Consider the following 288,358-nt stretch of genomic DNA (forward strand, 5'->3'; position numbering starts at 1 on the left):
ACATCACAATGGCACAGGAAGACTCAGAGTTAGGTCAAAACACCAAGGCAAGAACATACAGTGGCTGCCCCCATGTGATACACATTGAGCCTACTACCACCTTCTGCTTTGAAGTTGCCTGCATCAGTGGCACCAGTGACACCAATAAAAAACATCCAGGATACTATTACTGTCATGTTTAGTCAGGAAGGTCAGTACGAATGCAACCATCCAATGGCACACTTGTACAACAGGAAGCTTTCTAAAATGTTAGCGTTGAACCTTCTCCCTTTTTTGTTTCTGGAAGGAGTAGCTTTTCTAGAGTATGAGGCATCCATCTGCCCGAAATGGAAGGTTCCCATCAGGACCTATTTTGCCAGTGTTGCTGTTCTAGCGCTACATCACAATGTGCTAGAACTGGTTGGACAAACTTTTCAGAAGAGTGCTGTCCACACAATCCACCTGATGAGAGACATGTGGACCAGTTGCCAAGCCACTGAATACATGTGCATCCCTGCACAATAGATCTCTTTTGAGGGGGTTAAAGAAATAATATCTGCAAGTCTTGACACTGCTGAAATTTTTGATGGTGCTCGGAAGCATGCAACTGTAGCTATGCTTGCCATGGAGAAATCTCACACAGCTGCAAACATCTTGGATGACTTTAACAACAAGGTCTTTCAATGGCTGCGCCCCAGAGGGCTTAACATTAGATTTGTTGCCATGGACACTGGCAGTAATACAGTTAGGACCATGTCAGATGGTGGCTATTTCAGGGTCCTGTGTTTGGTGCACTGCATAAACATCATTGTATAGGACTTTCTAAAAAAGGAACCCTGAGTCAGCAACTTAGCGTCAACATGTAGAAGAATCTGCACTCATTTTAGCCATTCTTTTAAAGCCTGCAGGCTATTGAGTATTATCCAAGCCGATAATAGAATGCAAGTTAAAGACCTCATACAGGAGGTGCCAACATGTTGGAATTCAGCATTTACATGTTGTAACGTCTGGTTGAACAATACAGACTGATTAATGAATATGTTATGCAAAGAGAGGATGAAAATGTGAAAGGCATGGTCATGGAAATAGACCAATGGGGCCTGGTCAAATGCTTGACTGAGATGCTACTTTCTTTTGAAATTTTCACACAGGAAGTCAGCAAGGAGGACTGTACCATTCGGCCGAGCTATCCCATTGGTGCATATGCTGCAAAAACAGCTAAAGGAGGTGTCTGAAATGTACACAGTTGTGAATGAAAAAACAGATGCGTAGCGGTTGGCGGGGAGCTTAATCCTTTGCTTATCTGTAAATACAAGGCTGCAAAGAGACATTGTGTTATCAAAACATTACATCTGTGCACAATTCTTGACTCACAGTAGAAAAAATTACTGACCACTTTCATTCCTGTTTCAGATGGGGATGTTTCAACCTATAAGATTTTATTGCTGAGCAAGCCAGTGATTTAGAAAAAGAACGGCTGGAAATTAGAGGCCCACTAGCAGGCAGAAGTTCTAAGGTGCAGCCTACAACTTCCATAGAGGCTGCAGACAGTGCTGTTGGCTCACAGCAGCCTGCAAAAACAACAGGAACAGGAGCAGCAGCACCAAAAGCTGCATTTGATTGTTTTTGAAAGACAGGGCTTATGTCCACTGCAGAGGCGAAGGCAAAGCTTTCGAGCAAGGTAGAGTACCAATGACTATTGAGAGGATTGTCGAAGCCTACCTAGATGGCCCAACGGAGGTATATCTGGATCAAAACCCATTGGTGTATTGGTATGGGAAGAGGTGCAAAGAACCAGTGCTCAGCTAGCAATAAAGTTTCTGGCTTGCACTGCAGCCAGTGTGTCTGCTGAGCGTGTGATCAGTGCAGCTGATGTGGTTTTCACAATGAGAAGGACCAGTCTCTTGCTTCAAAACATCAAGAGATTGACCATGATCAAAATGAGTCGGCACTTTATACCCCGGAATTACAGCATACCGGAAGTACAGCAGGAGATCGATGAGGATGATTGGTCATGGTAATGTGTTAGCTGACCAATTTCTGGGTGAACAACCTGAGTTTGAGAACAAACTCTATTTCCCTGACTACACCTGCAACACCATAGAACTTCCTACTTCATTCTATTGATGAACTGCTTTGGAAAAAAAATATATAGCTTGCTGGTGGATCATTATTATTTATTTTGTCTGTTTCTGTCTAAATGACTAATGAACAGCACCCATTTTAAGCACATGTATGGCTGGATTGGAGTTGGACCAGAGTACACTGAAGAAGCCACCCCACCCCAAAATCACTTCAAGGAGATTTGAGAGACAATTCCTGCCTCTATTCTGTGTTTATCCTTCCTTTTTGTCCCCTTGCAGGACTGCTCCAGATATGTTATTTACCACTTACTGGCCAATGTGTGTTCCATTACGTGAATCAAAGAGGATCAGCAATGTGCCACTTTGCTTGAGTTGAACAGGTAAGTAATGATATATGCCCCAACCAGTGATATGAGAGATACATGTTTCAATATTGAGATGGTTCATGTGACTGATGTCTAGTGGTGGCAGATAATGCAATTGGTTGTTTATTGTTTAACAATATTATTATGCTTGCTTGTGTTTGTGTCGCGATTGATTTATAATGTTGGTGGCCTAATAATGGGTGCTAAGCTTTTTCTTGAAGGTGATTTTTTTCCCTTCTCTCTTGACACTTAGTGAAGTTTATTTGCTGACATTTTCACACTGCTTTGTTTTCTGGTGCTTTGTTTTCTGGTTCACATTTGTCAAAGAAGCCCCCCCCCACTACCAGTCTATTTAGCTAACAAACAAAAATCTAGTCTAGACAAAAAAAATACTCAAAGTTTCTCTTGTTGTTAAACATAGCTATGCGCTACAGATTGCTCTATCTCAAATGGGTCCAGAGACTGTGACTTTTGGCAGCAGTTGGTATGGAGTTGGTCATAATCTTTAATAAGATTCTGGAGGATGATGGAATGACTCTGAGCATTAATTGACAACATAAACAACTGCCAGAAGAAGGAAGTAATCAACCTCATGGAAATCAACATGGATGATCATGAGTCTAAGAGGCCTGCTCCAATCTGTGGACAGGTGGTGAGAGGCGTGTTGATTACTTGATTTGAAAAATGCAATGCTGCTGTGTGTGTGTGCTGGCTGGCTCAAATTTGAATCTATGTGGTTGTGTGGGGGGTTGTTGTTGAAGGTAACTGGAAGAGACAGGCATGTGATGGATGATATTACATTATGCATGTGCTCTAGGCTAAATGTGATGATGATCATGACAGTTATGAGTTTGATCATCCCAATACATGCAACCACTTGTCTGTGATTGTTGGTGTTGTAATTGCTCTTACTTAATTGATAGCACGTCATACAATTAATGATTACAAAGGATTTTGCTCATGATCTGCCACCTCTTAGTCTTCTTGGTACACTTCTTCTCATGAATCTTACCTTCCATTCAGTCATTCTTTATACTACAATATCATGATAATCATTTCTGTTTTACAATCTGCAGGCCTTCTCTTCATCTGCACCATAACACTCATGCTTACCTTATTGGACCGGTCAGGCAGGCACCCAAGAAGATTGACAGGGCAATCCAAGCAGAATACAGCTGCACCACCCATTTTAGCTATACAGACTAGGATAATTTTCTTTCAAGAATCTTTTTTTAGAACTGTGTGTGTTAGCTTCACCCCAACATTAATTAATTAATTAGTAATAACATTAATTATATGTACTCTATTTTGCAAACATAGGTGACCACACATTTTTAGATAACAACTTGAGTCTCACTGGAGCAGATAGAATGTAAAGTTATCTGTGTTATACATACTCATTCTTTCTATTCTTCCCACAACAGGCTGCTGATCATTTCCCAGATGAATATTGTCTTTCTGTAGTGATTCCTGTTTTGTCACACCTTTCCCTAAATCATTTTCCCATCCTTAACCCTCTTCCCCTGGGCTGTGTGATTTATTGAGGTGTTACTTAATGATTTACACCAATGATTAATCACACACTTGGTGGGGCTAATGTGGCGGAAGCAATGCCACCTCAGTGTGCAGGATCTTCATTTGATTTCACCTGGGTGGAGTGGGACATCCTTCCAATGCCTTCACTGTTAGTGTGCTAGCAAGCTACTACTAGACAACCATGGTAGCAGTGTCCAAAAAAACTTTCCAGTAGTCCATTACGAAACAAAGTTAAAAAGTCCCAAGCCCAAAATCCCATTTCCACCCTCTCCACTCACAAGTCCCACCCACCAAAATAAAAGGTTAAAAAAGGGGCAGAAAAGGGTACTGAAGGTGGCCAGGATTAGTTTGAGGAGCCCCTCCATGCATGTCTGCCAGGCCTCTCATAGCATCAGCCTTCAAAGGACGCATGTTTGAAAATGGTGTCAAGGGGCAGCAGTGATGGTATGGCATCAGGCGGCTGCCTTAGAACTTCGAAGCTGGTGTATTTGGGCTGAAGGCGCTAGGGGCTGGCTAGGGCCCTGAGTATTGGCAGGGACTGCTGCTGCCAACACTTCATTCACTTCTTCAAGGACCACCAGCTAATGATTCTCAACCCTGATGGCCTCAAGCTTCTGCCACCGCAGCCAGGCTGCTATTTCCTGCCGTGATGGTGGACCATCAGAAATAGCCATATCAAGAAAGAAAAAAGAGAAATTTTAAACAATGCTCTGAGAAAAATACTTGTTTAAAATCAAGTAGTATAGTGGCACTGTACCAATACTGTTGCTGGTCACCTCAGGCCATTTAATTTTATGGTGATTAGATTCATAGCCATTATGCACTGTGGAGTTCAAGTATTCTTCTCTCCCCTGTTGGACGAAATTAATGATGACCTTGCTAGTTCAGCTAGTGCCCTTGTGTACTCCTTGCTGTGTGCAGCTGGAGCAGCTATACTGGAAAATTATATTATTCCAATGGCCTTGTTCTTCTACTAAATAAAGGCCTCTCAATTGTACCTGGACTACAAGGCAGATGATTACTAAGAAAGAAACATGCCACAAGTAGATGGTGGGAAAGGAGATGTACTGCAGTACAGGAAAAGGATTAAGGAATGGAATATATATCTATCTATATATATATATATATATATATATATATAGAGAGAGAGAGAGAGATGTATTTTTTTTTTTTGCCTTGTTCGTCACAGACTATCTCATTCAGGAAAATCAAGACACTTACTTAGTACCACTTTGCTCACTGTCCTCATCACCCTCCTCCAAAACACTTTAGTTATCATTACGAATTTGGTGGTACTGGTACCACCAGACTTGCAATGGATGTCAGACCGCTGCACAAGCTTCTTAAGACATGGTGGGACCCGGAAGGGCGTTACGTCCTCACCAAGCTCACCACAGGTTCTTCTACAATCTGTGTCGGTTTCATATATGCTCCCACGGGCTCCAATCGTTCCTTTTTCCTCTCACTCAATCGACTATTGACACAGATTGGCACCTCCCAATATATACTAGGTGGGGATTGGAACATTGTGCAGGACGCAATCCTGGATCCCTCATGTGGTCTTGATGCGGGCAACAACGCAGACCGGGACCTCCTACGTGACGTCCTATTGGACCATGGTCTGTTGGACTATTGGCGCCTCTCCCACCCTTCCGACCGAGAATACACTTTTGTTTCCTCGGCCCACGGGACTCAATCTCGGCTAGACAATTTTTTGATTAATCATCAGTTATTACAGTCTGAAATTCTCCCGGCCACACTGTCTTATCATTCCCCGGTTTTATTAGTCCTAGAGCTGGGGATGGTCTCACCCAGCCGTAAGCTTTGATGTCTTCCAAATCCCAGATACCGAACACCAAAGGGAAAGGAGCAACTTAAATCACACGTGGCCACATACCTTCAGAATAATAAGGGCTCGGTCTCCTCGCCCCAGCTTCTCTGGGCGGCGGCGAAGGCAACGATTAGAGGACAGCTCATGAGATATGCGGCCATCTCAAATGCTCAAAGAAGGGACCAACAGAGCAAACTAAAAGATTGCATTGTCCAGGCCACTCGGGAGTACACCCAAACGCCCACCCCGTCCATCCGTTGCTGCCTAGAACAAGCCAAAATGGAGCTCAACTCCCTTTATACCTCGCTGGCAGAATATGCCTTACAGCGGATGAAAGGTCGCCACTATGAACACGGAGAGAAGGCAGGTTGTAGGAGGCTGGACTGGCTTGTAGTGAGTACCAAGGGGTACTTACACCTTGCACCAGGCCCAGGTATCCCTTATTAGTGTATAGGGTGTCTAGCAGCTTAGGCTGATAGATAATGGTAGCTTAGCAGAGCAGCTTAGGCTGAACTAGGAGACGAGTGAAGCTCCTACAGTACCACTAGTGTCATATGCACAATATCATAAGAAAACAAAATACACAGATATACTAAAAATAAAGGTACTTTATTTTTATGACAATATGCCAAAGTATCTCAGTGAGTACCCTCAGTATGAGGATAGCAAATATACACAAGATATATGTACACAATACCAAAAATATGCAGTATAGTATTAGAAAACAGTACAAACAATGTATAGTTACAATAGGATGCAATGGGGGCACATAGGGATAGGGGCAACACAAACCATATACTCCAAAAGTGGAATGCGAACCACGAATGGACCCCAAACCTATGTGACCTTGTAGAGGGTTGCTGGGACTGTAAGAAAACAGTGAGGGTTAAAAAAATAGCCCACCCCAAGACCCTGAAAAGTGAGTGCAAAGTGCACTAAAGTTCCCCAAAGAGCACAGAAGTCGTGATAGGGGAATTCTGCAGGAAAGACCAAAACCAGCAATGCAACAACGATGGATTTCCAGACGAGGGTACCTGTGGAACAAGGGGACCAAGTCCAAAAGTCACGATCAAGTCGGGAGTGGGCAGATGCCCAGGAAATGCCAGCTGTGGGTGCAAAGAAGCTGCTACTGGACAGTAGAAGCTGAGGATTCTGCAAGAACGACAAGGGCTAGAAACTTCCCCTTTGGAGGATAGATGTCCAACGCCGTGGAGAGTTGTGCAGAATTGTTTTCCTGCGGAAAGACCATAAACAAGCCATGCTAGCTGCAAAGCTCGCGGTTGGGGTTTTTGGGTGCTGCTGTGGCCCAGGAGGGACCAGAATGTCGCCAATTGCGTCAGGGGACAGAGGGGGCACCCAGCAAGACAAGGAGCCCTCTCAGAAGCAGGCACTACGAAGTGGAGTGAAACGGTGCTCACCCGAAGTTGCACAAGAGAGTCCCACGCCGCCGGAGGACAACTCAGGAGGTCGTGCAATGCAGGTTAGAGTGCCGTGGACCCAGGCTTGGCTGTGCACAGAGGAAATCTTTGTGGAGTGCACAGGAGCCGGAGTAGCTGCAAAACACGCGGTTCCCAGCAATGCTGTCTGGCGTGGGGAGGCAAGGACTTACCTCCACCAAACTTGGACTGAAGAGTCACTGGACTGTGCGAGTCACTAGGACAGAGTTGCTGAGTTCAAGGGACCTCGCTCGTCGTGCTGAGAGGAGACCCAGAGGACCGGTGATGCAGTTCTTTGGTGCCTGCGGTTGCAGGGGGAAGATTCCATCGACCCACAGGAGATTTCTTCGGAGCTTCTAGTGCAGAGAGGAGGCAGACTACCCCCACAGCATGCACCACCAGGAAAACAGTCGAGAAGGCGGCTGGATCAGCGTTACAGTGTCGCAGTAGTCATCGTTGCTACTTTGTTGCAGTTTTGCAGGCTTCCAGCGCGGTCAGCAGTCGATTCCTTGGCAGAAGGTGAAGAGAGAGATGCAGAGGAACTCGGATGAGCTCTTCCATTCGTTATCTAAGGAAATCCCCAAAGCAGAAACCCTAAATAGCCAGAAAAGAGGGTTCGGCTACTTAGGAGAGAAGATAGGCTAGCAACACCTGAAGGAGCCTATCAGAAGGAGTCTCTGACGTCACCTGCTGGCTCCGGCCACTCAGAGCAGTCCAGTGTGCCAGCAGCACCTCAGTTTCCAAGATGGCAGAGGTCTGGAGCACACTGGAAGAGCTCTGGGCACCTCCCAGGGGAGGTGCAGGTCAGGGGAGTGGTCACTCCCCTTTCCTTTGTCCAGTTTCATGCCAGAGCAGGGCTGAGGGGTCCCTGAACCGGTGTAGACTGGCTTATGCAGAAATGGGCACCATCTGTGCCCATGAAAGCATTTCCAGAGGCTGGGGGAGGCTACTCCTCCCCTGCCTTAACACCTTTTTCCAAAGGAAGAGGGTGTAACACCCTCTCTCTGAGGAAGTCCTTTGTTCTGCCATCCTGGGCCAAGCCTGGCTGGACCCCAGGAGGGCAGAAACCTGTCTGAGGGGTTGGCAGCAGCAGCAGCTGCAGTGAAACCCTGGGAAAGGCAGTTTGGCAGTATCCGGGTCTGTGCTAGAGACCCGTGGGATGATGGGATTGTGCCAACAATGCCAGGATGGCATAGAGGGGGCAATTCCATGATCATAGACATGTTACATGGCCATATTCGGAGTTACCATTGTGAAGCTACACATAGGTAGTGACCTATGTGTAGTGCACGCGTGTAATGGTGTCCCCACACTCACAAAGTCCGGGGAATTTGCCCTGAACAATGTGGGGGCACCTTGGCTAGTGCCAGGGTGCCCACACACTAAGTAACTTTGCACCTAACCTTTACCAGGTAAAGGTTAGACATATAGGTTCATTATAAGTTACTTAAGTGCAGTGGTAAATGGCTGTGAAATAACGTGGACGTTATTTCACTCAGGCTGCAGTGGCAGGCCTGTGTAAGAATTGTCAGAGCTCCCTATGGGTGGCAAAAGAAATGCTGCAGCCCATAGGAATCTCCTGGAACCCCAATACCCTGGGTACCTCAGTACCATATACTGGGGAATTATAAGGGTGTTCCAGTATGCCAATGTAAATTGGTGAAATTGGTCACTAGCCTGTTAGTGACAATTTGGAAAGAAATGAGAGAGCATAACCACTGAGGTTCTGATTAGCAGAGCCTCAGTGAGACAGTTAGACATAACACAGGTAACACATACAGGGCACACTTATGAGCAGTGGGGCCCTGGCTGGCAGGGTCCCAGTGACACATACAACTAAAACAACATATATACAGTGAAATATGGGGGTAACATGCCAGGCAAGATGGTACTTTCCTACACAGGTCACCTATTGGACACCCAACTCTGTCAAAGGGAGGTAGCACTGGCAACACCAGCAGTACGCAATCATGACGACACACTCATTACGCACCCTCAGGCAATCTCAGATGAGTTTGGCTGCTTTTACTAAGCCCTATACACCCCAGAAACAACAGAGGATGCTGATCGCTTGGACGCCTTCCTTGAGAGGGCAAACATACCATGCCTCTCGGCTGAAGGTAGAGTGCTCTTAGAGGGTGACATCAGCAAGGAGGAGATACAACAGGTGATAGCCAACCTATCATATCATAAGGCACCTGGGGAGGATAGTTTCATGTCCAAATTTTATAAATGGGCAGGAGCTGACACTGTAGATGCCTTACATGAGGCATTCCGGGGGGCTGACCAGACAGGTTCCTTACACCCTCTCTCCAACAGAGTCTCCATTACAGTCTTACCCAAGCCAGGTAAGGACCCTTCTTGATCCACAGGGGGACACGACAGGACTGCCCCCTATCCCCATTATTGTTTCTATTAGCTGTGGAACCCTTAGCAGCGGCTATTCGCAGCTCCAACACTTATATCTGGAATTTCGGTCCCGGGCAGCAGTTCCTTCATTTACTTATATGCGGATGATATTTTACTTACTCTCACTGACCTGCCCAACTCCCTCCTAGCCCTTAGAGAGATCCTAATGGAATTTGAACATATTCTGGGCTATCGAATTAACTGGGATAAGAGTGAAGCGCTACCATTGTCTCCTGTAACAGTAAGAGCTTCAGTCCAGGGACTCCCGGTCAAATGGAAACAGTCACGTCTTTGTTACCTGGGCATTGACATTAACAAAGGTTTAAATAAAATGGTGACAAACAATTTGGACCCATTGCTTAGCAATATGAAACGGGATTTTGAGAAATGGACCCATTTAGGCCTCTCTATGTGGGGCAGAGTGCAAGCAGTATGAATGGTGACCTTACAGAGATTTCTATACGTCTTGGGCACCGTGCCCCTGCAAATACCCTTATCTCTCCTCCGAGAGAAGGACATTCGCATACGAGCTTTCGTCTGGGGGTCCGTACGTCCATGGCTACCTAGATCCGCACTGCTAGCCGCGCGTGAGTTTGGGGGTCTGAGTCTTCCCTCAGTCGAACATTACACCTTTGCATTACACCTTTCACAAATGATCTTTTTACTCCCAGGAGTGAGAGGCCTGCCACTCTGGGTGGAAGTAGAATGGACACTTTTGGGTGCCTCATCAGGCCTCCAGATACTCTATGATGCAGGTCCAGTATATCAGAGAAGCACCAATCCTATCATTGGAGCCATGCCAAAAGCATGGTGGCAAGCACACCGATCTTTAAAAGTGGATCCCCACATACATGACAGAGGCCCAATATGGGGCAATAAAAGTTTCCAGATGGGGGAAGACTATTTTTTGGAGAGAGTGGTGCTTGAAAGGTCTCACACGGGTGGATCAGCTCATATTAGGGGACAGATGGAAGTCATTCCCACAGCTCCGGGAAGAATTTGATCTTCCTGAACATTATCCGTGGCATTTCCTTCAGCTCAGATATTGTCTGTTGAGACATCTAGGGAACCCCCCATGGCGATGTATGCAATCCCCGGTACTCCAATATCTGGAAACCTTGGGTCAATTGAAGGGGGCTGTATCTGCACTGCAGGCATTGTTAAACCAACATCTCTTTTCACTGCCCCTCCTTAATTCCCTCAAGAATAAGTGGTAGGCACGCTTACAGATCGACTACGACCTAGAGGGTTGGGTAGACTTAATCGAGGCCAGAGACCGTGGTGCTTGAGAGGCCCATTTGAAATTCTGTCTTTTTAAAACATTACATGATTGGTACTGGACTCCCCAGAAACTGCGTACTGCAGGATTACTGTCTCACTCCTCCTGCTGGAGATGCCAGCACGCTCGTTGTGATTTGCCCCATATCTTACACGATTGCCTGGCCATTCAGCCTTTTTGGCAGTCGTGGGGGACACCATTAGAGAAGTATTACCCTTGCCGTCACTCCTCACCCCTTTCCTTCTACTACTGCATGACACTGGAGGGCTTTATGAACTCTCCCGACCACAATGTTGTTTATTGCACACCGCACTGGCCACAGTAAAACTATGTATCCTCAGGCATTGGCGTGCAGCAGCCGCCGCTTCTCATGAGGAATGGATCACTGCAATGTACCAAGCAGCCTCCCACAAACGGCTTATATATGACTTACAGGATAGAGCAGACGTGTTTTTACAAACTTGGTCGCCTTTTCTCTCTGGGTCAGTGAGCTGAATACTTCCTATGAGAGGTCGCAATAAAACCGCCCGGAAGGGGCTCCGCTTCTCTGATCCATTCGCTGTTATTCGTCAATTCGCTCTTCCCCTTTCAGTCCTGTATTGGCCTCCATTGAATGCAAGCACGCACTCTATAAAGACTGTACAGATCATCTATTCCTATAATTTTCCCTCCCCGTCCCCTCTTTATTTCTCCATCCCCTATGTTATCCTTACTATTTTCATTATCTCTTCTTTTTCATGTCCTCGTCGTTCCTATTTTATGTCCTCTGTTCTGTCCCCTTTTCCCTTTTGTGTAGTTCTCCCCCCACCCTCCGGTCACAACCACTACCACTACCATTACTATCATCATTATTAATTTCTTTCTCGTACACACTCTCACTTTTGTCGCTGTCCCTTTTCTTCTTATTCTGACTCTCTCTCCCATCCTATCTTTCCACATTCCTCCTCATGGGACGTTTTTCTTTTCCACACCTTTGTTGTTTTCTTTTTATTGTATAACCATAGTTATACCCTTCTCTCTCTGCTAGTCTGGTTTGTGTATTCCTTCTCCTTCAGATAACCCCCCCTTGCATATGACCTTTCCATATTAGTTTCTTCTAGCATCCAGGGATGTTTATTCTCATTGCCCGCATTACTCTCACTGGGGAGTTTTTCCACTTCTTTTTCCCCTCTTTTCTCATGTAAGTTCCCTTTCAGGTTTCTCCCTCCCCATTCCAAGGGAAGGTTATTGTCCTTTTTTACAACATACCTGGGACGCCTTTCTTTGTCCTTAGCTTATTTCTTCTGGCTGGGGGTTTCCCAGAGTTATCTTTTCTCTATAATTCCTCAACCTCCTATAACATCCTCTCGATTACCTAGTGAAGGGATGACTAGAGAGGGCAGGTTTGTTAGATTTGCTGAGAACACTTATGTCCCTATCCTCTAGTGGGGCTAGGGGCAGAGCAGAGAGAGAATGTTAGAACGTTATTATGTTATTATGCAAGAATTACGATACTCTACTAGAGTTACACCATCGTATTAATGTGTTCTTGCTTTATTGTTTTATTATACTAGGATAATGTATCAGTGTATTCTTGTACTACTGTACTATGATTATTTTCTCTACGCTTTGTTAACTATAATTGTATGCCTTGAACGTAGATATTCTCCTAATGTGCTTATTATTTTTACTTTTGTGAGTACATCAGACTTTCAGATGTATAAGGTACACAAGTCTGGAAGGCCTGTGGTTTGCTTTTTGTATATTGTTTTGGACTATGAAAATAAAAAAGTACAACACAAAAAAAGAAAAAGTGTTTGACACATTAACTTAACTTAAGCAGACCGAAGCAAATTGCACAGCCAACATTGCAGTGCTGATTCTGCTGAATTGATCCATGTAGCTGTAAGGTCATCATAGCTGGCACTGGTGTAAGGCCATAGCAACGGAGGGGGTGATGGTTAATGGATGCCGAGATACATATTACTTGCCTCATGTGAAACATACTGTGAGTCGCAGGAATATTCAGAAATATCGTCAAACCCTTCAAATCAAACCTTTGATGAAAACCATTCCAAGCAAGTAAAGTAGTAAAGAAGAACCCCCTTATCCAGAAGAGCTCCCTTGTTTCTTCATTCCAAGCTTTTATTCATTATTGCAAATTTGTTCTTCTAGTACTCTTATTCTTCACCCTTGGATTTGATACACACCATTTAAGCTTTACATTCTCTCATCCAGTCCTTCACCATTTAAAACCATCCAAATTCAAAACAAGGCTCTGAACTAACCTTTCACCAATATTAATTTACCCAATGCCCACCCATGCATCCTTTCACCCATTCACCTATCCAAGAGATCCAACCCGTCCGAGGATTCCATTCACCCTTGCAGGCATTGAATCCTGCTACCCATACCCTTTCATTTACCTGTGTGGCATCCTTTCACCCATATACCCTTTCATACATCCTTCACCCACCCATGTATCCTATCATCATCATTGCCCACCTATATGATTATTATGCACCCTTTCATCCACACATCCTTTCACGCATATCATATTTCACGCATCTTTTCTCTTCCCATCCTTCTTTCAATTTTCCAAAACAGATAATAGTTCAAGTTCATTTTATGAACCTTAGGGGCATATTTATGAGCTCCTACTGCCGCTGGAGTGTCCCTTTACGTGACTCTCCAGTGGCGCTAACCTCTGCTCCATATTCACAAGGAGGTGTAACTCAGTTATCAGCGTCAGAGGGGCATGCAATGGGTGTTGCAGTGGGCATGCCACAGCAACACCCATTGCATTTTGATGCTGCCCAGATTTACAAGATTTCATAAACCTGAGGCAGTGCTGAAGTCTAACGCCACTCCCAGTGGTGGCGTTAGGAAGGTGCAACGAGGAGGAATAATTTTATTCCTCCTCGTTTTTTGCTTTTTTTATGCGTGCTGCATAGAAAGAGCAAAATGACAGAAATTATTGTTTATGTGTGGGAAGATGTCTCTTCCTGCACATAAACAATCATTTGAAAGTGACGCTTTGGCACTGCATTGGTGTTGGCAACTACATTTAGCGCTAACGTAGGGAACAACACAGTGGTGCACTATATTCAATTAAATACTGTGCATCCCTGAATTGTGAAAATGACGGAGCACACCACTGCCATTTTCCCATAAATATGGGCCTTAGTCTGCTGAGTTGCAAATGGAAGAGGCCATTAATACGTAACTCCTGCTGTATCTGCTAAAGCAGGGTGTTGACCGGTGAGTCAACAAAACTAGGACACCCTTGTAGTGACTATATTACTGATTGTCAATAAGCAAGCAATAGGACTTACCAATGCCTACCACTGTTGCCACCAAGACTGCTGTCGCTGCTGGCCCCATCACTTGTGGTCGGTGCAGCTAGAAAACAACTTTACACAATTTAGACATCAGATATGCCTCCCCTCTTGTTTTTTTTTAATAGCAAAATACAACAACAATATATCACTACATTTCGGTTACAGACTTCTCTTCTCTCAAAATATCAGGTGGGCTTTTAGTTGGATGGCAATCTTTTAGAGGCCAGATAGTCAAGCAAAAAATAAAACTTCAGGTAATGGAGAGGCAGAACTCGCTATTGATGAATCCGTGTTTTTCAAGAGAAATAAAAGGGTGTAAGAAAAAGGACATTAGGTCTTGGTTGGCTAATGCAATGGAGATATCATTCTCATACTTCCAACCATGGTGTATGGTCATCATCTGCTAGAATCCTAATAATACATACACAACATTGGAAGGTACAAACAAAAACACCTTTTTTCTCTTTTTTAATGATTGATCTGGAGAAAGAAAAAGAAAACCTTCTCAGGAAACATGCATAGAATACCTTACATGGGCATGCAGTCTTCATTACAGGGGTTCTCTGAGCCTTACCACCACTCCAAAGGATATATAAAGGGAGAGGAAAGCTCACTGGCAGAAGAAAGAAAGCTATAGACAGATGCAGGGATAGGAAGAATTTAGGAAACAGATAACTCAATGTAGAGTTGGAAACAATGAAACTGTAAAAAATAATTCTAAATGTGGAGCAGTAAAATTCAGGAAAATAAATATTAATATTAACAACAATAGAAGGACCTACTGGGGCCAGCAGAGCCATCTGTCCAGGCACTTGTGGAGGGGGCACCGTCACCTCCCTCACCCACCTCACCAGCCCTCTTCCTGCCCCTGGATGCTCGATGATGTAAGAAAGATTAGTGGTACTGTTAATAAATAATCTCTCCAATGATAGTCATTTTTTGGGGGGAAAAGGCAAACAGAGTAACTTTTCTAAATCAGAGGTTCAGAGTGCCTGTATAATAATACTAGTATCATGGACCATCCTATTCCAAATTTCCTAACCCTATTCCAAACTTTCTAAACTAAATTGCAATGAATGATTTCTACAGTTCTCATCTCATTCTCAATCTCTCAATGCATAGCTTGGATGCTTGCATGCAAAACTACTACACATCACTGGGATATTGCTTGGCAGTTGGCACTGTAAGATCTAAAGGCACAGTAAGTAAGAGAACACGCTAACTCACTAAAACTAATTATGGCTATCTTTGACTGGATAGGGCACAGGAGGAGTCTCTGCATTACTTCTTAATCAGCCCAAGACAGCCCCAATAACAAGTACTATTAGGTAGCAATGAGCACCTGCCTAGATGATGATCACATAATATTGTATTTGTAACTTTACTTACAAAAAAATTGTAAGTTAACTTACCTGCATGTGAGCAGCATGCTTGCTATTTGGGAAGGAACTATTAGCATAGAACACAACTAATAATTAATTATTACTCACCGAGCCCCACAACCTCTATGCCTAGCAGGTCGAGCAGGTCCATTTCATGGTCCAGGATATAGGCCCACCTGTGTGTTAGCTGTTTCTGGGTGCACTACCCAGAGCTGCAGTGCACAGCCCGGTGCACCTGCACCCTCTCTTAGTATCACTGGTGCTCCTGTAGGCTGTACCCAGACCCGGGTTGCCACCTGCTGTGCAGGTGGAGGGGAGGTGGCGCTGAACATAAAACACCAAAGAAGCCACCTCCGCCTTGGAAAAAATGGCACGGGCTGCACCCATTCATGGAGCCACTGACCACAAGGAAGTCGGCTGATGGTAGTGGTTGGGGGCCTGGCACTGCTACTCCCCTGCTTTGACATGGTGCTGGGGACTTGGGGGGAAGAGATAAGAAAGAAGGAAGGGAAAAAAGAAAGTAAAGCAAATAAAATTCAAATAGTAAAAAAGTCACAAAAACACAAAAAAGTTAAAATATAAAAACAAAGAGAGAAAAGGTAATATAATATACGGAAACTAGAGGAAAATATGTTTTAAAAGTGTGGGATGGGACAGCAATAGCGGGATGTAAAACTAGGCCCCAGCAGCACAACAAAGCAAAAAGCAAGATGGCCCTTCTCATGCAAACTGGGTGGTGCTGTTCGCACCAGAATTCAAATGTTGCCAGTGACATTAAACAACATGGGAACAGGTGCGGTGATAAATGCCACCCACAAGTGGAACTCCATGTAGCACGATGGAGTTATTTAGCAAATTTGTGGACTTCTGCGTAGCGCAGCTCTGTGAACTCCGCCAGGCCTAAAGATAACCTGTGCTCACCCCGTAGTAGTTTGTCACACAGCAGTCAGGCTTATCCCCAGAGGTCATGTGTAAAGCATTTGCGCAAGATACTCATAACAGTGACACAATAAATACACTACAAAAGGGACTCTGCACAAGATTATAAAAATATGTATCTGTATTGTGAATATCTACATCTTAGACCAAAAGCATCATAAGTCATAAATGGGGCACAAATACTCTCATTCTTGCACTCGGATTCCGTACAACATATCAGACAACCCTAAATCAGGGGCATGAATTTGTAACAGTAAGCAGATCTCATTAATCATCAATGCCCTTCTTAAGCACCTAAATGACCATGGGTAGCACAGTAGTAACATGAAAAATAGTCTGGTGCGTGACCAAAGTAAGCACTTGATACAGGAAGTAACCTAGTGCTCTGGAGCACCCATGCTCTTATTAGATATTATACGGTAATTCAGTTTCTATTTCTTAGAGACCCCATCTATGCCTTCCTGAAGGTGGTGAGGACTTTGTACTGCCAACAAGACCTGCATTGAGGTATCTCCCCAACACACAGGTAAGAACAATTCCCCCAAAGAGCGTTGAGTCCGGAGCTCTTCATGGCTTCCCGGGGTGCATCCATCAGACCAGGGAAATGGGCCTGACAATGGTTGCAGTGCAGGCCAACCACACCACTTCTCCACTCTCCCTTGGTACAGTGTTCATATCCCTGGTGATACCCACAGTACCTGTAAAAGCTTCTGGTGGCTCCTTGTGCCGGATTGTTAGAAATGGGGTTTCTAGTTGGCAGTCGGTTTATATTGTGTCCAAGTTGGGACCCTCACTCTAGTCAGGATACAGGAGATACCCAGCTCACATAATCCCTGCTCACTCCCTTGGTAGCTTGCCACAAGCAGTCAGAAATTTCAAAAGCAGTGTGTAAAACATTTGCACATAACATATAGTAATATAGTGAAGACACTACAAAAAAGGACACCACACCAGTTTTGCAACATAGCCAATATTTACCCTTGTAAAACAAGACCAAAACGTGAACAATCTCACATAAAATATTAAAGATATGAATTTTCCAATTGTTAACTCAAAAATGCAGTTTCTTGAAGTCAATAGCTGAATCTGAGACTATTTTGGAGCCATGAACAACAAATTCAACAGTTCAGGCCAGCCATGGCATTGCAGCCCAGGTATGGTGTCCGGAAGATTCACAAAATGAGATCTGGAGTGTAGCGTCGCTGGTGTCACAGGAGTTGGTGCCGGAGGTTGGGTGCGGGGGTCATAGAGCCCTTAAAAAAACCTCACATTTGTTGCAGATTGAACTCCTGGCTGATGAAGAAGTCAGGAGCACTGGCATTGATGGCATCAGGTCTGCGGTTCCAAAGTGGGATGGTGCAATGTGCGGTTCCTACAGGTTACAGTACAGGCAAGAGCTCGGTGATGGCATCCTCAAGTGTCAGTGAGACCAGGGCTGGGGTGTGAAGTGGGACGGTGTAACGTGCAGTGTGTCCAGGCCATGGTGCAGGCAGCGGCAGTGTCGTTGCTGAAGCTCTGTTGTTGGCAGGGTCAAGGTGGTGGTGCAGTGTGGTGCATGCATGCTCTTTGTGGCGCCCACAGCTTGTGGTGCACACAGGGGCATCGGTTGACAATGCTGAAGTCAAGGCTGTGGTGTGGGATGGGACGATATGTAGTGCACCTCACGAGCAGTATCGTCAGGCCACTGTGCAGGCAGTGGCACATGTGTCAACGTGGAGTACTGTCATCGGGGAACCCAAGGCTCCGGTGTGAGCAATGCAATGTGGAGTGTGGGGCTCACGGGCCATTGTGCAAGCAGTGGCTCGATGATGGTGTAAGGTGGTGGCGTTGGTGAGACCAGGGATGCGATGCGAAGAGGGGCACAGTTACGTGTGTTGTCATCAGGTCATGGTGCAGTCAGCGGGGACGTTTATGGTATGGTGCTGGTTTTTCTTCTGTTGCAGCACAAAACATACAGTTCCCAGTGCTGTAGGCAGAAGAACCTGAAGGCTTTGATATCCATGGGGCTTTCAACAAGAGGAAAGCTCTACTTCAAGCGCTTAGAGAAACTTCACAAGCAGGATACGCAGTAAAGTCCAGTCTTTGTCCTCTATAAGGCAGAAGCATCAACTGTAGGTCATCTCAGCAAAGCACACACAGCAAAGGGGCAGTACTCATCCTCCAGCTCTTCAGCTTTTTTCCATGGCAGAGGTTCCTCTTGTTCCAGAAGTGTTCTAAAAGTCTGGGGTTTTGGGTCCACTACTTATATCAATTCTGGCCTTTGAAGTAGTCAATCTTCAAAGGAGAGTCAGTTGTCCACCAGATCCTGCCTTGCCCAGACCTTGCTCCAGACACACTCCAGGGGGGCAGAGACTGCATAATGTGACAACAGACACAGGGGGTCATTCTGACCCTGGCGGCCGGTGACCACCAGGGTCACCGACCACGGGAGCACCGCCAACAGGCTGGCGGTGCTCCCAAGGGCATTCTGACCGTGGCGGTTCAGCCGCGGTCAGAAAGGGTAAACCGGCGGTCTCCCGCCGGTTTACCGCTGCCCCATTGAATCCTCCATGGCGGCGGAGCGCGCTCCGCCGCCATGGGGATTCAGACACCCCCTACCGCCATCCTGTTCATGGCGGGAAACCTGCCATGAACAGGATGGCGGTAGGGGGTGCCGCGGGGCCCCTGGGGGCCCCTGCAGTGCCCATGCCAATGGCATGGGCACTGCAGGGGCCCCCGTAAGAGGGCCCCACAAAGTATTTCTGTGTCTGCTTTGCAGACACTGAAATACGCGACGGGTGCAACTGCACCCGTCGCACCCCTGCAACTACGCCGGCTCAATTCTGAGCCAGCGTCCTCGTTGCAGGGGCATTTCCGCTGGGCCAGCGGGCGCTCTTTTGGAGAGCGCCCGCCGGCCCAGCGGAAATGTTTGAATGGCCGGTGCGGTCATTTGTCGGCGGTACCTTGGCGGACAGCCTCCGCCGTCCGCCAAGGTCTGAATGACCCCCACAGTCCTTTCAGGTGCAGGTGTCAGCTCCTCCCTCCCCACTCTAGCCCAGGTGAATTATCAGGATATGCACGCTACACCCCAGCTCCCTTTGTGTCACTGTCTAGAGGGAATTCACAAACAGCCCAACTGTCACTCTGACCCAGGCGTGGATTCCACAGGCAGGCAGAGGCACAGAATGTTTAAGCAAGAAAATGCCCACTCTCTAAAAGTGGAATCTTCAAACAGACAATCTAAATATCAACTCTACCAAAAGATGTATTTTTAAATTGTGAGTTCAGAGACCCCAAACTCCCTGTCTCCATGTGCTCCCAATGGGAAATGACACTCAAGAGGAATTTGAATGCAATCCTCATGTTAACCTACAGGAGAGATAGGCCATGAAATAGTGAAAACCCAATTTGGCAGCATTTCAATAACAGGGCATGGGGTATACCTGAGGGGTGTCTGACATGTATCAAAAGGGAAGGTTTGGGCCTGGCAAGTTGGTAGACTCACCAGGTCGAATTGGCAGTGCAAAACTGCACACACAGACACTTCAATTGCAGACCTGAGACAAGGTTATGGGGTTACTCATGTGGGTGGCACAGTCAGTGCTGCAGGCCCACTAGGAGCATTTGATTTACTGGCCCTGGGTACAAATAGTACATTTTACTAGGGACTTACCAGTAAATCAAATACACCAATCATGGATAAACCAATCACCAGTACAATTTACATTGAGAGCGCTTGCACTTTAGCACTGATCAGCACTGATAATGTGTGCAGAAACAACAAAGCAGCAAAAACAGAGTCCAGCATACCATAAAAACAGGAGTTCAGATGTCAAAAAGACAGAGGAAACACATCAAAAGATGCCAGGTCTGACATGGATGATGAAAGAGTAGGTCCTGGCAGGCCTACATCGGCCTGCAGCCTTCAGATCAAGGTACAGGGCATAGGATCACCTAGGCAATGCTTGGGCCACTTCTGCTTGCTTTTCCTTGCTCTCAAGCTGATGAGGCTGGTTCTTCGTGCTTCACGCAGCAAGGTGACTGTGTAAGGGGGATCCTGATTGCTGGCAATACTATTTCCTGGCAGCAGGAGGGTGCTTTAGAATGACACTTCTCTTATCTGGTAGCACTTTGCGGCCCCCTTGGCAATGGTGGGTGGACCATGGTGTAGACAACAGGGGCTTGGTAGATCTCTTCAGTGGATGGTATGCTTGGCGTGCCATAAGGGGTTTCCACTCTCTGGGGTGGTGGCCAGAGCATGGATCTTAAAAGGATACTTTTGCTGCTCGAGCCACGTGGCCACACTATCAAATAAATGTAGACACGGTCATCAGAAGTGACAAGGAATGTTCTCCCTGTGCTGGAGCGACAGTGAGGGAGTGCACACATTGTTCTGCTTTGAATAGAAATGAAGACGTTCCTCATACACTAAGAGGAGGATACAACGCTCCCCCTGTGCTGATTGGAGAAGATTCCAAGGAGCTGGAAGCAGCGCTTCTCCTCATGTTAGGCTCCCTTGGAGGCCCTTGAGGGGCACTTGGCTCAATATGAAGGTTCTATTTTTCTCTGCAAAGTCAGTGGGATACCAAGGCCAAATTGCGTTTCTTTTTATGATCGTATTGAGGAGATGATTTCTAAATTAGATACGTTGTAGGAGGCTGACCTGGTTTGTAGTGGGTACCTATGGTACTTACGCCTTATACCAGGTCCAGTTATCCCTTATCAGTGAAATGTAGGCAGTGTCTGGAGGTAGCTGTAGGCAGAGAAGCCAAGGCTGAACTAGGAGACATGCAAAGCTTTTGCAATCCCACTGCAGTCACACAGTACTCCCACACAAGAAAGACAATACACAGTGTTACCAAAAATAAACATACTTTATTTTAGGGACACAAGGCCAAAAATATCTTAGAGTCTATACTCCCTTAGGAGGTAAGCATTATACACAAAATAAACACTAGTCACCAACATCAGGAAAGTAAACAGTCAGAAAATAGTGCAAATAGTGAAAATCACAATAGGTTGCAATAGGCCAAAGGGGGGCACAAACCATATACTAAAATAATGGAATGTGAAAGTTTGTTTCCCACCTAGACAAGTGTAGTGTGTAGAGGGGCGCTGGGAGTGTAAGAAAACACCAAAGATAAGTAAGATACCCCCCTCCAGAGCCCAGGAAAGCAGGAGTAAAACATAGCAAGTTTCCTAAAACACACTAGAAGTTGTGGTAGAAGACAGTGCAACAACCAGAACAGACTGCAAGACACCAATGATGGATTCCTGGACTTGAAGACCTGTGGAAGAAAGGGACAAAGTCCAAGAAGCACTGAAGAGTCCAGGGAGAACAGGAGCCCCTGCTAACCCAGATGAAGGTGCAAAAGGAGAACCACCAGTGAGAAGACATAGCCAGTATTGCACCAGTGAAGACAGATGCGGGTTTCTGGTGGGGGCAGACGATGTCCCAGGCTGGATGGATGAATGCTGTCTGGTTTGCGTCAAGGGATTCCACCAACAAACCTTGGTAAATACAAAGCTTACGTTTAAAGAAAAAATGCCTCTGCCCGGGCCCAGGAAGGACCAGGTCATCTCTACCTAAGAGGAAGACACAGAGGGGACTCTCAGCAACACAGAGAGCCCTCAGAAGACTAGGCAGCATGCACAGGAGCCCCACAGAAAGGGGACAAAGGAGTTGCAAATGGTGGTCATTCCAGCACTGCACTGTGGGATCCCACGCTGTCGGGGAACAACTCACAGAGCTGAGCATCACAGGATAGAGTGCTGGGGACCTGGACTACATTGTGCATGAAGGATTTCTTGGAGAAGGGCACAGAAGCCCTAGGAGCTGCAAAATACTTTGTCCACAGGGGTACTATTTGGCACAGGGAGACAAGCTCTTACCTCCACCAAATTGTTACAGCTGGACCTTTGGAAAGTCAGGGTCACGTTAGTCTACCACCTGTGTTCCAGGATCCAAGCTCATCATCTGGAGAGGGGACCCAGAGTACCGGTTGTCACTGCAGAGCAGTGCCTGCTGAAGCAGGGAAGTGACTCCATCACTCCACAGGAGATTCCTTTGGTTTTTCTGGTACAGGATGAAGATAGGCAGTCCTTGGAGTGTGCACCACTTGGACACTGTTGCAGATGCTGGCAGGAGCTGAAGTTGCAGAGCTGCAGTAGCTTTCTTTGATACTTTGTTGGAGTTGTAGAGTTCCTATGGCAGTTCCGCTGTTGATCTGATGGTAGAAGAAGAAGTAAAGGATGCAGAGGATCCCTGCTGGAGTCTCGCAATCTGAATCTGAGGAAGCACCCACAGGAGAGACCCTAAATAGCCGTCAGAGGGGGATTGGTCCCCTAACAAGTTACAGACCTATCAGGAGGAGTCTCTGACATCACCTGCTCGCACTGGGCACTCAGACGCTCTCAGAGTTCCCTGACCACCCTGAAACCAAGATAGCAGAACCCAGGGTCACTCTGGAGGAGCTCTTGACACCACCCCTGGGGTGGTGATGGACAGGGGGGTGGTCACTCCCCTTTTCTTTGTCCAGTTTTGTTTCAGATTAGGGGCTAGGGGTCCCTGAAACGGTGTAGACTGGATTATGCAAGGAGGGCACCATCTGTGCCCTTCAAAGCACTTCCAGAAGCTCTGGGAGGAACCCCATCCCATGCCTGTAACACCTATTTCCAAAGGGAGTAATACCCCTGTCCCAAAGGAAATGGATTGTTCTGCCTTCCTAGGATTGGGCTTCCCAAGCCCCAGGGGGGTAGAAGCCTGGCTGTGAGGTGGCAGCAGCTGGAGCTGCAGTGAAAACCTCAGAAGACTGAATGGCAGTACTAAGGGTCCATGGTGGAGCCCCCAGGGCGGGTGAAATTGGCCCCACAATACTAGAATCAGATTGGGGGTACAATTTCCGGTTCCTAGACACCTCACATGGCCATATTCTGAGTTACCACTGTGAAGCTACATTTATGTATTGACCTATATGTAGTGAACACTTATAATGGCATCCCCACACTCACAAAGTCCAGAAAAATGGGCCTGAGCATCATGGGGGCCCATCTGCTAGTGCCCTCACATACAGGTACTATGTACTTAGCCTTCAGGGTTGGAAGGTGAGATATATAGGTGATTTATAAGTGACCCGGTGCATTGAAAATGGCTGTGAAATATTGCTTACACTATTTCACACATTCTCCAATGGCAGTCCTGAAGAAGTGTTTGTTTGAACTCCTTATGGGTGCCAAAAGAATGCTGCATCCCAAAAGGATCTCCTGGAACCCCAATGCCCTAGGGACCTAGGTACCATATACTAAGGACATGTAAGGGGGGTCCAGTATGCCAATCTTGAGTGGAATACTGGGTTACCAGTATGGAAGTACAAATTTGAAATCAGAGAGAGCATAAGCACTGGAGTTCTGGGTAGCAGGACTCCACTGATACAGTCAAGCATACTGTCAACACAGTAAAACATACTGACATATAGGCCAAAAACTATGAGCACTGGGGTCCTGACTAGCAGGACCCCAGCGCGACAGTAAAAACACACTGACAAACAGGCCAAACATGAGGGTAACCATGCTAGAAGAAAGCTACCTTCCTACAATAGTTAAGTAAAGTACGACACTAAGGCCCTCAGTACAACCCTGGCAGTCGATGTGAAAGCGGCAGTAAATATCGCAAACAGGCCGGCGGAAAAAAAATGGGATTACGACCGTGGTGGTAGAAACAAACAGCGCGGCGGTCACCGCCAACAGACAGGCGGGAGACAAAGTTTCGCCCATCCTATTACAAGAGGCCTATCTGCCACCTTTTCCGGGGCGGAACCAACGCTATCCAAAGCACGGCGGAAACAGTACACAGAAGGGAAAACACTCATCTCTCGACACCCAACGAGGAACCAGCACGCCATGGAGCCCGAACTACACGTACTGCCCATGTTGGTTTACCTCCTCTTCTACCAGGAGTACGAACGGCGGCGGAGACCACAGTGAGTACTGCACCTACAACACAGGGGAGGGGGGAGGAAAGAGAATGACACACACACGCAACACCCCCACCTTCACCCTCACTCACAACAGACACACAAATACAAGCAGCAACATTACATATACACCCCCCACCCCCTGGTAGAACGCAAGGACAAAAGGAAATGATTGTAACCGTTGTAATCAAGAAAACTCCATTATTCCAAAGTCAAAATTCAGTATGTACAAATATTTACACCAACTACACAAGTTTAGTGTACTAATCATTGTCCGTGGACCACTGGGCCCAAAATGCATGGGCGAGGCCCACACATGCTACCTGACTGGAAACTGAGAGAATACTGCTGGGGCATCAGATTGAAAATATACAGGCACCTCAGGGGGAGGGGGAGGGGGGCACCTCAGCCTGATGAACGCAAGACACCACTGCTGCACGAGGGGACTCATGCCCATTGGTGTATCCTGGGGAGTGCAAATCCACAGTCTCTCAAGTCTCTCCAGTGGGTGGTTTGCCCACTGTTTTATCCTGGGGAGTGCAAAGCCACAGTCTCTCAAGTCTCTCCAGTGGGTGGTTTGCCCACTGCTTTATCCTGGGGAGTGCAAAGCCACAGTCTCTCAAGTGGATGTCAGTCTCCACTGGTTCTGGAGGGGGCCTGGTGCCCAGAGTGCTTCATCCTGCCATGGACTGAGGTAGTGGATGTCATTCTGCACTGGTTCTGGAGGGGGCCTGGTGCCCAGAGTGCTTTATCCTGCCAAGGACTGAGGTAGTGGATGTCATTCTCCACTGGTTCTGGATGGGGCATTGTGCCCAGAGTGCTTCATCCTGCCAAGGACTGAGGTAGTGGATGTCATTCTCCACTGGTTCTGGAGGGGGCCTGGCGCCCACGGTGCTTCATCCTGCCAAGGACTGAGGTAGTGGATGTCATTCTCCACTGGTTCTGGAGGGGGCCTGGTGCCCAGAGTGCTCCAAGTGCAGTGTGGCTGGTACAATTTCCTCACCTGGGTATGCGTGCCACGAGATTTGCGAGGTTCAGGTAGCATGATACGCCATGGAGGCAGCGACATACCCCACACTGCTGCGGCTGCGCCTTCCACCTGCAGGGGTAAACAGTGATGGAAGGAATGCCTAATGGAAGCTGCCCACGGTCCAGGAACTGTCCTCCAGCCTCAGACGACTGACCACTGGGGATGGTGCCATGTCAGCGGTGGTGCCTGTGTCCGAGGACGCCACGGGGCCGGTTGCGGTGCTTGCAGTGGTGTCTGTCGCGGCAGTGCGTGCAGCGATGTCTGTTGCGGCTGTGCTTTCGGCGGGGCTGGCGGCGGTGCTGGCGGCAGTGCATGGGTCAGCACCTGCAGAGGCACCCAGCAGGACGTTTACTGCAGTCTCGGATGGATGCCCACTGGGGAAGAGGCTGGGTACTGTCACTGAGGCTGTAGACTTGCCGGGGCAGTGAAGGTGGCGGTGCAGGTGGTGGTTGTGGTGGCAGGGCAGCTAGCGGTGTTCACCGCCGTACAGGTTGGCGTGGTCGTGACACGAAAGTGTGACACTGGTCCCTCAGTCGGTGCCACCATGCCCTCTCCTGACCTGCTCTTCAGCTTGTGGACCTTCCCCAGCTTTGATGGTGCCACAGTTGTCTTTCCACCATCCCCTTTGGTTTTTGCTGAGCCCTTGGTGGCTGGTACTTTCGGCTTCTCTCTCCAGGATGTGTGCACCTTTTTCACCTTGGCAGGTGGCGGAATGTCCTTGCCCTCGTTACATGGCACACTGGCAGCCCTGATGTGTGGCGCACTCCATGACCCCACAGTTGCTGGCACCACTGTGCCTTTGGATTTGGTGGCTGAGCTGCTGGGCTGGGACCTGGAAAGCCTGGCTCTAGGGGAAGGACGGGGGGGAGGTGTAGGAAAGAGGTCAATGTTAGCCAGGAAGAGTTTTTTAGACACACTGGGACAGGAAGATGGAGGGGGTTCGGGAGTGGAGGTAGAGGTAGTGGTTGTAGGAGGTATACGTCTGGTGCATTTGGGTGAAGGTGCATGGGTCGGAGGCTGTTGTGAGGTGGATGGCTGTTGGGTGGGTGTGTGCCTGCGTTTGTGTACTTTGGGAGGAGGGCTCACAGACACACTGGGAGAGGACACTGGGGATGTGTGAAAGGTAGTGGGGGTGGTGAGTGCATGTGAGTGGTGTGTGGTGATGGGCGTGCTGTGATGGAGGCAGTGGCTGAGGATGTACTGCATGCAGGTGTGAGTGGAGACGAGACAGGGAGGGAGGAGGAAGACGTGGAGGAGGGGGACACAGTAGAGGCAGTGGATGTTGCTGTGTCAGCATGGGGATGGTGCTTGTGTGCCTCAGCCCCCCCCATGTGGGATGTGTGTGCTTATGTTTTCCTGAGCCACTCTTGTGTGTTGATGAGTGTGCATGCTAGTCTGATGGTGTGCTTGGGATAGGCTGAGGTACAGGGGATTGGGTCTGGGTAGAGGAAGTTGGAGGGGGGAGGCTGGACACAGGGACAATGGCTGCCATCAGTGCTGAGGCCAGAGCCTGAAATGCTCTCTGTTGGGCTGCCTGCCAAGAATGAATGCCCTCCAGGTATGCATTTGTTTGTTGCAAATGCCTCTCTACACCCTGGATGGCATTCACAATGGTAGATTGCCCAACAGTGAGGGATCTCAGGAGGTCAATAGCCTCCTCACTGAGGGCAGCAGGGCTGACTGGGGCAGGGCCTGAGGTGCCTGATGCGGAGGAGATGGCCACCCTCCTGGGCGAGCGGGCACGGGACACACGCTGAGGGGCTGCTGGGAGTATAGTGTGGTTAGTTTTACGTATACTTTGCGCATTAGCTTCAGGCTTTAGGCCTTTGTGCACTTTGCCCTGAATGTATTTTATTCATTTGCTGACAGCTTAGAGCCTCTGTGCACTTTGCTCTAAATGCTTTTCATTAGGCTTCGTACTGTTATTTTTCAAATGGCCAGTTCTACGGTGTTGTTTTTTATTCATATCACACTGTTTTGCCTACTTCAACACTGGAGTTCTTCATAACATATTCACTCTGTTCTTCAGTCAAGGATACAGTCTGGTACATTGCCGATAGACGTGGTAGGAGTTTAGATTTGGCATTCCTGCGTAGGGACATTTTGTGATCACGATGACATGTTAGTTATAAAATCACTTCCTTGTCCCAATACATGCAAGAGGAAGATTCCGACCAGAGACCCACAGCTAGACGCTGACTGCCTCGTTGCAGATGCTGAACCAGATCACAGGCCTTTGCTCAGGTATGAGAGCTTATGTCTCCCCGGTGATTCGGAAAGGCAAGCTAGAAGCTTAACATGCTGTGCTCTAAATAGAACAAGCAGAGGGAGAGTAGAAACTGTTAGGCACTATGATAGCTTTGTTCTTATGTTTTACTCTCCTGGCAACTATTTCAATCCTACTGTGTTGTATTGTTCTGGTTATTGCGGCTCACGCCTTATTATCTAAAATACAGTCGTTTTATTAAAACATTATATAAAACTTATACTGTCTTTGTCATTTGTATATGAGATCATATTGTAAATGAGAGAGTTGGTTTGGATCTGAGTGACCACGACTTCCCTGAGAAGTTCCAAAGATGTCATGCGCTCGGCTGCCTAATCATTTCTTCCCGGTGGGAGAAATGAGGCACTGCTAGTTAGCCGGAGCAAAAAACGGATTTAGGTTGACAGAGTTCCTTACTCGTGGGTCAGACTCAGTCCCCCACACCGTTATCGATCCTGCTGCCTAGAAATCCAGTAGTCTCATTTAGGATAATGAGAGCCCACGCGACATGGCGCCGCCAACGATTGGTCTGGCTCTAATGTTTAGGTCCGACTGACTCTCTCGGTCTCATATATATTTTGAGTCCTCGGTTCCGTACGCGGAGACGTCAGTGGGGCTGAGGGTTTCCACCACCAAGGGATAGGTACGTCCTATTGCTTAGTGGTTGGTTTTTCAAGCTTGAACTTTGAAAGGAACAACCCCGATATTGGTGTGCCTTCTATGACCTAGAGCTATTTTTGATAAATGGCGAATCCTAATGTAGTGAATATAGCAATCAATATGCGTCACCCGCTCACAGGACATCTGATAGCACATGGACTAACAGTCCAGGGGGGTCCAGTCACTTTTGTGGTGGACGCTCATGCAGCCTATAGGACAGAACTTTTTTATTCTTGGGTCGCATTTCCAGCAGTTGATGGGGGTACAAATACTTTTCACGAATACACTGTTGCGAATGCCCCTGTACAATACAGGTCTTACGCTTATTTAGAGATACCTCTATCTTATCAAGAACACCATAATTGGCTTGATGGCGCCCTCCCACATACAGTAGCACAAGTGAGGTTAGGTCAGTTGAGTAATGATGGTCCGACCTGGCCTTTATTGGCTACTTACACACCATATCCTGCGGTTGCAAATTTGGCAGTGGCTGATGTGCGTCGTTGATATATAGACTTAGCTACAACATACAGAAGACTGTTCAGTTTGTGATACAGACATTAAATACTAATGCAGCGCGTGCTGCTCCGGCGCACCCACAAGCAGTGGTTCCAGGAATCAATCCGGCCACTGTACACTCAGTTATGGGCAAGGTACCGGCTAAACGTGAGGAGACTCCATTTTGGCTGGCGCAAAAAATTAATACACTGGAAGCAGTATTTCCCCATACGGGACCTCAGGATAAACATAGAATTTTGACGATGTGTTTGCCGTATGGGATGGTTCCTCCGGTGGACCTTTGTAATACCTGGGGCACAGTGTTTGCCGCGCTCTACACTACAGCACACGGTACGCCGACTTTAGCTAATTTACCGGAAGTGCTTAAACAAATTCAAGATGAATATGGGGCTGCCCCTGCCTTAGATTTGGGCATGCAGTTAATGGGCAATTTTGCCGCAGTTTCTTCTATTATTTTGAGTAATCTCAAGGGAGAGGCAGTAGCACTAGCCGTGCAAATGCGTCTTCAGGATGTTCCGCAGATTGATCAAGAGCGAGAACTTCCGAGAATAATAGCTGAGACATATTCCAGTATTGGTCGCGATAGCCTAGGGGCTAGACCGCAGAAACCCGAATTGCAGGGTAAAAATAATAAAGATAATGCTAAGCAACAGCAACCTGAGGGTACAAAAAAGCGCTGGGAAAAGAAACAGCAAACACCTAAAAAAGATGGGGGACAGTCTCCGCAACCGGAGACCCCGCAGAATAGGTATAATCTCAGGAATAGGGATAATTTGAAGACACCTGATAGATATCAATATACTGATACACGCCAATCTCGTTCCTTTCAGGACTCCTCAGAGAAGAGAAGTGAGAGAGGTGGGCGGTCAGAGCGGAGGACGGAGTACGTGAAACCGAGACAGGATTCACAACGCTCAGCGGAGGTTTCTGTTAAACAAGAAGAGAAACTGCTGCAACAAAAACAGCAATTTAAAAAGAAAAAATTGGCAGCAGTCTCAGTTAGACATGCCGCTCAAGAAGAGAGTTCTCTTGACGAACAAGACATGGGCATTAGCACTGTTAGACAGCGCGGCAGAGGTCACAATAGTTCACCGGAGTCTTCTAGAGCATCTGGAGGTGAAAGCAACTGATGACTTCATACAAGTCGAAACGGCGGATATGCGAGTCTCTGATCCTGATAGAGTATATCAAGTGACTCTACGATTAGAAGGGGACATTGACCGCATTATACACGCCATCTTTTGGGACCATGTGGTAAAATCATATGGTGTTCTGTTGGCCGAACAGGATTGGCCACCTGACTTTGTTCGCGACTGTCCGGTTGGGGAGGATGTTATAGTACCTTCCTTCTCGCCACTTGTTCCGAGAGAGCTAGCGGAGTCCTATGGTAAAACATGGGCTCTAGCACAGGCTCCCGCCCTATATAGAAATAATGTGGGGTGGGATAGACAATCATCTTATCATGTAATTCCAATAAAGGGCACACCTCAGCCACAGCCGCAGTATCCTATTAAATTTGAGGCAAGGGCATCGGTTCGGAAAATTCTTACACAATTGGAGTACCAGGGTGTAATTGAGCCCTGTGTCTCGCCGATGAATAATCCCTTATTTCTGGTTGCTAAACCGGACCATTCATATAGGATAGTGGTGGATTACAGACATTTGAATAGTCACACACGCACATATGCAATACAGAATTCACATAGCGCAGCGCTTATGAACAATATAGTGCGTAAAAAATACAAAACAACGTTGGATATCTCGAATGGATTTTTCTGCCAAAATATAGCGCCCGAAAGTCAGGACTATACCAGTTTCAGTGCGTTTGGCTCTCAGAAAACTTTTTGTCGTTTGCCTCAGGGGTATAAGAATAGCCCAGGACTGTTTTCGCCTCGTGTGACTGAAATGCTGCACGAGTTGGACCCTGAAACGTTATCATATGTTGATGACATATATTTGACAGACAATGAGATTCTGCAACATCTAAGGCGCGTATCGCGCATTGTTGTGGGATTTGCTGATATTGGCTATAAGTTTAATTTTAAGAAATCAAAGATTGCATTCCTCAGCGTCATTTTCCTGGGATATGAGTTATCGAGTGAGGGCAAGAGCCTAGCACCACATTTTTGGGAGAAATGTGCTTTATTGCAGCCTCCTAATACGGTTCGGAAGCTCCAGTCATTGTTGGGGTTTCTGAATTTTGGCAGAACTTACATTCCTGACTATGCTACGCGTATAAAACCCTTATACGAACGGATTCGCCCGAATTTTTCGAGTAGATTTTGGACGATTGAGCATACACACATACTGCGAGAATTACAGACTGATCTCTTAGCGGTTAAACACTTACACACACGGGACAATAAGACACATTTAGTCATCAGGGTGATACCTGGGGCTGTTGGGTTTACGTATGTCACCTTTAATGAGGGTGAGACAGTCCCGATTGCATACAAGTCCCACTTGTATTCTGCTGCAGAACAGTGATTTGCACAGACTGAGAAAATACTCACTGCGGTACAGATGGCTGTGATCAAAGAAAGACCGCTTGCCCAGGGCCAACGCATCATTGTCGTTTCCCCGGTTCCGGCCTTAGAGGCTGTTACAAAAGTGAGTGTTCCTAATTCGAAAGCTTTACACCCGCGATGGATACAATGGGCTACGTCTTTGACAGCCACTGATGTAGATTACATATTTGACCCTAAACTGCAGACTCAAGAATTTCTTCAATATGAAATAGAGTACCCAGTTCCTGCTGGCACATTGCCTATTGACCAATATCAAGTGGTCATGTATACCGATGGCTCTGCGCAACCAGCGGTTGGGACTAAACAACAGTATTCTGCTGCATGTGCGGTGGTGAGTGGCACTATGGAGGGGGAAGTGTTCTGCCCCCGACATACTTATACTAAAACCTTGGGAGATTGCACGGCACAACTGGCTGAGCTCAAAGCTCTATTGTTAGCGTTGGAGCACGCGGATCTGGCGATTTTGACCTTGCTGGTCTGTGACTCCTACTACTGTGTTCAGTCTTTCAATGAATATCTGCACTATTGGAAGATGAATGGGTTCAGAGATTCTAAAGGCAACACCATTAAACATAAATTGTTGTGGGGTAAGGTTGCGGATCTGAAAGAAACGCTTCCTAAGGTCCATACACTTGGACACCAGCGCGTTGGAATACACGTTGCTGGGAATACTTTGGCTGATGAAGCCGCAAAGTCGGCAGTGGCTGTCGCCACTGTGGCCGCAGTGACTCATTTGAGTTCCAAACCAGACACAGAGATTTCAGCTGCCATAAAAGCTACGGCTGATGGCACGCCGTTTCCTAAAGGATTTCCTTCTAAATATAGTTACTGCTTGAGTAGTGCGCTAAATGCTGTTGTTAATATTCCAGGCATTGGTGTATGTGAACTACCCAATAGAATTGAGAGACCTCGATTAATTTCTGCAGCACATGAGGGGGTGGCATCTCCACATGCTGGTGTGGCTGCCACGATTTCACTTTTACAGGCTCGTTACTGGTGGCCTGGTCTCTATAAAGAGACGAAGCAGTATGTCCTTTGTTGTGACGTCTGTCAACAAATTAAAGCATCGTCGGCTAGACGCCCGCAGCAGACGCCCCTTCAGATTTCAAACAAACCGTTACAGTGTGTGTACTTGGATCATTGTGGTCCGCTGACACCAGATAGTGCATACAAATATATATTGGTTGCTGTAGATTCGTGCTCCAGATTTGTACGGGTATGGCCACAACGCTCGGCTGACGCTCGGACTGTTATTAAAGATTTGCGCATCTTTGTCGATACATTTGCAGTTGCGGCTTTTCATTCGGACCAGGGCCCTGCTTTTGCCTCTAAGGCATTCAGGGATACCATGGGTTCGTTGGGGGTCCAACTCCAATTCTCGTCTCCATTTCATCCCGAGGGAAATTCTGTCGTGGAGCGTTTAAATCGTGATTTAAAGCAATCCTTAACGGCCAGAGTTATAGGTACGGGTCGTAGTTGGTTAGCCCACCTATATGGAGTACAGAGAGCACTTAATAACTTGCCTAGACGATCACTGGGGGGTCGTACTTCATATGAGTGCCTGTTTGGAACACAAATGTATGTTCCTGATCTAGATGGTCCTGGTGTGGAGGCGGCAGTTACGCCCTTTGACATAAATGATTGTGTCACTGTTTTGCAGGATTTACAACAATTCTGTGAAGATAACTCTTCTGCAAGTGCTGCCTCCTCAGGAATTAAGGATGAGCCAGTAAACACCTACTGGTTGGATTCCCAGGATTGGGGATCTAGTGAGTGAAAAGGTTGCAGTAAAGAAAGAATTTGGTCCTTCTTATCGAGCACCTGTCCCAGTGTTAGGGGTGAGCGGCACGAGAACTGTGATTTTACCGCCGCTGCAAGGGGCCAAAGGAAATCGCTTTGTTTCTATTGATAATGTCAAGTTACAACATGTGGCCGATTCTGCACAGCAGACCAAGAGGGACACCCAGTAGTTCGGGCATCCCTCTCACTACTGGGGAAGAAGTCCCGCTGCAGGTGATTTACACCGACGCTGTTTCCTCTCCGAGCTTAGGGAGGGTGGAAGATGATCTTGCGATTGTTCCACAGACAACGATTAATATGGAATCTTTTGATCAAGTTGCTGTACGTTCTACTGATGTTTCTGAACATGTGGTTTATAGCGTGCCTAGGAGAGAGCCTCCATCTGCTTCTTTGTTCACAATTGCACCTTTTGCAAGAACTGCCTCTGGCTGCTTCAACGACGCTGATGAAGCAGTGTCCAGCTCTTTGACCTCGATGTCTTCTGTCCGAGGTCCACGTAATCTGCTGAGTTGGCTTAAACGTACATATTTTGTTTTTCCTTGGAACTATTTGTTGCTTTTTATGGCTTTAATGACTCTTTTTTTGTGGTTGGGATTTGTAGTTACTTTTTTTCTAGTAATACATGGTCATTTTCTTCCTGATCGAGCTGACATTGAGCACGTGGAGACTGTGTTGAGACCACATTTTCCATCTCATATGGTTCGAAGAGACTTGTCCAATGTGAACATTTCTGCAATACCGATTCCGGATGGTATTGTATGGGATAAAGTAATGTTTGATATATATGGTCCCACTGAATTGATTCAAATATCGTATGTCTTCAAGTTATCAATGAATGATATTGTAATACCAGGCATTGTTTCTGATGATTGGGATGTGAAGACAGTAGATTCTATGCTAATGGATTTGCAATATTATACTGTCTATGACGATGAAGATGCTTACCAATTTAGAGATAATCATGGTGACATGTTTTGCTACAACTATTATGGACACCACTTTATTCATAAAGCTAGTAGCCCTAAGTCCATATTTAATTATGTGCAATGGGAACATTGCTCGACTCCTCCACAAGGGAGTTCGAAAACGTATTATGATAAATTTGCATATTTTTCGTGGCATGATTCGCGGAATGCTAAGTCTTACTATTTTAAAGTTACACCGTATTCTAATAAGCAAATTTTATTGACCGATACTAAATTACTATATTCAAATTTCTTTGTATCTAAACTTTCGGTCGAGGGCTATGAATACTGGTTAAAGACTGTTGACTTGAAAAGTGTTTGGGGTACGAAAAATTGGCAGATGCAAGGCAGGGATACATTATTTAGAGCATGTCTTATCCCTGTGCAGATGATTTTCCTCAATGACACGGTACAACAGACTAGCTGTTTGGGCTTGGCGACAATTAGAGAGTTAAATTTGCCTAGTATACCTATCCCTTCCAAATTAAACAACTGGCAGCACTATGTGAATGCTTCTTTTAGTGAATTTACGCATTGGGTCCAGAATGGTACGCTTAACACTTCATCGTTACATCCGGGCGGGTGGTTATTATGGCCCATAGACACTAATGAGTGTCATCACCGTTTTGTTACCTCTTCAGGGGGGTTCAGGACTAGTAGGGCAGACCCTCGTTACATTTCACCAGAACATGCTGATATTATAACTACGTACAGCGTGGGGAAGCTTTGTCAACAATGGTTGAAGTCATCCACGCTGGATGCAGTTCAGTCACATCTCAAGTTACTGTCTAATGGTACTGATTTACAAGATTTTTTGTCAGGTCCCAAGGTACCACGGAAGAAAAGGTTTTTATATGAAGTTTATAATGAGATTTGGAAACTTTCACAACAGGAGGCTGCAGCCCGGTTGAGGCAGATTGATCAGGAAAATCTGCTGCAGACTTTGTCTGTTGTTGATAATGGCATGCATACCCTTTCTGACCGTGTTTACATGATTGACAGCATTGTTTCCTCTGCTATTGACATTATTAAATCGGACATGTCTTCTTTATATCATGGGCAGAGTCAGACACGGTCCATCATGCAGCTGGGTTGGACTCTTCAGACCTTGAAGGCGGGTCGCGTTCCATGGCAGCACATTCGTGCCAGAGAGATCTTTATCTCCTTTAATTTGACTCGTCAACAACAGTTGATGGCTAAAAAGGAAGCAACATATGTTATGTTGAATATTGAGAAATTGGAGAAACTGCCTTTCACGGTGGCTGAGATTCGGTCAGCTGAGTGGTTGATTCATGGGGTTATTAATTTGCCTATCTCCACTCTGCAATTTACTTCTTGTTTGAAGCACATTCCGGTGGGTAGATATGAACTATTGGGAGACAGTTACATACACGAGGTGTTGGAGCTTCCCTTTCAATACAGATGTGTTAATGGTTTGAGGGAGGTTTTTCTTAGCTGTAGCGAATGCGAAGCTTCTGTCAGCCATTCCATGGTTTGTAAACAGCTGTCCTTGCACGGAGCGTATAACGCTTCGATTGCTAACTTAGCTTGTTATTTAAAGGGTGTTCCAGTCCCGGTTATTAAAAACACTTTCTAGGTGCTTTCTAATGGCAGTTACGTTGTTCTTAACAGCGAACGCTGCTGTGGCATGCGTGCCGGAATAGTTTACGTTGTCGTTGTCAACAAGGCCGTTACGTGCTGCGGGAATGTGTTGTTTCCCCCCACTCAAATTAGGGAGGTAGCAGACATCTGGCCTCATATTGCTACTTCCAAGGTTGATTTCGACAAGTTGAGTCGGCTGAAAGCTTTATTGTTTCAAAAGCATGTGGCCCTTACGTCTGCTAGCGAGACCTACGCACTTCAGGTGGCAAGGTCATCGGCGGAGATACAGTCCCTTTTGAATACTAACTTTCCAAGTCACTTCGGTGAACTCGTGGGACGTATATTTAATGCATCCAGCACTGCTGGTATTGCTCATTTTTTCAAAGCCGTTGGTGTTGGTTTCGCTCACACCTTCTCTTCCATATTCGGTTTGAAACCTTCGGCTATACACTCTATTTTCGGAAGCATTTTTGGGGGTTTCCCCATTACTTTGGCTTTGTTGGCTGGAGTCTTGCTATTGTTGCTATTTTTTCGCAATGGCTGTCCCGCCACGACGAGATCCTATATTGCTGCTCAGCGCAGCTGTGTCGTGAACGCATGATGCAGCATTTTGGAGCTACACTCCTGGGCCATTTGGAGTGTGACTGGTCTCTGTCATTCAGACCAGTTTTGGATTGTGTGCAACCCGTGTTTCGGTGCCTTTGGTGCTCATTTGAACATGCACTGGCTTTCTGTCTCTCACTGCAGCGCCCTCCAGTGGTCGATCCTGATCTGTTGATGTTCCCGATTAGGGCTCATTCCCAGACTTGTGCACTACGGTTGCGTTTGCTTATGTGGCGGTTTATGAGATTTCCTTCCTGGAGGAAGATGGTATTGTCTCTTTCATTGGCCCTGCACGGGGTGCCGCCCTGAATGGTTTTGGGGCTTTGGAACACACCTGCTCCATGGTACTTTGTGGCGTGGATCTTCCGATATTAACATATATCGAAGTGGAGGAGCTCCTACGTTCTATTGCTTCTGTCTGACAATTGAATTTTATTCTTCGGCAAAATTGACACTATATTGAATTTGGCTTTATCGTCACATGTTTCCTAAATTTATGACTTTGTTGTCTTCTTACCTTGTCGAAATATATTGTTTATGTTTAGGGCATGTTTTTATGTTATTGGATCCACTTGCTACCGACAAGGGGAGGGTGTAGTGTGGTTAGTTTTACGTATACTTTGCGCATTAGCTTCAGGCTTTGGGCCTTTGTGCACTTTGCCCTGAATGTATTTTATTCATTTGCTGACAGCTTAGAGCCTCTGTGCACTTTGCTCTAAATGCTTTTTATTAGGCTTCGTACTGTTATTTTTCAAATGGCCAGTTCTACGGTGTTGTTTTTTATTCATATCACACTGTTTTGCCTACTTCATCACTGGAGTTCTTCATAACATATTCACTCTGTTCTTCAGTCAAGGATACAGTCTGGTACATTGCCGATAGACGTGGTAGGAGTTTAGATTTGGCATTCCTGCGTAGGGACATTTTGTGATCACGATGACATGTTAGTTATAAAATCACTTCCTTGTCCTAATACATGCAAGAGGGAGATTCCGACCAGAGACCCATAGCTAGACGCTGACTGCCTCGTTGAAGATGCTAAACCAGATCACAGGCCTTTGCTCAGGTATGAGGGCTTATGTCTCCCCGGTGATTCGGAGAGGCAAGCTAGAAGCTTAACATGCTGTGCTCTAAATAGAACAAGCAGAGGGAGAGTCGGAACTGTTAGGCACTATGATAGCTTTGTTCTTATGTTTTACTCTCCTGGTGACTATTTCAATCCTACTGTGTTGTATTGTTCTGATTATTGCGGCTCACGCCTTATTAACTAAAATACAGTCGTTTTATTAAAACATTATATAAAACTTATACTGTCTTTGTCATTTGTATATGAGATCATATTGTAAATGAGAGAGTTGGTTTGGATCTGAGTGACCACGACTTCCCTGAGAAGTTCCAAAGATGTCATGCGCTCGGCTGCCTAATCATTTCTTCCCCGTGGGAGAAATGAGGCACTGCTAGTTAGCCGGAGCAAAAACCGGATTTAGGGTGACAGAGTTCCTTACTCGTGGGTCAGACTCAGTCCACCACACCGTTATCGATCCTGCTGCCTAGAAATCCAGTAGTCTCATTTAGGATAATGAGAGCCGACGCGACAGGATGGCGTGCTGGTAGGGGGGGTGGCAGCTGTACCTGTTGATGGGGTGGGCACAGAGGTGCCTGCCACCGCAAGGAAGCGCTCATCAGAGGAGGAGTTGCTGTCACTGCTGTGTGCTCCTGTTCCCGCTGTGGAGCTCCCCTTACCCTCCGTCCCACTGGTGGCTTCAGACTCTGTTGTTTCGCCCTCCAGGGCCAAGTGGGTTGCAGCTCCCTCCTGCTCCGGGGCCAATGCTCCTCCGCCTGATGATGGTATTGCACACAAGAACAGGGTAGCCACAAAAAGGGGGGGGGAAGACAGAAGAAAGACATGTTCAGTGCATGCAAAACCACTACCGTTGGCGGACACAACACACAGGGAGTAGCCCTCTGCACAACGCCATGCACTAACTGTTCCTAGAAATTTCAGATGACAATGGGGTACGAGGCCTAAGACCAATTGCTGGACACCTGGAAGTCACAGGAGTCTGACTAGGTGTAGATGGCTCTTACCACTGGTGGGGTTGGAGTGCCACATAGCCTGCCTCACAAGGGACCTTGCCTACCAACTTCACCCTGGCCTAGGGGAATCCAGTGCCCATCTCCCCCACCCAGACACCTCGTTATGCACGCAGAGTCAGCTGAATGAGAGTGTACTCACCCCCTTGTGGCTGCTGTGATGCCCTCAAGCCCCCATCCAACTCCGGATAGGCCACTGTCAGGATCCGGAACATCGGGGGGGTCATGGTGCGATGGGCACCCCTCCCACGTTGGGAGGCCATCCCCTGCTGGGCCTCTACCGTCTTTTTGCTCCCCATCTTTTACGACAGTGGGTGCTCCGTCTGTGGTAGACCCCCAGGGTCCGGAGGTCCTTGGCGATAGCACGCCAAATACCCTTCTTCTGGTGGGCGTTGACCTAGAGGAATGGTACAGGGGGAAAGGAAATTACTTACCCGTCCGGACCGTCATACTCATTGCCCCCCAGTTCCCACCCATGCTCTCACGCACATACACTCCCCATCCGCACATGCAGGCCTCAGCCCCCCCCATGTATCTTCCATCGACACCACTCAAAACAGGCATTGCCCATGCAGCAAGCTCACAGTGTACTCACCTGTTTGTCTGGAGGACCCTACAGTTGCTTGTACTGGGGGAGGACCCCATCCACTAGTTTCTCCAACTCCTCTGAAGTGAAATCAGGGCCATTTTCCCAGACACATGAGCCATTGTCGCTTCCAGACTGAGGTCACAGCAGCACTTGCAGTGTAGGTCCTCTAATGTTGAAGGTCAGGTATCAAGTGAGTGAACAGACAGAAAATGGCGGTCACATCCACGGCGGTGCGTACCGTCACCGCCGGTGTACATCATCATTGGCTCCTGGGACCCAAATGGCCCAATGTTAACCAATGCAGAATTGCGCCACGGTCTTCGACCGCCCACCGCGACGATGTACAACGCCAGCGCAGTTACCTCATATCCCCTTGTCCCACCTTACAGGTCAGGCAGCTGCCATTTCAGGAGGCCACATGCGTTGGATGTTAACTGCGTCACACCTATCTAGGCCGGGAATATAGACAGATACCGGCACATTGCGGATTAATAATGTTTCTGCAAATAAGACATTGTGATACCTCAGTGTTGGATGACTCTCTGCTCGCTGTTCTCCTCCATAGGGCACGTCCGCTGGGGCAGGTGATGAGATGGCGGCATCCTCCGGTGTACAGACCCCTGGTGGACCTGTCGACAGTGGAAGAGAGACACATCCTGCTCTCATACAGACATGATCGTGCAACAATCCAGAAACTGTGTGCCCAGTTGTAGCCGGACCTGATGTCAGCTATCCGCCATCCAACACGAATCCCCCCTCTAGTGCAGGTCCTGTCTGTACTCCATTTCCTGGCCAGTGGGTCTTTTCAAACAACAGTGGCCATGGCATCAGGGATGTCCAGGCCAATGTTCTCTAACGTGTTGTCCAGAGTCTTGTCTGCCCTGCTGAAACACATGCGCAGATACATCGTTTTCCCTCAGGTGGAGTATTTGCCCACAGTGAAAGGTGACTTCAATGCCCTGGGATATATCCCCAACATCATTGGTGCCATTGATGGGACGCATGTGGCATTTGTACTCCGCCCGCAGAAATGAACAGGTGTACAGAAACCGGAAGAGCTACCATTCTATGAATGTGCTGATGGTGTGTTTGGCAGACCAGTACATCTCCCATGTCAGTGCCAAGTATCCTTGCTCTGTGCATGACTGTTACATTTTGAGGAATAGCAGCATCCCTTATGTGATGGGCCAACTCCAGAGGCACCGTGTGTGGCTAATAGGTGAGGCCAAGGTCCCAATACAGTTGACATAGGTTTCTGGGTATGGGGCTGTTCCTAAGGGTTAGTGTGTGTCTCACAGTTGTCCCTCGACATCTGCAGGCGACTCTGGTTACCCCAACCTGTCATGGCTACTGACCCCAGTGAAGAATCCCAGAACAAGGGCAGAGGAACGCTACAATGAAGCACATGGGCAGATTCCGGTGCCTCCATCTGACAGGTGGCTCACTATACTACTCACCGAAGAAGGTGTGCCAGATAACCATTACCAGGTGCCTTTTCTGCAGGAGGATGGGGCAGATGGTAGTTTTGTGGTAGCTGTGGATCCTATGGACAGTGAAGAAGAGGAGGCAGAAGAAGAGGATATCGACAACCGAAACAACATCATCATGCGATACTTCCAGTGAGACACAGGTAATAAGATGCCACTGCTTCCCACATCTCATTCTATTGTTGGAACTAGCATAAGTGTGTCATTTTCATTTAGTGTATGGACCCTGACCTGTCACTTTGACTTTCCATTTCACAGATTTGGATCCCACTTTGTGACCTCTGCTATGCTTACTGCTGGCCTACAGCTGTGTTAGATTGGTATGTGAACAAGTAAATTGAAATTGCTATATTCCATAGTTATTGCAATTATACATTTGTGAAAGCACAGACTGACTCCAGATTGTTTTGTGATTGAAGTGTGTTTATTCCTGTGCTAATAAGTGGAGGGAGTTGTAAAATTGGCTGGGGGGATGGTGGAGGAATGTCCATGGCAGAGTCCAGTCTATTTGTTTTTACAGGTGCATTGTCCAAAGGGGCATAGGAAGTGGAGCAATGGCAGTTTAAGGATGGACAGGGTGACATAGTGGGACAGAACGGTGACATTCAGGGGGGTCTCATTTCCTGGTGGGGGTCTTGGCAATGTTCTCTGTCTTGTTCCTGGATCTTAGGGACCATTTGCAGGGTGGTTCTCCATCTGCAGGGGGTGGGGTGCTGGTGTCCTGTTGTTCCTATGGCGTTGCCTCCTGTCCACTAGCGCCGGTGGAGGTGGAGGGCTGTTCATCGTCCAGGCTAGTGTCAGTCAGGGGCCCCTTGTTGTGCCACTGTGTCCCTCCTGGTGTTGACAAGGTCTCCAAGCACCCCTGCAATGGTGACCAGGGTGGTGTTAATGGACTTTAAGTCCACCCTGATCCCAAGTTAGTGTTCCTCTTGCAGCCGCTGGGTCTCCTGAAAAGTGTCCAGTAACGTTGCCATTGTCTCCTGGGAATGATGGTAAGCTCCCATGATGTTGGAGAGTGCCTCGTGGAGAGTTGGTTCCCTGGGCCTGCCCTCCCCCTGTCACACAGCAGTCCCCCCAGTTTCCCTGTTATCCTGTGCCTCTGTCCCCTGAACCGTGTGCCCACTGCCACTGTGCCCAGGTCCCTTATTTTCTTGGGTTGGTGAGTTTGCCTGGGTTCCCTGTAGTGGTGGACACACTGCTGATTGACGTGTCCTGGGGAAAGAGGGATGGGCCCGCTGGGTGGGTGCTGTGCTGGTGTTTCCTGAGGGGGGGAGGCTCTGCGGTGGCTTGTGACAGTGTCAGGGGAACCGACTGTCCCTAGGTCCCAGATGGGCCGGGCTGGTCATCTTGATCCAGTTGTGCAGAGCTGTTGTCATCACTGTGGGCCTCTTTTGCGGGGGGACTGGATATGTCTGGCACCTCCTGTCCGTTGACGTTGGGTAGGGGTCCTGTTGGGGTGTAAATGCATAATTATTGTATCTGTGTGTACCATTGTGTGCAATGGGTGGTTGACCCTCTACTCCAGTGCTTGCATTATTCGCTTGGTCCTTGTGTGATTGGTGATTTTGGGGCATGAGTGAGTCTCTGTAGTGGACATGCTTGGGTGATGGGTGTCCATGCATTGGTGTCACATGCAGGGCTTGATTTTGGCATGAGTGGGTTGTGTTTGTGGGTTATCTCTGGGTTGTTGGGGTGATGGGTGTGAGGGTGAGGGTAGGAGTATGTGATGGCATGCAGGTGGGGTGGAGGGATATAATGGTAAAGATTTGCCTTACCAGAGTCCAGTCCTCCTGCTACTCCTGCGAGGCCCTCAGGATGCAGTATTGCCAAGACTTACTCCTCCAACGTTGTTAGTTGTGAGGGATGAGGTGGGGGTCCACCGCCAGTCCTCTGTACAGCAATCTGGTGTCTGGAGACCACGGAACGCACCTTCCCCTGTAGGCCGTTCCACCTCTTTCTGATGTCATCCCGTGTTCTTGGATGCTGTTCCACTGCGTTGACCCTGTCGACAATTCTGCGCCATAGCTCCATCTTCCTTTCAATGGAGGTCTGCTGCACCTGTGATCCGAATAGCTGTGGCTTTACCCTGACAAATTCCTCCACCATGACCCTGAGCTCCTCCTCAGGAAACCTGGGGTGTCTTTGAGGTGTCATGATGTGGTGTGGGTAATGTGTGAGGTGGTATCTGTTGTGATGTGTGAGGGTGTGTGTTAGTGTGTGTTGTTTGGGGTGCGTGGATGTTGTGTAAGTGATGGTGTTGTGTGTCTGTGGATGCTGATGTTGTTTTAGGTAGTGTATGTCTCTGGCGTGCATTAAAAATTCTGGAAGTAAGGGTTTGTGGGTGATGTGAGTGTGTGCTTTATATTGGATTGGGGTTTTGAGCGTGGCGGTCTGTACCGCCAATGGATTACCGCGGTTGAAAGACCGCTGCATTGATTCGTGGGTCATGATACTGTGGGCATATTCCTGTTGGCGTGAGGGTGTCGGTTTTGGTATTGCCAGTTTATCACTGACCTTTGGTGTGGCGGACTTGTGTGGATGTCTGTATTGTGGCGGATTCCGGGCTGTGGGTCATAATATCTGTCGCGGAATTCCACGGCAGCAGTGGTATGTTGGTGATCTTCTGCACGGCGGTAAGCGGGATTTATCGCCAGGGTTGTAATAAGGGCCTAAATCATCTCATTGTTAGATTATATAAAGCAATTTTCCAAGTATTTACCTTTAGTACCTGAACTGTCTCTTTTGGATCAAAGCAAAACAAAGTGGCATATTCAAAGGTTCATACTCAACTAAGGAACTGTTTCTTTTGTAAGAATGCAAATAAAAAAAATATTCATCCAAGATGTGCATCAAGAGGGAACCTAGACGTCATGGTTTGTAAGTCACAGCCTGAAAAAAAATGATGCATGAAAATAAAGAAAGAAACGTAGGGTGCATATTTATGGGATTGTGGCACAAGGCAACACCGCAAGTTACCCTGCTTGCTGCCCTGCATCAACAAGAAATGGCAGGAATGAGCCTTACCTATGGAATATGCTGCTGGTGCCCTTTTGGCTGCCTAGCACCGAAACAGTCACTCTTGCACCATGGGGCAAGGCTGCCTGCATTGCATGCAGGATTATTTTTTGTACAGGAAGGAACAACTTCCTGCACAAAAACAATCCTGATAGGTGTTCTCCTCTCTCTATGTGTGCTGCTGAATGCAGCACACATATAAAGAGGAAAGAGTGAGGAGAAATAATGATATTTCTTCTTGTTACACCTTCCCTGGGGAGGCTTAAGGTTTAGGTGCATCCCCAGGTTTTAGATGGTCTTATAAAACTGTGAATGCATTAAGATCCATGAGTGTTGTGTCAGAACACCCAGTGCAACACCCACAACACACCTCCCTAGTACAGAGTAAGTCAAAACAGCAATTTCCGGTACCTTGGCTTACTCCATATTTATGAGGTCATTCAAAGCAACACAAAGTGGCTTTGTGTGGCCTCATAATTATGAGATAGTGGTTTGCACCACTGTTAGGTCACAAAAAATTATGCAACAGTGGCCTCACAAATATGGGCCTTACATTACACAGAGCAAAGGACATGTAATCTGCCTTCTATCTGGTTGTATTTTGCTTTGATAATTAATTATTTTCCTAAAATTTAATCTAGCTGTGGGCTGGCCATTCTAACATGACGGGACATGAGTAAGGGATGTAGCACCCTCTTTTATTGAGCAAAACAAAGCAATAATATAAATGTTATGAAAAGGAATAGCGAAACATCACAGTTGTCGCTGGCTGCTGCTTTGGTCTGCTGTGGGTAAGTTATGAAGACAGGTAATGTGTTGACTAAACAGCAATAACAGAACATGTCTTGCATTGGTCTTAATGCAAGCTATGAAAACAGAACACACCACTCACTATGCAAGCCTCCTCACTGGAGTCATTGCTAATATAAGTTAGTTTCATGGCCTCATCCTCCTGGCCTGCTCCTCTCTTAAGCTTCTCCCTGTGCCATCTGCTGCACTGCCCCACCTTCACCACTCATCGCTTATGTATTATTGTGGAAACTAGTGGTGGGTGATTTTTTCCCGCAAAATGCAACATTTTTGAAATCTAACAGATTTGCATGTTTTTTTTGGGGGGGCAAATTAGTTCTCGTTGGCAGGTTAGTGGAATTTTGCACTGGGTGCAGCACCACTTTTCTTAAATCTGGCCCAATGAATGCTTGTACTCCCTTTTTGCCAAGGGATCATCAAGTGTACCCATTTCCATATCTGGTTCAACAGAGTATGCTGTAAGAAGTAAATTATGAACTTATCTTCAACAGTACAAAGGTGGAAAAGTCAAGTCATCAGGGCACTACACAAATTCCCCTCCCTGCAAAATTACAAACATTTCTGGACATTAAGAGGAGGTGGGTCATAGAATACCACAAGCCTACCTTCAATTCTTATAAGTGACTGGTGTGTATGGAAATATTTTGTTGCTTTAAGGGTTTTGCAAACAATGTTACTAAAACAAATGGGTCTGAGCTAGAGGTTAGCAGATGGAGTAGTGCCCATTGGAATGGTGGAGGGCACTACCACCACCATCCCAGTGGAGGCTCCAAACACCAAATTCATTGGTGACCTCTGGCCCTGCGATCTTGATCATCTCTATGCATTGAAATGAGGCATCATGACAGCAGTTTCTTTCAATGTATTACATTTGTATTTTATAGCTGATGTGTGTTTAGATGCCCATATATCAGACTGATGACATTTATTTCACTTTTCAAAAGCAAACTCCTAAGTGGAAGTTTGATTTTGGCATTCAAAAAACTCGAATGACCCTTCTGACTCTGAAAGTGCTATTTGCCCTTAAGTTTCAGCTAACACTTCATAACAGGATGAAGGAAGCATAGAAATAACCTACTGTACTCTGGTCAAGACCTACAGCCAAATAGTGGTAGCAAGATCAAGACAATGTTCTTTTAACTAGTTAGACTCAGGTAAACCATAACTCAATAGAAACTAGTAGCACTTCCAGTAGGACTACAGAATAGGGTGGAATATTCTCAACTCACTCCTAGCAGCAGTAATCTGAATAAAAAGGGAAAGAAAGTTCCTATAGGAGCTTGAAATGGCAAACCACAGCAAAGCGAAAGGCTACTAGATTTCAACAGAAAATAGATTGAGTACTATTTCTAATGCAGTGGTGTAGTGATCTGTGTTCACATGTTGAAAAATGAGAAGAGATGTATTTGATGACAATTATAAAAGGGATAAAAATAGTTAAACAAGAGATTTCCCGATTCCACACACCTGGAGCTCAGAGAAAGTTTCATGGAAAGCACTACTGTCTAAAACAAAAGAGAGAATTCGAGAGAATTAAACACTTTACCTGTGTGCTGCAGAGGACTAGTACCTCCAATCCAAGGCAGTTATCTTGGGAGTCAGAGAATTGTTCTTTGCTTTTGGAACTGGTCTCTTGTCCTAGACAAGTCTCAGTCGTGCAGTTTCTGGGTGGTATCTAAAGGTGCATGGAATTTCTCCTTTGCTTTGTGCAGGTCCTAAAGTTAAAGACAGGTCTCTTCTTTGCCCTGCTTGGCAAGTTTAATTAGATCTGAGGTTCTAGTGCCAGGGATACCCTGTGAGTCTGAGATTTAGGGGTGTTAGTAGTGTGGGTGCAAGTAGTTAATGGGCTACTAGCCCCAGTGACTAACCCGCCCCTCAGGTGACCACATCAGGGGACTTGTGTGTCACCTTTACTACCCAGAACTGTTAGAAATGGGGTATTTGGTTGACAGTCAGGTTACCCCCTGTTCAAGCAAGGACCCTCACTCTAGTCAGGGTAAAAGAGAATCACCCTCAGCTAACCCCTGCTTACCCCCTTGGTAGCTTGGCAGAGCAGTAGGCTTAACTTCAGAGTGCTAGGTGTAAAGTATTTGTACCAACACACAAAGTAACTTACTGAAAACACTACAAAATGACACAACACCAGTTTAGAAAAATAGGAAATATTTATCTGAACAAAACAAGACCAAAACGACAAAAATCCAACATACACAAGTCAAGTCATGACTTTTTAAAGATTAAACTCAAAAATAGCGCTTAGAAACAAAAATGCTTCGATGAGGTGTTAACCCGGCGTCGTGAGGGAGTCGTTCCCAACAAGCCGACACCAGTGGCGCCCGACACGGAGTCGCGTAAACCCCCAAGTACAGTACCTTTGGTGAAGAGTGAAAACAAGCCGATGCGCGAAGTCGGGGATTGCGGCATCTGTGCGAAACGTTGAATCCGCGCACTTCGAGTGGCGTCGGTCACGACGTGGTGCGGCGACTTCCACGGAGTCGCGAACTTCAGCGAGGCTGCAGCGGCGTCGGGCCTGCGAAGAGCGTCGCATTCCAGAGAAGGTAACAGCGTCAGGTGCAGGCGGTGTCACCGGATTCAGCAGCGGCTTTGGATTTCCACCAGCTTTCCTTTCAAGGGCCCAGGGACTGGATAGGGCACCACTTGTCAGAGCAGGAGTCTCTCCAGTGACTCCATGTGCTGGCAGAAAGAAGTCTTTGCTGTCCCTGAGACTTCAAACAACAGGAGGCAAGCTCTAAATCAAGCCCTTGGAGATTTCTTTACAAGATGGAAGGCACACAAAGTCCAGTCTTTGCCCTCTTACTCTGGCAGAAGCAGCACTGCAGGAAAGCTCCACAAAGCACAGGCAGGGCAGCACTTCTTCCTCAGCTATTCAGCTCTTCTCCAGGCAGAGGTTTCTTTTGGTTCCAGAAGTGTTTATAAAGTCTGTGGTTTTGGGTGCCTTTTTATACCCAATTTCTCCTTTGAAGTAGGCCTACTTCAAAGTAAAGTCTCTTTTGAATGTGAAATCCTGCCTTGCCCAGGCCAGGCCCCAGACACTCACCAGGGGGTCGGAGACTGCATTGTGTGAGGACAGGCACAGCCCTTTCAGGTGCGAGTGACCACTCCTCACCTCCCTCCTAGCACAGATGGCTCATCAGGATATGCGGGCTACACCCCAGCTCCCTTTGTGTCACTATCTAGTGTGAGGTGCAACCAGCCCAACTGTCAAACTGACCCAGACAAGGAATCCACAAACAGGCAGAGTCACAGAAATGGTATAAGCAAGAAAATGCTCACTTTCTAAAAGTGGCATTTTCAAACGCACAATCTTAAAATCAACTTTACTAAAAGATGTATTTTTAAATTGTGAGCTCAGAGACCCCAAACTCCATGTCCATCCGCTCCCAAAGGGAATCTACACTTTAATCAGATTTAAAGGTAGCCCCCATGTTAACCTATGAGAAGGAAAGGCCTTACAACAGTGAAAAATTAATTTAGCAATATTTCACTGTCAGGACATATAAAACACATTACTATGGGGGTCATTCTGACCCCGGCCGGCGGCGGAAGCCGCCGGCCTGGCTGGAACCGCCAGAATACCGCACCCCGGTCAAAAGACCGCCGCGGGTATTCTGGGTTTCCCGCTGGGCTGGCAGGCGACCGCCAGAAGGCCGCCCGCCAGCCCAGCGGGAAACACCCTTCCATGAGGATGCCGGCTCCGAATGGAGTGGAAGGGGTGCGACGGGTGCAGTTGCACCCGTCGCGATTTTCAGTGTCTGCATGGCAGACACTGAAAATCTTTGTGGGGCCCTGTTACGGGGGCCCCTGCAGTGCCCATGCCATTGGCATGGGCACTGCAGGGGCCCCCAGGGGCCCCACGACACCCCATACCGCCATCCTGTTCCTGGCGGCCAAAACTGCCAGGAACAGGATGGCGGTATGGGGGTCGGAATCCCCATGGCGGCACAGCAAGCTGCGCCACCATGGAGGATTCCCCAGGGCACCGCCGGTTTTCTGTTTCTGACCGCGGCTGTACCGCCGTGGTCAGAATGCACATGGGAGCACCGCCAGCCTGTTGGCGGTGCTCCCGCGGTCGTTGGCCCTGGCGGATTTTACCGCCAGGGTCAGAATGACCCCCTATATGTCCTACCTTAACTTACACTGCACGCTGCCCTTGGGGCTACCTAGGGACTACCTTAGGGGTGCCTTACATGTAAGAAAAGGGAAGGTTTAGGTCTGGCAAGTGAGTACACTTGCCAAGTCGAATTTACAGTGCACATTTACACACACAGACACTGCAGTGGCAGGTCTGAGACATGATTACAGGGTTACTTGTGTGGGTGGCACAACCAGTGATGCAGGCCCACTAGTAACATTTGATTTACAGGACCTGGGCACCTCTAGTGCACTTTACTAGGGAGTCAACAGTAAAACAAATATGCCAATCATGGAGAACCAATTACATACACATTTTAAACAGGAGCACTTGCACTTTAGCACTTGTTAGCAGTGGTAAAGTGCCCAGTGTAATAAAAACAGCAAAATCAGAGTCCAGCACACATCAATAACCAGGGTAACAGAGGCAAAAAGTAAAGGGAGACCACACCAAGGTTGAAAAGTCTAACAAGAACCCTCTATTCTGATACTTTAAAAAATGACAGAGCCCCTATTTGGCTGTATAGACCAGGTAGCACACCCTAGGGGAGTGGCAAGAACTCTGGGAATGTACCCCGCCTGACTATCTAATATTCCCACCTGCCCGGATTCAGACTTGTCTGTGGGCAGGGGGATAGATTTGCCTTCCTATGGGTGTCATCCTACTTGCATATATAAGAGGTGGTTTGGTCTTTGAATTTCACCACTTGTTGTGCCACTTCACTAGCCATCCTGTTAGGGAGGGAGTTGACACCTATAGCTCAGACAACGCTTTGTTTCTTAATTCTGGGAGTTTTCACATCTCCTGGCAAAGGGTCATATTCCCCTAAGTAGGTGACAGCTGCTGGCTGCCAGCCAGGGCACAGCAGAGCCCAGGGCAAACAGGTGGGCAATCTCCAGGATACCCACCTTGGGGCATGCACCCTTAAATCTGACTTTGGAATGAAGTCACCTTTAATGGGACAATTTGTTTGATACCAAACATGACACTTTTCAGGTGGACCGTAATGGAGTTTGCAACCCCGGAGTGCCCAGGTGACAACCCATTTTACCCAAGGCCCCCGGCTACTTATGTAGCCCTTAGTGTAAAGAAGCTGCTTTGGGGGCATATACGTTTGCACTTATATGCCCTCACCTTTAGTATAATGCACTCTGCCTACTGGGCTCAGGAGGCCTTCCTTAGGAATGATGGGCATATATTTAAAATAATGCTTTGACCTTGCCACACACGGTGAGGGCAAAGTCGAGGTCGAGCAGTGGTCACTGATCTTGTAGCCTGCAAGGGCATGACTGCTCTCATCTGTTTACTTGGATTACTCAGGGTGGCACAATCAATTTTTCAGGCCCTGGTGGCCTCTTTAACTGCCATGCCCTGTGTACCACTGGTACAACTTGCTAGGGACTTTTAAGAAAGTTAAGGTCCTTGCTATTGGGGATACTAATTCACAAACATCATATTTAGAAAGCTCCAGTGCACTTTCAAAGTCATAACCATCAGCATTGAGGCAAAATGTTGGGGGTGACCACACAAAAAGGGAACTTTCCTATATCACACACCCAGACGAAAGGTGAGGAGCAACTATCCAGCAACCTGGTAGCTCTCATCATCTAAGTGGAAGAACCTGAAAAGGCCATCTGCATTGGCATGGTCACTGCTACGTGCATTCTCCACTGTAAAGTCCAAGGCTGTAGGTAAATGGATCACCTCAACAATTTGGTTTTCTCTCCTCTCATCTTCATCAGCCACCAGAAATGCCGGTAGATGGTTTGAACCTTGAAGTGAGTCCCAAACAGGTAGGGTCTCAGCTTCTTCAGGGACTAAACCACAGCAAAGGCTTCCCTCTCAATACCACTTTAACATGGCTCTTTAGGGAGGAGTCATCTGCTCATGTAGGCAACTGGTTGTTCCTGGCATTCATCATTTGTTTGGGACAACAGTGCCCTAATCCCGTGTTCAGAACCATCTGTTTGAACAATCAACTCTTTCTCATAGTCTTCTGCTTTCAGGACATGTGCTGAGCACATATCCTTTTTCAGGGTGTCAAATGCCTTTTGGAATCCTGATGTCCAGATGAACTTTTTAGGCTGCTCTTGGGAGGTGCGCTCATTGAGAGGGACCATAATTGTACCATACCCATTCACAAACCCCCAATAATACCCATTGAAACCACGGAAAGCCCTGACTTAGGTCTGGGTCATAGTAATAGTTTAGATTTTTGGTTGGGGGTGGCACTTGTCCTCCACCTACAAGGTGACCCAAGTAAACAACTGAACACTGCCCTATCTGGTACCTACTAGACTTGATAGCCAGGCTTGCCTTCTGCAGGGCCTGTAGTACTTCTCTCAGATGGACCACGTGATCCTCCATGTGGAACTAAATACAGAAATATGATTCAGATAGCTTCAACAAAGCTGTCCAGATGTGAAAAAACTAAATTCACCAAATTTTGAAAAGTGAAAAGTGAATTTTTCAAGCCAAAAGGCATTACTATAAATTGTAAGTGCCCTTACTGTCCTTCAGGTGTTCAAAAAGCTGATCTCTCCTTTGCTTCCTGGGTGAGTCTAATCTGCCAAAAATCTGGTGTTAAAACAAAAGGATTTAGCTGACCCAACTTGTCTATAGGCTCATCTGCTCTTGGTATGAAGTGTGCAACAGTTTTTGTCAATGCAATATTCCTCGGGGCTTGCACGCTGATAGAAAGTTCCACCTCCAGGCACCACGATATCTGAATGTCGAGGTAACACAGATTATTGGAGTGGCTAGGTGTGGGAATGGTGTTGGGAAGGGGGCTGCGAGGAGGGAGATCTGTGAAAGGAAAGCATTAAATGCAGATAAAAAGCATAAGCATCTCACTTGCCACCTGGCAAATGTAATTCGGTTGATAATATTTTGATTCTCCGTTTCTTAGATCACCCCCGAGAAACAATGACGTCTTATCTATAGAACTCATTTCTTGCACAAGTGTATTTTATTGTTCATAAAATGACTGTAACCTTGTTCCACTTATTTTAGATTGGGAGAATATTCTTTAAGGAATCACAACAATAAAATGTACAGGATCAGACATGGACTTGCGTACGAGTCAAACTGTTTAAATGCATACCGAACACTTCAACAATGTGCTTTCACCACAAACATCAAATGCGCGTTAAATTCCTTAGGAGTGCACTTCTACAATAAAACTAAAGTCACACTGAATTCCAATGTCATGCACTTTCACCATAACACCAAATACGCACTGAGGGCTGTATTTATAGTCCCCTAGCGCCACAGGAGAGTCACTTTTAGTAACGCTGCTGTGGCGCTAAGCACAACGTTGTATTTACAAGGTGGCATTAAGCCGCTTTTTGTGGCTTAACGCCACCTTGTAAAAACGGCCCCTTCCCACAAAGCACTGTGCGTGGAAGAGGCGTGCAATGAGTGTTGCTGTGAGCATGCCACAACAATACCCATTGCATTTTGACGCTGCCTCAGATTTATGAAATCTCGATAACCTGAGGCAGCTCCAAAATTTAACACAGCCCCCAAGGTTGGTGTTAGCAGGGCGCAACAAGGAGGAATACTTTTATTCCTCCTATTTTTTTGCTTTTTCTATGCGTGCTGCATGCTGCTGCATGCATAGAAAAAGCAAAATGCCAGAACTGATTGCTTATGTACGGGAAGGTGTCCTTTCCTGCACATAAACAATCATTTAAAAATTACGCTTTGGCACTTCTGTGTGTGCTGCATTGTGCAGCACACACAGAAGTGCCAAAGCACCATTAGTGATTGTTTATGTGCAGGAAGGGACAACTTCCCGTACATAAACGATCACACCCCTCAACACAGACATCCTTGTTCAATGGATGCCTGCGTTGGTAATAGCAGCTAAATTTAGCGCCAGCACAGAGGGGAATGCAGGGGTCACCATATTCCCTTAAATACGTTGCATCCCTGCATTTCTAAAAGGGTGCAGCATGGCAGTGCCAATTTGGGCGCAGCACCTTGCCGCACCACTTTTTCTTTAAATCTGGCCCTGAATTCCTCAACTGTGCGCTTAAATCTCAATACAAGGATATAAAAGTATCCAGAATCCTTATGACAACACTCTTACCGCATAGAGCATGGCCTGTTCTGAATGACGTGTTTGATCCGGAGCAAGCCCAAGGGAATCAAAGGGGAACTGTTATTCTGTAGTAGAAAAGCTGACGTGCCGGGATGACTGCACCAAAGACAGCTGCACTGGAGCAGCTGAGCCAGGGAGGAGGAGAAGTCTGTCTCCAGGTCCAGGCCCTCCACTGCAACACCTTGGAATTTTTTAGTCAGTTTCCAACGGCACAACACCTGTGCTCATAATTACCATATTAACAACTTTGCAATATCTGAATGTGAATAGTAAAACAGCATTAACAGTGCAAAGTGAAATTACAGTTATGACATTTGGAATATTGGAATATAAACATTATAAAAGCATCAGCAGGGGCATGGTCTGGCCACGGACGCTGATGGCCGCTTGAGAGTAGAGCTCTGCATGGCGGCGGGACTCAGGCCAGGGGTGGGGGCACCGTGGGGGCACGGAGGCTCTCATTTGTTGACAGGAAAAAGACTGGGGGGCGCCGCTGTGTGGAACGATCCCTGCAGGTGACACAAGCTTGCTGCCCCATGAATATCGGTGTCACAGGAATACGGCCTACAGTGGAGCACCAGGCCGCGGCCTCCCATATGTTCTGAACCAGGTGCCTCCCCTAGGTGAGGTTGAGATGGAGCCAGTGGTGGCCCACCTGCGCCCCCCTACTAACCTACCAACTTGCTAGTCTGCTGCTCGTGTGCAGCCTGTGACAGGGCCGCGACCTCCCGTGTTGTCTGTTCTCCTTGGCCTGGCGCCACCCTTGGAGTAGTTAGAGCAGAGCTGGTGCCGGGCAACTACATACCCCCACGACCAGCAAACGCTGCAGTGGGAGCTTGGAGGTGAGTCGCCCCTCCGCCAGGTGCATCACCTCCCCCTCCCCTCACTCACCTTCCACCTTCCCCGCTGGAGGGGCTCTTCCTGCTGCAACCGGGGCTCCTGGACTAACCTGCACCATGTCAGCCCAACTAGTGCCAATGAAAGGAGGTGGCGGCTGTGCACCCCGGGCATTTTTCAACTGGGGGAGACACGCCCGACGTGAGTCTGCACACTAAATGCAAGGGGCGCCCTCACTTGCTGCTTGTGGCGACCAAGAGGCCTTGATTGAGCAGTCCCCAACGGAGTTGGACATAGCAAAAAAGGGTGGAGGACAGGGCCGACATCATAGCCAGAGCAGAGCCCTACTCTGAGTCGCCCCCTTGATATTGACATTCCTTTGTGGCAAGCACATGCGGAGGCAGGTAAGATTACTATAGCAACACTGTGGCAACACCGGACTCCGGTTCCCTAACCCCCTGCCCTCCCATTTGCTGCGCAGATACTTCAGGGGCACACTGGCCTCATCAGAAGCCCTACACCACAAGGCTGGGACAGCGTACGCCGCCCATGCCCCCCTCCTCTCCTCCCTACCCCATCACTGAGTTTGACGGGTGGAGAGGGGAGCAAAAACTGCCAGGAATCAGCCCACGACGTATTCGGCAGTAAGTGCTCTCCGCCGTACAGGGCGTTCACGCCGCTGAGCACAGAGAAGGGGGTCCCCTGGCCAGCACACCCCCTCCCCAACAGACGGATGCCTACTTATCTCCGGGCTGAAACCTTCCTTCTCTCTTTGGGCACAGGCTGTGCTGCGGACTTTGCCTGGGCTGCGCTAGTCACTAGATGCTCTGCTGAGAGGGCTGAGACTCCCCCACATCCCCCCTTCATCTTGGCACGTAGACTCTGACCACCTCTAACTTTAAGAGAGAATTGCACAAACCCCTTTCTCCTCGCAACACCGCGACTACGCTGTGCGGCGGGGCCAGAGATGCCAGGCGGTAGGTGGGGGACCAGAACTCAGGAAAACCGGTGAGACAGAAGCTCTTTTCTGAAGCCTTACTTCATTCGAAGGTGCCACCCCTGCACCTGTGGCTCAGCAGCCCGCCTGGCACAACACCAGGACAGATTCAGCTCAGGAGACCATTTCCTCAAGGATATCTCGGCGGTGGGTCGCAGGCTGGAGGGGATGGACAATGCAATGGCCTCCATGACTGCGGAAACAAAATCCATCCGTCTGGATATTGCAGGTTTCCAGTCCTGTATGATGGGACTGGAACAACGGATGACAATGGTAGAAGCCCACGTCGGTTCCTCCCGGGAGCGGGACCAGGAACTCCAGTATTTTTGCAGCAACATGACAGATTTAGAAGACAGGAGCCAGAGAGACTACGTCCAATTCCTAGGGTTCCCTGAAAATATTTGGGGCGAGGATATCCAATCGTTATTGTGGGAGAAGTTGCCCAAACTCACTGGCATAACCTTCGACCCTCCCCTGCAGTTCCAAAGAGCACACAGGCTAGGCCCCAAGAGATCCGACGTGGCCACCCGTCCCCAACTGATCATAGCCTGCCTCCTCCGACATACATAAGCCCGCCAACTCATACAGAGAGACAAGACACACAGAACATGCCAGATAGACGTACAGGAGATCCGGATATCAGCGGACTTCTCCAAAGAAACCAGTGAGTGCAGGAGGGCATTCCTGGCCCTCCGAAGTAGGTTACGCCGGCAGCCCTGAACCCCCGGTCTTGGACCAACCGACCTCTCGCCGCTCCATTGGCTGGATGAGTATTGACCCATAGTACTGCATAGTGTTGGTTATTTTGTTATTATACCACAATGCTCTCCTACAGGCTTAATGGGGGTACCAAATAAGTTCATAGGGTTATCCAGTCCCCATCGGGACTGTTGGTACACTGGACCTTGCGTACCTTTTGACCTTGGTAACCCCACAGTTAGTTTGTCAGCTTACACTATGTTGATAATTGGTTAATTGTTTGATACCATCATGCATTTTAGTGATATTGTTACAATATTTACTTGGTCACACTTTGTTCTTCTTTCCCCTCCTCTCTTCGCCCGCGTTCCACTCCCCTCCTCTCCCCCACCCCGGTACGCATGCAGCAGCGTTGCCACTATAACGGCTTCTGATATCCCCTCCCTCCCCCACCAATCCCACCTCTGGGAGACATTTTGCTTTCGCCGCGGCGTTCCTCAACATGATGGCCCTCCCGCGGCGCAGCGCTGTGCTGCTCCGATCCCTCTCAGGTGCTACCATACTGAGTAACTCTGGTTCCACAGTCGTGGGACGTTTATGTCACTGGGCAGAAACGGCTCCGAGCTGCGTTCCTCCCCCGGCTGGGGGTCCGTTAGGCAGGCGCTGGTGCTCTTTGGGTATAGGCATAGACCCACAGATTATGGTTTATGACTTTTGGGGCTTTTGCTCTGCTCCAACCCTTTCCTCCTTATCCCCCCTCCCCTCTCTCCTCCTTATCTTTCCCTTCTCTCCCTGAGCTGGGACTGGCTTTGTTACTCCTTTTCTCTTAGATCCGTCTTCATCACCACTGTTCTCCATAACCTTCTCGTCTTCTTCTTTCCCTCCCTTCCCGCTCTTTTTCTTTGCTCTCGCTCCTTTCCTTTTTTTTATTTCCGGCCCTCACCTTCTTCCTCCTTTCACCTTCTTGTTTCCCTCCCGCCTGGTGTCTTTCTATATCCCGTTTCTTTTCACCCTCTACCTATGCCCCCTCTTCTCTCTTCTATCTACCCCTCTCTCTTCCCACCCTTCCCACTCCTCCACGCTAACCCCCTCTCTTTTCTTTTCTCGACAGCTGGAACCCCTTGGACACTTCACCCCTTTCCCCTCCACCGCCCCGCATATCCACACCACCCATAGCCTCTTCAGCCTTTTATCACACAGCACTCTATGCCCCCATCTACTTACCCCATTCCTCAACATCACCCACCCTTGCCGCTCCCTCTAGCCCTCCCTCATGGCTGGACACTCGTCCTCCTCACCCACCCGTTACGGGTTGTCTATCAGAACATTAATGGCCTCACCCATTTCATTAAACGGAAGAAAATACTCTCATACCACAACACTAAGCAGACAGATGTGGCTCTTCTCCAAGAGACACATCTGAATAGGATTGAATCCAACAAGTTGCGGCAGGACTGGGTGGGTACAGTGTTGTCTAGTTGAAGCCCTTCCCTGCAGGACACAGAGGGCAGTGTTCCGCGCAAGTGCAGTGTCGCGATCTTACTACGACAAAGCCTACCTCTCACTGTTACCAAATCATGGGTTGACCCGGAGGGATGGTACGTGTTGAAATTAGGAGGCTCTTCGCTCTGTGTGGGCTCTGTCTACGCCCTAATAGGCTCAAAAAGGCAGTTCTTTCTACGCATCAACCACCTTTTGATGGAGATAGGGAACACCCGATACATAATAGGGTGAGACTGGAACCTGACTAGAGACGCAATACTAGACAGGACCGGACCGCTGGACATCACTAATAACGGAGACAGGGCCTTGCAGTCCAACGTAATGCAGGACAACTTTCTGGTAGACTTCTGGAGGCTGACACACCCGGCTGATAGGGAATGTACCTTTTTGTCCCCGGTCCATGGTACCCGATCCCGATTGGATTATTTTCTTATCTCACATAGCATTGACGCACACACGCAGGATGCTTGCATATTAGATGGAGGTTTGTCGGACCACTCCCCGATCCTTCTGTCCGTCCACCTGGGCCTGGTGTCCCCGGGCCGTAAGCCATGACGATTTGCCGTCCAACGCTACCGAACCCCTCGAGGGAAGGCACAACTGCAAGCGCACGTATCCACCTGCGTCCGAGACAATCTTGGCTCAGTGACATCCAAGAGGGTTACCTGGGCAGCAGCCAAGGCGACTTTACAAGGCCACATGATGCACAATGCCGCACTGGCGAACAATGACAGGAAGGCGCAACAAATGACTCTGGAAACTGCCATCAGACACCTGACGCGACAATATACAGGCCACCCCTCCCTCTCCATCCGTAGACGACTGGAGAGAGCTCTTATGGCTTTGAATGAACTCTTTACTTCTCAGGCCGAATATGTGCTGTAACGCCTGCAGGGACGACATTACTAACAGGGGGAGAAGGCTGGCCGCTTGTTAGTAGCCCAGCTCCGCCAAAGAGCGGCGACCCTAGCTATATCGGCCGTCAAGGCCTGTACGGGGGAGACTCTTACACACCCGCAAGAGATAGTCAATGAATTTGCGACCTTTCATCGATGCCTCTATGCCCCAGAATCGCAGTCCTCTCCTGCCCAGAAAGCGGCCTTTCTCAACAATATTACTTTGCCCTCGCTCTCTGATGAGGGCCCCAGATTACTGGAGGGGGATATCACTCTGCAGGAATTCTTGTTGGTTGTCTCCGATCTCCCCTACCACAAGTCGCCCGGAGAAGATGGATTCCCTGCAGAATTTTATAAATGGGCGGGCGAAGAAACACTATCAATCAATCAATAAGTAACTTTATTTTGGCTGAAAACCATAAAAGTGTCCAAACAACGACAATCAATAACCATGCAATAAAATTATGAATTGATAAAAGATTCCACATGGAACATTAAAAGGAAAAACAGATAATTCAGCTGGATTAAAATGTTAAAACTCAATTGTTAAAAAGATGCAGGGCAACTATCTAATTTTGTGGTCCTGGGGGCAAGTCTAAACTTGATTCCATATAGTGGTCTATTTCTTCCTACGATAATTTACGCTAAAATGAGATGTTGGTACGCATAGTTGTAGCAACTATACAAAACTAACATCAAATTTCCTTTTTCTTTAGCAGATGAGCCTCCATGGTTTTGTGCCCAAAATGATCGACTGTGGCCTAGGATGGTTATGGCTAATCCAATCAGTCTGCAATGTTTTCTCTAGTTCTTATGGCCCAGACGTTTTGTAGGTACCTAGCAACGGCAAAGACCACCTTATCGCTTGTGTCACTTGCAAGAATTCGTACGGATATATTATGTTTCCTTATCCCCATTGATCTACATAAGGGGATTATCCACTTCTTCCTGGGCACCAAATATCTAGGACAGAAAAACATAAAATGGGCCAATGACTCTGGTTGCTCAGGACAGAAGTGGCAAAACCTCGATTTATGAACCTCCTTGCACCATCTTGCAGTAAATGTATTAAGAGGCAATATCCCTAGCCTGAATTTAATAAAGAGAGTTTTGGCATAGGGGGGAATGATGTTGTCCATAAAAGCCTCAAACTTGGGACTACATTTGTGGTCCAGGAACTGTAGTGTCCTGCTACCATGGTCCTTTTTGGACCAAAGTTGGGTCAAAATGAACTCCCAGTAACACTGCCTTGTTCGTGCCATTGCTTCCTTTGTTAAATTATGGGGGTCTCTCCACACCTCGCCCATTTCATATCTTTGATGTATTTGAACCAGGGAATTTTTAACACGCCACGGTCCGCTAAAAACTCGGCAACTGCTGCTTGGTATGGGGGCAAGTATTCGGATGTCCAAAGGCAGACCCAATACATAAGAGGTCTTAAGGCGGCCTCATTGTGAATCTCAGTTAGGGCTAAATACAATCTAAGAGGTGTGAGTGGAGTACTTGTCGGCAAACGCAGAAAATTACGCATAAAGTGATTTTCCACCTTCGTCAAGCAACTAGAGTTGCAATGCCCCCATAATTCAGCCCCATAGATTGAAGCAGCCACGGCCGCTGCCTTATATACTGTGATAGCAGGTGAAATTTCTCCTTCTGTAGTGTTGGCAATTTTTGTCGCTATCACAGCAGACCTCTGTCGAAGGATGGACACACTCTTCTCAACCTGTGCCGAACTAATCCCCAAATAGTCGAACTGCCGAACTCTCTCTATCGGTTGATCTACCAGAGTAATTTTTCCCCTAAAAGACTTATGAGGACTAAAAGCCATAAATTTTGTCTTAGAAGAATTTATCTCTAGGCCCCTCTTAGTGCAAAATTTAGAAAAGGCGTTGAGTTTGTTTTGAAGGCCCATTGGGGTTCGTGAGATCAGTAGGGTGTCATCTGCAAACATTAAAATAGGAACAGGAGTTCCTGCTAACTTTGGGGCGTCATGATTGCAATCCATCAGCTGGTCAACTGCATTGTTAATGTAGAGATTTAACAGCGTAGGGGCCAGAACACACCCCTGTCTGACCCCCCTGTCAATAGGTATGGCTTCTGTCAGATCTCCGCCTTGGGACCAGCTTACCTGGGCATGAGTGCCCTCGTGAAGGCACCTAATCAATTTCAGCATCTCACTGTCAAGTTTATAGGTCTCATGGACCTTCCACAGTAAATCCCTTGGGACCATGTCAAACGCAGCTTTTAAATCAATGAAGGCCACACACAAGTGCCCCTTGTTTAGTGTCAGATGTTTCCAACAAAGGAGGTTAAACCTAAATGCCTGATCGATTGTGCTCACACCCTTCCTAAAACCTGCCTGAAGGCCAGAGAGGACATATGAGTCCTCTATCCACACCTGTAATCTAGTCAAGATTTGCTTACAAAAAACTTTTTGGCTAATATCGATCAAACTTATTGGCCTGTAGTTAGAAGGAAGTTCCCTTGAGCCCTTTTTAAAGACGGGAATTATAATCGCTCCTTGCCATGTGGAAATAAACCCACCGCCTCTCAGAATCTCATTAATAATTGTGTTTAAATATAGGGACCAGGTTCTAGGTCAAGACAAATACAAATCACCTGGGATACCATCTAGCCCTGGGGCCTTCCCTTTGCATTGCGTTTGGATTGCCAGAGTTGTTTCTTTTAAGGAGAAGGGAGCCAGATCGAATTTAGGTGCAGTAACTAAACCGAAAATAGGTAAATGGAAGGGCCCCTCAAGGGATGCGAGACAGTAGAACTACTAATTTGAGCCACGCTATACACAGCTCCAAAATATGACACCCAGAGTGCTGGTTGAATTACTGGGTGCGTCTCCGTGTTGTCAGAATGTCCTTTATCAGCCACTAGTTTCCAAAACAATTTTGAGTCCTTTGCTTGTGAAGCATCTACCAAAGCCTTCCAGTGTTTAGATTCCCACTCTTTTTTTACATTTTTCAGTTCTGTTTTATATACAGACCTGGAGGCTCTTATCGCACAGCAACTCCCTGCCTTCAGTGCTTCCAAAAGCTGTGATTTAGCCAGTCGACAAGAGCTAGAGAACCACCTCAAGGATCTGACCCTGGTTTCTGCCTGCCTCCTTGTTACCTGGAAGAGGGACCTTAGCTGATTGACCATAATATTATGCAAATTAATTATGTCAACTGGTACCAAGTCGATATGCTTCAAAGGGAAAAGCATTGATATCATCACTTTGTATATTGATGCCTGAAAGTTTACGTCATCTGCCACCATTTTCAACCTTACATTTTTATAATTATTTGTCGCAACTAGAGTACTACCCTTCACCCACTTGGAAAGAAGACTACATTTGAATGGGGAGATTGAGAAGGATGTACAAAGAGCTAGGTGATCGCTGTCATCGCGTGGAGAAACTGCCATGTCAATAAGGGAATTCCAAAGAAAATCATCTACTAGAACATAGTCTAGGCGGCTCTTGTATAAGCCTTTCCTATACGTAGGCAACGCAGGGGTGTCTGATTTCGTGTTCCCATTGACTATTCTGAGCCCCATTGTTTTTGTCAAGTCCTCCACTAGATCTAATACTCTCCCGGATGGCTTTTTTGCAACTTGAACCGGACCTGATCTGTCCCGTGGGTGGACAAACTGGATTCTTTTTTGCTGAAAATCGTCCTCACAATTCAACTACATATTGAAGTCTCCTGCAACGAGTAAGCCCTGCCCCCCAGGTAAATAGTTCAAGAAATCTATTAGCATTTTTATCTGGAAGGTCTGAGACTTTTGTGGGCCAGGCCTAATATATATGTTTACGAGAACTATGCGAACCGGCCCCTTTGGGCCGCTAAGTGCGACCTCCACAGCTAATATATCGCTACAGGGAGAGGGCAACTCCTTTACCTTAGAAAACAAATCATGTTTAAGCCAGATTAATAAACCCCTGGATACTCTACCAGATGGAGATGGAAGTGCAGCCTTCTGGAAAGACCAATGTCCTGCTCTATGAATTGTAGAGGGGGCCCATGTCTCCTATAGTAAAATGATGTGTTGTTGATCCATAAAGCTACACCACTCTGGATTGGTTATCTTAGATGACACACCCACCACATTCCATGATAAAAAAGGAATTAAAGGTTAGTTGCTATCCCCAGTGTTGTGCAATCTCACTATTCGCTTGTTTTTAAAGGGTGTAGTTCCACTGTGCCTCCCCTCTACATAGACGTTGCAACATACTCCTGACTCTGCTCCCACAGTGCCCAACGGTAGAGTACCTAGATCACATAGTTCCAACGGCTTTGTGCCAGAAATATCACCCTTCCCTACCTCCACTGATGGGGCTTTACGTCAATCTACGATTATGGTTGAACTGCTCATACGTCCCCGTCTTGTGGTGCATGTGTTGGGAGAGGGTCTTGTATTGGGACTACCTCTGAAGAACAAATTGGCCATTGGAAGGGGGATCTACTGGACAAGAGTTACTTGAGACAAGGTGTCTGGTCTTGATCTTAACTCAAGAGCTAAAAGGCCCTTTACTATACTGACTGTTCAGCTGCAACCCTATGAGGTCCGTATCTGAGGTTTCGCTTGTAAATCTCTGGGCAGTTATTAAGTCATCCCATATGACAGACCTAAATTTTTTTACACCCCTTATCCAGTGAATTACTTTGTTCTTCAGTGAATCCTCTAGTTCCATTGTACCATGTCTCAACTTGGGGATGTTTGTCATATAGACGTCACACTGACCATGGGTCAGCTGACTAAACAGGGTGCTTGACTGGAAGGCTTTGTTATCGTTGGCTAAAGGCTTAACACTGGGCTTCTCTTGGTTAGCCCCTCTAATCAATTTAGCATCATATTTATTTGAATTAGCCACTATGGGAGCTACGCACACTTCCCGTTGACAGGGTAGTGATACCACTCCTGCATACTTTCCCCTATGCGTTTCCTTCATAGATATATCAATTTGCTGGATTTGTGAGGATGAAGAGTTAAGCTTGGGGTTAAGAGAAGATTTCCTTATGTCCCCGATCGCAGCTGTTAAGCCGTCGAGCTGCGTATGGACCATGTGATTGAGGGAAGTGAGATACTCTTTTAAGCTCGTTATTTCGGATCTTATTTGTACTAACTGAGCCTCTATAGGCCGATCCATCTGGATGGCTAGATGTGTTATTGGCTCCTCAACTTTCCTTAATGTACCTTTCTCAGGGCTGGGGGTTACCAAAAAAGCCAAAGGTAAGAAACGATTAGAACAATTTATATGAGGAGATACACTGTCCTCCTGATTAGCCACGCACAGATTCGAGCTCTCTATGTGGTTAGTCAGAGTATCTGGCGTGATGTGCTCTATTTGGGGCCCCCACAGTGGCACAAATGAGGTCTCATTGTTTGCAGGAGTCACAGGAATAAAGAAGGATTTTATATCTTTGGTCGCAGCATCAGGTCTTCCCTTAGGGTGCTTGGACGGCTTGGTTGCTAACATACTCTCAACTTCTTCTATTAAGTCATCAATTTCAGATAGAGTACAATTTTCAGCGGCATGGCGAGGTATCTTCCCCCCCCCCCCACCCGCTGGAATTGCTGCTAGCTTTCCTTTTCCCCATCCTGGCTGCAATAAGTAGATAAATAAATTTCAAAATTTTAGTAAGGCAAAAAGGAGCAGACTGTCAAGTTTGTAGGGGCTTAACCTGCGCCCAATAATCACAGACAAGTCCAACATTTCCCAAATAAGCAGATGCAGTATCAAGTTTATAGGGGCTTGGGCCACCCTCAACTGCCACAGACAGGGTCCAGTGCTTTCCTGCCAGGCGGAGCACAGAAACAGCTCTTTGGGGGCTTCGTCCCACCCCGACAACCGCAAATGAAAGAATGACTTTCGCAAACGTTTGCCAACTGAAGTTTAACATAGGGTGACTATAAAGATGGAACGACCTTGAAAAAGTTAAGAAAATAATTAAGAAGGGTACCTTCAGACAACAGATGGTTGAGTGTCACAGTAGCGCAAACGTGAAGGAGATGTCAGGGGGGTGGCCCAGCCCAGCCTCTTCCTGGCGATGACGGGTGCAGGACGGGCCCGCCCTTGGCCCGGGCTCTGCCAGGGCACGTCCCGCGAAGCGGGCGAGTATTGAAAGTTAAAGGGGCCTGGAGGAAGAAGCACTAGATTTCCTGCACGAAGCGCTAAGGCGATGTTCGATGGACTCCTTGGGTGCGATCTCCAATACCGCCATAATTGCTTTTATGACAAAATGAGGTTGAGATCCATTGCTTTGTGGCAGCTACCGACCCATATCCCTCTTCAACAGCGATATTAAGATATTGGCCAGTGTCCTGGCGAATTGTCTGAGTAAGGTCATACCATCTTTCATACACCAGACATAGGTAGGTTTTGTCCCGGGCCGAAGCTCAAGCAATCATCTTCGTACCCTTTGCCATGCCCTCTAGGGGGCTAGGGACACGCCGGAGGCTGCACTGGCATTGTCCCTAGATGCTGAAAAGGCGTTTGATCACATAGAATGGCCGTACTTATTTGCAACATTGACAACATTCAGATTAGGTGACCAAGGGCCAGATGTAGCAACCCTTTTGCTAGTCGCAAACGGCGAAAATCGCCGTTTGCGACTCGCAAACGTGGGTTTGCAATGCACAAATGCATATTGCGAGTCGTTACCGACTCGCAATATGCATGTGCGACTCGCAAATAGGAAGGGGTGTTCCCTTCCTATTTGCGACTCGCAATGGTATGCAATACCATTTGCGACCGCATATGCGGTCGCAAATGGCATCGCAGTTACCATCCACTTCAAGTGGATGGTAACACAATCGCAAATTGGAAGGGGTCCCCATGGGACCCCTTCCAGTTTGTGATTGCACCCAAAAATATTTTTTCAGGGCAGGGAGTGGTCCAAGGGACCACTCCCTGCCCTGAAAAAACCGAAACAAAAGGTTTCGGATTTTTTTTAAATGCAGCTCGTTTTCCCTTAGGGAAAACGGGCTACATTTAAAAAAAAAAAAAACTGCTTTATTTAAAAGCAGGTCGCTAACATGGAGGCCTGCTGACTACAGCAGGCCTCCATGTTAGCGAGTGCCTATACTCGCTATGGGGCCGCAATTTGCGACCCACCTCATTAATATTAATGAGGTGGGTCTTTGCGACCCCATAGCGAGTCGCAGACGGTGTCTGAGACACCGTTCTGCATCCGAATTTGCGATTCGGAAACCGACTCTCAATTTCCGAATCGCAAATTCGGACTTTGCTACATCTGGCCCCAATTTATTTCCGATTGCTGTATGAGCACCCTATGGCATGGGTCAACTGCGGGGGCTTCCTTTCAGATTCCTTTCCTGTCTGCAGAGGAATCTGATAGAGGTTCCTCTATCCCCCCTTTTGTTCCTGTTGGCGTTGGAGCCGCTGGCTGCTGACATTCGCGCCTTACCCCTGATAGAGGGTCACCCTCTGGAGAGCGGCACCTCCAAACTTTATCTATACACTGACAATGTCCTGCTAACACTAACCGACCTTGAGCGCTCATTGCCTGCCCTAATGGATATTATTGATGACTTTGCACCCCTGTCCAGTTATTGGGTGAATTGGGACAAGAGTGAGGCCCTTCCCCTTTCACGGGTGACGATTAAATCAGTGCTCCTGGGCTTCCCATTTCGATGGACCACGATGAACCTCAAATATCTAGGAGTATTAGTCAATCGTGGCCTAGAACGTATGGCGGTAGACAATCTGGATCCCCTTATTGCACGCATGAGACTTGATTTTGACAAATGGGCCCAATTAGGCCTTTCCATGTGGGGCAGGCTACAGGCGGTACGGATGGTCACGGTGCTGCGCTTCACCTACGTTTTGGGTCTTCTGCCCCTTCAGACACCTCTCTCCACGTTGAGATCGATTGACGTAGCAATCACGTCCTTTGTGTGGGCCCGTGAAGGGCACCAGCTAAGCTAATAGCATGCAGATCCCATGGAGGAATGGGGCTGCCCTCGGTGGAGCATTACGCCCTAGCCCTTCACCTGTCACCACTGGCCACTACCCTATCTGACCCCACAGAATCACTGCAGTGGGTAACAGTAGAGAAGGAACTGCTTTCCCACAATGGAGGCCTTGACAGGCTTTGCTGTATGAATCCCGCATCCCCTAGCAATTTGAATCCAATCCTGAAGGCGACACGTGTGGCATGGCAGAGGGCCCATCGTCTCCTGGGAGTTCACCCCTTCCTCCACGACCAGGCTCCTTTGTGACACAATGATAGTCTGCGCATAGGTGGAACGGCTCTTAACTGGCCACAGTGGAGGGAACCCGGAATTGACTGTCTAGCCCAGGTGCTGGAGGACGGCAAGCTTAAACCCTTCGTCAGGTTGCAGGAGGAATTCCACGTACATCCCAAACAAGAGTAGAGATACCTACAACTCCAGCATTGTATGCGCCAGCACACTGACATTACCTGATCGAGGCTACAACCCTCACCCATAATAGCTTACCTGCGGACATGGGGGAAAGACAAAGGTGTAATGGCTGGCTTGTACGAGGTTATTACAAGTGACCTATACTCACAACCCATCCTGGACAAATTGCACCTACAATGGCAAAACCGCCTCCAGCTGGTCTTTGATGTGGAAGATTTGGCAGATGTGGTGAACGCGCTAGAGAGAGGCATGCACGAAGCCCGCTTAAAATTTTGTCTCTTCAAGGTATTTCACAATTGGTACTGGACCCTGGTGAAATTGCACAAGACCGGCCTCCTTCCACATGCAGAATGCTGGCACTGCACAGAAACACACTGTGATTTGCTTCATGTCCTCAGTGGTTGCCCGTCGGTGTGGCCTCTATGGAGGGCTGTTGAACGCACCCTGACAGAATCCGTGTTGCTCCCGACCCCCTTACCCCCTCTCTTATCATGCTGCACGATACAAACTCCCTTCCGGCATTGTCACAGCTGCAAAAAAGGCTGCTACATGCAGCCCTGGCAACTGCGTAAATATCTGTCTTACGGCACTGGAGGTCTGTTACTCCCCCTACTCCTGAGGAATGGATAGTGGCGATGACTAGCATAGCTGTACACGAGAGAATCATTTATAACCTTCAAGATCAGACTGCCATCTTTGCTAAAGTATGGGCTCCCTTCCTTTTGGATGTCTCGTACGCACCGTTGCCATTACCGGCCTTCAGTTAACCACCCACACATTACAACCCCCCTGCTCCCCACCCATTCCAGCTTCCCACCTTTCTTCTTTCCATACCCCCTTCTCCTTTTTCTCTTTTGCTCTCCCTCCTTTTCTTATACTTTCTCCGTCCTAGAGTCCTTTCCTGCTTCTCCCGTCTTCCACCCCCACCTTCCATTCATGCAGTAGGTGGACTTACTTGGGGCCCACTTAGCACTGTTGCCCTGAGGACACCGTCATTGCTCATCTGGCCCCCTCCCCTCTTCCCCCTTCTCCCTCCTTTTCCTCCTCCCCCCCCATAATTTACCTCCTTCGATTTCTTCAACACCAGCCCCCGTCTTTCCTTTTCTTCCTGTTTCTCTCTTTCACCTCTAGTCCCCTACCCACCCATTCCCTTCTCTCTTTTCTTTTTTCCCGGCAAACACCGAATAAGATGTTGCAATCCCACTTTTTTCCCACAAAGACCTTCATAGCTATCCCTTTAGGGACGACCGAGAGCCAAGATTCTGTTTTCCCTCGTCTTCAAGCCTGCCCTGTCCGACAGGTTCTGTTGCAGGACAGATTACGTTTGCGAAAGTACTGCAGACCCTCAAACCATACTGATCCTCATGGGTGGGGGAAACAACGCACAGGGGTTCAATAACGCATCTCGGACCGTGACCCAACCATACTGGTTGATATCCACTCTGAAAGCATATTGTTCTAAGGCCTATGCCCCCTATTTGACCCCCCTCCCGCCTTCCCCCCAACTCCCTACGGTGCTAGTTTTTCCATTACTATCATTAATCGTCCTTACTCCTGCTATGCTTTCTTTGCATCTTTTTCGTCACTGTTCGAATATGCAGTTGAACATGAACATGATTTGTCTATTCAGTTCATCATTAAACGATGTTCATACGATTTCCGGACCACAACATGCGGGAACTGTTACCTATTACCCTCTGCCTATTAACGCTGTATTGCAATGTTTTTTCTATTGCTATTCTTAATAATACAAAATTACAAAACAAAAACAATAGCATCAGCAGTGCAAAGTTGAAGTACAGTTATGACCAAGATGTTCAAACTGAGTTTATTCTGATAGAGGGTGCCCATGAGTCCGTGGTGCATTTTGCCATTGAGTTCGCAAGAGCAAACATGCGCTTTGAATTCCCTACATGTCCTAGAGCCGCTATTTGCCATCATGACAGTTTTAGTGACTGCATTTAAAACCCTGTAATCACAGAAAACCTCACCCCTGGTCTGGCACACTTTGAGTAAGGCTTGGGACCAGTACCAAATGGCTATTCCATGGGACTGTCAAAGGGTTCAATCAACCCTCGCATCTTTATTACTTCAGCTATGATGCAGACTTTGACTTGATCAGACAGTCTATAAATCTTGTTTTTGACAGGAAGGCTGTCACCTCTGTCCAAATCATGGGCACACCACGTTGTCTGACCAGGGGCAAATAAAAAAGCTCAGAAACTGGATGAGTACTTGCTAGTAATCAGTCTGCTGTTGTGCAGTGAGAGTGCCTGACAAAATAACACCCTCTATTGAACTTTCTTTTGTTAATACTGTCGGAGGCTGGTCTGGTTTGTATTGGGTACCATAGATACTTACACCTTATATAGTCCAGTTATACCTTATTAGTGAAATGTAGTCAGTGTCTAGAAGCCAGGCAGTCTAGGGGTAGCTGCAGCTGAGCAGCCAAGGCTGAACTAGGAGGCATGCAAAGCTCTTGCAATTACACTGTAGTCACAGAGTACTCATGCACATAAAGGAAAATACTCAGGGGCATATTTATACTCCGTTTGCGCCGAATTTGCGTCGTTTTTTTCGACGCAAATTTGACGCAAAACTAACTCCATATTTATACTTTGGCGTTAGACGCGTCTAGCGCCAAAGTTCATGGAGTTAGCGTCATTTTTTGGCGTGAACACCTTCCTTGCGTTAATGAGATGCAAGGTAGGCGTTCCCGTCTTAAAAAATGACTCCCAGGCATGTGCGTGGTATTTATACAAAAAAACCCGCATTTGCGCCTCTTTTTAACGCCTGGGTCAGGGCAGGCGTTAAGGGACCTGTGGGCTCAGAATGAGCCCAGAGGTGCCCTCCCCTGCCCCCAGGGACACCCCCTGCCACCCTAGCCCTCCCCAGGAGGACACCCAAGGATGGAGGGACCCATCCCAGGGAAGAAAAGGTAAGTTGTGGTAAGTATTTAAAAAAAAAAAAATTGTGGCATAGGGGGGCCTGATTTGTGCCCCCCTACATGCCACTATGCCCAATGACCATGCCCAGGGGACATAAGTCACCTGGGCATGGCCATTGGGCAAGGGGGCATGACTCCTGTCTTTGCTAAGACAGGAGTCATGTTAATGGCGTCTGGACGCCCCAAAAAAATGGCACAAATCGGGTTAAGACGATTTTTTTGCCTCAGCCTGACTTCCCCCATTTTGGGACGCCCAAACGCCATTTTTCCCTATGCCGGCGCTGCCTGGTGTACGTTGTTTTTTTTCACGCACACCTGGCAGCGCCGGTCGGCTAACGCCGGCTAACGCCATTCAATAAATACGGCGCCCGCATGGCGCTTCAGAATTGCGTTAGCCGGCGCTAATTTTTTTGGCGCAAAACTGCGTTAGCGCAGTTTTGCGTCAAAAAGTATAAATATGGCCCTCAGTGTTACAAAAATAAAGGTACTTTATCTTGGTGACACAAATGCCAAAAATACCTTATAGACTATACTCCCTTAGGAGGTAAGTAATATACACAATATATGCACTAGTAACCAAAGACAGGTAAGTACAAAGGGTGCAAATAGTGAAAATCACAATAGGTTGTAATGGGCCTAGGGGGAACACAAACCATATACTAAAATAGTGGAATGTGAAAGTCAGTTTCCAACTTAAGGAAGTGTAGTGAGTAGAGGGGGGCTGGGAGTGTAAGGAAACACCATAAGGTAACTAATAGAACCCACCCAGAGCCCAGGAAAACAGGAGTAAATAACATGAAGTTTGCTGAAACACACAAGAAGTTGTGATAGAAGATTATGCAAAAAACAGAAGAGACTGCAAGACACCAACGATGGGTTCCTGGACCTGAAGATCTGTGGAAGAAGGGGACCAAGTCCAAGAAGCACTGAAGAGTCCAGGGTGAACAGGAGCCCCTGCTAACCCGGATGAAGGTGCAGAAGAAGATCCACTGGTGAGAAGACAAAGTCAGTTATGCACCCAAGAAGTCAGATGCAGGTTCCTGGTTGGTGCAGAAGATGTCCGACATCGGGCACCCAAGAAGACAGATGCAGGTTCCTGGTTGGTGCAGAAGATGTCCCACACCGGATGGATAATTGCAGTCTGGTTTGCATCTCTGGATTCCACCAACAAGCCTTGGCACTCGCAAAGTTTGCTGTTAGCGGAAAATGGCGCTGCTCAGGATCAGGAGGGACCTGGTGGCCTCTACGAAGGAGAGGGAGACAGAGGGGGCTCTCAGCAACTCAGAGAGCCCTCAGAAGACCAGACAGCGTGCACAGGAGTCCCAAAGCATGGGAACAAAGAAGGTGCAAATGGAGGTCCATGTAACAAAATACAAAGGGACCCCACGCCGCTGAAGAACCACTCAGGAAGCTGTACATCACAGGATGGAGTGCCGGGGACCCAAGCTGTGCTGTGCATGAAGAACTTCTTGGAAGGTCGCACACAAGCCTTGGTAGCTGCAATTCACACGGTGCACAGGGGTACCGTCTTGCATGGGGAGGCAAGCTCTCACTTCCACCAAAGTTGGACAGCTGGACCTTGGGACTGTTTGGATCACTTTAGTCTACCAACTGTGTTGCTTGATGTACACTCGTCATCTGGAGAGCAGACCCACACCACTGGTCGGCTCTGCAGAGAGTTGCCTGCTGAATCAAGGAAGTGACTTAATCTCTCCTTGGGAGATTCCTTTGGTTCTTCTGGTGCAGGCGGAAGGCAGGCAGTCCTCGGAGGATGCACTACCTGGGAACTGTTCTAGTTGCTGCCAGGAGCGGAAGATACAATGTTGCAGAAGTCACCTTTGCTTCTTTTTTGCAGTTTGTAGAGTTCCTGGAGGGTTCAGCTGCAGTTCCATCGGTGGAAGATGACGTAAAGAATGCAGAGGATTCTTGCTGGAGTCTTGCAATCTGAATCTGAAGAAACACCCAGAGAAGAGATCCTAAATATCCCTGAAAGGGGGATTGGTCACCTAACTAGGTAAGCACCTATCAGGGGAGGACTCTGATGTCACCTGCTGGCACTGACCACTCAGTTGCTCCCAGAGTGCCCCACCACCTTGGAATCCAAGATGGCAAAACCCTAGGGACACTCTGGAGGAGCTCTGGGCACCACCCCTGGGGTGGTGATGTATAGGGGAGTGGTCACTTCCCTTTCCTTTGTCCAGTTTCTCTCCAGAGCAGGGACTGGGGGTCCCTGAACCGGTGTAGACTATATTATGCAAGGGGGGCACCATCTGTGCCCTACACAGCATTCCTAGAGGCTCTGGGAGGCTACCCCTCCCATGCCTGTAACATCTATATCCAAAGGGAGAGGGTGTATCACCCCTCTCCCAAACTAAATCCTTTGTTCTGCCCTCCTGGGCTTGAGCTGCTTAAGCAACAGGAGGGCGGAAACCTGTCTGTGAGCTGGCAGCAGCTGGGGTTGCCTGAAAAACCTCAGAAAGCAGGTTTGGCAGTACTGGGGGTCCACTGTGGAGCCCCCAGAGTGCATGGGATTGTACAACCAATACTGGAATCAGAATTATGGTAAAATTCCCAGTTGTTAGACACCTTACATGGCCATATTCGGAGTTACCATTCAGAAGCTGGACATAGGTCTTGACCTATGTCCAGTGCATGCGTATAATGGTGTCTCCATGTCCGGGAAAATGGTCCTGGACAATGTGGGGGCACCTCTGCTGGTGCAGGGGGGCCCTCACACACAGGTACCTTACAACCAGCCTTTAGGATTGGAAGGCCTGACAAATAGGTGGCCTATAAGTGACTGGTGCAGTGAAAATGGCTGTGCATTCAACATTTCACACAGGCTACAATGGCAGTCCTGTAGAAGCCTTTGTGTGGGCTCCCTATGGGTGGCAAAAGTAATGCTGCAGCCCATAGGGATGCCCTAGAAACCCAATGCCCTGGGTACCTAGGTACCATATACTAGGGACTTATAAGGGGGCACCAGTATGCCAATTTGGGATGAAATACTGGGTTACCAGTATGCAGGGACAAATTTGGGAACAGAGAGAGCATAAAGTTAGCAGGATCCCAGTGACACAGTCAAACATACTGACAAGTGCCACAAACCATAAGCACTGGGGTCCTGGCTAACAGGATCCCAGTGACATAATCAAACACACTGACAAACAGGCCAAAAGGGGGGTAACCATGCTTGAAAGAGGCTACTTTCTGACAAATAGGTCAAGTAGGCGGTTGACTTTCATTGTCCTGGCCCCATGAGTGATAATGGGCATGGTCATTTTAGCCCTATCTTGGTTTGACTTTAGGTGATTTACATGGAATATTCTGTGAGGACTTCTGAGGTGTCTAAGTCTACCAGGTAGGTATCATTGCCTTTCTTTTCTAAGATGAAATAGAGCCCAGTCCACTCGTCTTAGAGTGCCCTGGGAGCCACAGGCTCCAACACCCACACCACAGCAGGTCCAGTACATAGTCCTCCATATGATATGTGGGCTCTTTCCTAACCTTCCCTCACCAAATGAAGGGGATCCCTTTTTCAAACAGGTGGGACCAAAAGAAAATGGCAACCAACCTGTCCCAGGTTTTGGTTTGTCCCAGATGTCAAGCAAGGAGATGGTGTTATGGGCTAAGGTCAGAATAAATTCTTTGTACACTTGGGGGACCACCACTCTACTGATTGTCCCTGGTTTTGGGACCCTCACCTCTGTATATGTGAGCCCTTCTTCAAAGTAGACCCTGTGGGTTCCACTGACATCTCTATCTTCTTGCCTTGCAGCTACCTGCCTAAGGCCTTCAAGAGTCGGACGTGGCTTTTGCACTTGGCATAGGTCCTCTCCGGAGGCTGCTCCCTACACTTAGGAGTGCTGCCTGTTAGGCCACCCTCCTTCAGATGCAGTTTCTGCCACAGGTACCAGGGAAACTCCCTCAGGAGAATTCTTCCCCTGGTCATGTGACCTCTTTGAAGCTGATGTAAAAGACTTCCGGTCCTTTAACTTATGCTGACAGTCTTGGGCCATTTTGTCAAGCCTCATGTTCCCATGACTTCCCTCTCATGCTGCCTCTGCTCTGGTTGTCACAGACACCCACGCAGGGAGACCCAGCATTTCAGTGTGAGCCTTCCATTCCATTTTTGCCCAAGCAGAAGTTTCCACATTATTTCGAACAGACACTCCACTGGAATAGCAGGAGTCAGAACCACCTTCTTTTGCCCTGTAATCACTTCCAATTCTAAGCTTACCAAGGTCATTGGATGGAGCTTAGTTTCATTATCTGCATTGGTTACCTTGTGGCTAACACCAGGTATCATTTGGCCTCCGCGAGAAACCAGTCTAGCTGCCACATAGTGACACTGGCACTTGTATCTCTCTGAGCTGCTACTTCAGTCTTCATCTTTGGCATTTTTTTTGTACTTCACCATTCTTTGAGGTAAGACTTTCAGGGATTCAATATCCACCCCTAGTGGGGAAACTAAAGTAGCCTTTGTGTAACCTTTGGTCTCTCTAGAGTACATTTCTACCCAAACTCCTATGTTAGCCAATCCCTTGGAATTTTCATCATTGTTGACTAGTTGGGGAATGCTGAATCCCCTATTTTATGCTCAGACTGCAGCCCGTCACAGCAAACCCCAGCTGCCTTTATAGGATCCCAGTTCTTACCCTGATAACCCTTACACGTGGACTGGGAACAGTCTACGGGCTCACCCTCCTTGGAAGAAGGAGAGGTAGAGAGGTATTTCTTTTATCTATGTTGTTACTCACCTCTATCCCTTATTGGGAAGTCTGAGCACCCTTCTTGTGGTCATTCCCACGATGGCCCTTTTTGGACACCCTATTTCTGATCGACTAAGGAGAGATCGGTCCCAGCTATCTGTGAGAAGACAACTTTGAATCCACCAGATGCTGACATAACTTCTCTGGGGTACAATTAGTTAGAATGTGTTCCTTCATAATTAAATTATATACTTATAGCCCATCATAAGTCCCTACTTCATTGCCTTTTATCCAGCCTTCCAGTGCCTTGAGTGAGTGAGGAGTCTACCAAGTCCACCAAGGTCTGGTTTTGACCTCTCTGGGTGTCCCTAAACTTTACTCTGTGCTCTTCTTTGGTGATTCTAAACCCTTCTATTAGAGTTTCTGTCATGTGCTTGTAGGACTCAATCAAATTCTCACTAAGGGTCTGAAGTCTATCTTGGCCCTTAACTGAGAACAACTCCAACAATCGAGCGCACCAGCACCAGTGACATATCCTCCTCATTTCGCAGGCCATCTCAAAAGCTGCAAACCATTTAGCAATGTCATCACCATGACTAAACTGTGGGACAATCTTTTATGGATCTTATGGTCAATCGTTTCCTCTCTTTCCCTATTAACATCACTGTCACCATTATATTTGGGCTTCAAGCCCATCTTGGCCTTTCTTTATTCAAGGGTTAATCTCCTTTCCTGGAGTTCCTTCTTTTTCACAACTAGTGAGAGGAGATCAAGCTCTTCCTCAAGGCTTACTACCACCTTACCAGTAGTGGGTCTGCTAGAGCGATTTCTGTAAACAATGGTGAAGGGGCATGGAAAAGGGTGGAGCATTCTGTTTTTCAACATCTTCAATTGGGGCTAGGGCATACTACTCCCCCTCTTCAGGCTCTTCTTCTGTTTCTTTCTCATAGGAGCTGAGGGCCATTTGAAGGTCCACCCTTTTGGCTGTTGCTCTATAGTCAATGCCCTTAGCATTGCACAAAACTCTTAGATCACTGATCTTCAGAGATTGGATCACAGACAGGTTGGGATTCTTGTCAGCGTTCATTGTGGCTGACGTTATTTGAAAGTTGGAACCTTTTCAACATTTTTCAAAAACGTTTGTAACTTTTGCCAAACTTTCTAAACTTTTGTATTACTTTTGGAATGGGGTCTACGCAGATCCTTAACAATTCCATTTAAAAACTGTTTTGAAAACATTTGAAAAATTAATTTGGGTTTAATGTTGATAGTGGATTTCTCATGCAAAAATCACGTATGACCAAATGGTACTTCTAAACACAACTTCCGGATCCCATCTCTATAACACCAATGTAGGAAAGCAGAGTTGTATGTAGTGAGGCTGGTTAGATTTAACTATGCAATTCTCTCAAATTACCTCAAATATGGTCCTTTGCATTCACAAAAATAAATCTCTAGCTCAGTTCTGGTAGTGTGACAGAGAGCAGTCTGGCTTTACTAGAAGAACAGTGTTAGGCATTTCAGAGCCCCAACATGAATGATAAGTAACAGACAGAGCTCGGAATAAATTTAAGACTAATTTATAAAAGTAGGGCCAAATTTTATAGATATTTAGATACAAAAATGAACACAATAGGATCAGTATAACTAGAGTTATGGATATTAGAAATAAAGAAAGAAATCAGTGCAATTCACTATGGAGTAACTTTAACATTGAGGTCAGTGGTGAAAACAACTACTATAAATCGTTCACTTGCAGGCCCAATCCATCAGAAACCACTGAGGGCTAATGTGGTGTGGGCTCCAGGACCAAGCAACAACAGTCAGTTTGATTTTACCTTGCTTGTCGGGACCAGTTGCAAAGTTGTCCTGGCTCTTCTTGGTGGTGAAGTGGGAACAGCGGGTGCTGATTTTTCCACTTAGACAGTGTTGGTGAGGAAATGGAAGTAAATACTCAACTACAGGGCTGCTGCAGTGGATGGTTGAAGAGGCTGTGGAAGTTTTTTGATGTGCAATGTTGAACAAAGGCAGTAGTATCCTGGCTGACCGTAGAAAAGATGGCCCCTGTAACAAATAATAGAGATGCAGAGGCAAGGGTATCACAAACTGCCCCCTCTGGAATATAGGTTCCAGTAAGCCAATTTAATTATTCACAATAGCATGGAGCCTACAACAATATGCAATGCGTCTTTAGACTATTTCACATTTGTGTCCTTATTAACGTGTGATCCATTTTACTCATAAGTTCTACACCATATATATACAAATATAACAAAAAATGGCAAAACACATACATACACATAATTTTACTAAAAACTCCCAGAACAACCACCCAAAAATACAATGGGGGTCATTCTGACCCTGGCGGTCGGTGATAAAGCGGCGGCCAACCCGCCAACAGGCTGGCGGTCCAAAAAATGGAATTCTGACCCTGGCGGGAACCGCCAACAGAGCCCACCACTTTAACATTCCGACCGCCACGGCGGGACACACAAACAGCGCGGCGGTCACCGCCAACAGGCAGGCGGCAGACAATGTACCGCCCACCCTATCAAAACTCACCAATCCGCCACCTTTTCCGGTAAAAACACGGCGGAAACAGACTACGAACGGGAAAACGCTCACCTCTATACACTCCACGAGGACGGAGGACAGCATGGAGCCCGAATTGAACATCCTACCTGCTCTCGTCTACCTGCTCATCTACCACGAGTACGAACTCCGGCGCAGATGACAACGGTGAGTACCGCACCTACGACACAGGGGAAGGGGGGGAGGAGGAAGGGTTACGGGCACACACATACGCAATACACACACCCCCCAACTATCTACACACCAATGCAGAGCACCAAGTCAAAGTGACCCCACCCAAACCCCCCGGAATAATGAAAAGATATAATTAAAGTGAGAAACAAAATTTATGTATAAAATAGGTTCATTGAAGTCATGGGAAAATAGGAAAAGGAATCAAAAAAATTCAAGTATAAACATTGCGTAACCGATAAATAGAGGCAATAAGTCCAGCACAGTCACTGAAATTTCAACTGTCCGTGGGCCAAAGTGTATCAACACATGGGCAAAGCCCACACAGGAGACCTGAGTCCGTTGGAGAGAACACTGCAGGGGCATCAGATGATAAAACTACAGGCACCTCAGGGGGAAGGGAAGGGGGGGCACCACAGCCACATGAGTCCACGACGCCAGATCCAAGAAGGGGCCACCATGCCCACTGTTCAATCCTGGGGAGTGCAAAGCCACAGTCTCTCAAGTCTCTACAGTGGGTGGCTTGCCCACTGGCATATCCTGGGGAGTGCAAAGCCACAGTCTCTCAAGTCTCTACAGTGGGTGGCTTGCCCACTGGCATATCCTGGGGAGTGTAAAGCCACAGTCTCTCAAGTCTCTACAGTGGGTGACTTGCCCACTGGCATATCCTGGGGAGTGCAAAGCCACAGTCTATCAAGTGGATAACAGTCTCCACAGGCAATGGAGGAGGCAGGGTGGCCCGAGTGCAGCGTGAACAGTAGCACGACACAGAACCGGCACTGTCATTGGGCCAGCGGTGCTTGAGACGGCGGGGCCCAGCGGAGCGGTGCTTGAGACGGCGGGGTCCAGCGGAGCGGTGCTTGAGATGAAGGGCCCAGCGGAGCGGTGCTTGACTGGAAGGGCCCAGCGGAGCGGTGCTTGAGACGGCGGGGCCCAGCGGGGCGGTGCTTGACAGGAAGGGCCCAGCGGAGCGGTGCTTGACAGGAAGGGCCCAGCGGAGCGGTGCTTGACAGGAAGGTCCCAGCGGAGAGGTGCTTGAGATGGCGGGGCCCAGCGGAGCGGTGCTTGAGATGAAGGGCCCAGCGGAGCGGTGCTTGAGACTGCGGGGTCCAGCGGAGCGGTGCTTGAGATGAAGGGCCCAGCGGAGCGGTGCTTGAGACGGCGGGGCCCAGCGGAGCGGTGCTTGACAGGAAGGGCACAGCGGAGCAGTGCTTGACAGGAAGGGCCCAGCAGAGCGGTGCTTGACAGGAAGGGCCCAGCGGAGCAGTGCTTGAGACGGCGGGGCCCAGCGGAGCGGTGCTTCAGATGAAGGGCCCAGCGGAGCGGTGCTTGAGACGGCGGGGCCCAGCGGAGCGGTGCTTGAGACGGCGGGGCCCAGCGGAGCGGTGCTTGACAGGAAGGGCCCAGCGGAGCGGAGCTTGACAGGAAGGGCCCAGCGGAGCGGTGCTTGACAGGAAGGGCCTAGCGGAGCGGTGCTTGACAGGAAGGGCCCAGCGGAGCGGTGCTTGAGACGGTGGGGCCCAGCGGAGCGGTGCTTGAGACGGCGGGGCCCAGCGGAGCGGTGCTTGAGACGGCGGGGCCCAACGGGGCCCAGCGGAGCGGTGCTTGACAGGAAGGGCCCCTGTTCAGCGGTGCTCCTCCCGGCGGGGCCCTGTTCAGCGGTGCCTTTCTGGACGGCGGGGCCCTGTTCAGCGGTGCCTTTCTGGACGGCGGGGCCCTGTTCAGCAGTGCCTTTCTGGATGGCGGGGCGCTGTTCAGCGGTGCCTTTCTGGACGGCGGGCCCTGTTCAGCGGTGCCTTTCTGAACGGCGGGGCCCTGTTCAGCGGTGCCTTTCTGGACGGCGGGGCCCTGTTCAGCGGTGCCTTTCTGCACGGCGGGGCCCTGTTCAGCGGTGCTTGTTCTGTAAGTCAAGGGAGTCAGACCTGGCCACGACTCCCTGCTCAGTCGCCCTCCGACCGTGCAGTTGCAGGACCCTTCGGTGACGGTGTCCTGGGCCCTTGGGTGTCCTCCCTCACACCTGGGATGGGGCTTGTGGGGCCCTCCTGGTCCGCGCTCCTGCTGGCTGACTTCTCAGCCCTGCTGCCCTTGCCCTCCTTCGCTGTGGCTCTCTGGGCCTTGCCTCCCCTGGATGTTGTGGCAGGTGAAGTGTCAGAACTTTGGTCCTTGGGGGCAGCCGTGTCAGTCTTCTCGCGGCAGCCCCTTACTTTACGGGTCCTCTTTCCATGGGGGGGGCTGGCTGTCCCCTTGCTGCTGACCGATGTATCACTGCTGGCAAAGGGGGGACTCCAAAATCCATGCACTACGGTGACCCTTGAAGCCGGGCTGGTGGTGGCTGAGGCGCTCTTGGGACTCTTAGCAGATGGAGGGGGGGTCAGGTGAGGGAAAGAGGTCAAGAGTGGAGAGGTAAACTTTTTTAGGACCAAGGTAAATGGTAGGTATAGTGGTTTATGGGAGTGGAGGAAGAGGAGGTGGTTGTAGGAGAGTCAGGTGTGCTGTCCTTGGGTGAAGGTGCACGGGCTGGAGGCTGTCGTGAGGTGGTTGGCTGTTGGGTGGGTGGCTGCCTGCGTTTGTGTGTCTTGGAAGAGGGGGTGACAGACACAGTGGGAGAGGACACAGGGGACGTGTAAATGGCAGTGGGGGTGGTGACTGCACGTGTGCGGACTGGACTGGAGGGTGTGCTGGTGATGGAAGTACTGGCTGTTGGTGGTGTGCATGTAGGTGTGAGTAGAGACGTCACAGGGAGGGAGGAGGGAGACGAGGAGGTGGGGGACACAGAGGTGGTAGTGGCTGTTGGCATGTCTGCATCTGGGTGTTGCTTGGGTGAATGTTTGTGTGATCTGTGGTGCTTATGTCTGGATGAGCTGCCCTTGGGTGTTGAGGTGTGTGCAGGCTGGTCTGATGGTGTGGGTGGGATAGGCAGAGGAACAGGAGACAGAGACAGGCTGGAGGCAGTTAGAAGAGGGAGGCTGGAAACAGGGACAATGGCTGCCGTCAGTGCTGAGGCCAGAGCATTGAACGATCGTTGATGGGCAGCCTGACCCGAATGAATGCCCTCCAGGTATGCATTGCTACGATGCACCTCCCTCTCTACCCCCTGGATGGCATTCAAAAGGGTAGACTGCCCAACAATGATGGTCTGTAGGAGGTCAATGACCTCCTCACTGAGGGCAGCAGGGGTAACAGGGGCAGGGCCTGCGGTGCCTGGGGCGAAGGAGACGCCCTCCTTCTTGGGCGAGCGGGCACGGAGAGAAGGCTGAGGGGCTGCTGGGAGGGCGGAGCTGCTGCGCTGGGTGGCGGCTGTACCTGTTGTTGCGGGGGGCACGGATGTTGCCGCCACCGCTAGGGAGCTCCCATCCGAGGACGTGTCGGTGTCGCTGGTGTCACCATGGCTCCCCGTTGTGAAGCTCCCCTCGCCCTCCGTATCACTGGTGGCCTCGGTGTCTGTACCATGGCCCACCGGGGCCTTGTGAGTTGCAGCTCCCTCGTGCTCCGGTGCCAATTCTCCTCCGCCTGATGATGCTAATGCACACATGCACAAGAAGATAAAGAAAAAGGGTGGGGGGAGAAATAAAAACAGGTTGAGTGCATGCATTGTCAACACCGTTGGCGGAGAGGACAGACACAGGAGCCTCATGCTCTAAGCCGCGCAATCGGGGTACACTACTCAGTACTTGTGACTAGGCCAACAGGTCTAGGGACAACAAACGCGCACATGGGTGATGCAGGACCATGGATAGCTGTACTTGACACCCTACAGAGGTGGGGGGCGGGGGCACAGGGACATGGCTGAAGGAGAGGACTACACTACAGAAAGCGCCCTGGCCTAATGTCACCCACAGCCCTCTTCCCCCACCCAGGCACCTCCACTGCGCGTAAAGATAGCTGAATGTGCTGGTACTCACCCCCTTGTGTCTGCTGTGATGTCCTCACGCGCCCATCCAAATCGGGGTAGGCCACCGCCAGGATCCGAGACATCAGGGGGGTCAGGGTACGACTGGCACCCCTCCTAGGTTGGAAGGCCATCCCCAGCAGTGACTCGGCGGTCTTCCTGGTCCCGCGGCGGATGTCCTCCCACCTCTTGCGGCAGTGGGTGCCCTGTCTGTTGTGGACCCCCAGGTTCCGGGCTTCCTTGGCGATGGCACGCCAAATGTCGACTTTCTGATGGGCGCTGACCTATTTGACATGTACAGGGTGGAATTTGAAATGTCATCAATTTTCCGCATGATAGATGCGATTGGCCCCCCCTCCCCAACCTTGCCATGTGACACATGCTCTCATCTGTCGTGCCTTGCACTCCTCATTCGCTCCCCACCCCACCATCTTACATCCACCATACACAACCCAGGCATAGCCCATTCAACGTGCACCCAGTGGACTTACCTGTTGGTCTGGAGGACCGCAGAGTCGCGCATACTGGGGCAGGACCCCATCCACAAGTTTCTCCAACTCTTCTGTAGTGAAGGCAGGGGCCCTTTCCCCAGTCGCAGCAGCCATTGTCTCTTCCAGACCGAGTTCACAGCAGCACTTGCAGTATAGGTCCTCTCCTGTGGATGATAAGGTCTTGAGTGATTAACCAGATAGAAAATGGCGGTCACGCCCGCGGCGGTGCGTACCGCCGCGGTGCGTTCCGCGACCGCCGGCGCACCTAGTCATTGGCTCGTGAAACCCATAGGGTTCGATGTTAACCAATGCGGCTTGGCGCCGCGGTCTTCGACCGCCTACCGCCACGGTGTGTCAAGCCAGCGCATTGACCTCACATCCCATTGTCACACTTCTCAGGTCAGGCAGCCGCCATTTCAAGGGCCCACATGGCTTAATTTCTACTGCGTCACACAGGCCTAGGCCTTGCATTGCCACTCACACAAGCCATTCAATGCATTGAGAATCGTGTCATGTGCAAGCTGTAGTTACGTACCTGTGGGTTGCTTGACTCTGTGGTCCATGTTGTCCTTCCTAGGCACCGTCCACTGGGACTTGCGAGGAGAAGGATGAATCCTCCCGTGTACCGACCGCTGGTGGACCTGTCGACAATGGAGGAACGTCATATAATACTTCGATACCGACTTGACCGAGCCACTAAACATGAACTGTGTGCCCAGCTGGAGCCAGCACTGATGTCCCCCATCCGCCAACCCACAGGAATTCCCCCTCTGGTGCAAGTTCTGTCAGTCCTCCATTTTTTGGCAAGTGGGTCTTTTCAGACAACAGTGGCCATGTCATCAGGGATGTCTCAGCCTATGTTTTCTAAGGTTTTGTCCAGAGTGTTGTCTGCCCTGACGAAATACATGCAGAGCTACATTATTTTCCCTGAGAAGGGTGATTTGGCCACTGTGAAGGGTGACTTCTATGCCTTTGGACATATCCCCAACATCATTGGTGCCATTGATGGGACCCATGTGGCCTTAGTACCCCCAAAAGACGATGAGCAGGTGTACAGAAACAGGAAAAGTTACCATTCCATGAATGTGCAGGTGGTCTGTTTGGCTGACCAGTGCATCTCCCATGTAAATGCCAAGTTCCCTGGGTCAGTGCATGACGCGTATGTTATGCGAAATAGCAGCATCCCCTATGTGATGGAACAGCTACAGAGACAACGTGTGTGGCTAATAGGTGACTCTGGTTACCCCAACCTGCTGTGGCTACTGACCCCAGTGAGGAATCCCCGGACCAGGGCAGAGGAACGGTACAATGAGGCCCATGGGCGATCTAGGAGGATCATAGAAAGGACCTTCGGCCTCCTGAAGGCCAGGTTTAGGTGCCTGCATATGACAGGGGGATCCCTAATGTACTCACCAAAGAAGGTGTGTAAGATCATCGTGGCCTGCTGTATGCTTCACAATTTTGCATTGCGACGCCAGGTGCCTTTCCTGCAGGAGGATGGTCCAGATGGTTGTGTTGTAGCAGCTGTGGAGCCTGTGGAGAGTGAAGAGGAGGAAGACGACGGGGACGACACGGACAACAGGGACACAGTCATACAACAGTATTTTCAGTAGCACCCAGGTAAGACTCCCCAACGCCATTTTACATATACTTCTGGCCTCCTGCACCTCTACTTTCTGTGCTTCCCCCCAGTTCCTTTCAACTAAATTGTGACTTTCCCTTCCCTTTTCAGAGCTGTATGACCCACTGCGTGACTTCTGGTTTGTTCGCCCATGGAGTAAAGCACATTGACATTGGTATGTTGTCATCACAATGTAACTGAACATTGTTGAACCGTTATGTGTAATACATTTGTTAAGAATACAAGCAGACTCATGAGTGTTTTAAGTGCAATTAGCGATTTATTTAAAGTGCTACATATAGGTCCATGATAGTAAAACCGCGATGGGGGGGGGGTGGAGTGATGTCCATGGCAGAGTCCAGTTCTCGGTCGCACAGGTGCATTGTTCATATGCCTGTGGAAGGATGGAGCAGGGGCAGTTCAAGGTTGGACAGGGTGACGATGTGGGACAGTGGAATGACATCCGGGGGGATCTTATGCTGGCGGGGGTCTTGGCATCCTACTCTGTCTTCCTTTGTGATCTCAGGTTCCTCTTGCGGGGTGGTTGATCTTCAGCAGGAGGTGGGGTTCTGGTGGCCCGTCGTTGTGTGGGGGCCTCCTGTCCACTAGCGCCGGCGGAGGTGGTAGGCTGTTCCTGGTCCGGGCTGGTGACAGGGGCCCTTTGGGGTGCCACATGGTCCCGCAATGTGGTGACTATTAGGTTCAGGGCCAGGACGATGTTCCTGAGCTCCTCTCTGTACCCCATGTACCGTTCCTCCTGCTGTGCCTGGATCTCCTGGAACCTGGCCAGTACCGTCGCCATCGTCTCCTGGGAGCGGTGGTATGCTCCCATGATGGTGGTGAGGGCCTCTTGGAGAGTCGGTTCCCTGGGCCTGTCCTCCCCCCCCTGTCGCACTACAGCCCTCCCAGTTGCCCTGTTTCCCCGGGCCTCTGTCCCCTGGACGGTGTGCCCACTACCACTGCCCCCAGGTCCCTGCTGTTGTTGGGGTGTTGGGTCAGCCTGGGTGCCCTGTAGTGGCGGACACACCGCTGATTGACCTGTCCTGGAGACAGAGGCATGGGCCCGCTGGGTGGGAGCTTTGCTGATATTCCCAGAGGGGGATAGGTCTGCTGTGGCCTGTGTCTGTGTGTGGGGAACCGACTGTCCAGAGGTCCCCGATGGTCCGGGCTGGTCATCAGGTTCTAGGTCGACAGAGCTGCTGTCCTCACTGGGGGCCTGTTCTGGGGGTGGGATGGACATATCTGGACCCTCCTGGCCGGTGTGTTGGCGTTCGGGACCTGCAGGGGTGAAAGAGTATGGTTATTGCTACTGTGTGTTCCATGGCGTGCGATTTGTGGGTGCCCTTGTCCCCCAGTGCTGGCATTCCCTTGTGGCAGGAGTTGTGAGGGTGCTTTGTGGGGGGGATGGGTATGTGCAGTGGTCATGCATAGGTGATGGGTGTCCATGGTTTGTGTTGGCATTCAGGGTTTGGTTTTAGGTTGGGTGGGTTGTGCTGGTGAGACATTGGCAGGGAGGATGTGTGCTGGGGGGTTGGGGGTGAGGGTGGGGGTGTGGGTTGGCATGCTGGTGGTTGGGGGGGGAGTAGTTGAGACTAGACTTACCAGAGTCCATTCCTCCGCCTACTCCAGCGAGGCCCGCAGGATGCAGGATGTTCAAGACCTCTTGCTCCCATGCTGTGAATTCGGGAGGAGTGGGTGGAGGTCCGCCGCCAGTCTTCTGCACAGCGATGTTGTGTCTTGAGACCATCGACCGTACCTTCCCCCGTAGGTCGTTCCAGCGCTTTCGGATGTCTTCCCGGTTTCTGGGATGCTATCCCACAGCGTTGACCCTGTCGACGATCCTTTGCCATAGCTCTGCCTTCCTGGCTATTGTGGTGTGTTGCACCTGTGTGCCGAAGAGCTGGGGCTCTACCCTTATTATTTCCTCCACCATGACCCTGAGTTCTTGGTCCGAAAACCGGGGGTGTCTTTGGGGTGCCATGGGGTGGTGTGGATGAGGTGTGGGGTGGTGTTTGTGGTGATGTGAGTGGTGGTGTGTGGTGATGTGTGCGTAGATGTGGTGTGGTTGATGATGTTGGGTTCCTGTGTGTGTTGGGGTTTTCGATTGCTGTGCTCTCTCTCTCTCTCTCGCCTTCTCTCCGATTTCCTACTAGTGGGGGTTTGTGGGTGATGTGGGTGTGTGTTTTATAGTTGCTTGGATGTGTGGGAGTGGTGTTTGTATGTGTGTCAGGTGTGTGTATTTCAAATTGTCCAATGTGGCTGTGTTTTGGAGCTGGGTGTGTATTTTGACCGCAGCGGTGTGTACCGCCAATGGAATACCGTGGTTAAATGACCGCCGCGTGGATTCGTGGGTCGTAATGGCATTGGCGTGTTTGTGTTGGCGTGGCGGTGGAGGTTTGGTCATCTCCAGTTTATCGCTGCCCGCTGATGAGGCAGCCTTCCGTGGATGTCGGGTTTTTGGCGGCTTGGCAGTTGTGGGTCAGAATGACCGTGGCGGTTTACCGCGGCCGCGGCGGTAGAATGGCGGTCTTCTGACCGGCGGTAAGAGCCTTTTACCGCCGAGGTCAGAATGACCCCCAATGTGTCATTCACTCTCATACATATGTCAACCGATCCACATTCATACACATTCACAAGTCCGACTTCACATTAAAAAACACTAAAATGAAACATGCAAAACCAGAATGGCAGTCAAAGGTAATACAAAAACATTCACAAATCAATTTAAAAGTACTATAAATAGTTCAAATAAAGCATAATAGAACAGTTGCAAATAAGTATTAATTGCCAAGGACAACTACATATATATATATATATATATATATATATATATATATATATATATATATAAATAATAGTATGATTTGACAATCTGATTTAGATCATTATCTTAACAACTCCTGGTACACTGGCTGGCCAGCAACAAGCCTCGGCAGAAGCAAACAGAGATTACAGTTACATTGATGTCCTGGAAAAGAGTAGGAACCTGAAACTTGCTGGCAGTCAGGATTATATTGCAAACGATGCACTAGACCATTTACTTTTGGGCCATCCCTCAGTGGGCCCGATGGCCAGTGATTCTTTGATTCTAGGAGCGTGTTCTATCTGCAGGATGCAGTGGACTGGTACCTCTAGTCCAAAGGAGTTCTGGAGTTACCTTTGGTGCTCAGAGAAGTTCCTCTTGCTTTTGGAACCAGTCTCTGGTTCGGGACGAGTCTCAGTCAGTTGCAGAGTGGTTGGTACATGTGAGTGTATTTCACCTCTGATTTGTCCAGGACCTGAATCGCCAACTTGGGCCTCTTCTTTGTCCTTCATTTCTAGTCAAATGAGATTTGAGTTTCTGGTGCCAGTGGTGCCCCTCAAATCACAGATTTAGGAGTGTTACAGGTGTGAGTGCAAGTAGCCAAAGGGCCACATCTGGGGGGGTGCTCCTCCTTTCCTTCCCAGAACCCTCTATTCTTCCACTATAAAAAATGGCAGAACCTTTTTTGGGCTGTACAGACCAGGTAGCCCACCCTAGGGGTGTGTCTGGTCTTCTAGGGGTGTATGCCTCCTGACTACCTAATTTTCCCACTTGCCTAAGGGCACCTAAGACAGGGGGCAGGGGGCAGGGGGATGGCTTTGTCCTCCACTAGGGGATATTTGTACTTGCATATCAGAAGTAGTGGGTGCTTTGAAGCTCACCGGCTTGATGCATCACTTCACTAGCTATCTTGTCAGGGTGGGAGGTGACACCTCCTACGCAGACAGGCCTTTGTTTTTTTCTGACTTGTGGGAGAGTTCACACCACCTGGCAGGGTGGTCAGATTCCTGTCTTGGTGGCAGCAGCTGCAGGTTGCCAGCCAGGGCATAAGATAAGGTGGGGTTTCCAGGTGGGCAAACCTTAAGGTAGCTATCTGGGTGCATGCCACATTAAATCTGACTTTGGAATAAAGTCAAATTTAATGAGACAACTGCACTTATATTTCCTCACCTTTAATATAATAAGCCTGCCTCCTGGGCTCAGGAGGCCTACCTTAGGGGTGATTGGCATATATTAAAATGTTGCTTTCACGTTGCCACACATGGTAAGAACAACGCCACGTCTAGGCAGTTTGTACTTCATCTGCAGTATGCAATGGCAGGACTGCTGCCATGTGTTTACTTCTGTCACTCAGGGTGGCACAGTCAGTGCTTCAGGCCCTAGTGCCATCTTTAACTCCAATGCCCTGGGTACCATGGGTACCATTTACTATGGACTGATATGGGGGATGCCAGTTCACATGAATCATATTTAGGAAGAGTGTACTGGCCCTGAGGCCTGGTTGGCAGACTCCAGGGCACTTTCAGAGTTATAACCATCAGCACTGTCGCAATATTTGTGGTGGTGACCATACAAAAACAACACTTTCATGCAGGTTGCAAATTTGAAACTTAAAGGAAATGATATAAGGGAATCACTAGGCGTGGATCCTTTGGCTTAATCTGAATTATCAAGGGACACCTCATCAGCCCGGGCACAGAAAGGATTAGCAGATTGATAGCTCTTTTCTGACTCAGTGGATAGTGATGCAGGGCCATTACTAGTTGGTGTAGTGATTAATTTAGTTAATCACGAACATGCAAGACTCCTTTATGCTAACTTGTAAAATGCCCTGCAGCCATTGGTGTTCACATTTCTAGAGGGATCATTGTCATTCAGCCTCATAAGATCGACAATACCAAGTCCGCAATGCTGTTAGATTTTTGGGTTAGCTTGTGCTCTACTGTTCACCAAAAGGTATGAGTAACTCTCTGAACTATGATTGTGATAGAAATTGCAATTGCAATTATTTCCCATGCCCAAAGAAGTCCCAGCAAGTCTGAGTCATATGCCTGGATTGATTAAGTCCTATGGTTTAGTGATGTGTTTTGATAAGCACTGCTGTGGTCTGCAGTGGTCCTGACAGAGTGGCAAGAAGACCAAATTTCACAATCTAGAGAAAGTAAATGTTGTAACAAGAGTTCTGTAGGTAAACCTCCAGAAGGATTAATAATGGGGCAGCATCCAGAGGGATGGTGCAAGCCAAAATTTAGCTGCATTCCAGATGGAACACAGTAACCCAGGCTTGACCCTCTCCTTGCATCATGGTTGGAGTGGCTATAAGGCTTTCTACTGGATGCTGCAAAGAGGAGAGAGGCAGTGTGGTCTGCTGACAAAAGCATGCAGCAGGGATCCTGGATGGTGGACTTGGGTCTCAGATTGGGAGCGGCCCAGTGCAACTGAGCCTACTGTCACCAATCACAATCCCTGGGAAGTTAATTGCAGAGCCTTCCAGTATGGGCCCTGTAAGGTCCTGCCACCTGGGTCTTCCATGCCTAGTGGAGGGGACCACCATGGGCACTAGGCAGCCTGGATGGGAAAAAATCCATGGCTATATGGGAACCCTAGTTCGTCTTAATGGAGGAGCTATGATCCTCAAAGCCCTTTAGTGCAAACTCCAGTGGTTGCAAGCAGTAGTCTCATTGAGAGTGGGAGGAGAGCTGCTTGGGCTTCCATGCACTAATCCAGTGGTTGATGCATGAGTCTTTTCAATGGTGGTGGGGGGGGCTGGGTCTTCTCAAATTGTGCCTCCTCCGGACTGGGAGACCCAACTCACCAGAACATCCCTGAGCTGCTATTTAGGCAAATGGCACAATTTGCTGCGGTCAAGCCTAGTCTCCTACCAGGCCTGGCAAGTGGCAGATGGGTGATGTTCAGGTTGATTGACAGGTACCTGGTTGCCTGTTCACATCTGGCTAGGCAGGATTTGAAGATGTATATTGTCCTGCCTGGTTGTATGTATGTCTACCTGTGTGGACCAGTGGAAGAGTTGATACCCTTTGTGATCTAGAAGCATTTTCACAGCCAAGTGCCATGTGGTAGGTCTTCTTGTCTAAGTGCCTGGAAGATTTTTTGAACAGTTGAGTATGAGTCAAAAAGAGGAACCCTAATGGAGTGCTGGGTTGTTTTACTGCAATGGTCAGAGACAGACAGTTTTCCTTTCCTCTCACCTCACCTGTACCTGCAGGCGGGCAAACATTAACATAGTTGCTTTTCTGACGCTCACTTGAACAACATTTACATTGGGGCAACCTTAAAAAAGATTGAAGCTGTCACAGATGGCTTTGCTCTCTTTGTTTCCCAAGGTCAGACATTGATTGTCTGTTGCAGTGCCCACAGTCTTGCATTGGGGACACAGCACTGACATGCCTGGCCTCCTACTCATGGGAAGGTAGATGCCAGGCCCTTTCAGCAGGGAAACCTCTGTCACCTGGCTGTGTGGATCATGTGATTGTCCCACAGCTGTTCATATGCACTTCATTGGGTGGCTGTTTTGTGACAGGTGCTGGGAGGCTACCTACCCTTCGTGGTGTTCTCCTGGTATGGAGGTAAACTAGCAGTGTGCCTGGTCTCCCTCACATTATGAGACCAGGTGCCTGTCCCTTCCAAAGGCTAAGACCCTCGGGTGTCTGGCATTCAAAGAGCGGTGATTGGAGCCCAACCAGTCTTTAGGGACACAGTACCTACAGCCAGGACTCCAAACACCAGTCAGGACCACTTTACTTGCTCAGTGAATGTGGGCATCTGGCCAGGAGTAATATGATGCTCTGCCAGGCTGACTAGCTCATGGAGCCTCATATTCAAATAGGTGAAGTCTGTGTGAGCACTTAGTACCTGGTGACCCATGCCTGGGCTTAAGCCACCAGTTAGAGCCACCATCTCTACCCAGGGCAGAGTAGGGCCTAATTGTGAATTATTAATATGATGGATGAAGCACATCTCAACACTTACCCCCCCAGGCCCCTATTCAAAGCACAAGTTAGCACCACCTTCCATACCAAATTGTATCTGACCAGTAAGATAACTGGTACTCTTCTGGGCTGACCAACTCCAAGTGTCCCAGTGAGAGTTAGGCAAAGGCTGCACTGATGTGTGTGGCCCTGGGCTTTCAGGCCAGGTATCCAGGAAGCTGCCACAGTCTCCTTCCCTATCCAGGGCACAGTCTCTCCAGCCTCTAGGGCTTGAACATTTTAAAAATATTAAAAATATCAACTTGTATATCACTTGTCAGCTTCAAAATCACATTTTGGTTAAACCTCACCACTGACATTGCATTCTCAAGGCAGATCCAGGCAATGGATAACTATGTGTGTGCCAACTTTAAGTCCCGCCCATGAATGTTGTAGGAAAGTAGCATCCTTCTAGATTGGGTACCTCCACTTTTGGCCTGTTTGTCAGTGTGTTTGACTGTGTTCACTGGCATCCTGCTAACCAGGACCCCAGTGATTATTCTGATTAACCTGGTTGCTGGAACCATATTTCATCCCACAATCGGCCCACTGGTGCTGCACTGGAAGTCCCTAGTATATGGTACCTGGGTACCCAGGGCCCTGGTGTTCCAGGGGATCCCTATGGGCTGCAGCATATATTTTGCCACCCATAGGGAGCCCAAATAAAGGATTTGGTAGGACTGCCATTGCAGCCTGCGTGGAAAGGTGCAAGCACCCTTTGACTGCCAATTTTAACTACACCAGGTCACTTATAAGTCACCCCTATGGCAGGCTTTCTAGCCCTTAAGGCAGGGTGCAAATTACCAATGCATCAGGGCACCCCTGCTGTAGTAGAGGTGCCCCCACATACTCCAGGCCCATTTTCCTAGACTTTGTGAGTGAAGGGGTGTCATTTTACATGTGTTCTGACGTGGGTCAATATCTATGTCCAGCTACATAATGGTAACTCCGAACACAGGCATGTTTGGTATCAAACATGATGGAACCATACCCCAATGCTTTTGCAAGCATTGGTTGTATGATTCCATGCACTCTGGGGGTTCCTTAGAGGACCCCCAGTATTGCCATTATAGCCTTCTGAGGTTTTCCAGGCAGCACAAGCTGCTGCCACTTCCCAGACAGGTTTCTGCCCTCCTGTTGCTTGAGCAGCTCAAGCCTAAGAGGGCAGAACAAAGGATTTCCTCTGTGAGAGGGGTGTTATACCCTCTCCCTTTGGAAATAGGTGTTACAGACTTGGGAGGGGGAGGGGTAGCATACCCAGGCCACTGGTAATGCTTTGAAGGGCACATTTGGTGCCCTCCTTGGGTGAACCAGTCTACACTGGTTCAGGGACCTCCACTCGTTGTTCTGGTGTGAAATTGGACAAAGGAAAGGGGAGTGACCACTCCTCTGTCCATCACCACCCAAACTGTGGTGCTCAGAGCTCCACTAGAGGGTCCCTGGTCCTTGCCATATTGGATTCAAGGTTGGCAGGGAACTCTGGGAGAATCTGAGTGGCCAGTGCCAGCAGGTGACGTCAGAGCCCCTCCTGATAGGTGCTCCCCAGCTATGTGACCAATCCCCCTTTCAGGGCTATTTAGGGTCTCTCTCTCTGGGGTGGTTCCTCCGATTTGGTTTGCAAGACTCCAGCAGTTTTCCTCTGCAACCTGTACTTCTACTTCTGACCACAGAAACTGCATCTGAACGCTCCTGACCCGACCAGCTGCAACTAAGAAGCAAGACTTCTCCTGCAACATTGTATCCATGGCTCCTTCTAGCAACTGCAACATTTCCCCGGCCGTGCATCCTCAGAGGTCAGCCCATCTTCAGCATTCACCAGAAAGAAGGAATTTCCATTGGGGTGAAGGAGTCACTCCCCTGCATCTGCAGACACCAACTACAACAATGACCGGCTGAGTAGATACCCTCTCGAATTGAGCTGCGTGGATCCTGCATCATGTGTGGTGGACTGAAGTGGTCTCTCTTCCAGCTGTCCAGCTTGGGTGAAGGTAAGCCTTTGCCTGCCCACGCAGGACAGCACCCCGTGCACTGTATCCTTTGCAGCTGCCAAGGTTTGTTGGCATCTTTTCAAAGGGATATTCAGGCATCTTGAAGCTCCAGCGACCAGCAATCCATCATGCAACGCACAGCTCCCTGACTGGTTCTCCGGGGGCGTGGGATCCCTGTGGGTGCTACCTGTGCTTCTGTGGGCTCTCTGTGTTGCTGAGGGCCCCCTCTGACTCCCCTTTCTGGGTAGAGTCCACCCGATCCTTTTTGGTCCCAGGCAGCCACACTTTCCACTAACCATGAGCTTTGTGTGTGCCAAGGCTTGTTGGTAGAATTTGAAGATGCAAAGCCTACTGCAATCCTCCTTTCAGCATGGGACATCACCTGTATCCTCCAGGAACTTGACTCATCTTCTTGGGTTCAGTGCTAACACTCCTTCATCACCGTCAACTCATCTTTTGCACCTTCAGTCTGGTGGATAGGGGCTCCTGCCCTTCCTGGACTTTGCTGTGTTTGTAGGACTGGATCCCCTTCATCCACAGCTCCTCTTGTCCAGGAATCCACTGTCAGTGTCTTGCAGTCTCTTCTGGGTGTTCCGGGTAATTTACAGTAATTTACTCCTGCTTTCCTGGTTGCTGGGGCTTGTTGTGGCAGTTATCTTTGGGCTTTCCTAGTACTCCCAGCTCTTCTCTACACATTCCACTTACCTAGGTGGGGGACCGACTCCTGCATTCCCATTTTTTAGTATATGGTTTGTGCCTCCCCTGGGCTATTTCTCTGACTTTCACTAATTGCACTGTTTTCTAACTATTATTATGCTTATTTCTGTTTACTAGTGTGTATTATTTGTGTATTGCTTACCTCCTAAGGGAGTGTAGCCTGTATGGTATTTTTGGTATTTGTGTATCCAAAATAAAGTACCTTTATTTTTGTAACACTGAGTGTTTTCTTTCATGTGTTAGTACTGTGTGACTACAGTGGTATTGCATGAGATTTGCATGTCTCCTCGATAAGCCTGGGCTGTTCATCCACAGCTATCTCTAGAGAGCCTGGCTTCTTGACACTGACTAAACTACACTAATAAGGGATACCTTGACTTGGTATAAGGTGTGAGTACCATAGGTACCCACCACACACCAGGCCAGCCTTTTACAAACTTGCTTTCTTTTTCTACACAAAATGTCACCAGCCAAGCATGCATGATTAATCTTGTACCCCTCAAGTGTTGAGTTTATGTACATCCTCCCTCCTTCCCGGCTTCTCTTGGTGGTCAGAGGCAAGTGTTTCTACAAAGGACCACAATTGGACCCTCATCTGCCATGAAGGATTTAGATCAATGAAGGACAATGTTAGCTGGAGTGAGATTAAAAACCTCTAGGCACAGGCTAGCAGGTTTGGTGTGCCCTAGGGTGACCACCCATTTGTCATTTTCATGGACTGCCCATAATTTAGCCCTTCATCCGTTATCCGTGATGAAAGGCTTAAAAGACAGCATTTGTCCATAATTTTTACCTTTTTATTCAAAGAACAAATGCAATTATGACTGTTCAGTTTTCTCAGCTCTATGGAAAGGCAGGTAGTCTCCTGTGCTCTGATCCCTAAGGAAGGGCAGACAGATAAACAGCCTTCCTTCCAGGGAATCTCCTTCCCCCCAAAAATGCAAATGTGCACAACTAGTAAATCTGCAATGCAAAGGGATTTGGAAACATGTATTGCCTTTAATCAAAGGACTCACTTGAAGCTTTCTGATGACAAAGTATTTTCTTTCAGAGAGGTATTGTAAGGGCGTTCTAAGGTGAGGGAGTGTGTGGTTCTAATGGACAGTTATAAAAAATATTTGCACTAGGTATAATCTGCATATTATTGGAATGCGTATTTTAGAAGGGCTTTTTTTAATATATCCTAAATGTATTTGCACATTTTGTGGCAGCCTATAGTATGCTGTGTGTAATACATGTTCAATATAAGGACATACACATTCACAGTGCTTTTAGGGACCTCAGCAATCAATCAATCAAAAAAATGAATAGAGCGCGCTACTCACCCGTAAGGGTCTCAAGGCGCTTGGGGGTAAAGGGGGGAGGGGAGGAGGCCGATTTACTGTTCGAAAAGCCATGTCTTGAGCTGTTTTCTGAAGAGCAGGAGGTTCTGAGTCTTGCGGAGGTTGGTGGGGAGGGAATTCCAGGTTTTGGAGGCGAGGTAGGAGAAGGATCTACCTCGGGTGGTGGCACGTTGGATGCGGGGGACTGTAGCGAGTGCGAGGTTGGCGGAGCGGAGGGTGCGAGTGGGAGTGTGGAAGTTCACTCTTTCGTTGAGGTAGGTTGGTCCAATGTTGTGGAGGGATTTGTGTGCATGGATGAGGATTTTGAAGGTGATCCTCCTGTCGATCGGAAGCCAGTGAAGGGATCTGAGTTGTGAGGAGATATGTTCATGGCATGGGAGGTCCAGGATGAGGTGGAGGCTGCGTTCTGGATCCTCTGGAGTTTTCACTTGAGCTTGACTCTGGTGCCAGCGTAGAGGGCGTTTCCATAGTCTAGCCTGCTGCTGATGAGTGCATGGGTGACGGTCTTTCTGGTCTTTCTGGTCTCTGTGGGAATCCATTTGAAGGTTTTTCGCAGCATGCGGGGGGTGTTGAAGCAGGAGGAGGTGATGGTGTTGAGTTGATGGGTCATGGAGAGGGAAGAGTCCAAGATGATGCCGAGGTTGGGTCCGTGGGTTGCGGGCGTTGGTGGAGATCCTAGGGCAGTGGGCCACCAGGAGTCGTCCCATATAGTTTTGTTGGGGCGGAAGATGATGATTTTGGTTTTGTTGGAGATTAGCTAGAGGTGGTTTGCTGTCATCCATTTGGCGGTGTCAAGGAGTCCGGAATGGAGGTTAGTTTTGGCAGTGGTAGGGTTTCGGGTGAGGGAGATGACCAGCTGGGTGTCGTCGGCGTAGGCTATTATGGTAATTCCATGTGGCCGGAGGATGTTGGCGAGTCGGGCCATGTAAACGTTGAAAAGGGTGGGGCTGAGGGAAGACCCTTGGGGGACTCAGCAGGTGACCTTGGTGGCTGTGGAGTGGAAGGGGGGGTGGACTTTCTGGGTTCTTTCGGCTAGGAAGGAGGCAAGCCAGTCTAGGGCCTTATGACGAATTCCTGCGTTGTGGAGTCGTGTGCGGAGTATTCGGTGGCAGACAGTATTGAAGGCAGCAGAGAGGTCCAGGAAGATGAGTGCGATGGTCTCGCCCTTGTCGACACTGGTTCTGATGTCGTCAGTACATGGATTGAGGGCGGTCTCAGTGCTGTGGTTCTTGCAGAATTGAGACTGGGAGGTGTCGAGTGCGTTGCTTTCCTCTAGGTAGTGAGACAGGCGGGTGTTCACTAGTTTTTCAGTGACCTTGGCGGGGAAGGGGAGAAGCGAAATTGGGCGGTAGTTGGTGAGGTCATCAGGGTCTGCTTTGGGCTTTTTCAGGAGAGCAGTGACTTCTGCGTGCTTCCAGGAGTCTGGAAAGGTGGTGGTGTTGAAAGAGCTGTTGATTACGGAACGAAGCTTGAGGGCGATAGTTGGGCTGGTTTTGTTGAAAATGTAGTGGGGGCAGGGGTCCGAGGAGGAGCCTGAGTGAATGAAATTCAGAGTTTTTTCAGTTTCTTCATCGTTGGTAGGGGCCCAGGTGAGTAGTAGGTTGGGGGGGTGAGTCATTGCTGATCGTGTCGGTGGTGGAGGTGGCGAGTGCCTGTGGTGTGAAGCTGTTGTGTATGTCTAAGATTTTGAGGCGGAAGTGGTTGGAGAGGGAGTCGCAGAGGTGTTGTGTGTGAGTGGGGTCGATGTTGCTGGCTTTGGGTTTGGAGAGCTCTTTGATGATGGTAAAGAGTTCCTTGCTGTTGCATGAGTTACTGTCTATGCGTTCCTTGTTGTATGCCTTTTTGGTAGTGCATATGAGTTGATGATGTTTGCGTATGGTGGTTTTGAGGGTGGAGAAGTTGGTGGTTGAGGGTTCCTGTCACCAAGCTTTCTCTGTTTTGCGGCATTCACGCTTGGAGGTTTGGAGTTCAGTGGTGAACCAGGGGGCGTTCTTGATGTTGCGGGTGGTGATGTTTCTTCTGAGAGGGGCTAGTGAGTCTGCGCAGTTTGTGATCCATTGTGTGAGGTTATGGGCAGCAATGTTGGGGTCGTTGGTGTTGGAGGTGGCGTTCTGAGCGAGTTGGGCATTCAGGAGTTCCGTGGGGATCTTGTCCCACATGCAGTAGGGTGTGGTGTGTTGGAGGTGGTGTGTGGGGGGTTTGGAGAAGGAGAAATGTACGCAGTGGTGTTCAGTCCAGTGGAGTTCGGTGGTGTGAGTGCAGGTTAAGTGGTTGCTTGAGGTGAAGATTGCATCTAGTGTGTGACCTGCTGAGTGGGTGGGTGATGTGACCAGTTGTTTGAGTCCTAGCTTTGTGAGGTTGTCTAGAAGGGATATGGAGTTGTGGTTGTGAGGGTTCTCTAGGTGAAAGTTTAAGTCACTGAGGAGGATGTAGTCTGTGGAAGTGAGGGCGTGAGGTCTGATGGTGTCAGGGTGGTGTTGTCGTTTATGTGAATTAGCAAGTGCATGTGTTCTCCGTTGTTTAGGGTGTCGTGTCTGTTGGTGATGACCTTAATGGTGTTTCTGTGAATGATGGCGATGCCCCCTCCTTGTTTGTTTAAACGGTCTCTACAATGGATTTTGTAGCTATCTCGGGTGGCTGTGGCTATGTCGGGCTCAGATGAGGTATTCATCCATGTTTCCGTGAGGAAAGCAATGTCTGGTGAGTGTGATGTGATAAGGTCCCAGAGTTCGACGGCATGCTTGTGTACGGAGTGGGTGTTTAGGAGTATGCAGTTTAAGTGGTTGCAGGGGCTGTTGTTGTTTTGGTGCATAATGGTGTTGGTGTGGCGTTGTGGGGTATGTTGGTGTTGCTGTGGGTTGTGGTGGTATTGTTGTGGAGTGTGTTGGGGTTGTGGGGCTTGTTGGTGTTGGAGTAGGGTCTGTTGGGGTGGGTGAGGACTGTGTGGGAGTTTTTGGTGTTGATGTTGTGGTGTCTGGTAGTGTTGTTGTGGGGAGTGTTGGGGTTGGTGTGGGGCGTGTGGGTATTTCTGGTGTTTGTGTGGGAGCCGGAGAACCAGCAAGCATAGCAGGTGAAAGGTCCCTGCGTGTGTTTGGTGTTGGCTTGGGCGCAGGTGGGGGGTAGTCCTGGGTTGAGAGAGTGGAGTGTGGTACTTGAGTAGTGTAGTCTGGGGGGTCTGGGTTGGGGGGACCAAGGGGACTGGTGCTGGGCAAAGTCCAGGTGTTGACGGGCGCAGACGGTGGCACGCCTCCGACATGCCAGCGGCGCACCCGCTGTGCACGGCCGCCATTAAGAGGGTGGGTTGGGAGGGTGGAGCAACTGGGAGGCGGGAGAGAGGGCCAATGGGTGTGCGAGGGGTCAGGGCCGCAAGGGAGGCAGCGGCAGGGAGACAGTGACTGGCCGGAGCCGGTGGAAAAAACGGGCAGTGAGAGCAGCAAAAGAAGTACAGGGAGGCACGGGGTAGAAACGCGCAGTGCAGAGAATCACAAGGGTCAGAGGAATAGATGGCTCAGCAAAAAACGGCAGTAGAAACGGCATATACAAAATACAAAAACACTAGGCACCAGGGATGAGGCGCAGGCGGGTGCCTGGGGGTGGAGGAGGGCCTTGAACTGTTGTCCAGGCGGAGTCAGCAGGATAAGGGGCATGGGAACAGGCTGGTGGAGCCAAGTGGACTCCTGTCCAGAACCCAGTCTGGTAGTCACACGGGCTCCACGCAGCGGGCGCCATTAAGAGGGTGGGGTGGGAGGGTGGAGCAGCTGGGAGGTGGAAGGGAGGGCCAATGGGTGTGCGAGGGGGCGGGCCGCAGGGGACGCAGCGGCAGGGAGAAAGTGACTGGCCGGAGCCGGTGGAAAAAACGGGCGGTGAGAGCAGACAGCAAAAGAAGTGCAGGGGGGCACAGGGCAGAAACGCGCAGTGCAGAGAATCACAAGGGTCAGAGGAATTGATGGCAATGGAAAAAACAGCAGTAGAAACGGCATATACAAAAGACAAAAACACAAAGGGATTACTTACTCGACAAACAGGATATGCCTTCCACTAGACACCGGGAATGAGGCGCAGACGGGTGCCTCCTGGTGAAGGAGGGCCTTGAACTGCTGTCCAGGCTGCAGGATAAGGGGCACGGGCAGGCTGGTGGAGCCAAGTGGACTCCTGGCCAGAATGCGGTCAGTTAGTCAGCACCTCATTGTACTAACAAACATTAGCAAAGCCAATAGGTCGCGTCTACGCAAGAGTTACTGGCTTTGTCAATGTGTTTTAGCCATGTTACACACCAGAGTGGCTGCTGTTCAGCATGGCTAAAAGGTAGTGACATAGGGGAGAGTGGCATGGAGTGTCACAGAGTGGAATAACGAAAAGTGGCGTAGAGTGTTGTGGAGTGGCAGAGAGTGTCATGTTTAGGAGTGGCATATTGTGGAGTTGTGTAGAGTGGCATATAGTGGGGTGGTATACAGTAGAGTTGACTGGTGTAGAGTGCATTGGCATAGAGTGTTTCAGAATATAGTGGTGTAGAGTGAAGTGGCATTGAATACAGCAACATAGAATTCAGTGGCATACAATTCAGTGTCATAGAATACACAGGCATAGATTAGACTGTGCATAGTAGAATGTAATGGTGTAGAGTGGAGTGGTGCAGAGTAGAGTGGCATAGAGTGGCGTACAATAGAGTGACAGAGTGTGCTGTAGACTGGTGTATATTGCAGTGGCGTAGAGTACAGAGTACACTTGAGTGGCATAGAGTGAAGTGGTATAGAGTGGAGCAGAGTACAGTGACGTAGAGTGGTGCAGTGCAGAGTAGAATATAGTGCTGTAGAGTACAGTGGTGTAGAGTGTAGAGTAGCAGAGAAGAGTGAGAGTGCGGTGGTGTAGAGTGGCATAGGGAGTAGATTGCAGTGGCATAGAGTGGAGTGATGCAGAGTAGAGTGGCGTAGAGTGCAGTGATGTCGAGTGTAATGGCGTAGAATGCAGTAGTACAGTGTAGAGAGGTGTAGAGTGCAGTGGTGGAGTGTGTAGAGTACAGTGTCAGTTTAGTGGTGTAAAGTAGAGCAGAGTGGCATAGAGAGCAGTGCCCTAGAGTAGAGTGGTGCAGAACAGAGTGCAATGACATACAGTGCAGTTGTTTAGAGTGCATTGGCGTAGAATGCAGTGTGCACAGAGTGGCGTGGGGGCAGAGCAGAGTGGCATAGTGTGCAGTGGAGAAGAGTGGCGTGCAATAGAGTGGCATAGAGTGCAGTGGAATAGAGTGGTGCATAGTGCTGTGACATAAAGTTCCGAGTAGACTTGACTGGCATAGAGTGCAGTGGAGCAGAGTGGTGCAGAGTAGGGTAGTGTAAAGTGGTGCAGTGCAAAGTAAAGTATAGTGATGTAGAGTGCAGTGGCATAGAGTGGAGTTATGCAGAGTAGAGTGGCATCGAGTGCAGTGGCGTAGAGTGTATTGGTGCAGAATGCAATAGTATGGAGTGGTGTAGAGTACAGAGGTGGAGAGTGCACTGTTGCAAAGTAAAGTGTCAGTGCAGTGGTGTATTGTGGAGTAGAGTGGCATGGAGAGCAGTGGCATAGAGTACAGTGGTGCAGACTAGACTGCAGGGACATATAGTGCAGTTGTGTAGAGTGCACTGATGTAGAGTGTATTGAAGTAGAGTGCAGTGAGGCATAGCGGTGTAGCGTGCAGTGGCATAGAGTGGAAAGGTGCAGGATACAGTGCAGTGGCATAGAGTGTAATGGAATATAGTAAAGTGATGCAGAGTGCTGTGGCATAGTAAAGTGGCGCAGAGTAGATTAGAGTGACATACAGAGTACTGGTGTAGAGTGAAGGGGCATGGAGTTGTGTGTTATATAGCAAAGTGCATTAGCATAGAGTGTACATTAGCATTGTGTGTACTGGCATAGAGTGCAGTGGTGCACAGTGCAGTGCTGCAGAGTGGCATAGAGTGAAGTTGTGCAGAGTAGATTTGTGTGGCCTAGACTGGAGTGGTGTAGTGTGCAGAAGTGCAGAGCGCAATGGTGTAGAGATGCGAAAAGTGGTAAAGATTAGAGTACCATAGTGTGAAGTAGCATAGAGTTGAGTGGTTCTGAGTGGAGTAGAGTGCAGTGTCTCAGAGTGCAGTGACATTGAGTGGTGTAAAGTAGAGTGGCACAGAGTTGGGTGCATTGCTGTGGACTTGTGCAGGGTAGAGTGGAGTGGAGAATGCATGGTGTGGTAAGTCATTGCCATTGTAGACAACACGTTTTTGATTGAAATGACCATTACATTTGGACGGACATACAGTTTCTCTAACACAACTCTACGGTGCACAGACGATGTATGGAAATCGTATCAACTAGTGTAATGATTTGTTTTAAATTATATTAAGTTGTTTGTTTCTAGCCAAGTTCAGAATTAACGGGTGGCTCCTCCAGGACAAAGGAGAGGGTGTCGCGTTGGCGGTCAGCAGGGGCACAGCACTCACCACAGTGAGGTGAGTATGCCGCACTTTAGGCCAGGTTTAAATGCCTCTACCTGTGCCCCTGCCGACCGTCAAGGCAATCCAGCTGCCCCCCTAAGCCAATAGGCGCTAAACGCACCAAATTTGAATATCATGCACCCCTCCCTGCAGGCAAAGCATTGTCCCCACCTGTAGCCAGGGCCGGCCATTACAGCTTTCCCCTGTATTTCATGTACTTAATTTGTGTTCCTAATTCAGATATATTCTGAAATACTTGCACAGTTCATTTAAATGTTGTTGTTTGCTAGAAAAAAAACACTCTTTACTACCCCAATAGCCAGCAAGATTGTCACATGAATTGTCACATAAATCCTCTCACTTTGAAGTCAGAGAAAGAAAAGTAAACACCAAGCTCCCACCAAAGACAGAGCCTGACATTTTCTCTTGTTCTTTGAATGCACAGCAAATGTGATTAGATAAGAACAAGATTTCCAGGCCTGTTTACAGAAAGGGATCACTCAGAAGGATACTGTAAATAAGGTTTGGGCACGGGAAGGGACAAACTCAAGCTGGACAGCCTAAACAAACCCAGCAAATTGAAAGCAACGAAATGTGAGTTACAAACCACCAAGTCAATGGCAAGCAAAGGGCAGAATGCATTCCCTGGGAAGCTCTATTAATGTACCTAAAGTGGCAGCATCAGGATACTTTGTGGTGAAAGTTCAGTATTTTAGCCCATTCCGTATCTTGCAGAGGTTTGGCTACATCAATCTCACAGGTAGTATGACGAGAAGCCCTGGAGTGGTCTCCCTGTTGCAGGAAAGGTCAGTACACCCATCTTATTAGTTTGCCACCAGTCCCTGTGGTGGAGAGCTTCTGGCACACATCATGTAGGGTTAGTGCTAGGTGGCAGACATGAAATAGGGCATTTAATGATTGCTTTAGGTTTTTGTTAGCACAGAGTTGACCCGGATGAAGATGGTAGTCTTCCACAAGGGTTTGGAAATCTAGTAGCTTGCAGTCCATAAACAAATTATTAAATTTTAAGATTCCTGCAGCATGCCACTGATGAAGTTGCTCTGAGTTCAGCCATTCTTTGCGAGTGGGAAGGCCTAGCAAAGGTAGTGCAAGTGCACAGGGTTTCTTCATGTCAGTGAGTCTACAGGTTCTAGCAAGGCACGAGAAAGCTGTGCAGAATAACCCCGGATGGTGATCCATAGAATTGTCAGTAGGAAACAATAAGCAGTGCAATAAGCCCTCCTTAAAGTCTTTACGGACAAACCCCATCTCATGCAGGAGGCGAGCAGGCATCCATTGAGCCACCTGTTGGACCTGTGCAGCTAAGTAATAGTGTTTTGAAGTCTGGAAGGCCTAATCCACCCGCAGTTACGGGTAGCTTTAGAGTGGAAAAAGTTACCCGACGGCACCCCAGCAACCAAATCTGATGTGTGGTGGGTCTAAAGAAGAAATGAGGGATGAGCAGGGGAAAGTTTACAAAATAATACAAAATTCAGGGTAGCACACCATATTCAATAGTGCTACACAGCCCACTACAGAAAGCAGAAGAGAAGACCAAAAAGCAAACTGGGCTCAGAGGGACCGTGTCGCTCTGCCGAGACTTCCATCCTGCAAATCAGTGGGGAAATGGTAGATAATAATACCTATGTATCAAAAGGTAACTGGTTCCCAGTTCAATCTGAGGTCTAATTGTATAAAAAGGGGAAAACAGAACTGTATGTTAAAGAAACACTAATTACATTTTGAATCTTTCTCATGTACCTACATTTGTGCAATTTATTTCCCAAATATTTTGAAGATTCCATGAGTACTTTGACACTTAGGGAGGAGCCAGATCACTGGTTTGGCTTTTGCCTAAATACAAAATTGAAGGCATGGACAGAGTGGACAATTGCCTTGCACAACCTTACAAGTGGTCTGGCCAGTGGTAACCCTTCAGAAGCAGGAACAGCGGACCACTCACCAGAACAGTTTTCCAGGGTGGGTAGGAGCTGCTTGTTCAACTACTTGACAGTGCCTCTTCTGTTTCTCTCCTTTCTGCAGAGACAACTCCTCAGGTACACAATACCTTCCAATACTCTTGGTGGACTTTGGGAATTGTCCCACCTTGGGAATTGGAAAAAGTCCCACCTTGTTCTTCTTCTCTTCCTTATTTATCCAGTTCTTATCAACAACCCTTTGAATCAGTTGCAGTGGATCTCCCATCTGCTCCAGAATACATCATCCTCCTTTATTACCTTTGATTAGTAGTCCGGGCTCCCAATTCTGAGATAAATGTATAGTCCTGGACATACACTCTAGTGCTGTGAGACTACAGACAAGTTGTGGGTACATCACATCCTGACATTAGGTGTCAGACTGTCGCCCACACCATATGCTCTGCCTCATTCATTTTTTTTAGTTTGAAAGTCCATTGGAGGTTGAGGTGAGCAAGATGTTTTTGTTCAACTTTTTAAAATGTAAACTAGCATTAGGTTACTTACCTTAATGTTTCCCAAAGTGTTTGCCATAGGTTTTAAAATGTTTAGAAACATAATCAAAATGTTGCTGTTGCTTTCTTTCCAAGAAAGATTGGGTATATATGGTTAGGGATGATGGCCTTGACACAGTGCTGAAGGGCATTAATTTACTACTGAACAAGGATGTAATGTGACACCTGAATGTGGCATACCAGGAGGCAATCACAAAAAGACCAAGGTGAATAAATAGTGCTAAGTAAAAAAAAAAGAGTAAATAAGTTCACCAGTAAAGTAATAGGGAATGGCCTCTCCTGGATGTGTCTGTAAAACGGACATTTGTTGTTGAATTTTTTGCCTGAATTTTGACCCTTCGTCCTGAATTTTTGTCCTGAATTTTGACCCTTTGGCCTGAATTTTTCACAGGACTGTCCAGAATTTGCCTCAATGCCAGGTGGTCACCCGAGTTGTGCCCTGCCCCATCCCCAGTAGAAACCGATCTGGCTGACAGCTCCCATTGTATTACAAATGAATTGTGAGGTTGAGCCCACTGTTTGCAGTGTGCGGTTCAGCTGCAATGATGACGTGCATAGGTGATTGGAGCAGCAAGTAGATAAGGCTCCCATGTTGGCCAGTGTGCTTATGGATGGCCAATGAGGGGGAGCCACAGAAGTCTGGGCCGTTAGTGTGGCATAACGTCTAGAGGAGACATTAGCATTGTTACTGCTTGCAGGTAAGGTCCAAATTCCAATAATGGATACCTTTACATTAAGCGCTGCCATGTCTACCTAAACATTAAGGGGCATATTTATACTCTGTTTGCGCTGGAATTGCGTGGTTTTTTTTACGCAATTCCGACGCAAAACTAACTCCATATTTATACTTTGGCGTTAGACGCGTCTAGCGCCAAAGTCCATGGAGTTTGCGTCATTTTTTAGCGGGGACACCTACTTTGCGTTAATGAGATGCAAGGTAGGCGTTCCCGTCTAAAAAATTGACTCCGAGGCATGTGCGCCGTATTTACACTCCCGGGCAAAATTCACGCCCGGGAGTGGGCGGGTCAAAAAAAATGACGTACAGCCGCTTTTGCGCCGTTTTTGAGTGCCTGGACAAGGCAGGCGTTAAGGGACCTGTGGGCTCGGAAGGAGCCCAGAGGTGCCCTCCCATGCCCCCAGGGACCCCCCCTGTCACCCTTGCCCACCCCAGGAGGACGCCTAAGGATGGAGGGACCCATCCCAGGGACATTAAGGTAAGTTCAGGTAAGTGTTTTTTTATTTATTTTTTTGTGGCATAGGGGGGCCTGTTTTGTGCCCCCCTACATGCCACTATGCCCAATGACCATGCCCAGGGGACAGAAGTCCCCTGGGCATGGCCATTGGGCAAGGGGGCATGACTCCTGTCTTTGCTAAGACAGGAGTCATTTCTATGGGGGTTGGGAGTCGAAAAAAATGGCGCAAATCGGGTTGAGGCGAAAAATTTGCCTCAGCCTGACTTGCCCCCTTTTTTGGCGCCCATGCTCCATATCCCCATACGCCGGCGCTGCCTGGTAAACGTCGTTTTTTTTCACGCACACCAGGCAGCGCCGGTGGCTAACGCCGGCTAATGACATTGAATAAATACGGCGCCTGCATGGCGCTTCAGAATGGCGTTAGCCGGCGCTAATTTTTTTGCCGCAAAACTGCGTTAGCTCAGTTTTGCGTCAAAAAGTATAAATATGGCCCTAAGTACTTCTGAAAGGTTGCCAGTTTTCCGTTCCTTGATACTATGAAGGTAGCGCACACTCTGTATGCACGCACTGTAAATTCCCAGAGACAGCCAGTTCTGTAGTTTTGTGAGGTGGAAAATAAATGATACATGTGTTTGCTCTCACCATCGTTCCAATTAACATGGATATTTATTGAAAAACTTTACCACTCTAAAAGACCCTTAAGCCCATATTTATACTTTTTTAGCGCCGCATTTGCGCCACTTTTTGACGCAAAAACGGCGCAAACTTGCAAAATACAATTGTATTTTGCAAGTTTGCGCCGCTTTTGCGTCAAAAAGTGACGTAAATGCGGCGCTACAAAAGTATAAATACAGCGTTAGGGGCATATTTATACTCCGTTTGCGCCGAATTTGCGTCGTTTTTTTCGACGCAAATTTGGCGCAAAACTAACGCCATATTTATACTTTGGCGTTAGACGCGTCTAGCGCCAAAGTATGAGGAAAGAGCGTCATTTTTTTGCGTGAACGCCTTCCTTGCGTTAATGAGATGCAAGGTAGGCGTTCCCGTCTAAAAAAATGACTGCGACGCAAATGCGTCGTATTTATACTCCCGGGCAAAAATCCCGCCCGGGAGTGGGCGGGGCAAAAAACCCCGCATTTGCGCCGGATTTTAGCGCCTGGGTCAGGGCAGGCGTTAAGGGACCTGTGGGCTCAAAATGAGCCCACAGCTGCCCTCCCATGCCCCCAGGGACCCCCCCTGCCACCCTTGCCCACCCCAGGAGGACACCCAAGGATGGAGGGACCCATCCCAGGGACATTCAGGTAAGTTCAGGTAAGTATAATTTTTTATTTTTTTAATATTTTTTTTTGGCATAGGGGGGCCTGATTTGTGCCCCCCTACATGCCTCAATGCCCAATGACCATGCCCAGGGGACATAAGTCCCCTGGGCATGGCCATTGGGCAAGGGGGCATGACTCCTGTCTTTACTAAGACAGGAGTCATGTAAATGGCGTCTGGGCGTCGTTAAAAATGGCGCAAATCGGGTGGAGGCGATTTTTTGGCGTCAACCTGACTTGCACCATTTTAAGACGCCCTAACGCCATTTTCCCCAACGCCGGCGCTGCCTGGTGTACGTGGTTTTTTCCACGCACACCAGGCAGCGCCGGTCTGCTAGCGCCGGCTAACGCCATTCAATAAATACGGCGCCCGCATGGCGCTTCAGAATGGCGTTAGCCGGCGCAAAACTTTTTGACGCTAAACTGCGTTAGCGCAGTTTAGCGTCAAAAAGTATAAATACGGGCCTTAATTTCTTGACCACTTCGCTGAAAGTAAAAACATGAGTCTCGTTTATTGCCATTTGCCAGGGTGTTTCTTACACCAGTGGAGACAAACGTGTCTTGAAAATAAAACTTTAGCTTTTCACGTCAAAGTGACTCTCCTCATTATTGTGATTCTCACACCTGCAGAGCACATTTGGACACTTTCTCATAGATATTATAGTCACACCTGTTGCCATTCAATTATAAAATAAAGCAGTTTATACGGTTTATTGTGCAAGCTTTCAACTTGACAAAGTGGCACTAAAACAGAAAAATGTTAGCGGAAGTCCTCTAAGTCTATTGTCCTTGAGCTTCTTGGCTGTGTCAATGCAACATGTATTAGTTCTTGTCAGTGTGGGTGAAGTAGCGCTGATGATGCCCTTGACGTGCCTTCCTCTCTCTTGAGCAAAATTGTAGCGTTTTTTCAGACATGATATGCAGTCCTAACTGAATAGTTTACAAACACCATTTTGATTAGATTCACATAAATCCTTGGAACAAAGAAGCTTATGTTTTTCTACATTTTGCAGCGTTTTTGTTCTGTCTTACACAGAAGATGGCGATACACAATTTAGGTAGATAGAAATGTGGTTTGTTGCTAAGGGGATATTAAATTCGTTTCAGCACTTTGTTGATCTATGCTTCCATCTCATTGGAAATAATTGCCCTGTTTCCTTATTCAGCGCTCGTCTGGAACGTAAGATTCTGGCCTCTGGCACTATTACTGATTTCTTGGGCCCCATGATTCTTTTTCTAAGTTCGGAGGGATGAAGAGAAACACATCAAACCATTCAACATAAAATTAAAGTGTAACCCATTTGGTCTCATATGGAATCCCAGAAGCTAATGAAAAGTTCAAGGATTTATTACAAGTTCAAATCCACACTAATATAAATCAGCCTGAAAAACCTGTTATGCAGCCCAGAATTGCCAAAGGTGAATTTAAGCTCAAACAAAATTGAAAAACCCTAACATCAAAGACACCCGGACTTCAGTAGCAACAATATAGAAAATAGGAATAGCACCTGCTGGTTCGAGTCCAAGCTTTGGCTCTCCTGCCTAACCATTTAACCTACACGTACCCAACTACTCTAACAAGCTAAAGGGAACACTACAATCAATTAAATTGTAATACTGTGAATAAAGCAAATGTCAGCACTGCAGAAACCTCAGTAGAAGGTTTGGCAGAAGGGAGATTTGTGTAGCATAAAGCAACATCAGCCAAGCAATAAGGAAATAGAGTTTTAGCACAGTGTGGCCCGTATTTATACTCCGTTTGCGCCGAATTAGCGTCGTTTTTTCGACGCAAATTCGGCGCAAAACTAACGCCATATTTATACTTTGGCGTTAGACGCGTCTAGCGCCAAAGTATGAAGAAAGAGCGTCATTTTTTAGCGTGAACGCCTTCCTTGCGTTAATGAGATGCAAGGAAGGCGTTCCCGTCTAAAAAAAATGACGGCGACGCAAATGCGTCGTATTTATACTCCCGGGCAAAAATCACGCCCGGGAGGTGGCGGGTCAAAAAAACCCGCATTTGCGCCTGAATTTAACGCCTGGGTCAGGGTAGGCGTTAAGGGACCTGTGGGCTCAGAATGAGCCCACAGGTGCCCTCCCCTGCCCCCAGGGACCCCCCCTGCCCACCCCAGGAGGACACCCAAGGATGGAGGGACCCATCCCAGTGAAGTACAGGTAAGTTCAGGTAAGTATAATTTTTTTTATATTTTTATTTTTTTGGTGGCATAGGGGGGCCTTATTTGTGCCCCCCTACATGCCACTATGCCCAATGACCATGCCCAGGGGACACAAGTCCCCTGGGCATGGCCATTGGGCAAGGGGGCATGACTCCTGTCTTTACTAAGACAGGAGTCATGAAATGGCGTCTGGGCGTCGAAAAAATGGCGCAAATCAGGTTAAGACGATTTTTTAGCGTCAACCTGACTTGCGCCATTTTAAGACGCCCTAACGTCATTTTTTCCCAACGCCGGAGCTGCCTGGTCTACGTGGTTTTTTTCCACGCACACCAGGCAGCGCCGGTCTGATTGCGCCGTCTAACGCCATTCCATAAATACGGCGCCCGCATGGCGCTTCAGAATGGCGTTAGACGGCGCAAAATTTTTTGACGCTAAACTGCGTTAGCGCAGTTTAGCGTCAAAAAGTATAAATATGGGCCTGTGTGTACAAAAGTGATGCAAAATGAGGATACATCTTTTTTCACCAATTTACTTTGCAGCCCTCAATTTGTTTAGCTCTAGAAATGTAATTGAAAGTAACACAAAGGCAGTGCTGCTGTGCATGGAGGCATAGCATGGGTGGTGCATGGGCATTCCCATGCAACCACAGAATATTTCTGACACTAAGCTCTCTTTATTTAAAAAGGGAGACAAGGTTCAGCGTCAGATAATAGCGCTTATTTCAGATAGGCACCATGAAGGAAAAATGCATTTTTTCTCCTTTTTTTCCAGTGTGCCTCACTGTACAGCACACATACAAAGTGGGAAAACGTTTTTAATTAGTATAAGCGTAGTATTTTGTACTAGAAGGGTATTCTTCTCTACAAACCCTATGCTAGACTCACGGCGTGACCCTAGCACTATGGTGCAAAGGTAAGTCAGTGGGTCACAACAGGACATTTGTGCACTGGCATTGGGGAGAGGAGGGGAGAGTGTAATTCTTCTGTAAATGTGGTGCTCTCCTGCTCTCTCTTTCTCACGCCGCGCAGCATTTGCGGATGCTGCACTGCTCTGTGTGACAAACTGATAAATCTGGCCCTTAGTTGCTAAAGGTCTGCTCTAGGCAAGAAGGGTCTCAATCTCTATATAGCTAAAACATTCTTATCACCCCAAACTTCAGATAGTTGACATCACCACCAGCAACGTTCAATAGTCCATGCACAGTCATGAATAGTATCCTTTAATTAGGCTGTCATCTCTTGGTTCAGGCATGGGGAGACCTAGGATTTGTTTTCGTCTTCAGGAATCTCAACAGGAGATCTCCCGCACAGCTCCTCATTAAAACTCCTGTCCTTATCAACCCGTCTCCTCATTACCCCCGATCACTAATTAACAATAATCTTTTCATTAAAAGAAGGCTTGTTGATTGACCTGCAAGCAAATAAATACTCAGAAAAAACCAACTTTCATCTTGGAGGTTAAACACAAAGAAAATTCTCAGGCTTCATCTCTAGCCAACGTTAGCATAACCCTTAAACACATTCAAATACATTGTTATATGTGCATTTCACCTAAACAGTATAAATGAGAAAAAACTTGAATGTTATTCAACTAGAAAATCATAATATTCAATCATGGAATAATATTACATACATGTGATTTGCATATGATCTTTCTATGTCTCTACTCATAAACGTCTTTCAATTCACAACTTTTAGTTTCCTCGTTTACTTGAATATAGTTAAGCATACATTATATATGTTGTTAAAATCATTTTATTTCTTCCTTTTGGACCACATAATGGCATGGCCAAGTTATGCTTTCTCAGCCCCTGATGACACATTAAATCATCACAAACCTACTTTCATTTCGAATTACACTCTCTAAAACCTTGTTGTTTTCATCAGCTTTCGACTAGACTCCTCCACACATTTCCTATCATCATACTATTTACATTGTCTCCCATTTCAACATCTGCTCTCTTCTTTTTTCCTACCTGCTGAATTTTCACATTTTAGGAAACCTTATATCCCACTAACAAAACTATTGCAATTATTGCAATGACCAAATATGGCTTCAAAACAAAACCTTCAACACCACTTCTGAGGTCCACAAACCACCTGCCTATGGCAAAAAATAAATTTTCAATCACTTCCCATACACCTGTTGCTTCCAACACTTTAAAATCTTTTGTCAACTCTGAAATATTCTGGATGAACTTCTGCAAATCCTTACTCTTTTCCGGAATGTAAGGACAACATTGCTGAACCTTCAGCATCCGGCAGACTCCACCCTCTTTTGTGAGCAACAAATCTAACGCAAGTCTATTTTACAAAACCATAGATCTTATCACTACCATATCTGTGTTCACAGTCAACCAACAAAGAATTCTCTGTGCCAGTAACTAATTTGCCGACAATTGTAGGCAACCTTCTAATCTTCAGGTCATTCAGAATCACCTCTACAGATAGAATCAACACACCAAAAATATCTCCCACTATTTCTGCAGCACTAGCTCCTCACCTAGTTCTAGGTTTTGTTTTCCCCACATGATCCTCAAGATGTTCTACATGATAGATTTTTAGGAACACTATTGCTAAATAACATGTACCATGCCATCCTTTCGGCAACTTAAAATAAGCATACTGTCCATAGATAAAATAACCTCCAGGAATCACAGGATCCTTTGTATCCAGGAAGAATTCACTCTTGGATCTTCCATCAAAAACATGTTCGCAATCACTCTACCCTATAAAATCCCAGTATATATAACGCTGATCAATGTGTATGCCTAGTTTCCCCTTGTGTTACCAATCCAAACTCAAGGCTGGTAAATGCCCTTGCCGTTGATGTTCAATTTCTTCCTTTTTCCTGTTGTGCTGTAAGATCTTTGTCAGTTTTGGATCTAGATTCTCATTCTCTTCTATCCTCACTAAATTCAAAAATGTATTTCCTATCTCACTCATGGATCAGGTCAGACTGTGTCTGGGAGCGTATGCAGTATGAAAAGGCTTTAGTGATCCTAAATATTTAACTGCTATGTCTGCACCTTTGAAGTAAGGTATTCTTGTCCAGATGTTTAAATCAAGGGACTTCTGGCAACACCAGGTCATAGTTGAAAAAATAATATTGAAAGCTTCTATCATTGTAAAATATGCTTAATAAAAGACTACAAGAAATCCCATAAATCAATGGAATATGATGGTATGTGGCACCCTCTGAAAAAGCAGGTAAATGCAGGCAAACATAACAGTCCCTAGCATTCATTGTGTTAACTTATTCAAATACCCTAAAATATGCATTTGCTGGATAGTCTCCTCTTAACGTAAGGTTCTGGCCTCTGGCACTATTACTGATTTCTTGGGCCCCATGATTCTTTTTCTAAGTTCGGAGGGAGGAAGAGAAACACATCAAACCATTCAACATAAAATTAAAGTGTAACCCATTTGGTCTCATATAGAATCCCAGAAGCTAATTAAAAGTTCAATTATTTATTACAAGTTCAAATCCACACTAATATAAATCAGCCTGAAAAACCTGTTATGCAGCACAGAATTACCAAAGGTGAATGTAAGCTCAAACAAAATTGAAAAACCCTAACATCAAAGACACCCGGACTTCAGTAGCAACAATATAGAACATAGGAATAGCACTTGCTGGTTCGAGTCCAAGCTTTGGCTCTCCTGCCTAACCACTGAACCTACACGTACCCAACTACTCTAACAAGCTAAAGGGAACACTACAATCAAATAAATTGTAATACTGTGAATAAAGCAAATGTCAGCACAGCAGAAACCTCTGTAGAAGGTTTGGCAGAAGGGAGATTTGTGTAGCATAAAGCAACATCAGCCAAGCAATAAGGAAATAGAGTTTTAGCACAGTGTGTGTGTCACAAAAGTGATGCAAAATGAGGCTAAATCTTTTTTCAATAATTTACTTTCCAGCCCTCAATTTGTTTAGCTCTAGAAATTTAATTCAAAGTAACACAAAGGCAGTGCTGCTTTGCATGGAGGCATAGCATGGGTGGTGCATGGGCATTCCCATGAAACCACCCAATATTTCTGACACTAGGGGCCAGATGTAGGAAGCCTTTTACGCATCGCAAACTGCGAAAAATGCAGTTTGCGACGCGCAAAAGGCTTAACGCGATGCACAACCTCAAATTGCGAGTCGGTACCGACTCGCAATTTGTAGCTGCGACTCGCAATTAGGAAGGGGTGTTCCCTTCCTATTTGCAACTGCATCGCCATGCTGAGTTGGTTTGTGACCGCGAATGCGGTCGCAAACCAACTCGCAGTTACCATCCACTTGAAGTGGATGGTAACACATTCGCAAAAGAGAAGGGGTCCCCATGGGACCCCTTCCCCTTTGTGAATGCCCCAAAAAATATTTTTTCAGAGCAGGCAGTGGTCCTATGGAAGCACTGCTCCACAAGACCCGAAGGCTCGAGTCTACAGCTGCAATGGTGTCACTGCTCATATGCAATACTGCACACAATACTTTCAGGACCTCATTATTGAAATAAGTCCGGCAGCCTCATTCTAAAGAAGTCACAATGCCAACTCAAGATATGAGCTCCCTTGACAGCAATTTGGCTACAGTGAGACTAAAGTTCCTTGTAGTAGGCTATGCCTCAACCCAATGGGAAAAGATGCACATTATGACCAAAATATACCTCAAAACATTGCACACAGGCACCTCGATAAAGTCCATCTGCATCCTGTTAAAAGGCCCTCCTGATTTTCCTATTAACCCCTGCACCCTGATATACTTCGATAAAAAACTTGCTGTCCAGACATTTTCATTCTTGATTTGTGTTTTTAGATACTTAGAGAAGTAATGTAACTTGGATAAACATTGATGATCCTGGCCTAATATTTCTGGATGACATTTTTTTAAATGGCAGATGTGTTGCAGTGATGATGTAGTATTTCAGGCACCATGAGTTCTATATACTTCGTTTTGGTGTCAAAACATAGGTTCTGGTTGTCAAGTAGCCTTATAGAGTCAGGAAATACCTCCTCAGAGCAAACCTTATGCTATCTTCTAAAATGGCAGCTATGATAGATTAAGAAGTGACATATATAGAAATGGTAAGAATAGTTTTTGATCCTTTTATGTATAAACCAAATATTGTTTATGATCTGAATATAAAAAAAATAATGTTTATCACTCGTGTTTTAGACACATTTTCATAGTTCAATTTATTTATTTGTTTTTGCAATCTCTCATGGTCAGCTTCCTCCAATTTGCTGTTTCTTGAACAATATGAACAATTTGACCCATACATTTTGAATATATCTCTGCAGGCACCAACTCCTCATTGCTCTTGGTACATTTGCAGAATGTTGCACATTTAGGAAGAGCATATGGACATGGACATCTTTTTATAGCACTTGTTTTGCAAGTACATGTACATGTAAGTTCTGCGGGTACAGGCTTTAGAAATTTCATAGGTTTTAGCACCCTATCATCATCTTCAAAATCAAATTCACATGGATATTTCTCTACATATGCATGATCCAAAACTTTTGCAGAGATTCTGATCAAGTAGAACACTCTTTCAATGTGTCCACGCTCAGAATATGATATTGGTAGAAGGTCACTTGGCAGGATTGTCATCTAGAACTCACTGTACCAAAGATCGTCAAATGTGTGACAGTCACAACTTGTTTTCCACACACTCACAAGGTATTTTTCTACATCTCTAAAGTCACATTCTTCTGTCTCAGCAAAACCTTTCAAAAACTTCACAGGTTCAGCAGGTAAAGCTCCAAGCATTGTTCCAATTTTGATCATAGTTCCATCACCCATAAGAATAAGTGCCTTGATAAGAACCTTGGGCATCTCTGGGTCAAGTTTCTTGAGCAGAATATGAAGTGGGATTAAGTTATTTTCTTGCTCGTTCCATAAGGTATCCATACCTCTGACAATCCTTGACTTTTGACCATTGCAACAAACCTAAGCAGCACAATAATATCATCAGGGTCATTTGAAAGTACAATGACTCGATTGGAACCATTTTGAACAGCCCACTCAGTATGTGGCACAACACAAAGGTCAGCTTCCTCCGATTTGCTCTTAAGTTCTTGGACAATATGAACAATATGGCTCACTCCTTTTGAATATCTCTCTGCAGGCACCAACTACTCATTGGCAATTATTTCACTTGAAATAATTGGAAATTCAGTGCTCACTGAAGCATCATCAAAGGTTTGGCGAATTAACATCTCTATGTTCATTTTGTTCAAAGTAGATGACCAGAATTTATCAAACTGCTCAGGTATAGGTGTTAAATTTTCAATGTAGGCAAGGTCAATTGTTCCACTTGTAGACATTTGTCTGATTGTCTCACATTCTCAGATAGTTCAAGCTATCATTCAAAGACTGTGCAGTTCTTGCAAGGTGCACACTGGCTTTGATATCTGTAGAACATTCTGAACAACCTCTCCAAAGTATTGCATGAATGAAATCTTGACTATTCTCAATTGTGACATATAGTCCACAGCAACAGCAGTTTTCAATGAGGATACCTTTTTCATAAATGAAATTCTTCAGGTAAATGTTTTTTCTAGCTCTTGTATGAGATTGTGCTTCATTGGTTTGGTTAGAGCATTTCCATTAAATGTGTTTGTTGGAAGAAGATCATCCAGCAGAATGTCCCTGATAAATTCATCACTTTCTTTTGTTATGTCCATCTCTCTATGTGGGTGAGAAAGTAGCCTCTTTCCAGCATGGTTACCCCCACTTCTGACCTGTTTGTGAGTGTGTGTCAATGTGTTTTTACTGTTTCACTGGGATCCTGCTAGACAGGACCCCAGTGCTAAAACCCTATTTGTCAGTGTATTTTGCCAGTCTTACTGGGATCCTGCTAGCCAGGACCCCAGTGCCCATAGTTTGTGGCCTAATGTGTGTGTTGTCAGTAGTGCATAACTGTGTCACTGAAGTTCTTCAGTGCTTATGCTCTCTCTGCTTCCAAACTAGTCACTATAGTTTAGTGACTTCATTTACCAATTCCAATCGGCACACTGGACCCCCTTATACGTGCCTAGTATATTGTACCTAGGTACCCAGGGCACTTGGGTTCCAGGAGATCCTTATGGGCTGCAGCATTTCTTTTGCCACCCATAAGGAGCTCAGACAAACCCTTTCACAGGACTGCCACTTCAGCCTGCGTGAAATAGTGCACACACTATTTCACAGACATTTTCACTGCACTTAAGTAACTTATATGTCACCTATATGTCTAACCTTCATTTATTGAAGGCTAAGTGCAAGGTTATTAGTTGCACTAGCAAAGGTGCCCCCATGCTGTCCAGGGCCAATTCCCTGGACTTCGTGAGTGGGGGGACACCATTACACATGTGTGCTACATGTAGGGCAATACCGATATGTGGCTTCACAATGGTAACTTCAAATATGGCCATGTAAGGTGTCTAAGATCATGGAACTGTCCCCCCATTCCAAATCTGATATTGGGGGGGCCAATGCCATGCATCCTGGGAGCTCCACCATGGACCAAACCAGTTCTCTGAGGCTTGAACTGCAGCTACAGCCGCTGCCACCTCACAGACAGGGTTCTACCCTCCTGGGGTCTGAGCAGCTTAGTCCAGGTAGGCAGAACAAAGCGTTTCTTTTGGGAGGAGGCTGTTACACCCTCTCCCTTTGAAAATAGGCATTACAGGCTTAGGAGGGATAGCCTCCCAAAGCCTCTGGAAATGCTCTGAAGGGCACAGCTGGTGCCCTCCTTGCATAAGCCAGTTTACACCTGTTCAGGAACCCGCAGTCCCTGCTGTGGAGTGCAACTGGGCAAAGGAAAGGGAAGTGACCACTCACCTGTCCATCACCAAACCAAGGGTGGTACCCAGAGCTCCTCCAGTGTGTCCCTGGCTTTAGCCATCTTGTTTTCCAAGGTGTGGGGACACTCTGGAGATCTCTGAGTGGTCAGTGCCAGCAGGTGATGTCAGAGACCCCTCCTGATGGGTGCATACCTGGTTAGGTAGCCAATCCCCCTCTCAGGGCTATTTAGGGTCTCTCCTGTGGGCTCCTCTTCAGATTTGGCTTGCAGGTTTCCTCCAAGAATCCTCTGCAACTCTTGCTTCATCCTCTGACCGTCGGATCAACCGCAGACTGCTCCAGGGACCACTGTAACTGCAACAAAGTATCCAAGAAGGCTACTGTGACTCTGCAACCTCAGCTCCTGCCAGCAACTGTAACAGTTTCCAAGGTGTGCATGCTCTGAGGACTCCCTGTCTTCACCCTTCACCAGAAGGACCAAAGAAATCTCCTGTGGAGTGACCGAGTCACTTCCCTGCTCCAGCAGGCACCTTCTAAGATGACAACCGGTTTTCTGGGACTCCTGTCCTGGTGATGAGTGTGCTCCCTGGAACACAGGTGGTGGACCCCTTCAACACAGACTGTCCTAAGATCCAGCTGTTCAAATTTGACAGAGGTAAGAGTTTGCCTTCCCCATTAGTGACAGGACCCCTGTGCTTCAACTCACCTGCATCTAATATCTCGGTGTGGGACATCCTTTGCATCATGCAGGAACCCACAGCCATCTTCTTTAGTGCTCTTCTGCAGACTTCTTCCAACCGGAGAATCCTCTTTTGAACCATCTTCTAGGTTGGCAGGGGCTCCTGTCTTTACTGGAGTCCTCTGCAGCTTCTGGACTTGATCTCCTCTCTTTGCAGGTCTTCAGGTCCAGGAATCATCCATTTGTTGCTTGCAGTCTTGCTTGGTTCTTGCAATAACTCTAATCATGACTTGTAGTGTGTCCTAAGGAAACTTGCAGTACTTTACTCCTACTTTCTTCAGCTCTGGGGTGGGGTATTTTAGTTACCTTTGATGTTTTCTTACATTCCCAGCAATCCTCTATATACTACACTTGCCTAGGGGGGAATTAGTTAATTACATTCCACCTTCTTAGTATATGGTTGTTGTTGCACCTAGGCCTATTTTTCCCTATTGCATTCTATGGTATTATCTATTGTTTGCACCATCCTATGACAATTTACTTACCTTATTTTGGTGTCTAGTGTATATATTGTGTATAATACTTACCTCCAGAAGGAGTATTGCCTCTAAGATAGTTTTGGCCTTGTGTCACTAAAATAAAGTACCTTCATTTTTAGTAATACTGAGTATTGTCTTTTATTGTGTATAAGTACTGTGTAACTATGGTGGTATTGCGGGAGATTTGCATGTCTCCTAGTTCAGCCTAATCTGCTCTGCTACAGCTACCTCTATGAGCCTAAGCTGCTAGCACACTACTACATTTCACTAATAAGGGATAACTGGACCAGGTATAAGGTGTAAGTACCTAAGATGCACATTACAAACCAGGCCAGCCACCTACAATGTGCTGGCAAAAGTTATTTTTTGTAACTCGTTTTGTAGTGGCTGCTTGGATGAAACTCTTACTATGGCAATTAAAGCGTGGAAGTTCTGCTTTAGTGATTATGTCAAACAGCTTTTTTTTTCCTTTCAATACAAATCTCTCTTCTTCAGTTCTGAGTATAGTTTTGATCCATCCATGTACCAGGACATCTAGTAGATGTGTCTTTATATCGTTATACACATGTTGTTTGGTCCGAAAGTTGTGTAGTCACACAGGCTCAGTCATTTCAAAGTGGTTTCCTTGCTGCTGCATGACATGAAGAAGGCTGTCAACATGTTTATTAAAATGTTCTCCATTCTTCACACAAGTTCATGGGGAGGAACAGTTTCATGATGGATCATTATTTTGAATTTGTCATCTCTCTGAAAACATTGCAAATAGAAAGGACTTCATGATAAACTAGCTGCCATTGAGCAACATATTCACTTTAAGGCCCATATTTATACTTTTTGACACAAAACTGCGCTAACGCAGTTTTGCGTAAAAAAAATTAGCGCCGGCTAACGCCATTCTGAAGCGCCATGCGGGCGCCGTATTTAATCAATGACGTTAGCCGGCGTTAGCTGCCGGCGCTGCCTGGTGTGCGTGGAAAAAAACCACGTACACCAGGCAGCGCCGGCGTAGGGGAAAATGGATTTTGGGCGTCAAAAAATGGGGCAAGTCAGGCTGAGGCAAATTTTTCGCCTCAAACCGATTTGCGTCATTTTTTTTCACTCCCAAACCCCATTGAAATGACTCCTGTCTTAGCAAAGACAGGAGTCATGCCCCCTTGCCCAATGGCCATGCCCAGGGGACTTATGTCCCCTGGGCATGGTCATTGGGCATAGTGGCATGTAGGGGGGCACAAATCAGGCCCCCCTATGCCACCCAAAAAAAAATAAAAAAATACCTACCTGAACTTACCTTAAGTTCCCTGGGATGGGTCCCTCCATCCTTGGGTGTCCTCCTGGGGTGGGCAAGGGTGGCAGGGGGTGTCCCTGGGGGCATGGGAGGGCACCTCTGGGCTCCTTCCGAGCCCACAGGTCCCTTAACGCCCTCCCTGAGCAGGCGTTAAAAAATGACGCTAACGAGGGTAGACGTAATTTTTTTTGACCCGCCCACTCCCGGGCGTGAATTTTGCCCGGGAGTATAAATACGACGCATATGCCTCGGAGTCAATTTTTTAGACATGAACGCCTACCTTGCATCTCATTAACGCAAAGTAGGTGTCCACGCAAAAAAATGACGCAAACTCCATGGACTTTGGCGCTAGACGCGTCTAACACCAAAGTATAAATATGGAGTTAGTTTTGCGTCAGAATTGCGTAAAAAAAAAACGACGCAATTCCGGCGCAAACGGAGTATAAATATGCCCCTAAGTGTCTAACAATTCCCTTGGAGCTTTTCTGTGATCTCTAAATCAGTGATACTTCCCTCTCTGTCTTTACCACAAAATGTCTTTGGATGAATTTTCTGGAGTGGTATGGTTTTTCCACCTCTAGTTTCTTCAATCTTTCCAAATACCAGGACCCATGTTTCAGGTAGTTTATGCAATCAAATTTGTGAAACACAGTAATCAGTGACTCTACTGTCTTCATGTGCAGTGCCCAATCACCTTCCTGATTAGCATGTACCAAGTTTTTCACTAGAGCAGTCATGTGTAAACATCTTCCCAGTACTTACAAAGTTTGAACTGAGTGTATTGAATAATGCCTGGCCTTGCATTATGTATTTTAAATAATGTGCATCCTGTGCCTTCTTCACTTATAAATATGTTACCCAAAACCTAATTTGTCATTCTTGTTCCAGAAAGCATTCCAGTGCAATGTTTCTAGAGTCTCAGATATGATGAGCGTACCTTGTCACAAATGAACATAATGAGTTCCTCTCAATACTGACTGGACAGTTTTGGGTCCAAAGATTTCATTCTCAATAGTTGCATTGTCTATGTCACACCCACTGAGATAACTTTCTACACACTGCAACACAATTTTTGTCCTGTGGAAAATGCCCCTCATAAGATAAGGATCATCAAATTCTAGTGGATTGCTCATACAAATGTCAGCTACAATACAGAAAAAAACCTTTTTCGCAGAAAATTGGCTGGTTTTCAAGTTGAGCATACACATTTTGGAAAAGTTTTAGAGCACTTGTTGTGTAGTTTGTGACCTGAGATGGTATTACTAGTAAAACCCCAACCTTCTTCAGCGGGACGGTATTCTGGGAGATCAGAGCATGTATTCCAGCTCACAGAGGAGCTGGCTTTTCTTCATGCTTCAGTCCACACCAAATAAGCGATATGATCGATTACGTTAAATCAGCTTTGCGGACTCCATCATCAGGTAGAAGAAAATCCACGTCCTCAGCCACTCTTACACTTTCTGGTAGATTGGGACATGTTGATGGCTTGCATTGATTTTGCACACATTGGCAATGCAGTTGGGTTATATGTTTGCAGCTTCCTTTGTTTATGCTACAGCTGACACAGCTTGTTTTCCAGCAGCTACTTCATTGGAGCAGTCTTGAAAAAGCACCACAGCAGTATCATGAGTGCTGGATGGTCCCGTCACAGAAGAGCTGTCTTTGAAATCAAAATTATCAAGAGCAGCAATTGTAAATCCTTTACTAGTAAAGTGACTTGGAAGTAGTGTGCTGTCAAATTCACAAGATGGAATTGTCTTCCACGTTTTTTCTTATATCTTCAAAGCCATTATCAGTGTTGTCAGTTTCTCTTCCCAACTCAAGAAGTTTAATTTGTAACAATTTTACTGTGCTAATATTAAACAATGATATAAAAAATGTTGAATACAACATCAGGCATTCTTGTTTACCCCAATGATTTGTGGGGCTCTGGGGCATCACAAAATTTGTCATTAAGTCAAAAATCAACATCTTTCAGGGTGTTTCTGAAAATGGTTCCTGCTGATTTTACTGCGGCCTGTGATCTTATTTTGGCAGCAAGAACGTTAGGAGTCAAATCAGCTGAGAACATCATAAGTGGCTCATTCATTTGATTAGACTGACAAAACATTTTTTGGGCATAGTACATCCTCACCAGAAAAATCTTAATTTCTTTATTGTGGATCAATACAGTTTCATCAATGTTGACCAATATTTCTCTGGTCTCACTGAGTGTGTCAGCCCTCAAGAGTGGCTTTTAAACTAAACTTATTTTGCTTTTTCAAAGAATGTAAACCTAACTGAAGGCTGGCTGTTATGTGGCTGCTGGGAGGTCATTGTATTCATATTTATGAATGTATACATGCGTGCAGAATGGGCATACATATCCGCTGCAAATACATTAATCTCGCTGTTTAGATCACCTACTGGGCTAAAAACTTAATCTAGGAAGAAACTAGCTGCAGATAAAAACATGTTTGCCCTTCGAGACTCACATACTCTGTACTTTGTTCTTTCATCAATCCCATTGGCCTTTGTTCTGGCTAAACTACAGATAACACGTTGGATATGCTCTGCTTTCTGATCAGTTGTTGCAGGTGAACGAGGGGTAGACATCAATCTTTTAAGTGGATGGGCCATGAGTTTGGTTGTCATTGCTTTCTCAGAAGACTCAGATTTTTGTTGTGATCCATTGGTTTCTGCTATTTTTTGACAATTTGTTTCCAGAATGTTTTCCATTGTATATGACTTGTAGCACTTGTTACAATGATAAAATATTTGGTCCTCTTCACCCATCATTTTCAATATTTTGTGACCTTCATCTTGCCATGTTTCTGCAGCTCCTCGCACTTTCTTCTGTCTAGCTGCAGCTGATGTTAGCTTTTCTTTCTTAGTTTGGCATATGACACATTTTTTCTTTATTTAGGGAGTCCTCAGATTTTGTAGTTAGCAACACTCTGTCAGTAGGTAAAGATCATCTGATACCTGCTACTTCGCTCATTCTTATGAATTTGAACCAACGGACAACCTGAAACAACAACAATATTAAAATAAATTGCTGATATGATGGCTAAAACCAATGATTATAGAGCCGCCATTTTGGAAAATGGTGGCAAGGTTGCTCTGAGGAATTACTTTCTGTCTCTGTAGGACTAAGTCTCCCCAAAACCTATGTTTTGACACCAAAATGAAGTATATGGATTTCATGGTTCCTGAAATATTACATCATCACTGCAACACATGTCATCCAGAAAAAATTTACCCGAATTACCAACTTCTCCCCAAGCTCAATTACTTTGCTAATGATAAAAAAAACACAAATCAAACTGAAAATCTCTGGACAACATTTTTTTAAGGAGGTATATCAAGAGGCCAGGATTATACATGACTCAATGTAACTGCAGTTATCTTCCCAACATTGTTCTGTTGATACACAATGCACCTATGACACAACACTTCAGCCAATAATCTGAAATAAGAATTGAACCAGGTCTGTCTGAACAACCTCACCATAGCATCCCTGCCAACATGAATTGACTGTGGAAGTGCCTAGCCATAAAAGGTAACAGACTATTTGGCAACACTGGTCTTCCATCTATTAAATCCCAAATATCATTCTTTCTCTTCATATAGCCTGTTCCGACCCAATTCTACTGTTCCCCCTCAGACATTTCCTCTTGAAACTCTATAATTCATCCCAGGTATTAGCTGTAGTCAACAAAAGGTTGTAGTTAGTCTCATCCATTCCTTCATTTGCATATTCCCTGTTAAAGGTGCAAACACTATGAGCACAGTACTTTGCAATTTCATCTGCACACCTGTCACCTAATGTCACATGATCGTCTCCAGAACGGCGTGCAGAGCACTTGACCATTGCAGCTTGCTCAGAAAACTGTACTGCATCAAGGACATTTCTCATGTGTTCACCGTTCCAGATCAGAAATCCAGAGGACTTCAGAGGATGTCATAAACGCCCTCTGGGACCGCAGTTGTCCAAAGTTTTGAACAACACCAAACCCATATTAACTATCTGTAAAAATTGTCACCCCCAATTATGCAGAACCACAACATGCTCTAGTTAGAACAATCAACTTAGTCACTTGTGTAGAGAATACTCCTTGTAAACAGGAAGTGCTGACAACTCCAGAAACCGCTCTCAGACTTCCTCCGTTGTTTTGAAAATATGAACCATCAGATTCAGGTAATGGTTCATTTGTATATCCAATTTCGGCTTGGTGCATAGTTCATTAATGTCGAGACAATCATGGTCAACTTCATACTCATCATTACTCTCCTGACCAGGTAGAGGTAATAAAGTTGAAGGATTCAAAACACCACAGCGTTTAACAATATCTTTCTCTGCAGCCAATATCACTTGTTCATATTTTGCTGCTTGTCAGGGGATAGGTTTTGTTCTAGTCAAAAACAGATCCACAGAGTGTGGAACATACATAGTTAATGGATTACCCATGACAATGCTTTCACATTGCTCTATAATTGTGCTGACTGCTGCCACTGCTTTAAGGCAATAAGGCAGCACAGAAGCTACAGAACCTAACGTGGCTGAGAAATAAGTCACAGGGAAGCGCGTCAACTGAGAGAGGAGCAGTTAGGGCAGGAGCCCTTTAAACTTTGAATAGGGCTCCCGCCGCCGCGGGAAGCGTGTCAACTGAGGGAGGAGCAGTTAGGGCAGGAGCCCTTTAAACTTTGAATAGCGCTCCTGCCACCGCAGGAAGCGCGTCAATTGAGGGAGGAGCAGTTACGGCAGGAGCCCTTTAAACTTTGAATAGTGCTCCCGCCGCGCGGGATGTGCGCCGGCGGTGCCCGGGCAAAGCCCGGGCCAAGGGCGGGCCCGTCTTGCGCCCGTCATCGCCAGGAGGAGACTGAGCTGCGCCACCCCCCGAAAGTTTTTTTTTTTTTTTTTATACTTGGTCCTGGTATAGAGGTCTCAGGAATGCCCTTTGCTCAGTTTGTCTAGTTTTACTTGACCACGAGCTTCACTTGGCACCAAAGGGGCCAGTGGAGCAAGTCTCTATTACCTCTCCCTTCTTGGGGCTTCTTTTCTTCCTGATACCACTCGTACCTGATAGTAGAAACCAGGGTTGGGCCATTGTTTTTTTCAGACGTCTTTGAAATTATTCAGCTGGGCCATTGGATAGACGATATGGGGAAGAGGAAGGCCGATGATGTATCAGCACCCCAGTCTCGGGTTAAAAAAAACAAGAAACGTTCTGTTGGGAAAGTGGAGGGATGTTCTACTACAAATCTACAGCAATTCAAAACAATTGATTCATTGTTTGAAGAGCTTGAGGCTATACTGAGGAGCCCTTCTGTTGCTGGCCCTTCTATACCGGATACCATTCCTCCCAAAAAGATTCCTGATCTCTTTAAGAAAAAAATACAGATGCATAGAGTAGAGCTCAAGGCTGATCTACACCCCCCTCCTCACTCCCAGGGTGTAATTCCTTCACTCTTGGAGATTTCACCATTCTTGGTGGAAACAAATGGTTGTTTACCTGTAGAAGGTGCACCTTACTTGAGGTGCACGGTCCGCCTCCTATTATCATTCCTTGTTCAAATAGGTTTTCGGTTTTGTCCTCTAATTCTGTAAGTCCTGGACTTTCACAAACCCTAATAGTAGAAGGAACTGATAAAGACTCTCTGGATGGAAAGATGGGCAACAACGAAGCTTCTCAGTTGGTTATCATTTCTCAGAAATTAGATGACGTTAAGTGTCTGTTGACATCTTTGATGAACAAAATCGATGGACTCTATGATCAAAAGTCTGGTTGTAATTGCATTGTGCCATATGAGTCTGTTCCTTCCTCTGATTTATTGATGGAAACTAAAAAACCTAGTCCTCTTAACGTAGGTGATAAATTGACATCTTCTTCTACACATAACCTCGCTAGGGGAAGTAATGGTAGTTCCCCAAGGCATGGTAGGTCTGCCTGTCAGACCATGTCTTCCACCCATGAGCGAGTTCCAAAATTAGGTGTAAACAAGTGTGGATCCATCTTTGGACGGGGGGACAAAGGTACTCCTCGCCCAAAAACTTCTCAGTTAAACCTAGGAGGAACACCCTCTGCAGCAAGTTGTTGTGTTAGTCCCCGTTCAGCCACTCACCCTGATTATTTGACACTCTCGCAGACCTGTGACCTCAAGGGAAGGTTAAGAAGGAGGAGGGAAGACGCCATTATATATTTGACTAGGGTGCCAAAGCTACCTCAGGGCAATAGAGAGTCGAGTGACTCTCTAACTAATAAAGTCATTCATTGGATACGCTCCCAGAGGAACTGTCTCTCCGTTATCCGGTCTGATATAAGTGAGGCCCATAGATATAATCAGTTAGGGTCGGAATTTGATTATATTTCAATTCTTTTTAATGATAGTAGTCTAGTTAATGATCTCCTGGCCTTTGATACACGAACAGGTATATTACGTACAGGTAGGGAATCGAATCTTAGAATTAGTAGTCAGCCGCCTGGGTCCCCGTTATGTAGAGGATGTTGTACATCTGGAACTATTGTAGCTGGGGTTATCTCTTCTTCAGATAATTCTGCAACATCTAAATCCGTGAACCCTTCCCCCTTACTTCCTGAATTAGACTGACTGATTGCCCCCTGCACAGTACTTCCTAAAATAGTAAATGATGAGTGTCAACTTACAGGGACTCCATCTCCCGCCTCCCTATTGAGAACTAAGTCAATATCTACGCCTCCCAAAATTAATATTATATCTTGGAATGTTGCAGGAATTAAGTCAAAGTTGGATGACCCGGAATGGGTAAGCCTTGTTAATAAACAAGATATCTTTCTTTTTCAGGAAACTTGGACTGCAGAACAGTTATCCATACAAGGCTTTACAACCTATTTTTCTGCTGCCCAACCTGCCTCTGGTGGCTTTGGAAGACAGATAGGAGGGTTAATGATTTTATTGAACAATAAACTAGAATGTGACCACTCCATGATAAAGTTTAATTCCTTTGATCTGCTGGGCGTCCAACTCACATTCCGACCTGGATTCAGGATGATTGTTCTGAATACTTATGCAAGATCCGTTCCCCGTGGGTCAGAATCAATTGTTCTCACCCAGCTGATGGATTATATAGAGCTTCTGGACCCTTCAGATCTTCTGATTATAGCAGGTGATTTTAATTGTTCTTTTGTGTTGGACAACACCATTAGCAATCTGACTACTGAGGAGGACGAATATTGGGGTATTCTCCAATCTAAGGAAACGGCGTTTTTGACCGTTTCCCGCGTTGCATCTCAGTTGTCTTCCCTTTGTCTGAAATATGGCCTGAGAGAATGTAACGGCCGCACTAAATCTGATTCAGAGCGAGCCATCACTTTCAAGCGAGGGCTTTCCTTTAGTACTATTGATTATATTCTGGTGGACATTAGGCTATGGTCAAGTTCACTGGACATGGAAATTTTACCTCGCTTGGATAGCGATCATAATCCTCTGTGCCTTGTACTGACCAACCATGCATTTTTAAGAGTCCAGCACATAACGATCACTAACGTCCCACTCCCTTACCCGAACCATAGACATTCTCGGGTCTCCTGGCCAAAGGTGGAATCCAACCCGTATTTGATTGGGGAAATATATTCATCATTTTTAAAACTCTTTGCAGACTATGAGGAACAAGAAGCCTCTGATATTCCCATTATGGCTATCCACAATAAATTGGTGGATTCCCTACAGGGTAACTTCTATAGGGAAATCCCTTCCAAACCGAGACCTGCTGACACCCCTCGTAGGGATTGGTATAATCAGGATTGTGTGCGAGCAAGATCTAATTTAAACGAGGCTGTAAAAAACTCTACCCAAGTGGCTATTAAAGAGGCCCGACGTAGGTATGTTAATGCCCTGAAACAAGCAAAAAAAGACTGGGATAATGAGATATGGCAGAAGCTGCTTGCAGCAGCCAAATACAAAGATGATAGTTCCTTTTGGCGGCTGTTGACCTCTAGTTCGAAAAGGAGCAATGATGACATTGGTATGTACATACAGCCCGAAAGATGGGTGTCCTATCTTTCTGGAATTTATGCTCTGCCTGCACCGCAAGCTCTGGAGGACCCTGGATATGATGAGAGTTGGGCCGTTGACAAGACTTCAACTGAGAGTATTGTTTTTACCTTAGCCGAAACAACAGCTGCAATTAATTCTCTGAGGCCAGCCAAAGCCCCTGGTCCAGATAAGATCCCAGGGGACCTGTTTAAATCAGAACCAAAGATATGGGCATGGTACATCAATTTATTGTCTAATGCCATAGCAGCTGGTAGCCCTATTCCAGATTCTTGGCGTGGCGCAGAAATAATACCAATTCACAAAAAGAGTGATGTAGGTTCACCTGTAAACTATCGACCAATCAGCCTTATCGATATCCTTCAGAAGACGTTTGCTAAGCAAGTCCTAGATAGGCTTACCGATTGGATCCAAGACAACCAAATTTTATCCCCCTTACAGGCCGGTTTTCGGCCTAAAACTAACACTATGGACCAAGTCTTCAGGCTGTCATTACTATTTTGGAAGTATGTCACCCTATCTAAGCAAAAACGTTATGTTGCTTTTGTTGATCTAAGATCTGCATTCGATTTTGTCCCAAGAGAGAAACTATGGGGAGTACTAAATAAAATCGGTATCCCAGGAAATTTAGTGCATTTAATTCAAAGATTACATGAAAAAACATTTGCACAAGTCAGATGGGGTAAGCAGGGGGAACTCACCGACAAAATAGATATTAGGAGAGGAGTGCGCCAGGGTTGTGTTCTTGCCCCAACACTATTTACATTGTTTATCAACAAGGTGGTGCAAGTTGTTACCAACTGCCAAAATGACGCTCCATCCTTGAACAACCATAAAATTCCAATTTTGCTATTTGCTGACGATTCCCTCCTGATCTCCAGAACTCCTATGGGTCTCCAGGTACTTGTGGATAAGTTTAGTTCGTTTTGTGGTGACTATGGACTTGAACTCAACCATAGCAAAACTAAACTCATGACCCTGGGCTGTGGCCCCACTAAGAGATACTCAATTTTCTATAATGGTACCCCCCCTAGGTATGGTAAGCTCCATAGATTATTTGGGGGTGAGAATTAGCAACAATCTGCATTGGGGGGCCCAAATCGATAAATGTTTAGCTCTTCTGGCACAGAGATCTGGGGCCATTTTACGCTTTCACAAGTCTACCTCTGAGAGAGTGATTATTCCAACTATTAAAATCTACCGAGCAAAGGCACAGAGCGCTGCGGTCTACGGGGCAGAAATTTGGGGGTCCTCGAACACTGGCAAGCTTGCAGTGGGGGAAAACAACTTTGTAAGGTCAACTTTGGCCTGTCCTCGCAGTACCCCACTGCTGCCTATGTTCTGGGACCTTGGCCTTTCACGCATCTCAGATGTAATTGCCCTAAGACCATTGCTTTTCTGGGTCCGTGTATGGACCATCCCTGAGCTATCCACATACAAGGAGTCTATTCAAGAGATTCTAGATAGACCAAATGTACTTACCATTCCCTGGTTTAACCACATCTCAAAATGGTTTCACAGATTGGGTCTTAGTGAGTTTTGGAGCCATCCAGAAAGTATAAGGAAGGATCGGAAGAATCATTTGAAAACTGTTTACTGGACATATGTCAGAGAAAACTACCTGCTGTGCTCAACACACGGCAGATTGGCCTCTCAATTCTTTGATTTTAAATGGTACCCGTATCTGGAACCATTTATGGATACAATTCTTGACCCATTAAGTAAGAGTCTATATATTCAGTTCAGATATGGTTGTCTGCCTCTTAAATCCTATGGCAGTACACGGAGTGCGACTCCAAGTCCTGATATTTGTCCGAGTTGTAATCACATTTCAGAATCTATTGTACATTTTATGTTTATATGCCCTGCTTATTTGATTGAGCGACGGAAGTGGTTACGACCTGTGTGCAGGAATCTGGGGGCAAGACATTGTATTGTTGCTTTAAGGATCATGATGAGGGAAGCTTCTCTCCCTCTATCCTGTGCGGTTAGCAAGTATATTGTAGCTGCCTGGCACATACGTACAAATTTTCTGGGGAAAAATGATGATGAGGACCAAATTTAAAAACAAAAAAAACAAAAAAAAAAGTGTTTTAGTTGCTAAATTTTAACTACACACCTAGACTGAAATAAAACCCCATGTTTATTTTAAATGATAGGTATTAGGGGGTTAGGTGCATTTTTAAGGAAAATAATTTTATGTGTTTTAAGGCTGAAACATATGTTTTTATTTTATTCTTATCCCTTTTTAATTTAATTCCTATTTCCTTTTTTATTCAATTGTTGGTTGTTTTGCTTTTATGGTTGAAAGTAACCGAATAAAACTGAGTTGATTGAAGTCACAGGTCTCTTGGCATTCGCATGTGTTTGAGTAAGCACTGAGAGAGTACAGCTCTCCCTCTTACTGCAGAAAAGTACAAATTACTTATTATAATCAGGCATTCCTAGTGCTGGGACATGACAGAGACTTTCTCCCAGCTCTGTTAAAGCAACAAGATAGTTGTTATCCCATAGTACCGGATCAGACACATCCTTGTGTCAATCTCTGCAAAAACTTGGCCACCAAGGAAAAGTTCAGTATCCACTGACAACAGTACCCCACCTTTCCCAAAACATTCTGACTTCTCCCTGTGTTTGGCTGGAATTCATTCTTGTGACACATTTCTCAGTCCTTTCTCAAAGTGGTGTCCAAGACATTGGACCTCTTTTTAACAATATTAAAACTTTCCTGGTGGATAATTTATGTCTATTTTCAGCCAAGTGGTTCAACACTGAGGTGGTGTCCTGTCTGAAAGCTTCCTGAGTATTCAACACCACAATTAGGTCATCAATATATTAAATCAGACCTGAGTTACAGGGCAAAACCAGAGATTCCAGATGTTTCTTTCAAATCTGGTTGAAGATAGAAGGGCTTTCAGTGTATCCTTGTGGGACATGGCATCATGCCAAAACACAATTTGCGAACCAAAAATGCGAAGAGGAATTTGCTTTCCTCTTGCAATGGTATCGAAAAGAAGGTCCGGCATACATCAATGACAGTGAACCACTGTGCCTCACATGGAATTTGGTACAATTTCATAGCTGGATTCAGTAGCATGGGGCAACAAGAAACAACAATGTTATTTATTTTTTGAGGATCCTACAAAATCCTGTATTTACTGCTTGGTTTTTAAAGGTCCATAATGGGAGAGATGCATGGACTACCCATTATTTCCTTCAATATTCCCTGCTGAATCATGAACTCAATCATGCAATTTATTCAGGAGTGAAAATGTATTGAGGGGTTCTCAGGCATTCAACATTTGGTTTGACAGAAATTTGGAGAGTCTTAATGGCTTTAATCAGTCTGATGTCCTTTTTCAAGAAATCCCACACTTCATGTTTAACGGTCTATTTCAAATCTGGGGCAATTCATCAATTGTCATCACAGTCAGTAAAGTACAATGTGATTAATTTCTCGTTATTTAGAAACAGTGTCCTCAATATATGTCTGTATCTCATTGCCTGCTGGAGTACAAAAGATGATACAATTCAGTTTGGAAAGCAAATTCCTTCCCAAAAGATTTACTGGGCTGGAATCACATATTATGAACTTTTGTTTGTATTTGCAGGACCCAATTTTCACTGAAACTGGGGCAGTTCCTTGAGTCATCATCTGTTTGTTCCCTACACCAGTAACTTGGACTGTTTTTCCCAGGAGGGGTAGGTTTAGGGCTTCTACTTTTCTCAAAGTAGGATGCTTAGCACCAGTGTCAACTAGGAATGACACAGGATGGCCATCCTCCTCATTATTTATGAATGGTCCACTTTGGTCTACCTCTAACACTGTTCCAAGTATGCAATCTTCCTCCCCTCTCAGGCACGATCAGGCTGAGTGATCGTAGCCTGTGCTCTCATGCAGTTCAAACAAGGGAAACTGATGGAAAGGATTGCTATTTTGAGTCACATTTTCATTCACTCTCACACCCTGATTTACATTTTGTCAAGGCCAAACAAAATTCATACGGGGCATCAGAGGTTGAAGGACTTGAATCAAGGGAGCTTGGGTACATTGGAATTTTGACTCCTGGGTCTGCACACCCTGCATCTGTGCAGTACTATTACTCTGAGAAGGCACAAATCTGGCCTTTTGAAATCGATTAGCTGGATTTAAATGACATTCTTGCTTCCAATGTCCCAGCTTATTGCAGATGTTTCTAAGGGGGGTGGACTTTTTCTAACTATTGATATCTATTCCCATTTGGGGTAAATCAAGACTCTTTGATCGTTACCCTGCATTGCATTAGGTGCTTGTTGATATACACCCCGCATTGTACCAACATTAGCTACAACTGGCTACATCTGACCTGCTCGCTGAGATGCTTTTGTCGCGTAGGCTCTCATTATTCTATTAGGAGTACTGAAATTTGAGCGTCAGAATTGCCTGCGGTGTGGAAGACTGAGTCTGACCAACTACATGTGACACCTGTCGCCCCAATCCAGGTTTTGCTCCGGCTAACTAGCAGTGCATCATCTCCACCCAAGGGCAGGGATGATTGGGCAGCCAAGCACATGACTTAATTGATTTCTCTGGGAAATCGTGGTCACTCAGGTCACATCAGTTCGTCTCAATTACATTTGTCTCACATGCACAGTGACAAACAGAGGCAATACATGTTTTAATGAAGCAACTGCATCTTAGATAGCAAAGCATGAGCTGCAATACCCAGGACAATACAGCATGACAAGAGTAAAAGAGTGACAAGGAGAGTAAAACATAGAAATAACGCTACCATATTGTCACTAGAGTCAATAGGCTAATTCCTACCTAGGCTACAATAGAGTACATCCTGTTACACTCTAATTCTGCCCATCAGGTTCCCCTGTGAAGACATCATCCCCCATACCTGAGCAAAGGCCTGATGTCTGCATAAGCTGCTGTAGCGAAGCGTTCAGCAATCAGCATACAGTCGTGGTTCTCTGGCTGGAATCTCCCTCTAACCTGTAAGGGACAGCAAAGTGTTTTTATAATAAAAACAGCTGATGTTCTGAGAAAATGTCGCTAGGTAAGGATGTGTGTTTTTCTATGAATGTCAGAGACAAAAATTGTACCACGTTCATTGGCAACCTATCTTACTGTAGCCTTGAAAGAAGCACAGAGTGAACAAGAATGTCTTGCTTAAGAACATAGTGCTGGCCTAGGCAAAAACAGTTACATAGAGAGAAACAAAACAAGATCGTAAAAATGGCTATTATAACTATAATAAAATAAACCTGAATAAAGTATATCTAGGTTGAAGTGCACAGCAGCAGGTCTAGCATGCTCAAATAACGTGCATGGAGCTATGACTAAAATGGCTACACAACACTTTCATCTTAGCAACCATTAGTTCTCCTTAAGCTTTTTCTGTTTCATATCAATCTTGTTGTTGCAGTACTTGTTGTACGGCAAAATGTAATCAACTAACTTATTTGCCCAACATATTTAATGTTGCTGAATCATTATGCTAAACTCAGGTCTCAATCCTGTCAGAAATCTCAAACCAAAATGACCCATGTCTTTAGCCTATAACCTCTCCATTCTACTATACTGCTTAAATTCCTGTACCAATCTCTCTTAGTAAGCATGAATTGACTCCTTTGGTTCCTAAGTTGTTATGTCAATATTAACCCAATCACTGCCTTAGGTTGAAACCTTCACTTTCAAATACGTCATAACCTGCTGATACTAGTTCATTACTAACTGTGAGGGACCTTTTGTTATTGGATTTGTGGTTGGTTCTGTCTCAAGCCACTGAACCTCAACCTTACATTCTATCCATAAATCACTCAGAAAAACAATGTCAAACAACATATTCAAATAAACTCACTACACCTATGATATGTTCACAAACAGTTTCACATGTCCATGCCATTCCACTGGTTTCTACCTCAATTTTGGGAAATCATTGGCAAATGATAAAAGATCACTTCTACTCAATTGCATGTGTATATGACCTCCACCAGGTACTTCTCTCAATGGAAAAGTCATTACACCACCCTCTCCTGCATCCAGAGGTATTTTTCCTGGAGGTTTCTGTCCCTCTTTCATATTTATACACTTAGCTTTCCATTTTCCGATTCATTCCATCTCCTGATATTATTATTTTATTCTCTAATTTGCGTTTTCATTCCTGAGATTCTCATGTCACTTCTGTCCCTTTCATTGAAGCACATTCGGAAAATCCTCTGTATAGCCTTTGTCTTATTCTAATCCACCTCATACTTTTAGGGCAATTCTGCTAGTTTATCATTAACTTGTCCTGCAGAATGTAGGTAATACAAGATCATCCTCATGATAAGTCCCTAACTGTTCCAATCCAAGATTCCCACTGATCATTTCATCCAACTCTATTTTAATCTTAATCACATTCAATCATTTTTCTCCTTTGTGCTGAAAGTTCGAGTCACCAAAGGAATCTTAGGCTTATCTCATTTCCCTGTGCACCATTTCCACAATTCAAAGGTAAATTCCATATAGGGGTTCCAGTGATGGGAATTGTCTGGTAAGTACCTATAGAAGTACATCCAGACAGATTCAAAGTTGTATCTGCACTCGCTACACAGGGGGAATGTGTATGTGTCAGAACCAGAGGAACAAATCCTTTAGTATCAGAACTAGTGGGAGCTCAACTCTGCCCACCAACAGTATTTGGTGCAGCCAGTGAGAGCATCAAGATTACTCATGGTATTATCAACTGGGTCAAACTCTTTCAAACCCTCACTTCTTGATTCATAAGGTACACTAGCTGGAGAAGCTCCCCCTGGACTAGGAGTCACTTTAATTGGATCAGAAGCAATTACAATCTGGCCATTACCATGAGCACCATCTGTTCCACCTTCGTCCCTTACTTCATTAAATTAAAGTGGATGTTCCGACAACAACACATCCAAAAGACTATGGGGGTCATTACAACCCTGGCGGACGGTGTTAAAGCAGCGGAAATACCGCAAACAGGCTGGCGGACAAAAAAAGGGAATTATGACCCTGGCGGAAACAGCCAACAAAGACAGCCACTTTAACACTTCGCCGGCCACGGCGGTACAGACAAGCAGCGCGGCGGTCACCGCGAACAGACAGGCGGAAGACAATGTACCGCCCACAGTATTACAACCCGCCAATCCGCCACCTTTTCCGGGGTGGATTCACTGTGGATAAAAATACGGCGGAAACAGCTTTTGCTATGGGAAAACACTCACCTGAACATATCCCATGAGGAACGAGGAATCCATGGAGCTGGAACTACAAATACTCCCTGCCCTTGTGTTTCTGCTCCTCTACAACCAACAGCTACGTAGGCGCCGCAGACAACAGTGAGTACTGCACCTACGACATGGGGGAGGGGGGAGGCAAAAGTTAGGGGGACACACACCAAACACCCCCAGCCCCACCCTCGCATATTACAACATACACACCAATGCATTCACAAAAAATCACAGAAACAACCCACAATCCCCCCGGAAGAATGAATACACAAAGCGAAAATCTGTCAAACAATGTAATGTGCCAATATAGATGTCATACAAAAATATACAGATATATATTTGAAAATCAGTCATAATTATATACAATACGAGAAGTAGTGCAGATATGTACATAACAATGTCGTGCACCATCAGTCCAAAAATGCATGGGCGAGGCCCACAAACGATACCTGACCACAATCGGAGAGAACACTGCCGGGGCATCAGATAGAAATACTACAGGCACCTCAGGGGGAAGGGAAGGGGGGGCACCTCAGCCAGATGAATGCAAAGCCAGATCCACGACGTGGCTCCATGCCCATTTATGCCATCCTGAAGAGTGCAAAGCCACAGTCTCTCAAGTCTATACAGTGGTCGGTTTGCCCACTGTAACATCCTGGGGAGTGCAAAGCCACAGTCTCTCAAGTCTCTACAGTGGGTGGTTTGCCCACTGTAACATCCTGGGAAGTGCAAAGCCACAGTCTCTCAAGTCTCTACAGTGGGTGGGTTGCCCACTGTGCCATCCTGGGGAGTGCAAAGCCACAGTCTCTCAAGTCTATACAGTGGGTGGTTTGCCCACTGTGCCATCCTGGGGAGTGCAAAGCCACAGTCTCTCAAGTTGATGCAGGTCTCTACTGGTACTGAGGGGGACTGGTGCCCAGACTGCATGAGTCTCCCCGTGAAAGGTCGTGTCCTGTCACTGTCCCAGCTGCACATGGGATAAGGATGCCTGATGTGGCGGTCCATTCATTCCTACCCGGTGCATTGCCCTGTTCAGCGGTGCTTTGCCACGGTGGTCTTTGCCCTGTTCAGCGGTGCTTTGCCATGGCGGTCTTTGCCCTGTTCAGCGGTGCTTTGCCATGGCGGTTCAGGACTGTTTAGTGGTGCTTTGCCATGGCGGTCTTTGCCCTGTTCAGCGGTGCTTTGACATGGCGGTTCAGGACTGTTCAGCGGTGCTTTGCCATGGTGGTCTTTGCCCTGTTCAGCGGTGCTTTGACATGGCGGTTCAGGACTGTTCAGCGGTGCTTTGCCATGGCGGTCTTTGCCCTGTTCAGCTGTGCTTTGACATGGCGGTTCAGGACTGTTCAGCGGTCCTTTGCCATGGCGGTTCTGGACTGTTCACCGGTGCTTTGCCATGGCGGTTCTGGACTGTTCAGCGGTGCTTTGACATGGCGGTTCAGGACTGTTCAGCAGTGCTTTCCCATCGTGGTCTTTGCCCTGTTCAGCGGTGCTTTGACATGGCGGTTCAGGACTGTTCAGCGGTGCTTTGCCATGGCGGTTCTGGACTGTTCAGTGGTGCTTTGCCATGGCGGTCTTTGCCCTGTTCAGCGGTGCTTTGACATGGCGGTCTTTGCCCTGTTCAGCGGTGCTTTGACATGGCGGTTCAGGACTGTTCAGCAGTGCTTTGCCATGGCAGTCTTTGCCCTGTTCAGCTGTGCTTTGCCATGGCGGTCTTTGCCCTGTTCAGCGGTGCTTTGACATGGCGGTTCTGGACTGTTCAGCGGTGCTTTGCCATGGCGGTTCTGGACTGTTCAGCAGTGCTTTGACATGGCAGTCTTTGCCCTGTTCAGAGGTGCTTTGACATGGCGGTTCAGGACTGTTCAGCGGTGCTTTGCCATGGCGGTTCTGGACTGTTCAGCGGTGCTTTGCCATGGTGGTCTTTGCCCTATTCAGCGGTGCTTTGACATGGCGGTTCAGGACTGTTCAGGTGTGCTTTGGCATGGCGGTCTTTGCCCTGTTCAGCGGTGCTTTGACATGGCGGTTCAGGACTGTTCAACGGTGCTTTGCCATAGCGGCCTTTGCCTTGTTCAGCGGTGCTTTGACATGGCGGTTCAGGACTGTTCAGCGGTGCTTTGCCATGGCGGTTCTGGACTGTTCAGCGGTGCTTTGCCATGGTGGTCTTTGCCCTGTTCAGCGGTGCTTTGACATGGCGGTTCAGGACTGTTCAGCGGTGCTTTGCCATGGCGGTCTTTGCCCTGTTCAGCGGTGCTTTGACATGGCGGTTCAGGACTGTTCAGCGGTGCTTTGCCATTGCGGTTCTGGACTGTTCAGCGGTGCTTTGCCATGGCGGTTCTGGACTGTTCAGCAGTGCTTTGACATGGCGGTTCAGGACTGTTCAGCGGTGCTTTGCCATGGCGGTCTTTGCCCTGTTCATTGGTGCTTTGACATGGCGGTTCAGGACTGTTCAGCGGTGCTTTGCCATGGCGGTTCTGGACTGTTCAGCGGTGCTTTGCCATGGCGGTTCAGGACTGTTCAGCGGTGCTTTGCCATGGCGGTCTTTCCCTGTTCAGCGGTGCTTTGACATGGCGGTTCAGGACTGTTCAGCGGTGCTTTGCCATGGCGGTCTTTGCCCTGTTCAGCGGTGCTTTGACATGGCGGTTCTGGACTGTTCAGCGGTGCTTTGCCATGGCGGTTCTGGACTGTTCAGCAGTGCTTTGACATGGCGGTTCAGGACTGTTCCGCGGTGCTTTGCCATGGCGGTCTTTGCCCTGTTCAGCGGTGCTTTGACATGGCGGTTCAGGACTGTTCAGCGGTGCTTTGCCATGGCAGTTCTGGACTGTTCAGCTGTGCTTTGCCATGGCGGTTCTGGACTGTTCAGCGGTGCTTTGACATGGCGGTTCAGGACTGTTCAGCGGTGCTTTGCAATGGCGGTCTTTGCCCTGTTCAGCGGTGCTTTGACATGGCGGTTCAGGACTGTTCAGCGGTGCTTTGCAATGGCGGTTCTGGACTGTTCAGCGGTGCTTTGCCATGGCAGTTCTGGACTGTTCAGCGGTGCTTTGACATGGCGGTTCAGGACTGTTCAGCGGTGCTTTGACATGGCTGTCTTTGCCCTGTTCAGCGGTGCTTTGACATGGCGGTTCAGGACTGTTCAGCGGTGCTTTGGCATGGCGGTCTTTGCCCTGTTCAGCGGTGCTTTGCAATGGCGGTTCTGGACTGTTCAGCGGTGCTTTGCCATGGCGGTTCTGGACTGTTCAGCGGTGCTTTGACATGGCGGTTCAGGACTGTTCAGCGGTGCTTTGCCATGGCGGTCTTTGCCCTGTTCAGCGGTGCTTTGACATGGCGGTTCAGGACTGTTCAGCAGTGCTTTGCAATGGCGGTTCTGGACTGTTCAGCGGTGCTTTGCCATGGCAGTTCTGGACTGTTCAGCGGTGCTTTGACATGGCGGTTCACGACTGTTCAGCGGTGCTTTGACATGGCTGTCTTTGCCCTGTTCAGCGGTGCATTGACATGGCGGTTCAGGAATGTTCAGCGGTGCTTTTCCATGGCGGTTCTGAACTGTTCAGCTGTGCTTTGCCATGGCGGTTCTGGACTGTTCAGCGGTGCTTTGACATGGCGGTCTTTGCCCTGTTCAGCGGTGCTTTGACATGGCGGTTCAGGACTGTTCAGCGATGCTTTGCCATGGCGGTCTTTACCCTGTTCAGCGGTGCTTTGACATGGCGGTTCAGGACTGTTCAGCGGTGCTTTGCCGTGGCGGTCTTTGCCCTGTTCAGCGGTGCTTTGACATGGCGGTTCTGGACTGTTCAGTGGTGCTTTGCCATGGTGGTTCTGGATTGTTCAGCAGTGCTTTGCCATGGCGGTTCTGTACTGTTCAGCGGTGCTTTGACATGGTGGTTCAGGAATGTTCAGTGGTAATTTGACATGGCGGTTCAGGACTGTTCAGCGGTGCTTTGCCATGGCGGTCTGTGCCCTATTCAGCGGTGCTTTGACATGGCGGGTCAGGACTGTTCAGCGGTGCTTTGCCATGATGGTCTTTGCCCTGTTCAGCGGTGCTTTGACATGGTGGTTCAGGACTGTTCAGTGGTAATTTGACATGGCGGTTCAGGACTGTTCAGCGGTGCTTTGCCATGGCGGTCTTTGCCCTGTTCAGCTGTGCTTTGACATGGAGGTTCAGGACTGTTCAGCGGTGCTTTGCCATGACGGTCTTTGCCCTGTTCAGCGGTGCTTTGCCATGGCGGTTCTGGACTGTTCAGCGGTGCTTTGACATGGTGGTTCAGGACTGTTCAGTGGTAATTTGACATGGCGGTTCAGGACTGTTCAGCGGTGCTTTGCCATGGCGGACTGTGCCCTGTTCAGCGGTGCTTTGACATGGCGGTTCAGGACTGTTCAGCGGTGCTTTGCCATGGCGGTTCTGTACTGTTCAGCGGTGCTTTGACATGGTGGTTCAGGACTGTTCAGTGGTAATTTGACATGGCGGTTCAGGACTGTTCAGCGGTGCTTTGCCATGGCGGACTGTGCCCTGTTCAGCGGTGCTTTGACATGGCGGTTCAGGACTGTTCAGCGGTGCTTTGCCATGGCGTTTCTGGACTGTTCAGCGGTGCTTTGCCATGGCGGTTCTGGACTGTTCAGCTGTGCTTTGACATGGCAGTTCAGGACTGTTCAGCGGTTCTTTGACATGGCGGTTCAGGACTGTTCAGAGGTGCTTTGCCATGGCGGTCTTTGCCCTGTTCAGCGGTGCTTTGACATGGCGGTTCAGGACTGTTCAGCGGTGCTTTGCCATGGCGGTTCTGGACTGTTCAGCTGTGCTTTGCCATGGCGGTTCTGGACTGTTCAGCAGTGCTTTGACATGGCGGTTCAGGACTGTTCAGCGGTGCTTTGCCATGGCAGTTCTGATAAGGACATCGGTGTGTGGCATGAGGTCTTCTACACTGGACATTGGTGTGTGGCATGACGTTTCAGCATTGCCCAGCGGGGCTGTGGCAGCCGGGGCCCTCCAGGTCACTGACTCCGGCGGTGGCGGTGGTCTCTGGACCAGTGACGATACTTGAGCCCTCCTGGGCACTGACTCTGGCAGTGGTCTCTGGACCAGTGACGATACTTGGGCCCTCCTGGGCACTGACTCCGGCGGTGGTCTCCTGACCAGTGACGATACTTGGGCCCTCCTGGGCTGTGACTCTGGCGGTGGTCTCTGGACCAGTGACGATACTTGGGCCCTCCTGGGCAATGACTCCGGCGGTGGTCTCTGGACTAGTGACGATACTTGGGCCCTCCTGGGCACTGACTCCGGCGGTGGTCTCCTGACCAGTGATGATACTTGGGCCCTCCTGGGCACTGACTCCGGCGGTGGTCTCCTGACCAATGACGATACTTGGGCCCTCCTGGGCAATGACTCCGGCGGTGGCGGTGGTCTCCTGACCAGTGACGATACTTGGGCCCTACTGGGCTGTGACTCTGGCGGTGGTCTCCTGACCAGTGACGATACTTGGGCCCTCCTGGGCACTGACTCCGGCGGTGGCGGTGGTCTCCTGACCAGTGACGATACTTGGGCCCTCCTGGGCTGTGACTCTGGCGGTGGTCTCAGGACCAGTGACGATACTTGGGCCCTCCTGGGCACTGACTCCGGCGGTGGCGGTGGTCTCCTGACCAGTGACGATACTTGGGCCCTCCTGGGCTGTGACTCTGGCGGTGGTCTCAGGACCAGTGACAATACTTGGGCCCTCCTGGGCTGTGACTCTGGCGGTGGTCTCCTGACCAGTGACGATACTTGGGCCCTCCTGGGCTGTGACTCTGGCGGTGGTCTCTGGACCAGTAACAACGGTGCTGGCGGTTGTGTCTCAACCGCCGGGAATGATGGCGCACTTCTCCGCCGTGACACTCACAACAGGCTGGGGAGACTTCCTCTGGCCCTTCCCCACCTTTGGTGGAGTCACAGCTGACTCTCCAATCCCCTTGGAACCCATGTCAGGTGTTTTCCCAACAGGAGTCTTAACACGGTCCCGTCGTCCACTCTCCAATTTTAGAACTTTTACATGGGGTGGGCTGCCATTGCCTTGGGTCCGGGTCCTACTGTCTGCCCTGGTGGCCGGTGCACTCCAAAAACCTTGAACAGGCACCACTGGTATTGGAGGCTTTTTGGCTGAGGCGCTACGACGGGACTGATGAATTGGAGGGGGGGTGGGGGCAAAAAGGTAAACTTTACAGAGGGACAGTTTCTGATGAACACTGGGATGGGTAGCTGGAGGGGGTCTGGGAGTTGAGGAAGAGGAGGTGGTTGTCGGAGGTGTCACTTTAGCTGTTTTGGGTGCAGGTACTGGAGGCTGTTGTGAGGTGGATGGATTTTGGGTGACTGATTGCCGGCGTTTGTGTACTTTGGGAGGGGGCGTCCCAGACACACTGGGAGAGGACACAGGGGACATGTAAATGACAGTGGAGGTGGTGAGTGCAGGTGAGCGGCTTGTGGTGCTGGGTGTCCTGGTGCGATTCATGGTGCCTGTAGATGTGGTGCATGCAGGTGTGTGTGTAGACGAGACTGGGAGGGAGGAGGTAGAAGAGGAGGAGGGGACACAGTGGAGGCAGTGGATGTTGCTGTGTCTGTATGTGTGTGATGCTTGCGTGAGTGCCTGTGGGTTGTGTGGTGCCTATGTTTGCTTGAGCTACTTGTGTGTGTTGACTTGTGGCATGCTGGTCTGTAGGTGTGCTTGGGATGGGCTGGGGTACAGGAGATTGGGTCTGGGTGGAGGAAGTTGGAGGGGGGAGGCTGGACACAGGGACAATTGCTGCCATCAGTGCTGAGGCCAAAGATTGCAGGGTTCGCTGAAGGACAGCCTGACCAGAATGAATGCCCTCCAGGAATGCATTACCATGTTGCAACTCTCTTTCTACACCCTGGATGGCATTCACAATGGTAGACTGCCCAACAGTGAGTGACCTGAGGAGGTCAATGGCCTCCTCACTTAGGGCAGCAGGGGTGACTGGGGCAGGGCCTGAGGTGCTGGGGCGAAGGTGATGCCCAACCTCCTGGGTGAGCGGGCACGGGGCGAACGCTGAGGGGCTGCTGGGAGGGCGGTGCTGGTAGGGGTGGTGGCGGCTGTACCTGTAGAGATGGGGGGCACAGATGGTACGCCACCACAAGGGAGCCCACATCGTCGAACGAGTCTGTGTCGCTGCTTGGTGATCCGGTGGCCGACGTGAAGCTCCCCTCGCCCTCCGTCCCACTGGTGCATTCAGAGTCCGTGGTCTGGCCCTCCATGGCCATGTGGGATGCAGCTCCCTCGTGCTCCGGTGCCACTGTACCTCTGCCTGTTGATGCTGATGTACAAAAGGACAGGGAGAGCAGAAAAAGCGGGGGAGACAGAAGAAAGAGGGTTTTAGTGCACGGCATACCGCTACCGTTGGCGGACAAGACAAACACAGCTGCCCCCTGCATTACGACGTGCTCCTGCCCTCTGCACACGCAATTTCTGGGATATGGCCTATATGGCAATGGTGGACATCTGCGCACATGGATGCCACAGGGGCAACTATACCTCGACTTGGCACTCTGCTGAGGTGGGGTACAGTGCCACATGGCCTACATTACGAAGGGGCCTTGCCTACCTAACTCGCCCTGGCCTAGGGACACCCACAGCCCACCTCCCCCACCCAGACACCTCCACTGCACGCAAAGTCAGCAGAATGTGAGTGTACTCACCCCCTTGTGTCTGCTGTGATGCCCTCAAGGGCCCATCCAACTCCAGGTAGGCCACCGCCAGGATCCGGAACATCAGGGGGGTCATGGTGCGACGGGCACCCCTCCAACGTTGGGAGGCCATCCCCAGCTGAGCCTCCGCCGTCTTCTTGATGCAGCGGCGAATGTCCTCCCATCTCTTACGGCAGTGGGTGCCCCGTCTCTGGTGGGCCCCCAGGGTCCGGACCTCCTTGGCGATGGCACGCCAAATGTCCCTGTACTGGTGGGCGCTGACCTACATGACATGCACAAGGAAAGAGGAACAGTCATTACCAACTGCACCGTCGTTGTGAGTGGCCCCCTCCCTACTCTGGCCATGTGGCCCATTCATTCCCATGCATTAATGTTCTATGAACTCTGCCCCCTTCCCTCTTCCAACCAGCCCTCTCCACCCAGGCCTAGCCCATACAACGTGCTCCCTGTGTACTAACCTGTTAGTCTGGAGCACCGTAGAGAAGCGTGTACTGGGGGAGGACCCCGTCTACCAGTTTCTCCAACTCCTGTGCAGTGAAGGCAGGGGCCCTTTCCCCAGACGCAGCAGCCATCGTCGCTTCCAGACCGAGGTCACAGCAGCACTTGCAGTGTAGGTCCTCACCTGTCGAAGGTCAGGTATCTAGTGATTGAACAGATAGAAAATGGCGGTCACGTCCGCGGCGGTGACGTCCGCGGCGGTCCGCATCATCACCGCCAGCGCACCTGTTCATTGGCTCCTGGGACCCATAGGGTCCAATGTTAACCAATGCAGCATTGCGCCGCGGTCTACGACCGCCCACCGCAAAGGTGTGCAACGCCAGCGCAGTTATCCCACAATCCCATTGTCCCACTTTAGAAGTCAGGCAGCCGCCATTTCAGGGGCCCACATGATTTCATTTACTACTGTGTCACACATGGCTAGGCCTACACTCAACACACATACAGGAAGGGTTTTGTGAGTGGTGTAGTCTTATGTGTGACTGTGGGTACATACCTGGAGGAATAATGACTGGTTCTTCGCTGTTGTCCTTCGTAGGCACCGTCTGCTGAGACATATGAGAAGATGGCGGAATCCTCCGGTGTACCGACCGCTGGTGGACCTGTTGACAATGGAAGTGCGACATGTCATCGTAACCTACCGGTTTGACCGTGCCACAATCCAGGAACTATGTACCCAGTTGGAGCCAGACCTGATGTCACCAATCTGCCATCCGATTGGAATCCCCCCCTGACGTGCAGGTGCTGTCAGTGCTCCATTTCCTTGCAAGTGGGTCTTTTCAGACAACTGTGGCCATGGCATCATGGATGTCCCAGCCTATGTTTTCCAACGTGTTGTCCAGAGTGTTGTCTGCCCTGCTGAAACACGTAAGGAGATACATCATTTTCCCTGAGGTGGAGGATTTGCCTACAGTGAAAGGTGACTTCTATGCCCTTGGACATATCCCCAACGTCATAGGTGCCATTGATGGGACCCATGTAGCTCTGGTCCCCCCCCACAGGAGTGAACAGGTGTACAGGAACCGGAAGAGTTATCATTCAATGAATGTCCAGATGGTCTGTTTGGCAGACCAGTAGATCTTGCAGGTAAATGCTATGTTCCCTGGCTCAGTGCATGACGCCTACATCCTGCGGAATAGCAGCATCACCTGAGTCACCTGAAAACATCGAGGGACAACTGTTAGACACATACTGACCCTTAGGAACAACCCCATACCCAGACACCAACTTATACTGGGTGGGGATCTTGGGCTCACCTATTAGCCACACCTGGTGCCTCTGGAGTTGGCCCATCACATATGGGATGCTAATATTCCTCAAGATAAATGCATCATGCACAGAGCCAGCATACTTGGCATTCACATGGGAGATGTACTGGTCTGTCAAACACACCATCTGCACATTCATAGAGTGATAGCTTTTTCTGTTCCTGAACACTTGTTCATTCCTCCGGGGGGGGGACAAATGCTACATGTATACCATCAATGGCACCATTGATGTTGGGGATATGTCCCAGGTCATAAAAGTCAGTTTCACTGTGGTCAAATCCTCCACCTGTGGGAATACAATGTAGCTACGCATGTGTTTCAGCAGGGCTGGCAACACTCTGGTCAACACGTTGGAGAACATTGGCTGAGACATCCCTGATGCCATGGCCACTGTTGTTTGCAAGGAACCACTTGCCAGGAAATGGAGCACTGACAGGACCTGCACTAGAGGGAGGGATACCTGTGGGATGGTGGATAGCTGACATCAGGTCTGGCTCCAACTGGGCACACAGTTCTTGGATTGTGGCCTGATCAAGTCTGTATGTTAGGACAATGTGTCTGTCCTCCATTGTCGCAAGGTCCACCAGGGGTCTGTACACTGGAGGATGTCACCATCTCATATTCATCCTCAGCGGTTGAAGCCTATGGAGGAAAGCGGTGAGCAGAGTGTCATATTCACACATCTATTGAAATAATGATGCGTCTTTTCCTTTACAGAACCTGTATGTGAATCCGAGAGTCAGTTGCTGTGCCAATGCCTGCTCTGACGCAGTTAGGTGCCATGCCCTGTGCCGCCCTGAAATTGCAGCTGACTGACCTGTGAGGAGGGACAAGTGGAAATGAGGTAATTCCTCTGGCTTTGTGCACCGTTGCGGTAGGCGGTCGATGACCGCTGCGCAACTTCACATTGGTTATCATTGGGCCCTATGGGTTCCAGGAGCCAATGACGATGTACATCAGCGGTGATGGTACGCACCACTGCGGATGTGACCACCATTTTCTATCTGTTCACTCACTTGCTACCTGACCTTCAACAGGAGAGGACCTACACTGCAAGTGCTGCTGTGACCTGTGTCTGGAAGTGACAATGGCTCATTTGACCGGGGAAAGGGCCCCTGCCTTCACTGTGGAGGAGTTGGAGAAACTAGTGGATGGGGTCCTACCCCAGTACACGTTACTCTACGGTCCTCCAGACAAACAGGCAAGTACAGTGTGAGCATGATGCATGGGCCATGAATGTATTGATTGCTGTGTGTGTAAGCCACATGTAGGGGGTGGCTGAGGTGTCCTGGAGTGCTGCATTTATGGTGGTCAATGTATGTGCATCAGGGGATGGGAAGGATCTGATGGGCCATGAGTGTGACGGTCCGGACGGTTACCTAATTCCCTTTTCTGTTGTCTTTTCCATGCAGGTTAGCGCCCACCAGAAAAATGGTATTTGGCGTGCCATTGTCAAGGATGTGCGGACCCTGGGGCTTTTTGACAGGCGGAGCACCCGCTGCCGCAATCGGTGGGAGGACCTGCGCTGCTGGGCAAGGAAGACGACAGAGGCCCAGCTGGGGCTGGCCTCCCAATGAGGAAGGGGTGCCCGTCGTACCCTGAACCCCCTGATGTTCCGCATCCTGCCAGTGGCCTATCCGGAGTTGGATGGGTGCTTGAGGGCATCACAGCAGCCACAAATGGGTGAGTACAAATTCAGATTAATTATTTTGCGCCCGTTAAGGGTTGACCAGGGTTGGGGATGTAGGCTGTGGGTGCCCCTAGGCCAGTGCAAACATGGCAGAGTATGTCCCTTGTTGGGCAGGCTCTGAAGCACTCCAACCCCAATAGTGTTAGTGGGCATCTACTACTGGTCAGGGTCCTGTTTGTTTCAGGTGTGCAGCTGATGGCGTTAGGCACTGTACCCAATGGGCTGGTGACTAGCATTGTAATTGATAGTGCATGGCCTAGTGCATAAGGCTGTTCCCTGTGAGTTGTGTGCGCCAAAGGTAGTGTTGGGCTGGCATTGACCAAGTGTATCGTCTGTCCCCCCATTTTTGTTTTGTCACCCTGTTCTTGTGTACATTAGCATCATCTGGCAGAAGAGCAGAAGCACCGGCGACGGAGGTAGCTGCATCCCACATGGGCCTAGAGGCCAAATCCACCGATGGTGAGGGCACCAGTGGGGCGGAGGGCGAGGGGAGCACCACGACGGGGACAGGAGGGGACACCACAGACAGCGACTCCTCCACCGATGGAAGCTCCCTGTCGGTGGCAGACACCTCTTTGCCCACCCCAACAACAGGTACAGCCGCCACCCCCCCACCAGCACCACCCTGCCAGCAGTCCCTCAGTGAGGAGGCTATTGACCCCCTGAGATCCCTCACTGTTGGGCAGTCAACCATTCTAAATGTGATCAAGGGTGTTGAGAGGCTTTTGCAACAAACAAATGCATACCTAGAGGGTATTCACTCTAGCGTGGCGACCCAACACAGAACATTTCAGGCTCTGGCCTCTGCACTGATGGCAGCCATTGTCCCTGTCTCTATCCTCCCCCTCCAACTTCCTCTACCCAGACACAGAAGTGGCTCAGGCAAACACAAGCACCACATTTCATCTCACAGGCATTCACACAAGCACCATCCCTATGCAGACACACCAATATCCAATGCCTCCACTGTGTCCCACTCCTCCTAGTCCTCCACCTCCCTCCCAGTAGCGTCTCCACTCACACCTGCATGCACTACATCCTCATCCACTAACTCCATCACCATGAGGCCCATTACAACACACCCCTCACTTGCAGTCACCACCCCCACATCCATGCACATGTCCCCTGTGTCCTCTCCCTGTGTGTCTGTGACCCATCATCCCAAAGTACACAAATGCAAGCACCCACCCACCCAACAGCCATCCACCTCACAACAGCATCCAGCCCATGCACCTGCACCCAAACTCAGCAGACAGACACCCCCTACAACCGCTCCCTCTTTCTCCACTCCCAAACCTTCTCCCTCTTCCCGTCCCAGTGTCCCTAAGAAGCTTTTCCTGGCAAACATTTACCTCTTCCCTGCCCCTCCCCCATCCTTCCCCTCGAGCCAAGGTGGCCAAAACCCAGCCCAGCACCTCAGCCACCAAGTCCATGTCCGCTGTGGTTCCTGCAGCTGTCAGAGGCTCAAAGGGGGCACCCGTCAGCCCAGCCAGTGTGCCACCAACCCCTGCCAGGGCCAAAACCATTCCGCCACCTGGCAAGGTGAAGAAGGGGACAGCATCCACCAAGAAGAAGGAGCCACAACCACCCAGCAAGCCCACCTCAAAGACTCCAGCTGCCAGACCCAAGGTGACACCACCATCTGCCAAGGGCAGGAAGGGGCACAGAACACCAGCCACGGCACTTCAGCCATCCCAGGCTGCAGGTGAAGGCCTGGTGGCTACAAGCACAAATGCCAGCACCGCCACCAGCACCGCCACCAACACCGCCACTAGCACCGCCAGCAGCCCCACCGCTAGCACCACCGCAAGCACTGCCACCTGCACTGCCACCTGCACCACCGCTAGCACCACTACTGTTAGCAGCAGCAGCCCCAGTAGGCAGCCGTCCGAGGCTGCAGGAGAAGGGCTGCAGCCTCCCCCCACCACTGGCAGCCCAAGCACCTGCACCGGGGGCCAGCTCCGCCACCTGCACCGCCGCTAGCATAGCCGCAGGCATGCCGCAAGCACCGCCACCTACATGCTGACAGTAGCACCACTGCCAGCAGCAGCAGCCCCAGTGGGAAGTTGTCCGAGGCTGCAGGAGAGGAGCTGGAGCCTCCCTCCACGACTGGCAGCACCCCCAGCAGCAACTGCACTACCACCAGTTAGCAGCCATAGCTGCCGCCAGATGAACTCTAGCCCTGCCTCCATGAACTATCATGCATCTTGGTCCATGCAAATCCTGTGCCTCAGACACACAGGTGAGGGACTGTAAACAGCCACACCCCAAGTGTTGCATCACTGGGCACAAAGACCCCTCCAGAACCAGTCGAAAAAGACATCCACTTACCCTATCCTTGGCAGGATGAAGCACACTGGGCACAAAGCCCCCTCCAGAACCAGTGGAGAAATGCATCCAATCTGCCCCTCCTTGGTAGGATGAAGCACACTGGGCACAAAGCCCCCTCCAGAACCAGTGGAAGAAGGCAGCCATTCACCCTATCCTTGGCAGGATGAAGCATACTGGGCACAAAGCCCCCTCCAGAACCAGTGGAGAAATGCATCCACTCACCCTATCCTTGGCAGGATGAAGCAGACTGGGAACAAAGCCCCCTCCAGAACCAGAGGAAAAAGGCATCCACTCACCCTATCCTTGGCAGGATGAAGCACACTGGGCACAAAGCCCCCTCCAGAACCAGTGGAGAAATGCATCCAATCTGCCCCTCCTTGGTAGGATGAAGCACACTGGGCACAAAGCCCCCTCCAGAACCAGTGGAAGAAGGCAGCCATTCACCCTATCCTTGGCAGGATGAAGCATACTGGGCACAAAGCCCCCTCCAGAACCAGTGGAGAAATGCATCCACTCACCCTATCCTTGGCAGGATGAAGCAGACTGGGAACAAAGCCCCCTCCAGAACAAGAGGAAAAAGGCATCCACTCACCCTATCCTTGGCAGGATGAAGCACACTGGGCACAAAGCCCCCTCCAGAACCAGTGGAGAAATGCATCCACTCACCCTATCCTTGGCAGGATGAAGCAGACTGGGCACAAAGCCCCCTCCAGAACCAGTGGAAAAAGGCATCCACTCACCCTATCCTTGGCAGGATGAAGCAGACTGGGCACAAAGCCCCCTCCAAAACCAGTGGAAGAAGGCATCCACTAGAGAGACTGTGGCTTTGTACTCCCCACGGACCAAGCAGTGGGAAACCACCCACTTGAGAGACTGTGGCTTGTACTCCCTAGGACCAAGCAGTGGGCAAACCACCCACTTGAGAGACTTGAGACACTGTGGCTTTGCAGTGACCAGGAACAAGCAGTGTGCAAACAAACCACTTGAGAGACTGTGACTTTGCACTCCCCAGGACCAAGCAGTGGGCAAACCACCCACTAGAGAGACTTGAGAGACTGTGGCTTTGCACTCCCCAGGACCAAGCAGTGGGCAAACCACCCACTTGAGAGACTTGAGAGACTGTGGCCTTCAACGCCCCAGGACAACTCTGTGGGCATGGAGCCCCCTCCAGGAGTAGTGGCGTTGTCCCATCTTCCGGCTGAGGAGCCCACCCATTCCCCTTCCCCCTGAGGTGCCTGTGTGTTTTCGACCTGATGCTCCTGCTGTGTTCTCTCCGTATTGAGGCAGGAGTCAAGTGTGGGCTTTGGCCTATGAGTTTTGGCATAGTGGCCCACGGACATTTTGAGTGGACAATGTACCGCCTTATGTGCATTTTGTATATTTTTGTAAATACTGTTTTTCAAGTTATTACATATGTCTGACTATTTCTAATATATATCATTAATTTGACTCAATTCCTTTTGTCCTTGCGTTCTTCCAGAGGGTACGAGGTGTAAATGTAATGTTGATGCATGTGTTTGTGTGTATGGTGTTGTGGGTGAGGGTGGGGGTGTTGCGTGTTGCCTGTGTGTGTCACTCTCTTTTTCCTCCCCTCCTCCCCTGTGTGCTAGGTGCAGTACTCACCGTGGTCGTCGCCGCCGCCGTTCGTACTCCTGGTAGATGAGAAGATAGAGAAGCATGGGAAGGACATGCAGCTCAGGCTCCATGGCATCCTGGTTCTTCGTTGAGGGTCGAGAGGTGAGTGGTTTCCATTCTGTTTCTGCCATGCTTTTGATGATGTTGGTACCGCCCCGGAAATGCTGGCGGATGGGCGGGTTGTAATGGGGTGGGCAATGCATTGACTTCCACCTGTCTGTTGGTGGTTACCGCTGCGGTGTTTGTTGCTACCGCCGTGGCGGTCGGAGTGTTAAAGTGGCTGTCTGTGTTGGCAATTTCCACCGTGGTCGTGATTCCATTTTTTTTACCACCGGCCTGTTGGCGGTATTACCGCTGCTTTAACACCGACCACCAGGGTTGTAATGAGGGCCTAAGTGCTTTATTTATTTATTTGTTTATCATGTTTTCTAAAGCGTGAACATGACCATCAGTCATCAGAGCCCTGTACAGTGAGAGAGCTGATGAGGATTTCTGTGTAGAAAGAATGCATGTAATTTAAGATATACTGTGGTATATTTATACTTTTTGATGCAAAACTGCACTAACGCAGTTTTGCATCAAAACGTTTTGTGCCACTCCTGAGCGACAGCTGAGCACCATATTTAGGTGGGTTAACGTAAAAAAAAATTATATTAGCTGGGTGGGAGTGGCGGTATGGGAGAAAGGGGTTTTGCATTAAAAAATGATGTTAGGCTGGTTAGAGGCAAAAAATGCCTCTAACCAGCCTAGCGTCATTTTCTGATGCAAAACCATCCATACCACATGACTCCTGTCTTAGAAAAGAGGCCTCACGCTGAACCAAACCATTGATGATGAACTCGCAACTTGGGCTGCCCAGGAGCCTCGAAGAAAAAAGAACCAAAAAAGTAACTTAATGTGGCGGTAAACGTTTGACTTAGGTCTACCACTTAGCTTGTCTGACTTGGGCTCTATCACAGTCAGGCTCAAACGTTTACTTTGACCTATTCAAGTCCAGCCAGATTGCTGCATTTGGCACTTTTCACTTTCAGGCATGAGATAGTACATTTTTCGATGAATTAAAAAAAAATCATATCTCCAGTTCCCTCATAGATTTTTGTCGTTGGTGTTTTTCTAAAGATACAAATATTTCCTATGTTTATAATTTGGTGCTGGATTTTTTTTTGTGAGTTGTGTCTTATTTATTTACTGATTTGTTGATATTAAATGCTTTACACACTTGCCTCCTAATTTAAGTCTAACTGCTCATGGGCCAAGCTACCAAGGCTTGAGCAAGGATTCATTTTTTGAGTGATTGCAGTCTTATTACTAATCATAGGTGCCTACCTGCCATTACTAATAAACCACTTTCCAACAAGAGGTTTGCTGAGAATTCCAAGAATTACTCTGTGACATAGTTACCTTCGGTCTCAAGGTACTCTAGGTGAATTTCTGAATACAATTTTGAGTGCTTTTGAGGGAAGCTCCACCAAAATAGTGGGATTAAGTTAACTATTGAACCATTTAGTCGACCAATGAGGCAGCAGGTGTGCCTAGAAATAACAGTAAGGTTTATGTTTCTTTGTGTGATTTTGCATGATTGCATGTGACATGAAAACCCATTTAAGGATCAAAGACAAGGGTGAGTAATTTGTCACAGCTGTTTTTCACCAAACCACATCCAACTGTGTTAGCATTGAGAGGTTGATAATTACCTTAAGAATTTTTTCAGAGTCCTGGTAACAAAATACAGCGCCTTGTTTAAAGACAGAGGTCATCAGAAGAGATTGTCTATTAGTAGTCTCCACCACTTAGGGCGGTACATAAAATTCACAGAAGGTGATGGGAGGAATACTTGCAATTTGTGTAATCACTGGCAATGGCTCAGGGTAGCATCCCAACCAATCAATCTTTTGCTCATCACGCCACCTCAGTTTCGATCAAGCCATATGGAAATCAGTCTTAACCCTGGTCCTCAAAGGAATAGTCTACCCAAACTGTGAGGTGAGGTCCTCCCTGAACCAAAACACAAGTAACACAGGACCGGTTTCGCCCTAGTCATGGGCTCATCAGCCGGGTACATCTCAGTTTCAGTGAGACAGTAAACATTGGCCACACATCTGAGCATAACTATGCCACTTAGAGAGGTATATAAAACACACAAAAGGTGATTGGAGGAACGCTTGCTTTTTGTGTAACCACTAGCAATCACTTGTGGTAGCATCCTTGCCCATTGTTAATTTGATCACCATGCCCCCTATGAATGGAGAGCAAATGAACAAGGCAAAGCCATATGCAAATCAGTCTTAACCCTACTGCTCATGGGAACAGTCCAGCCTGAACTGTCAGGCCAGATCCTCGCTGTACCAGAAAACAAGCAACCCAGCACTTGTGTCACTTTAAATATGTACTCATCAGCTGGGTACAGCTTGGTTCCAGTGACACAGTGAGCATGGGACCCACGTCTGGGCATATCCATGCCACTTAGGGAGGTACACTATTTAAAATCATATCCAAAAACACAGAAAATGCCTGTTTTGTTATATTGGACAAGCAACTTGCATACATTGAACATGAGCAGCCTTATTGAAAAGTTCATTTCTGATAGCAAACTTCAACAGAACATTGATGAGCTGACTGTATTGGATATTGTACCACCTGACCAATTATTGGTATAGTACAACACTGAACACAGGAAAAAGTGGCTGACTTGCTCAATTATTTGGAAGGAATATGAAAATATCATCTGAACAAGGCAAGTAACAGAAAAGCACGAAGATTACAAATACCCTGGTGGAACTGGTATTTTACTTTTTAGAGGCTGGGGTGGACATGAATAATGCCATGGAGGCATGGATGGAATAGCAAAGTTCTTTTGTATTTACAACAAGAAAAGACTACCAAACGTATACAATTTCTTGGAACCCTTAAAAAAACAAGGGGCCTGATTTAGATGTTGGCAGTATTACCATGCATCCACTGCAGCGGCAGACCAGAGAAAACATTCAAGTCAACCGTGTTCTGCCGTAATTAGACATTTTGTGACTGAGCCGCCGACCACCATGATGGAGTGCTCTTCTGAGCCGTCTGGTTAGTGGGTTCCTGATTGCCATATTTAGATGTTACAGTCCTGCAGGTGGCGTGCTGCTGGCAGATTACTGACAGATGGACGCTATCAATGGACCCAGTAAATTTCGAACAATGGCAGTGGTAAGGAATAGAGGTAAGTCTCACATACACACACTGTACTTTAGCCATATGTGTCCACCTACACAACCCACAGCACAACATGCCACCTACACGCTAGTATCCTTTACCATTCCAACACCACACAACACTCAACATACATCCATGACACAACATACACACACTTTTGATACTACACTCACACACAACACAACCACAACAGCCAACACACATACACATTCATATATACAAACACACTCTCACAAATGCACAACTACACACATCACAACAATGACTGCTACACAACAACACTCACTTGAATGTTGCACACAGCAACACAACACACGACATACACAACAACATCCGACCCATATGCAAGTGACACACATTCTGACATAACCACACCACCCACTCCAGCTCCATCCACCTCAACCCTCAACCAGCCAATCTTATCTCACACACATAATCATGTATTAAGTGACATATTCAACTGGCAACACAACATTACAGGTTCCCTTCCAATGTGCACACCTGGATATGGTTGAGAAGTGTGTATGTAAAATTTCTGTGTTGCCAGCACTTCTTTGGCAACAAATACTTACACCATAATGACAGTTGTGTATGGGTGCAATATGTATCTTGTACCATTGTTCCACCATCCATGTCGGACACCATAGTTTACCTGACATATGCATGTCACAGCAATTGTAAAAAATGATTGTGACATGTATATGGCTACAGGTGTCCCGAGCTCATGTGCATTGGCCAAACAACGGACACAGGCAATGCGGGTTCCCTACCGTCGTGTACAGCGCTGGGGGGTTGTGTTTTCTCCGTTGTCCAGTGGCAACAGTGACAGAAGGTGTTGTCCAGTTGTGTCCAGTCAAAACCAGAAAGGGATTTGGGGGAAAAGGTAAGTTTTTACCTCATCCCCCACACCAATCAGGCAACTCAGATGTGGAATTTAGACCACCACAATTGGCTTGGTGATAAGGCACATCCAAATGTGCACAGCAGTAAAGCTGGCTGGAGTCCCACCACCAACCACTATTTCAAATGGAGCTGTTGACCCGGATGTGAATCCTTGGCAGAGTTTGCAGGACTCTGGTGGTCTATGGCATATGGGATCACCAACATGTAAATCAGGGAGGTGAATCGCCAAGCTAGTGGACTTGTTTTAGTCAATAATAGTGGTGGCAGACCTGTTATCATTAAGATCTAAATCAGGCCCAATGTATCCAAGAAATGTGACAAAGGAAATATTTTTCAGCTAGTCTGAATGCTAAATTTTTTAAAAGAAACGAAAATCAGCCATAATTACTAAAAAAGTGGACACAATTTGGAACAATATCGGGTTTGACTATGTAGAAATTAAAACTTTTACATTACAGTGCTGAAGAATAATACAATTATCTAAAATGTACAGTACACAAAAGGGACCCCACAGCAATTTTAAAAAAGCATGTAAATTATTCATATTTCCTTTACCTGTCATCTTCCTCTAAATTCACAAATTCCTCAAATGCAAAGTATCACCATCATCAAAAATGTATGTTTATTGAGACTGAAGGTCCTTAAAACAATAAACACAATAGCCAGTAATAGAAGTACAGATTTACCAACAATTAGGTAAAATACCTTCATGAAAAATCTAAAACATCAGCTCCAGATTATGTTACCACAAGGCTATAAAAAGTTTAAAATTAATAAGTTTCTCTTTAAAATGTCCCTGAAACAATTAAAAGTCTTCTGATTGCACAAGCTCCATCTAAATATTTAATATCTGACACAAGCCTAATTGCTCGTTAAGCTCACAAATCCAATATTTAAGGAAAATTGGTTTCCGAAAAGTTTTAATTGCTGCGAAGAACCTTAAACAATCTCATGGAACATCTAAACAATTACACTTTGTATTCAGGCCACAAGTAGAGTCTCCCTTGTCATCTATGTCGATGGTCATGGATGACCACATTTTCAAAGCTCTGGTTTACGTCAGATCTAAACTTCAGTACATTGTGTCTTAAAAAAGGGTTTGGAAAATCTATCAACATATGAAAACCCATCATCTCTTTCTCAAGCCTTTGTCAAAAACGATACTGAAATCTTGCTCCTGAGGTACTTCACAACATGTTCCCTGGCATCGTTTTTAGACAAAGTATGTAGCTGCACTTTAAAGATACTGATTTCAAGAGCACCTCTAGGTTTATGCTTAATACTTAGATATTTCACCCATCCATTTTCTATCCTCTTTTGGCCATTTAAATTGCTGTATCTGATTCCATTTTTACAAAGGGTAGAGATTTTGACCAGATTATAACCACCTAGTATATTCTAAATAGCTCCAGGTATAGCCTGTACCATTATTGATAGGAGTAGAGATAACAAGCTTCTTACAGACTTCCCTTCCTCAATACTCCAATCTAATTTCCAGCTTATGCACAGCAATTCTGCTCCATACTGGAGTTGGGGGCAGATCATAGCAAGGTAGGCTTAAAGAATGGGGCATAAAGAGGTAATTTAATTGTCTCTGTTGAACTTTCGTAATCCACAAATGGAGGATAATGCCATTGCTTTTAGGCATTCAATATGGTCCTTCTAATTCAAGCTTTCATTACACCACATCTCTATTTCTATTTTGTTTTCTAAAGGTTTCCATTTATAATTAATTTTTGTTTCTCCAAACATTTTAGTTTTACCCATATTGACTAAAAGCTTCCTCCTTGTGCAATAATCCTGAATTTAGATCTTAGTGGATAGAATACTCCATCACAAATGTAACGATTATCCTGTTCATTGTATTACGATCTCAATAGGACATAATGGTTCGTAACACTGCAGACAGGATATCTTTCATGTTTGTGACTGAGTATTCTCCTCTGCCAAGATCTAAACCAGGCCCTAAATTTCCTTTACAGGCCTACTTCCTCCATGTATATTATTATTAAATCATCATCATATAAGTGCGACAAACTAAAACTATTGTCAAGGGTTGAATTGCTTTCCTTGAAGCCGTCTTGCTCTTGAAGAGTTATATTGTTGAGTTTTACCCAATATCAGGAAATAACATTTTGCCCAATAGCCTACATTGAATTTAATTATCCCAGCTGAGGTTATTGTGACCGGTAGCATTTGCTAGCTTTAGGGAAACTTAGAAATTGGGTTTCTGGTTGGCAGAGGCATACAAAAGTAAATCAAACAATTCAAGCCTACTTGTCCCTGTGAATAAGTACCTTGTATTGAAGGTTGTGATGATATCTAATATCGATACAAGGATGATGTGAAAGCGATGTGTTGGTTCCAACCCGTCTAGTCAAGGATGCATTGTAATCGAACCCCGCATTCGTAAATGCAATGTCCTTGAACAGTGGTGCAATGAAGGCGATGTGTTGTCATCCAGCCACTCAGCTGGCACTGCAGGGTCTTTGTTCTTGGCTGTGGTGACAATGCATCAGTTTTGATGGAGGATGCAACAGTTCCAATCAGCAAAACTAAGGTGATTTGTGGACTTTAGCAGAAAACAACTGAAGAATCCATTTCCCAAGGTCCAGGTCCGAATTGCCAACACTTGGCAGGATACTCCTCACAGGTGGCAGAGTCAAGAGGGTGTAGCAGGGCTGAGTGGAGTGTTTGATGTTCTTGAAACTTCAGAATAGGAGGCAAGCCAGCAAACCCTTAAAGTCACTTTGGTTCTGGGGATGTAGAGATGCAGGTCCAGGCAAGAAGTGCATCAGGCACCTGGGCTGGCACAGTAAAGCAGGAGTCCAGCAGAGATCCAGCAGAGCAAGAGTCTCCTTAACAGCACAGCCATACTTCTTTCTGGCAGAATGTCCTCAGGTCTAGAAGTGAATTCATTTGGTAGGGTGAGAAGTCCAATTTGTAGACACAGTGGTGGCTTTGAAGTGGAGGAGACTTCAAAGAGAGGCCTTTGAAGTGCCAAAAGTGCTTGACATTCCTGCTGTGGCTCTAGACAAAGCACAGTGGGTTATGAAGCCCTTTGTGAGGGCTCAGTACATAGCTCATTCAGGTGTAATTGTTAGCTCCTACCTCCCATCCTGCCCAGGATGGACCATCAACATGCAGATTGCCAGACCTAAGCTTCCTTTGTGTGTGTCTGTTTGGGAGAAATGCACAAGAGCCCAGCTGTCACCCACCCAGACGTGTGTTCAGAGATAGGCAGAAGGCACTAGATGAATTTAAAGAGGACAATGCCAACTTTCTACAAGTGGCATTTTCGGAACTACAATATAAATTCTAACTTCACCATAAGTTGTGATTGGAAATTGTGATTTCAGAGATAGCAAACTCAGGGGTTCCAGCTCTTCTGAAAAGTATATTACACTTATAAACCTGTTTTCGGTCGAGAGCTCGCACCCCCACGTCCGCAGTACCACCTTGCTGTCTCCGTGTCCCTGACCCCCGCCCACGCTGCTGCTAGCGTGTTCGAGGCCCTCCTCCACCCGCAGGCATCCTCCTGCGCCTCATCCCTGGTGTCTAGTGTGCTTCTGGTAAGCGTCGCTAGACCCGTGTGCACTGTGCCATTTTCGCCGTATTTGTGACTGTATTTTGTTTTTCTGCGCCTTGCCTCCTTGCGCTCTTGCCCCCATTTGTGCCTTTTTCAGATTGCTGTATTCCGCTTGTGCATTGTGCCGTTTACCGTATTTGTGACTGTATTTTGCTTTTCTGCGCCTTGCCTCCTTGCGCTCCTGCCCCTATTTGTGCCTTTTTCAGATTGCTGTATTCCGCTTGTGCATTGTGCCGTTTACCGTATTTGTGACTGTATTCCGTATTTTGTGATTTGCCTTTTGTGCCTTTGTGCTTTTTATTCCAATTTCTGCCTTTTGCTGTTTTCCACTTTTTTCGCCCCTTGGGCGCTCCCCCTTGCGCTTTTCCCTGCCGCTGCCTCCCTGCGGCCCAACCCCCTTGTGCCCCCATTCGCCGCTCCCTCCCGCCTCCCAGCTGCTCCTCCCTCCCCCCTCCCTTCTTAATGGCTGGCGCTGCGCGTCGAGGGTGAACGACCTCTGACCTGTTTTCGGTCAAGAGCTTGCACCCCCTTGTCCGCAGCACCACCTTGCTGTCTCCGTGTCCCTTACCCCCACCCACGCTGCTGCTAGCGTGTTTGAGGCCCTCCTCCACCCGCAGGCATCATTCTGCGCCTCATCCCTGGTGTCTAGTGGGCTTCTGGTAAGCGTCGCTAGACCCGTGTGCACTGTGCCATTTTCGCCGTGTTTGTGACTGTATTTTGTTTTTCTGCGCCTTGGGCTCTTGCCCCCATTTGTGCCTTTTTCAAATTGCTGTATTCCGCTTGTGCATTGTGCCGTTTACCGTATTTGTGACTGTATTCCGTATTTTGTGATTTGCCTTTTGTGTCTTTGTGCTTTTTATTCCAATTTGTGCCTTTTGCTGTTTTCTGCTTTTTTTGCCCCTTGGGCACTCCCCCTTGCTGCTTTTCCCTGCCGCTGCCTCCCTGCGGCCCGCCCCCTCGCACCCCCATTCGCCTCTCCCTCCTGCCTCCTGCCTCCCAGCTACTCCTCCCTCCCCCCTCCCTTCTTAATGGCTGGCGCTGCGCGTCGAGGGAGAGCGACCTCTGACCTGTTTCGGTCAAGAGCTCGCCCCCCCACGTCTGCAGCACCACCTTGTTGTCTCCGTGTCCCTGACCACCGCCCACGCTGCTGCTAGCGTGTTTGAGGCCCTCCTCCACCCGCAGGCATCCTCCTGCGCCTCATTCCTGGTGTCTAGTGGGCTTCTGGTAAGCGTTGCTAGACCTGTGTGCACTGTGCCGTTTTTGCCGTATTTGTGACTGTATTTTGTTTTTCTGCGCCTTGCCTCCTTGCGCTCTTGCCCCCATTTGTGCCTTTTTCAGATTGCTGTATTCCGCTTGTGCATTGTGCCGCTTACCGTATTTGTGACTGTATTTTGCTTTTCTGCGCCTTGCCTCCTTGCACTCCTGCCCCCATTTGTGCCTTTTTCAGATTGCTGTATTCCGCTTAAGCATTGTGCCGTTTACCGTATTTGTGACTGTATTCCGTATTTTGTGATTTGCCTTTTGTGCCTTTGTGCGTTTTATTCCAATTTGTGCCTTTTGCTGTTTTCCGCTTTTTTCGCCCCTTGGGCACTCCCCCTTGCCGCTTTTCCCTGCCGCTGCCTCCCTGCGGCCCCACCCCCCTCGCTTCCCCATTCGCCGCTCCCTCCCTCCCGCCTCTCAGCTGCTCCTCCCCCCCCTTCTTAATGGCTGGCGCTGCGCATCCACGCAGCAGACGCGCGCCAGAGGCAAGCCCGTCTGCGCCCGTCCGCGCCTGGACCGTGCCCAGCGCCACCCCCCCTGGTCCGCACCCCCCCCGCACCACCAGACGTCGCTACTCGGCCAGCGAACTTCTCGCCCTCAACCCCTGTCCCTCCACAGCTTGCTTCCAGGCCACACGAAGCACACCAAAGGTCCCTTCTCCTGCCGCGCCTGCAACTTCACCTGCAACAGAACAAGGAAGCCTGCAACAACCGACACCAACCACCTCCACTGCATACTCCTCAGCACACGCTCCGCAAGAAAGCACGCCATCGAGCTCTGGGACCTGCTCGACACCACCGCCCCAGACGTAGCCTTCCTGACCGAAACCTTGTGGAACGACTCCTCAGCCCCTGATATCGCCATAGCCATCCCTGACGTCTACAAGATCACCAGAAGAGATCGCACCAACGGAATCGGAGGAGGAATAGCCATCGCCCACAAATCTACCCTCAAAATCTACACCCACACGGACGACACCCTCAAGACAGCTGAACACCTGCACTAACCCCAACACCACCCTCAGGGGTACGCTCATCTGCCGACCCCCAGGACCACGTGCCCCCTTCAGCGACACCATTGCCGACCTCATGAGCACCCACGCCCTCCCCTCTACGGACTACATCCTCCTTGGAGACCTCAATTTCCACCTGGAGAACAACAACGACGCCAACACCACATTGCAGACCGACTACCTCTCCAACCTCGAACTCAGACAACTAATCAACACACCCACCCACATCACCGGCCACACGCTCGATCCGATCTTCTCCACAATCAACCGCGTCACCTTCAGCCACACCACCAAACTCCACTGGACCAACCACCACTGCGTCCACTTCACATTCAAGAAGCACACCGAACACCATCACACCCCACTACCTCCTCACCGCCGCAGGAGCAAAGTCACAGAAGATCAACTGACCAGCACCCTCGCCCAGAACCCGCCGACCGACCTCACCAACCCGGACACCGCAGCCATCAAACAACGACAGTGGATCTACGACTGCGCCAACACCCTCCCACCACTCAAGAGGCCCACCGCCAACCAAGAAAAGAAAAAAGCCGCCTGGTTCACAGACAAACTCATCACCTCCAAACGCACCTGCCAGAAACTAAAGAAGAAATGGCTCCTCAAACGCACACCTAACAGCCTGCCAACCCACAAGGAAGCCATCCGCAAGTACCACCAATTAATCCGACTCGCCAAACGTTCCCACTTCACAGAACGCCTAAACAACAACGCACACGACAGCAAAGAACTCTTCTGCATCATGAAAGAGCTCTCCAACCCCAGCGCCAACGTCAACGACATCCCACCATCCCAAGAACTCTGCAACTCCCTGTCCACCTTCTTCTATCCACGACAGCCTCAACACCACGCCTCCGCCAGACCCCACCCCCGACAACTCCTCCTGCGCCAACCGCCTTACCGCCTGGACCTACGTAGACGACGCCGAAACCTGCAAGATCATGAACTCCATCCACTCAGGATCCCCTTCAGACCCATGCCCACACCACGTCTACAACAAAGCCGACTCTACCATCGCCCCTCCCCTTCCCGGCGAAGGTCATCGAGAAGATCGTCAACGCTCAGCTCACCCACCACCTCGAGGGCAACTCCATCCTGGACCCCTCCCAGTCCGGTTTCAGACGCAACCACAGCACCAAGACCGCTCTCCTCGCCGCCACAGATGACATCAGACAACAAATGGACAACGGCGAAACAACTGCCGTCATCCTCCTGGACCTTTCCGCAGCCTTCGACACGGTTTGCCACCGCACCCTACTAACACGCCTCCACGAAACCAAAATACAAGAAAAAGCCCTCAGCCGGATCTCCTCTTTTCTCTCCGGCAAAACCCAGAGAGTCCGACTCTCACCCTTCCGCTCCGAAGCCACCAACATCATTTGCGGCGTACCCCAAGGCTCCTCTCTAAGCCCGACGCTGTTCAACGTCTACATGGCCCCCCTCGCACAACTGGCCCGTCACCACAACCTCAGCATTCTCTCCTACGCCGACGGCACCAAGCTCATCCTCTCCCTCACTAAAGACCCACACACCGCCAAAGCCAACCTCCACGAGGGAATGAAGTCCATTGCCGAGTGGATGAGAAATAGCCGCCTGAAGTTGAACTCCGACAAGAAGGAGGTCCTCATCCTCGGACGCACCCCCTCGGCCTGGGACGACTCCTGGTGGCCCACCACGCTGGGACCCCCTCCAACGCCAGCCAACCACGCACGCAACCTTGTTTTCGTCCTCGACTCCACCTTCATCATGTCCAAGCAGGTCAACGCAGTTTCCTCCTCCTGCTACAACACCCTCTGCATGCTCCGTAGAATCTAAAAATGGATCCCGACGGAGACCAGAAAAACGGTGACCCAGGCCCTCGTCAGCAGTAGACTAGACTACGGCAACGCACTCTACATAGGCATCCCAGCAAAAGACCTCCGACGACTCCAACGCATCCAAAACGCCTCCGCCCGACTGGTCCTCGACATACCCCGCCGATGCCACATCTCCCACCACCTGAAAGACCTCCACTGGCTCCCAGTGGACAAGAGGATCACCTTCAAGCTCCTCACCCACGCTCACAAGGCACTCTACAACGCCGGACCCGCCTACCTGAACAACAGACTCAACTTCTACGTCCCCTCCCGCCAACTCCGCTCTGCCAACCTCTCCCTCGCCATCGTTCCCCGTTTCCAACGCAAGACCTCCGGTGGCAGATCCTTCTCCTACCTCACTGCCCCCCCCTCAGCACCGTGAAACCCTAACGGGTACGTAGCGCGCTCTATAAATATTTTGATTGATTGATTGATTGATTAAGCTAATCTCAATGTTAACCTATGAGAGAGCTAGGCCTTACAGTAGTGATAACCAAATTTATGGGTTTTTCACTATCTAGACATGTAAAGCTTAAAAGTACCTGTCCAGCCTTTTAAATACAATGCACCCTGTCCCTGGGGGCTGTCTATGGCCTACGTTAGAGATAACAGATGTATTGAAAAGGAAGGTTAGGGCCTGGCAAGGAGATTAACTTGTCAGGTCGACATGGCAGTTTTTAAAACTGCACACACAGTGGGCTACTGTTGTAGGTGGCACAATCAGTGTTGCAGGCCCACCAGTAGCATTTTCTTGAAAGGTCAAGAGCACGTGTAGTGCACTATATTAGAGAATTATAAGAAAATGTAATATGCCAGTCATGGATAACCCAATTATATAATCAAGAGGATAATATTTTAGGGAAAGAGCACCTACACTTTAGCACCGGTCAGCAGTGGTAAAATGCCCAAAGTCCTAAAGCCAGCAAAAAGTAAATCAGCAAACAGGAGGTCAGAAGGCAAAAAAGTCTGGGGAGACCATGCCAAGGATACCAGGTCTCACAGAAAGAATTGTCTCTCTGATCTATTCACAAGAGAATAGCAGTGGAGTTTCTTGCTTTTTTGGAAAATGCTATTCTGGGTACTACCCCACTGTCTTTACTACATAGTTCATTCACATAACAGACCAAAGCCATCATTTGTTGTTTTTGCATTTGTCGCCCTAAGTGGGAAGGGTATGCCCAGACGCGGGTCCCGTGCTTCCCATGCCACTGGATTCAAGCTAGCCTGGCTGATGAGGGGTGAAACCCCGAAACCGGTCCCAGGATGCTTGTTTCCAGTCCAGGGAAGACCTGGCCTAGCAGTTCGGGCTGGACTGTTCTCATGGGGAACAGGGTCAAGACTGATTTGCATATGGCTGGGTACAAACTGGAATGGCATGGGCAGCAAAAAAACGATGGATTAAACCCAGATCTGTGACTGGGGGTGAATGTTTGACAATGTTCAGCATTCCGTCCATCACTTGTTGTTTTTGCATTTGTCGCCCTAAGTGGGAAGGGTATGCCCAGACGTGGGTCCCGTGCTTCCCATGCCACTGGATTCAAGCTAGCCTGGCTGATGAGGGGTGAAACCCCGAAACTGGTCCCAGGATGCTTGTTTCCAGTGCAGGGAAGACTTGGCCTAGCAGTTCGGGCTGGACTGTTCCCATGGGGAACAGGATCAAGACTGATTTGCATATGGCTGGGTCCAAACTGAAATGGCATGGGCAGCAAAAAAACGATGGATTAAACCCAGATCTGTGACTGGGGGTGAACGTTTGACAATGTTCAGCATTCCGTCCATCACTTGTTGTTTTTGCATTTGTCGCCCTAAGTGGGAAGGATATGCCCAGACGTGGGTCCCGTGCTTCCCATGCCACTGGATTCAAGCTAGCCTGGCTGATGAGGGGTGAAACCCCGAAACCGGTCCCAGGATGCTTGTTTCCAGTCCAGGGAAGACCTGGCCTAGCAGTTCGGGCTGGACTGTTCCCATGGGGAACAGGGTCAAGACTGATTTGCATATGGCTGGGTCCAAACTGGAATGGCATGGGTAGCAAAAAAACGATGGATTAAACCCAGATCTGTGACTGGGGGTGAATGTTTGACAATGTTCAGCATTCCGTCCATCACTTGTTGTTTTTGCATTTGTCGCCCTAAGTGGGAAGGGTATGCCCAGACGTGGGTCCCGTGCTTCCCATGCCACTGGATTCAAGCTAGACTGGCTGATGAGGGGTGAAACCTCGAAACAGGTCCCAGGATGCTTGTTTCCAGTCCAGGGAAGACCTGGTCTAGCAGTTTGGGCTGGACTGTTCCCATGGGGAACAGGGTCAAGACTGATTTGCATATGGCTGGGTCCAAACTGGAATGGCATGGGCAGCAAAAAAACGATGGATTAAACCCAGATCTGTGACTGGGGGTGAATGTTTGACAATGTTCAGCATTCCGTCCATCACTTGTTGTTTTTGCAAGCATCTTCATCAACCATGCTCCTTCCTTTCCTGATCCATCTCACACCAGCTGCCAGAATGTCTTACATCTTTTCTTTTAACCGCTTCTGTGCCTTGGACGAGGTCACCTCGTCCAAGGCTACAGTTCCCCTGTGCCTTGGACGAGGTCACCTCGTCCAAGGCACAGGGGGACTTGGGGGAGCACTAGCGCACCCCCTCCTGTGCACCCCCCTCCCCCCCAAGGCGGGGATGGATGGGGAAGACCTTCCTCTTCCACCCCCGACCCCCTCCCACCCCCCCTGTGATGTCAGCGCGCGAGCGCGCGCTGATTTGTCACAGGGGCCTCCCCAATCGCACTGGAAGCTCTGCTTCCAGCGCGATTGAAAGAGAAATGCAAAGCATTTCTCTTTCAATCACTTGGGGAGGCCCGGAGGGGCTTCAAAGGGAAGGAAATGTACTTCCGGCTTTTGAAACCCCACTAGACACAGATTGGTCGATTTTAGGTCAATCTGCCCCCAAGGGGGCAGAAACCACTAGGCACCGGGGATTTGTTTTTTGGCGCCAATGTCACGCAGGGTGAGCGACCCCGTAGGCAAGGGTCGCTCCCGGATTATTAGGTCGATCTGCCCCCAGGTGGGGGGGGCAGAAACCTCTAGGCGCCGGGAAAAATATATTTTTTTTTTGTTTGTTTTTTTAGAGATGGGGAGCGACCCATCAGGCAAGGGTCGCTCCCCTGGGGGGCAAGTTGTATTTAGACCATTTCTGCCCCCCTTGGGGGCAAATTGGTCGAGTTTAGGTCAATCTGCCCCCAAGGGGGCAAGAACCACTAGGCACCGGGCATTTATTTTTTGGCGCAAATGTCACGCAGGGGGAGCGTCACCCTTGGGAAAGTGTCGCTCCCGGAGGGGGGAATGTGTTGGGGGGGTCAAATTGTATTTAGACCATTTCTGCCCCCCTTGGGGGCATATTGCTCGATTTTAGGTCAATCTGCCCCCTTGGGGGCAAGAACCAATAGGCACCGAGGATTTGTTTTTTGGCGCCATTGTCGCGCAGGGGGAGCGACCCCGTAGGCAAGGGTCGCTCCCGGGGGGGGAGGGTTGGGGGAGCAAATTTATTTTAGGCCATTTCTGCCCTCCTGGGGGCAGATCGGCCTATTATTAGGCCGATCTGCCCCCAGGGGTTGCAGAAACCTCTAGGCGCCAGGGCAATTTTTTTTTGTGTGTTTATTTTTTTGTTTGTTTGTTTTTTTAGGGATGGGGAGCGACCCATCAGGCAAGGGTCGCTCCCCTGGGGGGCAAATTGTATTTAGACCATTTCTGCCCCCCTTGGGGGCAGATTGGTCGATTTTAGGTCAACCTGCCCCCAAGGGGGCAGAAACCACTAGGCACCGGGGATTTGTTTTTTGGCGCCAATGTCACGTAGGGGGAGCGACCCCGTAGGCAAGGGTCGCTCCCGGGCAGGGGGGGTTTGGGTGGGGTCAAATTTATTTTAGGGCATTTCTGCCCCCCCCCGGGCCGGCTGAGCTAGAGGCCAAACTCCACAGGTAGGCACTTTGCAAAAAACACCTCTGTTTTCTATGAAAAAATGTGATGTGTCCACGTTGTGTTTTGGGCCATTTCCTTTGGTGGGCGCTACTCCTACCCACACAAGTGAGGTATCATTTTTATCAGGAGACTTAGGGGAACGCTGGGTGGAAGGAAATTTGTGGCTCCTCTCAGATTCCAGAACTTTCTGCCACAGAAATGTGAGGAAAATGTGTTTTTGTAGCCAAATTTTTAGGTTTGCAAAGGACTCTGGGTAACAGAACCTGGTCCGAGCCCCACAAGTCACCCCATCTTGGATTCCCCTAGGTCTTTAGTTTTCAGAAATGCACAGGTTTGGTAGGTTTCCCTAGGTGCCGGCTCAGCAAGAGGCCAAAATCTACAGGTAGGCACTTCGCAAAAAACACCTCTGTTTTCTTTCAAAAATTTGGATGTGTCCACGTTGCGATTTGGGGTGTTTCCTGTCACGGGCGCTAGGCCTACCCACACAAGTGAGGTATCATTTTTATCGGGAGACTTGGGGGAACGCTGGGTGGAAGGAAATTGATGGCTCCTCTCAGATTTCAGAACTTTCTGCCACAGAAATATGAGGAACATGTGTTTTTTTAGCCAAATTTTGAGGTTTGCAAAGGACTCTGGGTAACAGAACCTGGTCCGAGCCCCACAAGTCACCCCATCTTGGATTCCCCTAGGTCTCTAGTTTTCAGAAATGCACAGGTTTGGTAGGTTTCCCTAGGTGCCGGCTGAGCTAGAGGCCAAAATCTACAGGTAGTCACTTCGCTAAAAATACCTAAGTTTTCTTTCAAAAAATGTGGCTGTATCCACGTTGCGCTTTGGGGCGTTTCCTGTTGAGGGCGCTAGGAAAATGGAGCTTGGGCGTCAAGAAATGGGGCAAGTCAGGTTGAGGCAATTTTTTCGCCTCAACCCGATTTGCGCCATTTTTTTTCACTCCCAACCCCCATAGAAATGACTCCTGTTTTAGCAAAGACAGGAGTCATGCCCCCTTGCCCAATGGACATGCCCAGGGGACTTCTGTCCCCTGGGCATGGTCATTGGGCATAGTGGCATGTAGGGGGGCACAAATCAGGCCCACCTATGCCACAAAAAAAAAAAAAAAACACTTACCTGAACTTACCTTAATGTCCCTGGGATGGGTCCCTCCAGCCTTGGGTGTCCTCCTGGGGTGGGCAAGGGTGACAGGGGGTGTCCCTGGGGGCATGGGAGGGCACCTCTGGGCTCCTTCAGAGCCCACAGGTCCCTTAACGCCTGCCTTTTGCAGGCGCTAAAAAACAGCGCAAAAGCGGCCGTACGTCATTTTTTTTGACCCGCCCACTCCCGGGCGTGAATTTTGCCCGGGAGTATAAATCCGACGCACATGCCTCGGAGTCGATTTTTTAGACGTGAATGCCTACCTTGCATCTCATTAACGCAAAGTAGGTGTCCACGTTAAAAAATGACGCAAACTCCATGGACTTTGGCCCTAGACGCGTCTAACGCCAAAGTATAAATATGGAGTTAGTATTGCGTCGAAATTGCGTCAAAAAAAACGACGCAATTCCGGCGCAGAGTATAAATATCCCCCATAATACTTTACCACCATTTTAAAAGTGGTTGTACCCCATTCGCAAATGGTAAGGGGTCCCCGTAAGACAACTTCCTCTTTGAGAATGTTGAAAAATATATTTATGAACAAGGCAGAAGTGCCACAGACCTTCAAGTTTATTTTTATCTCTTTAAACACAAACCAGGCTGCACCACCATGGTAGTGATGGCTGCGATTCCTAATGGATCACAAATTACAACCTACCTCATTAATATTCATAAGGTTGGTCCATTTGAGACCTACAAGAAAAAAAGGCCCAGATTTATACTGAGTGTGCGCTGAACTAGTATCATTTTATTTGACGCTAATTCAGCACAAACTTAACTCCATATTTATATTTTGTCTAAAGTCAAAATATTGGAGTTAAAGTAATTTTTAGATGCGTGAACCCACTTTGCGTCAATGACATGCAGGGTGGGTGTTCCCATCCAAAAAATGACTCTAAGGCCCTAGTGCCTTATTTATACTCCCGTTCCAAAATAGTGAAGGGAGGCAGGCTTAAATAATGGCACTAACCCTGCTTAGGTCCCTTATTTAACTCCTCTGTCAGGTCAGGCGCTAGGAGAACTGTGGACCCATTTCCATGGTCGAACACCATGGAAAGAGACCACAGGTGTCCACCCCAAGCCCCAGGAGCACCCCCACACACACCAGTGGGACATCACAGATGGGGGACCCCATCCCAGGTAAGAAGGGTAAGAAGAGGAAAGTATTTTAATTATTTTTTTTAAGTGCCATTGGGTGCCCTAAATTGCCCCCCCCCTACATTTCACCCAGTGCTTACCTATTCTTACCTGGGATGGGATGCCCCATCCTTCGCTGTCCCTCTGGTGTAGGTGGGGGTGTGTCTGGGGACGCCACCTGTGGGCTTCTTCCATGGTGTTCCACCATGGAAATAGGCCAGCAAGTCCCCTAATACCTGCCTTGAGCCAAGCAAGCTTTGCACCATTTTTTAACCCCTCCTCCCTCCCGTTCGTGATTTTAGCATGGTAGGATAAATTTTGCGCCAAGACCATAGAGTCATTTTTTGCACGGGAACGCCTACTTTGCATCTCATTGATGCAAAGTAGGTTTCCACATCCAAAAAATGACTTTAATTCCATAAATTTCAAAGTATAAATATGGAGTTAGTTTTGCATTTAAAAAAATGACGCAAATTCGGCGCAAAACAAGTATAAAAATGCCCCTTAGTTCCTATAGTTTTTTTTTTTGACCCTCCATAAGTTATATTCTTCCTCCGGGTCATATTTTTTTTTAATCTCCTTTTTCCTTTTCATATCATATTATATTGTTTTAGTCTTCTACATTCCTGGTCAAGCCAGCCATTTTATTTAATTACCTCCTTTACTCCAAATGTTTTAATTCAACCTGTAAACATTCTACACCTTGTTTAAATAACTCCCAATGCCATATTGAAAAGTCCACAGGTACTTCATTCCCCTGAATTAATTCTTATTGCTGCTAATGTTTTGGATGACTATCTGATGTCCTTGTGGTGAGACACATAGGTTATTCTACTTGCAATGGTTCAACTGTTGCTCTGAGTTTTTGTTCTCCCACATTTATCACTAGGTGTAGAGGCCAATGGTCACTTGCTTCTATATCTAAAACCCTAAAATACTCCACTTAAAAAAAAAAACAATGCATAAATAAAGATATAGGCCCTCATTACAACCCTGGCAGTCTGTATTAAAGCGGTGGTACAACCGCCAACAGGCCAGCGGTAAAAAAAATGGAATCATGACCGTGGCGGAAACCGTCAACATAGACAGCCACTTTAACGCTCAGACCGCCAACAGGCCAGCGGTAAAAAAAATGGAATCATGACCGTGGTAGAAACCGTCAACATAGACAGCCACTTTAACACTCAGACCGCCATGGTGGTACAAACAAACAGCATGGCGGTCACCGCCAACAGACAGGCGGAAGACAATGTACTGCCCACAGTATCATGAGAGGCCAATCCACCACCTTTTCCGGGGCGGATTCACCGCGAAGAAAAACCCAGCGGAAACAGGACTTCGAAGGGAAAACGCTCACCTCTACATACCCCACGAGGAACCAGGATGCCATGGATCCAGAACTCCATATTCTACCTGCCATTGTCTTCCTGCTCCTCTACCAGGAGCACGAACACCGGCGGCGAAGACCACGGTGAGTACTGCACCTACGACACAGGGGAGGGGGAAGGGGGGAGGGGGGAGGGAAAAGAGAGTGACACACACACGCAACACGCAAAACCCCCACCCTCACCCACTACAACACACACATAGGTACATGTTGATACATTACATTTACACCCCCTAAACCCCCCTGGAAGATTGCAAGGACAAAAGGAAATTAGTTGAATGATTGTAATCAATAAAAATCCATTACTCAAAAATATATATACACTATTAACAAATATATACACCAAGAATTGAGGTCCATGTATTGCACATACATAATCCGTGGACCACTGGGCCCAAAATGCATGGGTGAGGCCCACACTCAATACCCGATCAAAACGGAGAGAACACTGCAGGGGCATCAGATCGAAATAAAACAGGCACCTCAGGGGGAAGGGAAGGGGGGGCACCTCAGCTGGATGAGTGCACAATGCCAGATCCACGAGGGGGCTACATGCCCATTGATGTATCCTGGGGAGTGCAAATCCACAGTCTCTCAAGTCTCTCCAGTGGGTGGGTTGCCCACTGCTTTATCCTGGGGAGTGCAAACCCACAGTCTCACAGGTCTTTCCAGTGGGTGGTTTGCCCACTGCTGCATCCTGGTGAGTGAAATCCACAGTCTCACAAGTCTTTCCAGTGGGTGGTTTGCCCACTGCTGCATCCTGGGGAGTGCAAAGCCACAGTCTCACAAGTCTTTCCAGTGGATGGTTTGCCCCCCGCTGTATCCTGTGGAGTGCAAAGCCACAGTCTCACAAGTGGATAACAGTCTCCACTGGTTCTTTAGGGGGCTTTTTGCCCAGTGTGCTTCATCCTGCAAAGGACTGAGGTAGTGGATGCCTTTCTCCACTGGTTCTGGAAGGGGCTTTGTGCCCAGAGTGCTTCATCCTGCCAAGGACTGAGGTAGTGGATGCCTTTTTCCAATGGTTCTGGAGGGGGCTTTGTGCCAAAAGTGCTTCATCCCGCCAAGAACTGACGTAGTGGATGCTTTTCTCCACTGGTTCTGGAGGGGGCTTTGTGCCCAGAGTGCTTCATCCTGCCAAGGACTGAGGTAGTGGATGCCTTTCTCCACTGGTTCTGGAGGGGGCTTTTTGCCCAGAGTGCTTCATCCTGCCTAAGGACTGAGGTAGTGGATGTCTTTCTCCACTGGTTCTGGAGGGAGCTTTGTGCCCAGAGTGCTTCATCCTGCCAAGGACTGAGGTAGTGGATGCGTTTCTCCACTGGTTCTGGAGGGGGCTTTTGTGCCCAGAGTGCTTCATCCTGCCAAGGACTGAGGTAGTGGATGTGATACTCCACTGGTTCTGGAGGGGGCTTTGTGCCCAGTGTGCTTCATCCTGCCGATGACTGAGGTAGTGGATTCCTTTCTCCACTGGTTCTGGAGGGGGCTTTGTGTCCAGAGTGCTTCATCCTGCCGAGGACTGAGGTAGTGGATGCCTTTCTCCACTGGTTCTGGGGGGGCTTTGTGCCCGGTGTGCTTCATCCTGCGAGGGACGGAGGTAGTGGATGTGATACTCCATTGGTTCTGGATGGGGCTTTGTGCCCAGAGTGCTTCATCCTGCCAAGGACTGAGGTAGTGGATGTGATACTCCACTGGTTCTGGAGGGGGCTTTTTGCCCAGAGTGCTTCATCCTGCCAAGGACTGAGGTAGTGGATGCCTTTCTCCATTGACGATGGGGCTACATGAAAGCTGTCCAGGTCCCTGAAACTAACCACCAGCTTCGTACGACTGACCACTGGGGATGGCAGCCATGTGTGCGGTGGTGCCACATGATGTGACGTGGCCGCTGGCGGTGCTTGCGGCGGCCTCAGTAGCGGCGGTGCTTGCGGTGCTCATTGGCATGCGGTGCTGGTGGGTGACTCAGTGAGCGTGCTGGTGGCGGCGGTATCCTTGGCAGCGGTGCTGGTGGCGGCAGTGTCCGGGGAAGCGGTGCTGGTGGCGGCGGTGCCCTGGGAAGCGGTGCTGGTGGCGGCGGTGTCCTGGGAAGCGGTGCTGGTGGCGGCGGTGTCCTGGGAAGCAGTGCTGGTGGCGGCGGTGTCCTTGGCGTCCTGGGAAGCGGTGCTTGTGACGGCGATGTCCTTGGCAGCGGTGCTGGTGGCGGCGGTGTCCTTGGCAGCGGTGCTGGTGGCTGTCTTGTCCGCCGTGCAGGTTGGTGGCGACTTCTCTTTCTTTCTCTGCCCCTTCCCCACCTTGGATGGTGACGCAGCTGTCTTGCCACTCCCAACTGTAGTCCTGGGAGAACCCATGGTGGCAAATGTTTTGCCCTTCTCCCTCCGGGCTGTGGCCAACTTCTTATGTTTCTGAGGTGGGGGACTGTCCGTGGTCTGGCTCCTTGGCACACTGGCTGCCCTGCTGCTTGGCGCACTCCAGAAGCCAGTTACTGCTGGCACCACTGTTCCTGGTGATGTGGTGGCTGAAATGCTGGGTTGGGACCTGGAAAGGCGTGCCCTAGGGGACGGAAGGGTGTGGGAGGTGTAGGGAAGAGGTCAACATTTAAGAGGAAAAGTTTTTTAGACATACTGGGATGGGTAGATGGAGGGGGTTTGTGAGTGGAGGAAGAGGTAGTGGTTGTAGAAGGTTAGAAGGTGTACATTTGCTGACTTTGGGTGAAGGTGCATGGGCTGGAGGCTGTCGTGAGGTGGATGGCTGTTGGGTGGGTGTGTGACTGCGTTTGTGTACTTTGGGAGGTGGGCTCACAGACACACTGGAAGAGGACACAGGGGATGTGTGAATGGTAGTAGGGGTGGTGAGTGCACGTGAGCGGTGTGTGGTAATGGGCGTGCTGGTGATGGACGTAGTGGCTGAAGATGTAGTGCATGCGGGTGTGAGTGGAGACATGACAGGGAGGGAGGAGGGAGACGTGGAGGAGGGGGACACAGTGGAGGCAGTGGCTGTTGGTATGTCTGCATGGGTATGATGCTTGTGTGAGTGCCTGTGGGATGTGTGGTGCTTAGGTTTTCCAGAACTACCCTTGTGTGTTGATGTGTGTGCATGCTGCTCTGATGGTGTGCTTGGGGTAGGCTGAGGTACAGGGGATTGGGTCTGGGTGGAGGAAGTTGGAGGGGGGAGGCTGGACACAGGGACAATGGCTGCCATTAGTGCTGAGGCCAGAGTCTGAAAAGCTCGCTGTTCGGCTGCCTGACCAGAATGAATGCCCTCCAGGTATGTATTTGTCTGTTGCAACTGCCTCTTTACACCCTGGATGGCATTTAGAATGGTAGACTGCCCAACAGTGAGGGATCTGAGGAGGTCAATGGCCTCCTCACTGAGGGCAGCAGGGCTGACAGGGGCAGGGGCTGAGGTGCCTGAGGCGAAGGAGATGCCCACCCTCCTGGGTGAGCGGCCACGGGATACACGCTGAGGGGTTGCTGGGAGGGCGGTGCTGGTCGGGGGTGGCGGCTGTACCTGTAGATGCGGGGGGTACAGAGGGGCCCGCCACCGCAAGGGAGCTCCCATCAGAGGAGGAGTCGGTGTTGCTGGTCTCAGCTCCTGTCCCCGCCGTGGAGCTCCCCTCACCCTCCGTCCCACTGGTGAATTCGGAGTCCATAGTCTCGCCCTCCAGGGCCATGTGGGATGCCACTGCTCCTCTGTCTGATGATGCTATTGCACACAAGAACAGGGAGATCACATAAAGGGGGGGAGACAGAAGAAAGACATGTTCAGTGCATGCACAGGATGATGCACCATCAATGAATGGACATCACTCACAGCCCTGCATGGACACCCATCACCGCATCATGCACACTAGAGAGCGTCACCTAGCCCACAAAATAAATACTCACACAAGGCAAAGCTGACAGGGCACTCACAACCATACAGGGCAACCCCATGCACAAGATGTCACACGCAGAAACATTAACACTGCATTTACATCCCCACAGGTCCCACACCCAACATCACCGGAGAGGCGGTGCCAGCAACGACCAGTCCCCCCCAAGAAGAGGTCCACAGTGATGTCAGCAGCTCTGGTAGCCTGGATCTGGATGACCAACCTGGCCCATCAGGGACCTCCGGACAGTCGGTTACCCAGCCACAATCCCATACCACCACAGAGCCTTCCCCCTCAGGAAACACCAGCACAGCACCCACCCGGCGGGCCCATACCCCAGGACACGTCATACAGCAGTGTGTCAACCACTACAGACCACCCCACAAACACAGGACGATCAGGGAGCTAGTGCCAGTGACAGTGGGCACACGGTTCAGGGGACAGATGCACAGGACAACAGGGAAGCTGTGAGGACTGCTGTGCGACAGGGGGAGGACAGGCCCAGGGACCCAACTCTCCATGAGGCACTTACCATCATCCTGTGAGCATACCATCATTCCCAGGAGATGGGGATGGGGATCAGGGAGGACCTCAGGGACATCCATACCACCCTGGTTACCATTGCAGGGGTGCTGGCTGACATGGCCAACACCATGAGGGAGACAGTGGCACACCAACGGGCCCCTGACACTAGCCACACACCTCAGCTGACACTACTGGACAGGAGGCCCCGCCACAGGAACAACCGCCTAGCAGCAGCCCTCCCTCTGCAGAATGAGAACCACCACGCGAACGGTCCCTGCGATCCAGGCAGAAGCTAGAGAACATTGCCAAGACCCACGCCAGGAAATAAGACTCTCCTGATTGTCACCCTTGTGTCCCACTCTGTCTCTCCGTCCACCTTGAAATGCCATTGCTCCCCTTACTATGCCCCCTTGGACAATGCACCTGTGATAGAAAGAGAATGGACTCTCTCCTGAACTCTCCTCCACCATCAGTCAAGCCCATTGCATATCCCCATTTACTTCTCAGCAATTAAGTAAACACCCTTTGAAAAAATACAAGTATGTAGTATGTTACATGATTTAAGTATGTATTCCTTTGACAATCTGTAGACGTTGCAATTAGACTGTACAGTAATGTATACATAGGTATGACCTGTATGGTGCTGCAGTCAGTACACCAGGAGCCAGAGTAGGGCGCAGACCTCTGTGAATAGACATGTCAAAGGGTACAGTAAGTGGCCATAGGAGTGGGAACAGCAGTCTGCCAATGAAAATTTACAATACAAAACTGCAATGGAAGGTGAAGTTACAGTATCTTACCTGGGTGTCACTGGAAGTACTGTCGAATGATAGATGTTCTGTTGTCCACATCCTCATCCTCTGCCTCCTCCTCGTCACTGTCCACAGGCTCAACTGCTGCCACATGACCATCTCCAGCCTCATCCTCCTGCAGAAAAGGCACCTGATGTCTCAAGGCAAGGTTGTGCAACATGCAACATGCCACAATGATCTGGCACACCTTCTTGGGTGAGTAGTACAGGGAACCACCTGTCAGATGGAGGCACCAAAACCTGGACTTCAGGAGGCCAAAGGTACACTCTATAATTCTTCTTGTTCGCCCATGTGCCTCATTGTAACGTTCCTCTGCCCTTGTCCTGGTATTCCTCACTGAGGTCAGTAGCCATGAGAGGTTGGGGCAACCAGAGTCACCTGCAAATATCAAGGGATACCTTTTAGCCAAACAGTCACCCTTAGGGCCAACTCCACACCCATAGACCAACATACACAGGGTGGGGACCATGGGCTCACCTATTAGCCACACCCGGTTCCTCTGGAGTTGAGCCATCACATATGGGATGCTGCTATTCCTCAGGATAAAGTGCATCATGCACAGCCCCAGGATACTTTGCATTGACATGGGAGATGTACTAGTCCATCATGCACACTATCTGAGCATTCATCGAGTTAAAGCTCTTTCGATTTCTGAACACCCGTTCATTTCTCGGGGGAGGGGATGAAGGCAATATGTATACCATCAATTGCCCAAACAATGTTAGGGATATGTCCCATTGCACAGAAGTCAGCTTTCACTGTGACCAAATCCTCCACCGGTGGGAATACGATGTAGCTGTGCATGTGTTTCATCAGGGCAGACAACACATTGGTCCGCACGTTTGAGAACATTGGCAGTGACATTCCTGCTGTCAAGCCCACTGTCACTTGGAAGGAACCACTTGCCAAGAAATGGAGCACAGATAGGACTTGCACAAGAGGTGAGATCCCAGTGGGCTGACGGATAGCTGAGATCAGGTCTGGCTCCAAATGGGCACACAGCTCTTGGATTGTGGCCCTATCAAGTCTGTAGGTGAGGATAATGTGCCTGTCCTCCATTGTTGCCAAGTCCACCAGTGGCCTGTACACAGTGGGGATGTCTCCAGCTCCTATACATCCTCACCGGTTGTAATCTAGGGGGCAAAACGATGAGCAACAGGTCAGTTTTCGACATTTCCTCAATGTACAATTCATTGCATGTTGTGACAGAAACAGTATGTTGATGTTTAGTCCCAAAATGTGCTTATGTCTGCTGTGACGCAGATAGGTGCCATGGCCTGCCCCCCCCCCAAAATGGCGGACGCCTGTCCTGTGTGGAGGGACAGGTGGAAATGAGGTAATGCCGCTGACATTTTGCGCCGTTGCAGGAGGTGGTTGAGTACCGCTGTGCAACTCCTCATTGATTATCCTTGGGGGGAAACTTCCTGAACAACTAGGTCTAAACCACTACTTGCCTGAACCACTACTGCTAAACAACTAAAAGGTCTCTACAACTAAGTACTGAACAACTACTGTCTAAACAACAATTGTGCCTGAATAACAATTGCCTGAACAACTAATTTTAAGGTAAGGTTTTCTTTTAGTTTTTTATGGTTTATTAGTTGTTTAGAATATATATATATATATATATATATATATATATATATATATATATATATATATATATATATATATATATATCAAAACAAGGCCCTTTCAGGGTTAGAGTGACGCATAAATTATGCAAAAAACAAGAGAGAACTCTGGGAAATTTAGGTGGAGAGTAGCTCTAGTAAGGAGCACCCTGCAACACCAGCGACACTCTAGATTTGCTCACCTCAAATGTCTGCTTATCCTATGCTTAAAAACTTTGCTAGATAAGCAGACATTTGAGGTGAGCAAATCTAGAGTGTCGCTGGTGTTGCAGGGTGCTCCTTACTAGAGCTACTCTCCACCTAAATTTGGGAACTTCCCAGAGTTCTCTCTTGTTTTTTGCATAATTTATGCGTCACTCTAACCCTGAAAGGGCCTTGTTTTGACTTATACTGGGTGCTCCCTTGTGTCTGGACAAAGCTAAACTCCTCTGAAGAGCTCTAATGAGAGCGAAACACGTGTCAGGGGTTGCTTTACTCATTTCAGGTTGGCTTGGATGGTATTTGACCAGTCCAAAGCTGTAATACTGTGCCTGAAGTGGTAAATGGATTTTGTCATTTTACAGCTCGGCGAGGATGACACTGTGTCAATCCTATGCTTAAAGATTTTGCTGTACAAATGGGAAAAGACTTTGTCACTGTCTAGCTCGGCGTGGATAGCACTGTGCTGATCCTATGCTTAAAAACTTTGCTAGATAAGCAGACATTTGAGGTGAGCAAATCTAGAGTGTCGCTGGTGTTGCAGGGTGCTCCTTACTAGAGCTACTCTCCACCTAAATTTGGGAACTTCCCAGAGTTCTCTCTTGTTTTTTGCATAATTTATGCGTCACTCTAACCCTGAAAGGGCCTTGTTTTGACTTATACTGGGTGCTTCCTTGTGTCTGGACAAAGCTAAACTCCTCTGAAGAGCTCTAATGAGAGCGAAACACGTGTCAGGGGTTGCTTTACTCATTTCAGGTTGGCTTGGATGGTATTTGACCAGTCCAAAGCTGTAATACTGTGCCTGAAGTGGTAAATGGCTTTTGTCATTTTACAGCTCGGCGAGGATGACACTGTGTCAATCCTCTGCTTAAAGATTTTGCTGTACAAATGGCAAAAGACTTTGTCACTGTCTAGCTCGGCGTGGATAGCACTGTGCTGATCCTATGCTTAAAAACTTTGCTAGATAAGCAGACATTTGAGGTGAGCAAATCTAGAGTGTCGCTGGTGTTGCAGGGTGCTCCTTACTAGAGCTACTCTCCACCTAAATTTGGGAACTTCCCAGAGTTCTCTCTTGTTTTTTGCATATATATATATATATACATATATATATATATATATATAGATATATATATTAGTTGTTCAGGCAATTCTTATTCAGGCACAATTGCTGTTTAGCAGTAGTGGTTTAGACTATAAGGCCCGTATTTATACTCCGTTTGCGCCGAATTTGCGTCGTTTTTTTAGACGCAAATTCGGCGCAAAACTAACGCCATATTTATACTTTGGCGTTAGACGCGTCTAGCGCCAAAGTATGAAGAAAGAGCGTCATTTTTTTGCGTGAACGCCTTCCTTGCGTTAATGAGATGCAAGGAAGGCGTTCCCGTCTAAAAAAATGACGGCGACGCAAATGCGTCGTATTTATACTCCCGGGCAAAAATCACGCCCGGGAGGTGGCGGGTCAAAAAAACCCGCATTTGCGCCTGAATTTAACGCCTGGGTCAGGGTAGGCGTTAAGGGATCTGTGGGCTCAGAATGAGCCCACAGGTGCCCTCCCCTGCCCCCAGGGACATCCCATGCCACCCCTGCCCACCCCAGGAGGACACCCAAGGATGGAGGGACCCATCCCAGTGAAGTACAGGTAAGTTCAAGTAAGTATAATTTTTTTTATTTTTTTATTTTTTTTGTGGCATAGGGGGGCCTTATTTGTGCCCCCCTACATGCCACTATGCCCAATGACCATGCCCAGGGGACACAAGTCCCCTGGGCATGGCCATTGGGCAAGGGGGCATGACTCCTGTCTTTACTAAGACAGGAGTCATGAAATGGCGTCTGGGCTTCGAAAAAATGGCGCAAATCGGGTTAAGACGATTTTTTAGCGTCAACCTGACTTGCGCCATTTTAAGACGCCCTAACGTCATTTTTTCCCAACGCCGGCGCTGCCTGGTCTACGTGGTTTTTTTCCACGCACACCAGGCAGCGCCGGTCTGATTGCGCCGTCTAACGCCATTCCATAAATACGGCGCCCGCATGGCGCTTCAGAATGGCGTTAGACGGCGCAAAATTTTTTGACGCTAAACTGCGTTAGCGCAGTTTAGCGTCAAAAAGTATAAATATGGGCCTAATTGTTTAGGACCTAGTTGTTCTGTCACAAATTCAACATTGGGCCCTATGGGTTACAGTAGCCAATGGTGATGCACGCCAGCGGTGACGGTACTCACCGCCGAGGACATGACTGCCATTTTCTATCTGTTCACTCACTTGCTACCTGACCTTCAACAGGAGAGGACCTACACTGGAAGTGCTGCTGTGACCTGTGTCTGGAAGCCACCATGGCTTGAGTTACTGGGGAAAGGGTCCCTGCCTTCACTGCTGCTGAGTTGGAGAGACTGGTGGATGGGGTCCTACCCCAGTACTGATTGCTGTATGGGCCTCCAGACCAACAGCTGAGTACACTTTGTGCATGATGCATGGGGCATGAATGCATGAAGTGCTGTGTGTGAAGGCCTTGTGTAAGGGGTGGGGTGGTTGAGGGGTCCTGGGCAGTGTGCTACATATGGTGGGCAATGTATGTTCGTATGGGGAAGGGAGGGATATGGTGGGCCATGAGTGTAACAGGCCGGACGGTATGACTGATACCTTTTTCTATGTTTATTTTTCTGCAGGTCAGTGCCCATCAGAAAAATGGAATATGGCTTGCCATCATCAAGGATGTGCGGACCCTGGGGGTCCACGGCATGTGGAGCACCCACTGTCACAAACGGTGGGAGGACCTGAGATGCTGGGCAAGGAAGATGGCGGAGGTCCAGCTCGGGATGGCCTCCCAACAAGGAAGGGGTGCCCGTTGAACCCTGACCCCCATGATGTTCTGCATACTGGAGGTGTACAGTACAGTACAGTTCCCAATATATTACTTGCTCGTGGAGGGGTGGTCTCTGGGTGGGGGATGTGCGCCTGTTAGTTCCCCTAGGCCAGGCTGGACATTGCTGGGTAGGTTACATGTTGGCCGGGGGCTGATGCACTCCACCCCCAAAAAAGCTAGGGGAATGCACTACTAGACAGGGATCTGTGGGTCTAAGGTATGTTGCAACTGGCATTAGGTACTACTGTTCATGGCCTGGTGACTAGCATTGTGACTAGTAGTGCATAGCCTAGTGTGTAGGGCTGTCCCCTGCATGTTGTGTATGCCAACGGTGGTGTTGTTACTGGCATTGACCAAGTGTATCCTCTGTTTCTCCCCCCTTTTTGTTTTGTCATCCTCTCCTTGTGTGCATTAGCATCATCTGGGGGAGGAACAGAGGCACCGGCAATGGAGGGGGCTGCATCCCACAGGGCCCAGGAGGCCGAATCCACTGACGGTGAGGGTACCAGGGGGCTGGAGGGTGAGGGGAGCATCAAGGCGGAGACTGGAGGGGACAGTTCTGAAAGTGATACCTGCTTCGATGGAAGCTCTCTGGTAGTGGCGGACACCTCTGTGGCCACCCCAGCTATAGGCACAGCTGCAACCCCCATACCAGCACTGCCCTCCCAGAAGCCCCTCACCCAGGATGGTGGGCATCTCCTTCGCCCCAGGCACCTCAGGCCCTGCCGCAGTTAGCCCTGCTGCCCTGAGTGAGGCGGCTATTGACCTCCTGTGATCCATCTCTGTTGGACAGTCAACCATAGTGATGCCATCCAGGGCCTGGCAGTGCATTTGCAACATACAAATACATTTCTGGAGGGCATTCACTCTGTCGTGGCGGCCTGACATAGATCATTCCAGTCTCAGGCCTCCTCCCTGATGGGAGCCATTGTCCCTGTCTCTGGCCTCCCCCCTCCAACTTCCTCTATCCAGTCCCATTCCCCTGAACCCCAGCCTATCCCAAGCACACAGGCAGACCAGCACGCACCCAAGACAACACACAGGAGTGGCTCAGGCAAACACAAGCACCACACATCATCCTACAGACACTCACACAAACACGATCCAGAAGCGGACACACCAACATCCACTTCCTCCACTGTGTCTCCCTCCTCTACATCATCCACCTCCCTCCCAGTAGCATCTACACTCACACCTGTATGCATCCACTACCACCAACATGCCTCTCACTACACGGCCCTCACTGGCAGTCACCACCCCCACTTCCATGCACATGTCCTCTCCCACTTTGTCTGTGCCCCTCCTCCCAAAGTACACAAACGCGAACACTCAGACACCCAACAGCCATCCACCTCACAACAGCATCCAGCCCATGCACCTGTGCCCAAACACAACAGACAGACACCTCCTACAACCACTCCCTCTTCCTCCACTCCCAAACCTTCACCCTCTTCCTGCCCTAGTGTCCCTAAGAAGCTTTTTCTCTCTATCCTTGACCTACCCTACCCCTCCCCCCGTCCTTCAATTCAGGCCAGGGTGGGCAGAACCCAGGCCAACACCTCACCCACCCAATCCACGGCCACTGTGGCTTCGGCAGCTACTGCAGGTGTGAGAGGCTCCAAGGAGACACCCATCAGCACTAGCAGTGTAAGGAGGCACCACCACATGGCAGGGAGGCACCAACACATGGCAAGGGGAAGGGCAAGGAGGCACCACCACACGGCAAGGAGGCACCACCAGCAGCCAAGGGCAAGGAGGCACCACCAGCTGCCAAGGGCAAGGAGGCACCACCAGCTGCCAAGGGCAAGGGCAAAAGACCTTCCCCTCCAGGCAGGAGGGATAGGAGGCCTGGTGCTGTGACCAGATCTGAGCCCCCACCACCAACCATAGTGCTTCAGCCGTCTGAGGCTGCAGGAGAAGTGCTGGAGCTTCCCCCCACCACTGGCAGCACCGCCACCTGCACCTCCACCTGCACTGCCACCTGTACCGCCACTTGCACCGCCACCAGCACCACTGGCAGCAGCAGCAGCCCCAATGGGCAGCCGTCCAAGGCTGCAGGGGAAGGGCAGGAGCCTCCCCCCACCACGGGCAGCACCTCCACCAGTCACCACCACTAGCACCACCACCTGCACCACCACATGCACTTCCACCAGCACCACTGGCAGAAGCAGCAGCCCCAGTGGGCAGCTGTCCGAGGCTGCAGGGGAAGGGCAGGAGCCTCCCCCCACCACTGACAGCACCTCTACCAGCACCGCCACCAACACTGCCACCTGCACCACCAAGTGCACCGCAACCAGCGCCACTGGCAGCAGCAGCAGCAGCTCCAGTGGGCAGCTGTCCGCGCTGCAGGGGAAGGGCTGGAGCCTCCCCCCACCACTGGCAGCACCAACACCAGCAATGCCACCACTGTGCAGCGGTCACCGCTGGCGGATGGACTGTAGTCCTGCCTTCATGGAGTGTTATGCATCCTGCCCACTGTAATCCTTGTGGGTATGACACCCAGGTGAGAGACTGTGACCTTGCACTCCCCAAGATCTGCATCACAGGGCACAAGGCCTCCTCCAGAACCAGTGGAAGAAGCCATCCACTTCCCCCCTCCTTGCCAAGATGAACACACTGGGCACAAGGTCCCCTCCAGAACCAGCGGAAGAAGGCATCCACTCACCCCCTGCTTGCCAGGATGAAACACACTGGGAACAAGGCCCCCTCCAGAACCAGTGGAAGTAGGCATCTACTAGAGACTGTGGCCTTGAACTCCCTAGGAGCAAGCAGTGGGCAAACCACCCATTTGATTGACTGTGGCCTTGCACTCCCTAGTAGCAAGCAGTGGTCAAACCCCCCACTTGAGAGACTGTGGTCTTGCACCCCCCAGGAGGAAGCAGTGGGCATATCACCCACTTGCAAGACTGTGGCCTTGCACTCCCCAGGAGCAATTAGTGGGAAAACCACCCACTTGAGAGACTGTGGCCTTGCACTCCCCAGAACATCGCAGAGAGCATGTAGGCCCCTCCAGGACCAGTGGCGTTCTACCATCGTCAGGCTGAGGTGCCCACCCATTCCTCTTCCCCTGAGGTGCCTGTGTATTTTTGACCTGATGCTCCAGCAGTGTTCTCTCTGTGTTGAGGCAGGAGTCAAGTAGGGCATGGCCTATGTGATGTGGCCCTGTGGCCCATAGACATTATGGACTGGGCAGTGTCCCTCCATTTGTATATCTGTAAATACTGTTTTGATTTTTGAGGATGTAGTTCTCGTATTTTATCTTGTTACACTCACTTAAATAACTTCCTTTTGTCCTTGCATTATTCTTGAGGGGTACAGGGTGGATATGTAATGTTGATGCATCTGTTTGTGTGTATGGTGTTGGGGTGAGGGTGGTGGTGTTCGCTTGCTGCGTGTGTGTGTGTCACTCTCTTTTTCTTCCCCCCTCCCCTGTGTGCTAGGTGGCAGTACTCACTGTGGTCTTCATTGCCAGCATTGGTATTCCTGGTGTATTAGGAGGTAGACCAACATGGGGAAGATCTGCAGTTCAGGCACCATGGCGTCATGGTTCTTCCTGAGTCTCCAGAGGTGAGTCCTTTGCCTTCTGTGTACTGTTTCTGCTGTGCTTTTAATGTTGTTGGTACCGCCCCGGAAAAGGTGGCAGATAGGCTAGTTGTAATATTGTGGGCGGTACATTGTCTTCCACCTGGCTGTTGGCGGTTACCGCCACGGTGCTTGTTGATACCGCTGTGGCGGTCAGTGTTTTAAAGTGGCTGTCTGTGTTGGCGGTTTCCGCCCTGGTCATAAATCTTTTTTTTTTTTACCGCCAGCCTGTTGGCGGTATTACTGCTGCTTTACTACTGACCGCCAGGGTTGTAATGATGACCTATATCTCTTATACGCCACATAACACCCCAGTTTTTTAACCAACAGTGGACACTTTGAAATATAAACTGAAAGGAACCTTTCACAGTACTGGACAAGTATCTCCTCAATTTAGGATCATTGTTGGCAACCTTAGGCTCAACCACAGTCTAACTAATGATGTCATAGATTTATTTATCTATCTTAGCTCACCTGAAATACCCTGCAAATATTCTCTCTGACATTTTGCTGTTTGTTATTTGTCATAATTGCCTTCCATGTAGATTGTGTTGCATAAGAAGGATCATATCCTGAATTGAAGCTTTTGGTCAGGCATGCATTTGCAGGGCCGGCAAGGTCCGTTGGGTGGGGAAATCATCACTAATGTAGGTTAAAAGCTATGGTCTCCCAAACTTCTCCTTTTAATTGTCATGTTTATCCATCCCGTACCCTGAGGGTTCTTGTAGGAGGCTGACCTTATACCAGATCCAGTTATCCCTTATTAGTGAAATTTAGGCAGTGTCTAGAAGCCAGACTGTCTAGAGGTAGCTGTAGGCAGAACTAGGAGACATGCAAAGCTCTTGCAATACTACTGTAGGCACACAGTATTTACACACAAGGAAGACAATGCTCAGTGTTACCAAAAATAACGGTACTTTATTTTAGTGACACAAGGCCAAAAATATCTTAGAGGCTATACTTCTTTAGGAGGTAAGTATTAAAATATATACTTGTAACCAAAATCAGGTTAAGTAGCCAGTCATAAAACAGTGCAGATAGTGAAAATCCCCATAGGTTACAATGGACCCAGGGGAACACAAATCATATACTAAATCAGTGGAATGCGAATACCGGTATCTTCCCGAGGCAACAGTAATGTGTAGAGAGGCACTGAGAGTATAAGAAAACACCAAAGCAAAGTAAAGTACCCCATCCTAGAGCCCAGGAAAGCAGGAGTAAAGTACAGCAAGTTTCCTCAGACCACACTAGAAGTTGTGATAAAGAATTATGCAAAAACCAAGCAAGACTGCAAGACACCAGTGATGGATTCCTGGAACTGAAGACCTGCGGAGACAGGAGACCAAGTCCAAGAACAGCTGAAGAGTCGAGGAGTAACTGGAGCTTCTGCTAACCCAGATGAAGGTGCAAAAGTGGATTCTCATGTTAGAAGAAAAAGTCAGAAATGCACCAAAGAAGACAGCTGCGGGTTCCTGCTTGGTGCAAGAGATGTCCCACATCGAGGAGAAGAATGCAGGCTTGTTTTCTTCATTGGATTCTCCCACCTAGCCTTGGCTCATGTAAAAGACATGTTTGGTGGGAGAAGGTGCTTCCTGAACCCAGAAGGGACCAGGGGGTCTCAACTCAGACTGGGGAGACAGAGGGGGCTATCAGCACTTCAGAGAGCCCTCAGAAGACCAGACAGCACCCACAGGAGTCCCAGGACACAGGGACAAAGGAGTTGCAAATTGCAGTTGTCTCAGTACTACAAAAAGGGATCCCATACTGCCGGAGAACAACTCAGAGAGCTGAACGTCACAGGATAGAGTGCCGGGGACCTGGGCTACACAGTGCACGAAGGATTCCTTGGAGAAGCGCAGAGAAGCCCTAGGAGCTGCAAAACACGCAGTGATCAGAGGTACTGTCTGGCTCAGGGAAGCAAGCTCTTACCTCCACCAAATTTGGACAGTTGGACCTTTGGACAGTCTGGGTCACTTAGGTCCACCATGTGTGTTCCAGGATTCACGCTCGTCATCAGGAGAGGGGACCCAGTGTAATGGTGTTGATGCAGAGAGGTGCCTGCTGAAGCCAGGAAGTGACTCCGTCACTCCACGGGAGATTCCTTCAGTCCTTCTGGTGCAGAATGAAGACAAGCAGTCCTCAGAGCGTGCACGACCTGGAAACTGTTGCAGTTGCTGGCAGGAGCTGAAGTTACAGAGTTGCAGTAGCCTTCTTGGATACTTTGTTGCAGTTGTAGAGTTCCTGGAGCAGTTCTGCAGTTGGTTCAATGGTAGAAAGTGAAGCAGAGGTTGAGGAGGATTCCTGCTGGAGTCTTGCAAAACCGAATCTGAGGAAACACCCAGAGGAGAGACCCTAAATAGCCCTGAGAGGGGGATTGGTCACCTAACCAGGTGAGCACCTATCAGGAGGGGTCTCTAAAGTCACCTACTGGCACTGGCCACTCAGATGCTCCCAGAGTTCCCTGACCATCCTGAAAACAAGATGACAGAACCCAGGGACACTCTGGAGGAGCTCTGGGCATCATCCATGGGGTGGTGATGGACAGGGGAGTGGTCTCTTCCTTTTCAGTTGTCCAGTTTCACACCAGAGCAGGGTCTGGGGGTCCCTGGATGGGTGAAGACTGGATTATGCAAGTAGGGCACCGTTTTTGCCCTTCTAAGCTTTTGCAGAGGCTCTGGGAGGATACCTCTCCCATGCCTGTAACACCTATTTCCAAAGGGAGAGGGTGTAACACCCCTCTCCTAAAAGGACATGTATTGTTCTGCCTTCCTAGGATTGAGCTGCTTAAGTCCCAGGAGGGCAGAAGCCTATTGAGGTGGCAGCAGCTGGAGCTGCAGTGTAAACCTCAGAGAGATGGTTTGGCAGTACTGGGGGTCCATGGTGGAGCCCCCAGGGTGCATGGAATTGGCCCCCAATACCAGAATCAGATTAGGGGTACAATTTCTGAATCTTAGACACCTTACATGGCTATATTCGGTGTTACCATTGTGAAGCTACATATATGTGTTGAAATATATGTAGTGCACACTTATAATGGTGTCCCTGCACTCACGAAATCCGGGAAATTGGTCCTGGACAACATGGGGGCACCTCTGCTAGTGCAGGGGTGCACTCACACACGTAACTTTGTACCTAGCCTTCAGGACCGTAAGGTTAGACATATAGGTGAGTTATAAGTTACCTGGTGCAGTGAAAATGACTGTGAAATATTGCTTGCACTATTTGACTCAGGCTGCAGTGGCAGTCCTGAAGAAGTGTTTGCATGAGCTCCTTATGAGTGGCAAAAGAAATGCTGCAGCCCATAAGGATCTCCTGGAACCCAAATGCCCTTGTTACCTAGGTACCATATACTAGGGACTTATAAGGGGGGGGTCCAGTATGGCAATCTGGAGTGAAATAAGTAGTCACTAGACCTTAGTGACAAATTTGGAAACAGAGAGAGCATAAGGACTGGAGTTCTGATTAGCAGGACTCCAGTGACACAGTCAAGCATACTGGCAAAACAGTAAAAGATATTGACATATGGGCCACAAACTATGAGCACTGGGATCTTGACTAGCAGGATCCCAGTGAAGTAAAAACACACTGAAAACAGGCAGAAATTAGGGGTAACATGCCAAGAAAGATTGTAATTTCCTCCAGGTCTCACCTACCTTCTGGAGAGGTAAGGGAGTAAGGGCCACATGTACAAAGCATTTTTCTATTTGCAAATGAGCCGATTTGCAAAATTTGGATTTTGCAATTTGGTATTAGGAAGGGGCGTGTCCAGGGCGTCCCTTCCTAATACCGAAACTACATGGTATTTATGATTGCTTTGTGACTGTGAATGCGGTCGGAAAATAATCGCAGTTAGCACCAATTTCAAATTGGTGTTAACCCATTCGCAAAGGGGAAGGGGTCCGTAAGGGAACGCTTCTCCTTTCTGAATGCATGCAAAACTGCCTACTCTTAAAAAAATAAAACTGAAACGTTTCCTTTTTTTACTTTTTAAATGCAGCCTGTTTTTCTTTAAAGAAAATGGGCTGTGTTTAAAAAAAAGATTGCTTTCTTTAAAAGCAATCACAGACACGGTGATCTGCTGACACCAGCAGGCGACCATCCCTGTGATTTTTGCGATTCCCGGAGGGTTGCAAATTGTGACCTACCTCACTATTATTAATGAGGCAGGTCTATTTGCAACCCACTGTGAATCACAAAAGAAACTTAATGGAGTTTCTTACATTTGGAATTGCGATTCCCTAAGTGCGATTCACATGGAATCTCAATTAGGGAATCGCAATTCCAAATATAGATACATGTGGCCCTATTTGTCCTGATCCGTAATTAGAACTTCTCAAGCCCTTTACTTTTGGAGGGTTAAGTCACAGAGATAATGATAATATGGGCTCATGGGGAGACATTGATTATGTTTGAGTCCATCACCTTAAAGAGATACTGATCCTGTGTTAAATCTAACAACTGCTCATTATTTTATGAGTCATTTATACTTCTTCCCCCATCCACCGCCCCTGCCTTCACCTTGTTTGTAGATGGCACAATAGATTGCAGGCCGCATTTGAAATGCTTATTTACAAAGTCTTTTATTGATTGATTGATTAGATTCCATTGAGCTACTTGAGCAGCACTTGGCCTCTTTGCTCCCTGGCCACTGGTATAGTCTTTATCCCTTCCTAAATATATCGGCCATTCTGTCTGATCATGGGCAAGGCAAATCGGCCTCTAAGCACGCCCTCGTTTTGGTGGTATTTCACTTGTAAACTAGGAACTTTAGTAATTTGTGTGTCTCATCTTTTCAGGGCTACACTGATCTTTTGTGGAAGGCTAGCCTTCCTGCCAAACTAATGGGTCTATTACGCATATTTCCTATTTCAGTGCAAAAAGCTAATGTTTGTACTCCAACTTTTAATCCAGTGTGGACTGGTCGGGAAAATGCAATTGATTGCAAAATTCAAACTTCACTCAAAGAGCGAGTCAAGCCTTCAAATGTCCTTCTGCCATCTGACTCTGTCACCCCTAAAGCTATGTACAGATGGCCAGTGTGGTGGTCCACTGCTCTGCTGGGCTGTAATTCCAGGTTGTGACATCAAAATTCAGTTTCAGAGAATTCTGTTGGGGCCAAGGGATCCTATTAAGCTCTTTCACATGGAAGGCCCCCATCTCTTTCAGGGAATGCCCAGTCTTTTATCTAGCCACAGCAGCCAGCAGGGAACTATATAAATGTGCCTCCACTCACCTACTTGCTTTCCCCCACAAATGGCACACACCTATGTTCCTGCTCTGTTGCCACCTCCAAGTGTGAAATTTTCCTTGCGGAGCTCACCAAGCACATTTCTACAGAAAGACCAACTCCTGCCCCTTCACACGTCCGACTCATCCCACCTCCAGAGGTGAGTGAACACAGTGGCAGGATAGCCCAACTGACTGGAACGACTAACAAGCACCCTCCATTAGGACATGTTTCTGGGATGCTGGGGCTCCATGTGTTTGGCAGCCTCAGCCAAGGATAGCATCAAAGACAGCAGCATTTGTGCAATCAAGATGAGATGAGCTGTGAATTACACAGCTGAACCCTGGACACTGAGGCACATATTTTTACTTTATTACGCCACATTTGCGTAATTTTTGTGATGCAAAAGCGGTGCAAATTTACATTATTTTGTAAGTTTGCGCCAAAAAATGACACAAATGCGGAGCAAAAATAGTACAAATATGGGCCTGAATGTCAACTGCTCACCAACTGGCAGGAATGAGCAGGGCAGCGAAACACAGGTACAAGGCACCTGGGTACACAAGTGAGCAAACAATCTAAAGTAAAAATTCCACACTCCTGGACAGCATCATAAATACATAAAAAACTGAGGCCCATATTTATACTTTTTGACGCTAAACTGCGCTAACGCAGTTTAGCGTCAAAAAATTTAGCGCCGTCTAACGCCATTCTGAAGCGCCATGCGGGCGCCGTATTTATGGAATGGCGTTAGCCGGCGCTAGCAGACCGGCGCTGCCTGGTGTGCGTGGAAAAAAACCACGTATACCTGGCAGCGCCGGCGTAGGGGTAAAATGGCTTTGGGGCGTCTTAAAATGGGGCAAGTCAGGTTGAGGCAAAAAAATCGCCTCAACCCGATTTGCGCCATTATTTTCGACGCCCAGACGCCATTTAAATGACTCCTGTCTTAGTAAAGACAGGAGTCATGCCCCCTTGCCCAATGGCCATGCCCAGGGGACTTATGTCCCCTGGGCATGGTCATTGGGCATAGTGGCATGTAGGGGGGCACAAATAAGGCCCCCCTATGCCACCCAAAAAAAATTAAAAAATATAAAAAATTATACTTACCTGAATGTCCCTGGGGGGGGTCCCTCCATCCTTGGGTGTCCTCCTGGGGTGGGCAGGGGTGGCAGGGGGGGTCCCTGGGGGCAGGGGAGGGCACCTGTGGGCTCATTTTGAGCCCACAGGCCCCTTAACGCCTACTCTGACCCAGGCGTTAAATAGTGGCGCAAATGCGGGGTTTTTTGACCCGCCACCTACCGGGCGTGATTTTTGCCCGGGAGTATAAATACGACGCATTTGCGTCGCCGTCATTTTTTTAGACGGGAACGCCTTCCTTGCATCTCATTGACGCAAGGAAGGCGTTCACGCAAAAAAATGACGCTATTTGCCCATACTTTGGCGCTAGACGCGTCTAACGCCAAAGTATAAATATGGCGTTAGTTTTGCGCCGAATTTGCGTCGAAAAAAACGACGCTAATTCGGCGCAAACGGAGTATAAATACAGGCCTGAAGCTTTAAAAACGTGCTCCAGTAAAATCCTAATCTAATTTAAACAGAAACCCTTAAAAAAAAAGGAGAATTACAAAAAAGTTCATACAAAGTCCAAAAATAGTTTTAAAACCACAGTCTGACTCATAACCAAAATGATTCACCTGAACATGATTACTGTTAAAAATAAGTTCCACCTATTTAGTACTCCCAGATATTTCAGCTTTTTAATCATACCATTTTTTACCTTTATTGCTAGTGAGTCTGCACTACTGAATTTTTACTTCATTAATTTCATGGTAAATTGGACTGCAATGTTTACCCCCATGTCCTGCCTTTAAGATAAGGCTGCTACGATGCAAGTAGGGGAAGGGACAATGGGCTGGTTATAAATTAATACATGTGCATATTCATGTGAGCACAGATACAGGCTGCACATGAAAGACTATTGTCTGCCGCAATTCGAACTCCATATTTGACCTGTCAAAATATCCTTTTTGACAGGTCTAAAACTTCTTGTTAAATATTAATGAGTAACTTATATTTAGGCCTTATTGCCCATAAAGGCAAGGTGCACATATTTCTCAACGCAGGGCATGTAGAAATTAATGCTGAACATGCCCTTACATTGAAATATCCCTAAAATGATTTCACTTTAGAAAGCTAGCTGTTGACATAGGGAATCATTGAGCTACTTTGGTACATTTAATAAATGTTCAACTGTGATTGGTAGCAGCTAGAAAAATAATTATTCCATTCTTTTGAATTGTACTTAAAAGTCCTCTATAATGTTGAGGTCCAATTTTAAATAATTTTTTCAGAAATGACACTTTCAGAAAGTTCTCAATTTTCTACGTACATTTTCTGAGAGTTCTAGCTGCCTGGGCTGGTGATACTTGTCCACTGGGAAATGGGTATAGGAGCCAGACTGTGTGCGAAGGGACATAGATATGGACGGGATGGCCCAGCCTGACAGGATTATTGGGGTGGAGTTCGGCACTGCCCTTTTTAAATTTCAAAGCATCTTTTCCATGCACACACAAAGTGACTTGAGACCAGGCTTCGTGTTATCAGCCTGGCTTAAGCCAAACCCAGGAAATGGGAAAGGTTAGGCAAAGGGGGAATCTCCCACCCACAAACTTGACTGAGCAGAAACGTGGCAACCCAATATATGAAGGAGACCAAGCCCCTGGACACGGACTGTGATAGTGGCAACCTCATGTAAAGCTGGAAGGACAAACCTCCTGATACACTAATGGATTGAGAAGCCTGTCCACAGCTGACCTTTGGAGTGTGGGTCTCTCCAAGGGACAATTACACTGGTTCCCTTATACCCCTGAAGACCAGTCGGTAGAATACTTGGAATACACTGCCCCCAGATGCTCTGCAAGATGGCCTGGAGGTCATGGGTTGTGTGGAGGGCACAGCAGACAAGTAGGCTGGCTCAGAAAGTCAGTGAAGCCTGCTCCTTCCAGAATGCACCCATTTAGAGGCCAGGAGACCTGCTGGCTGAAACTCCTCCTGCTGGCTAGAGATCATCACCTGGAATAAAGTGAGCCAAGATTGCGGGAATTGGCCCATCAGGGGCTGCTCATGCTCCATAAGAGACTGTGACCTTTGACCCCTGGTTTGGAAAATGGAGCGCATAGGGCTACACCAGTGCTTCCTGAAAGTATCCCCAGGTACACAGTGCCCATGAGTCTGTGTAATGTTAGTTATTCATTTTTTGGGGAAGTGAGGTGTGCTTGGGGCCCCTCTCCCCAGATTCCTCTTAGGTCTTGGACTCCATCCCCTGGGTGGGCATACACATGAAATGAGTCTGGAACCCCATCTCTGGGATGTGAAGAAAAATGAAGGGTCCTGACAGCCTATCCCTGGGACTCAGGACCAACAAGAACCTCTCCGTTCCCCATGTCCATGATTAGTGGGAGCAGTGGAGGCCCAGCATGAGACAAGCCGCTCCTGCTGCCACAGGAGCTGCAGAAAAACAAATTCCTGTTCCTGCACACTGTACCCAGGTGTGTGTGGTTGCAGGGAACCCGCCAGAGTCACGGGGACCTTGGGGATCCCCCTGCAACTCTGCATTGCAACACCTGCCTTAGGGGTGTCCCAGGTGGGACCAGACACCCTGTAAAAAGAAAAAAAGGCAAATGAAAAGACAGCAGCTCTTTCAAATGCAGTGGGAGAGCGTCTAAAAACTATTTACAGTTTCATGGCTAGAGAGCCCTATAGTTTCCTGTGTGGGCTAATTTACCTACATTTTTCCTTCTTGTGGTTGCCCCAGGTGGAAAAGGGGCACCACCAATTGTACTAATAACATGTGTGAGGCTGAAGGAAGACAGTAGGCTCCCTGGGGTCACTGTTTAAAACTCAACCCCATGTCTCCCAGGTTTTAGGAAACATGACCTGAGGAGATTATCAACAATTTTCCAGGCTGGAATGTTTGTTCCATAATGTAGTGTACTGATCTCTTGTGATTGTTTTAATGGCTGCTCTTTATGTGGCCTAAAGTTATGTAAGAAAGGCTCAAATACTTTGTTTTGATTTTAAACACCTTACTAGGCATATACTGTTGACAGTCATTTTTCACCAACATTTCAAGTGCTTTATTGACAATATGTAATTGATTGTAATTTTTCACAAACATTGCAATACTTTACTGTTAATAATAATTGTATATAAATATGAGTATCGGTTTTAATGATGGTTTTTAACATGTCGAAATTTGGAGGCATATTTTTAAGAGCCACTAGCGCCAACTTAGCACGGCCATAGCTTCATTTTTTTCATGCAAAAATGGCTTATTCCAAGCGCCTTCTTTACAAAGTAGCGTAGTGCACGCCCTGCGCCACTTTGTAAACCCTTGCGCTACATTATGCCTGAACCAAGCATAATGTATACAAGTGGGGTGCTAGGAGGTTCCGCAAAAATGGCACAGTGTCATTGATCAGATTTTACTGCACCATTTCTGGCATTATTGTTAATGCCTGCTCAGAGCAGTTGTTAAAATAACACTGGCATAGAAACTGCTGGACCTCCTTGCACTTTGCTACTCTAGTGTCAACATTTTTTATGCTAGCGCAGCAAAGTGCAGCAAATCGCCACAATAGCATCAAAATGTTCATGCTGTTGTGCTAACAACCTCTGTGGTGCACCTTATTATAAATACGGCACAACCATGGTGTCATTAGGTGATGGTAGGGAGTGTAAAAAAAGTGGCACTTTGGTCTTTACCGTGGTGACCACTGGACAAAGTCAGTGGGCTTGCCTTATATTATTTTTGTGATGTTTAAATTATACCCTCCCTATATATTGTGATGTCCTACCTGGCATAGGTTGGGGGTTGGTGATTTTGGGGGTCATAGCCCAGTAGGGGTTTAATGGGATTTGAGAATTTCACCAAAGTTATTTCCGATCTGCCTGGCGTATATATTTATAAATTAATGCATAGTATTTAGCAGATTATGTGTAACAAATGTATGTTTACTTTTTTTCAAAGGAAATGGACAATCAATCATTGACTATTATTATTGTGTGCCAGTGAATGATGATTACTAGACCAAACCTCCCATGCCTGCTCTTCGCTAACTCTGAGGGAGTCATGAACCAGAGTGGGTGCTTGTTTCCCAAAATCGAGAAACTGAGGACCTCTTACTTGTGCAGGCCTCATTTCTTCCCCAGCTAATAAACCAATTAAAAACAACAGCCAGACCTAGGACTCTCTCTAAGGAGATGTGCTGTATAACCATAAAGAAAGATGAACTCAACTCTGAATGTGATGTTGAGATCTATAGAGGCTCTTGTCCTAAAGAGACTGAGAATTTCTAAAACCATTTTTTATTCATGGTCTGACAATGAAATTTAACAAGATCTATACAGTATATGCATTGCACCACTTTGTAACCCTTTGTGCTACATCATGCTGGTGCCAGGCATAATGTATGCAAAGGGGGCATTCCCCGGTTGGCATGCAGGAAAACTGGTGCAAGGAATCTGAGAGATTTCTGTCATCTGTTTTTTTCGCACTTTTAACCCCTGCTCAGAACAGGCTTTAAAAGGAGGCACACCATTGATTACAATGGGCCACAAAGCGCTTTGCAGGATTAGCATCAAAAATGTTTATGCTAATCCTGCAGAGCTCTGGACTAACATCAGAAATTTAGATGCTAGTCCCCTAACTGGCACCATGGTATGACATATTTTAAATACAGCGCACATGTATGGGCGTTAGGGAGGTGCTAAGTGGCCCAAGAAAAGGGGCGCTGCAGTTTTCTAAAATGTCCCCTGATGTTGTTTGTGGCAGGCCAAACTCAAGCTACCACTTTGCACTAATGTGATGTGCAGTTGTACCTGACCGGTACTACTCCCACTCTACTTGCCCTCTAGTAAGACATGGAAAACTATAGGTGAAAAGACGTCCCAAACAGTAACTGGAAAATATCTTTCTACTTCTGTCGGGAAAACTAAGGCTTCCTTTAAATAGGAATGCCAGAATATTTCAAATTTCTGTAAATAGAAGCACATCATGATGAAGTGAAATTACGGCACTATATGATTACAAGATAATGGGAATCCATAGATTGGCAACCTTCTAGATGACACTCTCTTGATCATTAATAATGCTTGTGTAATTAATAATATATGCAATTTCATGCTAGCTGTAGACTTTCAAGGGACAGTATGTCAGTTTAACAGAATGTACTACTGCCTTGAAAGATGAGAATTAGCCAATGTACACAGGGCCATAGCTTTGTCTGCAAGATTGGAGGGTGGGGGGCTATACATTTCCCAACAATCACGCTGGTATATAATGTAAAAACACATTGCATGGGGGCAAGATGCATAAGAGGGGCTCAAGTGGCAGTGGAACTAAAGAAAAATGCAGATTTGTAGGGGTGCTAAATTAGGGAAAACACAGTATTCTGTAAACTTACCAACATTTTTTAAGGCTTTCCAATGGATAAAGGGAGACAGTGTGTACGTTTTTGTCTGTGTGTATGTAAACATTTGTGGTGAAATCCGACAACCACCTCACCATACCTGACTGAAAGCACCTGTTCCCAATGGTTCATACGAAAAAAGATAACATAATTGCATTAAGGAGGTGCAACACCCCAAACGCCCCCTCCAAGCTACGCCCCTGAATGTACATCAGTGACAGTACTGTCATACTTGCTGCACTCCCCAGAATTGACGGAGCTTGTACAAGCAGTCATACATTTTCCTACCTGGCACCAAAACTGTGGAGTAGTCTGTTCTTGGAATTTAGAAGGATCAATAACTAGCAGTAGAAAACCACTGTCAACTTTTTTGACTTATTAATTTTATTTGTGTTAGTTGTTTGTTGTTGGCCCAATTTCACTCTTCCTTGGAATCATAATGCCTACTTGCTGTTGATGTGCTTTTTAAGTCATGAGATAAATTAAAAAGAGTAAGGCCCATATTTATACTTTTTGATGCAAAACTGCGCTAGCGCAGTGTTGCGTTAAAGAATTCAGCACAGTTTAACATCATTTGTCGACGCCACTTGTACGTCAAATTTATACTTTGACGCACGGTGGCGCTAAGAACCTGTTAGAATAATTTTTTCTAGCTCTAAACATTGAGCTGCGTCGTAGAGCAAAACGATGTTAAGGTAGGGAAAAATGACTCAAATCCGGTTTAAGGCAGTAAAAACATCGTAAACCGGATATGCGCCATTTTTTCATGCAATAGCGTCAAAAAGCAGCGCAATTTTGGCAAAAATGACCAAGGAGAACCAAAATGGATACCAGAAGACAGGAGACACCTCAGGGAGACCCCAACTTAGCAGGACCGAGCAAGGAGGGCCCAAACAACACCCAGGGGAGACAGAAGAAAAAAAAGAAGTGTTGCTTCAGTGCAGAAGAGCAGGAAATACTTGTCAGGGAGGTGACGGAGCATCAGCATCAACTCTTCGTCACCTCCAAATTGCCAATTGGGAGGAGAGAAGCAATTTGGTAACAAATTGCCGACAAGGTAAACAGTGTGGCAGAGGGCAGGAGAACAGGCACTGACCTGAAGAAATGCTGGCATGACTGCAAGCGCAGGACCAAAGAGAAAATGGCCAGGAACAGGGCCGCAACACTGAAGACTGGAGGTGAGAGTGCAGCCCCACAGGAGGACCTGGATGACATGGAGGAGATGGTTGGAGCCGTCATCCCAGAGGAGATTGTCACAGGGATTGCAGGAGTGGACAGCGCAGACTTCCAGGAAGCTACACAGATGCTGAGTATGTTGCATGGGGGACAAAAATGCCTAAATGTAATTGCAAGCAGGGGGAGGTACAATACCTACCTCTACTACACAATGCATGTCAGCCATGGAAATCAGCCACTGGAAAGGGCAAAGGGGCACAGCACAGGTGCATGGGCAGTGCAGGGACATTCAGGGGCACAGCACAACACCAACAACCTTTGCATGGGGGTAAACCGCCATGCCAAGGCTGCGGTAGATGCAGTGGCAGACCAGGAGGGTAGGGTACAACATACAACTGGGCTGCAAACACAGGACAGCTGGTATTGGCAGGATGTGAACACGGGCACAATGCCCAAGACCAGGCCATCGCCTCAAGCGCCATCCACCATTCACAACATTTGCCTGTGACTGCCGCTTGAGGCAATGGCCTGGTCCTGGGCACTGTCCCGGTGTTCACATCCTCACAATACATGCAGTCTTATGATGGCAGCCCATTTGTAGGTTCCACCCTACCCTCCTGGTTTGCTACCGTATCACCAGCAGCCTTGGCATGGCGGTGTACCCCCATGCTAAGGTTGTAGGTGTAGTGGTGTGCTGTGCCCCTGACTCTCCCTGCACAGCCCATGCCCCTTGTGCTGTGTGTGCAGGTCAATTTTGAAAAACCAGTTAGGTGTCAATGGAACAAACACACTCAAAATGAGGTATCAGGATGACTATCTGATCAATCCCCTTCAATTCCTAACCAAGTGTAGCTCCTGTCAAATGCACATGTCCATAGGTGCAGGAAACATCAGGTATTGCCACTGACATGATGAAGTACGCAGCAGTAATGTCACACCAATGCTGCCCATTCTAGGGTCTACCCCGTGCCTGTGTCACAATAGCTGCAATGTCACTTTTCAACATCTCAACTCTCACACTTCCAAGACAACAGCATTGAGTGGGAGGACATATGTGTGTAGCAAGGGAAACACACCCACACAGTCAGAAGAGCAAATGGAACACTGCTAGGACCATCGGTGCAATCCTATGTAGCACACATTGCCCAACATCAGCAGTACCCACTACCAATGCTGACACCTGTATTGTGACATGCCAATGCTGTACATAGTACATGCTAGGTCTCAGCAACATATAGGTGGATGTGAAATATCAGAGACTGGGTCACTTCCAGATTGTGAAGTGTGGAGGAAGTGCCTTCAGAACCCCCGCAGCCATTGCATGGCCACACCATGATGATGGAAGCAGGCAGAGGGTTGAGTAGGACAACAGGTGGCAACATACAACTTGGCCAGAACATACACCTAGAGGATGTGAGGCACACATTTCACCAAACTGCCCACACTACATGTTACATGCAGGTGGGGCATAGGACTGGGAGACTGCTAATCTTAATGACAGGAACAATGAACAGGAACCAAGATCACAATGTGCAACTAATAGGAGCTCAGGCATGTCACATTACAAATGCCACAACACAGACACACTAATTGTACCCTATCCCATTTCAGAGGACGCTGGCTCTCCAGGGGATATGCCTGTCCTAGACCTCCCTGATGACATGGATGACGGGCTGACAAACATCAGTCAGCAGACCATCCATGATGTCCTTGGAACCCTCCTGACCCCACCTTCAGTCACAATGAGGAGCACAGAAGTAGCAGCCATCACAGAGGACCCACCCATCGTGCCAATTGTACGACCTGCCAGCTCCAACCCAGATGTGGACTCTAGGGAGCTGGCCAGGGAGGTGCGGTGGGTATGCAAAACATGGCAGCCAGCCTAGAGGGGGTGCGTTCGTGCATGATGTCAACTGCAGAACAGACAGCAGCCATGCAAGGGCTAACTACAATCATGCATGAACTTGACAAAAGTGTGAAGGAAATCAGCACAGCTGTAAGAGAGTTGACACAACACCTCCAACAACATACTTCTCAACACATGCCCGAAAGTAATATTGAGCCCCCGAGGGGCGACCTGGCTGCCTACCACAGTGATGTGGCTGCTATTCTCAAGAACCAGCAGCTTCTCCTTGCTGCAGTAATGCCCTACATTGTTCCACAGTTGGCAGCTACTGGGATTCCTGACTCCACGTCTTCAAACACTGAAGTGTGTGTCGCCCCTTCAAACCCAACACCACCAAGGGCAGAGGAGACAAAACACACATCAGAAGAAGAAGATGTGGAACAGATCACATTCACCCTAAGAGTACCCAGTAGCCGAACTCCATGCCAAATGGCTAATTACAATCTAGGTCCTGTGCTTGTTAACATGCCAGTCTTGCAACAGCTGCTCACAAGCACTGTTCTCCAGCCCACTGTTTACCTTGACACTATGCTCTGTGATTGCCTCTCACTACCTCATTGGCAATTTTTGTTCCTCTGCACTGTATGATACTTCACCCCACCATGTCCAATGATATGTCCCATTGCACCATTGCACTATCACAATCAAATGCGTCACACTAATGGATTCACAACCCTGGACGTTGTAAATATTGCACTACAGCACTTTACAATAAATAGCACTTACACAACCACTTTGTCTCTGTGTAATGTGACACATCAACTGTGTAGGAGATGAGTGATGTATGTTACATGTCAAGGGCTATAGAATGTCAACACAACAGTGTTGAAACAATGTGGGCTGATAACTATGCACTGTGGTCTGGATGGTATCATCATCTGCGTTTCATGAGGGTCATTTCAGTAGTAAATAGGAATCTAACTGTATAATGTGTGTAGGTCAGAAACACTCAGTTTGAAGGGATGTTCAAGGTGAAAATCAATGTGTTCCAAAATCCCTTCAAAACAATCTTTATGTATGTGACATCTGACTATACACTTTCATCACACACACACCATACAGCAGGAATGGAAGTGTATGAGTGTATGGATAAAAATGTGTCCTGGAAATTCAATGTAAGACATGATAGGTGTGAGTAATGTATACAATACTACATAAGATTATACCATCACTCACCTTATCAGGGTTCACATGAACATCAGGCTACAGGCAGACGTACCACATTGCCCAAGATTCCAAATCAGGTCTCCAACAATGAAAGATTGAAAAGACACATCCAAACTAAACAGCACAGTGGTAACCCTAGTAACATTGAGTGGTGGCTGCAAAGGATGGCAGATGCGATGAGAAGTAGCTTTGCTGTAGCTGCCAATGTGACAGCTCAATTGGAATTGGGAATAACCATGTCAATCATGGCATTTAGATGCAGGACGGAACACAAATGCTAATACTAAATTAACACTGTTCACCCATGCCAAAGCCCTAATCCCCAAGCAGATGACACAGTCTGCAAAGGAGTACCTATATATTTATTTAAGAGTAAAAAAGGATAAAATAACTAGGGGAAACACCTTAACTAACTTAACCTATCCTAACTACACATTACCCACAACTGGCCCTAACTAAACTAAGCTAAACTTACTTAGCACATTTAACTAAATACTCTAAACATCCACCCCCTGCCACCCTTATATTACGGGACACATGGAGGACAACATATACTAACCTAAACACATACCATCTTATCCTAAACAAATCATTTTATTTTATATATTTTATTTTATTTTATATGTTTTAGTTTTTTTTATTTTTTAAACACAAAAACCCCAACATCATAACCAACCACCCACCCAGATAAAACTACACATCTAAAAATATTATACCCCCACCCAACCCACTTATACTAACTAAACTAACAGCCTATACTAACCTAACACTATGCCCCCTAAACCCAAAGAATTTGAAAATCAGGAAGGAGGAGGGAGGGGAGGGAATCATGGCTGAGGCGCCAAGAGTCACAGATTGGCCCTCCGCAGGATCTTCCTGATTGCAAGCAGTCTCCGGCTATTTTGGGCCACCTCCTGCGGCAGCCTGTCCATCCTGTGCAACATCCGTTGTATGTCACGGTGCATGTCCTGTCAATCCCCATTGTCAATGACTGCAGCAGGGGTGGTCTGTGTGCCACTAGTGGCTGGTTGTGCTGGTGCCATTCCTGGAGGTGGAGGTGCAGGAGCTGTTGTCGGTGGGCCAGGAGCAGACGATGCTGAGGGACCTGCAATGCTGGTTGCCATCCTTGGTGCCACTTGGGTGGTAGTGGTGGTGCTGGTGGTGGCAGCTATTGTGGGCATAGATCTCCCCCTTGGGAAAATGCCCTTCAGACCCCTGTGGCTCTCTCATGGCGATGACGCTGTGCCCTGTTGCGGAACCCAGACTCAACCTCTAGAATTAGGCTGTAATACATTGCCCTCCTCTGGAATTGGACAATCTGTGTGGCATCCATGTTGGCAGCTGTAAAGAAGAGAGGAAGCCAAACATTAGTTCCATCATTGTGTGATACATCTACGGAGGACATTCAAACGCTTCGTCCAACCCGCTTAAACTGTACAAATCACAGTACAGATCATAGATTGTCCATAAGGAATTACATGCCAATGCAGCCTACACATCTCGGCCCATATTTATACTTTTTGACGCTAAACTGCGCTAACGCAGTTTAGCGTCAAAAATGTTTGCGCCGTCTAACGCCATTCTGAAGCGCCATGCGGGCGCCGTATTTATGGAATGGCGTTAGCCGGCGAAAGCAGACCGGCGCTGCCTGGTTTGCGTGGAAAAAAACCACGTACACCAGACAGCGCCGGCGTAGGGGTAAAATGGCGTATGGGCGTCTTAAAATGGGGCAAGTCAGGTTACGTCGAAAAAATCGTCGTAACTCGACTTGCGCCATTTTTTTTCGACGCCCATCCCCCATCAACATGACTCCAATCATTGTAAAGATAGGAGTCATGCCCCCTTGCCCAATGGCCATGCCCAGGGGACTTATGTCCCCTGGGCATGGTCATTGGGCATAGTGGCATGTAGGGGGGCACAAATAAGGCCCCCCTATGCCACAAAAAAAAATTGAAAAATAACAAAAATTATACTTACCTGAACTTACCTGTACTTCACTGGGATGGGTCCCTCCATCCTTGGGTGTCCTCCTGGGGTGGGCAGGGGTGGCAGGGGGGGTCCCTGGGGGCAGGGGAGGGCACTGTGGGCTCATTTTGAGCCCACTTGTCCCTTAACGCCATCCCTGACCCAGGCGTTAAAAAGCGGCGCAAATGCGCCGTTTTTGGCCACGCCCACTCCCGGGCGTCATTTTTGCCCGGGAGTATAAATACCACGTAAAGGCCTGGGAGTCATTTTTTTAGACGGGAACGCCTCCCTTGCATCTCATTAACGCAAGGAAGGGGTTCACGCTAAAAAATGACGCTCACTCCGGGCACTTTGGCGCCCGAAGCGTCTAACGCCATAGTATAAATATGGCGTTAGTTGGCGTTAGTTTAGCGTCGAATTTGCGTCGAAAAAAACGACGCAAATTCGGCGCAACCAGAGTATAAATACGGCCCCTCATATCTAACATCACAGCAATGCTCTAAAAGGTGTGTATCCACTTAAATGATCTAGGCATCATAGTTCGGCCTATTAGTCACACAACAAATGTTGCAAGTAGTCCACATGTGACAGGCCAACTAATTACTGACTTATGGATGAGAATCAAAGACCAAATCATCTGTGACTGCTATATGGAATTGGCAGGACGGTATGCATTTGCTAAGCATGAGGGGGTATCCTAGGTTGGAAGAAATGGTTGTTGGGATTACATGTATGTCTCCTACACTGGGATCTTGACACCTAGGTACACATATTTCATAAGCCTAACGCTGTGCCTCATGGGGTGATGGACATGCAAAACATACTTTCAAACATCAAGGACAGCCATGGATCTGTGGACAGCTGTCCATGGGTTTAGTCAGTCCACCACAGGTAAGGAGGGCTACCAACTAGGATAGACACAAAAATTGGACAATCACATCCACAGTTATGTTCCCAGTTACAGACAATTGTCCACATCATTGGATATGACTAATGCCCTTCAAAAACACAAGCACATAGATGCAAGCACCCATCTGGGTTTGAGCTGCACGTACACCTATGCCATTCTACTCAAGTGCCACATAAACGTAGCACCACATGTGAAGCTAGGTGCTGATAGGAAGTCAAACATACAGTCCTACATGTTAATCAGTAAACAGGGAGGGCCAAGTCTGTGGGTAATACTTCGGCATCACTGGTCTGTGTCACTCAGGGTATGACGTGCTGACGGAATCCTTAAAATGACTAGCTCCAATATGTATTTTGGCAGATATGTAGCAACAAATATCACCCTGTTCACCTGCCCATGCCTACAACGCAGCACTAGATTCCCAATATATGACTCCACACCACAGATTGTCCAAATCACATATGGAAAAACAAGTCACACTCCATTCAAGTCACATATCAGATCATGTGCCAGCACATCATACCTTGCTATGTGTCCGACACACAGGAGTCAATCACACAACAGCTGCAAACACAACACAGAACTAACATATCAACACTTACTGAATGTGTCTGGGTCCGCAAATCGAGTCACTTCTTCGACTGTGTAGGGGGCTGGTCCACCTGTAAAACATAGAAGGATGAAATGTGATCAATGTCTGTGCACTGTACAACACTTGGAAAAAAAACTCACTGTGTGTGACATTGTACATGGTAGAGCTGCACCTCAGCCATGTATACACCCCAACAGACATACCACTGCAGACATGTATTAACTCTGTCACTCCAGTGAGTGATACACACACATAAGCACACATGTCGTAGGCCTAACAATCATGTGGTGGCAAATATGAATGCTCCTTTGGGTGCAGATTCATTGAAAGAGGGTACTCCATTTATCCATTTGTTGTCATTAGAGACATGCAAAGCCACATTCCTGGTGCACTGCTGTACCAGTCATTCAGGGTTTGTAGCTTGTGCATCAAGGGACAATCACTTACTGTGTCTTTCTCATGTGGGTTGCGTTTAGATAGTGATTTCTTATGCTTACTATGGTCCATAATATGTGTGCCTGTGTTGTCTGTAGTTTACATATGCCACATTGCCAGTGTACCCAGAGCTGTATATGCCCCCTATGACACCATGATGGCAGGGATCCTGTGTGTTACAGGATTACAATCTTAAGCTAGACATGGATTGGCCAATTATCTACATCTAGATGACATAGAATTATATGCTGACAGTGCCTATGTGTATCATCCTTTACAGAATGCAGGGGCACAGGTGTAATCATAGCACCAGAAAAGTTTTACGCATTGCCCTGTGTACCTAAATCAGGAATTGCAAATCACAGTTAGCCACATCCATCATCTCACATTTGCCAAGTTGGGTGGTCTGTGGGTATACAAGTAACTGACACTGTCCCATAATTGAAACATGGTTTAGCAAATGCCCTACAGCGGCACTCTTGATCAGGGAGGTTTCTATTTTGATGCCCCTTCGGAATGGCTGCAGTGTTAGGAATGCTGGCCTGCTGACCTTAGCATGCACCCATGTCTGTGACACCCTACATACTGTGAAGTTTACCATTGTACATATGCTGTACTAGTTCAGCAGGGGTGTACCAAACGTAACCTAGCAAACTATTTCCTCACTTAATATGTATGATGGAAGTGGCAGGGGTCACTTGCACAACATCATGCAAGTAAGAAATTGTGCCCATGCATTCACAAAGTTCAGGTATCCCATAATTAACCAATAGACTCATGACAATTGCATGGCTATTAAGTTACACACAAGGCAAATGTATCAGCTCTGTCCCAGCAATTGTGCCAAATGCAAATTTGAACACACACAAACAGTGAACAGAGGCCTAGTACTTATATTTTATCCTTCAATGTGTAGCATTTAATTCATGTTTTACACTACAGCTATGGAAAGTAACAGCAAGCATTTAGCTTTTTGCCTGTGTGCATTCCTTTGCCATCAAATTCTCATGTAAATGCTGCACAGACCAAGTAGAGGTATCTGCCTAGGATTTTGCCAGAGGAACTTTGTAAGTATATCCATGAATACAGTTCTGACATGTATTTGAAATATTATGGACTACATTCATTACTTGGTATGGCATGTGAAACACATCCCATTCCTGGTACACTCACAGACCATGAAGAAACCATTACTTTGAGACGCATTACCATCATCAATTGATGTCACAGCAGCAGTAATTGACAAAATCAAGTTGTGTTTTGTAAGTTTGTGCAACTTTTGCGTCAACCAATGACGGTAATGCGGTGCAAAAATAATTATGAATCAGGGGCTAAATGTTTTACATGCATTCCACATGTCCCCAAACATTGCATGCTGCATATCAACAAATCTGCTACTGTCAGTACAGAGCATTTAAATGTGCACCTTAGTCTGCATTGTACTCAGCATTAGGGCCACCAATCATCACACCCAGGTGGTCCAGCAGGTCTTGCTTGATCTGGTGGTCATTGCGCTGGGTGTTGTAGACACGCTTCAGGTGATGCAGCACCTTGGACCACCTGAGCTTCCTCGCCTCCGTATGATACCCCTGTATCACCCTGCCACCAGCCTCTAACATCAGGGGGAGGAAGTGGCACACTAGCTAAATGAAACCACCCAGCTCCTCCTCACCTATTCTCCCCAGACATGGCCTACGCAACATTTCTAACAATAAAAGTACAGGTGAAAGAGGGAGATACAGGGAAAGAAGGATTGTAAAAGGAAACTTATATAACACCCAGACAGCCCAATACTACCCCAACTAATGCTACCCACAAACAAACTCCCAACAGTACAAAGACAAATACAAATACAATAAATTACAGATATACACTTACACAGATTACCAGAGACACTTACAAAAAGACAAAACTACAATATAGAGGGCACACAGGAGACAAATCCACAATTTCCACACAGAGACAACTCAAAACACAGCCACACAGTTTAGAATAATCTGGGACTGCAAAGTGAACATGAGAGTACACCCACTGTACCATTTCAGGAAACAGGATATCCTATTACATCACTTCCTGTCTCATTCGCATCCGTGTTTTTGTATTGCATAAAACTTTAATAGCGCTAACGGGGTTCGCGTCAATAAATTCTGATGCATATGTGTGAAAATCCACACCCATTCAAGGTTCAATAGATTAGCAATGCCTGGTGTGCGTTGGTGGAAATCACTCTAGGGACTAATTGGTGGTTAATGTGTGCAGGCGTCATTTTTTAACATATGTGCATCAAAGTTGGACGCATATGTGTCTATTTTTGACGCATTTGCACCACATTTTCTGACTTACACTGTGTCTGAGTGATTTTACTATTTTCTTAACATGCATGTGGCCTATTTCTATACATGATTATGATGGTCTGACCTGAAGTGTGTGTTCTAGTGTTCGGGCACATGTGGCAGACCTTACTACTGCGGCCCATGATACTCATGTTGTTGGGCAGGATGGGCTTTCTTCAGTGACGCAACAGCAGCTAAAACTTTCAAAATGTAAAAGGATTTTTGAAGGTTGAGCAGGTGTTGCATCAATAGAGGACAGCAAGGCTGCACTGCTAATGAGATAGACTCATGGCCTGTGTGTTTATGTGTGTGTATTTTCTGTTCAAATTATTGTTGTGACACTGTGTGACCGGCATACTGGACATTTGGCGTAATGTGCAAGTATATATGTGTCAGAAATGGGAATAACCATCAGTTGGCATTCAATGAGGTCCACAGTCAGGATTTGTGTTTGTAAGATCTGTTGCCTCTTATGCTGTGTGTACTTGCTGGATATCATGGACATATTAGTTCCCATGACTGACTTTACACATTTTAGATAGGAGACGGTTGATTATAGCCATGTCAGATATGTTAGCTCATACATGTAATGAAATGTTCACTACCACTTCATGGTCACTTGTATGTCTACTGACCATGAATCAGGCATTTGACCATGATACGTAGGTACAGTGTTTGTGACACAGAGTCACAAAGCCAATCCTATATTTTTTATGTACACTGCACTTTGATTCATGTAACTGACCAATGTTTGTCCTCTGGGTGTGGAGCACCAGCAGACCATGCTGCATGTGTTCCCATATTTGCACTGGTTCATTGCACAAAGGTGTCCAGTTCAAGGGTGTGGCCATGTGTACTCTGTGTCAGTATTGGCCTCCACGGTGTCACAGTTACGTGCAGGTCTATTCATGAGCCCGTGGAGCCAAACCTTGAATCAACATAGTTTCCTTCAAAGCAGATATGACCAAAGGCCAAAGATCAGCGGAAAGCATACATGGGAATAGGCCACCTATGGCACAGCAGAAACTTCATGAGGCTGAGGAAAGGGAAACCTTGGTTTGATCAGATACGTTAGTGATCAGTAATGGCGCAACATGCAGATTCCATCCCTACATTTGTATAGAGGTTGGCCTCTGATATTCCCACTGCACCAGGGAACATCAATGCCTCTGTGCTGATTGATCTCACAGCTAGTCACCACGCACGCTCCATCAAAAGGTTGCGGCAGAAGTGAATCTGTGTCTGAATCACAGGGCACAAACATGTTTTGTCCTTACATTCACATTAGCATTTCTTGTTTGTTGGGCTGGAGGCACAGTACCAAATCCATGCATACAGCCATTGCACACTGTCACTGTTTGGCACTCATGAAGACATGCTAAACCAGACAAGGGATGGGGGCAGGATTAGCTCATTTGAATGCATGTCCCAGAACATGATACAATTAGCTAACTAATTTAACTGTACTATACATTTGAGGGATCATTGCAGACCTACCAGACCCAATGCCCCAAGAGGAAACAGCGGGCATGATATGCAACTATGAGGGAAATGTACGCACAGGAAATTTCTCTGGTTCACGCAAAGACTGGGAGCAGTCTGGCTAACATGATGCAGGCTCTGTCAGGTAGGAACATGGAGAAGGCAAATGCACAGTGAGCAGAGTCTGACTGGGACAAGCAGGAACAACACTGTGGGTACTGAGATCAGTTTGTACAGTACTCTGCACTGTTACGCAATCCCCCAAGGACTCTGGTACACAAATGATTTGTAAGCCAATGAACAACAAGGAGATTCAGGAAATGGCATCCTCTGAGCAGTTCCAGGCATAAACATGGGCAGGGCAGTGTCTAATGACTGGGCTACATGAGAGTGGTCACAGGTGTGTGTAGTTTCATTCTCTCTGAAGTCCTGGAGTTGATAATCCAGTTCAAAGGACAAACAGGACCTTTCACATGCGAGGTAATGGACAGCAGATTACAGGTTTTACCGACTACCAGGCAGTGCATTCTCAGACCTGAAGTCCATGCAGACTGATGTGCTCTAACTATACCATGCCACACTGAAGAGGTAAGCACACAGGAGTGAGAATGGGAGTCTGGATGAGTTAGATGATGATTCTCAGAGTCCTGATAGTCCATTAGCAGCGCACCCTAGAGAAGAGTGGTCAGGGACTCAATACATGGCAGTGGCCGGAGTTATTACCTGGGATGGTCTGCACAGGGCATGTGTTGTGAGCAATGCTTGTCATACCTGGGGCACTTGTGCTAACCATTTCCATGTTTAATGAACTTGTTGTCAGACATGCTCCTTGAAGAGATAGCTGATGTCACACTTACTGCTGTGAATGGTCTGGATATACATTCCTATTGCCAATGCTATTGCACATCCACTGCCTCATGTATGATGCATTTTTTTACCTTAGGATTGATGGTGTCTTAGTTGTGTGTCATATGCTGCAATGGACCATGTTGGCAACAAGGAAGTGTCTCATAGCTGTGTGCCTATGATGTTGCTGTTCAAATGTGATATGGACAAGCATTATGTCATTTAAGCTGTGTGTGATGTTTGCTGTACATCCATACCCCTCAAATGTGAAGTGGCATCTGGAGTATGCAAATTTGTATTCCTGCAATGCTCCATGAGGTAATACCCTGATTCTGATTCCTAGAGATATGTGATGCGTCAATAATTTCCCGGAGCATGATTTAGTGATGAAGTAAGGTGTTTAATTACATATGATGACAAAGTGGTGATGATGATCAGAGTTCAAAGAAGTTCTGTACAATTTGTTGTCTGCGCCGCATTCCTGCAGCTGTGTTGGGCTAGTCCCCCTCATGTTCCCAACCAGCATCCTCCTCCTCCCCCTCGTCAGGCATTTGTGGTTCTGGTTCGTAGAGGGGTATGTTCCTCCTCACACAAATGTTGTGCAGGATGGCACAGGTCAGAATGATTTTGAGGCTACCTCCGGTGATGTCCAGGCACCTGAATCTGGACTTCATGATGGCAAAGGCCCGCTCAACAATGGAGTGTGTCCTCTGTTGTGCCTCATTAAGGCCCTCTCTGCTGCTGTGCTTCGGTTGGCAAATGGGGTCATGATCCATGGCTGGATCCCGTAACCCTGATCAGCTGAAAGAGAAACAGTGTGTAAGTATTTTTGGGTTGTTTGCACAGTGATTGTCAGGTCACATGGCAGTTGTTATCTTGTGTAGTCTGAGACTCATTTGTGTTAGTGGTATTGTTTGGGATCCTAGGCTTCTGTGATGTGCTTTCTGCGTTGAGTTGTTTGACTGGCAAAACTGGAGTTTGGCAGATTGGGCTAGTATCCGTGTTATATTTGCAAACTTTCTATTCAGTGTGTTTCTCCCATGCGTTATGTAGTGAGGAAGATGTGTCCGTGTGCTTTCACTGGAGGTGACATGATACTTCCAAACACACAATTGGTTCAACTGTGGTGGTGACATGGTTGCACTATGTAGCTTGGACATCCCATCCAATTGGACATATGTAATTGCAGGTGGAATGCAACAGTGAGGCCCTGTGATTTGGCTAGGTGACAATGCAGGACACGTCTCCATACGTTGGCAGCACTGCAGTGTTCACTGTTCATCATGCAAAATCATCCCATGTGTGACAAGTTCTCTGCAAAGCTATTTTAGTACCCTCAGCCAGTTGGCTCAAGTGCAACCGTGCACCTACACTCCTGAACTTGCTCCAGGTGAACTGGCTCACTTGGTTGTGGGGGTGATGGTTACAGTGTTAGGAGGTCCATCTCCCTCTACATCTGTTATGTGTATGGGTAATTGTCGCAATCAGTATGCGTAGCAATGTGCACTTTGTAATAGTGTCACATCCACATATTTTAATGGCACAGTCCACTCCCTTATTGCTAGCTGGCAATGTCACCCCAGGAGTGATGTGAGATCTTGTTACTGCTTACATCATTCCACGTCGCCTTCATTTGATTCAATGTCATCATGCTATGTGTGTCATGGTGTTTGAGCTGCAGCAACACACATTACACAGCCCTTACACAGGACGTATTGTTTGTAAGTGTGTGGGATTGACTATAGCCTTATGTGATATTGAAAGGTTCATCCTCCAAGTTGTACTGCCAGTTAAGGCCATCTCATTGTCACAGTGTGGTTTGAGATTGGTCCCGTGAGGCTCTAGTGTGGCATCGATTGTTATTTGCATCCATCATTTGTCCATAGATGTGTGTGTCCGAATGGGCAGTATTACACCTCAGTGTTTTCCTGCCCACATGTCAATGTAGTGGTGAATGTATTGTGTGTCGTACAGGGTTGCTGTGCTGTGTGTAAGTTATTAGGTTTCTGTACTTACCAACAAGGAGGCCATTGCCATATCGTCCATCCTGGAAGTGGCGGTTGATGGTGCTGTGGCGGAAGATGAATGAGTCATGGACACTCCGGGGATACTTTGCCATGATGTTTGTGAACAATCCCTGGTGATCCACAATGGCCTGTACATTGATGGAGTGTGTGTGCTTCCTATTGTGGTATAGGTGCTCGGTTGCAGCAGGTGGCAGAATCCAGACATGTCTGCAGTCTATGGCACCAAGCATGTGCGGGAAGCCATTCATCTGATAGAAGCCCTGTTTGGTCTCCTGCTGCTTCTGCTGTGTGTTGGGGAAGTAGATGTGGCGGGGTGTGAGGGAGATGATGGCATCCAGTACCTTGGTAAGGAAGGTGGAGAATGAGGCTGTGAGATCCCAGCAACCAGGGCACCAGTGGTTTGAAATGAGCCACTTGCCAACATGTGCAGAACAGCTAGCAGCTTGGTCTCCGGTGGAATGATGTGGGGTGTCTGCAAGGTGGGTGCCAACTGTGGCTCAATGTTGTGCAGCAGCTGGTGTATGGCTTGCCAGTTTTGTCTGTACCTCTGGATGATCTTGCGTTCCCTGAGGCCCATGAGGGTTGTCCTGGTCCGGAGTATACTGTCCTGCCTTCTGCGTTGCCTATGGGTTGGTGTGGTGGTGGCTGCCGCTGTTGGTCCTGTACTCGGCGTCTTCTGGCATACTGCATGAATATCACCTCCATGTCCTCCTTCTTGGTCAATGATGTTGCTTGTGTGAGTTTTCCTTTAGTAGTGGTGTTTTTGCCCCATTATAACGCCTGCCCTGACCCAGGTGTTACAATTTGACGCAAATCAGGTTTTGAGTCATTTTTTAGCTGAATTTCCCTCCCGTGCACCATTTTCACCCAGATGGATAAATATGGCACAAGTGTGTCTGAGTAATTTTTTGGATGGGAACGCCTACCTTGCTTCTCATCAGCGCAAGGCGGTTTCACGCATCCAAGAAATGACGTAAACAACATATTTTTGGCGCTAGACAGGTCTAGCGCCAAAGTATAAATATGGTGTTCAGTTTGCGCCAAAAAATGACATACATCCAGCACAAACAGAGTATAAATATGCCCCTAAATATCTTTGAATCCTGACTCAATGTTCTCTCGGATCAAGAGAAACTGACACGCACTAATTTACCAATTATATTGTTAGAGTGACTAGAAACTGCAATTCAACACAGAATTGTGTTCCAGCTCTGGGCTCTAATTCTAAATTCAGGCGTCTGATTAATTTTTCTTCTCTGTTCCAAAAATAGAGAATGCATCAAATTATTCAAATGAATTTCAGTGTGACCCGATAATTGCATATTCAGTCTCAGACACCAACATATAGTTTAAAGGGCTTTATTTAGATTCAAAGTCAAACGTACATATGTAAGTCTCAAAATTATAGTACAAATGTACAGGATAACCAAAGGTGAATTAAAATGTCATACAGTATAAACATATAAAGCACCCCTAATTCAATAGTGATAATGCAGAAAATAAGAAAAAACAATTGATGCATACAATACTAATCTAAGTTCTTCTACCTAACCATTAATCTAAATCTCTATCTGTTTTATGGGTTAAGGAACACAGTCAGCATGACAGAACTTCTGGAGAAGTTTCCATCAAGAGAGGCATGGCGATATGAAGATACAAAATTGGAGTTCAAAAGAAGTGTCTAAGTGAAATCCACTCTCAGCTAAGGGCAGAGGGAATCTGAAGCTTGCTGCTAACAAAACCACACTTAAATCATGTTTCTTATAAAGATGAGCTCATTGGCAAATATCTTTCCAAGTTCAAAAACATGACCTCAAATTATCCTTCGCTTAATTGACATTTCGAGCTTCTGGGTTTTTGGCGTCTACCTTGGTACCGCCTTGCGCTATAGAATTTCTCAAGAGTTACAACTGCCAGCCCTGGATACTCCTCACAGCCTCGATAAGCATTCACCCGGGCTTTTCTTATCATCTCAAACAATGAGCTTCCTATTAACTCGGTTTCAGATCCTGACATGTACAGCTTTAGCAAAACATTCAAAGGCAGACTACACATTGAGGGTTAACAAACTGAAAAATGTATGGGCCTTCACTCCGGCCTACTAATTAAACAAAAACATATTCTCGGATTATAAAAATTCTAAAGGTCTTTTATATCAAATTCATACTGATTATAAAAAATAATATTTAAAAAAACACTAGAACATAAACATTCTTTCAAACAATTATAAAATATGGAATACATAAAACATTACGTTAGTCTGTACACTTAGCTTGTATATCATACCTTGCATCATGTTAAAAACTCAGGGGCATATTTATACTCTGTTTGCGCCGGAATTGCGTCGTTTTTTTTGACGCAATTCCAACGCAAAACTAACTCCATATTTATACTTTGGCGTTAGACGCGTCTAGCGCCAAAGTCCATGGAGTTTGCGTAATTTTTTAGCGTGGACACCTACTTTGCGTTAATGATATGCAAGGTAGGTGTTCCCATCTAAAAAAGTGACTCCGAGGCATGTGCGCCGTATTTACACTCCCGGGCAAAATTCACGCCGGGAGTGGGCGGGTCAAAAGAAATGACGTACGGCCGCTTTTGCGCCGTTTTTTAGCGCCTGGACAAGGCAGGCGTTAAGGGACCTGTGGGCTCGGAAGGAGCCCAGAGGTGCCCTCCCATGCCCCCAGGGACACCCCCTGTCACCCTTGCCCACCCCAGGAGGACACCCAAGGCTGGAGGGACCCATCCCCGGGACATTAAGGTAAGTTCCGGTAAGTTTTTTTTTAAAGTTTTTTTTGTGGCATAGGGGGGCCTGATTTGTGCCCCCCTACATGCCACTATGCCCAAGGACCATGCCCAGGAGACAGAAGTCCCCTGGGCATGGCAATTGGGCAAGGGGGCATGACTCCTGTCTTTGCTAAGACAGTAGTAATTTCTATGGGGGTTGGGAGTCGAAAAAAATGGCGCAAATCCGGTTGAGGCGAAAAATTTGCCTCAGCCTGACTTGCCCCATTTTTTGGCGCCCAAGCTCCATATCCCCCTACGCCGGCGCTGCCTGGTGTACGTCATTTTTTTCCATGCACACCAGGCAGCGCCAGCGGCTAACGCCGGCTAACGTTATTGATTAAATACGGCGCCCGCATGGTGCTTCAGAATGGCGTTAGCCAGCGCTAATTTTTTTGCCGCAAAACTGCGTTAGTGCAGTTTTGCGTCAAAAAGTATAAATATGGGCCTCAATTATTTTGTTAAGTAGGAAAACAACCACTTTTCATTTCACATTTTAAGGGGGTAATGGCACAATCAGGTCACGCTCTCTCAACCCTTCCTCTGATGATTTTTAAAGTCATCATAAATTCCTTTCAGTCTTGAATGAGGCTCTCCAAAACCTGGTTGTTTTGAACAGTTTCCACCATGACTGCTCCAGGCTTTCCATATCATCGTAATATTTACAAGAACTATTTTCTAATTTCACGTCTGCTCTTTTTCCCTTCGGACCTCTCTATATTTTTCTTCTTTGGAATCTTTTGTATCCAACCAACAAGACTATTCCCAGTATTGAAATAATCAATGATGGTCTCAACACAAAACCTACAATTCTACTTCCCAAATTTCTAATCCACCTGCCTATAGCAGTAAATCAATTTCCAATTGTCTCCCATGCACCAGTTGTTTCCAACTCCTTCAAATCTTTGCCAACCCTGAAATGTTCTAGATATAGTTGTACACATTTTTACTTTTTCTGGAACAAAAGTACAACATTGTTGAACTATTAGCATTTGGCAGAATCCATACTTTTGCGAGTAACAAGTCTAATGCCAGTCAGTTTTGTAAAACCATTGATCTCATTGCAACAATCTCAGTATTTACCAACAACAAGTTTTCTGTGTTAGTCATCAGCTTATTCACTTTTGTAGACAGCATCCTAATCTTTAGATTTTTCAAAATTACTCCCACAGGTGAAATCAATGCACTGAAATCCCCCACTATTTCTGCAACACTAGCTCCTTGTCTAGTTCCGGGTTTCACCTTCCACAGAGCAGCTTCAAAATGCAATAGATGATAGATCTTTGGCAATACTATTGCTAGATAACATATACCATGCCATCTTTTTGGCAACTCAAAATATGCATACTGTCCACAAATAAAATACACTCCAGCAATCACGGGATACTTATAATGAAAAAATAATTCACTCTTTCCTCCGACATCAAAAACATGCTCACCATCACTCTTCCCTATGAACAGAGGATAAATATAACTCTGATCACTGTGTATGCTCAATTTACCTTTATGTTGCCAAACTAAGATTAAGGGGGTGATTCTGACCCCGGCGGTCACGGACCGCCGGGGCCAGGGTCGGCAGGAGCACCGCCAACAGGCTGGCGGTGCTCCGCAGGACATTCTGACCGCGGTGGTATGGCCGCGGTCAGAACAGGAAAACCGGCGGTCTCCCGCCGGTTTTCCGCTGTCCTGCAGAATCCTCCATGGCGGCGCAGCTTGCTGCGCCGCCATAGGGATTCTGACACCCCATACCGCCATCCTGTTCCTGGCGGTTCGCCCGCCAGGAACAGGATGGTGGTATGGGGTGTCGTGGGGCCCCTGGGGGCCCCTGCAGTGCCCATGCCAATGGCATGGGCACTGCAGGGGCCCCCGTAAGAGGGCCCCACAAAGAATTTCAGTGTCTGCTGAGCAGACACTGAAATTCGCGACGGGTACAACTGCAACCGTCGCACATCCTCCACTCCGCCGGCTCCATTCGGAGCCGGCATCCTCATGGAGGGGTGTTTCCCACTGGGCTGGCGGGCGGCCTTTTGGCGGTCGCCCGCCAGCCCAGTGGGAAACCCAGAATCACCGCGGCGGTCTTCTGACCGCGGAGCGGTGTTCTGGAGGGGGGAACTCTGGCGGGCGGCCTCCGCCGCCCGTCAGAGTTAGAATGACCCCCTAAATCTAGTGAATTCCCTTGCACTTGGAGTTCTATACATTCCTTCTCCAATCTTTGTAATGTTGCTATGTTGTTTATCTGTTTTATTTTTAGTTTCTAATTCCCTCCTTTGATCCTCCATTAAATTTAAAAAAGCATTTTCTAGTTCAGTCATTGAACAGTTTAAATTGTGTATATGTGCATTGGCAGTGTCTGAAGGTGTTTTTTTTAGTGACACAAAGGCCCATATTTATACTTTTTGACACAAACCAGCGCCGGTTTGTGTAAAAATTTTTACTGCCGGCCAACTCCATTCCTATGCACCAGGCGGGTACCTTATTTAAGGATTGACGTTAGCCGGCGCTGCAGGCTGGTCAGAGTAAAAAAAAATGACTCAAACCAGGCAGCACCAGTGTAGGGAAGGATGGGGGTTGTGCGTAAAAAAATGCTGCAAGTCCGGTTTGAGTCAAAAATCATGGCTCAAACCGGACTTGTGCCATTTTTTGACGCACAACCCCATTTGAAATTACTCCTGTCTTAGCAAAGATATGAGTCATGCCCTCTTGCCCAATGGCCATGCCTAGGGGACTTCTGTCCCCTGGGCATGACCATTGGGCACAGTGACATGTAGGGGGGCCCAAATTAGCCCCCGTATGCCACTTTAAAAAAAATATATATTATACTTACCTCAACTTACCTGTACTTACCTGGGATGGTCCCCCCATCCATGGGTTTCCTCTTGGGGTGGGCGAGGGTGGCAGAGGGTGTCCCTGGGGGCAGGAAAGGGCACCTCTGGACTGCCTCCATGGTCAGAGACCATGGAAGTGAGCCCACAGGTCCCTTAACCCCTGCCCTCACCCCAGCGTTAAAAAACGTCACACATGAGCCCGTGCGCCATTTTTAAGGCCCGCCTCCTCCTGTGCATCCAAATGACGAGGGGTATAAATAAGGAGCACAGGCCTTAAATTCATTTTTTGGATGGGAACGCCTACCTTGTATGTCATTAGCGCAAGGCGGTTTCCCGCATCCAAAAAATGACGCACACAGAGTTTTTTTTACATCCGTGGGATCGGGCGTCATAGTTTAAGTATGGGGCAAGGTTTGCGCCGAATGTGCGTCAAAATGTTTCACTCACATTCGCCGCAAACAGAGTATAAATATGCCCCAAAATATTTTCCTACAATCTCTGCACCTTTAAAATATGAGTTCTAATTCAGGTGTTTGAACAAAGGAACGTCTGGTATTACCAAATCGTAATTTGAAAAACAATATTAAAAACTTCCCTCATTATAAAAATATACTTAGGAGCAAGCTATAACAAATACCATATGTCGGTGGGATATGATAATATGTGATGCTTTCTGACACCAAAGGATGTAACTGCATACAGAGATAGCAGTCTCTAGCATTCATTGTATTTACATACTCATACAACAGCTTAAAATATACACTATCTGGATAATCTCCTCTAGGCTCAGCTAAATGTAATGCTTTATCATCTAGTATATAGACACTATTGTCCTTAGGACTACTGGTTTATGGGGGAACACTTGGAAGTAGCTTCTCTTCAGAATGTGCAGACGAAGACGCTCCTATTGGTAATGCTACTAATACTACAACAAAAATAAGCAGCAAGGCACCTATCATGTATCTCCTCTATGTTTTCTTGTTTGGCTCCATTTCATCTTTATAATCAGATCTATTATTAGAAAAAATACTGCAGCAGCAACATATCTTCCTTGGTTTCACCAATGCGAAGAGCAACAGAGTTCAAAGTTCATTTAGCAACAAAATATAAATATTCATGAGACGTCCCTAGTCCTACTCTGTGTTCTTCTAAATGACAACAGTTTTTCTTCTTTTACTAGAGCCCAGGAAATCTTCCAAATTCTCTACCCCAATTAACAAAACTGTCTTAATCATATATGCAAACCAATTTCATTTAAGGCAGTGAAAATTCGAAATACAACTCAACCACGACATTCAGTTCATAGAAGGTCAGCTGAACCAGTATGTTTATTCCAACATTCCTAGAACTTTTAATCTGTGACTGTGTCAGGTGTCTGGCGATGAATACCTATGACTATCCACTCTTGTTCTCCTTGATCATTTTAGAACCACTCCTTTATCGACTCTTGCACTTACATCGGAACTTTCAGCTTTTTCAACAATCGTTGGTGGCACACATTCTTTAGGCTGATGTACTTTCCTTTTTTCTTTCTTTCTGGGCCTAAGGTCTTCAGCGTCCATTCACTTTCGTCTAGCACTAGTTCCTTCTTCAAGGTCTGAGTCTGAGTATGACTCATTCACCAGCAGGTAAAATTCATTTGCTTCTATCTCAATCTCAGCTGTGACTTGCTAAACATGCCCTTCAGCTTGGTCCAATGCTATGTCTGACTCAATCTGGTCTCTGATAGCCTCTGGGTCCTGATCTTGTCATCTCTCCTACATGACTGATTCTTCTAGAACAGGTGCAGTTGTGTTGAGGGGATACTGAACTCTGTGAGTATGGGAAGTGTGTACTCGGTTGGGGAGACCTCCACACTTTACGGCAGTCATTGTTGCTAGAATCAGCCAGTAGGGTCCACACCAATGAGGTGCTAAACATGTCTTTCTAACATGCTTCTTCACCAGGACCCTATCACCTGGATTAGGTCATGGCATTATTCTTGATGCAGAAGTGATGTGGCTGCTCCAACCTTATGAGACAACAAGCACACAACATCAGCTAGTCCTCTGCAATAGTCTAGGACCATATCATCATTAGTATTCACAAGTGCATTTGCAGGAATCACTGGCAGACTCATCACCCACCTCATTGTGATCTCATGCAGGTACAGTCCAGTCTTTTGATCATGTACACCATACAGTACAAGTGGCAGAGCATCAGACCATTTCAATGGCGTTGAAGCACACATTCTTGCCATTCTCGATTTCAGCCTGCTATTCACTTGCTCCTCAAGACCCGACGCCTCAGTTCTGTGACTGCAGTGCAATCACTGTTCCATTTTCAATGCTGTACACAACAATTTCCGGAGCTCGTTGCTGCAATGAGCTCCCCAATCTGATTTCAAAGAGGTAGTGATACCAAACAGCTTAGCTACAGTGAAACTAACATTTCACCTGGTTGAGAAAGCCTCAACCCAATCAGAAAAGATACACCCTACAACCAGAACATACCTCAATCCATTGCACACAGGCATCTAAAAAAAATCTATTTGAAATCTGTTGAAAGGCCCTCCTGACCTTCCTATATGAATCAGAGTAACCACAGTTATTTTCCCGACATTGTTCTATTTAACACATCTGTGACACAATGGCCCTCATTACAACCCTGGCGGTCAGTGTTAAAGCGGCGGTAATACTGCCATCAGGCCGGCGGTAAAAGAAATGGGATCACGACCACGGCGGAAACTGCTAACACAGACAGCCACTATCACACTCTGACTGCCACGGTAGTAGCAACAAACACCGCAGCAGTCACTGCCAACTGACAGGCGGAAGACAATGTACCGCCCACCACATCACAACCCGCCTATCCACCAGATTTTCTGGGGCAGTACGAATGCAATTAAAACCACTGCGGAAACAGGACTTGGAAGGGAAACCACTCACCTCTCAACACGCAACGAAGAACCAGGACGCCATGGAGCCCGAGCTACAGGTCCTGCCCATGCTGGTCTACCTCCTCATCTACCAGGAATACGAAAGGCTGCGGCGAGGACCACGGTGAGTGCTGCAGCTAGCACATAGGAGAGGGGGGAGGAAAAAGAGAGTGACACACACACACACACACGCGCAACACAAAACACCCCCACCCCCACCATCACCCCCAACACCATACACACAAACACATGCAGCAACATTACATTTACACCCCGTAACTCCCTGGAGGTGCGCAAGGACAAAAGGAAATTAGTTCAATCATTTATATTTTAGAAATAGGCAGATATACGTAACAATTTGAGAAACAGTATTCATAAAAATATACAATATGTACATAAGGCTGTACATTGTCCATGCAAAATGTCCGTGGGCCACTGGGACAAAAATCATGGGTCAAGCTCACACTTGACTCCTGCCTCAATATGGAGAGAACACTGCAGGGGCATCAGGTCGTAAACACACAGGCACCTCAGGGGGACGGGGGAGGAGGGACACCTCAGCCGGAAGATGGAATAACACCACTGCTCTTGGATGGGGCTCCATGCCCACAGCGATGTCTTGGGGAGTGCAAAGCCACAGTCTCTCAAGTGGGTGGTTTGCCCACTGCTTGGTCCTGGGGAGTTCAAGGCCACAGTCTCTCTAGTGGGTGCTCTGTCCACTGCTTGGCCCTGGGGACTGCAAAGCCACAGTCTCACAAGTCTCTCTAGTGGGTGCTCTGCCCACTGCTTGGTCCTGGGGAGTGCAAAGCCACAGTCTCTCTAGTGGATGCCTTCTCCACTGGTTCCGGACAGGCCTTGTGACCAGTGTGCTTCATCCTGCCAAGGATAGGGTGAGTGGATGTATAGCTCCACTGGTTCTGGAGGGGGGCCTTGTGCCCAGTGGGCTTCATCCTGTAAAGGATAGGGTGAGTGGATGCATATCTCCACTGGTTCTGGAGGGGGCCTTGTGCCCAGTGTGCTTCATCCTGTCAAGGACAGGGTGAGTGGATGCATATGTCCACTGGCTCTGGAGGGGGGCGTTGTGCCCAGTGTGCTTCATCCTTCCCAGGATAGGGTGAGTGGATGCATATCTCCACTGGTTCTGGAGGGGGGCTTGTGCCAATTGAAGCAACACTTGGGGTGTGGCAGTTCGCATTCCATCACCTGAGTGTCTGAGGCACGACATTTGCAGGAAACATGTTGCATGATATTCCATGGAGGCAGGGCTAGACTCCATCCTGTGGCGGCTAAGGCTGCAAACTGGTGGTAGTGCCAGTGTTGGTGGGGGTACTGCCAATGGTGGTGGGAGGCTCCAGCCCTTCTCCTGCAGCCTCGAATGGCTGCCCACTGGGGCTGCTGCTGCTGGTCGTGGTCCTACTGTCAGCAGTGCTGGCAGGGGTGCATATGGCGGTGCTGGCCGTGGTGCAGGTGCTGGTGCTGCCAGTGGAGAAGGGAGGCTCCAGCCCTTCTCCTGCAGCCTCACACGGCTGCCCACTGGGGCTGTTGCTGCTGACAGTTGTGATGCTAGCGGCGGTGCAGGGGGCTGTGCTTGCAGTGGTTTTGCGGTGGGCTGCTGGCGGTGCTGGCCGAGGTGCAGATGGCAGGGCTGTTGGTGGTGCTGGTAGCCACTAGGCCTTCACCTGCAGCCTCTTACGGCTGAAGTGCCTTGCCTGGTGTTTTCTGCCCCTTCCTCACCTTGGGAGAAGGTGGTGTGACCTTGGGTCTGTCAGATGGAGTTTTTGAGGGGCGTTGCTGGGTGGTTTGTGCTCGTTGCCCTTTCTGCATGCTGTCCCCTTCTTCAATTTGGCAGGTGGCGGAATGGTTTTGTCCTTTGCAGGGGTTGGTGGCACACTGGCTGGGCTGACGGGTGCCCTCTTTGAGCCTCTGTGAGTTGCAGGTACCACAGCGGATGGCGACTTGGTGGCTGAGGTGCTTGCCTGGGTTCTGGACACCCTGGCCCGAGGGGGAGGCCCGGGGGAGGGGTAGGGAAGAGGTCAATGTTTGCCAGGAAAAGCTTCATAGAGACACTGGGGTGGGAAGAGGGAGAGGGTTTGGGAGTGGAAGTGGAGGAAGAGGGAGTGGTTGTAGGAGGTGTCTGTCTGCTGAGTTTGGGTGCAGGTGCATGGGCTGGATGCTCTTGTGAGGTGGATGGCTGTTGGGTGGGTGGGTGCTTGCGTTTGTGGATTTTGGGAGGAGGGGTCACAGACACACTGGGAGAGGACACGGGACGTGTGCATGGATGAGGGGGTGGTGACTGCTCGTGAGGGGTGTGTTGTGATGGGGGTGCTGGTGATGGAGGTAGTGGATGAGGATGTAGTGTATGCAGGATTGAGTGGAGATGCTACTGGGAGGGAGGTGGATGATGAGGAGGGGGACACAGTGGAGGCAGTGGATGTTGGTGTGTCTGCATAGGGATGGTGCTTGTGTGAATGCCTGTGAGATAAAGTGTGGTGCTTGTGTTTGCCTGAGTCACTTCTGGGTGTTGAATTGGGTGAATGCTGGTCTGAAGGTGTGCTTGGGATAGGCTGGGGTTGAGGGGATTGGGTCTGGGTAGAGAGGGTTGGAGGGGGAGGCTAGAGACAGGTACAAGGGCTGCCATCAGTGTTGAGGCCAGAGCCTGAAATGCTCTCTTTGGCCGCCACACCAGAGTGAATGCCCTCCAGGTATGCATTTGTTTGTTGCAAATGTCTCTCGACACCCTGGATGGCATTCAGTATGGTTGACTGGCCAACAGTGAGGGATCTCAGGAGGTCGATAGCCTCCTCACTCAGGGCAGCAGGGCTGACTGGGGCAGGGTCTGAGGTGCCTGGGGTGAAGGAAATGCCCACCCTCCTGAGTGAACGGGCACGGGAAACATGCTGAGGGGCTGCTGGGAGGGCGGTGCTGGTAGGAGGGGTGGCGGCTGTACCCGTTGTTGAGGTGGGCACAGAGGTGCCAGGGAGCTTCCATCAGAGGAGGAGTCACTATCTGTGGTCTCCCCTCCTGTCCCTGTTGTGGTGCTCCCCTCGCCCTCCGTCCCACCGGTACCCTCACCCTCGGTGGTTTCGGGCTCCAGGCCCATGTGGGATGCAGCTCCCTCCATCGCCGGTGCCTCTGCTCGTCCACCAGATGATGCTAATGCACTCAAGTACAGGGTGACAAAACAAAAGGGGGGGAGAGACAGAGGATATACTTGGTCAATGCCAGCAACAACACCACCGTTGGCATACACAACACAGAGGGCGCAGACCTATGCACTAGGCCATGCATTACCGGTTACTAAGATAGTCACCAGCCCGTGGGGTACAGTGCCTTCCGCCATTAGCTGCACACCTGAAACCCACAGGACCCTGCCCAGTAGTAGATGTCCACTCTCACTATTGGGGTAGGAGTGCTTCAGAGCCTGCCCAACAAGGGACCTACCCTGCTATCTTTGCCCTGGCCTAGGGGCACCCATAGCACACATCCCCCACCCAGGTAACTCTTAACACGCACAAAGTCAGGATTCAGAATCTGTACTCACCCCATTGTGGCTGCTGTGATGCCTTTAAGCACCCATCCAACTCCGGATAGGCCTCCGCTAGGATGTGGAACATCAGGGGGGGTCATGGTGCGATGGGCACCCCTTCCTCGTTGGGAGGCCAGCCCCAGCTATGCCTCTGCCATCTTCTTTGTCCAGTGGTGCAAGTCCTTCCACCTTTTTTGGCAGTGGATGTTCCGCCTGTCAAAGACCCCCAGTGTCCGCACCTCCTTGGCGATGGCACGCCAAATACCCTTTTTTTGATGGGTGCTGAACTGCATGGAAAAGACAGCAGAAAAGTTAATTAGTCAGCCTTCTGGACCTTCACACTCATGGCCCACCAGATCCCCCCATCGGATGACGCACACACATTGACCACCTTAAATGTAGCACTCTGGCCAGGACGCCTCTGCCCCCCCCAACATGTGGCTTACACACACAGCACTCCATACATTCCTGGCCCACGCATAATGCTCACCTGTTTTTTCTGGAGGACCGTAGAGTAATGTTTACTGGGGTAGGACCCAATCCACCAGTTTCTCCAACTCCTCTGCAGTGAAGGCAGGGGCCGTTTCCCCAGACACATGAGCCATTGCTGCTTCAAGACACAGGTCACAGCAGCACTTGCAGTGTAGGTCCTCTCCTGTTGAAGGTCAGGTAGTAAGTGAGTGAACAGATAGAAAATGGCGGTGACGTCTGCGGCGGTGCGTACCGTCACCGCTGGCGTACATCGCCATTGGCTCCTGGAACCCATAGGGCCCAATGATAACCAATACAAAGTTGCGCTGCAGTCATCGACCGCCTACCTCAACGGCACACGATGCCAGCGGAATCATCTAATTTCCACTTGTCCCTCCTCACAGGTCAGGCAGCCGCCATTTCAGGGGGGCACAGGCCATGGAACCGAACTGAGTCACAGCAGACATTGGCACAGCAACTGATTGTCGGATTCACATATTGGTTCCGTAAAGGAAGAAATTAGTGCAATAGATGTGTGAATATGACCCTCTGCTCACGTTTTCTTCCATAGGCTTCCACCGCTGAGGCTGAATAAGAGATGGCAGCATCCTCCAGTGTACAGACCCCTGTTGGACCTTGCGACAATGGAGTACAGACACATTATCACAACCTACAGACTTGATCATGCAACAATCCTAGAACTGTGTGCCCAATTGGAGCCAGACCTGATGTCAGCTATCCGCCAGCCCACGGGTATCCCCCCTCTAGTGCAGGTCCTATCAGTGCTCCATTTTCTGGCAAGTGGTTCCTTCCAAACAACAGTGGCCATGGCATCAGAGATGTCTCAGCCAATGTTCTCCAACGTGTTGACCAGAGGTTGTCAGACTTGCTGAAACACATGCACAGCTACATCGTATTCCCCCAGGTGGAAGATTTGGCCACCGTGAAAGCTGACTTTTGTGCTCTGGGACATATCCCCAACATCATTGGTGCCATTGGTGGTGCACATGTGGCCCCAGTTCTCATAAGTGTGTCCTGAATGTGTTCCCTGTGTGATGACTAACTGTCTCACTGAGGCTCTGCTAACCAGAACCTCAGTGGTTATGCTCTCTCTGCTTTCTAAATTGTCACTAACAGGCTAGTGACCAAATTCACCAATTTACATTGGCATACTGGAACACCCTTATAATTCCCTAGTATATGGTACTGAGGTACCCAGGGTATTGTGGTTCCAGGAGATCCCTATGGGCTGCAGCATTTCTTTTGCCACCCATAGGGAGCTCTGACAATTCTTACACAGGCCTGCCACTGCAGCCTGAGTGAAATAACGTCCACGTTATTTCACAGCCATTTACCACTGCACTTAAGTAACTTATAAGTCACCTATATGTCTAACCTTCACCTGGTGAAGGTTGGGTGCAAAGTTACTTAGTGCGTGGGCACCCTGGCACTAGTCAAGGTGCCCCCACATTGTTCAGGGAAAATTCCCCTGACTTTGTGAGTGCGGGGACACCATTGCACACGTGCACTATACATAGGTACCTATGTATAGCGTCACAATGGTAACTCCGAACATGGTCATGTAACATGTCTAAGATCATGGAATTGTCACCCCAATGCCATTCTGGCATTGGGGAGACAATTCCATGATCCCCGAGTCTCTAGCACAGACCCGGGTACTGCCAAACTGCCTTTCCCGGGGTTTCACTGCAGCTGCTGCTGCTGCCAACCCCTCAGACAGGTTTCTGCCCTCCTGGGGTCCAGCCAGGCCTGGCCCAGGAAGGCAGAACAAAGGACTTCCTCAGAGAGAGGGTGTTACACCCTCTCCATTTGGAAAAAGGTATCAGGGCTGGGGAGGAGTAGCCTCCCCCAGCCTCTGGAAATGCTTTGATGGGCACAGATGGTGCCCATCTCTGCATAAGCCAGTCTACACCGGTTCAGGGATCCCCCAGCCCTGCTCTGGCGCGAAACTTGACAACTCCCCTGACCTGCACCTCCAATGGGAGGTGCCCAGAGCTCCTCCAGCGTGCCCCAGACCTCTGCCATCTTGGATTCAGAGGTGTGCTGGCACACTGGACTGCTCTGAGTGGCCAGGGCCAAAAGATGACATCAGAGACTCCTTCTGATAGGCTCTTACCTTTCTTACTAGCCTATCCTCCTTCCTAGGTAGCCAAACCTCCTTTTCTGGCTATTTAGGGTCTCTGCTTTGGGGAATTCTTCAGATACTAAATGCAAGCGCTCACCAGAGTTCCTCTGCATCTCTCCCTTCACCTTCTGCCAAAGGATCGACCGCTGACTGCTCAGGACGCGTGCAAAACCACAACAAAGTACTAAAGACGACAACTGCAACCTTGTATCGCTTTATCCTGCTGGCTTTCTCGACTGTTTCCAGGTGGTGCATGCTCTGGGGTTAGCCTGCCTCCTCCCTGCACCAGGAGCTCTGAAGAAATCTCCTGTGGGTCGACGGAATCTTTCCCCTGCAACCGCAGGCACCAAAAGACTGCATCACTGGTCCTCTGGTTCCCCTCTCAGCATGACGAGCGTGGTCCCTGGAACTCAGCAACTCTGTCCAAGTGACTTCCACAGTCCAGTGACTCTTCAGTCCAAGTTTGGTGGAGGTAAGTCCTTGCCTCCCCACGCTAGACTGCATTGCTTGGTACCACGTGATTTGCAGCTGCTCCGGCTCCTGTGCACTCTTCCAGGATTTCCTTTGTGCACAGCCAAGCCTGGGTCCCCGACACTCGTTCCTGCAGTGCACAACCTTCTGAGTTGTCCTCCGGCATCGTGGGACTCCCTTTTGTGACTTCAGGTGGACTCCAGTTCACTTTTCTTCCAAGTGCCTGTTCAGGTACTTCTGCGGATGCTGCCTGCTTCTGTGAGGGATCCCTGAGTTGCTGGGTGCCCCCTCTGTCTCCTCCTCCAAGTGGCGACATCCTGGTCCCTCCTGGGCAACAGCAGCACCCAAAAACCTCTACTGCAACCCTTGCAACTAGCAAGGCTTGTTTGTGATCTTTCTGCGTGGGAACACCTCTGCATGCTTCATCACAACATTGAACATCCATCCTCCAAAGGAGAAGTTCCTAGCTCTCTTTTTTCTTGCAGAGCTCCAAGCTTCTTCCAACCAGTGGCAGCTTCCTTGCACCCTCAGCTGGCGTTTCCTGGGCTCCTGCCCACTCTCGACCCTGTCGCGACTATTGGACTTGGTCCCCTTTTCTTACAGGTACTCAGTTCTGGAAATCCACTGTTGTTGCATTGCTGGTGGTTGTTCTTCCTGCAGAAACCCCCTATCACGACTGCTGTGCTCTCTGGGGATAGTAGGTGCACTTTACACCTACCTTTCAGGGTCTTGGGATGGGCTATTTTTCTAACCCTCACTGTTTTCCTACAGTCCCAGCGACCCTCTACAGGCTCACATAGGTTTGGGGTCCATTCGTGGTTCGCATTCCACTTTTGGAGTATATGGTTTGCGTTGCCCCAATACCTATGTGCTCCTATTGCAATCTACTGTAATTTTACACTGCTTGCATTACTTTTCTTGCTATTACTTACCTAATTTAGGTTTGTGTACATATATCTTGTGTATATAACTTATCCTCATACTGAGGGTACTCACTGAGATACTTTTGGCATATTGTCATAAAAATAAAGTTCCTTTATTTTTTGTACTCCTGTGTATTGTGTTTTCTTATGATATTGTGCATATGACACCAGTGGTATAGAAGGAGCTTTACATGTCTCCTAGTTCAGCCTTAGCTGCTTTGCCCTAGCTACCTTCTATCAGCCTAAGCTGCTAGAAACACCTCTTCTACACTAATAAGGGATAACTGGACCTGGCACAAGGTGTAAGTACCTCTGGTACCCACTACAAGCCAGGCCAGCCTCCTACAGTAGGCCTAGCGCCTGCAACAGGAAATGCCCCAATACACAACATGGACAAATCCCATTTTTTGACAGAAAACAGAGGTGTTTTTTGCAAAGTGCCTACCTGTAGATTTTGGCCTCTAGCTCAGCCAGCACCTAGGGAAACCTACCAAACCTGTGCATTTTTGAAAACTAGAGACCCAGGGGAATCCAAGATGGGGTGACATGTGGGTCTCTGACCAGGTTCTGTTACCCAGAATCCTTTGCAAACCTCAACATTTGGCTAAAACAACATGTTTTCCTCACATTTCGGTGACAGAAAGTTCTGGAATCTGAGAGGATCCACAAATTTCCTTCCACCCAGCGTTCCCCCAAGTCTCCCGATACAAATGATACCTTACTTGTGTGGGTGGGCCAGGTGCCTGCAACAGAAAAAGGCCACAAACTTGTAGAGATTATGGGGATAGCACAGCGAGTTGATAAGCACATATTCTTCTTTTATACATCTTTAGGCTGACTCTACTTTGGGGACCCACACAAGTGAGGTGTCATTTTACTTGGGAGACTGAGGGGAACGCTAGGGATTAGGAATTTTGTGCTGGAGTGGTGATCGTACAAACGAGAGTCAGGAAAATATGCTTTTTTAAGCAAATTTTGAGGTTTGCAGAGGAGTCTGGGTAAGAAAATGTAAGGGGATCCACGCAAGCCACAGCTCCCTGGACTCCTTCGGGTGTCTAGTTTTAAAAAAATGTCTGGGTTTGGTAGGTTTCCCTAGATGAAGGCCGCACCCAGGACCAAAAACATAGGTGCCCCCTCCCTCCCCAAACACAGGTAGTTTTGTAATATATCATTTTGATGTGTCCACATACGTCTGATGTGCCAAACACTAAAATTGTGAAAAGAAACGCATTTAGGTTATGTGAAAAAGACCCCTCACCCACCAACCAAGTTGGTGGCATGCTTCATCATCGGGGTCCCACCTGAGACACCTAGCGTGTCACAAGTGTGCTGCAAGGCCTGATTACAGCAGAGCAGGTTTTGTCATTTGTACCACACATACTGGTTGGATTTGACACGAGGGTGAGTGATGGTGCAGTAGATCAAATGTTATTTACAAGAGATTTCACGAAAGTGAAATGCACTGGTAATAACAGAAAGGCCAAAAAACTGAACCAATTTCTCACTGCTCGTGAGCTGTAAAGCCACAGCAAGGCACCAACTGCTTTACAGTCCATTCACACACCTTTCATTCATGACATGCACAAGACCATTCACGCCGCTAGCCACGGGCCCAGCACATTACAACACTCGCACCGACAGACAGCGCCAGTCAAGAGCCCATCATTTTCATACGCCCACATGCCTGATACAGCAATCACACCAGCTGATGAGTGTGTGGACTGGCGTTTGGCTGGCACCGCTAGCCAAGCGCCACCCCAACCATACCGCCAGCCAAGAGCTACCCCAAGCACATCGCCAGCCAAGCGCCACCCCACCCATACCGCCAGCCAAGCACCACCCGAAGCACACCGCCAGCCAAGCGCCACCCCACCCATACCGCCAGCCAAGTGCCAGCCAAGCGCCACCCCAAGCACACCGCCAGCCAAGCGCCACCTCACCCATACTGCCTGCCAAGCGCCACCCCAAGCACACTGCCAGCCAAGCACCACCCCACCCATACCGCCAGCCAAGCGCCACCCCATGCACACCGCCAGCCAAGCGCCACCCCACGCACACCGCCATCACTTTTTTTTGTTTATAAACAACAAAGAAACCACTAACTAATTATAAAATAGGTACAAAACTACAAACACAAAAGCTCTAACTAAATACATGACAGTAATGCCAACTGTGAAACTGAACATATGAAAATATAAAATAGGCAGTTTACGCTCACGGTATTTCCCTAAAATTTTTCCTTGTGTGGTAACTTCTAAAACAGCCGGGCACACAGCCCAGGCTTTGAAGGGCATTCGGGGCAGTACATCGGGCTCTCCCTCCGGATTGATCTCCGGGCACACACTCTACATTACTTTGTGGGCAAGTCTTTTTTGGGAATGGGAGAAATGTGATCTGGAAAGTGTCGATCTTTCAATCTAGCCACTTCCTCCACCACTTCTACTCTAGGAACTCTTGCCCGTTCCACCACAATAAGGCTCTCTATCACTGACTCCTGAAATTTAACAAATGTCATCCTTGACTCAGGTGAACAATCCTTGAACACAATAAAAGCATTAAAAGTTGCCAAATGAAATAAATGTACGGCCAACTTTTTATACCACACGTAAGACTTACGAAGAGCAGTGTAAAGTTCCAACCTCTGATCTACTCTATCAGCACCACCCTTGTGCCAATTGTAGTCCAAAATGCACGCAGGTTTGCGCACTTCTGCAACCTGACCCCAAACAGTCACAGGGGAAGTACTCTCATCATGGATGGTAGATAGCATTTACACATCCCTCCTGTCTGAAAATTTCAGAGCTAGCAGCTCATTATTCTGCAAGGCACTGCACTGTCCCCTCTCAAGTTTTTTACAGACAAGCTCCCTTGGATAGCCGTTCCGGTTAGAACGGATTGTGCCACAAGCAACAGTGTCCACTCTAAACAACTCCCTTAACAACTGCACTCCAGTGTAGAAATTATCTACCTACAAATGGTGACCTTTGTTAAACAGTCGTCTACCAAGTTCCCACACAATTTTTTCGCTAACTCCAAAAGTGGCAGGACAACCAGGAGGGTCAATACTGGAATCCCTACCAGTGTAGACCCGGAAATTATACACATATCCTGTACTGCTTTCTGACAGCATATACAATTTAATCCCATACCGTGCCCTTTTACTAGGAATCTACTGCTTAAAAACTAAACGCCCCTTGAAAAGGACCAAAAACTCGTCCACACTTATCTCTTTGCCTGGAACATAGACCTCTGAAAACCGATCTACAAAATGATCAAGGACAGGCCTAATCTTAAAAAGACGTCACAATCAGGGTGATCTCTTGGCAAGGCTAAAGCATTGTCTTCAAAATGCAGCATACGAAGAAGAAGCAAATAGCGATTACGTGTCATAGTTGCAGGAAATATTGCTGTTGCCATCAAGGGACTAGTAGACCAATAAAAAGCCAGTGACGGCTTCCTGATCAACCCCATCAAAAAAGTCAAACCTAAAAGCTTTTTAATCTCTTCCACATATGTGGGAACCCACTGAGTAGCTCTAGACTGAGGCCTAAGTCTGGCAGCGTTGTCCCTCAAATATTGCTCTGCATACAAATTAGTCTGCTCCACAATCTCTTCCAAAATTACATCATCCATAAACAAGTGAAAGAAATGGACTGGCAAAAAGTTTTCCGTATTGACTCTACACCCTGGGAGACCAGTAAATTCATGTAACTGTGGCTGCTCCATGTTTGGGGAAATCCAGGTGTCAGGTCTACTAATGGGAAACCCTTCAGCTCCAGGCTGCTGCACTCTTGGTACATCAATGTCCTCCTCTACAACAGGCCCTTCATCTGCACTGAGAGTAACTTCCTCATCAGAAGAATACTCTCAGACAGAAAACTCACTGCCAGAACCTCTCACTTCTTCCTCTGCCTCAGATGCAGAGTCATTCTCGTAATCATGGTCTGTAGACGACTCAAAGAGCATGCCAACAACCTGCTGAGCGGTCACTCTGCGGCTAGCCATGATCCTCACTAACAACAAATGGATTGCCAACAACAACTCGCACTAAAATAAGTAATAAACAAAGTGTAGCTTTATCACAAAGAGTTATGTACTAAAAAACTATACCACTCACTTGCCTGAAAAAGCTACTCACCAGCAACTACTCTGCACAGACACAGCAATCACCAATGATATCCCATTCAAAAGAAAAAAGAAAAAAAGAAAATTAGACATATGACAACACAAATATCATAGTGCTCAAATCTAAGGACAATTTAATACACAATACTGCATTTAGTACACCACCTACAAACATGTCATTCATGCATGTCAACATACTCCTATGGAGTAAATTGCTTTCACTTACCTAAAACATGCAACTATGCAAACCGCAGGACAACTACTGCCAAAACCGCAAGGATCCACAGCAAAGTAAGAAAAAGCTTTGACCTAGAACAAAAAGAAGAAATAAACTGTTATAATCACAAATACAAATACTTCGCCTGTTGACAAACTCCCCGTCACCAACAACTTAGAAATTCTCCCTGGTGCCTAAGTGGCTTCTGCCCCACTAGGAGGCAGATGGGCCTAAAAACAAATAGGCTGATCTGCCCCCAAGTGGGACAGAAATTGCCAACAGCTCTGTACCTTGTTTGAGGGGGCGGCTCTTGCCAAAGGGGGCGAATGGGGGGTGCCCCCAGCACAAAAAAAACAAAGGGAACCAAAAAAAAATATATCTCTGACATCTTGGTGCCTTCTGCCCCCTTGGGGGCAGATGGGCCTAACAAAAATAGGCTGATCTGCCTCCAAGGTGGGCAGAAATGGCCATCACTAATGTGCCCCCTTTGGGGGGGCAACCCTTGCCAAAGGTGCCCCCCCACACAAAACACACACGATCCCTGGTGCCTAAGTGGATTCTGCCCCCCTTGGGGACAGATGCTCGTAAATAAAATTGGCCGATCTGGCAGAAATGGGCAACAGCTCTGTGCCCCCTTTAGGGGGCGACCCTTGCCAAAGGGGGCACCCCCAGCACACAACAAAAAAAGGGGAACAAAAAAAAAATCCCTGGCGTATTGGTGGTTTCTGCCCTCCTTGGGGGCAGATGGGCCTACAAAAATAGGAGATAGCTAATACGAAATTTCCCCACTTTTGGGGGGGCAACCCTTGCCCAAGGGGTGCCCCCAAACACACAAAACACACACCACACAGTCCCTGGTGCCTAGTGTGTTTCGACCCCCCCAGGGGCAAGGTCATCCAAAAACATGGCCGATCTGCCCTCGGGGGGCCGAAATAGGAAAAAAAAATAGCCCCCCATGGGAGCGACCCTTACCCAAGGGGTCGCTCCCAAAATACATATGAAAAAACGAAATCCCTGGTGTCTAGTGGTTTTCGCCCCCACCCCCCAAGGGCAAATCGGACGAAAAATCAGCCAATCTGCCCCCAGGGGGTGGGGCGAAATAGGATAAAAAAATAGCCCCCCATGGGAGCGACCCTTGCCCAAGGGGTCGTTCCCAAAATATTAGTGAAAAACGAAATCCCTGGTGTCTACTGGTTTTCAACCCCCTGGGGCAGATCGGCCGAAAAATCGTCCGATCTCCCCCCCAGGTGGGGGAGGAATAGGATATAAAAATAGCCCCCGTGGGAGCTGCCCTTGCCCAAGGGGTCGCTCCCAAAATGATCGTAACAATCTAAATCCCTGGTGTCTAATGGATTTCGCCCCCCTGGGGGCCGATCGGCCGAAAAATAAGCCGATCTGCCCCCAGGGGGGGGCGAAATATGGAATAAAATAGCCCCCCAGGGGAGCGACCCTTGCCAAGGGGTCGCTCCCAAATTCTAATAAAATAAAAAATCCCTGGTGGCTAGTGGGGATTCCTGCTCCATGATCGCGAGCCCTGCCCGTGATCGTGGAGCAGGAATCCAGTGAAAACAGGCACAGGGGGAAAGGAAAAACGTTTTCCTTTCCCCCTGTTTCTGTTTTACCCCCCAAACTCCCAAAAAGGGAAGGATTTACCAGAAGGAAGTCCTCTTCCCTCGAAGCGCTGGAAGCAAATGGCTTCCAGCACGTCCCAGCAATACTTGATGACGTCGGCGCGCTGTGAGCGCGCTGATGTCATCAGATTGCCGGGGGGGTGGGTGGGGGGTCATGGGGGGCTCCCCACGGTTCCCGGGTGCAGGACGAGGTGATCTCGTCCAAGGCACCCGGGAACTGGTGTCTTGGACGAGATCACCTAGTCCAAGGCACCCTACAGGTTAAGTAACATATGAATGACTAGTAATTCATTAGCGATAATGCAGAAAATGAGGAAAAACAATTGATGCATAGAATACTAATCCAAGTTCTCCTGCTTAACAATGAATTTAAATCTCTAGCTATGCAAATATTCTATAGGTTCAGGAAAGCAGTCAGCACAACAGAACTTCTGGAGATGTTTCCATGAAGAATGATATGGCAGCATGATGACACAAAATTAGGGTTCAAGAGAAGTATCTAAGTGGGATCTGCTCTCAGCTAGGAGCAGGGGGAATCTGAAGCTTGTTGCTAACATAACCACACTTAAATCCTGTTTTTTCTATGGATGAGCTCATTGGCAAATATAATTCCTAGTTCAAAAACCAGACAACAAATTATCCTTTGCTTAATTTACAATTCAAACTTCTGGGTTTTTGGTGTCTACTTTGGTACACCCTTGTGCTCTAGAATTTCTTAAGAGTTACACCTGCAGCCCAGGTACTCCTCACAGCCTCGATAACCATTTACCCAGACTTTTCTTATCATCCCAAACAAAGAGGTCCCTATTTCAGATCCTGACACCTGCAACTTTAGAAAAACATTCAAAAGCAGCCTGCACATTGAAGTTGAAATTAGAGAAAGCTATATGGGTCTTCACTCCGGCCAACCAATTAAATATGAATACACTGTTCAGTTATATAAATTCTATAAGTCTTTTATATCAAATACATAACGATTATAAAGGATAATATTCCACTAGAACATAAACAGTCTTGTATCACACATCCTATAATGCACCACATTAAAAACACAATTCTTTTGTTACCTAGAAAAACAACCACCCTTTCATTTCATATTTCAAGAGGCATAATGACACAGCCATGTTACACTCACTGAAGTGCTCAACATCCCAGACTTTGTAGGCTACTTAAATACAAATCATTTTCCACACAGTGGCTTGTCTGGTGGTTTGAAGCTGCAATATTGCAACTCTTCACACAGGATAAGGCAGTTCAAGGTGTATAGCAGGGAGCTGAGGATAATGTGATGAAACTATCAAGTGTAGTTGATACCTTGCTCATTGGCTGACAAAGAGTTGACCAAAAGCTTGAGTAAGATCCCATTGTACCAGATTCTGGGGCTTTAATGGAATAGGAAAACATTTGTTTTCGGAAGATATACTTTTTGGCATGAGTTGTTCGTCCTAATATGAGCTCATTGGCAGTGATTACAATGAAAAGAAGATAGTGACATGATGATCTAAAAAGTATTTCATTTAGTTTTTCTCTTATTTAAAGGATTGACTACCACGTAGTGAGTGAGGAGGAAGCGTCAACGTGCCATGAATGGCAGAGAGATTTGATTGGACGGGCCACATCAATTAAAATGCTTGTAAGGATATAGATTGACACCGGAGGAGACTGACCATTCTTAATGTGTATTCTGGATGTTTGGACATGTTAGAGAATTCCACATTACTGAATATTTACTTTGTAGCTCAAGGCATTTAAGTTAGGAGTATGTAATGTGTATGTGGCAAGCAGGAAAACGGTCAATTTACAGGATTTATCTCTCTTTATCATAGGCACCTAACCTCCAGAGTGAGCTTAAATTGGCTGAACGCCCATCTTGACAATACCAGAATTTTAATTGTTAGTGGCATGTTCAAAAATTTACTGGCCAGGCTCTATAGGATTTCTGACCAACCTCATCCACAAAATGTCAACATTCTATGATTCAGAAGTGATTCAAATTTTTCTCTATATCCCTTGTTTGCTGGCAGATGAGTTTGGCAGTTAAGATTTAATAGGCGGTCCATCATTCTCCTCGCTACAGCTCTCTTTTCCTCTGTTGTTGCTATCGGCGTATCATCTAGATTGGAAAGCTGTAATCTCAGTGTTCATGCACTATCATTTCTGTTCCTTTATAAAAGGAAAGTAAAAGATGGTTGTGATTTCTTCATATTGGCCCCCTCTAACCTATCTTCATCATTTGGACACTATAGCATGTTTTTTTAAATCTGCCATTCTTTGATTAAACACTCTACAAATGCATGATGGGGATACAGATAAAATACCAAAACTCACCAATAGAGTTTACAAGGCCTAGAGTGTATCTTTCTAGGAAGTAAACCAGTATTGAATGTTCATGGACAGCTAAGACAATAAAAACCTGTTTGATTGTCAACCATGTCTTAATATTATATTAAGGTCTTGTTGCAGAACCTATGTCCTGTACTCAATCTCAGAATCTTCAAGAAATTGGCAGTACTAGATGTAGCAGAAAGGTGGGCGAGAGAGATCTTTGTCACAGTTCTGGGGTCCCCAGAAAATAACCAGGACAATTATAAATATTTGAATGTACAAGCATGAAAAGTAACTCATTCGCCATCTGTCTTCTCAGTTTCTGAGGCACAGCAGTTTGCTTGTAACGTTTCTTTAGTTTGTCTTTGGTGGGAGAGTGACTGCCTCTGACCACCTTTGGTAATTACATAGGCTAAATTCAACTTTTAGAACATCATTATTCTCATAACCATATCAAGATTTTTAACATATTGGCATTAGTTGTTTTGCTATTTACATTTTTCCTAATTTTTCTAAATTGGTCTGATAGTTTTATATTGTGATTTCTTCATTTTAATGTTGTTCGGTTCTGCTTGAAACTATCATGCTTTTTTCTAGAGAAAAACTTGCTGCTTATTCCAGGGATACCAGGGTGCAGTAGAATTTATAACTTCAGTTTCCAGTTTATAGTGTAAAGTACAGTACAGTGAGCAAGTAAAAAGTAACTCAAATCGATACAGAGTAATGGCATTGCAATACAAAACGTAGTAACACATGGATTGTAAGGTGCATAGTTCTCTTAGAGCCAGTGGTGTCCTTACAGACCAAACAGCTTCATATGCCTGTATAATAGCTGGTAAATATATAAACAGAAAGTAAGGTTAAGTAGCCGAATCTATAATAAGCTTCTCACAGTCTACAGCAATACATACAACTGCTAATGGGTCTCCCCAGCACCTTCTCCAGAGATGTGCCTTAACCCTTCCTGTTAAGGCTGTTGAGCAAGTATGACTTCAAAAAGTGAGATATATCTCTCAGCCTGGAGGTGGGAGGTAGGATGAAACAGATCAGCATACACATCCAATTGTTCATTAGAGTATATGAAATCAGTGAGCCACTGCACAAACTTGGGATCTCTCTCTCTACCCCACCTGCTAGCCACAAATTGCCTCACCAGCTAAAAAGATAGTGCTACAAACTTCCTATGCAGTAATGCCAGATCTTTAACATCTCCTGTTGTACCACTGTTTCTATCACTTGGGATATGGCTCTGCTAACTTCCTCTCAGAAGGTATAAACATTGGGACAGCCCCAGTCCAGATGGAGGAACCCAGTCCCAGGGGATCTGCATCTAGCGCAGTGGTCATCATTGTGCAGTCTAAATGTATGTTGTTGTGCAGTGGTATCGTAGCAATGGTACAGGAATTTGTATACTATAATCTTGAAGCAGCTGCTGGGTGAAGTCATTGACATCTGGGCACAAGAACATCACCACTTTTCCCCCCAGACCTCATGCCCAATTCATTTTTCCAACCTAGCCTTGTACTTTGAGGCCACTCTGGGACCTCATGCTTGGCTGCTCTATAAAGTGTTGTGATTAGGTGTTTGGTGGAGGTGAGATCTAGGAGACTGATTCACAAATCTAAGCTCACACTTTTGTATAAGTTTAGTTAGGTTATATAATTCACAATCTCTGATAGAATAAGAAGTTCATGACTATGGAGGCTCCGCAGGTCCAGGTGGAGAACTCCACACATAAAAAGATATATTTTTATGTGAAAAGTTTTCTGCTGCAACTGCAGAGTCCCCCTGTCATGAATGTACTATTAATTTGGAGTTTGTGGATTCCAAAACAAATGTAAACTTGCACAGAAGTTCATGTTTTCCTTTGTGAATCAGGCCCCTAGTAGTGTGCAGGGGTGGCTCCTCCATTAAGACAGAGGAGCGTCGCCCCACCCGCCACTAGCGACAGCTGCAAAACCTTTAATTATCCTTTTATTTTAAAGGGACAGGGCCACGGGGATGATGAGCAGTGAGGGGGGAGTGCACTGCACTCAGTCAATTGAGATCACCCCAGGCGATCTTCCTTACCTGAAGGCAGGATATCACAAGGTGCTCCTGTATGGCCGGTAGCAGGGGGATGGAAGGTTAAGGGAAGACAGGGAATATAATAGAGCTGCTTGCCCACCCAGGCCAAGCTAGGTTTTAGGTGAAGAAAAGAAGACTGTTGTGAGGGATACTTAAGAAAAGATGCAACAATTTCGGAAGAAGTACTATCTTAATCAGTCCTACATGCCCTGCAAGCAGTGGTAGCGAGATCCATCAAGTGATCCGATCACAAACAGTGTTTAGCATAGTTCTGTAATTGGCTATTAATACTACTTTGCTTTCTCAATTGATCCAGGTGCCTAGATACTTAAACTCACTCACACCCTATCATAGTGGAAAATCCTGTTTGAATTGCAATGTATTGTTGGCCTGTGGAAAGAGCTGGGTTTTCACCCAATTAATGTGAGTTCCAGAGATCTCCTCAAATTTATTGAATTCTCACAGTATGGTATTGATGCAAACGCTATACTTGAGGGTGAAATCTTTGGCGTACAGCGAGATAAGAATTTGATGGTTATTGTAGCACAATGCATTGTCAGAGTAGGGCTGCCCAAATCTGCTTTCATGGGGTTCCATAGCCAAATCAAAAAGGAAGGGAGAAAGTGAACATCCCTGTCTAGTACCTCTTGACATGCCAAAAAAACACATGCCACTCGCACACACTTTGGCCATGGACTGAATGTAGAACAGTTTTATCCGGGAAATGAAGGCCAAAGGAAGACCCATTCTGTGTAGGGTGGAAAACAGATATTTTCAGTCTCGGGAATCAAAAGCCATAGTGGAATGTAGGAAGACTGCAACTGCATTGATGTGAGGATTGAGATCTTGCAGGATGCTAAAAAAGTACACAAGTTGTATGAAGTAGAGCAGCTGAGCAATGAAGCCTGATTCATCGGGTCGCACCAGCTATGACAACAGTAAAGCTAGGCAATTGGCAATCAGTTTAGCTGGAATCTTGGCATTGCAGTTTATCTAAGAAAGAGGTCACTACAAGTCAAATAGATGGCGCGGAAAGCCTTCTCCAGCATTATCAACATAATTATAACTGCCTCTCTTATGGACTGTAGAAGGCTAGAAGTCTACCAAGCCAACTCATAGACTGTGAGTAGGTGAAGAGTTAGCAGTTGGGCATATCGCTTGTAGAGTTTAGATTGGAAGCGATGAGACTCCGGCACTTTACATATAGGTAGAAACTAATGGTGGACAAGACTGGATCAAGAATAAAGGGTTGATCTAGGATGCGTTTATGGGTGTCACTCAACTCCCAAATGCTACATCAGCGAGGTGTTCTACAACGTTATCAGGGAGGGTGGTGGAGGTATATAGTGACTTGAGGGAGATCCCAACTACAGAGAGGATCTGAATGGGGTCTATCCTTTTAAATTTACTACCTCAAGCACAGCATTACCAGATTTAGGGCCTCATTCTGACCCTGGCGGTCCTAAACCGCCAGGGCCGCGGGCAAGGGAAGCACCGCCAACAGGCTAGCGGTGCTTCAGTGCCCATTCTGACCGCGGTGGCAAAGCCGCGGTCAGAAAAGGGGATCCAGCGGTTTCCCGCCGGAATACCCCTGGCAGGGCTGAACCTCCATGGCAGCGCTGCAAGCAGCGCCGCCATGGGGATTCCGACCCCCTTCCCACCACCCTGTTTCTGGCGGTTTTTACCGCCAGGAACAGGATGGCGGGAACGGGTGTCGTGGGGCCCCTGGGGGCCCCTGCACTGCCCATGCCACTGGCCTAACAGGGCCCCAGCTTGATTTTCACTGTCTGCTTAGCAGACAGTGAAAATCGCGACGGGTGCAACTGCACCCGTCGCACCCCTGCAACACCGCCGGCTCCATTCGGAGCCGGCTTCTATGTTGCTGGGGCTTTCCTGCTGGGCCGGTGGGCGCTCCTTTGGCGGGCGCCCGCCGGCCCAGCGAGAAAGCCAGAATGGCCGCGGAGCGGCCAAATGGCGGTGACCGCAAGGCGGGCGGCTACCGCCGCCCTCCGCGGTCAAAATGACCGCCTTAGTGTGTCGAGTCATATCCACCAACAATTTCTCTGGCTTTTTCTCCCTCTCAATAAGCTATAGCTCTCTCATACTTGCTCTTGTAGTTACATTCTCTCAAGGCCACTTCCTCATTCTTCATTAGTTTAGTTCTACTCCGTTCAAGAATCGCACCATCATGAATCCGAGCCAGCATGAATTTGAAGTCTTGAGTTCTGTCTTCAACCTTTCTAGGTGGTTGCAGATTATGCACCATACAGCAATACAGAGGTCCTGCATGATAACCTGGAATGCCTCCTGGACAGTACCCACATAGTAGACTGTGGCCTCTTTATGTTTACAAACCACTTCTATTCCAGCCTAAAGCTCATCCTTATACACAGGGTCTAGCAGTGGTTTTTTTAGGGGAAAGACACAAGAGTTGTCCAACACAGCACTGGTGAGTAATCTAAGCGGGTGTGTTTCAAGGGCTTAACTTTTTGTACTCAATTACCGACATCCCAAGTCACCAGCTAATAGTCCAGTCTTGACTAGCCACTGTGTACATCCAAGTTGAATGTGCCATTCCTAGCTTCAGGATACTCTGCCCTCTATTTATCTCATATATCTACAATGCAAGGATCTCCGATAGTTGCCATAAGATGAGCAGAGGCCGGATCACGGTAGCTGGGAGGCACGTGGGACTTGTTAAGGTGCTCCTGAAGTGCACAATTTGTTTCCTCCCCACATAAGAAAGTGTAAAAGTATTGTTGCCCAAAGGAAGTCAAAGAAGGTTTCTCTAGATATGACAGGGCCTGACTCAACATGTGGGGATTGTTACAACCTCATACATACCACATTGAATAGGTCAATGATGTGATCATCCCCTGCTTAGATAGCTTTCCAATAGAGCAAGTTAGAGGATAGAAAATAGCACAGGTAGAAAGTTTGGCATGTGAGTAGTGCCACTCTCTAATACATAGCCAGCCTACAATGCCCCAAAAAAAACCAACATGGTTTGAAATTTTAACCATTTAAACCTTAGCTCCCCACTCCCAAACTGGTGGTCCAGTCCACCAGGACATTATTAATTCCACCCGTTAACAATCAAACAACACAAAATCTAAGAACCAAGCATTTTCTCCCATTATAACAACTTCTGCCACATTTGCTTGGGATTAACCCTTTGGGGATGTGCCAGAGTATTGGGCAAAAACCCCTGACTACTGCCAAGGGTGTCAGAGGATGCTCTGGTATAGATAGTAGTCCACAGGCCATCAATGTCCGGACATGAGGTCCAGAGTCCATTGACAGATTTTGTGTGGACACTTCATGGTGCAGCTCTGCCATTGCATGACTGTTTAAAGGCAGTAGTAGAAAACCAGCAGCACACAGTGGGCTGTGACATAGGAGGCCACCTGTGTCTACATTAGGGTGACAGGCTGATGATGTGCCCAGTAATGGTTCAATTCAGCAATGGCTTGGGCATCAGCCCTTGCTGCCTTTCGGGGGAGTGACCCCATGGTTTGGACATACTAGAGGGGATGAGGAGTTCAAGGCCACTGATGGTAGCTTCCTTCCCGAGGCACCATCCAGAAGTCTCCTCAGGAACTCATTGGCCTGCAATGGAGTTTGAAATATGCTCTTTGTCCCTTGGAAAAAAGATTTGTAGTCTGGCTGTCTATAACAGAATACAAGTGTGCTACAGCTTTTGCTTAACAGGTTAACATTTATGCTGTGCTTTCTGTAGTGTGATGGTAAAGTCTAGAAATGTGGAGAGGAAAATCCCTTCAAAGTACAAGGTGCTCTTCTCCCCCTAGGCAGAATCAAAGCATAATCTCTAAAATTTAAAAGGCAGGCAGTAATAGGTCTGGCAGGTGTTCCGGGAAGGGGCCCGCTTCCAAGCGATCTGTGCCTCTTCTCCACATTCAGCATGTGGGAATATGAATCCCTCTCTCAGAAAATTACCAGCAAGCATTCAAAATATGCCTCTAATGTACCTGTTTGAATTGATGCAGGCACCCCCACTATGTGAATATTGTTGCATAGTCTGAATGCAAATCTTTTTTTTTTTTTTTTGCAACAATGACTTCCAACACTTTTTGTACCTTTAGGGGCAACTCGACTTCGTACTCTAGTTCATCTTTCACATTGGAGATTCATTTTTCAGGCTCTTGTCTCCTGCTTTCATATTTCTCCAGCCTACATGAAATCAGGTCCATACTGGCACAGGAGTGTCTATTTCCATCTCTAAGGACACCTGGCTGCCCTATATGACCTGAAGAATGGTTTACATACCAGTATCTCCTTATGCTCCCCTTTGCAAAGCATCTATCTCCGTAGGTGTGGAAGGTTCAGGACTGGAGTGTGGCCTGCATGGATGGATTTCATCATCTCACCAGTACGCCCTTGACAACACCTCATGTTCAGTTCTAGGCTGCCAGTGCATCCAGTGCCAGGCCCCCGCAGCAAGTAAGTTAGAGGCTGAGTGTATTACCCCACAGGCTGCACCCTCACCATGTTTGATCTTCTAGAGTTTGGAAGTGGCAGTGTCAGGAAATGGGGTATGAGTCCATCAGGGCTTGGTTTCCAGGCAACACTGTAAACAGGTTCCTGCAGCAGCTCCAGTGCTCTAGGTCTTGCCTCACCTCCTCTGCAGGCCAAGCAGGGTGGTTAGTTTGAGGGGGCACAAGCAGACATTCCTACAGCAAAGTCATTGCAGCAATGGCATGCAGCAGGCACATGGGTCCACCAAGCACCACCCCACTCCACAGTGCACTCTTCCAGTAGCTCCAACTCCTCAGGTGAGATTTTCTTTGCAACGTGGTAGGAGACCAGGCCAGAATATTTTTTAAACTGTATTCCAAGGCTGCACTATACCCCAGCTGCCTCCCTACAGAGTCCTCCAGCAGCCCGCATCTCTGGCAACACACCTGGGCCCATATTTATACTCGGTTTGCGCAGAATTAGCTTAATTTTTTAAGTTTATTCAGCGGAGACTTAACTCCATATTTATACTTTGGGGCTAGAAACGTCTAGCACCAAAGTTATGGAGTTTATGTTGTTTTCTGGAGGGGACACCCTACCTTTCGTCAATGAGATGCAAGGTAGGTGTGCCTGTCCAGAAAAGGATGATATGGCCTTTGCACTATATTTGTCTCCCATGCTAAAATCCAGCACAGGGGGATATGGGCCTTAAATATTGGCGCTAAGCTTGCATTATTTAACGCCTGGGTCTGGGCAGACGTAAGGGGACCTGTAGGTAGATTTCCATGGTTTGATAAAGCACATCCAAATTTACACAATGGTAAGAGTGGCTGGAGTCCTGCCACTGGCCACTTTTTCAGATGGTGCTGAATCCTTGGTGGAGTTGGCAGGAGTCAGGTGCATTCTCGTCTATGGGACTGCCGACATCTAAATCAGGTGGGCGGATCACACGGCTAGTGGACAGGTTTTGCATCAAAAAAGTGGTGGCGTACTTGATACTACCAAGATGTAAATCAGGCCCTTTGTCTCTGCCCCATTTTAAGATATCCTAATCCCCTTTTTCCCATTCATTCTTAAAACTGATACTTCGGATATTGTGATACCGCGCTTAACGGTGGTGTCTCTGTGTACAACTGCAGTCGGACCACGAATCTGATTATCGGAGCGCCGTCCTCTGTGTTTTTGCCCAGTTCTTGCGACGCGTGCCAGGAAACATTTTTCATGCTCCCGGTCATGTCGTCCTTACCTGTCTTCATAATATTTTTTATTTTCTGTTGGTGGTGGAATCCTTTCCTTTTTCTTTTTCTTCTTTTCTTCTGTTTTACAGTGCTCTTGTTTTTTCTTCTTTCTGGTCTCCATGTTTTCTTCTTGCAGGTTTCCATGTTGTCTTCTTCTGTTCCTTTTTCCCAGCATGCCCTTTTTCTCTTATATTGATACTTTTTTCCCATTCTCTTCTATGGGCCTTTTCCCAGTCCAAGATGGTGTTGTTTCCTTTTCCTGTGTTGTCATTTCCAGCTTTCCATTATATCAGTCACTCAGTCCTGATCTGCCTTGCGTTGCAAACACTTCCTCTTGGTGGTGATCTTCGCTCCTGTTCGTCGTTATTTTCCAGTTCCTGTTCCTCTGATTGTGAATTTTTTCTCTTTTTTCCAGTTTTCATTACTTTTTCCTCTTTTTCAGGATTTCCTGTTTTTGAGGTTTTTCCAATTTTTTTGAGTTTTTATCCTCTGGGACTCCTTCTGGAGGGTATGATCTGCTTTAGCGTTTTCCTGTCAAGCAGCATTGTGGCTACTAGAAAGGGCTGCCCCTATCGTGGTCTATCCAGAACCAGCAGAAGACCGGGTGCTCTTTCAAACCCATCAGTCAAAGGTGAGAAGCATTGTGCAGACCGTGACAGATATGGTGATTGGTGCTGTGCTAGTTCAAAGACAGGAGGTTGAAGTTTGAGAACGTCAAACCTTTTAATCTCATTGCTTAGCTACTTGTAATTGTAACTATTTTGTGTTAGAAAGGAAATATTCACTATGATGGAGGACTTAACAGAATGTCACCACTTATTGTTAGATGATAAATATTGTGAAAAAATACATAGCAAACACAGAAACATACTGGTACTTCAAAATATGACTTGCCATATTTTGGAAATGTCCTCTTTCTACAGGGTCATCCTCATTTTGTTTTGGCTTTTCTCTGAAGCCAAGATTTGCTGGCTATAGAACTCTGTCCATTTTACCTCTGCTAACCAGTGATCAACTTATTGTGCTCCTCCTTTCAACATGGTAAAATTGGTATACTCCAGAATACCATGATTACCTTAACTATAAGTCTTCATTGTCTGGTCCCATCATGTAATGGGTATGTAAGTTAAATGCCACATGTGGACTGCAACACCCATTGTGCCATAAACTATAGTGACAATGTAAACATGACTCTTGGCCTGTCACCTGAAGCCTGACTAAGCAGGTTTTAACTGCAAATGTGACCTTTCAAAAAGGCACTCTTAAATAAGCATATGCCATCTTTTTCAATAGTTATGTCACCCCTAAAAAGGCTTTATTGCCCATAAAGGCAGTGTGCATGGAATTTAAAAGTAGGACATGCAAATATTGTTAACTATGTTATTACAGTGAAATGTCTTAAAACCTATTATCACTGTAGCAGGTTTCATAGGAAAACACAACTGTTATAAAAATACATTTGCCTTGTCTGATAGTCCTTGGAGCTAAAACTGCATGTGTCCTCTTTCTTTGACCAGTACTTAAAAAGCTGTGCACGTGCTCCCTGGAGCAAAACAATAGGCTGAACTGAATGAGCAAAGATGACCCCTCTGAATCTGACAAGATATGTAAGGAAATTTGGAGAATTATTTTTGACATTAAAGTATCATATCTTGCTTTAATGTCACATTCTGCTTGACAGTCTACTGGGATTTTTCATTTGACACTTGGCGCATACTTCAAAGTCACATGCAAATGTTAGCTGACACTTTGGCAGGGCCCATGTATTGCCTTCCCTCTCAGTCTGGCCTCAACCACAGTGGGTCTCTTTTGAGATTACAGTTTTACTGCCTATTTGGTAGGGCTGCTAGATATACATAGCAGACCTACATTAAACTGGATGTCGGTGTTATTTGTGGGAGAACATTTGGATTACCCTATTATAGGCCGACCTCCACACACACAGGAATCTTGAAAATGCCCAAAAGAGGTAGGGTTAGCCTCACAAATCTTCACCTCATTGGTTAGAGGGGTAACAATGGGTCCTTCCAACATGCAAGCTTATGCCAGGCATAAATCTGGCACTTCCAGCCACCCACTTCAGAACACTTCTGGACCTGTGCACCTCAGAAGAGGGTTGAACCCACTGTCTGAGTCCTGAGAAGAGCATTGAAGACTGGACATGCTACCAACTTCTACTCAGGACAAAGAAGTGTGCTTCAAGGTTCACAAGGTTGACTTCCCACTAGGACTACTTGGAGAAATCAAGCTACAAGAGGCCTTCTGCCAACTGGGTGTGGACAGGACCCTGATGTGGGCCTGTGGGGCTTTATAAGTGCACTCTTGTGGTGGATTGAGACTTAAAGGATTAATGTCAGAAGGGAAAATCTTTGACCAGGATGAACCTGGTCCGTATATCTGACCCACGCTGCATCGGGATCAGTATCAAATTGGACCTAGGTCTAGTTCTAAAACAACCATTGACCCTCAAGGAACTTTGGGCTTCCTAGTACTGTAGTTATCTAATTCATTTTGATATTTTTATTGTTTGAAAGTTTGACTTCATTACTGTTTTATGACTGCATAAATACTTTACTAGTTACCTATAAGTTAAGCCAGTCATCTCTGTTCCATAGCTACCAGGGGGTGAGCTTAGATTAATTTACAATTTTGATGGTTCACCCTGACAAGGTCTATGGTTTTTACTTACGATAATAACCACAACTAATAACTTAACTGTTTACACCATATTAGTAGATAGAGTCACTAGTCTTATTTTTTCTCACAGTTTCACCTATGCATCACTACATTTCTGGTCACATAAATCATTTGCTAGTGCCTCATCATCCATATTAATTATTCAGGAGGGAATGAATCTCTTATTTTACCAACTCACTGTTTTAAGAGAGGTATGGAATTATTTCTTGAGCAGGTAATAGAAGTGTTAGGAATCCCACATCCCGTGTTACCTCACCAAGTATCTCTTGAGTTCCCATATTCCTATGGTCATGTCCTTGTAATATTAAAGTACTCTTTTGTACGCTTATAGCATTGCAAAAGTGGATCTTGTTCAAATATGCATGTACCACGTGTTGTTTCATACCATACTAGTTCCACTTATGAACTCTTTAACAGCACGAGGGACAGGAAATGTACATTTTAGCATACATGAGGTATTGCTGGCACCACACCCAATTAGACAGTGGCACCTGCAGACCATTTTCTTCAACTCCATGTGCACTGCAGTTTCATGTGTTTAAACGACCTCCTATCAACATGTGCTAGGGGACACCTTTGCTCTCACAACTTCATAAAAACCCTCTTCACCGGCACGTGGGTGATTAGCCTTGTAGTATTTGGACACTCACCTGAGTCTTCAGTGAATTTGGCTCCAGTTCCTGATCATGTCTCTGAATGTCCTTGATTCTAGTGATTCCTGCAAGAAAAGAAAGAGAAAGTGAGAAATGTGTACAGTCACGTGTCAGCTCACAAAGAGACAACACTTGCGTTAGACTTTCTAAAAGGTATGGAACCTATTTGACTTAAAAGACGACATTTGAAATTTAAAGACAGTCACAAACTTGAACCTTCAATTGGAATATCTTGCGCTGTCTAGAAAAAAATATTCTCAGTGCGAAAAACTGTGTTTATTGTTTAACAAAGGGCTAGCCCCATTTTGCAAATGAGGTAATGGGGGCTTTGTGATTATTGTACAGAACTTATTGTCCTTAAACAATTTAAAGAACAGAAAGAGTTCATAAAAGTTATTTGGTTTTGGTAAGATTCTTAGGCCTTTAGAATTTGATACTTAGGTGGTCATTCTGACCCTGGCGGTCTTTGACCGCCAGGGCGGAGGACCGCGGGAGCACCGCCGACAGGCCGGCGGTGCTCCAATGGGGATTCCGACCGCGGCGGTAAAGCCGCGGTCGGACCGGCACCACTGGCGGGGTCCCGCCAGTGTACCGCGGCCCCATTGAATCCTCCGCGGCGGCGCAGCTTGCTGCACCGCCGCGGGGATTCCGACCCCCCCTACCGCCATCCAGATCCCGGCGGTCGGACCGCCGAGATCCGGATGGCGGTAGGGGGGGTCGCGGGGCCCCTGGGGGCCCCTGCAGTGCCCATGCCACTGGCATGGGCATTGCAGGGGCCCCCGTAAGAGGGCCCCTAAATGTATTTCACTGTCTGCTGCGCAGACAGTGAAATACGCGACGGGTGCAACTGCACCCGTCGCACAGCTTCCACTCCGCCGGCTCGATTCCGAGCCGGCTTCATCGTGGAAGCCTCTTTCCCGCTGGGCTGGCTGGCGGTCTGAAGGCGACCGCCCGCCAGCCCAGCGGGAAAGTCAGAATTACCGCCGCGGTCTTTCGACCGCGGAACGGTAACCTGACGGCGGGACTTTGGCGGTCGGCCTCCGCCGCCCGCCAAGGTCAGAATGAGGGCCTTAGTGAGCAACATGTGGATAACTTGAACAAGTATGTTAAAAAGAAATACAAAACTATGACACATCTTTAGCTATCTCCTACAGGCCAACTGGGAATCCAAAAATATTCACATCAATCTCACATTAGCGGGTGAGAAATCGAGGCACTGCTTATCTTTTTTGACACACACTCGCCTGTGCATGTTATTTTAACGCAATCTAGGTACTTTTCAATGCTAACAGTGTTTTAGCTGTTTAAAAAAGAATTTAAGACTCTTTTTACTTTGGAATTAATAACTTGACTTGTGTATGTATGAGTGGCTGTGTGGGTCTAAGTGGGTGTGTGAGTGGTTTTGTGGGTCTGTGAATGGGTATGTGAGTGGCTGTATGGCGTGTTTGAGTAGGTGTGCTCTAGGCCCTAGTCACCTGAACCTCAAGGTGGTTCCAATAGGGCGAGATCAGCCCCCAGCTCCTTCTGAAGTCAACCATGGGTAGCAGCAACAGTGGATGACTGCCCTAATGTAAGACCCCAAAGGGAAGCAGGGGCTCGGAGAGCGAGATAGAGAAAGAGAGAGAGAGAGAGAGAGAGAATAAAAAATAAGACACTTCTAGGTTAAGGGCCTCCATTGCCCGCCAAGCTCGGACTGAGGGCCTGAGTCTGGTAGTGGTTTTGTGAGTTTGTGAGGGGGTGTGTGAGTATGTGATTGGTTGTATGAGTGAGTATATGAGTGGCTGTGTAGGTCTGTGAGTAAGTGCACAAGAGGATTTGTGGGTCTGTAAGAGAGTATGTGTGGGGCTGTCTGAGTGGGTGTGTGAGTGGTTGTGTGGATGTGTAAGTGGGTGTGAGTGTGTGAGTAAGTAAATGAGTGGCTGTCTCGATCTCTGACTGGGTGTGGAAGTGGTTTAGTGGGTCTGTGAGTTGGTGTGTGAGTGTGTGAATTGGTGTGTGAGTGAGTATCTGAGTGGGTCTGTGAGTGGGTGTATTTTTTTAAGGTTTGGATCTGTGGAACCATAGCAGATTCACATGGAGGGGCCACACTGGGCACCACAGAGGGTCAATGGATCCTTGGGCAACTCCAAACAAATGGTTTGGGGCAATTTCTTGCCCACGAAGGGTCCCTCACAAACCGCTCTATTAGTCACAGAGGGTCAGGTCACCTCTACTCTGACCCCTTCCATCACTTTATAGTTTTATTTTACCCCTAGGAACCGAGTCTCAGTACACAAAACAGTGGTCACAACTTTCCTGTCAGGTTGCAGCCAGCCAATCATGACATTGCTGTTGGCACATGGATCCACCACAGTAAATCTACAGAGAATCCAGGGAGGATCCAGGTCTCAAGAATAAATATAAAACTATTTATTTAATACCTCCAAAACTACTGAACAGATTTACACCAAATTTTGTAGACCAAGTCTAGCTCACTGACAAATTTGATGTAGTTCAATCTAGTGATTTTGGCTGTAGTCATGTCTAAAATCCCTACAAGGATTGCAATGAAAAGTATTGGGGCACCTCCTTTTCCTCAGCCTCAGCTTGACAAATCATCGTGAAACTCCACCATGCACAGTATTCTCATTAACAATTTAATTGCAAATGTTGCAGAGATAATATCAATGATGCCATAGAAGATGTTATGAATGATGTAACATTTGGGGAAATTAGGAGTGCATGGCGAGGGCACCAGTTATAGTTAACTTACGGCCCAAGTTATAGTTAGTAGAAATAACTAATTATAACCTCTGAATTTCTATGGTTTTGTGTATGTAAAATCTGAACTTAACTATAGCGTCCCTCTATCTTTTGCTGTTTTTGGAAATTTCTAAGATTTTTTTTATTTCTATCTCCAAACTATATCATCCCTGTAACCATTGTTTATTCAGTTAATTTCTAAGGTTTTTGTAATATTGAGTGACAATAAATTACATTATGGTTATCCAGGACACAGCTACAATCAAGCCCTACTGCCTCATCCCCCCATGCGTGGCTTTAGGCAGCACGCAATGAGGTTGGCACCGGGGCCAGGTCTGCACCCAGTTTCTGTAGCCAACCCTTCCTTAGGCATCCAACCCAGCACTACTCACTGCATTTGGCCATGCATGGTGGGGGTTTGCCAGGCCCTGCGGCAAACCACTCTAGTCCACCCAACAGCAGGCCACACACAGCCTTTGGATGCACATGGTGAAGGTTGGCCACAGGGCCTTGCCTGTGGCCAGGTCCTGCAGCCAACAACTTGGTAGCGCACCCAATCTCATCCACGCACAGCATTTGGACATGCATGGCGGGGGTTGCTTTTCATTGATAAGTTCAATAAGTTGGAGGATTTGTCCTTTAAAGAGCAGAGCTTCAACTTGGGCACCTGTTATGTTTATACTTGTAGGTGCTTCCTGCAGAGGTTTAATTCATAAACAAATGAGCATCGGTGCCAGAATGGATCCTCACCTGAATATTTATTGAAGAAGAGTCCACAGTATTGGGCAAAATGTCTACCCAACTGGAGTACATACTACTGGCTAACTAGTAAATGTGTAGTGCACATTCTTTGTTATCACTGTATCAGGGCCCATGAGGTAATGCCTCCAATGACCATCTCTGGTGTAATTTTGCCAATGTGATTTCCCTCTAGTGTGTTTCTGCTAAGCAAAATGCACATATGCACTTTTGTAGACCATGGGGGCAGCCTCAATTCCTCTGCAGCCTTAATGCTCCCCCATGCATGGAACAGCAAGAAATGCTGCTCCTTTCATGTGGAGCTATTGTTTCATCTGTTTTTCTGCCTGCTTGACATCCAGCAGGACAACAGATGAAAAGTCTAATCCCAGTGAGCACTGCTCTTGCCCACTTGAGCAGGCTTATAGTTTGCTCTTGTTTGGTGGGAGCTGTCATAGCTCCTGCCAAGCAACAGTAAAGTACTATGACCCGAGGGTGGGCAGCTCTGGGGGTTGGGGGTCCCCAGGGCCATTATGACTTTTCTTGAGCCTTTTTAAAAAATATATATGTCCTTGAAAGCTTAAGAATTTGACAAAGTTTTAAGAAACAGAGGGGATTTACTAGGAGCTGGCTGACAGGCTTTTTTCCATTTTCCAAAGCGTAAAATAAACCCAAGAAGTGTATATGAATATGGAACATTACACTGCTGGTGGAAGATCATTGGAATATAGATAAGCAGGTATTTTTGATAGCAGCCACTGTACCCTTCATCATACTGATAAGCTGTTATGCCCAGTATGATACTAGTATCACATGATGCACACATAATAGAACTATTGAGGAACATAAGGGCCCATATTTATACTTTTTGACGCTAAACTGCGCTAACGCAGTTTAGCGTCAAAAAGTTTTGCGCCGGCTAACGCGATTCTGAAGCGCCATGCGGGCGCCGTATTTATTGAATGGCGTTAGCCGGCGCAAGCAGACCGGCGCTGCCTGGTGTGCGCGAGAAAAACCACGTACACCAGGCAGCGCCGGCGTAGGGGGAAAATGGCGCATGGGCGTCTTAAAATGGGGCAAGTCAGGTTACGTCGAAAAAATCATCGTAACCCGACTTGCGCCATTTATTTTCGACGCCCATCCCCCATCAACATGACTCCTATCATTGTAAAGATAGGAGTCATGCCCCCTTGCCCAATGGCCATGCCCAGGGGACTTCTGTCCCCTGGGCATGGTCATTGGGCATAGTGGCATGTAGGGGGGCACAAATCAGGCCCCCCTATGCCACAAAAAAAAAAAAAAAAAATACTTACCTGAACTTACCTTAATGTCCATGGGATGGGTCCCTCCATCCTTGGGTGTCCTCCTGGGGTGGGCAAGGGTGGCAGGGGGGGTCCCTGGGGGCAGGGGAGGGCACTCTGGGCTCATTTTGAGCCCACTTGTCCCTTAACGCCATCCCTGACCCAGGCGTTAAAAAGCGGCGCAAAAGCGCCGTTTTTGGCCACGCCCACTCCCGGGCGTCATTTTTGCCCGGGAGTATAAATACCACGTAAAGGCCTGGGAGTCATTTTTTAAGACGGGAACGCCTCCCTTGCATATCATTAACGCAAGGAAGGGGTTCACGCTAAAAAATGACGCACACTCCGGGCACTTTGGCGCCCGAAGCGTCTAACGCCAGAGTATAAATATGGCGTTAGTTGGCGTTAGTTTAGCGTCGAATTTGCGTCGAAAAAAACGACGCAAATTCGGCGCAACCAGAGTATAAATACGGCCCAAGGTTTCATGTTTTTAATTCCTAAGTGAGAGATTTTATTAGCAAGATGGTTCTGAGGAAGGTGGCAACATTATTATATTGCCACCAAAACGCATTGACGACAAATCATTTGGACTAAGTCTGATGGACAGTGGAGCACTTGAGATTATAGGATTTACATATTGTGCATCCTGCATGATCTAAACAGATTAGCAAGAACAAAAATACATATTTGTGGGTGTGTACATTTCTATGCTTTTTTAAGGTTTTAATATATTTTCCATACTTTATTTTAGTTGGGTTTTAAAGTGCTTTGTATTCTGATGCGCATTGCAATAAGTGAATAGACATTGAGAAAATGTGTTTTATTTGTTTTTAATGAAGTAGATGCATTATATTATTACACTTTTGTGACACTAGCAGATATTCATACCTTGACATTTTTGTGGTACTGTGTTGTGTTTACCCCTCACCAAGAGAAGGTGTTAAGGTTGTTGTGAGAAAGGTGAGTGATTGATTGTGGTTGTTATTTAAGTGTGAGATACTTTACTTCCAAGGGTAATTCCCTTTGTTATAGTACTTTCTTGAGCATGAGCTAGCCCCAGGGACATGGTGGTGGTCCCTGGTGCCATATATGTCCTGGAAAGGGGGGCCTCATGCACCCCCCCAAATTTAACTTGTATATTTGGCCTCTGGGAGGTGGTGGTCTCTGGGCCTGGAGGTTCCGCACGCCCCCCCTTTTATTTAATAATTTAGATGTGGGGAGGTGGTGGTCCCTGGGGCACAGTAAAGCCAGAGGAGGGTGGTCTAAACAGTCCCCCTCCTGTTTTTGAGCAATGCCCCAGGAAGTTGGTGGTCCCTGGGGCTCAATGAGCCACAGGAGGGTAAGTCTGTGCTCCCCCTCCAAAATAACAATCAAGTCTGAAGAAGGTGGTGGTCCCCGGACCTCATAATAGCCCTAGGAGGGGGCCCCATGTGCCTCCTCAATTATTTTTTATGATTGCATGCCCCCAGGACCTAGCCCACCTTGGGCTAAATTTTTAACAAGCCGGGAGAACATGCTTGTTTTGTTTTTGTGCCCTGGCATGGCCCCAGGGGGACCCCAGCACAAAGGCTAAGTGGTGCATGGTATTCTTACCTTGCCCAACTTTTCTCTTATTTATGTTTTTTGTTTGGAACTCAGCTGAGTCCTACCTCAAAGGCAGAAATGGGTAGGGGAGAAAACAGGGCTGGTTGCAGAGGCCCCCTAGCTTTTTGCCCCCATAATTAACTTTTTGATGGTGTTTTCCTGACTCTGATGGTGACCTGGGTACTGCTAGCCAGCACCAGAGCCTGTGCTCTGTGTAAAATGAGTATGCAAATTAGGCTAATTGTAATTGGCTATGTCAACCTACCTATAAGTCCCTAACATATGGTAGGACATGTAGGTTTAGGGACGCTAGTATAGGTGATGTACCCATTGGTGCACTGCTGATGTGCCCATGGCATTTAAGGGCAGGCCTGTCTTGCTGGCTGCTTTTAAATTAAAGCTATAAGCAAGTTCGACTTTGGAATTAAAAGTACTTCCAAAGCCTTAAACTACCTTATTCTTACATATGTCACCGCTAAGGTTTGCCCTAAGTACTCCTAGGGTTGGGTGCCATGTAACTATAAGCAGAAACTTTATAAAATGTGTTTTATAAGCTCTGATGAGGTCAAATATACACGTTTGTTTTCCCTCACTATAGTGAATGGCCTCCATAGGCTAAAATAAGGAAACTTTATTTTAATTAACAAAGTCCCCATAAGAGACAGATACCTTGAGTTTGGTGTCAAAGTAATTGTTATAATAAATCTCACATTGTTGAATTTAATATAACTAGTTCAGGTAAAGAGTTTTAAAACTCTACCTGAAAGTTGCCAACTTTAGCTCCGTAGTGCCCTTCTCTGATTGGCCAGCCTCTGGCAGCCCGGCTAGGCTGCCTTGATGAGGTGTGAAGTGGCCTGGGCTCAACCACAAAGGATGTGCCTGTGGGCGGAGATCTGCTTCAGCAAATGGTGACACGGATGGTGGGAGAGCAGCCAAACTGGTCTTCAAAGTCAGGGAAGGACATTTGGAGCTCTCCCCCCTGCTTTTCACCCTAGGAGCAACAATATGGGAGAGCTGCACTCACTCCTCAGATCCCTGCTGGAAGAAGATACTGGAGAAGAAGGACTGACCTGCTGGATCTCAGGCCTGCACCAGGACACTACACTCACAAGGACTACACCAGCTGCACATTTTGGGCTTCAACAAGAAAAGGACTTTGCCTTGCTTCTGCAGCCCCAGAAGTGGATTCCCTGTAAGCTACAGGTACAACGGAGATGTCCAGAGTCCTATGCTTCAAGTCCTGCAAGAAGAGCCCAGCTGACCAGCGTCCAGTGGCCATTTGAGAATGCTGACCAGGTGCATTCTGGTGAATTGTAGTCCCAACTTGCAAGGAGCAACTCAGAGCTTCTGGAACCTTGGATCAAGTTGTGGACACTTCAAGGACCCAAAAAGGACATCTGGAAGAAGATCAAGAAGTTTGGAGATGTTTGGAGCAACTCCATAATTTGAAGAGGTGCATTGTGGGAGTTTAGTCCAGACCCCAAGCGGCAAACTAGAACCTCTGAACCTTTGGCTGGTGCTGTTGACCACTTTCCTGAATCAAAAAACACTTCTGAAAGTAAGTGTAAGTTTTACCTCGTGGGTGGCCTGAACTCTGGACTTTGTCCCTGTCCAGTGTGACCTTTTTGAACCCGTTGATCGCTAGTTGCTTCTCTGCTCTAAAAAACATTAGCTCTTTAAACATTCATATCTCCATTTCCCCTTATCTGATTTTAATCACTTTGGTGCCATTCTAAAGATAAAAATATAATCTATATTTCTAAATTGGTGTTGGAATTTTATTGCGTTTTATGTTACTATTTTGTGTTTTTAAATGCTTTACACACTTGTCTCCTAAGTTAAGCCTTGTCGCTCGTTGCCAAGCTACCAAGGGTTGAGCTGGGTGTAATTTATTGAGACTTAACTGGACATAAGTGGGGGTTAGAGGCTCATTGCTAGGTGTAGATACTTAGCTGCTCTTACCAGTAATCCACTTTCTAACATTTTTGGTGCATGGTGGTGGGATCCAGTACTTGTGTTTAATATCACACTGCAGTTTAAAGTGAAAAATGTCTAAATTGACCTGGAGTAAAAGTATTTTTTATTTTTCAAATTTGGTCTTATTTTTTTAATTACTTCCTTTTTGATTATTCTAGTTTTTTTGATCAATTGGTTGTTTTTAAGTAACACAAACCTTAAGGGAGACCATGGAACTTGATCTGGCTAGCCTACCCATACTCACTGCAGCTAGGGTGTTGACTATGGTGATCAAGTCCCTTGAAGCCTGGGTAGTGCAGATGGAGACAGAGAAAGCTTCAGAGATAGGAAGGGAGAGGGAAGATGTCCTCCCCAACCTCCAGGAGGTGGAGGATGATCACCTGTCAGTGACATAATAGTTAGGGCCCCATCCAGAGCTGCTAATGGAAGGGAGGGTTTGTGGCATCAGCCCATGAAGAAGCAGACCTGGACCTCAGGGAAGGGGAATGTGAGGCCGAGGTAGCCCTCATAGCTTTGGAGGCAGAGGAGTTGGCTGTAGAGAAGAAGAAGTGGGCATGGATTGAACAGAAAGATGGTGGCAGGGAGAGACAAGTTGAGGTGTCCATGGGTGGTGGGTTTAGCCCCAGGTTACCCAAGTCAGATGTTCCTGCTCATGTAGAGGGAGATGACATAGACAAGTGGTTGGAGGCCTTTGAGAGGGCTTTCCAAATGAGAAGGGTTAAGCCTCACTATTGGGGCTCACTCCTATGGGAGTTGGTCTCAATATCTGGGAGGGATAGGCTCCTGATCCTGGGGGGGGGGGAAGCAGATTCCAATCCCAGCATTAAGAGGTGCTTAACCCAAACGTTTGGTCTGATCCCAGAACAGTACAGAATGAAGTTCAGGGACACCCAGAAGGCCAATACCTATTCTTGGGCTGACTTTGTAGACACCTCACTTAAGGCACTAGAAGGCTGGACACATGGTAACAAAGTAAATACTTATGAGGGGTTATACAATGTGATCATGAGAGAGCACATCTTGACCAATTGTATCCAAGAGAGGTTACGTCGGCATCTAGTGGACTTTAAGCTAACCAATCCCAGAGAGCTGGGGGAGGCAGCTTATGAGTGGTTGAGAACCAGGGGGGAGACTCCAAGAAGATGAGGTCAGGTCACCAAAAACCTAAGGAGGGAGGGGGTAAGCCCACCACAGAGATTCCCTTTGTACCCCAGAACCCCAAGAAGAAATTCCACACCCACTCTGACAAGCAGAGGCAGGGAGACCCAGAGTTAAAGAAGCTCTTGTACAATAAGGCCTGCTTTGACTGTCAGCAGGCAGGTTACTTCAGAGGGGATGTAGCCTGGTCCCAAGAGGGTGGTTATCACTGGGGTGGCCAGTGTAGCCATAGAGGAGGACTCCACAGATGATGAGGTCCTCATAGCATTCAGCTGGAAGGCAGGACTAGGTGGTAAGCTGGTGATCCGTGATGGTGGGAGTAGGCACTTTCACCCCATTCAGTTAAAGGTGATCCCTACCACTGGCCAGAGAGACGCCTCTGCCAGTCACACTATAGTGAGTGACAAGTTGGTGACCCCAGACATGTATGTCCTAAGGGAGACCAGGAAAGTCAAGATAACCACAGGTAGGTCACTACCAAACCTGGAGCAGTTCCTACGGTTGGGAGACAGAGGACCCCAGAAAAGGTAAAAGAGAGTTCCAGTGAGCCCAAGGCCATCCACCCCTTTAGGGAGGTAGCCCAGAATTGGCACTGGTGAGGCCTCACTTGACCCTAAGGAAGTCATGAGTAGTCAGGCAGCTGTCTAGCTGCAGGGCATTGCCCCTGCATATACAGAAGGGAGAATGGAAGGAGGTTATCTGCCAAAGGATGTGGTAGCCCCCACTCTAAACAGCAAGAGGAGTGCCAGGACCCCACAGCTGCCCCTAAAACAGCTCACTCACTTGTTAGTGGAGAGCATAGGGTGTGGTTCTGGGTTCTAACAGCCTTCAGTAGCTTCTGCTGGGTGCACTCCACTTAGCCTGGGAAGCAGATCCCACGGCCAAAAGCAAAGTAGGCTCCCTGAGCCTACTGGTCATAGTGGTATTGCTCGAGTGTTGGGTGACCTCTTTGGGTAAGCTAGGTGTCGCCATAGCAAAGTTAGGGATAAGGGAGGTGGGTACCTCACTACCCAAGTTGGCAGAGAGAAAGGAGGAAGACCTTCCTAGAGGGAAGTTTCAGTTTAAGATACGGAGCGGAATCAATGCATGGCCTCACATGCGAGTAGGAATCAACGCATCACTTTCTTTTTCAACCCACTCTCGCCCGTGCGGCTTTATTTTTGATGCATACCAGGTACTTTATGTTAAAACAACGCATCCATTGATTTCTATGGAGTAAGACTCATTTAATTTAAAAATGAATATCTTTGACTGTGTATTTGGGATTTTTGACATTTTGGTCTTGTTTGATTTAGATAAATATTGGCTACTTTTCTACACTGATATGGATTCCTTTTGTGCTGTTTTCACTGTGTAACTGTGTGTATAGTTACAAATACTTTATACATTGCCTCTGAGATAAGCCTGACAGTTTGCCAAGCTACCAAGGGGGTTAGCAGGAGTTATCCTAGGTGTGTATCTCCCTTACCCTCACTAGAGTGAGGGTCCCTGCTTTGACAGAGTGCAAACTGTGCCAATGAGAGACCTAATTTTCTAACAACTATACACCATTATACTTTATGCTACTCCACTGCACAACACTCCACTCTATGCTCCTCAGCTCTATGATATTACACTGTGCACAACTCCACTCTGTGTCAGTCCTCTCTATGGTATTACAATGTATGCATCTCCACTCTGCACCTTGCCAGTTGACTGTATGCCACTCCGCTATATGCTACTCCATTAATTGTTATTCCAGTCCACCATTCCAATGTATGCCACTCCACTCTCCTATTTCACTGTATGCCACTCCACTGTATGCTACTCCACTCTATGCCACTCCAGTATTTGCCACTCCACTCTACCCCACCCCATTCTATGCTATTCCATTGAACAGCACTCCACTGTATGCAACTCCACTGTATGCTATTACACTCCATTCCATTGTACACCACACCAGCCTACTCTACTTCATTGTACACCCTTGCACTGTTCAATTCTGTATGGGACACCATTCCACTTTATAATAGTTTCTTTGACTCTACACTAAATCACTTCACTGTATACCACCCCATTTATGCCAATCCACTGTATCCAGCTCCACTGTACAAAACTCTACTGTACACCACTTCACTCTATGTTATTCCACTCTATGCCACTCTTCTCTTCTAGACTCAACCATACAGTATTCCACTGTATGTTACTCCGCTTTACAGTAATCGACATTACTCTAGTACAGTGTAGGCCACTCCACTCAAAGTCACTCTATTCTATGACACTCTCCTTCACACTAAATAACTCCAATCTATAAAGGTTTATCACACTTCATGGCACACTATGACATTCAAATCCACTCTGTCCTTGTACATTCCACTGTCCAACTCTATACTCCATTCTATGCCAGTACACTCCAATGTGCAACACTCTATTCCACTATACAACACTTTTCTTTACGACACTTCACTTCACTTGAATGTGTGAGACCCCACTCTAATTTATAACAGTTTACTACCTATGCAATACCAGCACACTCCACTCCATGCCACTCCACTCAATGACAAACTGATACATTTTATTGTACTTTACTCCACACTACGTTATCCCACTCCACATGATTCTACTCTACTGTATGAAACTTTACCTCACTCTACACTACTATACAACAATCTATTCTATGCAGCTCCACTGTTTCACACACTACTGTACTCTATGTAACTCCACTATACAACACTACACTGTATGCCACTCTACTTTACTTTACTCCTGTATATACCCCTTCACTGTACTGTACAAAACTCAACTATACTGTATGTTACTGTATAGCACTCTACTCCACTCTGCTCTATGATACTTTAATCCACTATCCAACACTGTACGCAACTCTTTGCATTTCACAGCACCCAACTTTAGTCCACTTTACCCTGACATAGTACTCCACTACTCCACTGTACACCACTCCACTCAACACCCATCAATGTCTTTGTACTCTATAACAATGTATGCCAATCCACTGTATTATACTCTACAACAGTGTACTGTGCTGTACACCATTCCATCATACAAAAGCAAGATTGTATACTACTCTACTCTAGTCTTTATCACTTCCCAATATTGTACTACACCTCAGTACACTCTACAACACAGTCTAAACTTTACATTATGCAACTCCACTCTACTTCACTCCTAACCACTATAGTCTATGACACACCTCTCTACTTTATGACACTTTACTCCACTGTACACTACCACACTCCAGTGTATTTCACTCCATTATACTCCTCTCTGCTACACTTTATCCCACTCTAAGGGGGTTATTACAACTTTGGAGGAGGTGTTAATCCGTCCCAAAAGTGACGGTAAAGTGACGGATATACCACCAGCCATATTACGAGTTCCATAGGATATAATGGACTTGTAATACGGCTGGTGGTATATCTGTCACTTTACCGTCACTTTTGGGGCGGATTAACACCTCCTCCAAAGTTGTAATAACCCCCTAAGTCACTGTGGTATACTCTGTTCTATGCCACTCCCTCCACTGTCCAACACTCTAGTCAACTGCATGCAACTATCCTCTTTAACACTGTGCTACACTCCATGCCACTCCATGCCACTCTACTCCACGATATGCCCATCCATTTGATATCACTGTACTACACTGTACAACACTCAACAACACACCACTCAACTTCTCTCTGCGATAAACCACTTCACAATATAATATAGTACTCCACTCTGCTACACTCTCCTCCACTGTACTCAATACAGTCTACTTGATGATACTCCACTCTATGAATGAATGAAGAAATGGATTTCTGAAGCAAGCGGTTAGTCAACAGAGTGCCCTGGACCAGTGCGGAATATTAGAGTACAGAGTATGTAGAATGACTAGAGTGTGAAAAACCAAGTCTTGAATTTGTTTCTGAAAAACCTCTTTCAGTTTGATGCAGGTCGGTAGGAAGCTTTTTCCAGGCTTGTGGGCCCAGAACGGAGTAGGATGTGACTCTTGCTTTTGCCAGGTGTACCCTAGGAGCTTTGGTCAGATGGCTGTAGGAAGAGCACAAGATTCTTGAGGGAAAGTAATAATGTATCTTGGAAGAAAAGTGCTCAAGCTCATTGCTTTGTGCATAAAAACCAGAGTCTTGAGCATGATCCTTTTTAATAACAGGGAACCAGTGCAGGTTCGTCAGGTGTGGTGAAACCGAAGCTCATTTAGGTAAATTGAGTACAAGGTGGGTCGTTGCATTCTGGACCGTTTACAGTTTCCTCATCAAACAATGTGGAAGGCAAGCATAAAGGACATTATCATAATCCAACCTGGACATGGTCAAGGCCAAGATCACTGTTATCCTTACTAGTCAGGAGAGGAACCACATAAGTGTTTTTGCTGTGCGCATAAGCCAAAATATGTGGTGACTATCGTGTTCATTTGATAGTGTAGTGATAGCTGATTATCACACTTGACTCTCAGGTTTTTTACTGTGTCGGGTTGTATGTTGGATGGGGAGATACCACTAGGCTAGTATGCTTGAGGTAAAGAGTGAACTTATAGCCAAAGCTGTGGACCTGTCTTATCAGTGTTGCATTTGAGGTGGCTGATACTCATCCATTAAGAAATCTGTTGATAGACATGGTTTCATGGCGTCCTGGGCAATTGGTTCACCATACTTATAAGGAAACAGAAGCTGCTTGTTGATGGCATACAAGATTATCTTGGCTCCAAAGCACTTAACTAGTCCTGCTAATAGGGTCATATAAATGTTAAACATAGTAGGGCTAAGAGCCAAGCCCCGGGACACTACCCTCGGGACACAGCTCATACTGGCAGACAAAGTTCCCAACCAAACCTCTTAGCATCCGTTTTTGAGGAGCTGTGCTCCTGATGCCTATATCATAAAGGCGGGAAAGCAACCTGCAGTAAAAGACTGTGTTAAATGTAGCCAACAGGTCTAGCAGTACCATGATTGCCATTTTCCCTACGTCTAACGTGCTTTTAATAATTTCAGAGACTTTCAGAAATGTGGTTTCTGTATTGAAGTTTGGCCTGAACCCAGACTGGCCGGGGGGATATTCATGTTGGATTCAATGTCGTTGGATATTTATTGGTTGACAAACTTCTTTGCAAGTTTTGAAGGAGCTGGCAGCAAGGAAATGGTCATGTAAGTGCCTGGCATATTGGGGTCTGCAATGGCTTTTTTTCAGAAGGGGCAGAATTTTGGCCTGTTTCCAATTAGAAGAAACTATCCCAGATGACAGTGACTTGTTCACAAAGTAGTTCCAGGATGGATTAATACCATCCACTCCCCAAGCTAGAAGAAAAGGGGGATGGGGATAAGAAAGGGAACCACACTATAGATTTCAAATGGCATCTCGGGAATCATCCATCAAAATCAGGTCAAAAGAGAAGCATGAACAGGAAATCATATCTATGGGCAGAGAAGCTCTGTCTGAGTGTCCTATTTTGGTCATGCTCCTTTGACTTTCCTCAATTTTCTTCTAAAAATAATGTCCAGTTGTTCACACCCCTTGGCTTAGGGGACCTAGCTGCGGTCGCAAGCCACTGGATCTAAGAATTTGTTTTACTATATTAAAGATTAATTGTGGTTTATTTTCTAACTTTTCAATCCCCCCTCATAGAATTTCCTTTTACTGGTGTTTATCAAATAGAAGTAATTCTTAAGTACTGTTTTGTATTTCACTTTATCCTCCAAGCTAAAGTTTTAACGTCAAACTTCTCCCCTGCTCTATGACACCCTACTTCACCTTAAAACTCTCGACTCTACTTTATGGCAGTCTATGACACAGCTTTCTACTGTACAACTCGCTGCTCTAGTGCACAATGCTTAACTCCATTATAAGAGCCACCATACCACCACGCTATATAACTCTTCACCACACTATACAATACGCTACTACACTCAAATCTACTCCACTCAGTTCCAATCTATAATACTCCAGTCTATGAAAATAGACTTTATAACACACTTTTCCACTGTACAACACTCCACATAACAACTTGCTGCTCGTGACACTAGACTCTATGCTTTGAAACACATTTTTATTAAACTTTTCAAAAAAACATTGAAATTCAAATTAAAAAACAAAGGTTGAAGCTATGTTATAGTTATGAAACCTTATTTTCCCTATACATATCAAGTTTGAACTGCACAAACTTTAAAAATTCTATAATCATCTAAAGTTTCATTTACAACTTACCAACCACCTTCTAAATTTTATAAGTAGCGGACCTCCTTAAACACTCTTTTCAGTTTACTAACCAGACAGCACTAACTATATTTCGCCACTAACCATGCACTGTATCCTCACAAATAATGATACTCTATTGCACAACACTCAACAACACTGAACTATACAATACTCTACTCAACTGAACTACAGTCCATGGGCCAGATGTACAATTGTAATTCTATTTGTAATTGTATTTATATTGTGCTTACTACTGCTGATGAGGAATGAAAGTGGTTTTTGGTGAGTAGCACTCTACTCCGAAACACAAAAGGGTTAGTAGTAGATTAGTGTAGGGGAATATGAGTACAGCATTAGTATTAGTACATAGCAATATGATTTAATTTGAGCTGTGGATGTAAGTCTGTTAGTTGGCTTGAATAGAATAATGGAGGTATAGAGGAGAAACAAATGCAGAAGTGTTAATTGGGAGATCATAGTAGCAAGATGAGGTTTAAGATGAGTAAAGGAGAGATGTGGAGGGAAGAGTCTGTAAAAGGGACTGGGATCTCATAGTAGTAAAATGGGGGTTGGAATGTGTTAAAGGCAAGATAAATAAAGGAGAATTCATTAGGGTTGTTTGGGACATCATGACAGTAAACTGAGGTTTGTGGTGCGCCAGGAGGGGCAGATGAGGGAAGAATCTAGAAAAGGGTTATTTTGAAGAACATAGTAGTAAAATGGGTTTGGGATGAGTCAGAGAGTAGAGATAGAGGATAGATTGATAGAAGTACAAGGTGATGGTGCGAAAGAGTAAAGCTTTTGAGAGAGTAATGTTATATATATTTTTTTTTTCCTTTTGTCCAGTAGGACTAAATTAATACATATATAGATAAATGATTGCATAGTAAGGGAATCTATGTGTAAGAAACATAATATATTCAGATTACATTTTTATTGTATAAACACAGTCTTTTAAGAGTTGCAATATTTGAAGTTAGTTTATTTGTGTACTTTTGTAACATTATTTTATCTTTCCTCAATGTTTCAGCATTGAAATGCTTGTAGATAAATAGTTAAGATAATATTTACCTATTGTGATAAATATAATAAAAACAGAATCTTAAGCATCCAATGAAATAACTTATATAGAAACTGCAATGACCTAGGAACATGTTAAGCGTCAAATAATACACACATACACACACACACAGATGTATATATATATATATATACTATATATATATATACACATACATAAACATATACATATATACACATACATATATCTACACATATGCATACATACATATATACATTTAACAGTAGGTAAAACATACATTTGTTAAAACAGGCCTAAAAAGAATGTATATTTTAAAATCTAATAGTTATTATACCTAATTGTACAAAGAAATACACATATCTAAATACGTACATAAAATGAAATTATACATTTTTACATATACAGGGATAGGTAGTCCATTGTTGTGTAAGTATGGTGATTATGAAGGAAAGAGCCAACTCTTGAGTACCCTTCTGAGGATAAGATAGTTATCCCTGGATTGTATATTCTGGGTTAATGAATTCCATAGTTTGCCCACTTACACAGAGAATGATGTACCACCTATTGTCATTTCTTTGTATGATAGTATTTTGAGGTGGGGTATCATCTTGAGTTGAGGTTTCTTTTTTAATGTATTTGTGATTTTATTCCTGATAAAAAGTGGTCCTGTACCATGTATTGCTTTGTGATTGATAGTGGATGTTATGTAAACCAGTATCCAATGTAGGGCCTTCCAGGCGGGGGAAATGTGGGCTTGTGGCTTTACACGTAAGAGTAGTCTGGCATGGAAGGTTCTGAATGCATTGTAGTTTTTCATAGTATATAGAGACAATCCATTGTAGAGGTCATTGGCGTAATCCAGTTTAGATAGTACAGGAGAAATAGTAGACTGCACCTGGTGTGGAAATCCGAGATGAAGGAAGATGCTTTGCAAAGTTTTCATGGTGATGAAGCTTGATATTGCTAATTTGTCCACTTGAACATTCATTGTTAACTTGGAGTCCATGGTAATTCTATGATTTCTAACTTCATTATATACCCCAAGGGGTGGTCCCAGATCATCAGGCCAGGGGAAGAGTGGGTCTTAATTTTTCCAATCACCACATGTGAATATTTCTGTTTGAAAGCTTTCAGTTTGAGATTGCTACATGTTATCCACTGATCAATGGCTCTTAGACAACCATAGATTTCTGTGTTTCCAATGTCTTTGTGCATTCCAGTTTAAGGTAGTATTTGTGTGTCATCTGAATAGTTGTAGCATATAAGTTGAAATGAATTGATCATTGAAGGTAATAACATCATGTAGATACTGAAAAACATGCATGACATGATGGAGCCTTGAGGGACCCCTGCTTTTGTGAAGAAGGGTTTGGACGAAAAAGGGGGAGTGGATGACATTTGTTCTGTTTTGAAAACAGGATGTGATCCAATCAAGCAAAGTCCTCTCGGTGCTGGCTTTGTAGAGTCTTAGTATTAGGGTGTCATTGTCAACTGTGCCAAAGGCAGCTCAGAGGTCCAAGAGAAGTAGTGCAGCACCTCCATTGTAGTATATTTTGTTTTTAAGATCATCCCAGATTGCGATGGAACAGATTCAGTGCTTCTTCCTGGGTGGAATTCAGTTTGTTAGTCTGAAAGTATAGAGTTATCTTCAATGCATTGTGACATCTGGGTGAAAGCTGCTCTTTTATCAGTTTGCCCAGGAAAGTTCCCTTTGTAATTGGTCTGTAGTTGTTAGGTTGATGCGGGTCCAGGTTTGTTTTCTTTAATAATGGCCGTATGTATGCCTTTTTAAGGTCCTCAGGAAAGATTCCTGTAGTTAAGGTGTTATTGATGATTCTTCTTACTGGAGTGGCAGTGGCGGTGGATAAAAGAAAGTTCTTGAAGACGTATGGTGGGCAAGGGTCAGAATTGCAGTTGGAAGGTCTGCTTGCTTTAACCAGATCCATACATTCACTTTGTGATATTTGTGTGAAGGAGTGCAGAGGATGGGTTGGCTTAATGTTGGAGGGGATTTTTGGTAACAGGTTGCTGCTGGTGATTTTCCTTTATTTTAAATAGGAGTCAAACGTGTCTGACTTCATTGTCAAATGATTTGCCAGTTTGTCTGTGAATTCTTTAGTAATGGGATGAGTTCCTTCAATGCACTTAGGTTTTTGAAGATATAACATTTTGAATTCTCTCTGAGAAGTACATTTTTTTTAGATTTTTTTGATTCATGATTTATATATTTTGTTAAGTTTGCATAGGTGAAGTTTGTCTTGAATGTTGTTTGTTTTAAAGGTATGTTGCAGCCTTCTGATGTGTTGTTTTATCTTTTATAGTTCTGTGTTTCTCCAAGGTGCTTCTTTTCTTTTGTCCTGTTTTGTTTTTCCGAGTGGAATGGAGCTATAAAAACCTGCCTGTAGAAAATTGTAAAGTTTTTTAATGGAATGTATTGCGTCTAGATCTTTTTTGGTTGTTAGTTGTGCTTCTAAGTATTCAAAATTGAGTTTGTACCATGGTCTTGGGTGTGTTGATTTGTGGTGTTTTATGTTGCCAAGAATACAGTGGTTGGAGTACAGTATTATAAGGCTTGAAACTGTGTCTAGAAATGTGTCTGCGAATGTTGAATTGCTAGGTGGTGGTCTGTAAAGGAGTTAGAAGTTCCAGGAGGAAGGTGGTGCAGGGTTGCATCTGGTGATGAAGGCCTCACAACCTTTTATGGCGATGTCAGCTGTTTTGCTGAGATTTATTGCTTGTTTAAATATAACAGCTAGTTTACCTTCTCTTTTGCCTATACGGTTTGGTGTGATGGTTTGATAGCCTGAAGCAATGGATTAATTCAAGACTGGGGCCATGTCCTCTCCCAACCATGATTTAGTTATCAAGAGTAAGTCTGGTTGTGTGTCAGTGAGTAGGTCGTAGATGTGGTGCTTGTTTTTAGCGAGTGCTCGAGCATTTATGAGTAGACAGTTTAAAGGTTGCGTTTTGGTGGTGATATAATTTTGTTTTGTAAACCAGTTGTTACCACGACAAGTAAGATTCATTTTGGTGTGTACAAAAGGCAAAATGTGAGTCGGTAACTTGTTACTGACTCACATTTTGCTTTTGTGATTTGATATTAGGAAGAGGCGTATTTAGGGTGTCCCTCCTAATACCGAATCGTACTGGCCTGTATGAATATTTGCAACCGGGAATGCGGTCACAAAACATTCATACTTTACTGACTCCTTAATAGAGGCGCTAACCCATTTGCAAATGGGAAGAGGTCACCAAGGGGCCCCCTCCCCTTTGTGAATAAAGACGCCAACATTTTTTCAGAGCAGTTAGTGGTCCAAAAGACCACTGCCCACTCTAATAAAATGAAAAGAAAACTTTTCAGTTTTATTTTTGAAATGCTCTCCATTTTCTTTTAGGAAAAATGTGCTGCATTTAATTAAAAAAATGATTTATTTAAAAAGCAGTCACAAACATATTAGTCTGCTGACCTCAGCAGCCCACAATCCCTGTGAGTGCTGGCCATTCCCAATGAGTCGCAAATTGGGACCTGCCTCACAAATATTAAAGAGGCAGGTCTTCTGTGACCCATTTGGAAATTGCAAACAGTGTCTCAGGCATTTGTTGTACATCGGTGTGTGTGACTTGCAATTGCAAGTCTAAAAAAAAACATGCAAATTGAGAGCTGCAAACACTGAGGGTTAAACATCTGGTCCAATCCCACTACTCTCTACAATACTCTGCTACACTCTTTGTCACTCTATGACACTATTCTCGATGACATTCCACTTCACAACACCCCATTTCATGACACTCCAGGGAATTAAATTCCACTGTACATCACTCAGATCTACTGTTCGACATACCACTACACTGTACAACACGCCACTCCACTCTACAATACTCCACTCCATGATAAGGCACATCAGGCCAATACATTATATAACACTTTACCACACTGTACCATACGTCACTCCAATCTTTTCCACTCTACAATACTCCTCTTTACAACACTAGACTCGAATAGCAGTCTCCTACACTGTACAGTCACACAATCCACTTTAAGACACTTCAGTCAGTCATGTCCTCTCCCAACCAAGATTTAGTTATCAAGAGTAAGTCTGGTTGTGTGTCAGTGAGTAGGTCGTAGATGTGGTGCTTGTTTTTAGCGAGTGCTCAAGCATTTATGAGTAGAGAGTTTAAAGATTGCGTTTTGGTGGTGATATAATTTTGTTTTGTAAACCAGTTGTTACCACGACAAGTAAGATTCATTTTGGTGTGTACAAAAGGCAAAATGTGAGTCGGTAACTTGTTACTGACTCATATTTTGCTTTTGTGATTTGGTATTAGGAAGAGGCGTATTTAGGGTGTCCCTCCTAATACCGAATCGTACTGACCTGTATGAATCTTTTGCAACCGGGAATGCGGTCACAAAACATTCATACTTTACTGACTCCTTAATAGAGGCGCTAACCCATTTGCAAATGGGAAGAGGTCACCAAGGGGCCCCCTCCCCTTTGTGAATAAAGACGCCAAAAACTTTTCAGAGCAGTTAGTGGTCCAACAGACCACTGCCCACTCTAATAAAATGAAAAGAAAACTTTTCAGTTTTATTTTTGAAATGCTCTCCATTTTCTTTTAGGAAAAATGTGCTGCATTTAATTAAAAAAATTATTTATTTAAAAAGCAGTCACAAACATATTAGTCTGCTGACCTCAGCAGCCCACAATTCCTGTGAGTGCTGGCCATTCCCAATGAGTCGCAAATTGGGACCTGCCTCACAAATATTAAAGAGGCAGGTCTTCTGTGACCCATTTGGAAATTGCAAACAGTGTCTCAGGCATTTGTTGTACATCGGTGTGTGTGACTTGCAATTGCAAGTCTAAAAAAAAACATGCAAATTGAGAGCTGCAAACACTGAGGGTTAAACATCTGGTCCAATGCCACTACTCTCTACAATACTCTGCTACACTCTTTGTCACTCTATGACACTATTCTCGATGACATTCCACTTTAAAAACACCCCATTTCATGACACTCCAGGGAATTAAATTCCACTGTACATCACTCAGATCTACTGTTCGACATACCACTACACTGTACAACACGCCACTCCACTCTACAATACTCCACTCCATGATAAGGCACATCAGGCCAATGCATTATATAACACTTTACTACACTGCACCATACGTCACTCCACTCTTTTCCACTCTACAATACTCCACTTTACAACACTAGACTCGAATGGCAGTCTCCTACACTGTACAGTCACACAATCCACTTTAAGACACTTCAGTCAGTGACAGTCCACATTGCAAGTTGAAATACATTTTCATTAAAAAATAAAAACTATTAACATGCAATGAAAAAACAAAGTGACAGATAATTTGTGGTTAGAAATACATTATTTTCATTCTTTACAAATCAGAATACATATATTTTAAAAATGTAAAAAACTATTCCACAAACGTAAAATGCATTTTCATCTCACAATAAAATATTACAAACAAAAAATACAAAATGAATAAATTACTCCTCATCTTACTTCCCTAGAAACTCAACTTCCCACTATTAAAAATACTAACCATAACATATATTACAAAACATAAAACAGAATTTAAATACAATAAAAAAGTGTACTAAATGCACAAAAAATAGTCATATATCCTTCATATGAAAATGACAATATTTTTAAAAACACTTACAAAAGTGTTATTCTTAACTGTGATATTCTTTACAGTATATATATTTTTGTCATCCCAATATTTTTGACATGGTTCTTGATTCACATGATATTTTGGAGGAACTAAAAAAACATGTATTTTTATATTTGTATTGTGGCCAAACCATATTGCAGAGAGAAGTACAAAAAATTAAATATAGATTCCAAGATTAAATACAATCAATCTTGTTGCACATCTGATAGGAAAATCCTTATGTCTTTATAAGACTAAACTTTTTCCAGCAAAGACTCTTTGGGCCAGCTGTACAATGCATTTTACCAAACTCAAATGGCCTAATGGGCCGTTTGCGACCAGTATAATGCATTTTGGCATGTTCCAATCCTATTTTGCAAGTCGGTAAAATGTTACAGACTCGCAAAATAGGGTTTGCAAGTCTCTATTAGGAAGGGGCGTGTAAAGGGCGCCCCTTCCTAATAGTGAGTCTCAGGGGCATGTGTGAATGTTTGTGGCCAGAATGCGGTTGCAAAATGTTCATTCTTTACTGACTCAGTGAAGGAGGTGGTAACCCATTCACAAATGCAAGGCACCCCTTCCCCTTTGTAAATATGGGGCAGCAACATTTTTTAAGAGCAAGCAGAGGTTCCACGGACCACAGCCCACTCCTAAAAAATGGAAAGAAAGCTTTTCATTTTTATTTTTGAAATCCATCCCGTTTTCTTTAAGGAAAACAGGCTATATTTTAAAAAACTGCTTAATTTAAAAAGTAGTCACAGGCGTGTTGGCCTGCTGACCCAAACAGACCACCATCCCTGTGAGTGCAGGATATTCTCAGTGGATCTTTAATTACAACCCACCTCATTAAAATTGAGGAGGCAGGACCATTGGCAACCCATTTGGGAATTGCTAACAATGTGGAACACACTGTGGTAAATCACAGTTTGCAACTTCCTGGCAGCGAATCGCAAACATTCACTATTAGGAAATTGCAACCACTTTTTTAGTACATCTGGTCGCCTGTGAGCAAAGCAACATCTTGTTTCTAACCGAGTTCGAGTGTTCACAATTCCAATTCAGCGTTTCATGCTTCTGGGCCAATGTTTTGTGTGCCATTGAAGTTGGAAATATACCACCTCTTATTTACAATTCTTAGTAAGGGGGAAACTGTGGCATTCAACTATATATGAAAATCTGTAATGGCACAGATGATCAGAGTTTGTCGCTGCATAAGATGACTCAGCAAATCAATTGCTTCAATTTGTGCTACATGGTGAAACAAATAGGTCTTCATCATGTAGTTGTAAACCAGCAAGCAGTATACAATGTATGTTACCTTTCAACTATAACTATCTCGGAAAAGTGAAAATCTATTTTTTCAAGTAGCTGCTTTCAGGAGAGAGCACTGTCTTCTTGTGGGTAGAGGAAAGATTATAAAAGGTGAAGAGATGATTGTTTTCTGACTTCTGCGGTGTTTTCTATCTTTCTGTTTCGGCATAACAATTAAACAAAAAACGTTTGGACCAAATTTGCAAACAGTACAATTTATCCTTTTTATTCTACTGCTTTGATTTTAAAGGGTTTTCCAAACTTGAGCTGTAACCCTCACTTTATGACAAACATTTCTTACATATTCTAACTAAAATCCCTGTTCTCCGGAAATGCTGAGATACATAAAAACTTCAGTCTTCAATCACGATTCAAGTCATAATGCATTAGGGCCTTACTCTATTATTATATGTATTTATTTTGAGTAAACCAAGAGTGCTTTACTGAAAAAAATGAAAATCGAAGATTTGCAAATGGCTTCTTAAACGTTGAATCACAAAATTGGACATCTAAAGGAACAAAACTTTAAGCCAAGTTTGGGAACGGAAACGTGCCTTCATAGGTCAGGTCAACCACTCAATTCAACCCGAGGAAATTTAATCAGAATCTGTGTGGAACTGAATGCTGCCCTAACCTACAGAAATTGAGTTATAATACTTTAAATCGTATTCTGAGCTTTCAACTTTTATGAGTTCTAAAGCATTTTCTTTATTTTTCTTCTAGTTTTTACTTAAACCACACGCAACATTTTGGCATTTCATTCTTAAACGTGTTAAAGCCTCGTTTGGTACCCTACATAATTTAATCAGATAGATAGCACTAATGAGCATGACTTGGAAAAGACTGCTCCAACCAAACACATGCAGACATAGGCTAGAAATAGTATTCAGTGCAGTAACTGAATCCTATGAGACGTTATTTTACTGAAATTACAAGTGTTGTATAAAAAAGTTACAGACAACTAGCTTGTTACTGGGAAAATTATTAATGTTTGATCTTAAAATAGAGACACGGAAAATGAGGAAGTCGAGATGAATTTGCAACAGAGGAAGGAAAGGTGGAAACATGAATCATGAAAAGGAGAATGGGAATAAACAGTTGTCTGAATCTTGAACAGAATAGGAGTGAGGCAGATTGGTGTAAAGTAATTAATAAATCATTTAAAAAAAGTGTAGAACAGTGGTGGCTGCTATTGAATGTGGGTGGCTGGATGGTGGGGGATAAAAAAAGTAAAACAAAAAAGAACACCTGTTCCGTTGGGAGACGGGTTCTGTCTCTCCTCAGTCCACCTCCTGACTCTCGGAAGCACACAGGGACCCAGACTCCCCTAAGCCAGTCACAATGCTGCTGTCACCAGCATGACAGCAGCATTGTGATTGGTCTGAGTGGCCAAGTTCCGCGCTCAGACAGGGAGTGGGAGTCTGTGCACTTTATCCACCCGGCTGTGCAATACAGCTGGGTGAAGAAATTCTAAGGGGCATATTGATACTCTGTGTGTGCCGGATTTGCATCACTTTTTTACGCAAATCCGGTGCAACCTTAACTCCATATTTTTATTTTTACGCTAGACCCGTTGAGCATCAAAATATTGGAGTTAACGTTATTTTTTTACTGTGGGAACCTACCTTGTGTCAATGAGATGCAAATAGGAGTTCCCAGGCAAAAATGGCTCTAAGGCATTTGCACCTTATTTATCCTCCCATGAAAAATGATGCACGGGTGGAGGAAGGCCTTAAATAATGGCGCTAAACCTGTTTAGCCCCATTATTTAATGCCTGGGTCAGGGCAGGCGTTAGGGGCCCTCTGGGCTCCTTTCCATGGTTGGAGACCATGGAAGCAGTCCACAGGTGCCCTTCCTTGCCCACAGGGACACCCCCTGCTACCCCAACCCACCCCTGGAGGGCACCCGAGAAGGGGGGGATTCATTAAAGGTAAGTATTACAATTTTTTTTTCTAAGTGCCATAGGGAGGCCTAACTTGGGTCCCCCTGTATGGAACTGTGCTCAATGGCCATGCCCAGGTGACAGAAGTCCCCTGGGCATGGCCATTGGGCAGGGGGCATGACTTCTGTCTTTTCTAAGATAGGAGTCATGTCCATGGGGTTTATGCGTCAAAAAATGACCGTAGTCAGGTTAGAGTCAATAGTTTTGGCGCTAGCCTGACTAGCGCCATTCTTTGATGCACAACCCCAAGTCTTCCCTACGCCTCCCCTGCCCGGTTAGCGTAATTTATTTTGACACTGACTGGGCCTTAGTGCCAGCTAGCATCATTCCTCAAATATGACGCCCGCTGGAATCTAGGAATGGCAGTAAACTTTTTGATGCAATCCTGCGCTAGCGCAGGTTCGCGTCAAAAAGTATAAATCTGGGCCTAAGTGCGCACCTCAGTTTGGTCGGTCCAACAAGGCTGGCCAAACTGTCATACGCACTTATGGTGCACATACCCCTCCTCCCTATGACAAAGCCTAGAACCGCCGACCCTAAGGAGGTTTCAGATGAAAAATAAAATGATAATAACACCATGTTATTATCATTTTATTTTTCCTTTTTTGCACTGCTTACTCGCAGTGGGGCAACACTCCTCTGCCTTAGCTGAGGAGTCGTCACTGTTGTAGTATGGTGCACAGGAGAGCAGATACATATTAAATTCAAACGGACAAGAGGATGAATTGAGATACTTTAAATGACGAGAGAAGATAGATTTGTTGTTAGTGACAGTAAGAGTAATTAGGAGCCCAGGGTCTGTTAGAAATAGTAGATAAAAAAATCAAAGCTCTCTTTGTGAATGTCACAAAGTTTGTAGCTTTTTAAAAGGAACATTAGGAGTACATTTCTATTAAATGTATCTTGCGAGAGAAAAGTCAGCAGAAACCCTATTCCATTAAGATAATTCTCTTGCATGTTAAAGTAGATTTGGAGGGCTTGATGTAAGCAGTGTTAAGTATATATTTCTTCAGTGATGTAGAAAAATAAAGACCAGGACAACACTCATAACAGTAGATTTGCCAGAGGAAACATATCTAAAAGCAAGGAATTAACTTTAGTTGCGTCTTAATTTTGGTGATGTTTTGACAATATCCACAGGGGGTTCAAGCTCCATTGGAAACACAGAATCCGCTGGAACACCACCGATCCAGTGCATTTCACATAGACATTTCACCTACTGAATGGTGAAATAAGGAAGATGAAGAATAACACACTCAAGACACCCAGTAGTTTTTTCCCCAGACAGTTACTGATGGACTTGTTAATGGTAACTTGTGGGGAGGAACAGAGTTACCAATACGAACTATAAGCATTTTGTTGTGAGGGCACTAGTAGAAATTCTCTAGCAAACCGTATTTATAGAAACCGTCTCATACAAGTTGTTGTGATGTTTGGAAATTAGGTGTAATTTGCAAACTGAACAAACTGTAGTTTGTCAGCATTGACTTATGTCAAAAGCAAAGTACTGAAGGTTTTAACACACTTTCTTTCTTAATTGATTTGTAGCTTTGTAATTTAGCCTTTGCACTTGGGCTGATTTTTTATATTAATTTCAAATTTACAAATTGCCTTATACTTGTTATATTTTTACTGTGGAGCAGTGTTTTAATCCTGAGCAAGTTCAGTGTCAGTATTTCATCTTCACAATTCATGTTGTTTGATTTTTTACCCTGCCGTTACATTTTTCATTAAGTGATTGGAAATTCTTAAAGCTGTTCTCAGGTAGTCTGTCCACTAGTTTCTATTACTTTGCTCCTTTTTGTAATACTATTAGCAATGCGCATGGATTAGACATTAGGCCTGATTACAACCTTGGCGGAGGGGATTACTTCACCACAAACATGACAAATATCCTGTCCGACATATTACAAGTTCAATAGGACATAATGTAGCTTTTAATATGGCTGACGGCATTTCTGTTATTTAAAAAAAAAATTGCACAACACAGTTCAACAACGAAAGTAGTTGTGCTGCGTTGCATCCATAAAAAACACACACACACACACACACCCTTGAATCATAGAGTAAGGTTGTGTGCTTGCTGCCTAGAATATTTGTTCACCTGGAAGGGTACCATTCCAGTACAAAGAACTATGAAATGCTCAAGGTGGGATTGTTGAAACTCAGCAGCATTACAAATGAATTTCAGATGAATTCCACTTGCTTTTCAACTAAGAAAGCAAGTACTATGAAAAGGGAAAACAGTCATTAATGTTTTCAAACAAGTTGTTGTTTTCTGATGAGAGTTCAGATTTTACTAATTTAAATACAATCAGCGTTCATTCACTATGTTTGACTAAATCTATTTGCCACCTTTTTACAGGTTAAGCTAGCGGTTGGGATTGAGCATATTTATGTGAAAAGAAAGAAGCGCATGTTAAAGCAATGTTTAGGGGTCAGATGTAGGACATGTTTTGAATGACATACCATGATAATTGATTGCGGAGTAAGAAGGACTACATGAATACAAAACAACTTTAAGGAGGTTAGGTAACAACTATAATATCAATATAAGTGCACTGTTCCACAAGAGAGAGAGAAACAAGAGAACCAATTGAGTTCTGCGGTGGCGAGTCTATACTAAGGGGGTCATTCTGACCCCGGCCGGCGGCGGAAGCCGCCGGCCTGGCTGGGACCACCAGAATACCGCTGCGCGGTCAAAAGACAGACGCGGGTATTCTGGGTTTCCCGCTGGGCTGGCGGGCGACCGCCAGAAGGCCGCCCGCCAGCCCAGCGGGAAACACCCTTCCATGAGGATGCCGGCTCCGAATGGAGCCGGTGGAGTGGAAGGGGTGCGACGGGTGCAGTTGCACCCGTCGCGATTTTCAGTGTCTGCATGGCAGACACTGAAAATCATGGTGGGGCCCTGTTACGGGGGCCCCTGCAGTGCCCATGCCATTGGCATGGGCACCGCAGGGGCCCCCAGGGGCCCCACAACACCCCTTACCGCCATCCTGTTCCTGGCGGCCACGACCGCCAGGAACAGGATGGCGGTAATGGGGGTCGGAATCCCCATGGCGGCGCAGCAAGCTGCGCGGCCATGGAGGATTCCCCAGGGCAGCGGAAAACCGGCGGTACACCGCCGGTTTTCCGTTTCTGACCGCGGCTGTACCGCCGCGGTCAGAATGCCCATGGGAACACTATAATTGTTTTTCTGTGTTGATCACTGGCACTAATTGTTTTGTGTCTTTTTGATTCTATGCAGGGCGACTGTACTGACCAACTGACTTAGACATACTCTGTCTTCTATTCTGTAAGTGACTTTGCGTGCACTTGATTAATTGTTGACACATAGGAGAAGTAGTTTAATAACAAAGTTTTTTTCGTGGGTCCTGAAGAAGCGTCATAGGATCACTTTGTGACCGACCATAGACGCGAAACATGTTGACCATGTAGGATTAGGTAAACTACCTTCCCTAATTATGGAGTGTAACGGTACATTATTTCCAGCAACACTCCTATATTCTCGTTTTTAATCTTAGCCTGGACCTAATTTCTATCACATTAAAATAATGGCTCAGGTTCAGAGCTAATTTTAAGAGTTTTGTCTCTTCTTCACACTCTCCGTTTCTTAGACAGTCTCGTTCCCAGACCCTTGTTGTTAGCAATTTAACAATGGTTGAGTGCCACCCAGAATGCTGGGTGGCCCGCCAGGCATTGCAGCACCAGTCTGGCGAGGAGTAAGCCTGATGATGATACCTGTCACCCAAGTGGGTGCTTGAGGGCCCTCCTAAAACACTTAGGGGGTGATTCTAACTTCGGCGGGCGGCCTCCCCCACCAAAATACCGCTCCGCGGTCGAAAGACCGCTGAGGGTATTTTGGGATTTGCCCTGGGCTGGCGGGCGGCCGCCAAAAGGCCGCCCGCCAGCCCAGGGCAAATCAACCTTCCCACTAAGATGCCGGCTCAGAATTGAGCCGGCGGAGTGGGAAGGTGCGACGGGTGCAGTTGCACCTGTCGCGTATTTCAGTGTCTGCTAGGCAGACACTGAAATACTTTGTGGGGCCCTCTTACGGGGGCCCCTGCCGTGCCCATGCCATTGGCATGGGCACGGCAGGGGCCCCCAGGGGCCCCGCGGCACCCCCTACCGCCATCCTGTTCCTGGCGGGCGAACCGCCAGGAACAGGATGGCGGTAGGGGGTGTCAGAATCCCCCATGGCGGCGCAGCAAGCTGCGCCGCCATGGGGGATTCTAAGGGCAGCGGTAAACCGGCGGGAGACCGCCGGTTTACCCTTTCTGACCGCGGCCAAACCGCAGCGGTCAGAATGCCCTGCGGGGCACCGCCGGTCTGTCGGCGGTGCTCCCGCCGACCCTGGCCCCGGCGGTCTGAGACCGCCGGGGTTAGAATGAGGGCCTTAGTATAGACTCGCCACCGCAGAACTCAATTGGTTCTCTTGTTTCTCTCTCTCTTGTGGAACAGTGCACTTATATTGATATTATAGGTTCATTTTGGGAGACTGTGCACTGGACCAGCAATCTCCCAGTCCCCATCTTTGTTTATAGGTAACAACTGTGTCAAAAGCTGTATGAGGTTGTGGAAACATATAGGTTCCTATCAGGAGACAACTTTGTGAAGAACCAATTGAGAAACACATGACTTCTTAAAGAGTGTCAACTTCCACTTGTAAATAATGATTTGTCCACAAAGAATTGTTAGGAGATCAAAACACAAACAGAATAACAGGTCAGGAATGTTAAATATTTGGTGTGAGAAAGTAGCCTGTTTCTAGCATAGTTACCCCCATTTTTGGCCTGTTTGTCAGTGTTTGTCAGTGTGTTTCTAGTGTGTCACTGGGATCCTGTTAGTCAGGACCTCAGTGCTCATAGTTTGTGGCCTATATGTCAGTATGTTTTACTGTTTTTTCAGTATGCTTGACTGTGACGCTGTAGTCCTGCTAATCAAAACTCCAGTGCTTATGCTCTCTCTGGTTCCACATTTGTCCTTACATATTGTTAACCCAGTATTTCACTCCAAATTGGCATACTGGACTCCCCTTATAAGTCCCTAGTATATGGTATCTGGGTACCCAGGGCACTGGGGTTCCAGGAGATCCTTATGGGTTGCAGCATTTCTTTTGCCACCCATAAGGAGCTCATACAAACATTTCTTCAGGACTGCCATTGCAGCTTGAGTGAAATAGTGTAAACACAATTTCACAGCCATTTTCACTGCACCAGGTCACTCATAAGTCACCTATATGTCTAACTTCCAGGCCCTGAAGGCTGGGTGAATAGTACCTGTGAGTGAGGGCACCCTTGCACTAGCATTCAGGCCCATTTTCCTGGACTTCATGAGTGCAGGGACGCCACTATAAGTGTGCACTACTATAGGTCAAAACATATATGTAGCTTCACAATGGTAACCCTGAATATGGCCATGTGAGATGTCTAACAACCGGGAATTGCACCCCAATACTGAGCACAATCCCATGCACTCTGGGGGCTCCACCATGGCCCCCCAGTACTGCCATAGCAGACTTCTGAGGTTTCCACTAATGCCCCAGCTGCTGCCACCTCACAGACAGGTTTATGCCCTCCTGGGGGTTGAGCAGCTCAATCCCAGGAAGGAAGAACTATGCATTTCCTTTAGGAGAGGTGTGTCACACCCTCTCCCTTTGGAAATAGGTGTTAGAGGCATGTGAGGGGTATCCTCCCAGAGTCTCTGGAAATGCTTTGAAGGGCACAAATAGTGCTCTCCTTGCATAGTCCTGTCTATACCGGTTCATGGACCCCCAGTCCCTGCTATGGCAAGAAACTGTACAAAGGAAAGGGGAGTGACCACTTCCCTGTCCATCACCACCCAAGGGGTGGTGTCCAGAGCCCCTCCAGAGCACCCCTGGGTTCTGCCATCTTGTTTTCAGGATGGTCAGGGAACTCTGGGAGCATCTGAGGGGCCAGTGTAAGCAGGTGACGTCTGAAACCCCTCCTGATAGGTGTTTCCCTGGTTAGGTGACCAATCCCCCTCTCAGGGCTATTTAGGGTCTCTCCTCTGGGTGTTTCCTCAGATTCGGATTGCAAGACTCCAGCAGGACTCCTCTGCATCCTTTGCTTCACCTTCTCCCATCGGATCAACCGCCGAATTGCTCCAGGAACTCTACAACCTGCAACAAATTATCCAAGATGGCTATTGCAACTCTGTAACTCCAGCACCTGCCAGCAACTGCAACAGTTTCCAGGTTGTGCATGCTCCGAGGACTGCCTGCCTTCCTCCTGCACCAAAAGAGCTGAAGGAATCTCCAGTGTAGTGACAGGGCTACTTCCATGCTTCAGCAGGCATCTCTCTGCAGCAATGACTGGTACTCTGGGTCCCCCCTCCTGACAATGAGCGTGGACCTGGAACACAGCTGGTACACCAAAGCGACCCTGGCTGTCCAAAAGTCCAACTGTCCAAATTTGGTGGAGGCAAGAGCTTGACTCCCCATGCCATGCAGTACCCCTGTGCACCGCATGTTTTGCAGCTCCTAGGGCTTCTGTGTTGTTCTCCAAGGAATCCTCTGTGCACAGCTTAGCCCGGGTCACTAGCCACTCTATCCTGTGATGCTCAGCTACCTGAGTTGTACTCCGGTTGCGTGGGATCACTGTGTGTAGTACTGTGATGACCAGTATTTGCAACTCATTTTTCCCCGTGTTCTGGGACTCCTTTGGGTGCTGTGTGGTCCTCTGAGGGCTCACCAACATGCTGAGAATCCCCTCTGTCTCCTCAGTCAGAGTTGAGACCCCCCTGTCCATCCTGGGCAGCACGTTTTCCCGCCAAACACGTGTCTTGCGTGAGCGAATACTTGTTGGTGGAATACAATGACGAAAACCAGCCTGCATTCATCTACTCGATGTAGGACAACTCCTGCACCAATAAGGAACCCACAGATATCTTCTTTGGTGCATCTCTGACTTTTTCTTGCAATCAGAGGTTTTACTTTTGCACCTTCATCACCTGTTCTCCCTGGACTCTTCAGCAGCTCTTGGACTTGGTCTCCTCTCTCCACAGGTCTTCAGGTCCAGCAATCCATCATTGGTGTCTTGCAGTCTTGCTTGGTTTTTGCAATATTCTCTATCACGACTTGTAGTGTGTTCTGAGGAAACTTGCTGTACTTTACTCCTGCTTTCCTGGGCCCTGGGGTGGGGTACTTTACTTACCTTTTGTGTTTTCCTACACTCCCAGTGCCCCTCTACACACCACACTTGCCTAGGGGAGAATTCGACATTCACATTCCACTATTTTAGTATATGGTCTGTTTTGCCCCTAGGCTACTGTAATCTATTGTATTTTCTACTTTTTACACTATTCTATGACTGTTTACTTGCCTGATTTTCGTTACTAGTGTATATATTGTGTGTAATACTTACCGCCAGAAGGAGTATTGCCTCTAACATATTTTTGGCCTTGTGTCACTAAAATAAAGTACCTTTATTTTTGGTAACACTGAGTATTGTCTTTTATTGTGTATAAGCACTCTATAACTATAGTGGTACTGCGGGAGCTTTGCATGTCTCCTAGTACCGAAGCTGCTCTGCTACAGCTACCTCTAGACAGCCTATGCAGCTAAAACACTGCCTACATTTTACTAATAAGGGATAACTGGACCTGGTATAAGGTGTAAATACCTTAGGTACCCAATAGAAACCAGGCCAGCCTCCTACAGTCCATAGGTTGGAGTGACATGGAGAGACTTTTTGATCATCGCCCCTTCTCAATTTGATAGAAGCCCACCCTTACAGGACAGGGACCTTAAATTAAAGTGGTTGGTTGGTGGGGGAGTTCCCTTTATGGAAGAGGTGGTCTCACACACTTAATTGTGTAATGCTTCATCATTGACCACCTCTCCCCACCCTGGTAGGACAGTGCCACTAGGTCAGACTCAACTTCACAGTAAACCTACACTGCAGGGAGCTCTTTTTCATGTTTAAGTGTGAGACCACCTCTTCCATAAAGGGGAATCCCCAACTAACCAGCTGTCACTAAAAGGATCCTGACTGATATGACGAGAGAAAGGATGCCATTTACTTTGGAAAATCAGGAATGGATGAAGAATACAATATAGGTGGAGAAAGAACTGAAGCGGGATCTTGAAGAATAAACATCTATGTTTAGGGAAGAAATAAGAGTAAAATCATCCCTTCAGTAAGGAAGGAATTGTCAAGGTTTTTATGTGGCATGTGGGCAATGGAGTGTAATTTGAGCTCAGTAATATTAACTGATTTAAAATGTGATTGAACTCAGATGAGGTTATGCAGAAAATGTGAAGATGATGTTTTTGGGGATAGCAGATTATCACAACCTGTAACCTGCATACATTGTAAATATTGTAATTCTTCAATGTTAATGTCAAGTTTTTGGGACACATATTTCCTTGTTGTGTGGTTTGTGAAATTTCTGAAAGCAGAAATATGTTGTATTTAGTAGTCAGGGAAACTGCATAAGGGCTCTACGACCTCATAAGTGGGAAGACAGTCACACAGAATGTGCTCAGTGTTCTAAGTTTGACAATTACTAAATGGTTCCTCTTATCACTGGTTGCAACTATCAAGTTCGGCATTTGTGATACCTTTACTGAACATCAACTCTTTCTTCATTTAAATATGGTTTGACCGAATTAATCTTTTCACAGCTAATATACCAGCAGCCTTGCACTAATTTACTGCCCTTGGCCATTATTTTATTGTTTTGATAGTGTTGCAGTCAGAACAGGTATATAGGGTAAACAAATATCTCTGAAGCCACACTGATGTTCGGGTTTAATGACCATGTCTTCTGTATGAAGCTGAACATTAACTGGCTGTTCTTAGGGATGAAACAGAAAACCCTTCATATTGGCCTACGTCCACAGATCAGTCAAGTATTGACTAGAATGGTTTAGAGCTAAAGCACACTTTGATTTAATCTTCTGTTTTAAAAGAATCTTCCAAGTGCATGATCAGGGGGATAGCTTGGTCAGTTAGATTAGGGTGGGTGTGAGCTTCCCATTTCTTACCAGTCATGGGTGTGATGTCATTTTAAAGCACATTGTATGAGAAGCAGGATTAAGGGGGGCTTAAGAGGCAGCGGACATAGAGAGGAGGGTGGACTTTAAAGGGACTTAAAATACAATATTCTTCAAACTAATTAACAATTTTTAAGGCCTCCAAAACAAATACAAGAAAGAGTGCATGTGTGTATTTTTGTCAGTGTGAGCATGTAAGATTCTCAAATGAAATCTGACAAACACTTCACCATACCCAACTGAAACCATGTGTTCCCTATAATTTACTACTTAAAATATTTTTAGGGGTTGTAACACCCTAAACACCCCTTGAGGCAATGCCCCTGAGCACGAGCCAATCCCATTGAGAATCATTGACCTATTGGATAAGCGATAGATTCTAAGAGATGCTATTTCCTCCCAAAACATCTTGGTTTCTGCCATATAATAGTTCTGTTAATATGATCAAAGGTTGCTGTCAAGCCATAAAGCAGGTATATAGCAACCCCATGATGCATTTGTTAGCCTCTGAGCCTACCATTTGCACATGAAACATCATTGCAAGCAATTTGTAAAACTCTATCAATTAAAACAGGCTATACAATGAAGGTTGAAACTGATCTTCTTTCCCTTGAATCCAAATAATTATAGAGCCTTTCAAGAAGGACAACATTTTCAATTTGTTACCACTCATTGGAAAAACAGGTAACGATTTGAAATTATTATTTAGAACCCTTCTTTTAACTATCAGTTAGGAGATTGTCCAAACCCAGACCACTAATGGTATTTAGAGATAGCAGTTATTTATTTGTGAAGCACACGCAATAAGATGAATTGTCTATATGCACCATGAGCTATGCATATAAAACATATCTAGCTGCATTAAACACAGAACCCTACATTTAAAATATGCCTTAAAGTATCTAAAACATATATAATACAAATACACCTTTTAGACCTTTCCCCCCAAAAAATCTATATGGTATGTTTTTTTCCTTGACATCCAGGGCAGTGTATTTCAGTGTACAAACTGAATGCAGACACCCTGCAGGCTCCCTTCCAATGAAGTTTTATCCTTGGAATATTTCAATGTCTTAATAAACTTAACTGTAACATGTGAAAGATGCATACTTAGGAATTGTGTCTGTCAAGTAGATCAGAGCTGTTTCCTTCAACTTGAAAGCAAGAAAAAATGTGTGCCACTTTTAAGATCATACAGATCTGTAATGGTACCTAAGCGCAGTCTACTGAAATAGGGTAATTGTTCCATGTTTTGAGAACAAGACTTGGAGCTGTTTATTAGGGAGTTTGGAATTCCACCATGTGGGATTCATTGGTATAATCTACCTTTAAATTAATCAGTAGGATAACCATGCTATTTGATGCTTGTTTTCAATATAGGATATGTCAATTTCCATTGTCATGGGCAGAGGAAAGCGAGCAAACTACAAATTGTTGTGGGCCAAATTTATTTTCATGTGTTCCTTATTTTGAAATTGTTGATGATGCTTGAACTTAACATGAGTTTCTCAGAGGACTGTCTGAAGCTTATGCTGGTGTTACCTGGGGTTGTGTTAAATTCTCTAGGAACCGTGTTAATGAAGCCAAATTGTGTTTATGAAGTTGGTATAAATCACCCCCTCCAAAAATATTAGTCCAATTACTGACCCTAGTAAGAAGAATGTATTTATGGATGACTTGGCTAATGCAGTAATGTTCAATTTTTTATAAACATAAATATATTTATTGAACTATTTAGTTGAGTTCTTAGATGGACACCGACGCCTCTAGGTTGAATGTGCACAGGTTGCTGACAGGTGCAAAATGAAACACAATATTTTTTTCCTCATCTTCTTCAAAGTTTACACAGTGCTAGGCAGTATCCTTTGCCCTTTTACATAACTAAGCACATTTAGTTGTGAGATTTTATTGCAGCAAATATATCAATAGCAAAATTACGCTAGGGCTGTTATTGTCAAGTCCAATATACTACCAGTGTTGTTGTGACTGTTATGATGACTCGTCCAAATACAACAGAAGCACTTTAGGGCAAAAAATATATTTATATCAACATAACTCATTTTGCCTTAAACTGTGGGCTGCAAAACAACTGCGTGGCCACCATAGCCGCAGGCTGACTGACATATTTATATTAAGCCACAAAGTCATGGGGATTGTCCACATAAAGGCCCCCATTATGAGTGTGGTGGTCACTAGACCCCCAGACTCACACATCAGCCCCCGCTTGATGGATCACCTGGAGCCTGCCATGTACAAGAATAATCTCTGGATCACTTTTTTTGGAATCTTTCGTGAAGATTTGCTGAATGGTGGCAATCATATACAATAAAAAATAAACATTTTTCATTGGAAACTTAGTCCTAACTGTAACTACGTACTGGTGATGTCAGTAGTTAATACATATATTTATATACACATATGTATATATATATATATATATATATATATATATATATATATATATATATAAATATGGTGTCTTATAGAAGGCATCAGATGAAACGTGTTGACCCTCTGTTTTGTTTGGGAGCAGCACATCATTGGTAATAAAATATATGATTATTCACAAATATGAACATCGGCTATCCATCCTGATGTATGAAAGATGCTGTGGATCTTAGCTGTGGTGAAACTGCATGACTAGTGGAACTTCATCATTTTGAAAGATATATATATGTGTGTGTGTATGCGTGTGTGTGTGTGTATACACATATATATCCAAGTCATTAACATGTGCGGTCATAAGTAGTGCATTTTGGGGGGCAAGTAATAGTTGAGGTAACTAAAACTACAGAACTTCAGAGGTTTTGTACATATGAAATGTGAGCCTAACTATACCATCCCTGCAGCCTTTGTTTTTTTAAGTGAGTTTGTTAGGTTTTTAAAATATATTTTCTACCTATAATATCCCTGTTTATTAGAGATTATGGCCCTCATTACAACCCTGGCGGTCGGTGTTAAAGCGGCAGTAATACTGCAAACAGTCCGGCAGAAAAAAAATGGGATTACGACTGTGGAGGAAACCGGCAACAGACAGCCACTGTAACACTCCGACCGCCACAGCGGTAGAAACAAACAGTGCGGCGGTCACCGCCAACAGACAGACGGGAGACAAAGTACTGCCCACCCTATTACAAAAGGCCTATCCGCCACCTTTTCCGGGGCGGAACCAATGCTATCAAAAGCACAGCGGAAACAGTACCCAGAAGGGAAAACACTCACCTCTCGACACCCAACGAGGAAAAGGATGCCATGGAGCCCGAACTACATGTACTGCCCATGTTGGTTTACCTCCTCTTCTACCAGGAATACGAACGGCTGCGGCGGCGGCGACCACAGTGAGTACTGCACCTACAACACAGGGGACTAATCATTGTCCGTGGACCACTGGGCCCAAACTGCATGGGCGAGGCCCACACATGATACCTGACTGGAAATGGAGAGAACACTGCTCGGGCATCAGATCGAAAATATACAGGCATCTCAGGGGGAGGGGGAGGGGGGCTCCTTAGCCTGATGAATGTACAACGTCACTGCTGCACGAGGGGGCTCCATGCCCATTGATGTATCCTGGGGAGTACAAAGCCACAGTCTCTCAAGTCTCTCCAGTGGGTGGTTTGCCCACTGCGTTATCCTGGGGAGTGCAAAGCCACAGTCTCTCAAGACTCTCCAGTTGGTGGTTTGCCCACTGCATTATCCTGGGGAGTGCAAAGCCAAGTGGAGAACAGTCTCCCCTGGTTCTGGAGGGGGCCTTGAGCCCAGAGTGCTTCATCCTGCCAAGGACTGAGGTAGTGGATGCCATTCTAAACTGGTTCTAGAGGGGGCCTGGTGTCCACAGTGCTTCATCCTGCCAACGACTGAGGTAGTGGATGTATCTCTCCACTGGTTCTGGAGGGGGCCTTGCGCCCAGAGTGCTTCATCCTGCCAAGGACTGAGGTAGTGGATGTATCTTTCCACTGGTTCTGGAGGGGGCCTTGTACCCAGAGTGCTTCATCTCGCCAAGGACTGAGGTAGTGGATGCCTTTCTCCACCGGTTCTGGAGGGGGCTTTGTGCCCAGAGTGCTTCATCCTGCCAAGGACTGAGGTAGTGGATGTGAATCTCCACTGGTTCTGGAGGGGGCCTTGTGCCCAGAGTGCTTCATCCTGCCAAGGACTGAGGTAATGGATGTATCTCTCCACTGGTTCTGGAGGGGGCATGGTGCCCAGAGTGCTCTACGTGCAGCGTAGCCGGTAGAATTCCCTCACTTGGGTGTGAGTGCCATGAGATTGGCAAGGTTAAGGTAGCATGATACGCCATGGAGGTAGCAACATACCCCACAATGCTGCGGCTGCACCTTCCACCTGCAGGTGTAAACAGTGATGGAAGAAATGCCTCATGGAAGCTGCCCAGGGTCCAGGAACTCTCCTCCAGCCTCAGACGACTGACCGCTGGGGATGGTAGCCACGTCAGCGGTGGTTCCTGTGTCCGAGGATGCCGCAGGGCCAGTGGCAGTGCTTGCGGCGGTGTTTGTTGCAGCGGTGCTTTCGGCGGTGCTGGCGATGGTGCTGACGGTGGTGCATGGGTCACCACCTGCAGAGGGACACAGCAGGACATTTTCTGCAGCCTCTGACGGCTGCCCACTGGGGAAGAGGCTGGGGACTGTTGCTGAGGCTGTAGTCATGCCAGGGGCGGTGCAAGTGGCTGTAATTGTGGCGGTGTCTTTCACGGCGGTGCCTGCGGCAGTGCTTTTGGCGGTGCTGGCGGCAGTGCATGAGTCAGCACCTGCACAGGGACACAGCAGGACGTTTCCTGCAGCCTCGGACGGCTGCTGTAGGAGGCTGGACTGGCTTGTAGTGAGTACCAAGGGGTAGTTGCACCTTGCACCAGGCCCAGTTATCCCTTATTAGTGTATAGGGTGTCTAGCAGCTTAGGCTGATAGATAATGGTAGCTTAGCAGAGCAGCTTAGGCTGAACTAGGAGACGTGTGAAGCTACTACAGTACCACTTAGTGTCATATGCACAATATCATAAGAAAACACAATACACAGTTATACTAAAAATAAAGGTACTTTATTTTTATGACAATATGCCAAAGTATCTTAGAGTGTACCCTCAGTGAGAGGATAGGAAATATACATAAGATATATATACACAATAGCAAAAATATGCAGTATAGTCTTAGAAAACAGTGCAAACAATGTATAGTTACAATAGGATGCAATGGGGAAACATAGGGATAGGGGCAACACAAACCATATACTCCAGAAGTGGAATGCGAACCACGAATGGACCCCAAACCTATGTGACCTTGTAGAGGGTCGCTGGGACTATTAGAAAATAGTGAGAGTTAGCAAAATAACCCTCCCCAAGACCCTGAAAAGTGAGTGCAAAGTGCACCAAAGTTCCCCTAAGGACAAAATAGTCGTGTTAGAGGGAAAATGCAAGGAAAACACAAATCAGCAATGCAACAACGATGGATTCCTGACTGAGGGTACCTGTGGAACAAGGGGACCAAGTCCAAAAGTCACAAGCAACTCGGAGATGGGCAGATGCCCAAGAAATGCCAGCGGTTGGTGCAAAGAAGCTCTTACTAGGCTGAAGAACTGTGAATACTGCAAGAACGACAAGGGCTAGAGACTTCCCCTTTGGAGGATAGATCCCCCACGCCTTGGAGAGTCGTGCAGAAGTGTTTTCCCGCCGGATGGACGCCAACAAGCCTTGCTACATGCAAATCGTGCTTTTGGCGTTTTTGGATGCTGCTGGGGCCCAGGAGGGACCAGGAGGTCGCAAATTGGACCTGCAGAGAGAGGGGACGTCGAGCAAGACAAAGAGCCCTCGCTGAAGCAGGTAGCATCCGGAGACGTGCCAGAAACAGGCACTACGAGGATGCGTGAAACGGTGCTCGCCGAAGTTGCACAAAGGAGTCCCACGTCGCCGGAGACCAACTTAGAAAGTCGTGCAATGCAGGTTAGAGTGACGTGGACCCAGGCTTGGCTGTGCACGAAGGATTTCCGCCGGAAGTGCACAGGGGCCGGAGTAGCTTGCAAAGTCGCGGTTCCCAGCAATGCAGCCCAGCGAGGTGAGGCAAGGACTTACCTCCACCAAACTTGGGCTGAAGAGTCACTGGACTGTCGGGGTCACTTGGACGGTGTTGCTGGATTCGAGGGACCTCGCTCGTCGTGCTGAGAGGAGACCCAAGGGACCGGTAATGCAGCTTTTTGGTGCCTGCGGTTGCAGGGGGAAGATTCCGTCGACCCACGGGAGATTTCTTCGGAGCTTCTGGTGCAGAGAGGAGGCAGACTACCCCCACAGCATGCACAAGCAGGAAAACAGTCGAGAAGGCGGCAGGATCAGCGTTACAGAGTTGCAGTAGTCGTCTTTGCTACTATGTTGCAGGTTTGCAGGCTTCCAGCGCGGTCAGCGGTCGATTCCTTATCAGAAGGTGAAGAGAGAGATGCAGAGGAACTCGGCTGAGCTCATGCATTCGTTATCTAAAGTTTCCCCAGAGACAGAGACCCTAAATAGCCAGAAAAGAGGGTTTGGCTACCTAGGAGAGAGGATAGGCTACTAACACCTGAAGGAGCCTATCAGCAGGAGTCTCTGACGTCACCTGGTGGCACTGGCCACTCAGAGCAGTCCAGTGTGCCAGCAGCACCTCTGTTTCCAAGATGGCAGAGGTCTGGAGCACACTGGAGGAGCTCTGGACACCTTCCAGGGGAGGTGCAGGTCAGGGGAGTGGTCACTCCCCTTTCCTTTGTCCAGTTTCGCGCCAGAGCAGGGGCTAAGGGGTCCCTGAACCGGTGTAGACTGGCTTATGCAGAATTGGGCACCTCTGTGCCCAACAAAGCATTTCCAGAGGCTGGGGGAGGCTACTCCTCCCCTGCCTTCACACCATTTTCCAAAGGGAGAGGGTGTCACACCCTCTCTCAGAGGAAGTTCTTTGTTCTGCCATCCTGGGCCAGGCCTGGCTGGACCCCAGGAGGGCAGATGCCTGTCTGAGGGGTTGGCAGCAGCAGCAGCTGCAGTGAAACCCCAGGAAGGGCAGTTTGGCAGTACCAGGGTCTGTGCTACAGACCACTGGGATCATGGGATTGTGCCAACTATGCTAGGATGGCATAGAGGGGGCAATTCCATGATCATAGACATGTTACATGGCCATATTCGGAGTTACCATTGTGAAGCTACATATAGGTAGTGACCTATATGTAGTGCACGCGTGTAATGGTGTCCCCGCACTCACAAAGTTCAGTGAATTGGCTCTGAACAATGTGGGGGCACCTTGGCTAGTGCCAGGGTGCCCACACACTAAGTAACTTTGCACCTAACCTTTACCAGGTAAAGGTTAGACATATAGGTGACTTATAAGTTACTTAAGTGCAGTGTAAAATGGCTGTGAAATAACGTGGACGTTATTTCACTCAGGCTGCAGTGGCAGGCCTGTGTAAGAATTGTCAGAGCTCCCTATGGGTGGCAAAAGAAATGCTGCAGCCCATAGGGATCTCCTGGAACCCCAATACCCTGGGTACCTCAGTACCATATACTAGGGAATTATAAGGGTGTTCCAGTAAGCCAATGTAAATTGGTAAAAATGGTCACTAGCCTGTTAGTGACAATTTGAAAGTAATGAGAGAGCATAACCACTGAGGTTCTGGTTAGCAGAGCCTCAGTGAGACAGTTAGGCACCACACAGGGAACACATACATGCACACCTATGAGCACTGGGGTCCTGTGTGACAGGGTCCCAGTGGCACATACATATAGGCCACAACCTTATGAGCACTGGGGTCCTGACTAGCAGGATCCCAGTGACACATAACAAACATACTGAAAACATAGTGTTTCACTATGAGCACTGAGGCCTGGCTATCAGGATCCCAGTGAGACAGTGAAAACAGTGACAAACACCCTGACATACACTCACAAACAGGCCAAAAGTGGGGGTAACAAGGCTAGAAAGAGGCTACCTTCTCACACAACCCCCCCCAAACGAAGGACAATAAGGCTAACCTTGGCCAGTTGAGACTTTATTGTCTAAGTGGTGATAAGTAGAGAGTAGCTCTGCAATAGACTGGTTACTCCCTTTATCATCCACTATATGGTTACTTCCCTGTGGGGATGTAAACCACCCTGTTTGAAGTTTTTTAGCTAAGCAACAATGTGAAGATGTATTTTCAGAGTTTCTATCAGTAAGTTTTAGTTTAGAGCAGTGGGAATTGTCCACTGAACCTATTTGTAGTGATGGAAATGCCAGACAGGGATGCTGTCTCAGAAAAGCCATAGCTGGGCAAAAACTTTGTCCATCTGGCTGGAAGAGAGAACAGGGATGCTGTTTCTCTTGAGTTGGAGCAGGGCAGGGATGCTGTCCTATGAGCTCCACACTAGGGCAGGGATGCTGTCCTAAGTGTTGTGAGGTAGTGCAGGGTTTCTGCACTAAAGTTTCTCTGGGAGGGTTGGAGGGATGCTCCATGTTAACTAAAATGGTGCTGTTTTTCTCACCAATGTTAGTTATCCCACAGAGAGGTACTTCCACCTCAGGGAGTCCAGCTTTGCCAGCTGATGATTCCCTTGGAACAGGTGCCACCCCAGGAGAGGTTTCTCCCACCACAGGAATAGTATCCTGAATGGTAGGGTGGTTAGGGGATACTGTGATACCCTTTTTACCTGTTGATGGAGAGGGATCCTGAGTTTTCAGGCCTTCTCTCCTTTGCTTTTTCATTTCACTTGAAATGAGAGGGAACAATTCCTCAGGGATGCCCAGCATGGCTGCATGGGCATAAAACTCTACATCAGCCCAACCTGAGGCCTCTAGGTCATTACCTAAGAGACAGTCTACAGGTAAGCTAGGTGATACCACCACCTGCTTAGGGCCAGTAACTCCACCCCAACTAAACTGAATTATAGCTAAGGGAAGAAACTTAGTGGAGTTATGGACATCAATAATCTTATACTGTTGTCCAATGATGTGTTGTTCAGGAGGCACAAGGTTTTCAGTCACCAAAGTGAAACTGGCACCTGTGTCCCTGTAGGCCAAGGCCTCAACACCATTTATTGAAACTGTCTGCCTGTACTTATCCATTGTAAGGGGACAAGCAGCCAGTGTGGCAAGGCCAATGCCACTAGGTGTGACAGAAACTGTCTTGGGACTGATGACATCAGTTTCCACTATGGACCCATAAGTGAACCCAACTACACCCTTTGCTTGACTGTTGCCAGCAGTCCCACCACTAGTACCACTACTGCTAGGGGCACTAGAGCTTGATGTATTAGTGGTGGTAGGCTCAGGGGGTTTACCTGGACAGGACTTATCCCCTGGCCTATGGCCTCTATTTTTACACACAAAGCACCAAGGCTTTTTAATGTGTGCAGGTTGGGAAGAAGAGGAAGAATTTGTTTTATCCCCACCCTCTGAAGAGTGTTTAAGATTTGAAGTGGGATCTTTGGTTTTACCCTTATCCCCATGCTTATCTTGAGATTTTTCACCATCTTTCTTCTTATTGCCATCTTTGTCACCCCCTGTATGAACTTTTCTGTTCACCCTTGTTCTGACCCATTTGTCTGCCTTCTTTCCCAATTCTTGGGGAGAGGTCAGATCAGAGTCTACCAGGTACTGGTGCAACAAATCAGACACACAATTATTAAGTATATGCTCTCTCAGGATTGTGTTATACAGGCTTTCATAATCAGTAACTTTACTGCCATGTAACCACCCCTCCAAGGCCTTCACTGAATGGTCAATGAAATCAACCCAGTCTTGTGAAGACTCCTTTTTGGTCTCTCTGAACTTTATCCTGTACTGTTCAGTGGTTAAGCCATAACCATCCAGGAGTGCATTCTTAAGAACTTGGAAATTATTGGCATCATTTTCTTTCACTGTAAGGAGCCTATCCCTACCTTTTCCACTAAATGATAGCCATAGGATAGCAGCCCACTGCTTTTGAGGGACATCCTGTACAGCACAGGCCCTCTCAAGTGCAGCAAACCACTTGTTAATGTCATCCCCCTCCTTATAAGGGGGAACTATCTTGTGCAGATTCCTGGAATCATGCTCTTTTGCAGGATGACTATGGGGAATACTGCTGCTGCCACCATGGGTATCTAAACCCAACTTCTGTCTTTCCCTCTCTATTTCTAAAGACTGTCTATCCAAATCCAGCTGTTGCTTCTTGAGCTTCAGTCTGGTTTGTTCCACTCTCAATCTATTGAGCTCCCTTTCTAACAATCTGTCATCAGGGTGGGTGGGAGGGACATTTCTAGATACAGAGGTATGGTGGGAATGAACAGAAGGAGACCTGTCCCTTACAGAGGGCACCCTAACAGCTTGGCTACCAGCATAATGTGAGAGCACACCATCAGTATGGTGTGATTCAACCTCTGTACCAACTATGCTAGACTGTCTAGTAATGGGCAGGCTGAGAAGTTTCTTTCCTGAACCTTTTCCTGGGGGAGTCCCTGGATCAGATTGAGAACCATTAGCTACTTTTTCTACAGATTGGGAACTTATGGCCTTATCCTGTACTCTAAGCATATTAATTAACAGTTCTAAGGAAGGATTCTTCCCTACACTCAAACCTCTCTCTATGCAGAGACTCCTTGCTCCTTTCCAGCTAAGGTGATCATATGCAAGTTTGGACAGTTCAACATTTTTTCCTGTGCCAGACATTTTTTAGAGAGAGTTAAAGTGATAGAAAAAGAGAAAAAAGTTTTCAGAACTTTTTGGAAAGACAGAAAAAACTTTTTAAACTTTTAAGAACTTTTTGAAAGTTTAGAAGTACTTTTCAGCACTTAGAAAAGAGTGAAAAGAGGAAATGCAAAACTTTTTGGCTATGTGTATATACACTGACCTTGTTTTGTATATTTTTCTCTTATGAAAAGTACAATGACAAGAGTGGTAAGTAGTCTCAAGCACTTATCCCACCACTGCACAACCAATGTAGGAGGCTGGACTGGCTTGTAGTGAGTACCAAGGGGTAGTTGCACCTTGCACCAGGCCCAGTTATCCCTTATTAGTGTATAGGGTGTCTAGCAGCTTAGGCTGATAGATAATGGTAGCTTAGCAGAGCAGCTTAGGCTGAACTAGGAGACGTGTGAAGCTACTACAGTACCACTTAGTGTCATATGCACAATATCATAAGAAAACACAATACACAGTTATACTAAAAATAAAGG

The sequence above is a fragment of the Pleurodeles waltl genome, chromosome 6, assembly GCF_031143425.1.
Source record: "Pleurodeles waltl isolate 20211129_DDA chromosome 6, aPleWal1.hap1.20221129, whole genome shotgun sequence".
NCBI lineage: Eukaryota > Metazoa > Chordata > Amphibia > Caudata > Salamandridae > Pleurodeles > Pleurodeles waltl.